Source organism: Gavia stellata, chromosome 6 (genome assembly GCF_030936135.1).
Source record: "Gavia stellata isolate bGavSte3 chromosome 6, bGavSte3.hap2, whole genome shotgun sequence".
NCBI classification, from domain to species: Eukaryota; Metazoa; Chordata; class Aves; order Gaviiformes; family Gaviidae; genus Gavia; species Gavia stellata.
Window position 1 is genome coordinate 39,817,548 of NC_082599.1, and position 258,226 is coordinate 40,075,773.

Sequence of the window (258,226 nt, forward strand, 5' to 3'; positions counted from 1 at the left end):
TTCATTTTGTGAAGTGAAGTGCTCATATTAAAAAGTTTTATGAGATTGCTCCCAGACAAGTAAAGCTTTTAACTAAATTTTAACTTTTTTATTTTTCAAATATTTTCTTCCTTACAGAATAGGTGATGTCTCAATAAGGAGATTTGTCAAAAAAAAAAATTACTGTTCTGTTTTGGTTTTCTGACATTAGATAAGGGTATTGTAGCTGATATGCTCATTGTAAAATGACTATACCAACCTAGAGTGTTCTCTTACTGTTTCTGATTTAACAATAAAATGGACTATATAATTACAAAAGCTAATAAATTTGAAGAAAAACAAGCAAAATCCTACAGAGATCAAAATGCAGTTTTTGTTCAGTTGTGGGGGAAAAAGTGATGTCTGTTGAAAAGCATTGTTTTAATTAGAGGTCTTCAAGACATGCATTCTATATATTTTTTTTTTTTAACCAATTCAAGGTGCTATTTCTGCATTCATAGAACCATAGAATTGTCTAGGTTGGAAAAGACTTTTAAGATCATCAAATCCAACCGTAATTCAGATTGCAATGAACATCTACATATATATAACATCCTGTAAAAGTCAATGGAGCTCTGACCAAGAACATCAGTATACTTGCACTTAAATTTATTTTCCAGTCATTGTAAAATTGGGGGGGGGGGGGGGGGGGAGATGAAAACAATTTGCATAGTAAATGTGGTATCTTGAGCCTGCACTGTTAAATGTCAAACTGCATGTGTTAGGAACAATTTTGAAGGTGCTAAGCTCTTTCAATGTCTAGTGACAGATTGTATTCCTCAATATTAGGATCTTGCCAGGAGCAAGTTCTATTCTGTGTTGTACAAACTGAAACATTTAACCTGTGGTAAATACCTGCAAGCATTGTTTTTAAACAGTCCTTCTCTGTGTTGTCAGCTGGAAGTCTTACGATTGCACCTGAAGTTGATGGGAAGCAACATGAAATTCACAGTTGCGAACTATACTTCAAGCCAGTATGAAATTAGTCTTCTAGGGCCAAATCTATCAACCTAAATCTGATTTATCTACAGCAAAATAACTGTGTTACATCAAGATTCAGCTGGGCCAGAAATGTACGAGATCAGTTTCACTTTATCAAAAAATCTACAACCTAGCCTGTTGGAATTTTGGTTTCGACTTTTAGTCCTAATGGAAGGTTGTAGACTGTGGAAAAATGTTGGTACAGTTAGCATTATACTTCAAAGAGGCCTGAAAGTCAGTAAAGCTCCGTTAGCAGTCCTGGCCGCTGTTTGTGTGGCGTTTACAGAATGACATAATTTATATCACAAATGAAGCATTTCTGTAGAGTCTTTTTCTCCAAGTTATCAGAATTGATGGCTTGGGTATTCTTAGCATTTGTACCATTCTGTTTAGCACATTGCATCCTTGAAAGAGATCAGGGAACATTGAAAGGATTAAACACAGTTTGGTGGTTTTTTCTGTGCTTTAAGGCAAGAAAAAGTAAGTGAAACATGAGTATCACATGAGCTAGGGCTGACAGATTTTGTATATTAAACTCTACAATATATATATAACTCTGCTTACTCTGATCCTGTTCTGTCTTGTTAAAAAGGAAGTTAATGCTTTTTCAGAATAATATCCTTATATAGTATCTTATTAGTATTAAAAAAATAAGAAGAAAAACAGTTAAAATACATGCATTTAACAAAGTGACCATTTAAATACATTTGGATTCTAGTGTAGTGCTGATTCCTTAAAATGGAGGTCACTTTTGTGCATTATTCAAACTCATTCCAGATTTATATGTACCATAAAGCCTTAAAATGAACTCAGTCAAGCAGATACTTCGAAAGAAGATGTGTAGCTAAAAATCCTTTAAGGACTTTACATGTTGCATGTTAAAAGAATGCAGGATAAACACCTGCAAGCAAAGTATCAGGTTCTATTGTTAACCCAGTGATGATAATTTCAAAACCAAATTTATTAGCATATTTTTCTCAGTTGTATTTTCTTAAAGCGCTCTTTGCATCCATGATGCAATTTACTTTTATTATTAGTCCATTTTTACAGTGTTTATTTTAGACTACATAGAAGAAGAACCACCCAAGATCTAGTGAAGTATTCCAAATGTTACTAATCACAGGTTGACTTTACATTTTGCTTTGCTTTTATTTTCTTAAATGTGCTGTAATACAGTTGAACTGTTTACATAGTTTTGAACTATGAAAGATGGAGCCAAAACACAAGTGACTATTTATCTGACTGCCTTTTTTGCTTTTGTTTGGCTCCAGAAATCAGTGAGTGAGTATGGGTGTGTATACAGCCCTAAGTCAACATATTGCTCAGTTTAAAAGAAAATGCTAATTGAGAAAGGAAGAGTTCACATAGAGATTAGCCATGTAGACACTAACACTATTTCTAAGAATTCCCCCAGCAGCACTTACTGAGGGGCACTGCTGAGCCTATTCCTGCTGCCAAAACAGCAAAAGCATTCAAAACAGAATCACAGAATCACTAAGGTTGGAAAAGACCTGTAAGATGATCAAGTCCAACCATCAACCCAACACCACCATGCCCATTAAGCCATGTCCCACAATGCCTCATCCACACGTTCCTTGAACACCTCCAATGATGGTGACTCCACCACTTCCCTGGGCAGTTTATTCCAGTGTGTCACCACTCTCTCAGTAAAGAAATTTTTCCTAATATCCAGCCTGAACCTCCCCTGGTGCAACTTGAGGCCATTTCCTCTTTCCCTGCCAGGCTTTATTGGTGAAGTTGTGGCCCTTCTGCTGTCAGTGGTAGTCTTCAACTCAAGTCAGTGGGATCAGGATTTAAGTACAGTGTTGCAAAATTTCCCCTTTGTCTCGGATCTTTTGTTTCTTTACCTCCTCTTCACATTCTTAAGTTGCTGCAGCAAGGAGTACTAGTTTGGTGCCCCGCACAGTTTCACAATCTTGCCCATGCAGGCATGGTGAAAGATGCTGTATGCGTCAAGCCTTTTTTCAGCTACTTCGTACAGCACAGGAATATTTTTATAAGACTCCATGGCTGGTTACTGTATTCACTTTTTCCTGTTTTGAAGTTGAAGCAGCAGAGAGGGAGATGATTCAGAGTTGCCAGCATGAAAAATGGAAGTGAGTTCCAAGATGACTAAAAGTTAAAACCCTGGCCTACTAGTCAAATGAACTAATCTGAAAGGACCCAATCCTCCACTCTTGCAGTGCTTGAGTTTCCCTTCCATTTGTATGATTACCTGGTTTTCTACTGCATGAACGTTATTTTATCAGTAACACTGATTTCTTCTTGCTATATGCATTGTTTGCTGCCCAGATTAAGGAAACTCCTGAATGTCCTGTGCACGGTATAATGATCGTTCATTAAGCCTTCCTACCTAGGTTTACACTTGAAGGTTCAAAATGAATATAGATTAGTATTTGCAGAAAGGGTGATCATACAGCTGTATTCATGGCACAATATTCACATGCAATGGCATGTACTTCACTGTGAAATCATTTTATCCCCATATAGCTAACAGTGGGAGAGCTGCTGCCGGAGGATGACCAGCCCATGGGCTTTTAATGTACTGTGAGCAAAATTCTGAAGCTGGTGAAGTCACCAGCTTGCTGCTTTTGACTGTAGTGGGTGTAGGAATTCACCACTTTTTTTCTATTCACACCTACTCACTCTGACCAGTTAAGCTTTCTAAGTGGAATATATAACCACTTGGTTTAAAAATCAATAGATCTGCATGTATCCTATAATGACCTCCAGTCTTTTGAACTCCTGTAAACATTTTAAATAAAATTTTCACAGTTCTTACCACCCCCTGATTCCTTTTGCTCTCGGTATTTTGAAAGCAGCTGTGGGACTGGTCAGTTTGATAATTTCCAAAACTAATCCACATGATGCTCTTTATTCATTACAACTTGTTTGTTCTCAATAAGAAAAAGGCAGTAAAACTCTTGAGGTTTTCTGGTTATTTCTGTTTCTGGGCACTTAAACTTCCCTTTCTGACTCATCACCTCTGTTCTCTGGGTGGCTGTGGAAAGGCAGAGTAGCACAAAGCAGCACAGCAGAAAGATTAGAAATAGGACTTGAGTACAAGAGCAACAACAAGCCCTCATAGGCTTAGCGGAGCATCCATTGCAGTCAGCCAAGTTGGAAAAGCAGTTAAGGGCTTAAAGGCAGCAGTAAGGACTAGGAAGATATGCAGAACTGGATGTTAAAAAAAAGTAAATAATTTTAGCCCAGGAGTGTGGGCAACCACAGGATAGCATGGTCCCAGTGCCATCCCGTGGCTTCCCTAATGCTTCCCGGTGGCACTGGGAATGTTACTGGTACCTTGGGACAAAAGCGTAACGTTTCTTCCCTTGACAATGTTCTCTGGTGTGGCAAAGAGGGCAGCGGTGCTGGGAGAGCAGTCAGGTGTGAACGCTGAACTCTTAATTGAGCTTTCCGTGCCCAGCTGCACGCGCTGCTTTGGCATACGCACTTGTGCCACTTCAGCTCGGAGGAGTTCCCACTGGGTGCCGCTTCGGCACACTGAAGTGGAGAGGAAGAGGGGAGGGTGGTGGGCATGTGTGCTATTGGGAGAGGAGCGTTCGAGAGGCGGCGGCGGAGGGTGGTATGGCAGGAGGCAGCTTGAGCTGGAGTGGGAGTAGCACAACCAAATAGATTCAGCTGCCATGAACCCCTCCGGCTTTGTCAAGAGCAATCGAGCCTCGCTAAGCCACCTGCAGTCTGCAGAAGAGCTTTCTGAATGAGCTTAGATGTTTTATTAGTTATCTGTTTTCCACAGAGATAAACGTGGAGGACCAGAGGGCCTTCTCGGCTGGACGCAGCGTTGGTGACCGTCTGGGAGAAGAAAAGGAGCAGGGCCAGGAAACAGAGCGCAGGAACTCGAAGGCCTGGGCTTTGTTCTCCGGCCCGCAGCTTCCTCCATCATTAAATTGGAGGAAATGACACCTAGCACTTTTTGAAGTAGAAGAAGAAACATACTGTGTGACTGCAGAAAGAAAATAACCCCCACAGAAGGCGGCTAGGAGTGAAATAAGCTGACATATAAATAGTACATCGTGAGAAGGCAGCGCTTTTTGTGTTTGAATGCCATGTACGTTAGGTTTCACTAGGTACTGTTATACAAAGCGCACTGGTAACTACATAGTTTTTCAGTGGCATGTACTTAGCAGGCATGTTCAAATGTGCTACTGAGCGGTGAAGAGGGTTTTGAAATACAAATTATATCAGCTGATTATAAACTAAGCATGTCTGTGTGGGGTCCCAAGTCCTGGGGAGTTCAATATTTTTACTGTCTAGTAAGAGAGTAAAAGAAGGTTTTGTTACACTCTTACAATACGGGCTTTATGCTGTGGCTCACAGCATGAGCCCTTCTTTTTATCTCAGACATTATTTTATTGATCAAAAAAACCCCTTCCAGAAATCTTAGAAGAAGCCCTAGGATTCAGCTCCAAATCTCAGTCTCTGTCCTGAATTCCAGAACTGATGATACCGGCTGTGATTTTGATACGCCCTTAACCAAATAATGATTACATTTCTCAAGTCTGAATATTTTACAAAATCCTCAAATATCTTTTTATATAATGTACTGGTGCTGCTGCTTGTGCCAGGACTACTGAAAAAGACAGAATTTCTTTGGGTGTAGAAATAAGGATCACCTCTTAGACCAGGAATCTGTAATTGTGGAGATGGGTAGGGAGCTTCCCAGGAGAGTAATGGCTGTCCCTCCATTTCAGAGAGCCTCATGCCTGTGACAGGGAGCAGTCGGTGAGCAGGACTGGAAACAGCATTTCCTGAACATCCTTCTCCAGGGTGCAGTATTTTGTGCTTACACTTATTTGCACAGTTTTACAGAACTATGCACTTGACTCCCATGTTTTTCTGAGCCTTGATTCACAACCAGTATTTGAAGTTTATTTGCCCGGAGAGAGTTGTATCGATTTGTTAACTGAGTATTTTTCCAGCACTCTTTCCAACATGATTTTAACAGCTAATAGCTCACAAATAGTAAGAGCCCGAGTGCATGAAGAGCACTAGTGATTTCAGCACTGTGACAACACATAGTTTTGGACTGAAAGTCTGGTCACTTTAATGTAAGCACAGCTTAACACTGGGGGAGGCGGCACTGGAGACAGTATTAACTGAGGAGACCTGTTAGCTCAGGAAGGGGAGGCGGTGGCAGCAGTTACGAGATCAATGACAGAACTGGGTATGAGAGTGTATATTCAGTCCTGGAGGAGGAATTGGCTACTAAATCCAGCTTCTTCCCCTCCCCCGTGTCACAGGCGAGACTTCTCAGACATGCCAGTTCAAGATAAAAACTCAATTTTGTATTAGAGATAATTCTCTGTAAGTGATGATCTGTCACATGTGATGGAGCACTCCGACAGCATCTCCCCAGAAGGATTCTGGCAAAAAAACCCCGGCATTTTCTACCCACGTAAAATCTCTGCCACAGCTCAAAGCCCAGAGAAAAACTGCAAGAACGATGATCAGATATGAACAGTGTGTTTCGAGCTAATCAGAAGCCAAGTGATATGCTTTGCCTACCATAGCCACATTACCGAAAGTAGTATGATCCTAGTAGGACCCTGAAAAGATAACATGCACCTATACTTGTGGAGATGCACAGAACAGGTTGGAGCACTAGATGCTTTAAAATCAATCACCTCTGCTGTTTTCATAATCCACATAGAAAAAGACATCCTCAGTCCAGTTTCCAAGCAGAGCTAATTTTTCACATACTTACTTTCTTGTACAGATACAAACTAGAAAGGCAGTTAATAAATAACACTGTAATAAGCAATGCTAGAATTGCAGCTTTTGCAAATTACCTAAGTATGTAACATGCAAATGACGTCGATGCAATTCCCCCAAGTGGTGAATCTCTCTGAAAATCAGACCTTCGCACTTCAGATTCTGTTCATAGACTTCATTAGAAGAGCCAGATTAAAATTATCTTATGTTGTGTGCTGCAAGTAATAGTACCTATAACACTGTAAGAATGGCTGGTTTTGATATTCAAATATTATTGTTTCTAGGTTCTGTTGAACTGTATCAAATACAGATAAGGTAGGTAAATGGTGAAACTCTTTAATAAAAAGGCTGCAAAATACAGAAATCCATAAAGGCCAATGCTTTCTCTTTATAGTAGCTAGTAGTCACAGCCACAGGATTTCACTGAGGCTGACTTACTCAGCGAGCTCAAGAAGGATACCTTGCAATTTATGCAGAATCTCAGAGTTACAGTGTGTTGCACTAAACAAGGGATGATTAAATGTCATACATCAGGGCCTAAAATAATCTCTATTTCATAATGATTAAGAGAACTTTGACCTATCTACTGAAACAACTGGCACAGGTCAATGGCCAGCACTAGCTGCTACAGTAGATCATGCATTTAAAGCCATGTGATAATTCCTGTGTTTTTGAGTAAATTTAAAAATATTTCTCTTATATGTTTAGGGCACATGACTTAAAATTAGCATTATCATACTACAATAACGTTAAAAACGAGCCCCCACCCCAGCATTACTGACACTATGAAGGGCTAGGCACAGATTTCAAACCGATTCAGAATCATGTGATTGCACCAAGTCCCACAAGCCCCAACGGTAAACTGGAACACAGAAACCAAGTTGCATATCTAAATGAGTTTCCCAGTGGTGTAGCAAAGTATCCATGAAATACCTGATATCAAGAAACGTCTTTAGCTTAGCAGTGCTGCTGATGGCCTCTGCATAAAGCTGGAGAACCAATTCGAAAGGCAGAGGACAACAGCAATGAAAGCCACCCAGCTGGGGGCATCCCGACCTGCTTTCAAAGTCTTCATTGTATTTATCAGCTCATGTGTTGATGCTCAAAAAACCCTAATCTTCAAATCCCTTTTTCTTGCTTAGGCCTGTGATACTTCCGCTGTTTGCCCCTGGCTACCTGTACTGCAAAGGTCCTTGCCCTTAGCATACCGAGAAAGCAGCAAGCATACTTTACTTGCTATGCTCTGACAGACTCTTCTCAGGGAGTCCAGAAATGTGGTTTTGCCACACTCGTTTTTCCCAGTGCTGACAACTTCCAAACCTGCCGCTTCCATCACGGTTACGGTGCTCTCCTCCCATGACTGCCGACGACCTGGCAGGGGCTGCAGCAGGGGTCAAAGTTTCGAGGCAGGGTGAAAGAATGGCAGAGATGAAGACCTACAGCTTTGATGAGCTGCTGCTGAACTGCAGGACCCGCCAACCGCAGCATAATCAGCTGTAGGAAGGACTGTTCTGCAAGATCTTGGCTGAGAAAGAAAGGGGCCGGGAGCTGACAGTGAAAGCACTTCTGAAACAGCAGTGAGGGAACTCTGCAGAATTAGGGAGCAAAGGGTCACGGTGCTTTTCAGATGTCCTTCTGAGCCTTTGTTCTCACTGTCAGTGAGGACTCTTAGGCTACAGTATGTATCAAATGACTTGTAATATCTTCAATTAGTCTGGAAGGAAGAGTAAAGATTTCTGAATAATCAGTGTAGAAGAAAAGCAAGTGATGTTTGGAAATGCAAAGAACAGGATTAAAAATATTCTTACAGTGATTCTGTAGGGATATAATAAAAGAAACAGAAAGGGATGAGAGCTATCCTGATCATCCATCTGCAGTGTGGCATGTTCATACCTTGGACTTAACTATGGTTTAGGGAAAGACAGACCCTAAATGCAACTTTAGCACTTCTACTTCCCAACCAAAACCATCAGCTACATACAGATAAGCATATATCGTCAAAATTAGACAACAGCTTTGGCCTGGGTCATTTCTAGTTGTTTCAGACTAAGCATGGAGAAAAAAATGAATCCTTTTGCAGTAATTGGTTCTGCTACTGTACTTATCCCCAATTTTCTGAGCTGTCAAGCCTCATTTCTTCTGTTATGTAGATTGACAGTCCTCTCAATAGTAATTCTCATTATGGTTTGAAGGACACCATGGCCTAGTTTTCTGGGGTAGGCACCGAACGAGGGAAACATAGCGTATTACTACTTTGTCCATGGTGTTCTGTAATGCTGATAATGATACTGAGTTCCTTCTCATACACTGGCAATTTGCTAGACAGGACGATTGACAGAGCTGTAATTCATCAGCCACGGGTTTGGGTGTAATAGACTGTGGCAAGGTGGCAAGTGTCCCAGTGTAGATGATTCGAGCCGAACAAAACTCGGGGGGGATTTCAAAGGTCCAGCTGCTGTTTTCATGTATTCTGGTGCAGCCACATGGAATAATAATTCACTCAGGATTACAAAGGGAGAGGATGGGTTGCTGAAGGGAGAGAAGGAACTTCCAGTAAACCGTGTGGTGGAAGACAAGGTTTTCTCCATGCTTGTCAGTCCTCCTCTGAAATAAAATCCGTCATAGAATTCTATTAATTCATTACCAATTTGATAAGAAAAAGGTTATGTTTCCACCAAGCCTTTTATCCTTTAATTAGATTTTTCTGTTATTGATGCTCTCATAATAAAGGTTATGTTTGAATGGAATTTATACACTTACATGACATTTAAAACTGCACAGGAACACTGTGTGAAGTCCTTGCATGCAAAAGTGCTATTAACTGCATGTCAGCATCCAATAAACTCTCTGCACTTTTAATCCTTTTTTAAGGTCTTGAAGCTTATCTGATGTTGTGACATTTTATGGCATTTAAATGTCTCAGCAGTGGGACTTTGTTCTTCTCCTCATGCGCACAGCTCTTCTAAGACAGAAAGAGCTCTAACATTGCAGAAGAAGCAGGGAAGATGACAAAATGGGCTGGATTGCCAACTATTTCTCAAGTAAATTGTTGTAGCCAGCTGAACTGCAAACACAAGCTGAAAGCTCAGACTTTTCCAGTGGTTTGTAGCATGCTGAGGCGACCTGGAGTTGGAAGGACGCTTGCGCCGAAAACAAAGTTAAATTCAAATTCAGCTGGCAGGTCTAAAGGGAAGAAGTACGAAACACTGGTCTGGTATCGCAAAGACATATTACCACATACTGGATGATCCATTGTGAAACTGTTCTCAAAAGCTTCCAACTGCCCGCCGGTTTCAGACACCACATGAGGGGTTTGTAAAATGAAACCTGACACAAGTGAAAATAGTTCAAATGACTGAGAAATGGAGTGTGCTTATTTCCTTAACCGTTTCCCCTGCAGTGCTTCAAATCCTAATGCCACAGCAGTGGGCAGACAGGCGAGCAGCCCAAACCCACCCCCAAGGCAGCAGTTGCTCTGTGTGCAGCACCAACACGGAGCGAGCAAGCAGAGAGCCGGGCAGGAGGGTCATCAGGTCTCTCCCTTTTGATAATGCAATGAGGGGATCAGATGCTTTGCAAGTTGTTATTCTCTCGTGTACTCCACATTAGGCGCGAATGCACTCCCCACCGGCACAACAGTTTTTGGCTTAATGTTGTTGGCAGCTGACACATACGTGTAGCATAACTGTCTTCCACCAGACCTTTCACGGTCTCCGGTAAGTGTGTGACCTACCACGACTGCGTTCGTCCTCTACTGCAGGTTGACCACACAGACAGAGAGGACTCAGCAACTGAGGAGCTGATAACAGAAAGTACAATAAATCTGAAAGAATGGCAGCAACCGTTTTCTTTATTGCTTGTGTGCTTGCCTTGGGCTTGCTCTGCCAAGGGGTATGCTGACGCACAGCACTGATGAAGGAAGAGAACGCTGAGTCTTGCTGGAGTATTAGATAGAGAGGGCTGCCCTAACAAAAGGAGCTTCTAATATATAAATCTATGCAAGGCCGTAACAGCATCATACAGGTATGCGCAGACCCTGTGCATGGATCTTGCATGTATCAGGTGCATCAGAGGTGTTTCGAGGTGTATCCAGTATGGGCTCTTCCTAGTTTCAGTGTCTAAGTCAGGGCATTGCACAGCTGGCTGTCTCCAGAGACCTGTATCGAATGCTCACACCAGAGGTGGCTTTACTGCTCGTTCTTTTACTGAGACAGGAACACTCTCTGAAATCAAATGGCTTTGTCTTGCAAAGAGTAGCCAAGACCCTTCTAATAAATACAGTTTCATCTTTTTCCAAGTAGCATAAAGCTTGTACTTGCCAAGTTTTAAGGGAGACAAATCCAATTTGTATAGAGGGGATCTTCTATCCTTCTGCCAGTCAAAAGATATGCACATCCTTAGGAGAATTGAGCTAAGCCTCCAAATTGCTTCCCTGAGGAAGCAAACTGCAAGTAGAGGAAGAGCCCTGTAATCCAGGAGATAAAGGGGATCTCAGGGGTGTTCGGAGCCTGAGCTGAGGTTGGCCTGGCCTGGAATATTTTGAGAGAGAATTATATTTTTGTAGACCTCAAACCATACTGTGTTCTTGAGCCCAGCTGAACATACGACTAAGTCCCTGTGGGACTGAGGAGAGGTGTGCTTGTGTCCTGGGATCTGGCAGGAAGGCTCTGTATGGTTTATGTGTAACGTTACTTGGGGTGCACCACAATCCGTTTCTGGCTACCCCGTGGCAGAGCTATGAACTTTCTTTCTGAAGATACTTCAACAAAACTAGACTACTGCCACTCTCACTGACAGATCTCATGGGCTAGTTAGAAGGGACTCAGCTCTCAGTGAGCAAAAGCTGGGCCAGATGGATGTCATCACTGCTGCTGGGAATGGCTATAGATAGACCGAAAGTCTCAAAATAGATCTGCACCACTAAAAATCAGGGTTTGTTGGGCTACACTTGTGGGATCCCATCTTTGAAAATGTCAGTCATGAAGAAAATAACCATCAGATGTCTCCCCTGGGGTACTTTTCTCATCTAAAACATCCTGACTTCAGTCACTGACAGCTATTTCTATTCCAATTTTTCCACACATTTTGTGTAAATATTAGTCTCTGGTCCAGGCTGAGGTTGTTTCTAACTTTATCTCAGATGGTTTGCCTGCCCCTATTTATAACACTTTTGCCACCTTTCCTGAAAGTTGCCATGCAGCTAAATTTATGATCTCAGCAGCCACTGTTCATTCTATACCTCTGCAGAAAACGAAAGGAAACATCACAGCTCCGTCTCCTCGTCATGAGGGATGCCACTGTGCAGGCTTCAGTTGGTCTCAGATCGACTTCAATGAAAATTTCTGGCAAATACCCTTTCAACACATGTGAAAAAGAGGTATTCAGAGATTTAGGTGAAAACACTTCAGATAATTTAGTCTGCCTAACACCAGTTATAAACACCAGTTCACCTAGTGTGTCCTGACTAGATTCTTCATCTGCAGTGGGTCTTGAAATCCACATCCCTTCCTTCCTAAGAGCTATAAAATGATGAATATTTAAAATTAAACCATTTTTGTAGGTTATGTCTTTCAAAGGTTCATTTTTCTCATGGTAAAACTTGCACTTTATTTCTAGTTTTAGTTTGTCTGCCTTGAGCTTTCACTCATTCACCAGATAACAGATCCCACTATAATCAGAAATCTTTCTTGTAGTCTAATCATGCTGAAACATAAATTTTATTATGTATCAGACTGAAGTATCTCGATGAAGTGCATTGTCAAGACCTCAAGTCATTCTTTTGCCTTCCTTGTTAATCCTTTTTGATCTCTCAGCATAAATTCTGGTGTTGACACCATGAAAACATATATAGCATTTCCGGAATGACAGAGACATGATCCCTGCTAGTGAGACATCACACGGGCTCCCATTGCCAGTCACACGTTTCTTCTTTCCTAAATGTGTTTAGTGCTGTCATGTAGTCGAGTGATGCAAATCCATCTGTACACATGACTTCACCTCACTTTTATTTACCCTTCAGTAGTATGTGTCCTCTGTAAATTGTATCCTTAATTATATTTTTTTTCAGATCAGTGTAAAGAAATGGAAAGCAATGGTCAGGCCTAAATGGCACTCCACTAGAAACGCTGCTTCAGGATGGTGTCTTCCCATTCAAAGTTAATTACATAGTAATATCATTAAACTAATTTTAGGTAGTTTAAATTGTTTTAAATTGAAGATATCAGGCATGACACAGAATATCAGTACAAAATCATTAAGTTACAATCTCATCAAATAAGAAGTTAAGCTTACTTGACATTTTGCTTAGTAAAATCATTTTTATTGAAATTTTTTAAGTCATCAGCCTTTGATTTCTCTCCCCCGCCCAGTTTTGTCCAGTGTAAATAATGTATTGTGCTTTCTTTCCAGGACTGCACAGATTATGCAGCCTCTGTCTTTACCCCTTTAGAATACTACCGGTCTTCTGGCTTGTCTGACCTGGGAACTTCCTCAGTTTACCATGCTTAATGAGGAACAAAGTCAAAGGTTCAGAAAGTTTCTGAACAATTCTTTTAATATTCTGTCATGAAAAGAGGGATCCAAATCCATCCTTTTTACTTAAGGTGCCACTATTTTAGCTATAAACGTTTGGTTGAAGTAATGTTGTACAACTCTGAAACATCTGATAGACACAGTAACAACAGATGTCATCTTCAGTGTGAAACAGGGGTTTATGCTCAGAAAACAAGGCACAGAAAAGGGCTTGGGTTTTGTTGCTGAACATCATGTGAGTGTTGATGGTCCCCAGCAGGAAATACGAAACATAACATTGACTCACTTTGGTGTCTACTGCAAAGCCACAAAACATCATTCTTTGAGTCTCACAAGTCTCAGGCTTGGCAAAGATCATGAATTTATGCACTTTTTTTTTTTTTTAAAGAATGGTTTGTTCTGAAGAAATTGGTAAAGCTTGTGCTTGCATGGTACTAGAATGCTGAGAAACCTGACATAGCCACCTCATTGCCTCGGCTACCTCCCTTTACAGCACATCTCCACTTAGTTTAAGCATAGATTCATTTTTACTGAAACACTCCCCTTTGGAAGGACAACAACAAGGAATCTAAGTTGTATTCACTGCAACTATCCATCAAAACCCCAAGTTTTTGAGCCCGTTTTTCAGATTTTGGAACAGACATGAAAACAAATTTTCACCAATCAGAACATGGCAGTTACCAGTTACTATTTAATAAGCAACAGGTCTGATTCAGACTAAGTTGCACTTTTTTTTTTCTTTTTTTTTGTACCTTCCTCTCTGGCACTGAAATATAGAGCCAGGCACTTCATGATAATTCTATTATTTTGCTAATTAATCTAATTAAGTGCTGTATGTAATTTTGCAGAATAGAGCAAGCTATTCAAGATTGTCATCATTAGGTTAAAGAGCTGACAATTGATGGAAATAACTTTTTCTTAACAGGCTGCAACCTTTCTGCAAGCAACCCCCTCCCCCAGGGGAGTTCTTCAATTAAATCAATAATGCTTCTGGGGAGAAAGAACTTTGCTTTTGAAGAATCCTGTAAACAGCTCTTCAGCAGCTTCTCGTTGCTTTGCTTGAGAACAAAAGCAGCTGCTGATTATCAATACCTGCTGTGCTCAGCTTTGACAAACTTGCATTTAAGAATAGCAACTACTGTCTAGCTATGTCACAGGTTGAGAAGTAGGGTTTTCTGAAGGTGTCAAGTGGGGTCTGGAGAAACCTTGGCAAAATAATACAGTATCTGGATTAGGTAAATGACAGGTCTTGGAGTGGCTCCTAGGCAGGCTGACAAACTGACAAACTGAGTTTTAAACTGCTGGTGTTGTTGTTTGGATACAAGAAGACCTGACGCGAAGATAAATGTAATGGGAGGAAGAGGTGAGGAGAGCTCATTGTGATGACTCTTGTCAGCTTTAAAGCTTTGATAGGCAGGACCTAGAGGGATGGTTTTGGCTTTTTTAGCACCATTCCCAAATGCCATTGTTTTGCCTGCAGAACATGCAGTGGGTTCTGAAGCCTTGGAGGACTGAGTGTGCCTATGTCCCTGCCGGAGGGAGCCCTTCAGTCCTCGGTGGTGACCAGACACTGATGTCCCCGGTCTAGGCAAGCTCAGGATGAGCTCAGTGGCGACTGCACGCAGTCAGGGCAGAGCTCTGCCCCTGCACCAGCCAAACCCACGTGGGTCCTCCCGATGTGATGGCTCTGGGGGGCTCTGTCAATGGAGGCTTCTGCAGCAGCCAGTGGGAGATTTTACCTTCTCTGAAAAAAGGGTGTGTAGCAGCTCACTGTGGCTGGGTCTCACCTCTTTCCCTTGGCTTGGCTCCTTCCCTCTGCCTGCACTCGGCGTCCTGAGGACGCAGCCACAGAGACGCCTCTGTCTCCCTTCCCGCACAGCCTGACCTCACAGGTAAAAAGCTCGTCTTTGTTAGCCCCTGGTTTTGTGTGAAATATCTTCTTGTTCGCAGCAAAGACGACTACTTTCTGCCTTTCTTTCATTTCTCAGCCCTGCTCCTTTACCCACGGCAGTTTGCAGGCTGGCGGGCGTGGAGCAACATCCCCTGCAGAGCCCGTTCTCCTCAGTGGATGGGCGCCAGCTCGGTTGCACAAGGATGTGGCCACGTTGGGGAAGCACATGGGAAACAAAACTCGCATGGGGTAATACGTAACAATAAAACCCAGGCATCAACAAGAAGCAAGCCTGAAACATCTCAGCAGCTTTTGGGTTTGGTGCATTTTAAGCTTTCGTATTATCGTACGGCTCACCCTCAGCTTGTTTGAGGCAGTTAGTCTATCTCCGCTTAATACTGTTCTTTAAAAACTCCAGCAATAGCACGTGTGGTGCACCTTTCTCTACAAAAGGTCTTAGAGCACAGGCCACCAGTACTGACAAAGGAAGGTTAAATAAAAGTCCAGGTCAGTACTAAATGGGTGGTCAGGGATCTCATCGGGCAGGGAATATTTGGACAAAATGAATTTAGAAAATTTTCAATATGAATTCAGAGATTTTTCTATTTGAATCCTCCTGCCTGGATCCATTGAACTAATTTCTAGCAGGTACCTTGACTCAAAAGATAGGGCTTTTTTTGCTCTGGTTGAAGCCTTTAACACTGCAATAGGTAATATACATCCACAAAAATATACCGTGGTTTCTTGTTAGTTTCTTAAATGGGAATTTGCTTCTTCTACGAACACTAAATGTATTCCATTCCCTGTATCATACAATTACAGCATTTTTTACTTCATTGGTTTGTTGTCCTTGACTCTTAGAGCTAGAAAGTTACTTTGTGCAATGAAGGAAGAGAATTACGGTTTTTATTAAAATGAGAAACCAGTTTTATAGGGGTTTTGAAGGTTTTATTCAAGTCTTTACTTCCACCATCTTTGCAGTATTCAGTCAAAGTTCTCCTATAGGTGCACACAGCAGGACGCTCGCAGAGAAAGTGTCCCAGCAAAGCTGATTGTGCCATCAAGAGAGGCAGTTGCACAATGCGGCTTCTATGCTATGGCCACAACTGAGAGCTTTCTGTTTGCATCAAAAGCAAAGTCCGCTCAGAAAAATTAGGGGAAAAAAACTTATTCTTCTGTTGCTGTTGTGTGTTCAGCATGGTTTTGGTGGCACAAGAACTTTTGACAAGACTCGGAAGTGATGTCGCAAGAGGCTCTTCATGTAGCAAACGTTAGTCAAAAGAATTAGACTGAAGCCTAAAGTCTTTGGGACGGAAAAATGGGACTGGAAGTTGTGCACCAGACATTATTTCTCCTATGGGATATTTACACTAACTATAACTGTAACTATACTCAGCATTACTTTCTTTTGAGGGATTGAATAATGTGCTAGTCAGAGCACAAGTGCTGCTGCATGGCTATTTATGTAGCTGCTTGTCTGTAACGGATGCACCAAAGGAAAGGGGCTGCTTTGATCTTAGCCAGCGAGAGCAGAACGGTGCAAACGCAAGACCTGAGCTCTCTTCCTGACATTGTCATTCAGCATGTCAAATTACGCATCGCAAATCAGGTTCCTAAGCTGTGTACCTCAAAAATCAAACAGATGGGCTCTATCAGCTTCCTCCCACTGTTAAATGAGGATGAAACACATGTTGATGAAAACTCCCCCGGCAGATTGGTTTGAGGTCCACAGGCTCCAAGGAACACAAAGGGTTAACCTTATAGAAGGGCGACTTTTTTCCATGTTCTGGTTTTGGAGAGAAGGGACGTTTATTTTTAATAATTTTCCGTTTGGATTTTGTCTTAGTTTAGTTTTTGAGGGTGGATCTAAATTAATACAATGTTCGTTATGCTCACTGCACAGATAGGCACACAGACAATTTTGCCTTTAGGAGGAGGCAGCACATAAATGGCAGCACACATTGGGCAATTCTGCTGATGTATTGGTGTTATAAAAGCAAAAAACCCCATGCCTCTGCTGATCCTGTATGTGATTTAAGGGGAACTAGATGTACGTTAATTAAAAAAAACCCAGTTGTATGTAATATATCATTTATATAAGAAAATAACGTTTGATACACAGTCAGCAACCAATTTAAGTCAATATTAAACTTGAGATCACAGATCTGTGTTACATTATGATCTTCAAATGGACAAAGAAGCAGTGTAGGTTTATATATTCATATATCTTGCTTAACACTGTTTACTTCCTCTGATGACTTCAGTTCACTCAATCAATTTTCCTCAAGCATGGCTTATGGCTGGAGGGTATTTTCGGCTTATTCAGGCATCTCGGAATACTTTACAAATGAAACAGAGGCAACTGACCATAAAGTATATGATATTACCAACGGTGTTATTAACATTTTCTCAGCAGAAGCAATAGAGAGAAAAGCCCACTCCTTCTTTGGGGAATGAGAGCTACATCTCTGGGGGATCTAAGAAGGAAACTGAGCTTGGAAATAATTGCCCTGGATTACATTGTCGCTGTTTCACAGGATAGGAATACGTTTTGGTAAAGTTACTGCAAGACCAGTATGAGCCTTCTCTATATTCCCTTAAAATCATGCAGGGGTTAGATGTATGTTGTTTCTGATCACATCATGCAAAGGGTGTTGTGCCAAGGGTGACCCAAAGAGGCTGCTTGCAGTGGGAACAGGAGTGATCCCTTCCTGTGCTGATAAATCTAGGACATGGGATAGCTGTATTCAGTGTTGAACTGGTAAACAAAATGAGGAAAAAAAAAAAAAGGCAAACACAGTACATGAACGAAAAAGAGGGAACTTACTCAAAGCAAGAACTGAGAGATTGCTGGAATCTTGTCTGTTTTTAAAAATAAAACCTTAGTCAGAGTAAGGGGAAAAAGTATATTTAGAGCCAGCAAAACAACCTGGCTTTCCTGGCTCTATATATACACTATTTTGCCAGGCTCCAGCTAAAACCACCCAGTTTTTCCCCTCAGAAACAAACAACCCTGTTTGCTCCCAAAACTCAGAGAAAGCTTAATTCGCTTTAAGCTGCTAAAAAAACTTCCTGCATCTTGGGTTAGCATTGTGTGCCAGGCTTCAGCGTGCTGAGAAATGAAAAAGTGCTTTGTAATGGAAAAGCCAGTTCATTCCTCGCTATGTGGTGCCAGGGTAATAAAAAAGAAAGTTGCAAACCTTCCCCTCTTAAAGAGGCCAGAAGGAACAGGGGATTAATTTAAAGAGTTCAGACTCAAGATCGCTGTGATCAAAACTATACTCTCCAGCCATTTCCAGCCTCAGAGAACACTGGTATTCTTGGATATTTGGTAATTCAGTGAACTGCATGATAGAAAGAGAAAGCTGCATAAAGCCACTCACTGTTACGGAGTGGGAGGTTAATGAAGTTCATTTAACAGACCAGTGGTGCAAACCTGTTATCAGATGGCTTGTGCAGATCCCAGATGGCTTAAGTAAAGCTGGGAGCTTAAACAGGTACCTCACATTTTGTCATTGGATTAATAAACCATCAAGATACTTACAGCTCTTCTGCAGCAGCGTTAATGACTTTCCATAACTATGTGCTTTAACCAAGAAGGAACACATTTTAGCGCTGCGTACCTCTAAGTCACATTTTTTCGCTCGGCTAATTGAATTATTTTTGTCATAGCAGAACAGCATTGGAAAACATCAGACCTTGTCCTCTACTGCTGCACCACTTTGTGGATGAAGCAGCACCACATTGAGCATGAAGCACTGCTCTTCCTCTTCCCCTGCCAGGTGAGGAGCCATGTCTGGCTGCTGCAAGGGCAGACCAAGCAGCCCTCCACTGCGTCGCTGGCTGTGATATCTGCAGAGCAGAAAAAGCAGCCAGGCTGGAGGGGACAAGCTACTCCACCCTGGCCAGTCAGTACATAAAATGCAGAGCTAGCTCACTTTTCAGAAGTCCCTTGCTTTGGGTCTGTGACCGAATCTGCAAGATTATCATGTATCACTAATGCAGTGATTCAATGCCAGTTCAATCTCTGCACCGCCTAACCCTTGTAGCATCAGGCTTTATACTTGAATACACCCGACGTATTTATATTTTTGTTTGTTTGTAAAATGATTACTACTAGTGCAGACTTTGACTCTGTAGTACAGTTTATTTGTTGGACAGTTGGCTACCCCATGTAGATACACCAGCAACCCTTGACAATCTTAGATCCCCACATCACAGCAGCTCTGTAGCGTATTACTGTCACCAGGTGTCCTTTTGCATACAGCTTTCACCATCCTCTTCTGCAGACCCATAAGGAGTGTTTTTATAAGGCAGTTCTTCCAAGAGCTGGAAGGAAGGAAATCAAAGGTTTTATTGCCCTTGCAGGAACAAAATCCGATGCAAGGTCTTGCAAGAGCAGGTCCAGTTCTAGGTTCAGGCATGTGGTTGCTGTGAGACTATGAAAAATTTCATGGGAGTATACTGTATATATACATATATATATCTTCTTCATGCCCCAGGACTATGTTTACCATAAACACCCACAAAGCCCTGTTGACTCCACATTTGTCATCCAGCACCTAAATGCTTTGCTGTTTCAGGGTTCAGCACCTTGAACAACTATATCTGCACGCATGCTTCTCCATTAGACGCGTGCTTGTGGCGGGCCGTGGGAAGGTGCCCCAGGCAACACCTTCAGGAGGGACACCTACCTCCAGCTTCTTTGGCCACCCAGCAAGAGCTCTCCTGCATGGACGTGTGCCCTGCACTTGCCTGGACGCACAATGTGTGGCCCTGCCCGAGACTGAGGACAGCGGCAGCAGGGAGGAGCCTGGGTCGGGAAGGCAAGAGCCCTGTGCCAAAAGCTTTCTGCCCTTTCCTGTGTCTGTTTGCAGATTTTCTTGGCAGTCACTGGAGGACAGAATGGCAGGCACTGACCCCATGGGCTGTGCCCCTGAAGTTTAAATGCTTGCAGGATGCCCCTCTTCCTGCACACTTAACCCCAGCAGGCCACGGCCACGTCTTCCCTCTGGCCAGAATAAGGCCCTGTGCATGCCTCTCCCTGGGGAGCTTTGAGCCAGCGCATCCCCCAAGGACAGATGTGCAGGCGCTGGGGCGAGAAGAGGGAGGCTGCTGGTGCCCAGGCCCTTCTTCAGGGCTTCAAACAGCAAGACGTGATCAATGCAGACATCAAGAAACATTGCCTCTGAGCCCATCCCAAGAGCAGGGCACGTGTGGGAGCCTCAGCAGCACCCTTTCACCGCACTGGATCAGCAGAGTCTGGGTATGAGAGCAGCCCCTGGCACAGCCAGGGGAGATGGGAAGGATGCTACAGGTGCATAACCCAAATATAGGTAACAGTGGCATTATCTTTAATAATATATTGCTTTCACTGGCCAAAACACAGCATTTTAGTTAAGACACTGCATTTCGCTTCCATCTGGTGTTTACACAAGCCAGTGATTCAATGCCAGACAAATCCTGCATAATATCTTTGGTAAAGTACTGCTAAAATAGCTGCCCGCAGCATTTCTTCTCTGTCTTCTCGCTAGAGGCGATGGCTGGTTCCGCAGGCAATAAAGAGCCAATGACAGTTTCAGCCTAATCAGTTCAGTCACCCTTTCAGGAGAAATGCCCAGAAACCAGCAACAATTTTATGTATCTCCAAAACTGGATGACTCAGTAAAGTCATGTCTTCAAGGTGGCTCTCTAATCAGCCCTCTTTTATATGTATCAAGAATGATAGCATATGGCATCTATGAAAGAGGAGATTTAAAGCTATGGAAGTTAGCTTTAATCTTATAGAAGAGTATAAAAGCATGCCTCAGCAAAGCTTTGTGGAGGTCACTCAAAAGACTTCTACCAATGTTGCTTAAATAAGAGTTAACTGAGTTATTAATTCCTTTTTTAGTCCCTGTTTGTTTCAAGTTCCCTGCCTAAAATACCTTGATCTTTCTTCTTTTGTCTGTGCTTCATGGCTGAGCAATATTAGTAATTCGGGGTTTTGGGGTGGAATGGGAGAGGCTATGTTATGCAAGCAGATTCAGACTGCATTTCTGTGCATCCCAACTATCTTCTTCCTTTTCAGAAGAAGTCTGTTCCATGAGGAGACAGCCAAGTTGACCATGTGCATCCCTGCATTTATGAAAATAAAAATGCCGATACCTGAATGAAGGGAAGAAACAAGGAGTCAAAATGAATTATCACGCACTTATTCGCTAACCTTCCTGGAAGTGAGGTACTGCTTGAAGATAAAAACTATTCTTTTTCTATGTCAATATATAAAAGTAACTTAGCATCTTTTGCTGAGAGAGAGTTTGCTCAGACTCTTATTCAGGTGCTGCTTTGGAGCAAAGAAAGATGTGCTGGTGCGGACAAGACTGGTGAATTAGGGTTAATCCAGTCAACCATGTAGGAAGAAGACTGAAATGAAACCATTTTATGTATGCACAGATAATTCACGAGTAGAATGCAAGTACTTTTCTACACTGTTCAACAGAGGCAGTACATTATGCTTATAGAGCATGCCATCCTAGCCAGCAAGGGTAGGTAGCATTTGTCACTTGTTTCAGATTTGCTTTCTCTTAGGTTGCAGGCACACTTGCTAAACTTTACTAATTACATTTTGGAAAGATTGGAGAGATAGCTTGGGAATAACAAGAATCCATAAAATCCTAAAAACAAACCCAGACAGACAAGTAAGCTGGATAAACCCTTACACAAACTTCTACAAACTTCTTGCATCTGTACCTGTGGCAGGTGTTGGATCCACAGATCCAGCTGGATTTTCATTTTAAAACCCTGAAGTCTCATGAACCAGAGGAATTCAGCATGGGGACAGCTTGCAAAGTCTCATCATGAAAGAGTTCAGTAAGGTCTTAACTTCCTACTGAGGGTAGTCCTTTGAACAGATATGGTTCAGATTCTTATGAGAGAGCAGGATCGGAGGCTATATGGGATTGTGATAAAGGACTATCATAGAAGGATGAAACAAAGGACATTCCCAGGCAATTTGAAGAAGACCCAATATTAGCCATTCTCATATGTCTATTAACTTTCAAACCTGCATACTCATTTATGTTATACAAGGATGATCAAGAAATCGGAATAATTGAGTGTTAACAATCTTAGCTGTCAGAGTAGAGGGGCAAAACATGGCTTATTAAAAACATGATTGGTGCATGGTGTAAACTTTTCAAAAGACCACAAGGATTACCTTCCCAGAGCCAGAGGGCAGGTCCAGTGCAGCCCTCCAGTTAGCTCAGATGTCTCTAATGTAAGCTGCCACATTGCCTACTGCAGTCCTGTGCAGAACCTACAGTATACCACTGTGGGCCCTGAACAACACAGCCAGGGACATAATTGAAATTAACCCATGTCACTGCACATCTGCATTGCTCTAGGAATGTGAACGTGACTGCTTGCTGTTGCTCAGCTTGCAGTCTCAAGGATGTTCTCGTGAGAGACGTGAAGCTAGCCGTGGTGCAAAACCACGTCAGCATCAGCTCACTGCTTCCAGCCATGGACATCACCTGTTCCGTGGAAGGCTGGGAGGTCTCTGCACTCTACTGCATTGTCCATATGCACCCATGCTGCACAGATTGAGTTGAAGCTAAAGAAACAAAACTGTCTCTGATGGACAATCACCAACTCAGGCAGGGCAAAAGGGAAATGAAAGTCAAAGCAACCAGGAGTGTATCACAGACAATCGCCCTCAGGTTCATGTTGAAAGACTTCTGTGCTGAGAACAAAAGGCAAAAAAAAAAAAGTAACGATCTAACTGGTGATGACAGCAATCGTTGGAGGTAAGTGAAGGAGAGGGAAACAATGTCCTTGCTTTCCCCACAGATGCCACAAAGGCAGGGCAAGGGCTGGGGAACAGACTGCAGCACCTACCTGTTCTGCCCAGCAGGTCATCTGAACCATATTCCTCCTCCTCAGGGCAAAAAAGTACCAGCCCTTTGCCAGTGGATTGGGAAGGGCATCCTTTGGTGGCGAGAGGGGAAAGAAGAGGTTTGCATTTGCCTGCCCACTCTCTGCTGGAGGATGAAGTATGGCCATGCTGGCAGGTCCTTGCTTCTCTGTTCTGGCCGTGCCTGTTTGGAAAGCAGCTCCTAAATTTCCTGTGGGATTTGGCCCAGACTCTCTTGAAGCACAGAGGATGTGAACCACAGTGCGCTAACTCCAGCTAGTAATAGCTCTGTAACTTGCCATACACAAGATTCCTGCGCCAAAATTAAATACCCTGAAGAAGTGTGTCAGAGTTTTCTGCAAGAACAGTAGCAGCACTGTCCAGAAGCATCACCATGCAGCAGATAAAAAGCTTTTAAAGGATCATGGTAAAACAACAGTGGAATAAAAGAACAGGGGAAGAAAAAGCCTGTCTCCAGCTTCGCATTAACCTGCCCCCGACTGCCTTCATCATGTTAATTTTATATTTTACATGTGTTAGATCAACAGGGAGCACAGATGGCTGCACTCACGTGTGAGACTGCAGACACCCACTGGGGCACCAGCAGCACCTTTGTCACTTCCCTGTAACGTGGGGAGGGGGGCTCCTGCCAGCACAGCGACAGGAGTAGGTCACTGAAGGTTAATAAAGGCAGTCAGCATGTAATTATCACTCCCTTGTTAGCCTCAGCCTCTCAGGAATAAATTAGAGGGACAAAGTAGGGAGGAGCTGCGAGAAGATCAGAGTGGGGCTGCACGTCCTCATGCTACAGGAGGGGAGGGCCATGTTCCTGGAGGTCTCTGCTTCAATTCATCGGGGTATTTTAGAGGCAACTGCATCTGTATGAGGGAAAATATTAATATTTGAACATTTTAGGTAGCTACATTAATTTTCTTTAAGCGTTCAGTAGCACTAAATATGAAACCAGAGAAAGCAGGTTTTCCTTCCTCTTTTATCCACTGGCTGTAGGTACATCTGTCAGATGGATTGTTTTCACCCCCCCAGTTTCTTGATCAATCTACATTACCCTGGGCCTGTGGTAAAAAGGACACTTTAAGATGATTAATAGTGCTCTTGAGACTACAGCTCCTGAATGCAGAAGTCTCATTAGCAACAAAGATGACAAGAGCTCTATTAGCCATCTCTTTGCACACCTGTAAGCAATGAAGACAAGGCTTTCTCTATATCAAGTTAAAGCAGCAGATGAATTCCCAAGGTAGAGTACTTGCAAGGCAGAGTTATTACACTTGTAATCAACTTACTGTTAATTGTCTCATCTCAATGCTGTCAAATAATGCATAAAATAGCTTGGGCTAACGCACAGGCAGGAAACGCTGGTCGCAGCCCTAAAAGGCCACAAGTCACAATTCTGACTGACAGCAGAGCAGAACGAATGAAAGGAGCATAAAAAGTTCAGTTTTTAGGTGGGAGGCAGACTGCTGTTGCAAAATATAAAGCGTAAAACATAGGGGGATTCTGCTCATTGTGGGAAACTTGAAAGTCAGAAAAATACCACTCCTGGTGACACTACTGCACTTTTGTTATTAAACACTGCTCTCCACATAGTTGTTTTCCCCATCCACTGGTAACACTTAATAACTTCTGAACAGCAGCAGCCGCAAAAAATAAAAGAAAATAAAAGGAGTTAAAATCCTAGCGATGTATCTCTGGTACGCTTTGGCACCGTTCTGGTATATTCCATGTAACAAACATCCTCCTGTGAAGGCTGACATGATTGGTGAATAGTAATCTCTCTATGGGGTGAGTAGGTACACTTGGAGGAGTGGCAGAAGACCTATTGGCTGGGTTCCCCTGATGGTTGTGGAGTCTGGAGTATCTACCACCCCTTTATGTAGACCTCAGCAATCTTCACCACACATGGACCAGCCACAGGGACAGCTGCAAGGCATGTTTCTGTGAGTAGCACTTAAGAACTGACTTGATCACCACTAGTACCAGGGGAGGTAGACAACTCAGAATTAGCATTTTCCTATCCTCCTCCAAGCAGGCATGACCTTTGTCTCTGTGTGTCCTGCTGTGGCACAGCTAACACATGTTATTCAAGAGAGCTGGCCTCCTTGGAGCAGAAGTATGCAGCTATCAAAGCCCATCTACTGCTCTAGCTACTCAGTCTTCTCAAGGTAATGGGTGGCTAACCGCAGGGACTGCCCAAGTGTGTCTTGGGATTATCAGGCAGCTCCTCCTTTTCTCAAAAATAGATTTGCATTAATGCCAGCTGATAGTACAGATCGTCACCATCCTTTGCTGTTTGTAGCTTTTTTCCACTGGAACAAAGCTATAGACAGAAAGCCAGAAACTGTTTATTGAATAAATAATTGAATTAAGATCATGCCTTCCTACATGGCTGGACAATTTTATCAACCCCCCCCCCCCCCGCCCCAGCATTGCAGGGGGAGGGGGAAAGAAGTCATAGGATGACTTTGAGTCATTCCATGTTTAAGAAGAAGATATTGTGGCTGCAGAATGCCTTAAGCCCCAAAAGACTGACTATGATGCCAGTGTGGACTCTAGTTTTACAGTGCAATTCCTTACACCTGAATTTCCAGGTGCTTACACATAAATGCCAATCATGTAGGTTAAACTTGCAATGAAGGCATCTCTTTAAAAAAAGCACGTGTGGGGTTCATAACCCCTGCATCTGCATGCACCAGACTTTAGTGCTCCTGCTGTTCCTGCTGCTTGGCAGAAGCCAGACCATCTGCTCATCTGTGTCACATGCAGAGGACATTTTCCCCGTGAAAAGCCCATGCGTTTTAGTACAGAATCCATAGAAGTAATATGCAGACTACACAGTAATATATCAGAGATCTAATGTACCTCCTATGTTTTTCTGCTCTGTAATAAGACACTCAAAGATTTCTGAAGTCTACTCAAAACACCCAAAAGATCAAAAAACCTCAGTGAAATCATACCAGGTGGTAACCTCTTAGGTGGGTAGAGTTCAAACCATATCTGCAGATATGGGATCACTCTTCTGTGATATTCAATATCCCACAAGTCCTCAGAGGCATTATCTCAAGTAGTTTGTCTGTATTTCCACCCCCTCCATTCCTAGCTTTCTCTTCTCAGACAATTTTCTGGCAATAGAAGATGAGTAATTTCTGCTAAACAAACCAAGGTTTTTTGAATCGTAGCAACTGTAATGACCTCTGTGTTGCTTTGCTAACTGCAATAAGAAAATGATGTACACAAAGGTAAATAAGAAGGGAATGGGGTGAACAGATCCCTCTGTGGCTGCAAGTTCCCAAACCCAGATCCATAGACTCAACACAAAGGTAGGGACCTTGATAACGTCAATGGAACAAAACCACTTTTGCCTTTGCACATCACCCTTTAAAATCATCTCTAAATCTCAGAGTGACATAGCAACAAACATAGTCTGTAAAGTCATTGCCAGAAAGTTCGCAGGTCTCCATCTCCTATGGCGAGTACAATTCCCGTGTCATGGTGTATACTTAACACTGAATATAAGATGCTTGAAAGTTGTGCATGCAGGACTTTCTGCAAAAGTTGTTCCCTTATATTACAATCACTTATCTGTAATCATGTGCTGCTGAGTAAATCTGCCAACCGCTTCCATAAAAGACAATTCTGCCCAAAGAGATTTTTCTTTCCCCATGAGAAAGCACTAAGAGAACATATTCTTCTGCACAGAACAACAAAGAAGCCCTTGAGCCCAGTATTCCTGCCTCTTTTCCTTGCTGCTTTTCCACATTTTCTGTAATGAGCTGGAGTGTGGCTTTGCAAAGCTGAACACCATTGACTCACACCCTAATTCACAAGGACCCCAATTTTACCACCTGAATAATGACTGGCTTTGGCAGTGTGGTTGTACAAAGACACTCTGTTAAGATCTTACACTGCATGGCATCTGGCCTTTGCTATACCACATGTTTGAAAGAAGAGTGATTAAAACTCACCATGAGAATTAAAAACTCAAAGATTTTGTCAGAAAACAGCATCCCCCTGTACAACAGCTTTGCGGAGAAGTGGGATAATCTGGCTTGTATCGCCTAGCCATTCAACAGGTTTTTGTTTGGGAAAGACTCCAGAAACAGTTAACTCCCCAAGGACTCCACAGAAGACTACAGTAGAAACTAACTCATGGAAAAACAGCAGCTTCATGGTGTTTAAGTGTGTTTTACCTGTGGATCAACAAAAACACTGAGATTTCAGGAAATTTACCTGAACACCTTTTTTACCACTGCAAAAACACCCATTCCTCCCTTCCTCTCTATCTATTAAACAACCTAAAAATACCTCATCGACTACAGTTGTACAGCAATGTGACATTTTTACTGTCAGCTCCTTCCCACTGATTAAACTTCCCTGCAGTTGCCCTATTTCACAATAATTTCCCGTGGCTCACACCCTGTGCTGAGGGCCTGTTTGCATAAAAGGCTGTAAAGCAGGATCAATCCGCCCCAGCGCTGCCTCCGGCCATTTCTGTTATCCTATTTTCATCAAGACGTACAAAGCTGAAGTGAAACGCGCCCCTTTCCGAGTTGTGAGGGTGCCTGCTGTGAAGATGCAGTGATGTCAGTGCTGAATAATTAAGTGATAATGTAATAACTGTGAGTTTGTGCTCCATTAAGTGAGCTCCTGCTGACTGCTTAATGAGCAAACAAAAACTCAAAACCCATTAATATTATTCCTGTTACATTAAATGTAAAAAAAGAAAACTCGAGTCCTTAACAGCAACCGCCTGGGAGTCGTCTTCTGAAAACACAGGCCAAGATGGAAATCATGAATTATCCCATTGCTGCATGTTGAAAAGACCCAGAAGTTTATTTTCTGTTCAGAAGGGTGGAGAATTAGGTAACAATACTGATGGGTTTGCTGTTTCCTCTGTGCAACATCTGAAGCCTTTGTTGCAAGAAGAGCATCGATAGGTCTCCTCTTCCTGTAACAACGCTGCAACGACTGTATCGCAGAGGCTGTGAAACACACAGTTCCTTGGCCTGTGTACGTCAGCAGTTTGAGGAGAGTCTAGAGGAAATATCCTTATTTGTCAATACAAGACACAAGATTTACAACGGATGTAAAAAAATGCAGTGATACTGACACGACTGCAATGTTTGGGAAGAAGAAATTACGGAGTCCAAGTTTCCCGTGTTTCTCCTGCCAGGGCCGTGAGTGAGAGTAGCATCTTTCAGTGAGGACTTGGGTGAGATATGGCCATTGCGAGGGGACATGTAGATCACAACAGCCTCAGGCAGCCAGAACCTCAAGTCACATATAGCTTTTAAATCAAAACTGCTGCTTTGAAAACAAAGCCAGCACGGTTCAGAGATTAATACAAAGTTTATGCTTCACACGAATGCTGACAGTTTCAACACAACGAAGTAAGTGATAGCTTTTTTGCTTGCACCATTATCTCGCGTATGATCTGTGGAAAGGCAGTAAAGCCTAGATTCTATTATTTTCCCCATATGGTATTAAGGAAAAAACAGGATGTGAAGTTTACAGCTCAGTGCCCTAATTTCTGGAGGTCTGTTAGCTGAAATGGAGCTTCTAACAAAATATTTATATGCTCTTAGAAGCTTTCTCATGAAAAGGAACAAGCAGCATCATTTGCATTTTCACTGGTTTTATTTGAGAATCCTGGTCAACATAAATTATTCAATGTACAGAATTTATAATCAAAGCATAAAGATCTGTATTTGCTTAAGAAATCTTTCCTAGAGAAACATGCATTTTTTCCAAGTACCACAGAGGTGTATAAGCCTAATTTCAAGATTTGGTACTCTCTTAAGGAACCGAAACTTTGTACACAAATAATGTGAACTACCTGCTATTTCAACTCATAATAACCTGCAACAACAGTCTGGGTGTACTCTTGTTTACTCCAACCAACATGCTGAGCCTTACAGGAAATATAGAAAGATAACATGCAAGAACAACATCTCCCCACTTCCTGAAGGACATACTTTTTAGTATATCATCAAGGACACTCTCAGCAGGTGATTTTTTTTCTCCACTAAAAGTACCCTGATCTATGTTATTTATCATACTATCTGAAAGGTCAGGGCTTCGTACCCTTAGTAATGAAATTGGGTGCTTTGTAAGAAACACAATAACAACAACAACAACAACAACAAAAGTAGAAGAAAAGAATTGGGGGGAACAGCATGTTAATTGGCATTCCATATTTATAGTTCTTAGCTCCAAAACAGATTTCCAGGGGGGAGGTAGGCTCCAGCTCTGATCTTTAGGGAGTGCTTTCCAGTGATGCTCTCAGACACAGCTCTCTTCTCTGAGAACAACTCTAGCAATGTTGGTAAGATCCTTCTCCATCATAAAGGGAGTCCTGCCATTCCTCCCCTCCCCCATCGTGAAAGAAGTGAAAATCAGTTCCAACAAAGTAATATCTACGCCCTGTGCTGAGTTCTGTCTTTTACCATAAGAAGACGGGTAAGATGGAAATTGGGAGGTCCATTAGGGATGTCACTACCTAAGATGCTCAGATATGCAGGAATGGGCAGCTGTTTTTGAACATAGCAATTGGCAGGTAAAGATCATTGTAAAAGACCGGTTTGGCAATGTCAACCATCTGGCAGTAAGTTCTTCGCATCCTAAAAACTTACTGTATCAAGGGCACACTGAGGGATTTGCTTTTTAAAGGTAGTTAATAGCTGAAGGAACAGTCTTCTCTGTGATTATGATGACTGTCAAATACCACGATGCTAATATTTCATTTAAGGCCAGACAAACATTGCAAGCTAGTTATTTGTTGTTTTAGTGAGGGTTTTCATTACATACAAAGGGAACAAGTTAAAATACAGCAGCTGCCAAAATGTTTCAAACCAATTGGGAGTATGTTGGGTTTTGATCTCGGACAGGTCATCCTTGTCCAAAACTCCTTCATCCTTGCATAAAGGCTTGCTTATGCTCCCCAAAGATACTAGGTCCTCTGTTAATGTTAGAGCTTTTCAGCCTAAGGAAGATTATTTAAAGTCATCCCATATATAAGAGTTCATTGGTATTCTTTCCCAGACTTTCTAAAAGGAGAAATCTTGGTTTCCAGATTCAAACACCAAAGCATACCGTATTTGTTCTGCACAGACTTCTACAACTCATTTTTTTCTGCAGGAAGCTTCCTCTCCCGCAAAATAAATGAACTAATGAATTCAAATAAAGTTCAGCACTTTTATGTAAAAAAATAAACACCCCAAAATAACAAACCACACATAGGCACAGAATTACTTCTTTCTCCTTGTAGAATAGGTTGAATTGCAAAGATCTGGAGCTATACTGTGTGAAGGACTCTGAGGAAAAGAACCTGCTCTAAATTCTTTCATTCTCTCATGCTGCAGAGAGATTGCACTATGATATTGGCTAAATTGGCACGTAACAGTGCAGAGGCTGACGTATCCAACACTCTTTTTTCTCTGTGCTGGATTTACTCCTTAATGAAAGCATAAAGCTAGTCTAGCCTTTACTGTTAAAAAACTACAAAGGTAACCTAGAGCATGAATTACTTTTCTAGTCATTGGCAAAGGATAGGCATTGTCTATATTCTTTGCATTAGCAGACATAGGTACGTGATAATTCAGAAGAAGTCATGCATCTATCAGTCAATATTTCCATGCCAAGAGAGTTATTGCAGTCACAGAATGATTTGTCGGGGCAGCAACGTTATTTAAACGTAGCAAACACAGTCTCACCTGATTACTTTTGTTGCATGTGCCTATTTGATCCAGGCTATTGTTCAAACATGGCCTTAATCTTGAATTCTGTAGAAAATCAAAGTGGAGAGTAGCAGGCATGCTCTCAACATCTGAGCTGTTGCAGCTTTTCTTTGCGGAGTTTATACAAACAAGTACGTGACACTAATGATGCATCTATAGTACCTTTAAATTTACCTCAGCAGCCAACTCATTTTCTTTCCTTTCTAAGTTTATAGTCCTCAGAAATGCCATAATCAATAAACCCACTCCAACTATCAATCTGAAGTAAAGCAGGGTCTCCTCATTACCTTCGCAGCAGAGGTTACCATTTTTCATATATTTGTTATGCAATATTAGGGAAGAGCTGTAATTATACTCTCCGGAGCTTGAAACATGGCATACAGAACAGCTAAGACAAGACTTTCAAAGCTGCCAGCAGTATTTTCAGAAGCAGCAAAGCACTTCAGCTATTAAATCCAAATATCCACTTCAGTGGTATTTCGGCACCTAACCTATTTCGGCACCTCTGGTTCCACGTCAGCACCTCGCCCACTCGCCCACACCACCCCTGCAGATCTCATGGGGTCACAACCAAACCAAAAAACAACCAGCTCCTGCTCTTGCTCAGTGCAGCTCTGCCCACTGGCTGTCCGTCAAGACTCCTAGCTTGCTGATGAGTTGTCACGTTGGTCGTCTTCTACAGCAAAGCAGAAGTATTTGACTCCTTCGTTCTCTGTATGACACTTGGGTAGCTGGTAGACATTGATGCAGCTGGGATGGGAGCACAGCATGTTCCCCATTTCCATAATGACCATAGAGACTGTAGCAGAGACTGCAGTATTTGTCACAACAGAATCTCAGACTTCCTAGTCACAGGTCACCTAAAGAAGACAAACAGCATGGGCAAGTGTCCAAAGCAGGGCAGAAAAGGCAGTGCTTTGCCTTGCATTGATTAAATGATAAGTGCTTGGCAGTCTTCATTTGTTATGAACTGAATCCCTCCGTCAGCCCCAGTTTCTCTCACGGTTTCTACCAAGAGCCGTGTGAAAGTCCGAGCTTGGTGTAGGCTCTACTGTTGATTTTAATGTTCTCTATGAATTTACTGCAGGTAAAGTAGCATCTGACAAAGCAGAGATACTACAGGAGTATTTCTAACTTTCTTTGTACAATTGATAGTTAATCCTGCAGAAATGATGGTTAACCTATCCTCGTCTCCCTTCCTAAGCAGCCTATATAGTGGACAAAGAATGTGCTATCAGATCCATCTTAGTGAATTACTCCTGAAGGGACAGTGCTACAAAGCTGCTATTTCATAAACACTTCATTAAACCCTAATGTGACTAATGCTTTTATTATTCATGCGTATTTAAATTTATTCTTTGAGCTGTTTGTAAATCTGTTTCGAGGCAACTAGAGTCAACAGTCTTCACATTGCTCGCACACTCTCTCCTCATTATCATGGTACAGTTAGTTTCTTTTTCCCTCCCACACCTTTACTTCGAAAAACTCATCTTCGATCTTTAGCTGAGAAGGCAAGCCACAAAATCACAAGACACTATATAACATTTTTTAGGAAAAAAGTATTTTTTATGAAACAGAAAAGGTATTCTGGTTTCCAAACATTCCTAAAAATATCCTCCTAATCAATATTGCACAAGAATTTTCAGTGAAATCTCTTAGCCATTTTCATTAAGGGATATGAAATGTAAAATAAGGAAATTCAGGAAAACTCTGAATGCGACAGTAATTATGGTGCTAAAACCTGGACTCCGTAACAACAGTCTAATCAGATATTAGCTTCTTGTTTACGGTTTAAAAAAAAATCTATTCAAATGCAAAAGTCAGCAGTGGCTACGAGCTTATGCTTAGCCTTTCCCCCCTCCCCAGTCTTGTATCTCGAGATCTGTTTTTAATGCTGATTCAGGTCAGCACAGATCCATTCTGCTGTTGGGCATTTGCCTGCCGCAGGTCAGTGCCTGGCCCTCACGCTGCTCTGCGTGACCTTTGGTAACAGGGTTCTTCATGCTCAGCTTATCAAAGAGTCTGGTTCAGGGAGGAATTTGGAGGCTGGTCTCCCTGGCTCCCTGCTGACATGGCCTGTGGCAAAGGGTGGGTCTGGAGGACACGGTGCACCGGGGGTTTGCGTGGGATGGCCAAGGGCCACTGCTCTCCCTGCTCAGATGCGGACCTGTCCCACTATCGCCTATCACCGGCAGTGCCGCCCGTCCCCAGTGGAGCACAGCTCGGTGGCACGTTGGTCACCCATGACCATCACCTGTGGCACGGAGCAGCACCTGAGAGGCAGTGTGCCCGTCACCAGGAGGTGGGTCTCTGCACATTTAAAGGAAAGATAAAAACGTCAACACTCTCCTGGCTTTAAAAGAGTGAAGAACACCAACCCCCCCCCCACCCCACCCCCAAAGGCGCAAAGGTCTTGCTGAGTTCAAGTCCCAGATACAACTCTGTGAAGATTTTCAGCAAGAAGTTGGTTACAACCAAAACAGAAACCTTTTTCCCAGAGGTAGCCTAACGGGAGGACACATGGATGCATGAAAATTAAAATAAATAAGCCTGTATGGGGCTCGGTGCCCATTCACACTGAAAGCCTTCACAAAATTGCTACTACTGTCACAGCAGCCCCAAAATAGTGATCAATAACGCTGAGAGGCTGGGGAGCATGGGGAGGAGGCCTGGCAGGGAGCGTGCTGTGGGGTGGGTGCCAAGCACACCGTGGATCCCCCAAAATCAACGCAGCGGCTGCAAAGTGGGCAAGGGCGGGGTGCGTGCTGTCCGTACACTGCTAGCGCTCTTGGCAAGGCATCCAAGGTCACGGTACTGCATTGCTGGTCAGTGTCCCGTCCCCACCCCGGTGCAGGGGCACCTGGTGGCTTGTGATTCCTCTTCTAGACTTTCCCTGAACCGAGGCGATGACTTCCAAGAAGTGGCGGCTGCCGCCGCCGCCACCGCCGCCGCCCTCGCTGGGTTTTGCTACGTGATTTGGTGCCGTTAGCAGCTGCGGCAGGAGCTGACAGGGAGGATCTGTGGTAAACTGCATGCAGCAGAGGTGTAAAAACACTTTTAACACAGATGTTTTACGCACAACTGCCTGGACCCGCAAGTCGAAAGCGTGGCCAGTGCCCGGTATCTTTGAAGACCAAGGGGTGCTTAGGGGCTGTGTCTGCAGGAAGCGTTTCCAGTGACCCTGGGTGGGACAAGGACCCATTTTTTCTTATGGGTGTCCTAAATCAGAAGGACACACTTGCCATCAGCAGAGATGAACAGGTGCTAGCACAGAGCTATTTTGATCGAGCAGGAGGGGAGAGGAGGCTCTCCCCAGCATTCAGGTTACCTAAGTCACCGGTGCAGCAATGTAGCTGATATGCAAAATGCTCTTAATAAGCTTAATCCTCTGTCAATCTTTCTAAAACTCTCAAATTTTAACAGATCCTCGTATCAAAAATAAATAAAAAAATTCCCCTTGGTGGCTGCTGTGGGGAATTGTTTCTGGAGAGCGTTTGCATTATCTTGACTTACTGGCTTGCACTGCCACCCCAAGCCCAGCGATGAACCACTGATGCAGGTGGTTATCTAGGCCAGCAGATGTTGGATGCAAAAGAAACATACCTTGATCTGAATAAGCTGCTGTGACCACGGGGGTCAGCAGAATTGTGCTGATTTGCGCCCAGGACAGATCCGATCCAAGCAGGCTGGGTCTGTGTTGAACAGACAGGTCTGAGCTGCAGGATGTGAAAACGGGGATTTACCTCTCCCCATGGTGGCTCTGCATGTGTGATAAGGTTAGAGAGGAGAGTGCCCAGCACACTGATAAAAACCTTGCGTTAAACTAATGTTCTTTCATCTAAAATATGGTGACTGCCAATCACACAGCCAATGGTTTTGATGTTAGTGCAGCATACAGACAGATGGTCGAGCATGTATAAAAGACAACCGATGGACAGACACCTCTGTTTGCGTTAGTGTATGAACCATCCCTGACCATGCTGCTCACCGCCTCGCCTAAAGGAGTGAGGTTTCCAAGCCAGAAACCTTCTGCATCCAGCAGCCAGCACCATAAAATGCCCCTCTTGGCTGTGGGCACGTAAGCTGCAAGCTCCACTCTCAATTTTAAGTCTCTGTCAATTTTAAAATTGCCTGGCTCTGTTCCCGAGGAGCATCCCGCAGCACAGGCTCACCCACCTGGTGTAGATTTTATTTCTTACTAAAAATAAGCTCCCCTCCATCCAAAAATCAGTGATTTGATAAAGAAATTTTAAAATGTCATGAACTGAAAGATACTGATGAATTTGAAATGTTTTGTATATATCTCACTTTTTTTAACTTTCTGTAAAGGACTACGTAAAATTTCAAACTGAAATAATTTTGAACCAGAAGGTGACTTTCTCTTAAAGAATATCAAACCAGTACATCTGAAACTTTCAAAGTTTTTTTTCTGAAGGAAGGTGGTGGTATTTCACAATTTGTTGAACTCACCTGTTTCCTACCTGATGTTTCTATTTGATCTCAACAGCATTTTGCAGTAGAAATTGGAGTTTGAATTTTTATCACCAGCCCCCAGCACCTGTATTTATCTTGATTATTTCAGCATCCACAGTGTGCATTGATGAGAAAGGCTTACAAAAGGAGAGGATTTGGGGATGCTTCTCTGTGCTTAGGAAGTCTTCGCTGTGCATTTTACAAACTTGCTGGAAGTTAGACTCATGTTTTCTGATTTTGATGGCAAAGGATACAGTTATTCTCAAATCACGGTACATAGCTCTATCAGGCATATTGCTTCCTACGAATGCTTACCCTTCACAAAAAAGCCAGACTCCTCAATAGCCTGTGACTCTTGGTATGCTTGTGGCTTTGCAAGATCAGAGAACAAACGAATATTGTCCAGCAAGGTGTGACTTGCTAATTGGGGTCAGGCTGCCGTTTGTGTTGTACGCTCACATCTTTTGTTGCAGTTTTCCCAAAATGATTTGCAACTGGACTTCTCATAAATCCCGACCTGGGGAAGGTGGCAGTGGGGGGACGAGATGGTTCTGCAGGTCGTGCACATGCCAGGGTCCAGACAGGAAGACAGAAGATGACGAGAAGGGAAAATAAACTCTTGCCATACCTTAGAGAAGCACCACAAAAAGGTATTTATAGAGAACCAAAGGTTTCAGAAAACAGTAGAAATTTTTATAAGCAAAAGCATGTACCGTTTTCCTTCCTTTAAAAAAATTCTGCAGAAGCCATATTCATCATACAACTTTCTCCAGTAAGGCCAGATGTACCTTAATAAGCACTGGCAAAACACACAGTCCTGTGCTTGTGTAGTTGAAGAATTGTAGACATTTTGCCTCTCTCCAACATGTCTTAATAGACATTGGTTTTCTACTCAGTGCAAGCTACCAAACATACTAATCCCACCATGTAAAAAACCCAACACTTAGATTACAAGAATTTTAAAGTTGCCATTTCTCTCTGTCTTTTCTTTTGTTTACTTCAAAATGCCTGATACATGGGGAACAGAGGAGGAGAGAAGTTGTCGCAGTTTCTCTGTGGACTTACACCAATAATAGTATTTCTTAAAAAAAAAATCATATACAGCAAAAGTGCCAAAATATGAAAAAGGTGATTTTTCTTTCTTGTTTATAAGCCACTCTACAATGTAAAATTTGCATCCCAAAGAAAGACAACACTGAGGAAAGCACATTGCAGCGACTGCAATGCCAGCACAGTTAATGATGCTTGGCAATTGCTTTCCCATTTTTATATACGCTGAAGCTTAAAGAGCCATGGAAGGCAGTAAACACTAATTTTCATCTTTTGATCTTCCACCTTTCTAGCAACACTGCAGCCTGTGGCCCTCACACAAAGATGGCATCTTCTGTGCCCCGCACAACGGGGGCACACACCGGCGTGGTGCGCCCGTGGGTGTCCCGTGTTTCCTCCAAGTGCAGCTATGGGCCACCTTCCCCCATGCCCAGGAGCAAATACAGCTGTGGCCCCTCCTAAGGAGCACGGACAAGTTCTGGCACCATGCTATATCAGCCTCCTGGGCCTGAGGCTGTTCTCCCTCTTCACAGTCTCACCAGGGGGAATACTGAATTTTTTCAGTTTTTAAACAAACCAAACAGCACAGCTTGGTAAGTGCGTTCTTTGCCCAATTGTGGACCAGTGTGTTTACCAAAATGTGCTGTTTTTTAGAAACTGAAAACACACACTATTCCCATTTATACGTTTGTAAAGTTGACGCTTAACTCAAGCTCCACGTACTCTGTATGGGAAAAGTTTTGGAGAAATCAATGTTTTGTTTCAGCATTTTTAAGACAAAACATATCAGAACTCTACCTCATAACACATAGGCTAAATACACATAGGCTGTTTTACAAGTAAAAGAACGAAAAATCCTCAGGAAAGATCATAGAATCATTTAGGTTGGAAAAGACCTTTAAGATCATCAAGTCCAAGCGTTAACCTAACACTGCTAAGTCCACCACTAAACCATGTCCCTAAGAGCCTCATCCACATGTCTTTTAAATACCTCCAGGGATGGTGACTCCACCACCTCCCTGGGCAGCCTGTTCCAATGTCCCACAACCCTTTCAGTGAAGACATTTTTCCTAATATCCAGTCTAAACCTCCCCTGATGCAACTTGCAGCCATTTCCTCATCCTATCACTTGTCACTTGTGAAAGATAGTTTACCAGAAGAGGGAGGAGGGAGGAAAGAAAAAACAAAGCATTTTTGAGCCAAGCCAGTATTTTTCTTCTATTTTTTTCCCGATTGTAAGAATTACAAAGAAAGTGTGGATAAAGAAAATATTAAGCAACAAAACTTACAATAAGGCTTACCACAGAGAAGTTATGAGGACTGAATATGGATACCACCTGCTGCATAAGTATTGTGAGATTTTCATAAGATTTCAGATTTTACACAAGAACAAGGAGCACACTGGCTGGGCTGGTGGCCAGGCTGCAGGCATAGGGTATTGGAGTCCTCAGACAATGAACAGCTAACTTTGATCACAGTGACTGAGAATTCATTTATTCAAGAAGATTAAACAGCTGAAGGTTTTATGGGTTATGTCCGGTATCACAAAACTGCCAGATGGGCTTGACTGTGGGAAACGAGAACAAAAGGAGTTTGGAAAGAGGGTCTGCTGGGGAGTTCCCCCATCACAACTTCTTCACAACTTAGTAAACATGTGCAATTCATTGCTCATATACTGGAATTAATTTTCTCCAGATTTTGAAAGTTATTGGTCTGAAGCACAATTCTGAAATACAAGAAGTTCATTGTGGTCCCAAACTCCTACCTTTACGTGCCTTTATAAGTCGTGCTGTGGCATTACCTGGAGGCTGGAGTTTCATCGCTGCACGTGCAATGCACATGTGATGGTAAAAGACTTGCAGACCTTACAGTCAAAGATCAATAAGAAAAGACGCGTGGATAAAGCACAGGTAGGGACTCCGAGGCAGTAATAAGTAAGAAAGGCAGTAACATTCAGAGTGCTCACACCATAACCTACCCTAATACTGGTCAACCCCTGGGTTGCTAACAGAGCGGGTATTACATTGACTACAGGTGCAAATACTGCAGCAATCCAGACAGCAGTGTCCATGGTAAATGGAAATCTGCATGGTGGAACAAGCAATAAAGTAAGTAATCAGATTTTAATACAAAAATGTAACACTTTCTAAACTAGGTGAAACTTTATGAGACCTGATAATCTTTGCAAGCCTAAATAAGCTTTGTGTGTATTTAAACATTCTTTTAACATTTTTATCTATTTTAACCCTTGGAACTTTAAAAATGTTTTTAAGAACAGGCTCACATTCATGTACCTTTTCTGCCATGTGTTCCAGGCTGTTGCAAGTCGCCCTATTTATGGATAAAAATGATGTTTGTTCCCAAATATTGCACAGAGGTATATATTATCCAGCAAGCTATATGACACCTCTGACAATCTGCCTTTTAATATCTGTTTGCTTGATATTTTCCTTTATTTTAAAGGGGAATTTAATGCTGATCTGAAAATGCTACTATATACCCCATTCCCTGGATTCAATTAACACAGCAGGTGGGAAATCAAGATACTGCGACAGCTATTCTTCCATCTCAAAACTATGCAGCAATTTGTATTCCAAAAGGTCTCAAATACTGATGTGATAATATAAAGCATCTTTGAATGCTTCTTTGTACTAGTTAAAAATTCAGACAAACCTAATCTCGCCACAGTCCCTGAAGCTCACGGTGAAAGGCAGAGCTATAAAAACTTTCTCAGTGCAAAGCTCTGTGACTGCACGTGATGACTGAAGCAGCAGAGTTCCCATCAGGTCTCTGGCAATGACTACAGGATTTTTCATGTTGTCACCATGGAAGATAGTGGAAGTGTTAAATCAGTGGGATTTGAAGGATCAAACTTTTACCATTCACAGAAAATGGAACCGCAGTGTCTTCCCTCTGCAGATGATATGTTTTAATGCTTCCTGCACCTCAGCATCAGCTAGGCTTTTGCAAGATACCACAAAGGTAGGTTTGTACAAACAAGGTACACAAGCGCTACCTGAAGCCCATTTTAGAAAATACTTCTTATACTTCATATATGTCTGGAGAGAAATACAGCTTTTTGTATTTGGCAACATTGTTGTCCTGTTTCTGGTGTGCATTTTTTTTTGTTTGTTTTAATTTATTTATTTAAACTACTGCTCTTCAGTTGCACTTATTTCAGCAGTATGGGACCAAATTCCTCTGATACAATACTAGTGCTATCAGCTGAGCTATTGTTTTTGGATTACATCTAGCTCACTGTCTGAAAGAGCAAAACCTGGAGAAATGATGACTGCATTATTATTATTATCCTAATTTTGAAAGCATCTGTGATCATGGCAAACTATGCTAGAAGCTCTGTACAAACTCAGACAAAAAGACGGTTCTTGCCCTAAAGAACCTGTGGTTTAAGAGAGTCTCATGCTGCATCCCTTCCAGCTCATTGTCTGTTTCTGGGGTTATGCACTTCACCTCTTGCAGGATCTTCCCACATATCTAAAAACTCCCTCACCATTTTAGCGGTTAAATATATTGGGAGCTGCAGGCAAACGAGTTGCCTATGTGCATGTTTCAAGTTGCTGTTTCTCTGATGACCTTCTTTTGTGCTCTTTCATCTCTAAATTTAGCTAGCTACTGGAGTGGGAGTCTAGCAGATTCGGTGACACAGGAAACACTAATGCAGAGACTGTATATAATCACTCTTAAAAGAACAGCACAGATTATGAGACAGTGTAATTACTATTCCGTCGCCAAATGATGTTTATTTTACAAAATTGCACCTTTTCACATCTAGTAAACCATTACAGACATTCACTCAAGACCAACACATGCATCACAAAATCAAAAGTATTATTTAAGGGCTGACACCCAGAACATGGAAATCTGTTCACATTAGGATTGCTGTGTCCGTATTTGAACAGAGACATTGTAACTGCCAGGCACAAGCACACCTTAAATCTGAAATTTAATCTTTTAAATAGCTGTCTCAGTGCCATCTAATGAGGAGAACATACTGGAGAATCACAGGAAATGTTTAAGAATGTGAAATAAAGTATTGAGATTCAGAAAAGTGCTGTACGGTTACTGGGACTGCGACTGAGACAAAATGATGTTACTATGCCAAGTTTCATGAAATTGCAGAAAAGTTATACCACATTCAATTTTGGTTTGTTATTTTCAGATACAATAAATATGGTAAAATAGGAAATGTTCTATGTTGTTTGAGTGAGATAAATGAGAAGCAGTTTTATTCCCTGGATCTTATATATAAAATCTGATTAAAATATTAATAATCTTTGTGCTTATAAAGATGAGAAAGTTTTGAAGTTTTTAATCACCCTTGTTCTCAGAAATCATACTTCCAGTATTCTAGTCAAAAAGCTTTCCCTCCTTTTTGAGAAAACAGCACAAGCACAGGCCAGAAAATTTGTTAATTCTTTCTTTAATAAAGCGGACTAGATGTTCTTCCAGAGTAAAGATACAAAGTTCCACGACTAAATGAATACCCACTCAAAATATGATACTGACGCTCTGCAGTACATACAACTGACATGACATGCAAGAGACTTTAAACAGTCATAAATTACAAATGTGAGATAGAGTACAACAGTCTCAGATACATATCTTAATCCTGTATTAGTTTTCATCAGTAATTTGCAATGCATATAATTTTTCTATCTAATTATTGTTATCCATGAACATTATGAGCAGGTCATCTTTGGGGAAAAACAATAATCTTGTGTTTTAAATGACAATTTCTTTCTCGGTATGTTCTTAACATAAGGCAAGACGGGGTGATGACTTGACGTTTTGTCTAACTTACCCGCTTCTGACTTAATGAATATACAAAATTTTAACTATCTCTGCACTATGATCAAGTATCAGAGACAACATATTTGAGATGTGGAAGGACACGGTATAACCAAAGCGGATTCATTTACTGGAATTCGCTCTGATCTTATTTGTATAATCATCTGCTTCTGAAGATTTTTATCATATCCCATGGCACGATAGGCATTCAGCTCATTGGTATTCACTGATGAGTGAAAACTTGTTAGAAACTCCCAAAACCTTTATATACTTTTAGCGCTGTTTTAAAATATGCACTATTAAAGATACAGCTAACGTACAAAAATAAAAGAACTGTACAAATCACTCTTCCATTGGCAATGAGACCGTTCAAGAAAATAGCAATGTGATCCCTGAAACAACCAACCAGAACAGAAATCAAGACTGATGCTTAAAAAAATAAAAAAAGAAGTAAAAACATTTTCCCCTGCCAAAGTACTGGAACCTTTGAAGGCTTATGTATCACAGAATATAAAACTTTACTCTCTGTCCCCAGAGTATTTCTTTCCTCTTTCCATAGGTACTTCTTGAACAGATTCCCCTTTGTTGGTGGTGTGGCACAAGCCTTGCTGAATGGGTTAAGGCTAGAAAAGCTTGAAAGACCTAAATAAATCAACAGCCACCTAATCCCCTGGCATTCATGCAAACTCAGGGAAATAAAATAAACCTGAAGACAGGCATGCATGCTGAATTCCAAAGTGATTTTCTATGAAGCTTAAAGTGAAACCAAAATAAACACCTCTCCAAAATGTTATGCACTTAAGATCTTTCATCTAAACAGTCATCTGACTGTTCATATCGCTCTGTCACAGAAACGTATGATGCTATGCCTGCTCATAACATTCTAGCATTTTATCATTTTACAAGGCACAAATAATCTCAGGAGAACTACACGGCGGCTTTTGAATGTTTAAGGATATGGCAGCTACCATGTAATTACATGACAATTATCTCTTCATTTCAGTCACTGACACAGACCTTGTAAAATCTAAGACCAGCAAACTACATGTCACCTCATTTTGGAATACGGGACTTAAATCCATTTACAATTACAGACTAAGGAGCAAATAACTACCATTTCTTAACTCCATACAAACACAAGCTTTGCCATGCAATTATGAAGTTGTCGCATGGTACAATGTATATGTATCTTAAAAGTAAATAATGCAAATTTTTTTGCTGCTGTTACAAGAAGAGTGACTTTCCAGCATTCCTTCCTCTAGCTAGTTCTGAGTAGGTCCTGCAAAAGCAGGCGTCCACTGACCACCAGTTTCTTTTCATGAATTCCAACAGAGTTTAAAGGGATCAGAGAGTACAAACCCCACCTCTTGTCTACTTCAAAAAACTGTTATTAGATGTACTATGTACTTGATGGGAAAGAAATACACTTTTCCACAGAAGAACAAGTTCTAGAGTTAATTAGAAACTTTTTGTTGGTTAATGCTGCTGCACCATTATATTTTTCTTGACTAGAAATGTGGAAATCATATAGGAATATATGTAAACAGAGTCTATAGAGGATAATAGTAATGAGACATAAAGTGCTTTTAATTAGGAACATTTCATTTCACTTTGCACCCTTCCCTGATAAGCTGTCATACTCAAGCTAGTTTTAGTTCAATTGGCTCAGGTCTACACTATGAAATATTGTTATTTCCCTTGCACCTACTGTCTTAACCGTGGTAGTCTCAGTAAAATAAAAAATAATTCATGCCAGGGGGAGTCAAAGTAGTCAGATATAAAGAGGGAAAGAGGTGAACTGGGAACTCTCAAGGGGAAAAAAAGTAGGCAAAAGGGAAATAAGGCTCTGTTGTATAGGTCCCCGTTCTCAAGGAATTTGTCACACATTCTCCTGTAAGACAGCGCTGAGGAACAACTACGCAAACCTCTGCCTTGAACACACCTCAGGCTACCGCTGGATGAAAATGAAGAAACTAGGATTCCTCAACTGACAACAAGCTTACTGTGAGGATGATGCTTTTAATCTTTCTGACATACATTCCCTACTTCTCTAATCACAGTCTCTGAAGAAACAGTACCCTTTCCTACTCAGAAAACCCAGTCGAGCATATTTTGTAAAAGGATGATATTAAATCTAGCTTGTCTTTGCTGCTTCAGGTCTGATGCCAAGTATCTATGCATTTCCTAATCCATTATGGTACCTAGCACGTAGTATTCTATGTTTTGGGAAAGCAACAGTTCTATAGTAACAAAGCTCCTAAGGAAGATAACTCTATAACTAAGAATAACTGTATATTAGAACTGGGTTTTACTGGGTCTTTATTTAAGGCAGTTGTTAAAAGGTGTCTACTCTTTCTGAAGACTTGCAAATTTGTGGGGTTTGATTTTTGGTGGTGGGTGTTTTTTGTTTTTTTTTTTTTTATTTAGGCTTTTGGCAGCTGAAATGGGTTACCTTTATCTATTTTCTGTCCTTCTACTCCAAAAAAATACCCAGCCCGTGAAATCATAGGAATTTGAGCTGAGGTGTAATGACCAACCTCCCAAACTCTCCCAACCTGTTTCTTTAGATGTCCAGTGGGCTGACAATAGCGAAGTCAGAATCTTTGCTGTTATTACTACTGTTGTCATCAGGGCTGGAGCTCAGGTTGCTGGAGGAGGCTGAAATGGAGCCCATCAGTGGGTCAGAGAATATCAAAGAAGAACGAGATGGAGCTTCTGGCTTCACCGCTGCCTCCTTGTCTGCCTGATGGGACTGCGCTGGCTCCGGGACAGCACTTCTGCTTCCTTCCGCTTCTTTGGAAACCATAATATAGTCATCAGCACTCTTGCTCTCACTAGTGCTCGAATCAGTCGTAGTCTGTGAGAAAACAGCACAGAAAGGACTTAAAGTCAATACCAGTTTTACCACTTAATGAGGTTTATGATGCATGTCAGTGATATGGGAATGGGATAAAGGAATAATCATTATCCAAAAGTAGCAATGCCCAAATCAAGAAGTAAAAAATAAAATGGGTATTAACTTTGGATGAAATAATTTATCTGTTATTTATGAAAGCATAAAAGCCAACACTTTAAAAATATGTTATTGGGTATAGCAGCCTTACATGTTTCATCATCACAGTGCATCCATGTAGTGATTGCAGCAGCTAGGCATCTAACACATACATTGCAGTTGTGAAGGTTTTCAGTAATTATATTCTCACTGCTGTTAATTTTCTGTAGTAATTCATGAAATAGTACTGAGGAATTTTTTGCTGGTTTGCATGTTCAATGACATTTTGGAGCTTGTCAGGAGAATAGTTTGATATAAAATTTCCTAGTAAAACTCTGACCTGTGGAATCTGAGCTGAACCTAGACCTGGTTTAGTGTGCACCAGTTCAGGTTCGGCAGATCAGGGCTTCCAAGGCTTCTAGGCTTAGTGTCATTGAATATTTCCTAACTCTACCAGAAAATGAGGGTCCGGGAATCCCTTTTCTGTCTGGTTAGACCTTGGGAAATGTGTGTCCCTGAGCACTCAGGTAGTGGATCAAGACTACATGTCAGTGTACCAGAAAACTCTCTACGAACTGGCAATCTTATATTCCAACTAGCCATATTCAGGAGAATTCCAGCTTTTCAACAGTCAGAGTTATATGTAATTAGAATGGAAGACTGCCATATATAGCAGAGTGGGATTTCTCACTTGTTGACAGCTGGCAGCCTATTAGCTTGGTTGCAACCCAAATGGACAACACTTTGTTTTCTTCTGCAAGAGATGCATTCAACTCCTACCTAGCACTATGTTCCTCTGACAAGAATATGACTGCTTTCTTAGTTGCTGTCACACAACTTTTTCAGCATAATAATGCAAGCTGTCAAGCAGCCTGCAGGGACAAGCATCCTGAAGTGGTGTGATATTGAAAGCAATATATTTGATTACACTAATGAGAGACTGATAAAAAGGAGAAGTAGAGGGGCAGCTGGGGAAAAGTGTATGTCAACATGTGTGTCAACTACAAGCCCTTCAGCTGTGACTCTTTCACCAAATAAAAAAATATAAATTCACTTTGGGGTAAAAGAGAGACTGTAGGTATTAGAGAAAAAAAGAAAGCAGTAACAAAAAAGAACAACAGGAAGAATCCGAATGAGATAAAGTTAGACCCTCAGCACAGTATACAAAATTGGAGTATGGAGGTCATCACAAGTGTCAGCAAGCCACAACTTGGAGTTATGGTATCCATGGCCTCCAGCAAAACTTATTTTGCTGAATTTATTATTACAGCTGAAAACAATTTTCCATTGCTCTGATTACTGATTATAGAGCAGAACTCTCTTGAAAGGGAACTGTAGAGTAGCTCAGGGAGCAAAACCCACCAGTGATTAAATATGACTGCAATATGAAATGAGGGAGCTGGAAGTCTTTGGTGGTTATTTATATAGTTGTTCCAAATTGTTAAAAGTCACAAACAAGATAACTATCACCTGAATGTGAAAATATGTTCAAATACAGAATTGTGACCTGTTCCCTTCCAAAATTTATATGAATGAGGATTCAAATATCTCCCTTTGCAGTAAATTTTTAAACCATCCTGTTTTTATAATTAATAATTTTTTGTGTGTTATCTAGATAGTATCTAAGTATAATAATACTGTATTATTATCTAGGTATAATAATATATAGTATTCTGTTTTGTAATTAACCCATTTTAATACTTTCTTATTCATCTTAAGTCCAGAGTATTGGTTACAATGGTCCCAATGTAAGACAGTTGTCAAACTGATAGAAATTTACATCTATTAGTTTTTGACACTAATTCAATTTCCTCAGATGACTTAGTAAAATTCATACCAAACTGAGCAGATTGCTTTTAAAAATATCAACAACTATCCTGTGCTGAGCGCTATCAAAACTGATCTCCAACTTCCTGATCTGCGCAGAACCAGGGTAGTTCAAATGTCAACAACTTCAAGCACTTCCCATGAAGTTAAAAACAAACCGATCTATCCTACAAGGAGGGATACTTCACTATTTAAGCACTTCTGAGTTGAGATGCCATTTGTTATTAATTAGCCTTTTGATTTCATCTGTTCTGTTTGAAATGCTGTCTTCATGAGCTGTCAGTCAATTATTGGCTGCCATCTCCAGGGGGCCAAGGACACAGGCAGCACACAACCGTGGCTCTGCTCCGCCAACGTGTTAGTAGTCGCCTGATTTTATAGGCACCCAGCGCAGCCACAAGACAGGGCCAGGTGAGGCTTTTTTGGGAGCTCTAAATGCCATGTTCAAAATTTCAGCACTTTGTTTTTCTCCCCCGGAAAACAGAAATATACGTTCCTTTAAACAACCACCGTTGCATAATTCACCCGGCTTCTTTCCACACTTCTATTTAAAAGCTCTCAGGGAACGCAGTACGGTCTCATTTTGCAAAATTATACACTTTGTTATTCTGAGCTCTCAAGATCATGCTATTTCAGTCCCTGCAGCCCTCACATCCGAGATGGCTCCACCTTGCGTAGGGTGACACAGATGTTACCTAGTGACGCACTTGCCCAGCGAGATCAGTATTTTCCTCCCTGGCACCCTCAAGGATACTAATGGGGTGCCTTCCTTTTGGCAGTGAGCCCTGGCAAGGGCCCTCTGTCATAAACACTTTGAGCTGGTGTTGCAATTTCCTAAATTCTGCTTCCAAAAATGTGCTCTTGGCTGTTAAAGAAAGCATCAAGCCCTTTAATAAAGGGAAAGGAAAGAAAACTACTCACCCCAGTTTCTTGTCGTTACGCGTTGTGCTTTGCAACACTACTTTTCATTCTACCCACACTTTCTGGTTCAGTTAAAGAGACCTATAGCTCACTGAGGTATCAGAGAAGTAGCAAAGCATAGATATTGACTCCAAAATGCTATACAAGGGCCTCCTGTAAATGTTTGCCTATCCCTGGCATACATTGATATTTTGGTACTGATATTTCGGTACTGATATTTCCAGAGGTAAAATACCTCCTCCCTGCTTCTTCTGCCTGTTTCTGTTTCAGGAAACTCATGCTGACGTGAACCATGTTTTCTCCCATCTGCTGCCACTACTGAATAAATGAAAAATGACAGAATTATACTTCCAGTAGCTTTGAAAGTTAACAACCTTACGCCCGTTGCCATATGTCTTCTTCAAACATTTTTTCCTGATTAATATCAGCTACTAGGACCAGGCTTATTTCAATTGCCTTCATACTGTGAATGAGTTAAAACTAACCGTAAGGATACAATTCAAGAAAGCTTAGAAGAACAGCAGCTCATTTTGCCTCCTTCTTTGAACAGACATAAAGGCAAGATAATGTGTTAATTATCATTCATTATTTAGCAACAGAAGCCTTCTGTTTGTCAACTGCACGCTGCTACCAAGGCCAAACATTCCAAAAAATGCTCTATTTCTCTGAGCCTTTATCTTAATTTTTTTTTCATTTTTAATTTTACAGCTTTCCTTTCCAAAGAAGGGCTGCATCCTTATCCTTACTCTCTAGAAAGGTATTTTGAGGCAAAAAAGAGGAAGAGCACTTTTAAAAAAAGTAAAGATGATAAATAATTTACACTTATATAACAACCAAGCACAAAAGATCAGATTTTAATCTCAATTTATACTTATATAACAACCAAGCACAAAAGACCAGATTTTAATCTCAATTACACGATAGCTACACCAGTAACTTTTCCAGCTGTCCTAGAAAATAACCCTATAATTCCACCAGAGAAAAACCTCTATAGTGTAAGTCACATCGAACAGAATTACATGCATTATCAAAGTCACAGAAAACGTAAATACATTAAAATTATTTACCAAGAAATGCATTAAATCGTCTAGAAGTGGTTGGAATTTTTAATCCCCCTGCAGCTCTCAGTAAGTACTCCTGGCTTGACCCAGCGCATCAGTGCAGCCCATTTTCTTCAGCAGAGCTAAAAGCCTGGGCTGTGTCCCAGTTTGGGCCAACAACTGACCCCATCAATTAACAGTAGAATGTCACAGCCCACTAAATCCCAGTTTTATTTTCCTGTGTTTTATTAAAAGGGGTCCAAAGCTCTCCTCTTTTTGTTTGCTTTTAGACACCATGGTTGAAGATGATGGGCTTGGAAACAGCACAGACTGTTGGGATACTAACAGTCTTCCTGGACTGCCATTTCTAACCCTAATCTTTTCTTTTTCTTTCTGTCCTAGGGACTGCTGCTCGTTATCATAATTGGAACTTCCAGAAGATAAGAGGAGAGGAGGCTAATCCATATGAATGTACTGCACCTCCAAACATAGACCATACAGTGCTGAAGCCTCATTAATGCTCTGCAGGAGCTCAGCTTGTACAACCGCTACTCACATTGCTCGTAGTTGGCTTACGAGCAGCCTCACAGAGTAGATGGAAATTGTGGGACCCATGGACACCTCTCAGCTGCCGTGGCTGGATGTATACTTTGACCACACACTGGGGTGAGACCTCATCACACATGGCTCTGCAAATTTCCATTGGAAAGAAACCTGTGCACACCAGACTTCACCTGCTCCACTCCCAGTACTCAAAGTGCAACACCCCAGCGCCTCTGCTCAGTGACACATGGTTTAGACCAGCATCTGAGTAAGGGCTTCTCCAGGACGAGTAGGGCCTGCACACACTCATACAGCATGTTGTTATATAGCATTCTACCTTCCAGTTTCTATAATAAATCCAAGTAAAAATAATCAAAAAAGTAGTATGTGCCATTTTGGCAAGAAAGCAGAAGATAACTTTGTATAAAATGCTGGGAGATAAAGGGCAAAAATAGGTCATTATATGGACATTCCAATATGCTACATCAGTTTAACCTACGCCTTTATTATGGCAGAAAGTAGCGATTGTAATGACAACAGCTCAAGAAGCAATAAAAGCTTTCCAGCAAAGCTTTGCTCTTTGAACCTGCCATTACTAAGTAAAAAAAAATGATATCTCAGTATTGCTCCTAATACTGAAATACAATTGAATACGATTTTTAACATAAAGTGTGCTAACTCAAGGGGACTGTGTGTAATAAATCAAAACAACTCTGTATCATTATCTGAAAATGAATAAATATTTCCTCTAGTTCCTAATTAAATTTGTCAAAAGTAAACTGATTGCAGACTTAGTTAGACTCCGAGGTGATAGTGCTACCACTGGATTTACGAGTGTGAGTATCAGTATCAGGGTGGCAGACTTAACTTTAGAACTCTAATATTGAAAATGATATAGACATGTGCATATACAAAAGTACTTGTTTTTAAGATCAGACTGAGTCTTAGACAGAGAGGAACCTTTTAACATGAAAAGAAAATACCTCTTTCTGTGTGTGAACTTGTCCTGTGACTTTATGCCTTGTATGTGAAAACATTGTTTACTGATTCAAGGAGAAAGTCAATACAATGGAGTAGAAGGTAAAAGCAACCTCCTCGCTATTTCCTTTTTGGCACTGCCCATGGACACACTGCAATGCGGATAATCAGCTCTTACATAATGGGATTCTGGAGAACAAGGACAATGAGAATAACCAACTGATATGGGAATATTTACCTCCAGTTTTTACATGTCTTTGTAAGAATTAATCCGTGATTCTGTGTCTCAACAATCTGAAAGAAGACCCTCCACCACCCAACACTGCATATCTGTGTGTAGAGCATAAGGCTACAATAAAAATAATTAATGGGATTAGGGCAGTAGCTAGAGAGAAACTTAACCATGGCTCCATATGCACCAGGAATGCTGGTGTGTTCTCGTGTAACATCTGGACGCGCTAAAGGAAGTCTCCAAAAAATATCAGACTAATTCCATCAATGACCTGTTTGAGATATTTTTATCATCTTACCTGTCGTCCTGAGATGAACTGTTGTTTTGTCGTAACAGGTCCCTTTAGGACATCACCTGTCCCCTTGTTCTGACTGTTGGAACAGTAATGATCATCGGCTATCGTGATCTGCTCATTTTCTTCAGCTTCCAGCTGGCTCTGGTTGAAACGCAGGGAACCTTTCAGGATGTCCTTGATCTGTTGTTAAATGGGAGGGGAAAGAACGTAGGTTAGAAATTTGGAGGAATTCTAAAATTTCTAAAGCTCTGTGCAGCATGCTTTTGTACACCATTTCCCCAAAATATTTGCTTTGAAGAGATAGGAAGCAAGTCAATGTTCTTATCTATATTGGCTAGAGACATAAGTATCAGTGAAATGTGATTGTATCAGAGTCTGGAAAACATGTATCCAAGAAATCTAAAGAGAAACTGTGAAGATTATTCCCTACCTCATTATATATTTAACATGTCACATTGTTCTTGATAAAATGTATTTTGAGGGAGCAGAGGGTAGTATAATCAGAGCTACAGATGCTCAGCAGCCTTCTCATTTTATGTACGTAGTATTTTTTCTTTTAATTCAATGACATTCAAGTGTTGTCACATTTAAATAATGGGGACATAGGCATGATTGTTGCCTAGCATGTACATTCTGCATTAAGAAAAATGATGGTGTGGCTTAAGTCCAGAACTTGGTGTTGCACTGCCTCAGCTCTGGTTCGAGACCTCCAGGACTTTTCAAGGAGCATTTGAACTCTTTATCACTGAGTTTTACCTTTTAAAATAAAAGTACGCTGCAATGCTTGATGCATTAGTATTAGTAAAACAGGTACAAGACAAAACAGCAGTATACAAAAATAATAAAAAAGGAGAGAAAAAAGACAGGATTAATAGCACTTACACTTTAGGAAAGGATTAATAGCACTTACTTAGACTAATACAAGAAGGTTAAGTTAAGCAATAGTCATACCTGCTTCAAACCAGCCAAGGAAACCAGAATTTCATCTTCTTTTTCCAGGTGTTCTTGTAATATGACTTCCTGAATATTTCCTGAGACATCAAAAGAAAAAAAAGGTAAAGAGAGAATATTCCCTGAATAATCTCTAACGTGCTGCCAATTTACCGCTGAATTATGCTCTCACAACAAAATCCTGTGACTTGCAAACACAATTTTGCACACAGAGCTAGAGGCTGACAACCTTATTAGCTGTGAGGCCAGCCCAAGCCTGGCACTGCTGCCAGGAGGCCTCCAGCAGCGCTGCGCTGCTGCGGGACTTCTACTGCCTCAGTGTACCAATGCACTCAGGCTGCTACTGGCTCCTAGAAGAAAACACCGGCCTCTGTGGCTAACGGAGTTATATGCATCTTTGAGCTTGCAAATGCTTTAGAAAGCACTCAAGAACATTTACAGGAATCTGCTGCAGCTCGCAGAAAGGGTTAGGGTAGGAGCTCAGCAACCTTAACCTTGATCCTGTGGCCACTGCAGATGCTAGAACACTCTTCTTTATAAAAAGACTGAAAGTTTTGTTCCCTTTCCAATCCCTTCTATTAGGTAAAAGACCCAGGGCTGAGCAAAGTTTATTTGACAGAAAGAGCTGTGCAGTACTGTTACTTCAGAAGACTCCTGCCTTCCATACCTATAGAGCTGTCCTCCAGGGATGCACTTCAATAATCTGGTATAAAGTGTTTGCAGGACTCAGGGCCGGAGGCTGGCTAACAAATCAGAGCTGGAGCTGCGGAGGTCTTCCCTGAGTCAGGGAAATCCCAGGCAATGCTGCAGTCCAAACCAGCCCAGAGAAACTATAGCTCCAATAGCTCTGCAGACTCTTTAAACTATGTCAGGTCCTCCTAGCTCCTACCTTCCTCCTCAGTTCTTTAAGAAAACAGCAATGATTCCTACTGACAGATTTACAGAATGAGATGGGTGTCTGTCAACTGAAAATGAAAGGGTATTCTTTTGTGCCATTCCTGTCCTACACAGACAGAGCTGAGCCCCAATCCCTCAGTGACACTCATTTGGGAACAACACTTTGCTGCTCATGAATATCTGTGCGCCAGGTGCTTCACAATTAGAGCTTTGTACCATTAATCCACACCTGCATTGTATTTGTTTGCTTTTAAAGACATCCTATGTGTTCAGGGCCCAAACCAGTGAAAAGCCAAAACTGTTGTCACAGATTATGCTGACAAGGATGAATATGATGACACTGCCAACTTTGACACAACATGAAGTTTCAAGTAAAAGCATTGAGCAATTTGGCATAAGTTTTGTGTTTACAGAATAAATCGCAAAAGAATGAGATGTGGGAGACTGGACAAGAAGAAAGATTAGAAGTAGAGAGGTGGATTTAAAACCCACATATAAACACAGAAGTTTGAAATTGTGTAGGAGCCAGAAATCAGTAAAGGGTATACATGAAAAATGAAAGGGCAAAGAAGAGAAAGGATCCAAGCCTAACCACTAAATGAACTCCTAAAGAAGCAATCTGAAAAGTAGAAGACATGAAAGAGGCTAGAGCCACGAAAGGCAATAGATGACAAGAGTCTATGGAAGGTGGTGCGATCAAGGTCAAGAGCAACAGTGGGGGTAGGATAACTCAGCTTTGCATTAGCTGCCCATCTGAACAAGGAGATTCATGTTTACATTATTTAGCACCCGTTATTTATCATATTACAGTGGCAGTGTCCTGCAGCAATGAAGTCAAACGTAGTACCATCGAACAATGTCTAGCATAAATTTTACGTCAGAAAGACGCTGCATTATAAAGACTAGAAATAATCTTTCCACAAGTATGTAGCATCATGAATTGAGAGAAAGCATAATTACTTCAACATTGTACTTGCTTTTTTACATTTTAAATCTAAATTGTCTAGACTCTCAATTTGGTAAATAAAAGATATTAATAATTATTTATAAAACAATACTTTAGATCCTGATTTCCACTGTTTAATGAACAATGCATGATTTCCTACTTTTAAAAGGTTCAGAACTTGAAACATCAGAAGTCCATAGGCAGGAAAGCAATGCTTAATCACAGCCTGAATAACTGAATTCAACTGTTTTTCCATTTCACAGCATTAGAAAGAAAAGCATTTCTGTAGTGTTTGATCCCCACATAAATTAAACCCATACATTAAAAAACTAAGGTATGCATACTGATGAAGCAGATGGACCAAGAAAATAATTCAAAACAAACCTCCAACCTGCTGAAGACCAAATGAGGGAAAACAAAAAAAAAAAACCAAAACAAAACAGGAAAATAAGAGCGAGACAACAAAAGCTAAAAGGCATTCCACATGATGTGGAAATAATCTACTCTTACTTCTGTTCTTTAGAGATGTTTTATAAGTCAGTATTTCAAAAAAATAGAAAAGAATCTATCATTGCTACAAATCCAGCTGTAACTGTGTTTGAAGAGCCAGTACACTGAGAAATCTCTAAGAACGTATGAATGGAACAATGATAGTTAGCCAGCAGTAAAAATTAATAAAAGTGTTCATATCATCACATATTTACTTCAGCAAGATTAATACCAGATTTTAATACTAGTTTCAGAGAAAAAAAGATAAAGAGAGAAAAGGCTGGAAATATAGTTCTAATACTGAACTGTTGAATTTCTCACATTTTTCCTTCAATTTGCAGTATCTTTAAAGTACAGTATGACATATGACTTGGATATATAGGGTCTATTATTTTTAATCACTAAAATGTATTTTGGAAAAATTTCCACTCGAAGTTTCCTCTAAGACACAATTTTAGACTCAAAGAGCGCACTTCCACTTAACCCAGAAAAACGCCCCAAAATGCAAATCACTGTAATCAGCCACTCTCCCCTCCAGTAAGTAACAGTTGTGACACAAGGTCATAAACCAGGATGTCTTTCTCTAGTACAATGAAACAGAATGAAGGTTTCCCTGCGTAACTGGCAATGGACCTTTCGTCTTCTAATTATGCCCTTGAACTGCACATGGCTTCTAATCTACTACCCCCATCCCTTTTGAATGCAGAGTTTATTATCCACCAAATAAGTGGTAAGTGTGGAGTCCAAATGTATCAGTGCTCATTCTTTCTCCCTGGCTAATGAATAGAGAAGAACTAAAAAAAAAATAATTCCTTAGATGGGAGCATACGGGCAATGTGATTTTGCATGAGCGCCTCCTTGATCACATCCTTCTGCTGGGACCACCCTTTGCAATCCATGTGGACTGGAAGCAGAGGTGGGAAGAAGAGGAGGGATGGCAAGTGGCTCGGTACATCCCTCTGCAGCTGCACTACCATGAATGGCTGTGCCAGGGCTCAGCAGTCCTTCCCTGAGGGACTTTCATCCAAGCCTCTTCCCACTGCTGGGGGCACCTCACAGGGCAGTCAGTTGCTGAGGTGAACTGGGAAACTAAGCTCTCAAGCACAGACAAAAGCTTTTCATTTTACCCTTCTGTATCTCAAAAGATACCCTTGTAATTTTTAATACTTTTAAAAACACTAACTCTGTTAAGAGTGCTAGGAAGCATGATATTTGATAAGATACTGCTCAGCTGAAGGACTTTTACATTAAGCATTTAATTGTTCTTCCTTCATAGGAGATGTTACTATATTTTGAGAGAAGTGCTTTATATATATTAATGAATTGGCCATATATTGACTTTTTTCCTTATCTGATGCTCTATATCAGTACCTCACATCTTTAATTAATATATTTTTATAAAATATAAAATAAGCATATTTTTGAAAAGCAGATATCAATTAGGAACTGAAAACACCTTCCTACCTGTAAAACAAGCATTGATACAATGAATCAAAAAAATTGATTATGTGATTTCTACATTATTCAAGACCTAGTCCAGTTTGAGTCTATGCTATAAAAATCTATCTTATTGGGATAGCTGTTGTCATTCAAAAGTTAACAAAATCCTGGGGTGCTTAGGAGACTAAGGCTAAGGTCAAATACTTCTGGCTACCTTTTTTTGTTTTTTTCTTTCATCAAGATTTCATTTAGCTGATGCCAAAAGTTTTCTGCAGAAAAAGAAAATATTTCTCTTTCAGTGAAGTTCTTGCCAGAAGAAAACAAAAGGTGAGTTTTGCAACCTGGTGGTCGGAGCACTGCAGTGAGATGTAGGAGATCCCAGACAGCTGTTACATGATTCTGGATTTGTCTCCACATAGTACTAATAAATCTCTAAGTTTCACAAAATGAACTGTCATACCCTAACTGTACTCGTGACCAAGCCTCAGAAATACTGCAGCTGTAAAACCAGCTGTTCTCTTCAGAAGTTAGCAACAGCATCCACTATTATGGCTGCCCAACAAGACTCACAACCCAAGGGATGCCTTTTATATAATTGATTAGAATTAATTTTGGGTACTTATTGTCAAATGAGCAGATTCATTTAAGTTTGATAGATACTAGATCAGTAAATCAGTAAGTACATCCTCAGTGAGACTGTGATAAGTTGCCTTGATGTAGTTTAAAGCCAACTATAACTACACAGGAATAACACACAAATGATTGCATTCTTGTTCTTCTTTTCTACAAGATATAGAAAAACAATATACCGAGCAGGGATTTGGGTAGCAACAGGCTAGTTGAAACAGCCGAGAATTAAGAGGAAATGTATTTTTCATATCTTGCTCTTACAGTTATCCCAAACTGTAAATAAGTTCACATGCAAATTCGCTGTAGAAGTATTTTTTAAAAAACATCAAGATTTCTATTTCCTCTCCCTAACTTAATCTCCAAAATTTAAACTGAAGACATGCTATCATCCTCTGTACAGAGATGAAAGAGAAAAATAATCCACTGCAGCTCCTAGCAGGAAAATTAGAGAAGGTTTATGCTCTTTGATGACTGAACTGCTACATATTGCATGATGGTGTGCGCAGTCACTGCTGAGTTCCCTAGCCAGGGAAAGGGGCTGTTCAAAACTTTCCTCTCTGAATGTGGAAAAGCTGTTAGGCTTGGCCTAATTATTTTTGAGGCTTATTAAGTAAAGTAACTTTCACTGAAAATTTTGCATGCATTCTATACAGATTCTGCAAGAAACCCACCCAGAGCCGCGCTGAATGAGTGGGAAAACTAGTCTGCTGTAGACAATGTCCTCTCAGGCATCCCTTTACGCCTGTCCATCTGGAAGACCTGCACCTCTTCCCTTCCACCAGAGAGGCGGGAGATAGGCAGAGCTAGTCCTGCACGATGAAGGCACAACACCAACTTAACTTTATACTGACACAAAATCAGATGGAGATGGAGAAAACTGAACCTGGGAATAACTTGAACGTCCTTGTTTTTTTAGGTTCTTTGTTTTCTCCTGTACTGCTGCCTTTTTGCAGTGCATGTCTCTCCTAATGATTTCTATTTTAAGCTGTTCTCTCTGGGGCCTTTCCAGGAAGATGTCTCCTGCTGAGAGGAGCTAACTCGAAATAGCTGCAAGCTTTATTATGAATGCTGCCTTTCTACCTCTAGTTCCTGAACAATGACTTGAACAATCGACAGTGCCAGGATCATGTTAAATCGACATTTTTCACCATTGCTTTCCACTACTAAGAAGACAGCTCAAACTCAGAATGCAAAAGTACCTTCTCATTGCCAAGGCAGGCAGCAGTAAGGGGAGAGCTGAGTGTATTACTTCACCTCCTTATTTTTCCAAAAAAGGAAAGCAAAACAATCCCAAGGTTGCCATAGATGTCAAGGCACAGTCAACCCTCTGGACTCATATTCCAGTCCTTTTGTATGATCTTTTTTATGAAAGCAAGGTTTACAGAAAATGCTTCCAACATTTCCTGCACAGCATGCTGGTGATACCAAGACTGCTTTTTCACTAATATTAGAAGGCTGGAAGGATGGACTGGGACTTTAGTTTCTGATAATCAATTTTTCTCTCTCTTCACAACAAATACTTCTTTCCCACCTGAACTTGATCAGACTTCGAGCAGGAAAACATGCTCTCGCCTTAAAATTGGACAGAAATTCTAGAACTTAACAATGGTTTGTGGTCTTCCTAGAAAGACTATGCTGTATGACATAGTGATATTGCGGTTTAATAATGCAGCTCAGGATGTTTCCAAATACTGCATTTTCTTTCCAGCATTAAAAATACAAATGAGAGGAGTTAAATTTCCTTCTCAAACAACAGAGTTTGCAATCTAAGTGTTGATGAAGGCAACACAACTAAGTAGCCTAACTTTCATTTATCTATCTCATTGTGAATGTCAACCCTCATTGTAACAATTATGCATTATATTAAAAGCATTACTCAGCAACATTTGAGTGTTAAAGAATTTAAGGATCTTAAAAATCTGAAGTATTAAATTCTTCGTGAAGTATCGCATTCTTTAAAACATTTATTTTAATATAAATTATGCATTTACATAGTATATACTTCTGATTAATGTGTCATGTGTGGTGCACCAACACTTTATCAATATTTAATGTGTGGTAATGCTTGTGACATCAGAGAAATATGTGGTAAAAAGTCACCAACCATCAACTCACAGCAATACACCGAATCACAGATGTACAGAAAATGAGGTTGGTAGGGTCATGAAGTCATTTTGTCCATCCCTTGCTCAAAGGCAAGATCAACTCTTAACTATGAACTCTAATTTACACATGATAAGCAAATCATGCTTAACATATACCTTATGTCCATGTCAGTGCCAAGGCGTACCGGGACAAGAATGTATTCCCAGATGTCCTGTGCTTTCCAAGAGAATATAACTGTTCCTCCCACGGCAGGTGATCAGACTGTGCTCTTCCTATCCAGAACTAATTTTTTGGAGAAATTTTGGCCCTGATGGTGATGATAGACTGTACCATCCCTGTCTCCTTACATGAATGTACAGTGTTGATCATTGTTAAGACAAATGACATCTGTGTAGTCGCTATTGTTTCACGTGCTTCATACTCCCCCATCTTCATTCTGCTCACTAAAACTCCTTACCCATGACTGCAAACACCTACTGGGACCACCAGCCTCTGAGCACCCCCAAGCAACATATTTTTATTAAAGTTCAAAGCAAGTTCTTTTCTCTCTCTCCTCCTGCAGAATTGCTCTCTTCCTGTTGCTGTTTACATTCACCAGAAATAGAAAAATTACTCTGGTGTGAAGTGACAAGCAAATCAGAATTCATTCTGTGTAAGTGACAACCTTAATAGCCATAAGAAATTGCAACCTTTCCTAAGGGGAAACTATACATTTTCACTTCCTTATGATCTAAACACTTCCTTCATACTGCAATAGATTGCAGACATTACACCTTAAAATTGTTATGGTTGTGTAAAAGACAGTTATTGCAGATCATTAGTAGGGATTTCGAAAATGTAAGGTTTTCTACTTCTTGTATGTCTGAACTCATTAAAACTGCTTCTGATTTTACAAGCAGAATGATTTACCCAAATACCATTGTGGCAAATGCTACATAAAAACCTGGATAGATTGAGAGTTTTGAAAGCAAACATCCATAAATGCCTGAAATTCCATTTAAGACATTCCTAAGGGATCTTCTATGATGCATGTCATATATAGAATAAATAACAATAAACCATGAAAACCATTTTTAAAGCTTTCTATGAGATAATTTTCTCCAGTATACAATTAAGATGTTATCTCAACCTGTGTTAATAAATACTTCAGAATATATCACTATGTATTTTCCTTTAATTGATCATTGTTTAGAGTTTTCCTTATCTGTATGAAAAACACTGTTGCAGTTATTAGTTTCTACTGTGCTGTTGACCTAATTGCTTATGGTGAGGACCTATGGAAACAATTAAGCATACAAATTATTTCATTCCAGTTAGCTTTAGTGTTTGACCTGTGTGGAGAAACTCATGTGATGTTAAAGCATTATGCATCTGGTTATTTCTGTAAGAGAAGTATACCCTGTCACATTTTATGCTCTTTTCCGCTGTAAAGACTTCATTATAAAAGGCTACTGTTGCAGACTTTATTCTTGAAAGACTGAGGGTCAAAGAATGTACATCAACTCCTCAGACAACTTCTACATTTTGGATAAGGTACATCAACACTAAATTGTTTAAAAAATTACCTGGTTAATTGTTATTTAATAACCATAACTGAATAACTTGTATTGAGGGTATGTGTTGATTTTAGTCTGTGCAAGTTTTGTCTATGTAAATAGCAATATACTGGACAATTATTGTTTAAAATATGGTATGCAAAAGGTTAGTTTACATTTCTCAATGAAAAAACATCCACACTTTTCTGTGCTATGAAGCTGGTGAAATTGTGCTGCCATTCAGAAAATAAGGATGTTCCAATTTATTTCAGATTAAAATCTACACAGTACCCATGATTTAAGTCTTGAATAGTTTTTGTTTCTTCTGAGGTGAACCGAACAACTATGAATACAATTGATACCGACACAGGAGATAATATATACATCCAATATATGTTACTAACGTAATTATTGTGGCTGCTGCTCAGTAAATAGTATGTTTCCTACAGCTATTCTAACCTGGAAGAAAAGCTAAGGCATCGAAACTAAAGACTACTCTTTATTAGGAAGGAATACGCAGTTTGAAACAAGCTCTTTCAATTTTCAAGTAGCATACACAAAGAAATTATGGATGTTGACTACAACTATAGGACTTTTCAGTTTTCTTTAAGGATAGAGGTTGATATAGCAAAGACACTTACTTGATATGCCATCTCCAGGAGGCAGGGAAGAAGGAATGGGGGTGATTTATAAACTTCACTGAATCATTCAAACTATTTTATGTTAATTACTCACATGTATTGTATAACCTTTTTTTGGTAATTTTTTGAGACTTTTATGATTACTCTGTGGTTATGCCTTCATTTAAGAAATCTCAGTCTATTAACTATATTCTCTCTGTTCATTACAATCTTTTGTTTCGAACCCATGGCATTTCTGTAATAGAGGAACATATTAGTGTCAAACGTGACATGAGGAGATGGGGCAGTACTCCTAAAATCAGTGTTATGCTATTAAAGACTTTTTAAGTATTCATTGAGTGTATTTGGGTTTTGCGTAAGACAACTGCAATTTCTGTTTTCTTGCCTGAGAAGTTGGATGTCATTGAATGAATGAATCTGCTTAGTAGAAGAGACTGTAATTTACACTAGCTTTGATTTAAACTAGTAAAAAAGAAAAAAAAAGGATATTGTGAGCCCTGAGACATATTTGTACCACTTATTCAGAAGTCCTTAGGAGTGGATTACTGACAGTAGTGCTGGATTTATGCTGGGATTATAACTGAAAAGCAAGTCAACGCAAGCTGTGAAGTGTGGTTACATTCACATTAATAAAAATAATTTGAAATGCATACTAAAGGAAAGCCATTTTCCTCTGTTTGCCTTAATTCTGTTCCCTTGAATGTCTTGTGCAGTTTTGATAAGTGTACTGATTTTCTGTTTGCTCCCTCTGTACAGTTCTGAGTCATGCTGCTGCTCTGCTCTGAAGATGGGGACCTTTTCCATGTCACCTGGTCCATCTGCTTACTGCAGTCCTCTTCAGTGAAAACAGTTGACTGGGATCATTCAAGTAGCTCTGTGCCCTTCCTCTAACAATGACATGTATTCTGAACATGAAAGGCTGAACAAAGTGCGACGAGCAAAAGAAATATATCATACATGCCCCTGCTCACCTGGTTGGTTACAACATAGCTATAATGATTTAAATTAAAGGTGGATCTTGAAGAATATAATAATAAGCAAAACAGTAACTATGGCAAGCTTCAGCTATAATAATGCCAAAGATCATTATGGAAATAATGGGGTAATTAACAGTTCAGTAGTCATGCCAGAATTTAGCTTCTGGCAACGTTTTATTCCTCTAAAGCTGACATCAGAAGAGAAATCATTGCCTAAGAGATGCTGGGAAGGAAAGGATGGATTGTCAGCAGCCATCAGCAGCAGGGAGAGGTTCACCACACAAATGGAAGAAGGTAAGAAGCTGATGGAAGTAAATGCTGTGACAAGAATTTGCTTAAACTTGCAGAGAAAGGTGTTAATTTAGGTAATGATGGGGTGTGTAAGCATCATCATTTTAATCTCCTTTTCATCCACAGTGCCAGGATGAAAGGGTTTGTAAATGCCTACCACAGCTGGACTTTCAGGATTGGCACAGTTGTTGTAGAAAGAAAGTAGCTCTCTATCAGCTGAACTGTGTGTTTTTGACCTTAAGAGTTACCCTCAAGGGACAAAAAGGTGGTTTAAATTCATGGGGCATGAAGAATTACACTTTCATTCTTCCTACATATATATAGCATGACCAGAAGCAAGAGTCTGAAACTTATGCTATACAACAAATACTTGTTTGCCAGTAACCATTCCTGTATTCAGTTTAATAAATTTGTTAATGTTTATTTATAAGCTGTTTTTACAGGTTATTTTACATCGATATTCCTAACCAAAGGTGCAATCCCCTTAGACTCAGGGGCTGTGTTTGATGTGGCCTTTTTTACTTATAGCATTTCTAATCACACTGGGTTTATAAGCTATGGATTATTTTATGTCCCAAGCATAAGAGAACTCATTTAACGCACTTACTACCTTAACAAATGATGAAGTATTTCATTTCAAGCCAGGGCAGCAGAATAATTTCCATTTCATTTTATCTTTACAAAAATGTCATAACCTTTCATCTCATCACATGATACATAAAACAAGAATTCAGTAGTATCTTGCATACATTTTACAAGTACTGCATCCAGATCTATATTGGGCAATATATCAGCCCCTAAATAATGAGCAACTAAGTCAACTTTTTCCTCTCCCTCCCCTACCGCAAATGCTCTTTATAATGAAATGCATCCTTGTAACAATTGCCTTCACTCTTAAAGGAGGGATGGATGAAGTCAGTCTAATTATGCCTTTAAAGGTGCTATTTATTTCACACAATAACTAACATTATATTAGCAACTATATAACCTGTGAGTTTTTATTTTATATTTTATATAAAATACTTTATATTTTTCCTTCCTTGCTCATGGTGTTTGCAATAATCACAGTGAAAAGGTGCCTTTGAAATGTGCTTAATGAGTCATCCAAATAATATTTGTCTGGGAGATGTCAGGCAGTGTAAATGTAAGTGAATCTCACAACTGCCAGCATTGCCTGATCGCTGTGGCAGGGACATGTCCTGTGATCCAATCCAAAGAGCTCTCAAAAGACTAGCTTTCATTTTTTTGTTACTGTGATGCCATAACTTCTGGGCATTTTGTAAATATGTACAGTTATCTACAGGCTATCTATGAAAGCCGAGAGCTGGCGTGTCATTTCAGTGGCAGAACGCTGGTGGTGTTTAGAAGAATGGGGGATGAAAATATCATCTTTCCACATCCCTTCCATAATCCACACTGGAGGGGCAGAGATGTACTGGAATACTGGTGAAGGACATAGCAACATACTACAGATAGGAGAAGTCACATTAAAAAATGCACTGTAAGGACAACCCAACCAGCCCTGTATGGGTAGCTCAGAGAAGGATTTATTTGCTTTGGCTTAGCGGAGCCAGAATGCTTAAGCATAAACTTACTAGATGCAGGTCAGAGCTGAGAGGTTTTTGTGATGTTGCCTCCAAGACAAAAAGTGATTTGAAAACCTGGATATTGAGCAAGGTATTTCTGAGACCCACCTGAATGTCTCTCTAGCAGCTGGCTCAAGTTTAGCAGTACCAGTATGAAGATGAAGTTAATAAAACCAGGCAGATTTATGTTTCTTCTGTATAATTGCACATATTTCTAGGGTGTTGTGCAGAACCCTGTGAGCTAACTCTTTGCAGAGCTGGTACGAGTCCACAGGGCTTATTAGCTGAGGCTCTATGCTGTGACAAAGCACCTAAATTGCTTCTGAATCTCAGCTAGCTGGGGAAGCAACCTTCTGCATTTCCATAGTGCTGCCCTTAAGCAAAAGCAAGTGTGGAATGACCTTAGTTTCTCTACTTTCATAACCTGATAAATTGCCCATCAAAAAAGAATAGTTTCTATATAAAGATCCCCGTATCCAAGTTAATACTGAACCAATGTTCCTTTAAATTGCCTCTCGTGAAAAGGACTTCCTGTACTACATGTGTAATTATTTGGTAAACTTTCACATTCTTGGAGGTCTGAAACTATGTCTCTGTTGGAAACAAATGGTAGGTTCTTCTGTCTCAGAGAAAGTGATGGATTGGTTCCTGTCCCTTATAAACAGAGGACATTTTAAAATTCAGCACTTTTCTCTCTGGGACAAAACTGGCAAGCTCATAAACATCCCTCACAATCTCTCATATTAGTACTTGCCTACGGAGGATTGATACTTCTCCAGAGTTTTGATTTACTTTTTGTTAAAAGGCTGTGCTTTAATCCTGGGCCAGTGACAACATGCTCCAAACCCTGAAGATACTAGAACAGCAAACGGTGTCAGATGGCAGTATCATTAACTGGTGTCACTTGAACTGTCATTTAACAGCGCTGTGTTAGCTTGAGCCTGGGACGTAATGAAGCTTTGCTCTTTAAGACCCTCCAGATTGACTTAATGTTGAACGAACACCTCAAACTCAGTTCCATGTCAAATGTGAAGGAGAAGTAAGGAGCCTTCCAGCAGATACAGCGGGGCCCTCTGAGTGATGTTTGGGTGCATGTGTCTCAAACAAATTATCATGATCTGCTCTAAGACATCAGACAGAGGTCACATTTACCAGGGAAAATCTTCTTCTGAATGCACTTGCTAGCTTGATGCTTTTCACATAGTGAAAGAAAGGAGGAAACAATCAAACTTCTTCAAAAAGTAAATAACATTATGGCGGGTTATAATATTGTAATACTTAACCAGTATATTACAGCTTTCTGAATCATTGAGCCTTGAGGTATTTATGTGCACTAACAGAAAAGTACCTTACAGAAAGAAAAACGCTGAAGAACAATACCATAGTACTGAATGAACCAGGGACAATATTATTTCCTCAAAAAGGCCAGTGTATGTGAAAAAGTAACATCAAGAAAATGTATCTGTGATGATGGTGGAGCAGTAATAGCTATGGCAACTACACTTTTTCACTATCAGCTGAGTAACATTCTGCATTTATATTGCAAACAAAGCCGCAGGACAAGCTTACAAGATTGGATGTATCTTCATTTCATTAATGGAAAAATTGAACACAGTTTTTTTTTTTGTTTTTTTTTTTTTTTTTAAAGCTATGACAAGTGGAAAAGGGTAGGAACAGAAGTAAAATCTGCTTTCCTGTCCGGCCATTTTATATCTAAAAATTTCAACATTTGTCCTTGGGGGCATTAAAAGGCATTCCACCCTAGCAGTTCTTCAGTGCTTAAGGGAGAAGGGGAAGAAAAGTAAAGCTCTTTCTAATGCACAGCCCTAAGAAGGAGACAAAGATCACAGAATGACTTTCCTCCATTTTGGTAATCAAAAACCTGTTTCTAATTTCTACACATAGCACTAAGTAGTAATATTTTGGAACCATCATTCATTCCCATGGTAACATCCCCTGATATTACAAGCATTTAATTATGTCGTTGCTGTGTGGTACACTGTGTGGTTTATTTACAGAAGGAGATAAACATTTAATGAAAGCATATTTGAATATATGAACAAAATAAAAGCTGATGTTCTATCCCTCTGGTCTTTCCTCATGCTCTATGCAAAGAAAATGCAGTATTAGCAGATATCTGCTGAAACCTATAGAAATACAATGCTCTTGGTAAAGAAATGTCATATCATTATATGGCAAAAAGGAGAATTCTGCCTGATTTTAACTAAACAAAATTATTTTCTAAAAAGACAGCATATAAAAATATATTTGGTATAATTGGATTTGATATAAATAGATTATAAATTACTAGGGATTCAAAACAGAATACATGACTTGATGGTTATTTTGATCATTTCTGAGCTACAACACATGACATCTCTGTCATGAAGTAACTGCTCCTGACTGTCATCAGAATCCCCCTTGTAAGGGAAAGACCCTGAGAAAAGACGGCCAAAAAATTCTGAATTGTTTCACTGGAAACCACACAAAGAACATTCTATAATTGTTTGACATTCTGATTTATGGTGCCAGGACAGCCTGCACGTGCTGCTCAGATCACCGGGATGAATGTGATGGACAGATTTCAGGTCAGAAGGAATTTTGCACAGGTCAGACCAGCAAGAATACTGGTGGGTTTTTTCCTGCCTTCCCATGGATCATCTGCTGGCTGTTCTGGGGATACCTAACCTCATCAGTTTGCTTCAAGTGCAGAAGCTGTGAAGGTTGATGTCTCTCTTGTGGTCTGTTTATCGCGTGTAACTGTTAATCTCTAAAGGATTTAAATGCATTAGTGTAACCCAAATTTACAGAGTTAATAGCCCGTGATGTTGACAAGATGTGCGGGGATACTGTGAAGTACAGGGAGTGGGACTTAGAAGAAACTAGGGTGGAAGGCTCTGAGAGCGCTGCAGGGGTGCCACAATACACCCAGTGCACCCCTGCAGCCAAAGCTGCATAGAGGGTGGCTTTCCTTGTCCTGCGAGGGTAACAAATGGCTCCATGATGCTCTTGGGAGACTACTGGCTCTGAATGTTTTTGTTTCTAATATATTTGGGAGTAAGAGTTTAACACCTGAGTATTATCACAAATCTTTTGCTCTCATTTCAAGGATCCAGCGCCCAAAAGCAGACTACTTCACGTATCTTTTGTCTGGTTTTATTCTGATCTCCAGTCTAGAGCAGTTGCTGGGGAAATGCTTGTACTTGAACTGATATCCCTGCTAAAGACTCCTAGCCTTCTTTCCAAAGGGAAAGAAACTTCAGCTTTTCTTCTTAACACAGTAATCTTTCCCCCATCATTTCACTAGCTAATAATTTATCCCTTGCACTTGCTTCTAGTCTCATCATTGCTCACATACCCTCACAGAAGCAATACAATACATCAGACTAAAGCTATTGGGGTTAGAGGTTTACGCTTGGCTTTTGAAGGCTGTGATTCCAAACTTTCAAATAATACAGTATTTATAGATTTTCCTAGGCTCATAACAGTGGCTACTAAAACACTCACATAAAAGAAAATGAAAATACAAGTATAGTATGGCTTTCACATCTGACCTTTTTGACCTGGCAAACTTAGGTATATACTCTGTTCTATCTACTGAAATATTCAACTTTAAATTATTTTGCTTTGATTGTGATGTTGCAGGCTATAAATAAACCTTAAAATTATTGCAGTTGTGCCCTGATTTCTTAGTAACACTGCTTTTTCACATACCTAAATATACTGCTTTTTGGACTTCAGTTCAACACAGTTTAAAAATGCTGCTTTTATCAAAGCATAGCTAAGCATATTTACACCTGAATTGATTGAATCTTTTTGTTTACTTTCTCTGATTTGTCTTGGCAATACATAAGTCAAATTTTAGATTGGTGTCTTTGCTGATTCTGTTGCCAATGTATTGACTCCTACCTTAATTTATTTCTCCTGGATTGAGCAAAATATTACAAACTAGCCAGCCTATAGTAACACATTTTTACATAATGAAGGTGATCAGCATACATTGTGCAGATGTTGCATTTAATGACAGCATATGAATTTACACAGCCATCACTGCATGCATCAAGTATCAATCTGGGACTGTTGAACTGCAAAGGGGCTTACAAAGTGAGCTGTGAGCTCCAGCATGTCTCATACAGTACAAGAAATCTTAAGAACAGACAAAAGCCATCTGTGCTAAAATGCCTCCACTTTTTTCTTAGCATCGTCAGTGGCTAACAGACTCCCAGGTTTAAAAGTATGACAGTATAAAGATACAGTGGTTGGCAGCATCTGATAGAACAATTGGGTACATCAATTTTCTTCATGACTGGTAAAATAATATGCACTGTACTACATAGATTTTATTTTCGTTCTAATACAAACATGAAAAGAGCCTTTGCAAAGATTTACTGGTTACTACAGAGTATTGCACTTACCAAGATGTGTGTTCATCATCTTCGCGCAGTATTTGCACATGGCTTCCAAGTCATTTAGTTGTCCTTGTAGGAATGAAATCTGGGCCTCCAATTCCTCCTCCTACAATTAAGAGACTATTAGCATTAAAAACCCCCAACTTTCTATGATACACAGTGAAAGTGGTAAGCTAACCCTTGTCATGCTTAGACATCTTCCAATTTTCCTATTCCTTTGTTCTTGAGAAAATTTTGGAAATAAAGAGAATCACCTTCCAACTGTATTTTTAAAAATAATTTTGAATTCTTTTTCATGGAAGTAGAGTTTGGTTTTAATGTTTCAGTGTTTATTAATACTACTCCCTTTCCTTCTAAAGAGTGAAATAAAAATCTGTCTACATTGATCCAAGAAAGGTTAACAATTCATATTTCTTTTACAGATTAGCTACCTGGATTTGCTTGTGCAAACACAGTAGCACAGCAATGGCTGAAAAAAAATCGCCAAATGAGAAAAATTCTCATTTCTGGCAGAGTAATTTCCACAGTAATTCCTTTGAAACCTCAGAAAAATACCTTTTTTTTACTTCAAGGCATAAATTTAATGAGACCTAATGCCATACCTCAAGGATGCATTAGTGCCATATATTTTGGCATATTTATTTGTATAATACATAGTGCTCTATCTGTATAAAAAGCCTGCACTTCTATGCTCAGCCAACTGCACTTCCACACAACATCTCACATAATATTTAGGTGAAAATTATTTTCAATTCACATACTATAAAGCAGCTACTCTAAATTATCAAGTTATGTTTAATAAATATGCATCAAGTGTAATTTAAAATATGAATTAAAAAAAAAAGATTCTTGATTTTAAGGCCCAGGAGAAGCATTATTATCTAGCCACATGCCCTGTCTAAGCAATGGGAACTACCTCAGCTAAGGATTCCTCTTTGAACTCCTTTGTTTGCTGGTTTACAAATGCATCCAGTCTTGACTTTGAAGACCACACTGCAGAGAAAGTTCACTACTCTGGAAAAATCCCTTCAAAGCTTAGTCACATATAGTGTTAAGTGGGTTTTGTTTGTTTGTTTAAGTATACAGTTGAATTCAAGCAGATAAAGGCAAAGTAACTTTTTAGCCTCCTGTTTGTCATAGGAGTTTTGCAGTTTTGTTTGATGGAGATTGCTGAACATTAGTGTGAATTACACCTCAAATGAAAAAAATCCAAAACTGATCAGCAAGAATAAATACAATGAATCAATTTTGATGTAAATGTACAAGTGACCTTAATCTCCATCAGAAACTGAGAGTCAGAGCCAAGCAAAGGAAACTTTGCACTAATGTATATATCCAAAAACAATTGATAAATAAAAAGAAATTTAACAGTAGCATTTTGCAAGATCTAACAATATCACTTTCTCCCTACTCACTTTTTCCTCACACTTACAATCTACAGACATTAAACATTTTAATTTTGCTGTTTCCTTATACTAATAAACCCTCACCTCATTTTATTCAACCTTATACTTTGACCACTTAAGCCTCAAAGGGATTGATTCTATATTGCCAATTTAGAGCTGCTGAAAGACTAACCTCTTTCAAAGTCTGCAGTTCTGTCACAGCCTATACAAGCCTATCTGCATAGATATTTCTATTCAAGCAATGTCCCTGCAGAAGACCTTTTCCTACCATAAACAGCTAGCAATTGCAAGAACTAATCTACCATAAATTTTAAATTGCCAGTGCACTGCAAGCGTAGCTGTAAGATAAGGAAAGGCGACAATATTTCAGTATTTTACTATAAAATAACATAATCAAATTCTAAAATCATTAGTCAGTAATTGAAACCCAGTTTATCTCCTACAAGTGAACAAGAAAAATTAACTTCTGGTAATAAATATTTCCATGTTTCCCAGACTATTTTTTCTTATACATGGATCAGAACTGCAGTAAATTGATTTTAAAATGCTTTTGCACAGCTCTATCCTAGCTCTAACCTTTTCAACTGTACAACAGTACCTTTTCATCTGGCAAGTGAGACCGGTGCCGAGGAAACTACATCCACCGCTCTTTCAGCTCGTTAGGATCCAGCATGGGGAGCAGAAATGTTCAGCAGACCCAACACTCAGAAAGGAGGGTACTGTGGCCGGGAACTCACAGGCAGTGCAAGAGGTTTCCTGCCGAGTGGGAAATCTTGCACAAGGCGGAGTGAACGCACTTTGGAGTTCCTGACTTATCTGGCACCCTCAGGAAGGGCACCAAGGAGTGCTGCCGGCGGGATGTGCAAATAAGCAAGATGGTTAACTTGGCACTTGACACACTAGAGACCCAAATGTCCTGTTCGCATAAGAAGACAACACCCAAATGGTGATGACTTGCTACAGGACATAAACCCTGCCCCTGCTGTCACCGGCAGTGCTGTGGCAACCTCTGTGCAGACGGACCCCTGAGGTGACCTCCCTGGAGGGAGGCTCGCTCTGTCGTAGTTGCCGCAGCAGCAGGTGAGGAGATGCAAGAAGAGGCGAGCATCTTTTGTTGCATCAGAGGTGACAAACAGGAGACTGACAGGATCTTTCAAGGTGTAAAAGCTTATGCAACAGACAGGGAAGGTGCAACTGAGGCCAGGTGCAGTGGGAAGACATGCACTCCTAAGAGGGTGGAAACTGGAAGCTTGTGACTTCTGGCAGAAGGAGGGCTGCCCAGGGGTACAGGGCCCAGGCTGCAGAGGGGAAGGACAAGCTCCCTCAGAGGAAGAATCCAGGTTGGACACTGTATCAGACCACTACCAAGAGAAAGTGATGAGTGACAGTGAGGGGTTGGTGACTCTCTTCCAGCCAGACTCATCAACTAGGGAGGTTTGTTGCTTGCGTGGAGCCTCAATTTGTGGTGTTGCCGAAAGGGTCACCTAATGTTCTGACTTTTTTTCTGCTTATTCATGCATACACCAATGACATGATGATGTGAAATCATTTCAATTCAAAAGTGACTGTAGGGCTCCTGAGCAAGGGTGAAGGGGAGAGGAATCCTGGTGGCGTTTCTCTTGAATTCTACGGAAAAAGGGAAAAGCCTGGATAGCAGCAGATGTATCCAGTAGATCACATATGACCACATATTTGGTGGCACTAGCTGGGCTTCAACTATTTTGCTTGTGGCACCCAATTTGATGAGGAAAGAAAACTTAGAGAACAGGTCCACCTGGCAAAGAGAGGGAATAATATCTTTGTGAACAGGCTTGCTAATCTAGTGGGGAGGACTTTGTCTGTCATAGAACAGGGACCTAACCCAGAGATACAGGAGGAAGCAGCACATATGGAGAAGGTATACAGAAGGTCCACTTGGACTTTCTGTAAGGATCTTCTTAATGAACTAAAATGGGAAAAGCACATATGGAGATAGAAATGGTGGAAATGGAGAGCACATATGTGGAAACAATGACAGGAAACAAAGGACAAGCACACAATCATTGTTTGGGCACAGGAACAAAACTAGGAAGGACAAAACCCAGCTGGAGCTAAAATTAATGGGGGACATTAAAGGGTAACAAGAAGGAATTTTACAAGTACGAGAGCAGCAAAAGGAGGTTGAAAGAAAATGTAGGTCTATTGCTTACTAGTGTAGATAAGATAATGATAGATGCTACAGAAAAGGCAGCAGCACGCAATACCATTTTCGCCTCTCGCTTTTTAGGCCAAGTCTGCTCCCAGACTTCTGCATGTATGGTTTGGGAAGGAGAGGGATGGCTAAGGAGGGGGCAGGGGCCAATAGGCTGGTGAATACCTGAAGAAGCAGTATGCATTCAAATACATGGGGCCACATGGGATACACCCATGGGTGCTGAAAAAGCTGATGATGTGATTGCAACACCACTGGCTATCATCTGTGAAAAATCACTGCTATTACAGGACATCCTTGATGACTGGAGAAAGGTTAATTCTACATCCATATTAAAGAATAGTGAGAAGGAGGATCTAAGAAACTATACAATGGTTGGCCTCACCTTAGTCCTTGGAAAAATTGTGGAACATGTCCTCTTGGAATCAATTTCCAACATGCGAAGGACAAGACAATAATTGAGAAAAGTCAACAAGGATCAACCAAGAGCAAATCATGTTTGACCAATCTGGTTGCCCACTATGATGAAATGACTGGCCATGCAGATGAACGAAGAGGAGTGAATGCAATATATTTTCACTTGAGTTAGGCTTTTGACACTTATTTCCAAAAGCATCATCATTTATAGTATGAAGAAGTATGGGCTGAATGAAAGGTTTGTAGGTGGGCTGAAAATTGGTCAGATGCCCAAGCACAAAGAGTAGAGTCAATGGCTTGATGTCCAGTTGGTGGTTGGAAATGAGCACAGTAACCAATGGACTGCTATGAAGATACTGTTCAATATCTTCATCAACAGCCCATATGAGGAGACAGAATGTACACTCAGTAGATTTTCAGATGATGCAAAATTGGGAGGTGTGGCTGCCATGCTGATTGGTAGAACTTCAATTAAGAAACACCATCAGACACTGGAAGCCTAGGCAAAGGAAACCTTTTTGAGGTTTCTGTTTCAGAAACTTCAGTAAGTGCAAAATTCTGCACCTGAGGAGAAAAAACCCAATGCACCAGTGCAGATAGGAAAGGAACCTGGTATGTTTCAGGCCTGCTGAAAAGGACCTGAAGGCTACAGTGGCTGCTGAGTTGTTTGTAAACTAATAAAGTTCTCTTATCACGAATAATGTAAACAGTGCAGTGGGCTACATTAGGAGGAATGTGGTCAGCAGATGCAGGAAAGTCATTACCCTCCTCTACTCAGTGCTTGTGAGCCCTCACCTTGAATAATGTTTTGGCCCTCCAGTTCATGAAGGATACTGAGAAACTAGAGAGGGTCCAGTGCAGGGCTACTATGATGGTTACAGGTCTAGAGGACAGGCTGAGGGAGTTGGGCTTGTTTATTTTGGTGAGGAGGAGCCTAAGGGGGATCTGCTGGGAGCCTGCAACTACATGAAGCTACAAAGATGTAATCAAACTCTTCCCAGCAGTGGCAGATGATATAGAAGGGACCATAGCCCAAAATTGCCCCTCTGAATGTTCAAATTGGTCATTAGGAAAATACCCTTCATTAGAAGAGCAGTGCAGCACTGGAAGAGGTTACTCATAGAAGTGATAAAGTTTCTATTCAAAGTCACTGACCTGATCCGATGTTAGTGATTGTCCTGCTTCAAGTAGCAGCTTGAGCAGAGGTCTCTTCTAATCAACATTTTTAAGCCTAAGCTTTTCACAGCATCTTTCTAAAATTGTTCTGCAAATCATGAATGTTTTAATGTTTTGTAAAGGTAAGCAGCAAAATCACAAAGCCCCTCAGAAAAAAGGACAATTTTTTTCAGTATTCTAAAGTCAAATTCTTTAGCAGTAATAGATGAAACAATTTATAGCCAGCATTGTGCAGATGCTCTCGATTCTTGTCCACACAGTACTCACTGCGCTTTTCTCTAAGTGCCAACTTCTGTGTTTCACTGTGCTGAGAAACTGAGTCCCCTGGATACTATTTTTATTTTGTGTACAAATAGCAGTGCTGATTTAATCTCTCTTATGCATGAACAGAGACTTACAAATTCTTTAAACAAGCCAAATGTAAGTCAAGAGAAAAATATTACGGTCTATGCTTCCTCAAGAAACTGACCTTTCAGCTGTTCTGACACACACAGTACCAGAAACACGTGAACCGTGATTCAAACTCATTCAGCCACAGTTCAGAAAGGTTAGCCAGCTGACCACAAAATACAAATCAATCATTTAAATAACTAACCAAAAAAAAAAAAATCAATGTCAACTTACTGACCAACATGTCCTACAAAGCATATAAGCTCAACATTTTCTAATATTGGGAGCTGCATTATGAGGAAGAAAAACAAATCAAGCAGCAAATCAAACAAAGGTATCACTGCATCAGACATGGGAGACCAAAATGTGCATATTTAATGATGCAATCCTGCAGGAAAACAACATAAGAATACTTTCTGAAAATTTAGTCCCAGGGTCCTCAAAAAACTTTTTCACACCTGCAACATTCCAGATAATTTGGAGCCTTACAGATAATCAGTAACATGTTGAACTGAATATGAGTATGAAAAGGAAGTAGATTATTTGTGATGCCACATTGATTTACATTTCACTAACAATATAAAGCCGGCTAGTATTTATGTCTCCAGTCAAAGCAAGACTCCATTCGAGTGCCTCCATATACACATCTACAACTATTTTCCTTGTTGTGGCAAGACTGAATCTACAAAAAACTTGACTTATATTTATGTTTCCCATATTTGTCTTTCTTTTTATCCAGATCCAGAACTTTTTTGTTTTGCCATGAAAACTAATTCCTTTACGATTAATTTTTTGCCATTTCTTTGCTATTTTTCCCCCCAATCTACAAAGTTCTGGTGCTCTCCATTTGTCCAAAGCTTGCTCTTCCCTTTTTATTACCTTTCCCTTCATCTATCTTCTTACCTTTACAAAGACAGCTATGGAAATAAATTTTTTATATGCTTCCTTCTCTCCTGAGCTCATAATGAGATCAGCAATGCCTCTACCATACCCCATTTTTCATCAAATTTTACTGTTTCAGACAAACAGCTGTGACTAACTGAAAGTGGTCAGCACCTTCAAGGACAGATTACAGAAACTTTTACAGTTTTGACATTGTAATCCTATCCTTTTACAGCTCATCACTTTACAAGCTGCAATAAGGTTTGCGGGCATGGATAAGGGCACAAGCCAAGGTCTCAAGAAATATAGTTTTAGCAGAAGCCACTCTTTCCCAACCTTGTTTTTATCGGTTTAAACAAGTTTTCTCCAAATACGTAACATGTAGCTTGACACAGAAGTATAAGGGCCGGAAAACAGGGAAGAAGAACTCACAAAATCAGGAGTGTAACATCTTTCTTTCATAATACCATCTGGTTTTCAGTCTTACTGTTCAGGAAATGAAAGAAAAATTGTATTTTTGTCTGTGTAGAAACTCAAGGAAGAGTAAACTCTGTTGTCAAAGGCTTACAACAATATATGCCCAAGCACTTCAACCATGAACACTCAGAATGGCAAAACTCCATTCATCTTAAAGCCGAATCCTTCTGAATATGAATTAACTTGGCAGCACTACCAAGTGTTAAGTGCAGTGGAAAAGAAGCTACCTTCACAGAGAAGAGTATATAAAGGTATTTAAGGTGTTTAAGCAATAATGCTGCAACTAAAAACATAACAGAAAAAGTGACAGAACTGTGTTGGAGGAATGGCCCAGTCTTCCTGGTGTCTTGTTTGATGCTGGTCGATGATGGGTAGGGTAAAGTGTAATGAAAGAAGTATGTCATGATATAAACATGTAATAGTACTGCCCAGAATACTGTCCAAGGCTGCACAGATTTGCAGATCAGCGATTTCTTGAACTAGAGGTGGGGGGGTTTTGTAGTTAACAGCCCTTAGACTTTTCCTATATTAATTTGCCCAGTAATGTTTTCAATTCTTTCAGTGTTCATGGTAAGAGCACTAAGGAAACATCCCCTGAGCTCTTGGCAAATTGGCAGGGCAAATGAGAAAATAATTCTGATGAGGTATTGAAACATGTAGAGGAAAATAATGGGAAAAATGAGATTGATACAGGGAAATCCTGAAGCCAGGGACTTGCTAAGGCTCTTACCAGTACTTAAGTGCTTATTCATAAAATATACAGAGAGTGTACCTTTGGGATATTGGTAGCATTTTACATGTCAAACAAGATTCAGATTCATGGCATAAATTGCTTTCTCATTTAATTTTATGCAAATTTCCCAGGAGTAAAAAGCAGTGGTTACTGTTTCCATTTTGTGAGAATTTGTTTAGCTTTCATTTTTGAATCTAACAATTAGATACAAGATTTAACCTTTTAATCTTGAACCCCTGACAGCTGAATGGTGGCTGACACCCCCATAATTTTTTTATGATCTATGCCAGCCACAGAACAGTCTACAGGATATGCTGACATTTAAACCAGAAACCACTGTTTTTGAACAATGAATTACATACAGTGGAATTTAAAACTAAATTTTAATTTATTTAATTTACTAATTTAACTTAACTATTATTTAATTGTAGCACTCCTGGGCCCTCATCAGGGCCAAGACCTCGCTCTGCTGGGTGCCATACAAACATAAAGAAAGAACCTGCTTCTCTAAAGGACTTAGCAGTGTAAGCCAAGAGACAACAGATGGATACAGGCACACATATGGGGAGGACATGGAAACAATATGGCTATATTAGTCAGTCTTATAGACATGGCTTCAGCATGTTAGCAAACAAACTGTTGTCAATGGAAAGGTGGAATTTTTAGGAGAGTGTTCATACTGCATTTCCTTTGCAGATGTTCAGAGAAGTTTCTTCTGTGTGGAAGGGGCTATGAAATTATTAGATGCAAGTTCACCAAGCATATCAGAGTCAGGGATGGAATATATATTGTCACTTTTACATTGAAAGAAGTTCTGCTACTTGTTAAATGTTTGCACAATTCGGAATTATTTCAGATATGAATATATAACCCTGGGAGAACACCAAGAAGTTCAGATACTGCCTTCAGGTATTAATTCTTGCAGAAGAAGTAGAGATTATGTACTGATTTCCTGTGCTGAACCATTACCTACCAATGTTTTTGTGTCCCTGTGCTAGTTGAAGTATCTCCACTCCTAATATATCCTCAAATACATCTTACTCATGTTTTGTATTCTGAACATCTTCACAACTGCCAGGTTTTTTATTATTTTGAATATACTTTCAACAATGTTAAACATTTTAAGCACAGTATTTTCAGATAAATCCTACAAACATATATTTCATTCCTATGGACTGCATGCACAGTGGACTTGAGTCATGTTTTTATTTGACACCATTTTAACTCCTTTCAGGCTGCTTGTACCATCCCAGGATGGTACGGTGTAGCTTAAATAGGAATGTCTTTCTTTCCTTTTCTCTTTTGTTTTTTCAAATTCTCTCTTAATTTCACTGTGAAAATTGTTGTTTTAGGCCTAGTTGCTCAGAGTAGCAAATAGGACTGTATGCTTGCTGAGAGTTACATAGTGATTTCTGTGTTTTCCCAGACCAGAACCCTTAAAGTACAGATTCTCCCTCAGATTAATAAAGAAAATGGTGATGTAGTTGTCCATATTAAAGAAGAATAAGGGGAATACAAAACCTACGGAAGCATACTTTTATTTTTCTCTCTTTTCTCCTCTGCCTTGATCATTACTTGGACTTGTTGCTTTCCAACACAGAAATTCTGCTCTCTGGTAGCAATGTATGTCTCAAAATCCACCAGGGGACTTAAGAGTAAACACAAATGAATTAGATGATAGAAAGTAACCCTAGAAGTCTAGGTTCAAAACGCAGTGCTGTCAAAGTTAAAACATTTCAGGGCACAATGCAATCGCTTCTGCTCAAATAAGTACATTCAGAAGAATTACCTATTTTAAAACCTGAAAGAGAACTGCCACTGCATAATCTTTACTGAAGGTATGTCTGTGACAACCCTCTGGAAGGGGTAGGGAATGGAACTGAGAAAAATAAGAAAACAAAATGAAGGATGAAAGAAAGGCCAAAAAAAAATCCATTGTGACTCCCAGGAGCCAAGCGAAATCAGGTTATGTACCAACACTGCAAAAAATTACTTAAATTATTTGGTTCGGAGGGCTCTGATTGAAAACAAATACCAAAAACAAGAAAGCAATTTTATAATACAGATAAAACTACTCAGCTAGGATGAGACCAAGACAAATTTGCCAATAAATTAAAATGCTAGAAGGCATTCACCTGCAAAGGCACATAATCTTGGACATTAGTACAATCCTGACTTCCTCTATGTGCTTTCAGTAACCACACAGAAAGGGATGGCATCACACAATGCTTTCCCAAGTTATGCACATGTAAACAGAACCAACAGATTATTGGTAAAGGATTAAATAAATAAATAAATAACTATGTCAGCCTTTCTGTACTTAACACACCCCACCCCCCAATAAAACAGTGAACAAACCCCAACAAAACTGAAAGGGTTGCAACTCTGACTCAGAATAGCCAATGACCCAGGAACTCTCTCTTCCAACATTCAAGTTTCTAATACTCTAGAGTTAGCATTGTTCAAAGAGACACACACTTTTTAAATACAAGAAAAACTATGTTTTTCTTCCTCTTTTTAAATTTGAAAATGGGTGAAATATATATACATGCATATTTTAATGCACTATGTATCTGTAGCTGTTCTGAAATATAAGAAATAAGTATTCGTGGTCAGCTATTTCTCCTCTTCTTCCAAACTAGAATAACTCTCTGTGCCTCTTCCTTGCCCTCTAGTTTTATGGGAACAGCAAGGTAAAAAACATTTATTTATAATCAATAATTATTTATAATCTCTACTAAGAAGATTAGTGACTTTGAGGCAAAATATCTGTTTCATTGTGTTGATGTATAATTATCTATTTATTTGATTTATTGTCTCTTAAAACAAAGCTAAAAATATTTCTATACAGTGACATTCAGAAGAAAGTAAAAGATGGAGCCTCAGAGGATCTCCCTAGCCCCTTGACAGATCCATTTCATTTCAGTTAAAATCCTGAAAATAGCTGAAACTTTGGCTCACAGCTTCTAAACATCAGGTCCTGCTGTTGAATTTCCATCTTAAACAGTTCAAAGTCAATTTGCCAGAATCGCACTGTCGGAGTCGGCTTAGTTTGCCACGTCCCACCTTGCCTGGAGATGTTAGTGGCAAAGGACCATGGGCTTGGACATTTTCCAAAGCAGCTCCCACTGTCGAACCTATTATTGGAACAGCTTCCAGGTGCACCAGCCTCACTGTCGCAGAGCTAGAAATCAGCAACTGTGCTACTGGAGCACGAGTAGGACTTGTTTTCATCTAACCTGGGTGTATTTTCCTCTTAAAAATACTCCACTCCTATGCTCAGATAATCTCTCCTTTGCAGGAAGGTGGAGGATAAAGATGAATAGAGGAAGCTCTTCCCTAGAGATAAGAAACCAGGGATGGAAAGAAACCTCTTTTTTAAGCAGACACAAGACATGTGAGACTTATCTACCTGCTGCCTGCTTACATCCACCTGCTGGCACTGCACTATGGGACTGCTGAGAGACAGTTTAAAAACAAAAACCATAAAAAGCTGGAAGATCTATGGGATGCAAAAAATTGTGCATAAATGATTGTGGATGGGTAGGCACTGAATAACTGAGAAAATTGGTAGTATTTCACTTGGTAAGGGAATAGATAAGAAGAGAAAGAGCTGTAGGGTAATAGAAATTATCCCTTTGAACAGAAATGCTGACAAAAGGTTTTTCTCACTGCTGCTGTTGACACTGTTGACAATCATATTGGAATATTTCTTTATAAATAATAAAACTGAGCTATTAATTTAGATGATATGACTCTAAGTATTTTGGAAATAGCTATAAATAAACACATACATGAAAGAGAATTCCATTTCCTCCATTATGGTTCAGTAAGACATCTAATGGACTTTCTGCCTGTCTGGTACACACATTGCTGGCCTTTAAGGCTGCATAAGCCCATTGTGGCAAATGTAAGAGAAACGTGAGCACGGGAAACCCCCCCACCATTTTATGATTTTTGAGGTCTCTGAAACAATGCAGTAAGTACTCTTTCATGCATATGAATATGGATATGATATGATTAACATATAGATATTCTGCAATGAGTAAAGTTCATGCTCCATGCTTCAATATTGTATTACGAAAGTATTTGGTTGAATGTTATAGAAATGGTTGATTAATTGTGATGGACTTATGTAATTATGCCTCTTAATTTTGCTGCCTGAATAAGCAATTTAATATACACACAGTTCAACACACACATAGTCCTTTATGAAGGACTGTCAAAGTTTATCCTTTGTTAAACTCATACTCAGTTAAATTTTTTTTAAGCATCAGTTGCAATAAAGTTTCACTAACCGCTTCTCTGTTCAGGCTGGATGTGTTTGACCTTTGATATGATTCCTAAAATGACTGAGGATAAAGACCAGAGCAGGATCTTGTTATTTAGGGTTTTTAGAATCTCTGATCACATTGTTCAGAGTTTATGGAGAGTAAAACTTAAGTATAGTGATCATGAAGGGAATGTAAATATACACCATTTATATTACATTGTTAAAAGAACAGAAGTACAAGTTTTGTTGTTTTTATAGGGAATGATTTGATTTAACCAAGCACAGCCAAAACCAAGAATCAAGCTATTAAACACATACCTACAATTTACTTCAGTGGGAAAAAAACCTTCCAAACACAGAAACCCTTTCCGCTCAAAAAAAACCCCCCAACTAAAACAATAGCCTGATTTAGAGAGAAGTTTCTCATCCATGTCCATATTTTTGCTGAGAGTTCAGTGCAGGTCTCTCAGCTCTTCACAGAAATGGACAGTAATTTTGTGGTGTTAATTTAAAAGAGCAGGATGAAGGGATGAGATTTCCACAGAAAAGGAAAAAAGGGCAGCTCAAACCACCAACACAGATCCTCAGACATATTCTCCTTTGCCATTGGGATGCTGAAACATTAACTTCATGATTCATGTATGGAAAGAGGATGCACAGAGCAAGTCCTGTACCTGCTGCTGGCAACATGATTGCTGTGGAGTTAAGGATCACACTTCTTGGCTCCTAAGTCACTTTGATCCTCTTGTAAACATTGCTGATAGTCTCATTCATTCATGATTTTGGTATTTTTTTAATTCTCCCTGACAGTTTTAAAGGGCTGCCCAATAATTTTAAAAGTTCTTACTGCCTTCTTTCAAATGATATTATTCTAATTTGCTTCTGTGCAGAAGTTACTGGCAAGTATAATTCAGCTGCACGTATCTGAATCTCTTGTACCAGAGAAAGACAACAGTTTACATCATTGACATTTTTAAAATCTTCCAAATGGCCCCACAGATCTGTTCTGTATACATGTTTATTGCTCATAATATGACAGAAAAAGCACCGCAGAGCCACTTGGGTTTTTATTCATTTTTTTTCTAAGCAATTAGCTTCCTGTTTTTATCACAGTACAGTTTCTTTTCCCTGAAATGAATCATTCCAAAGAAGATAAGGAGCATTAGGATTCAAAGCTGCCACTCATGCATACAGCTGTTGTTTTACTAAATTATAGGAAACTTGCAAGTATTTCTAATAAAAAACTTTAAAAAGCAGCTTATTTTTCCTTGTACTGTTTTCAGCTCTTTCATTTGAGTTACAGCGTGTTGTGGGAGCCTGAGGAAGGCAACGGAGAAAAGAATCACACTTCCAAAATATCTCAGTTTCTACAAACTCTGTTCACATGACCTGGCAGCATCTCAGATTTAATATTCTTTTCATCTATCCCTAAAATTATACAAGCACTGAAGTACTAAATAAATTGCATTTTTCAGGTGTCTGAATTGGCCTATCACATCAGAATAAGGAAGAAAAACATCCTCCAGTATTAACTGCAGTTAAACGTTAGGGCACTGAAGGTCGTTAAACTTAATGGCACTGAGAACAATCATCATGTCTTTAACTTTAGGCCTAACAAATCCAAAATACTGATCAAGGAATTGGCTGTTGTAGACAATGGCTAACTTATCCTGGGCACATTTTATGATGCTTAACTAAAAAAGGGCATTTCATCATAGCATCTGTATTTCCAAATAAATGTTTGGCATTGGTAAGTATGGACTGACAAACATTTTGCCTAAAGCCTTTTAAAGAAATTTCAAAAATAATAGTCAGGGAAAAGATATATGGGATTAAAAAAAGTCTCCAAGATGCGTATCATGCACAAAAGGCATGCTCTTCTTCAAAGGAATTTTTGAATGCATTATTTTTTGTGTGTGTGGTTGTCTAGTATTTGGTTTATTCTCTCTCTGATTTTGGTATACTACTCCTACTTGAGCAAAACTGTCAAGATTGTATGCTTAAAATCAGGTTCCTAAATCAGTAGAGCACATGCCTATTTAATTGAAAATAATGGCTTACATTAATTTTCTAACCTGTAGGGGTACTCATAACTAACTTCAACTCAGTCAGACTAGCTATGCAAATCACAGACAGTAACAGTTGTTTCCACCTGCTTGTGGGGACAATAGCATATGTTGTCAAATTTGATTTAATTAAAAAGTCTGTGCAATCAAAACCAGCGTGATGCATGACACTTCTGTTCAGGATTTTTTTGCTAAGAAATGAGGATTCTGATTGACCATGTTTGTAAATTATTTTAGTAAAGAAAATAAACTATTCCAGATTTTCCTTGGAAATGTTTCCTTCTTGGGAATTTTTTAACTAATATATTTTCCAAATGGATAATTTGATTTTTCTTAACTTGAAACCTTTTATGTAGAAATTACTTATTAAAATATACGGTTTCTCCAAATCAAAACTTTCTGTTCAGTCAGAACCATCTTTCTCCTGCATTTTTTAATGAAAGTTTTTAAAATGTTTATATTGTTTGACTCGAAGTTCCCTCTCTATGGCTGAAAGCAATTTACAGAATATTCTGCCAGAAACTGAGACCAGCCAACCATATTTGCCAGAATCAAGGTCTAAGCAGCTTTGCTATTTGCTGAAAAAAGGGGTAGACTGTCCTTAATGGTTGCTGGAGATGTAAATGAAACATAATGAGAAATAAACGGATCACAAATGCACCCAATTTCCCAACTCTGCCGAAAAGGAGAGGGCAGTAAGCAGGCTATGAGAGGAAATTTTCTAGGACTTTATTCCAGCAAGACTGACCCAGCCAGAAGATAACAGGCACTGGAGTGCATTATGTATTACAATGTTCCTGTTCTTGTTTATGGGAAGACAGGTCGAGAAACTGCAACCTAAGTTATTCGTGTCAGCAAGCCGTAAACTGTATAAAGAGGCAGGGAACCACCTCACTGCTGAGCACAAAACAGACTTTCAAACACATTTGGTGGGTCTCATGGTAACATACAGCTGAGTCCCACTCAACAGTAACATGAAAAACATCAGGCTGCCATGTATTGCTAAAACATGATCTAATATTGTGCATTCAGCCCAAAGGCTGTAGATTCACTTTTTAACTAAATAAAACAGAGGACATCCGTTCCTGACAACAACAGTAAAAAAGTCATTCCATTGATCTTTGGATTTGAGAAGAAAAAAAGATCTAGAAGACTAAATATAACACACATGTTACTACTTTAAGATGTCCTTAACATGAGAAATGGACACCTCCTATTCCTGGAGGCAATGAATCAAGTTAGGCATCAATTTTGATTACAACTCTCCCAGAGAAAGTCCAGCTTGTTGGGCAGGCTTTAGGAAAGAAAGAATTTAGACAAGTCACATTCCAGTTTATCCTGTCACAGAATCACGGAGTGGTTGAGGTTGGTCATGTTACTGGGCACCACTGAAAAGAGCCTGGCTCCGTCCTCTTGGCATCCTCCCTTCAGGTATTTATATACATTGATAAGACCCCCCTGAGCCTTCCCTTCTCCAGGCTGAACAGTCCCCGCTCTCTCAGCTTTTCCTCACAGGAGAGATGCTCCAGCCCCTTCATCATCTTAGTGGCCCTTTGCTGGACTCTCTCCAGTATGTCCATGTCTCTCTTGTACTGGGGAGTCCAGAACTGGACACAGTAGTCCAGGTTCGACCTACAATGATGACATTTCTGTTCATCCCATGACAATGTTCAAGCAATGTTCTCTGGTCGGTGGAAATAATAACTTTTTTTTAACTCTGTGTTGAAGGACGTCTATTTATGTATGTATTCCATTTCTGCTTTGCTTGGGAAGGGCATTAATTAGAATTACAAAGATGAAGGGGAAGTGGATTCTCTTTCATACATGACACCAAGAATGACTGATCTTAAAACCATCTTTTTATAAAGTGATTGATGCATGGCCATGTTCCAACAATGGTAATTTCCCCAATACTTAACAACATAATCTGTGTAATTATTAAGGTAAAAATGTAGACCAGGTCATTTTTATAAATAAAACAAAGATGTGAATCCATTACGTTTTCAAACCTTCTTCTGCCTCCAGAAAACAGCTGTAAATGAAGCAACTGTAAGACTGCAGAATTATGATGCAAGTATTTTGGGACCTCAGGATGAACTCTTTGGGGTTTTCTTCTCCACATGGAAAACGAGGCATCATGAAATTTACAGGAAAACAAAAACCAAGCATCATCTTGAGCAATAGAGAACAGGTTGAAACAAACCTTTTCCTCTTGGAGCTGCTACAAATTCCTTTTTCCTATATTAAAGGTCAGTCAAAAACTGAACATAAGGAAATAGAGTTTGGTAGCCTAAAACCTTTTCTATCTGTTTGATCATAAAATGCTATAATATAAATTATGTATCACAGTTCAAAGAATTCTCTTGAAAATTTATGCTCTGCTTAGTTTATCACAATTATCAATCTACTGAAAATTATCATAAGGACTACAAATCTGTTCCAATGAATACTTTGTCCAAAATCCTTGAAAAAAACTTCAATAAAATATCACAAATTTGGGAAATTATTTACCTGAAAAACATGTTAATCGTTAATGGATTCTAACTGAGTATGAATATTATAATGGCAAATTATTTTATGTCTCCTGTTAGAGAACTAAAGAGGAATTATTCTTAAACTCTACTAGTGCAAAAAAACCAAGTTCTAGCCTGGACAAAAGTTGCAAATGAAAGCTGGATTTAGATCTTCTTAAACCACATAAAAAGAAAAGTTCAATACTGGTATATTTATTTTTCTTCAACTCATGAGGACAACCAGAGAGATATTAAGTTGTTGTTTTAGCTTTAAATTGAATTCAGTATGTCTTAAATGGACACAAACCAAAATTACAGCTTGTTGTTGAATAACCACAAAACGCAGCTTTTCTTTAGACAACATTAAAGCATGTGGAACAAGAATTGAACCCTCTCTTTCAGTGAACAAGAACTGAACAAAGTTGCGCAAAGTTGTGCATTTCATTAGAACATTTTAAATATCAAATTGAAAATATGATGTGATTATTAATAAAGATTCTGCTGTTTAAAGACAAAAATACTGAGATGTTCAGATTAAATTTCTGCACAACATTTAGCTCTGAATACCTGAAGAATGCTGTAATATAGAAATATTGCTATTACAATTCCTATTTATTAAAATCAATAGGAAGTTATATGAGCATACATGTGTGAAAATGGAATGGAGAAAACCATTATGCCTTCACCTTACAAAAAATACAACTTTTTCCATCTACTATGTAACTGGTTTCTAATCAGCAGAAAGACAATGGGAAAAGTGTATATAAAATAAACAAGAATCCTCCTGCTCCATGGCATATGACTTTTATCAAAGTAGTGCTCCTAAAATATCTTTGATGGGATGAGAATTTCTTTCGAACGCACCCATGATAAGAGCCAATTTTCTCGGATGAGAATAATCTGTTTAAATAATAGTTTCTTGTGGCCAAATGGAAGGGCAGAGCTGTGCAAGAAATAGAACTGTGACTAGAGACTACAGATGCTACAGACACTGGGAAACCTCTGATGTATTAAGGAATTTCAGTGACAACAGATGGACACGTTTGGATCTGCTGAGCATTTGTGCTCCCCATGGAACTGTTTATTAACTTCAGGACTACACCAAAAGTCTAAGAAAGAAAATAAACTCACAGGACATCTCTCCTCTTTCTCAGAGGCAACAGGAGCTCTCACAGTTTCATTTCAGGTAGGATTATGGGATGGAAGCCATAATGGAGATGTTACTCAAGAGAAACAGTTGAAATCACTTACTTCTGCTTTTGCCATTAATGTGTGCTTAGGGAAACATTTTCAAGTGCAAGTGCTTAACGAATGGGAGAAATGATTCGCTGTAACAAGTAATGCAGTGTGACATTAAAACAGCTTAAAAAGTTAAAGAACTCACCGATTCTTTTCTGCTCATAGTTTTGCTTTGGGAACGTGAGCGGGAGATTGTACTGAAAAAGGAATCCTTTTTTGACGCAGACAATGGCGGAGATCCTGTAAATTCACGTCCTCCAGACAAGCTCTCTATGCTTGGAGATGAGCTGATATTTTTTGAACTTTGGCCTGTAAAGCAAGTATAAAGTAACAAAAGAATTAATCAATGGGCAGTTTCTCTACCGTGTAAATATTTCCTTGTCTTAATCGACATTCACTGAGATTCACAGATAGCTCAACACAGAATGAAATGTTGAAGTGTGTCAGCATGCACTGTGAGACTGAAGGACATACACGGAACTTAATTTTTGTATGAGAGAAAAACACAAAATCTCAGTGTGTGTGTGTATATATATATATATGCACACAAACACACTATAGTGTGTGTGTGTATATATGCTAAACAATATATATATCTATATTTATCTATGCATAAATACCATCTCAGGATATATACTCCTCTATATCCATAGACCATATACTCTACTATATCCTTATCCCTTTATGGCATAATGAGCAAAAGTCCCATCTCATAACAAAAAAAAATTCTGATGTCATCAACAATGCAAAGGAAATGTTTTTTCTCTCAACAAATAAACTATAAAACTTGGCAAAGAAAGCTAAGAACAAGAACGTCAGATTCCAAGAATGAGTTGGACATTGAACATCTAGGTGACAATATCTAGACTTACAACAGGAAAAAGTAAATTAAGTTTGGGAAAGAATGTAATTTCTCATGCTTCAAATTTTAAGGCCATCTCCACCTAACAGACATTTCACAGAATCACAGAATCACTAAGGTTGGAAAAGACCTGTAAGATCATCAAGGCCAACCATCAGCTAACACCACCATGCCCATTAAACCAGGTCCCACAATGCCACGTCCACACGTTCCTTGAACACCTCCAGTGATGGTGACTCCACCACCTCCCTGGGTCCAGTGTCTCACCACTCTCTCAGTAAAGAACTTTTTCCTAATATCCAGCCTGAACCTCCCCTGGAGCAACTTGAGGCCATTTCCTCTTGTCCTGTCACTCATCACTTGGGAGAAGAGACCAACACCCACCTCTCTGCAACCTCCTTTCAGGTAATTGTAGAGAGCGATGAGGTCTCCCCTCAGCCTCCTCTTCTCCAGACTGAACAACCCCAGTTCCCTCAGCTGCTCCTCATAAGACTTGTGCTCCAGACCCCTCACCAGCTTCGTTGCCCTTCTCTGGACACACTCCAGCACCTCAATGTCCTTCTTGTAGTGAGGGGCCCAAAACTGAACACAGCATTCGAGGTGCGGCCTCACCAGCACCGAGTACAGGGGCACGATCACCTCCCTACTCCTGCTGGCCACACTGTTTCTGATACAGGCCAGGGTGCTGTTGGCCTTCTTGGCCACCTGGGCACACTGCTGGCTCATATTCAGCCGGCTGTCAACCAACACACCCAGCTCCTTTTCTGCAGGGGAGCTTTCCAGCCACTCTTCCCCAAGCCTGTAGCGTTGCATGGGGTTGTTGTGGCCAAAGTGCAGGACCTGTCACTTGGCCTTGTTGAACCTCATACAATTGGCCTGGACCCACCATCCTTTTGATGAAGGATACTCAATATTTACTTATTGATATTTCATTCAGCTTCTCAAAAGAAATCTAGTGTTGTCCTCTGTCTTAGCGAAGACATCTGGGTAGATGCCTGGGCTGTTTCACCATGACACTGTATGGAGTCAGGCAGTCTTTGATATGGACCATTTGTTCCAGTTGAGGCACACAAAGTGTTTTGAAATATTTAACTTTAAATTTTATTTTTAATCGGTCCAGAAGAAAAAAAAAATAATATGTCAGTTTTCACTAACTTTCATTAAGAAAATGTTGGATTAGAACAGATGCTAGTTTTAAAAACCTTTCAGTTAGGTTTATGAGGAAGTCAACCCAGGGTGACATGATGCAACTCTAGAATTTTCCATTCTGAAAAGTAAAATAGCAGTAAAACTAAAGTTCTAGAATTCTTCTTTTCTTGTTCTGTTGGCTATTCTGGTGACTCTGTTTGTGTTCTCCCTTTTTCCTTGCCTTTGTTTTTGGTGTGCTTTTCATGCTACCATCTATAGCATTAAGAATGATCCTCTGAAACTAAATCATTCAGATGTCACAGGTGCAGTTTCATCTCCTTTGCAAGGCTGTGATGGAATTCAAAACCACCTTGCTTGCAGATGCCAATGGTTCATCCTCCTTTGCTCTGAGCTGCTCCCACCCTCTGCTCCCAGATATGCCACATATTATTGCACGGACCTTACAATGTATTTACTGTGTTGTCATTGTGGATGCATTAATTCTGAAAATATAAAACTAACTCCTTTTCTGGAATGGGTTAGTCTCCCCTTCATTATGCACTGCAGTCTTCCCCCATGATACAGGTTTCTAGAGGAACAGAAGAAAACTAAAAGACAAAGAAATGAAAGAAAATAGAGGCAGAAAAGGCTGCAGAAAACACAGAAAGAAATTCAGATTTAGATACAAAATGAGACCAGCTCTGTTGAGATCAAACATTTTAAGCAAAAGGCAACAACTAGAAAAACCTACTCATACAGAAACATCTTAACTTAATTCAGTCGTTTAAGATCTAGAACAGTAACTGTCCTCAAAGTGGCGTGGAAGTCAGCGGTGCCATGCTTGGCCACCTGCCAGGTGAAGACAAAGTCCAAGCCAAGTTCTCTGCGGTGTTTGGCCTACACTTCACAGCCGCAGCCACATGAAACCAGCAATTCACATTTTCTTAAGGGAATAAATACAGATATATTTAAAATGTCCTCTTAGCAAGAAGACTGTTAAATGCAAAGAGATTGAACTAGCAAAGAGTGTCACATCACACAAGACAAAAGAGACCAAAAAGGAGAAAATCCAAGAAAGGATCTGGGTTTAATTTTCTCAATCTTTTCTGGAAGAAAGTTGGCATATAAACTGCTTCCCACCTTCTCCTTCATTCTCTCCTGCCTGATTTTGCTCTTCTCTCCCATGACCCTCCTACATTTTATGTCCTGCTTCTCATACTCCTCTGGACCTTCCTCTGTCTGCCTCCTCCTCTTCTTCAGACCCCTCCACATTGCCTCTTCTGCTTCTGCAACTTCCTTATTCCAACGTTTTCCTTTATATATACTTTCCTTCCCACCAACTTCATTCAACTGCATTTTTCTGTTTCTTCCCAGTCCTCCTCTAGTCATTTACCACCTACCACTTAGTCTGAACAGCTTCCTTAAAGTGCAGGAGATGGAGGCTGTAGATCTCACTTAACTTTTGCCTTCTCGTTTTATAGAGAAATGGGATACACATTAATAGGAACGTGAACCTCCAATTACGTAAATAATTCTAGAGGTGGAAAAGGAGAAAACACTGCATGACAAACAGCAGAAGTAATTCAGTCATGGGGAAGTTTTTAGAAGATTTCTAATTTTAGGATAAAATCATGTCACTTGGCAACACCATTATCCTTACAGTTGCCTTTATATAAGAAGACAACTTTTTATGCATTTCATAGTGGCAATTTAGAACCGAAGTGTGGTTTTACAGCAGGTAAAACTTAAAAATAGTTTTGGAACAGATTAAATTATATATTTTAGTAAATAAAGTATTTACAAAAGAAATCCACAGAGCTAAGCCAGAGCAGCCAATATAAATGCTAAACATAAAAAAAAAATGTTTGGTGGACAGAGTAAAGTACAATGAAAAAATATTTTATTACGTATAAATCAGACTAAATGGGCTCTCTTTCCCACTCTAGTAATAAGAAGTTATGTTCCACATAGGATCAAGATTAAAAAAACAGAAAAAAATGTTAAACAAGGAGCAGTGTATGTTTTTCACAGACTCCTCCACTGCATGGCCTGAGCTTAACCCACTTCACCTGCAAATAAGCAGATTATGTGGTAAAATTTCACAGATAACATTGAGAGAGGGACACTTCAAATACATTTGAGGAACCTAGGCACATGAAATAATACAGCTTGGTAAAATGATGGAAAAATAATGTGTAAGAATTTTTTTTCTATATTCTGTCTTTCAGCTCTACAGAAAAAAGAAGTCCAAACTATAATAGGAAATTGAAGAGACAGAGAACTATCCTTATGGCCACCACTTTGCTTACTAAACAGCTACACTTCAAAAGATGGATCACAGTTTAGAGGAACGGAATATGCAACTAGCATAACTGAACAAGAGAAGAAATATGTATAGCTGGGATTTTGTGGACAGAACAATACAACTGTCCTAAAAGGGCATTTGCTCAAATAACACCAAGAGCTTTGACTAATCTGGTTCTTATGGACTATAAAATGTAATGAAGATGAAAAGCAAAAGCAATATAAATTGTAATGAAACTAAGATAGAGATGCAGTAAACCAGAAGTAATAAAAACACTATTTCTATATGTTTTATACCCATGTAAGAAGAAAGCTTAGGATGCACCTGATTCTTCTGCATAAATAAGCAAATCTGAGAAAATTATCATCAGGAAACACCAAATTTTTACTTTGACTCCAACCCTGTGAACAGCACTGTGACATAGTCTATTTGGGGATGTGACTAAGAATTGTGCAAGACACAAAGAATAGCACTTATGAATAATTACAGTGTGTTGCAACTCATAAAGCAGAGTTCTTGGACTGTAATAGGCTTTTCCAATTTCCAGAGGCGTCATCATTTTTACAACTGTAAACAAGAAAGCTGAAAGAGAAGTCACACCAATCATACATGTTTTCCCTAATGTAACAAAAAAGCTGCCTATCATTTTCCCAACACAGAAGTTTAGTGGAGCTGCTGCAAGAACAGTTAACCAAAGTCACCATGAGGCTTCTGAAGTCTTTCAGATGTATAATGTGTGCACTGATTTCTGAGGCATTAAAAACCCTCATGTAACTTTGGAAATAACACTGTAGCACCAATGCAGAGATTTCAGGCTCTTGAGAGGATTACACAAAATGCCATTTGTATCTTCTCTGTCGTGTGTCTCACTGACCTGCATTTTTCTTAATAAGCAGTGTGGCACGTTCTCCTCACTCAATAGCTCAACAAGAAGGTCATCCGAGAGAGTTTCTAATTTTCTAATTCCTCAGAAAAAAAAGCAAAAAAACTCCCAAACCCCGAACTCTTACCCTCCATGTACAATCACAATGTATAAAGTGATGCCATAAACTCCAGTTAATAACTAGCTGAAGTCATCTCCTTCTTCTTTAGCAGCTTAATCGGCAACCTGAGAACATCACTGAATAAACCCTTTCATTTTCCTCTGCTCATTCTATCAATCTCAGATAAATACATTATGCCTCCTTAAAAGAAGATTAGAGAAATCTAATCTCTGACTATCTAACTTCAGCGTATACCAGAAGGTCCTAAAGCCTATATGAAACAGGCTGAAGAAACCACAAGCACGGAAATCAAATAAACACTTATGAAGCACACAGAACAAATAGCTAAGGATCCCTGACGTAAGCAGTAGTCAGAACACATTACTGCGTAGGATGTCTCAAAAATATATATGTGCACACTAAAATGCATAAATAGTTCACAGTAATGATGCACAGGATTTCATGCACTAAAAATACATCCCCTTCTGAGGTGAAAATGAGCAGCGTTACCTCCATGTTGCTGGCTTCTAACTGTCTCACCGCTTGCCCGTTGCTAACGATAGTGGGGCTGACCCCAGGGCTACAAATGCTCTGCCTCAAAACCATCCGGAAAATACACGGATGTGGTAGTGGGAAAAGGGACTGAACTCTTGGTATTGCTGGCAGGGCAGAGGGGGGAGACATGAAATGTCTTGAAAAGAAGAAGAAAAGTTTAAATGTAGTATGATCTACAATAGGGATTTATAATAAAGTAAAAGATGATGATGAGAGTAGTGGAGAAGAATTATGATGAAAGAAAAGCAAGCTGCAGGTCTTACTAAGTTTGAGTTAAGTTATAGGGGAGATAATCGCGAACTTCGGAGGCCTCTACTAAAATATAGGAAAAGTCAGAGAAGACATGCACAAACGGCATGCAAAAATGATGGCTCACTCCTACAGAGGAAAAGAATAGCTTTCATAGTTACAAGGAGAGCAAGGACAAAGATACCAAGAAGAACAGAAGTAAGGCATGATCTATAATTCAAAACCATCCAGATCTGCTCATCTGTTACTCTGTATTTGCCATAGTCAGGATGTCGAGTATTAAAATTTGCAGAAAGAACGATATGAGTTTTATAAAAGTTTTAAACTTCAGATAAATTAGTTTCCCTTTTTCTCCTACACTGAAATTGGAACAGAGACTTCCAGCACTTTTAAAATTTATTCAAACCACCTCACCACACAAATCCATAGGCTTATGATTTCAGGCTGAGGCAGGTAAACGCTTCTTTAGTCAAGAGCGTTAAAGTAGATGTTCAGCTCCACGTACCTGCCTCAGAGATAGCAACAGGGAAGTAACGCAACTAAAAGAGACACTGATGGTCGGATCGCCCCACATGGCAAAGTGTGAAATGGACCACGCAGTAGCAGGCGAATACACATTTTTAAGGAAGACGGATGCTGGCGTACGGCAAAGGTGACCGAAGGGCCGGAGACAGCACAGGCAGGGAGGGATGCGGTGAAGCTGCTTTTTTCTCTCTACGCAACAGTGCCACTCGGCGGACAGAGGATGGCGGTGAATGGAGACGCCAGGCACGGGGCGGCGGGCGGCCGGAGGGTAAGGCTGCAGGCAGAGGAAGACCCGCCGCGGCCGCAGCAGCCGTACCTGGGAGGGCAGGGGGGTGCTGCGCGGGGCCCGGCAGCCCAGCATCGCTGCCGGCGCCTGCCTCGCCTGCTGAACAAACAAGAGCGTTAGAAGGTTCCCCCGAGAAATGCAATTCACTGAAGTAAAGAGCTGCAGTTCGGGGGTTTTTCGCTGCAGGACCCTGCTTTGAACACGAACGGCGATGTACGAGAGCGGTGTAAGAGCAGGCAAAACCGAACGGGGAGTTGTAATAACCAGTGCGTTACGTGCCGCAGTCAGACACGGGCAAAAACCCCAGTGTTTTTAAGCCTGATTAGATCAACATCTGAATTAAAATAAACAATCGAAACCATCTTGTTCCTGGTACTTCACACCGACAGTGGCATTCTGCTAGTGTGGGAGCATCATATTCTTACTGTCAATAAAAATTCATAATTACCTAAGAATATGTATATCTACACCTTTTTTTAAAAAGGAAAAAAAAAAGCATTTGGTAATCAGTGTTTCATTACTTTGATTTTTATTCAGTTCTGCCATTACTAAGGACAACTTCTTTTTCTTTCTGAAAAAGCATACTGATTTTCTAGACACAGTTAATAACCAATTCTAAAAATGGAGATCATTTCTTTAGGGCATATTCGGTGACTGTGGAAATTCTGTTCGTGTTACAACAAATACCACAGAAATATCAACTCATAAAAACAAACAGTAGTCTGGAAACGCTTTAAATAGCTGATCACAGTTTTGGCAGAACTTTATCTTCAAACTGGTCCTCTAACGTGTCCTTGTGATAAACAGGCATTCAAATCAAAAGTCTTTTGGGTTTCAGCATGAAAGGACCTAGAAGAAAAACTGTATCTGGCACTATCAGGGAAGAAGTGAGAGAGAAATGCTTTTTTTTCTGGCAACACACTGCCATTCGGTAATCAAAGAGTACCCAGTTTCTGAATGCTCAAGAATCCAGTGGAACGCAAAGGGCAACAATTCTGCTTTTTTTCCAGACTTTTATCAGTATTTTTGTCTTTCAAGACAATGAACTCAACTGAAAATCCAATGAACTCAAAATGTGAATTTAACCTTTGTGCCAATGAATTCCTTCATTGTGTAGGATCAAGAGAATATTTTAATCCCTTTTCTATTAGCAGGCTACCTTGCATAAGTAATCAGTAATGATACCCAATCTTCTTCTGCGCTGAGGCCAGGCTGAATGGGATTAATATATTATTAGGAGGAACTGAATTTCCAATTAGGTGTCTGCAGACTTTGTTCAACTGTGATTTGTGATGCTGAAGACTCATCTGGAATTACAGGCTTGCAATTATGGGTTTTCTTTTAATATTAGTCTGCTGTTTTTCCATTTACATTATCTAAATTATATGAATTTTTTCTTAAAGAAATTCAGCAAGCACCAAAACTTCAGAGTGAGAAATAATTACAATCGATTATGTAAACCAACCATCCCTCACCTAGAACGCAGTACAAGCTACCCCTGGAGGTGGAAGCACGAATGACACCTGTCACTGCTGCTGGTTTGTGAGTGGTAACTGTGGCTAAAGAGAGCTGTTAAAGCTGGGATAGGATTGTTTTGCCAGTCCTGCAAGATACTTTGTTACCAAGGACTTCTTCACACTCAATAAAAAAGTAGATCAGGCACTTAATTTAATCTCTTCAAACTTATAAACTTCTACATAATAATTTAAATTACCAGCAGTGCTTGAGCATTCAAAACCTGAAAGGACTAATACGAGAAAAATGGATTACTTCCTTTACTGATTCGATGCCTGTCAGATTTACAGCATGTCAGTCTGTTACACTGTCCAGCTGAGCATCTGTGAGTGTTAAATCAACTAGAAGTGCAAATGTATATCCACTTAAATCCTAAATCCGTGCCTCTGCCTACCTCAGCTAAATAACCACGTTCCAGGAGGTTGAGGGGAGCTGAAAACACAGTGAAGAACAGGAACATAAGACTAGTGACAGCTAGTCAGTAACTTGGGAGCCTTATAGTTGCAGACCATGCCAAGCAGCTTTTAGATACTCAAAAGCTAGAGCAGAATCCAGAGTTTGGAAAAAAAAAGCAGAGCAGAAGGTAAAAAGGCACTTAAAAAGTTCAGCATGAACAGAAGGAGTGGAATGACAGCTTCTCAGGGTATGGTTATGTCCTAAATCCTAATGCCTGGGACAGAAGTACCCGCAACTTCTCAGAGCTGTGGGGAGTGCCCTCATTCAGTGGAGATGCTGTACAGTGCTTTCTTGAGGTGGTGATACTGTCCTTCTGCACAGAAGTTGAGAAGCTATTCTCACTTCTAAGGCATGATGGAGATGGTGCTGCGTTGTTTACAAAGGTATCTGCATCATGCTTCAAAAGGGTCTTTTTAGCCTGTCTCTGCCACAGTGTCATTGCAAATAGGGAATTTTTTTTGCTAAGCTATTCCTACATTTAAACTTACTTCAGAGAGAATTCACTAGAAGCCTCTAAGAGACTTTATATTTCCATTGCCATTTGGGCTTCTCTTTAAAAATATGAATTACAGCACTTGCAAACATAGTTAGCTGCTGTCATTCACAATTTCTATCCAACTACAGGCAATATACTGATAACTGTACAGGTCTGGAACAACAAGCATGGCACTAACACGTAAAACAAAACTCACTGTCACCTGAACCGATTAAAAAAAAGTATATTTACATTTTGTTGCCTTTAAATTACTTCTGCAAGTGTTGTACCAAGTATGGATAGGCAGAATAGGGTGAGAGGAAGCTGCAGGTACCAGAGCATTGCAGTAGGTTTTATTTCCTCTTACCATGAAAATTCTTTGTGCCCTACATCATAAATTTGCATAATTTCTTGACAACTTTACCAAATCTACATATTCCTGTTGATACAGAAATATGTGCACGGTTTGTACATGACAACAACTAAACATAACTACATTTTAGAATTTTGATTCCAGTATGGTAAGTGTCAGGTGCATTTCTGGATGATGCAACATGTTAGTTGGCACATACAAGTGTAAAGAGGGTCGTCCTTGACCAGCTAGATCAAGACTAAGCTACAAGTGGCTCCACCTATACAAGGTGCTTCAAATTTTACAATTTTTTCATATTAAGCAGGGAAAAGAAAACAACGAACTGAAGACCACTTTTCAACACAAAAGGTAACAAAAAAATAATGTGATAAGGGAACAATGGAAAACTCTTTTTAAAAAGCAAACAAAAGAACCTGTCCAAAATTGTGGAAATAATCTCGTTCCATGCCTAATTTTACTTCCATTGTCATGAACAGGATTTGCATCAAGGATTCACTGCATTTCAGTTTCATGTTTGCACAGTGTCAGGGACTGTAAAACCCTTGCTGGAGCAATTTCTGAGATTATTCTACGATTCTGAGAGAAGCTATGTATCTGGATTTTGACAAGCAGCTGCAGTGGCCCTTACAGAAGTGCCTGTATCTCTCTGCGTCAAGAGAAGGGTTGTACCTTTCAATTCTGCTCCCTCAGTGTCTGCTGGGGATGCGATGCATCATGAAAGGACTAACTTTGGACCATATGAGTGCCACAGGAAAGATAAAGAACACCAACTTCAGCTACAAAGTGTTATTTCCCTTCCTTTACACTTTCAAATCCGGTGAAAAATATGATGCAATCCTACATAATGGTTCAGGGCAACTAGCACCAGCCCTCAAACTTATAACCATTACTTCGGATGAGTTCCTAGAAGCAGCAGATACTGTATCACTCCACACACTCCTTGCAAAGTACGTACTGCCATAGGCTGTCTGAAGATGAAAAGCAGTAACACACCTTGAGCATGGCAGAGTATAGGAAACAACTGCCGAAGCTGAGGTTGTGACTTTGTTGTTTGACCAAACCATCCTCAGGGAATATAAAAAAAAGGCTCAAGAAAAAGTAGTAGTATTTACTAAACAGAGAAAGTGCAGAGGGCCATCACAAATTGTTAAAAGGAAAATACATGTTACTGTTCAAATAACTTCTCAGATAAGCTCCACGCTTTCTAAAGGGAATAAGATGTAATTTATTAAGAATTACTCTGTAATTGATCTAACTTCTTTCACTTGTATTTGTCTAATATTGTTATGCATGGGATTTGTGCCAATAACCTGAGAAAACCTATATGAAATTAGTCTTACAGTTAAAAATACGTTGCATTTAAAAGACTGAAAAATTAATTAGCTAATGTTTATGGTAACAATGTAGTTTGTTGGTATGTCTGATGTAATTTCTAGTTAATTTTTTTTTTAAAGTTTCAAAACTTCCTGTAGTATTTGTATATTCTTGAGATAACTTCTAATTCTGTATTACATTGCAAACGTGCTGTTGTACTTGGCGTAGATGTCCTGCTTAACAAAATTCTTGTTTTCTGTTTCCTCCAAATATGTACCCATCGATACAAAATCAATAAAAGGACTTTCTTCAGTCCTTAAGGCGTACGGCAAAGCTTCCTTCTGCCGCAGCACTGCCACACGTTTCACCTTTACCTTTGCCCAGCTGAACTGGCATACTTTCGGACTTCATCATCCTCTGCTGCTGTGCCTGGTGGTGGTGGTGGTGGTGGTGGTGCTGGGGGGTTTCCACTGCGCTTCTGATGGGCATTGCAGGGGGAGGAAAGCTGCTCCCGCCGGCAGGAGCGCCCCCAGCCCCACCTGAAGCCATAGCTGGAGCAATGAGTTTTCGGCCAAAATTCAGTAAGCTGTTGGAGACTTTGTTAATGTTCAGTGGGGCAGCCTTAGCACTGGCACTGAAAAAAGAAGAGGAGAAATCATCACATCCTTGCCCATGGTTTGGACAGACAAAGCAATGCATGCATTGTTCTCCAAAAATGGGGGAAAAAATCCAAGATTTTATCATTATGAAGAGGGTGTTTTACCACAGTTGCACTGGAATGTACACAGGAACCGCAGGGACTGCATGTGGTGTGAGTTTTTCCCAACCAGTAGTGGACAAATTTTTTTGGCCCTTTCTTCCTCAAAAATGCAGAGTAACCCCAAACAAAGCAAGTTTGTACCAATTTTCTTAATTTGCCTTTTTAAATGAAAAGAATGAAAACGTGACAAAAAGCCATCCATGCTCTAAAGCATTGAAAACTTCCTAAAACCGACATTTTGCAGTTCTTATTCAAAGACTGCTTTAGTATTTACTTCTGCTAAATTAAATTCTCTTAAATGTCTAAAATAACTCAAACCCAAACATTTCTTTCAACAAGCAAAACTAACACTAGACTGTATTTTTAGGTTGGCAGAGCAAGATGTCTCTTGCTTTTACTTCACCTTCTGCCCAGCCCAGCCATTTCAAACCAAGCGCTTTTTAACAGGAATCCTGATTTCAAAGTGATTTTGGCTGAAGAATGGTTTCAGGATGTATAACACATATACTGGATCATGACCCTTATCATTGTTACTTTTTATTTTAACTACAGTGGCTATTTTATTCACTTCAGTTACATGCAACATTAAGAATGAGGAAACTGTTGAACCATTTAATCTGTCTAAAATAAAGAAGCAAAGCAGCTTCTAATTGCCAGTAGAGGTGTTCACATAGCCCCGGGATCAGCAAAGCCATTCCTGTTTGTTCATGCAATATTTTCCTGTTTTATTAATGCTTGAAATACCCTTCACAGAAATCCATCACAATCACAGAGACCTTTCCACTCCTGAGGTTTTATTTTACTGATCTGTACTTCAGTGATATAAATAGCTGCCTTTAAAAAATCTGAAGAAATACATGTAATGAAAAACAATACAATCATTGTATGAGGAAAAAATAGTTTTGCAATGTTCTGGGGAAGTTTAACTAAAAATAAATTAAAAATTAATTAATATGGGTGACTTGCAACTTGCGCAGGCACCTGCAAAAGTAATTTTTACTTTTGCTTTTCATGTCATTTCCCTGTCTCCAGATACATTTTTTTTAGAATAAACGCACACACACATATAGAGTATATCCAGAAAATAACAACAGCTGAGTTGTTTAGACTCAGAATAGGTACAGTTAAAATGAGAGAAAGCAGAAGAAAGTATGTGAGCCTGCACACTCATGAGATACAGCCCCAAGCTGTATGGGGCCCTTCTGCCATATACTGGTGATGAAGAAAGACAGCACATAGCATTTTTTAGGAGGAACAGCAATGCAGAGCCTGGGACAAAGTGCTGCTTCCCAATTTATGGAAGCTGGAAAGGAATGATTGCTGAATAACGATTACAGGATGTTTCTGTGTCTCCCCATTTTATTGATTGCTGTTGATACTACAAAAAGTCTTTCTGCAGCCACCTCAGAATGACTGACAAAGTCACTACGAAGAGAGCATCCTCAGAACTAGAAATACTCTTGCAGGAGTCCCAAATGGTTTCAAAAGCAAACTGAACAGCTTCTAATGATTTTAAAGAAGAGGACATGGTAAAATGTTTATTAGTATATAAATTTTACTCTGCTGCTACCTAGTAGATTCAGTTATTAATCAGCTCCCCAAGGTATTGCAGAGACACTTAAGGAAAAAAAAAGGGATTTTTTTCTATTCCATCACATATATATGGCATCAGAAGAGTCAGCACAGGGCCTTTTTTTTAATGTCTTGTCCTTTCCAGAAAGAAAACAAAGATTGCACCTTTGAAGGTGGTAGAAGAAATGTCAAATGCTGGCTTAGCAAATATCAATCAGTTATCAACAGTTTGGAATGAATCTAATTACCTCACTGATTTCAGGGGTCATACCAGTAATAACCTGGTTGAGATTCAGAATCCAAACTTTAGTGTAGTTGGCATATTTTTTGCCCTCAGTCTACTGAAACTAATCACCAGGATTGGGCGGTATATATCACTCACTCACCTGAAACATCACCTTAGAAAGAAGATAATGGCTTGCACATCGAGTCCTAGGTTTGTGTTGCCTCTAGGCCTAGAGCCTTGACAATCAGTAAAAAAACCCTTAACGTTGCACAAGAAAATTATATTTACTGGAAGTAACTTTTTCTCTGACAGACTACCCAAGCAACAAAGCCACTGGATGCTTTGCACTAACTGCATCATTGGAATCATGATGGTTCACAGATGCAGGAGACAAAGCTTATACAGAGGCTTGTGTATTTGTGTCCATCAGCTTGTTTCTTTCTTGTTTTTTTTTCATCTACATTTTGCTTAATAAAAAGTATCAGTTTTCCTTCTATACTGTTCAATGTGTTGCTTTGACATGTAGACCAGGAGAAGTTAGTTTATTTGCATTTTTCAGATGGCTGGAAAGAGACTTTTTGAGCAACGTCACTTTACAGGAACAATAAACACCAAAAATGTTCTTTAAGCTGTTATGTCTGAAATATGAATGAAAAAAATGCTTTCAACAATATGTTGTTTTATAATTATTTGAGAATTAGAAAGGATAGTTATTGCAGCTCCTAATACCTATGTGTGATTTGGCTCTGCTATGAACTGACACTGCTGATGATCAGCTCAGAACACGTACACATACATGAAAAATAACTGATGATGCTATGTAAATTTCTTGTCAAAAGGTGGTCTTAATAAAAGTATTCTGAAGTAAAATTTATTGTGCAATTTCTCTGAATCACAGCTTCAGAAAGTTAACAATAGCGAGGTGCTAGATCTCTGGAGTAGGTATGTTAAAAATGAGCTGAAGTTCAGGAAAATAAGAACAATGTATCTATTTCTTACCATTTAAATGTCTGATATATTAATGCAAAGGATGATTACAGCCATTAAACACGGATCAATGTCTACATTTTAGCCATCTAAATATACCAGACATGTACAACAATTACAAGAAAAATGCTGATTGATTATGTTGTAGAGTTATCAGCAGATGCATTTAAAAGTAAGGCATCAGTTTAAAAATGTGAATATCAAGGAGACATGAATTCCATCTATGAAGCAAACAATTTTGTTTCATCACAATAAGCATCATTGACCTTGACTGTGAATGGTATATTTTTAAACCAGCAGTAGGAAGATGATTCAATCTCTGCAGTTTTCTGCTAAGATGAAAATGTTTTGTTTTAAGCAAGCCTTATTCAAAGGCATTTCTCTCTTCAGTAAGTAGCCGCTATGAGAGATGAGAGACAAATGTATGAATATGATGGATTAAAAAGTTTTATATGTGATAAAATAAGCAATATATAATAGAGATTTGCCAAGATATTTTAAATATATCAGTGAGCCTGTGGCATTAAAGATGAAAAAGACCTGGTAGCTAATCTAAGCCATCTCTCTGCTCACTGCAGAAACGTTTCCGAACGTTACATCTTCCAGTTCTCTCTTTAGTCCAATCTTACACAGATTTACCACATTTGATCTACTCTAAATGTACCTGTGTTGAGATAAATTTATCCCAGTTAGTCCTCTATGTAAACTATTCTAAACAATTTCTCCTCTCCTTTGGTGTGTATCCTGTATATATGTGTGCAATGAATTTATATTCCTACATAGATTTAATGGACATTTGTTTCCTTAGAATTTAGGTTTCCAACAGGTGTCTTTCTCGTTTGGGCTTTATGATTTATTTATTTTTTTCAAAATCCTTGAAATGTTTCTTTTGGAATTTTCAAATAACTTATTTTTCAAGTTTAGGCAACTCTTGAGACCATTTTTTAAAAGAATAAATAAATAAAAACATTAAGAAAATGCAATAGAATGCCGTAATTTTTGACATCCTTCCCCAACTTTAACACCTGTTTTAAAAAACCCAAAAAGATGCTTTTGCAGTCACTCTACTCAGCTTTAATTTCTGCTCCTTTCTGCATTTTTAAGAGTTTTTTAATCCACTCCATTTAATTTTAGCTAGCTTTTAATGTAACTGATATAAACAGAATTTGACAGAGGTTCAAAGGTCTAAAAGCCAGCAAGTTCCTATGAATCAGCAGGCACAGTATATGGCTGGGGCCACGTGCAATCCGAGAAACTGCCTGTGACACTATAATTCGAAGCAAGGCATTGCGTCTTGCACTGGCTTGCCCTACAGCCACCAGCAGCCACCTACCACCAGCAATCAGCACCCACATTGTGGCCACCCAGTCGGGGCACGGGCACCTCTACAGCTGTGACCACCAGATAAAATGGCCTTGACAGGAATTTAAGCAGTATTGATACAAACTGTTTCTAAAACAAGGGAGGAATGCTGCAAAAAGGTTTAGTAAAAATTACTTCAAACTGGATTTACATTAATTCAATTTAACTTACACAGCTTTTGGTACACGGATACTCCAGATTGCGATTAGATGTGTTATCAGAAGTGGTTCAGCTAGAGAACTCACATCAGCAATGTTTTACCCCCTGCTTTTAGTATACATGACATTGCGTACGAATGTCCTTAGCCTTAAAAAAATGCCAGCGAGCTGGCTGCAACACTATCTGTAAAAATTTCATTTTTCATGTAATAATAGGCAAGGTAAAGATTCAAAATAAATGTCATGAAATAAGCACATGTGCTTCTAATACTGCTTATGTAATTCCTGTTTGGGATAAAAGTGACTGCTGAAACATTTTGTTTATGTAAGGTCTTAGTTCAGTGAACACATATTCAGAAATAGCTTACCGGGTTTTGTTCATCAAATCTGCTCCACGTGCTTTGTAATAATCTAAATTTTGTTGGAACTGATGAGTCACTGGTCTTGGATTTCTCTAAAAAAAAAAATAAAAAAAATAAAAAAAAAATTTAAAAGAATACCTTATTGGAATTTTCTGAGTAATTTAAAGCAGAGACAAGAAGCATGCTCATTAATGAAGATTAGAAATTTAAAGAATAATTTCTTTTCCCAGGATCTCGGTTTCTCAAGGCAGTAATGCCAGTTACATAAAAGTGAAGTCTTAAAATACTTAAAACAATACCAAGTGTTACCAGTAAGTCCACCGCATGCTCACAGAAATTAGTGTTCTTCCACACAGTGATGGGGCTGTCGGCTGTAGTGGTAACATTTCTAGCTAAATCAGGAATTCTTGGAAAAGTTCAGATACCAATCTGATTTCTTCCTTTAGCTCAGGCATAGAATTTTACCAACTCCAAGCTAGAGTGATATGCTTTTAAAGAAAATGGTAATAGTAAGCAGAAACTATAGCTAACATTTTGAACGGAATGCATCCCTAGCAGTGGCTTGGTTAAGCAAAGTAAATTTAGGGAGACAACCTGAACACTGCCACTAGATGGCACACGGAGCCTTTTTTCTCTCCAAATGTCACCCTGTTCAAAACAGAGGCCACTAATAAAGAACTGCTCTCCTATAATAAAATGTATATAATTAATACTGAAACGAGAAGCCACTTGTTAGTCTCCACGTCTGCCACACTATTTCACTGAAGCACACTGCCTACCGTAGTTCTCAAATTGCCCTTTTCGGATCTAATAATCCACCGAACATTGACAAAGTGTAGACCACAGTGTATGCATAAAGTATCTTGATCGAACGAATGCATCCTGAAGGACATTATTTGGAGGGGGAAGTAAATATTTTTAAGTAAAAAAATTTGCATACAGATGAAACCAAAGTAAAAGAGAGGTACAGAGAGGCCCTTTTATATATAAAAAAATTAGAAGGTAAATGGCTTAAAGTAAATAATTTCTAGTGTAAGAGGAAACAAAATGTTAAATTTCTGCATAATGATCAGATATCTCGTATAAAACAGATCTACATACTTTCCAAGTATTTGCTTTAAAGGTTTATTCATTCATAGGCTGTTGCCTTATATTCTGATCTGCCTTCTGAAGTCCTGCTAGTAGTAAATGTAGTTTTAATGAACTAGACAATGACCTTTCCGAAATAGTCGTTCACAGGTGATAGTACATTATATTTTTGACAGAGTCAGTCTTCAGCTGTTTCAGTTTCATGTGTATTTTTGCCCTCCAGATTTCATTATAGACTGGAGTATCCATAGTCTTATCCTCTCATTTTCCACATAACTGCAGATAATCCTCCTTCCTTGGAAATCTTACTTTTGGAGGAGGATATAGGAGTTGCATTTTAAAAAGCAAAATATTGCATGCACACAAAAGGAGAGAAGAAGCTTTAGAGAGGTGTTAGATATCAAAGGCCAGGATGATTTCTGGGGTCAAATTTAAGGCTGGGAATTTCCAGACCATTTCACGCAGTCAGACTTAATCTTGTATGAAATGTCTCATTTTCTTTCTTTGGAAACACATTAAACATTTTTAAAGTATATCCTGTTTGTAATGTTCATTGAAAAATGAAACAGCAGCTAAAAGCTATTAGACAAGCATTAAAAAAATCCTCATCTATCCTACCACCCACATTGTAATGGCCGCTCTACGTTTTTCTTCTGTTATAAACACAATATTTGCATAACTCTACCCATTCATATGGCTTGTAAGTCAGTCCTCATCAACTGACAGCAATAACAATGAATCAGCTTTAGTTACTATTGCTTGAGTTTGGTAATTCAATGCATTTCTATGATAATCAAATCCAAACTGACGTGATGAGGATAACTGATGGTTCTGTGACTACCATGAGAATAATCAAATAGTGTAACTTTTTGCCCATGAATTAAATAACTTTTTTTTTTACGTGTCTTGATGACCATTTCAACAAGGTAGAAGAGTAAGAGACTGTTAAAATAACGGGCACTTTTAAGTCATAAGACAGCCCTTTGAAAAATTCACATTACCAGGTGCTATCCAGTTTTGCAATTTGTTTCCAATAACTCAGTATATATTTTAAACTTAGCAAAAACATTGAAATTTCTTTTCTACCACCCAATAAATAAAAACAAAAGCTTCTTACACATTGCTTCTGAACAAAAAAAAAAAGAGGAAAGATCATGTGGAACAGTATCTTGAAACATATTTATGCAGAAATGACAAGCAATTGAAGACACGAAAGGCTGATCTACTATCTAAGCACTTAAAGCCATTAATAGGAATAATGATCTAACTTGAACATATGAATGAAGCTCAAGCATTACTTTCACAGGGGCCTATTTAAATTCCTGTGAGGTTTAAAGGTATCAGACGAAGAAGCAGTTTAAAGTACTACTACATGCAGTGAAAAAAAACCTCACAGAAAAAATGCTGTTGAAAAAACAACCTTAGAAATGCAAGACAGTAAATACCAAGGGTTACTGCTGCAACTCCTTTTGTAACATAACAGAGATATCCTTTTGGAAAATTTCATTATTTAAAAACAACCAACCTGACATATATGTTAGCAGACAAGTATCTGTGAAGTATCACCATGGAAATTTTAAATACTTCTAAAAACCGAAATTCAGACAGCAAAAAATATGGTTTTATGAAGATTATGATCTTTATGTCACTGTGATTGTCCTTTAAATTTTATATCCTTTTTCACCATTTCAGTAAGTTAAATATAAGAAGCAGAAAGGAAACCCTACACAATTACAATGTCTCTTCGTTATGAATTTTAAACTAATTTTCCTCTCTAAGCATCCAGTTTGAGCTGTCCCCTATATTATATTCCATGTTTTAGGACTGAAGACTAAACAAATTTATTTACAGCAAAACATAGCTCTGGTGTTTAAAATTTTCACAGTAACCATGTTTTTTTCCTACACAGTGCAATTTAGAACGATCCTATTTGTATTTTTAATTACTTAAGCAAGTAAAGTTTTTCCTTTTCAATTTATGTAAGTATTTTTACTAGTACCTCAGATAAAATATTTTTTCTTAAAAGGATAATGTTAAAATGACAGTGAAATCAACCTTTCAAATTAGTAGTTTGTTGAGGCCGTGGTCAGAATCACACCAAACGCAGCAGATATTCCCTAAACTTGCATAAACCGCTGAAAAGCAATTCCCACCGGCTGAGGATCATGCTCCATATGCTCAAATTCCCTAGTATAACCCTTTTCCTCCCTGGCCTCCGGAGGCATATCGCATCACATTACCCACCGAGTTGATATGATACAGCAAAGCACACTTGTGCGTGACAGAAGTCACAGGCAGACTGTTCCACAACATACTAGGAAAACCAGGTTACTGCTGCAACATAACGTTTCACCATCTGAATACACATTATTTGTAAAAGTTTACACGCAGGTGCAAGCAGAGGAATCTCTACAACACTCTTTTTTATTCTTTGTCAAGGTGTTTCCTTTCCCCCCTCTTTAGTATTACTAACAGGAAAAAAAATCAAATAAAAATTTGCACAAAATCTGAACATTCAGAATAAGAGACAACAATGAAGAAAGATTTTCAATATGTCTGATGAAAAATGAGAGTTATTTTAGCGAACATGCTATTGCCTCAATGCCAAGGGAAAAGCACTCGTCATTAGAGAAATGAATTGCTCAGCTGTTTATAAGCAAAAAGCTCTGGGGGAATTTCTCAAGGCCCAAACCACAAAGCATTGCAGGGTTACACAAACATATGTTGCAGGTGTTTTAGGGTAAACAGGTGGGAAAACCTCAGCTACTAAAAAATACTCCACTTAATAGATTGTATCTGAAACTAGATAACCTAAATGTAACAGAGAAAAAACAAACAAAACAGCAGCAGTGAATTATACGTACACGCAGCAATAGGCTCACCAAAATAATCATCTCACCAGTGACAAACAGGATTTTTTTAAACTAGTTTTTTTCAATATATTAAACAAATGCTGCCAAACGTGTATCTTTTTTTCTGAACTAATAATATTTTAAGCCTAAACCAAAGAACAGACTGAACTAAATGTATATAAAAAAAGGAGAAAGATAATGATGCAGTGTTATTCTTTTTATTTAAACGTTTTTAAGGAGCCAGTTTGTTCCTTTTTTCCCCTCTTTGGCTGACAGGGCAATATTGGATTTTTTGTAATTCTTGTACAGCCTAAAACATTTTTCTATTAAAATGCTATTTTTTTTCCTTTTATTTGCTTCTAATGTGACTGGGAGGTTAGTGAAGGTTTACCTTTTCTTCTTCCTTCAGTAAAGATGATACAAACATGGCAAATATTTAGACTGGGAACAGAGCTGAAATACAGCAGCTCAGATGCAGATAAGGAATACAGTTTGTTCAGTTAGGCACTAATAATTAATATGAAGTGCATACTAATGATTACCTAATAGCCTGGCTGCACAGACTATTTCACCTTTCCTCTTTTTATTCTTTGGTCAGGTATCCAAGCAGCTGTCTCCGCCCTATGACTACAATTATACAGCATAAGCAATGGTTTAACATTACATAAACATACCAAAATATTTTGTATACTAAGCAACCAATCCACCGTAAACTCGAGCACCCAAAGCAAATGCCACTCCCCAAACAAAACTTTCCTTTCACCTTCTAATTTGCCTCATCCCTAGTTATACCTTCTGCAGAACATGCAATGTGCTGGAGCGCAAAAGGTTATTCCACCCACCTATGAACCATTGAGTTAAATAGTTGCTAAAAAGAAAAAAATTCAATTAGACATCAGAGGACATAATGTGCTATTGTCAATTCTAAAGTGGTTCAAGGCCAATAGCAAAATATCCAAAACATAGGTCGATAGTCTGCATCTATCAAACCTACGTTATGAAAGTACAATGTGAAAAGTACCCTGCACAGAACTAATGAAGAACTTCCTTTAATCACAGGAGTCAGGAGATCTGTGCACTAATATTGGTGTTGGCAAAGGAACACCATAATCCTCAAACTGGGAATAATGCTTCCTGTTTACATTTTTCAGAAAGATGCTGTGGGTCTCAATCGCAGAACTTGTTATTTACAATGCAGTAACAGCATGAAGAATTATCATATTTAATTGTTTCTAAAGAAAATTAGGGAGTGCTTTATTTTTTCCCCTCGAAACAACAAAAATTCCCAGAAAGAACCGAAAAGGAAAGAAAATTCAGTTAATTGGGTCAAGGCAGGAAGAAACCCTTGAACTCTGATCAAGCTGAAATAAATTGTTACGTGACAACCATCCATTCCCCTGGCAACTAGAAATTTCAGATACCAGGAAGATATTTTAAATACTGTGCGTTGTGGTCTGTTTTTAACTTCATACACACATGCTTTCTCTCACATGGGCATTCTGTGATAAGAGATGAAGAACTGAAAAAAATGACAAGTGAGTTTTAAAAATGCTTCAGTGACTTGACTGAAAGAAATTTCTAGTTGTATATTTTGGCTTCTTGTCCTAACCGATTGGAAAGCCTTTTTTTTTTTTTTTTTTTTTTCATTTATAGTTTTACAGCATATTGTGTTTTAACAGGTAGATCAAATCCTACCAAATCAGTTTTTACCGATATTCCAGACAAAAAGACTCTGACCTGCCAACGTTCAAGTTCATAACCTGCGTAAAATCCACATCTTGCATCAATGGCGTCGCTTAAGTACCTTTTAAATCGGCCTCTTAATTTAGTCGCCTATTTTTCAGCTGAACCCTTGGTTTTAAGAAGTAAATTAACTAAATAGTGAGGTATAAATCTGACAGTGTTCAGCCCTACCCCATGACAGATTTATGCTCTGGCATCTTGCAGCCTCGCACGGTTAGGAACAGGAGTTTTACAACATTGTGGAGGAAAGATCCAGGCTTTTGAAGGGAACACACAGCAAGCCTCGCTTTAAACCCTGGAATGCTCCAAATTATGAGATTTAAAATATGACATCTTTATGTACAGAAAAGCTACCACATTATGGTTTTATTGGCACTCGTTTTGGACAACCTGCATAACTCACTGATGGCTTTGTGAGTAATGCAGTTATCCGAAGCTTATACTGATAAAACCCTTATAACCACACTTACAGCATTATATCTTCTCTGAATACATGCCTGTACACAAATCTCACATATCAGGGAAAAACAAGAACATTTTAAGGTGCTATTTGGTTATTTCTGCTATGTGGAAAAGAAACAGATTATTTTATGTTCCGTGTGTAATCTGCTACGTAAAATACTTGAAAAAGGTCCCTAGGGGAGTGAAAAAGGCTCTTTCAAAGAGCCCCATGCACATGCCACAGCAAGTGAATACGATGTCCAAGTCTTTTCCTCTAAAGCACAGAGAGAAGCTAAGGTCCTGGTGTTGCGGGACAAGCAGCTCCTTTCATTTTGGGATTCCAGTAATGAGGACACTGCAGAGCCATTTTGAACATTACTGCTCCTTAAAAAGATAAAGGACAAAGAAGTCCTACCTCACATCTCCAAACCTAATTTTCCATAAAAAGTTATAGCAAAGGCTATAATGTACCATTCCCACCTCTATCTTGAAAGTATATTGCTCTTTCAGAGAAATGTTCCCCAATAAAAATGTACTCAAATAGCTTTGTATACAACAATTAATATATTAATATTTACTATAAAATATGTCAACTCACCAGCACTATATCTACATTTATATCAGAAGAAGCTGAACTTAAATTCCATCATAATAGATTGGATATGATTCAGTAGCTAATCTTTCATACATTATTGAAAAGTTATGAATCTATTTTTATATAACTCACAGTTTGTGTTTTGCAAATTTTAGTCAAATAAATAAATTATGATACAGAGAACTTTTGATTAGGTAGAATCAAAGTGCTTTAAGTGTTTTAAGTGCTTCCTTTTGATAAACTACCTTGCAAACTAGAAGTGATTAATTGAATTGTCAGGTTGCACACAAGTAGAACCATTATGACCTCACTCTAACACTGTTAAATACATTTTATTAGTGTAATTTTATAAATAACATCATTACTCTTTAGGAGAGGGTCAGTAGCTTTAGAAGACTTTTAAAACAGAAATAAACGAATCATTTGAAAGAAACAGCCCCAAGAATTCACAAGCAATAACTTCCATTGGTAGCTAAAGTATTTAAGAGCTTAAAAGTGCTTCAGCTTCTTGTTTTAGCATCAAGTACAATCAGAATTGCTTTTACTTTGCTACTAAGGATACCAACTTGCTCAAAGAGAAAGCACAGTTTAAAGTTTTGGCTTCCAATAATAATTTTCTCTTCCATCTTGCCTCTCTAAAGTACTTGCCCTTAACATGACAGACCTTATGAATTTCCAGTCAATATTAACAGGAATTCTGATCAGCACAGGAGAATAATTCCTTCCTTATTTCTAAATTTTTTCCAATCACCCCTCTAGCCTGAACATGATGTTGCTGCATCTCATGCTTTCTCTTCCTGCTTAATAGGGAAGACACCTCAATAAAAGGCACAATTACGAAATCTGCAGAGAAGATTCAAAAATGCAAACACTTCTTTTTTCTTTTGTTTGCAATTCTTAGCCCAATGACTGACAAGCAAGTAGTTGTCTTGACTATTTATTGAATAATGCATGTTATTTGCTGTTCGATACAACACTATTATACACTTTTTAATATTAGTCAAAAGTAGAAATAATGGTTCCTAACTCGCCTTTAGGCATCTTCTCCGAAAGACTCTGCGCCTCTCCACCCACCCAGAAATCACCAGCCACACCACCAACTCCTCACCACCCTCAGGGCCAGCAGCTCTCCTGCTGGGTGTCACAAGGCTGGCAATGAAAACAACGAAGTCAACTTGCCCTCCTTGCCAGGCTCTGCTCTCGCTGCCAGGAGTGGACTGCAGCACCATCTCGCTCGGCCCTACCCAGAACTGGGACAAGTCCTTTGTTTCTGCACCACCTTACCTGTGGCACAGCTTTGTCTTAACTATGAGATATGTCACTGTTGGGGAAGCTTTGCTTTATTCTGTATTATTTCCCACCATTTTCCTATTTATTTAAATGCAATGGCTGTTTAATTTGCATTGATACAATATTTGTGGGTTCTTAACCAAATAACGGGCCTGTGCATACAACACTAAAGACAGAGCAATACTGGAAACTGCATCGTTATTGGCAATCTAAGAGATCAGCTTTCTCCTTCGAGTGATGACTACTGTGTTACGTATGATACTGAGAAATGAGAAGGACTTTGGAAGATTTCTCATTCAAAAAGTCTTGACTAGATGACTAATCCATTATTTTTCAAGATTTTTTCCTGAAAATATTGCTTGTGACATACAGGATGCTTTGAAGGAGATGACTATTTTATGATGGGTCAATTAAACGGTTAACGTATCAAGGGAGATTGCAATTAACTTTGGGAGAGATGAGAAAGTTATTGTACTATGATATTGACCCCATAGACTTTTTATATTTTAAAATGCATAGGTGCACTGGGAGTGAAGGTCTTGAAACAAATGTACAAAAACAAAGAGGATTTTTAGTTCATGGTACACTTACTATTTTTATGTGGTACTATGGCAACATGGTTATTCCAAGTAATTTATCGTTAAACTCATAGCTGCCTGTCATACCTTAATCTATTAATGAAACACAATAACTGAATATTTAAAACAATAATTCTTAAAACAAAGCATGGCTTATCCCCTTGGAAAGCAAATGGTTCTGATTTTAAGAACATGAACATAAAGAACAAGTTAATATCATGGCTTTCACATGTATAATATATGCAATTCCTAGTTGTATAGGCCCACATTAAAAAGCTTAGCATGCAGTTACAGAAAAAGAATTGATTTATTCAAAGTGAGGTGTTCAGATACATCTAACCTTATTGTATTCGCAAATGGGGAAGTTAGACCATCAAGATGCTTGGGTTCACTACAAGGAATTGAATGTTGTTATAAAACCAGAGGTCAGTTTGAAGATCCTGACACATTTTTCTTCATAAAAGTCTATCTACATTGCATTAAACATCCAAGATCTTAATATTTCAGAAATTAAGGCAAAGTGAAGTTCTCTGTGAATCACTGAAAGTAAATGTATTTATTTTTTGATTCTCCTAATTCCTGTCCTCCCAGATGAAGAGACATGTACTTAGCTTTTCTGAAAAGCCTTGTTTCCTTTATCAGTCACATCCCCTGCCCATGCAACTCTCCTTTAAAGTGTAGGTGACCTTACTTGTACTGCCCGCTCATACTGCGTTGGGATATCCATTATCCCAGTTTCCTGGTACTTACTTTTCATACACCCAAACCCCCTAATGTATAATTGTGAATCTCCTGAAAAATCAGTTACATTCTTCATGATTGAAAAAGAAAAGAAAAAAGCAAAAAGCAAATGTTTGTTCAGGGCCCCCTTCCCCCTTGTTGGTACCCCTCTAACAAAATGGACTCTGCACCCCATTCAATCAATGTGTGTAGGTTACAAATTAATGAGCTGGTAATGCCCAAACACTGCCAGATCCCAACTTCTCATTGGCTGCAATCTGGTCATTAAAGAGAGGTAATTAATGCCAGATTGCACACACAATGCTAACAAACAAACAAAACAACCCCAAATCTGCTTTTCTCCTGCCACAAACAGCAAAACAAACAATACTGACATAACGGCAGCTTTCAAAGGACAGTTGCAGCTCTTCGGCAGCACCTCAGTTAATGAGTGTATAGAAAAGAATTTATCTAAAGAAGAAGAAAGTGAAACTCAACAGCCTTTCAGGAACATGAAACTAGCTTGGAGAAAACTCTGAGACGGTGGCAGCTACTTAAGAAGAAAATTCAGCTGAAAATAAATGTACAAAGAGTTTGGTTCAAAATTTCAATAATGTGTTTTCCCCTTGTCACTTACTGCTCAGGTTGTGAAAAGTGTTAAAAGCTGGAATGCAGATTTCTCCAACTAACCGTTATATGAGTGATCATGACCATATATTATTGCTGAAGTTTTCTGGCAGTACCTGTAATTTCAGTCATGATGAACTAATACAACTTCTTTGAAATGTCATGTATGCTTCATCATGGATTTAGTTAGAATTTAATATTATTATACGACCATTTTCAATGTCAGTAAATAGCTTAAAGTACAATGTTCAGAAAATATCAGCAGCAGTAACTAGAATATTATCAGCATAACTAACAAGTTAATTCCCATCAACCAAGCACAAACACTTTCTTTGTTCTTTTTTTGAATCGATGGCTTATGATAAAAGGTGTCTCCCTTGAATTAAGCTCCCAACTAGCTTGGCTCAACAAATAGTGTAACTCACCCTGTTAAAATATCTGAGAGCAAAATTACTTTACAAAAATATTAAGAATAAATACAGTAAGGTTTTCAGACAAAGGATGGTTGTCAGGTTCTTAGTATGCAATGTAAAACTGTAATATTCTATGTAGTGCTTTAGTTTTCTAATAAGTCATTATGATAAGGTTAACACTTCAGTACACAACAACATACAAATAAGAACACCCAAAGATGAAAATTACTTTGCTTATGTTGCTGTATTAGAATTTTATTTGCTAAAGGGTGAAACAGATTTGCAAAATTCACAGTTAACTTAAAACAATAGTTTTAAACCTTTTATTCCTAGCCCTGGCTGCCTTCAGGAAGGAAAGAACATCTGGTTATTTAAGGAACACAATATGTTCACATTTTCTATGACTTTTGTTTCTAATTGGGTTTTTAATTTTTTTTTTATTTGAACAACTCTAGTTAGAACTATGTTTTTTAATCACTTTATATTTTTCCACTGCCCTATCTCTGTATCTCTACTTCTTAATTTTGCAGCCTTTGCTTTGAAAATTAACAGTGCTCAGTGGTTTTGATAAGGAATAAAATGAATAAAATTGGCCACTCGTGGGATATTAAATACAGAGACACACCTTCAGTAAATGCTTTTGGATATTCACAAAAAGCCCTTCTCTTACTTTCTTATTTCACATATACATACTTTCTTAAGAAGCTCTACTTTTATATTCAGAAGGACTATAAGTGATAGAAGTTGCTTTCATATAAATAACTGAGGTAATTATCTGTTCAAAGATTAGAAATGTGAAACAAATACTCTGCTAAGCAGGTTAACTTTATCACTCCATGCAAAGACAACAACACTGATTTGAGCTTTTCACTCTACATTTTCCCTAAGAACTGGAGCTAGCCAAATGCAGAAAAGGCTGAAATTCAATTATTCGGCATTGATCCATACTGATGCCTGTAAAACTAGTATCTCTCAGGCCCTCCTTCAGAGACAGGGGCATTAACTTGTTTTCAGCTATTATGCAGCTCTGTATTTCTCTTCCGTGGCACTGGAATATATCAGGGATGTGGAATCTGAAACATCCTCTCATCCTGACCACCAACTGGGGTCCGCCAAGTCAAAAGGAGAGCTGCTGCAAGCATTAGATTAATGGCAAGCACTAATTACTTTTTGTATTATTGTTATTACTGGATAATGCTAAGGCTTCTGCTAAGGTTTGATTCCACAAAAGGTCAGGAAATTGTGTTTGTCCATCTGTAAGAAAAAAGTGTCACCCATCTTTTAAGTATAGCTTTCTTTTGACATTTAGGTTGCTCTCCTGGTGATGACTGCAGTGAAAAGTAGCAAACAAAACCCAACAGGTTCATCAAGCCGAAGTCTAGCTCTCCTGATAGTCTACAAGACAAATAAGTATGGAGGAGATATCTGTTATGTCAGACCAAGGAAACAAAAGAAATAATGGATGTTATTAGACATGCAAACCCAAATTATCTCCAGAATCAGAAGTTATGGATGGAAAGGCCACATCACGTCCATCTTTACTTCACCATTTATGACAGGATTGTTCCTTAAGAGCCTTTCAGTTTTATGTACATACCACCAAACTCTCTTAGTCTAAATACCCCACAGCTTCCCCTCAGTGAGATTATTTGGCATTTACCCAGCTACAAAAATAATCCCAAAGACAATATATATTAACAGACCTGCAAGAGACAAATTCCTGTTTGTCACTGTCCATGACTCTAAACTGCGTTTCTTGTCCAACTGAGATTTAAAGCTCCAAGAGGCAAAGAGCAAGCCTTTCTCAGATATTTGGAATGACACTAGACATTCTTGCTATGTTCAACAAATAATGCCATAAGCCACTGGACCATGCAACAGTCTCCCACAGAAGAGTTCCCGGACTTCACACATTAAAACCCAAGGAAAAGCTTGGAAGAAATGCCACACAGAACAACTCAGCCCTGGCTCAGGAGATCTAAATTGCACTGAACCAAATGTAATTCCCCATTAGAAACTAGAAGCTGGTGATGGAGAAATGCACAGGAAAACATCAAAAGAGGAAGAAAAATCATTAAGCACTGAATTTGGTAATCATCACTTACAAGTTACACTCCTGACTAAAATCTCCTTGTCTTTTCTTTCAATCTCCTTTTATCTGCTCAGGGAATAAAGGCAAACTGAATTATCTTTATGCAGATAGCAAAAAAAAGGTATCATAGTTTTCCCACTTATACTGGTATATAATCTGTGTACTGACTTTAAACTCCTACAGCACCCATGATCTCTTGTTGAGTCTTCCCTTTCATTCTGTGTAATGAAAAATTTTGACAGACTTGGGAAATTTTTATGTGTAGGTCTTATAGAATAACAAGACTCTCATTTCAGAAATATATTGGGTTGAACCAACATATGCTTAAAGACACATAAGTGAAACTTAAAATCATACCTAGGGAAAGATAAGAAAGAGCTACTCAAGTCATAGCATTGAAAATATATTTCTTTCTCAGATGAGGAGCTATTTTTTTCTTTTAGAGTGATCCTTTAGAACAGTTTAACTTCCTTACTGTAGGAAGTCCAGATCTCTTTATGCAGTCTCAACCCAAAGACAACACATAAAATGAGAGGTGGCTCAAAGTCCCTTAGGGCTCTTTGCTCTCTGGAAATCCCAGCTTCCTAACCTTCAGAGTATTTCCCAAGCAGATAAGCACAGCACAGAAATGAGGAACAACTGTAATTAATCATATTTAAATTGACAAAACAACTAGCAGTCTTTTCATGAAAGAGCTTTAAGTGCTCATTCACCTGAGTGAAGGGAGAACTACCTGAAAGACACAGTAGCGACTACATCCAGTATTTTTCTGAAAGATGTTCAATGCACACCTGAGAATGTTAATTAATAGGACACTGAGGCCTTATGAGCCTGACAACTTCATTCTGTTGGAGACGAGAGTGTAAGGAGTGGAATAGTGATCAAGCTTCTTTCACAAGAGGTTGGTGGTTTATTTTTGCCCCCTTCAGGTGGTGGGATATCTTATATACTGCCTAGGATGCTTTGGAGGACAGCTGAATAGTTAGTAATTATTCTGTCTTTTAACATATACCTTCAATAAATGACAGATCACATATTGGGTTTAGTTTGATATCTTAGCACCGTTTTCCTCCCTCTCTATCTTTCCTCTAAAAAATAATTCTATCTTTTCTTGCTGAGAGAGTACATAAATAAATGCTGGGCAGTCTGATTTCACAGACTGCTGCTGAAATCTTAAGAAAGATTCCTGAGATCTAACGTTACAAACTTTCTTACACACTGAAGAGACAATACACTTTACTTCTCATCATGAAAGAAATCTTTGTGCCCGAGAGGAATGAAGAAAAGCGGCTGTAAGGATGCAGATTTCTGCAAAAAACTGATATAGAAACAAAGAGACAATTTTTTTCTTAAGGCATAAAAGTGTAAACATTGGTACTGAATGAAATTTTGCAGGAGGCAGTCAGAATGCAGAAGTGATGAATTTTTCACTTTCAAAGGTGATACGCGTCAAGAAAATGAGGGAAATCAGACTTTGCACTGGCAGCCTGCTAATGGGACATGCACAAAGACAGTTCAAAACCAGCAGCACAAATCCTGCTATCTGCCAAAGATCTGAGTACTGCAAAGATTACTGTGTACAGCTTCATCTCAAACACTTCATCCACTATACTGTGGATATCTGCTGTATATTATCTCCACACATATACTCATGCCATTCTAAACCAACAAGAGGTTCACTTTTTTTTTAGTATAGATGAGTATATCAGAAACTGTATGCTAGTAATATATAACATAAAATTTAGGAATTTATACACTTTATTCATGTGAATCTTTTCAGGCTGTAACAGCAGACTCGTGTTTTTAATTGAGAACCATCACATAACTATTACATATTGGGTGGGGGTAGTGCTTTAAGGATTAACAGTGATTAATCTGCAGAAATCCCATGAAAAAGGACTTACAGATGAAATTGCATGGCAGTTCCTACACAGCTTACTAGGTTATTATATAAAATATTAGTGTTTCCCTCAAAAGTATACTTCATTATAAAAGATGTCTGTGCAGAATACCAAGCAAAGGTATTCTAAAGAGCATGAACATCTGCAGTTACCAGAGCTCCTGGATAACTTTAGCAAAGTAGTAGGATAGTATCCTTTAAAGAGTAAAGGAACTTGTTTCTACTCTTGGTTACCAACTCTTTCCTTCAGCTATTTCGTCAGGTAAGAAGAAACTTGAAACTACAGTTTAGTCCCCAAAATGTAGGTTGTTATTAACTCCATAGTATTTAGAACATTTTATTACACAGTTTTATTCCCTGTATTTACAAAGCGAGCATCTCACCTTTGGATCTCGGAGAAAAAGTGCTCTTAGGATAAGGGAGTGAACATCTCCAATAGGTGGATAATGCATCAGAAGTCCCAAACAGGTCTGATAATTACTTGAAATCACTACAATGAAAATAATAAAAAAAAAAAAAGAGACAAAAAAGTGAAATATTACTATCCTATTTTGATATTCCAAAACAGTACCTCTTGCATTAGATTCATTACAGTTCAGATTCAGCTGTCTTTTCCCACATAAAATGTCTTAGAATTCAAGCAGTGCTCAGAGTAAAAGAAGACATTGCATAATCAAGCTTCATGACTATGCGTGGTCCAATATCATTAAGGACAATGCTAAACCTACCACTGACTTGATGTCATAGACATTTAAGTTAGCTCCAGATTTAGATGCCTAAATTTAGATCTCTGTAGCTGTGCACCTAAAGCCTGCCTGAGTCAGTGGAGGTCAGGGCAATACAAGTCAGTGGAGCTTGAAGAACTAGTCCTACACTCCAAAATGGGCACTGACTTTTCAGACACTTACTTGCAGACACCTAAATTTAAGTGTGAAATTTGTGAGATAAATTTTACCTTCGGTCCTGCTTTTATGATAACTTTCCCCCACTCTGACAATTCTTTGCTGAACTATCTTTTATGTTGTTCTTAAGTACATACACCCATACGTGCCCACAAACATATATATACACGTATGTAAAATGATGTCAGCAACTTATTTTCTCGTAAACCAGAAACAATTCATGAAATGTTCAGGAAAAAGGGAAAAGGCCAGATTTTAATTTCATAAATGCTTAAAAATATAATATACCATTAACTTAATTAGAATTTTTTATTTATTAAGGAAATTTTCAGCATGCTTTGCTAAAGTTTATAATTTTGTTATAATTGTTCTTGATTTTATCTGAATCTATGTAAGTATACTCTATGGTTCCTTGCTTGTCATTGCCGTCTTCTGTTTTGGCTTTTTTTCCCCCCAAAATCAATCTAATTATGAATGCTATTATTAAAGACATCTTTTCACACAGGTGTATGAAAACTACTTCACTTCTTTTGCACCATCTAAATCCAGGCAATCCATCTGCGACAGCTGTCAAAGCAATGCCTGTTAATGATGCTTGCACTCTGCAACATAAAGACAGCCTCCAACAATAGTAATTGTAAATAATTTTTTAACAAACTTTACTATTCTGAGAACTTTAGCTGTAGCAACAAACACTTTTAATTAATCAGACCTCTACACCAGAAAGGATCATTGCAAATGCAAAATTATTTTGAATCAATAAAAGGCAAAATAAATGACCATTTTGTGGACGGAAAGATTTAAATGTTTTACTTTTTTTCTTTCATGTGACTAAGCCTCATATCCTCCTGTACCTTTCCTCCCTCAACAAGAGGATTATGGGGGAAAGACGCAGGACTGGGCAAAATGAATAATTTTAATCTGCGTAAGGAACCACTTTATCATCTTCATTTCCGTTGCTGATCCGACAGCTTGTAATTTCATACATCTGCTTTCATTTGTAAAGCACTCACTTATCCTACTCATTCTTTATCTGTTCTGCCTGTTCTTTTTCCTACCCTTTGTTTTTCTTGTTCATATTCAGGTACCTGTTTTTTCTTCTGTAAGTCACAAAGCTGGCATAATGAACACAATACAATGGTCTCCGTCAGAGTTCTTTCAGAGGAGTATAATATGAGCACCACATAGTACATACCCAATCAAACTCTTGTACGTAAATCAAATTTAAGGTACTGTACTGCTGTTATGATCATGATGCCTTTTCACCAAAGCAAATAAAAATACTGAAAACGGATAGTAAATTCTAAATACTTTTATAAATGATAGGCAGTAACACCAACGCATTTATATTTTCAATGACAAGACATTTACTCTAATTATTAAATTTTTTGAAATGTATAAAAGTGAAGCAATTGAATAATGGAAAAAAAATCAAACTGTTGGGCAATGACCTGTGTCCCCTCTGATCCCTAAAAAAGTTAGATTTTAAAAGGAAACTTTGCCATCCAAAGGAAGTTAAAAAAACTCCAACACTTTAATGAGGAAGGCCCGCTAACTTTTATATTTATTGTATCTTTAGGGTTTTCCCCACATACTCAGCTGTCCCTTTTTCATGTAGAAATCTTTACAGAAGAGAACATCATTGCCAGTGCTCTATTTGCTGGGGAATCTTGTGTTAAAGGGATTACTTTGCTGAAACACCTTTTGGTACTCTTCTTTGTTTCAAAGTGAGCTGTTCTTGGACATGAACCGGCTATGTGCGCTCACAGACCAGAAAGCCAACTGTATCCTGGGCTGTATAAAAAGCAGCATGGCCAGCAGGTCGAGGGAGGTGATTCTGCTCCTCTACTCTGCGCTGGTGAGACCCCGCCTGGAGTACTGCATCCAGCTCTGGGGTTTCCAGCACAAGACAGACATGACCTGGACATGGCGGGTCCAGAGGAGGGCCACAAAAATGATCAGAGGGATGGAACACCTCTCCTATCAGGAAAGGCTGAGAGAGTTGGGATTGTTCAGCCTGGAGAAGAGAAGGCTCTGGGGAGACCTTATCATGGCCTTTCAATATATAAAGGGGGCTATAAGAAACACAGACATTTGACCACAGCCTGTAGCGACAGGACCCGGGGCAATGGTTTTAAACTGAAAGAGGGTAGATCTAGATTGGACATAAGGAAGAAATTCTTTAAGATGAGGGTGGCGAGGCACTGGAAGAGGTTGTTCAGAGAAGTTGTGGATGCCCCATCCCTGGAAGTGTTCAAGGCCAGGTTGGACGGCACTTTGAGCAACCTGGTCTAGTGAGAGATGTCCCTGCCCATGGCAGGGAGGTTGGACTAGATGAACCTTGAAGGTCCCTTCCAACCCAAACCATTCTGTGATTCTTGTCTCTTTAGGACAAAATGTATAGTATTATCCCACAGAGTGGCAGTTTTCTTAAAAATGATAAAGAAAATAGCAGTAAAACAAAACAAACACCCCCTTTCTGAATATGCATATTGGAGTTAAAAGGATTTCTAAGAATCAACTGTAGGATAGCTTCTGGAAAGAGAATCTGTGCAATACATATTTCTTCAGTCTCAGCAGTAGCTGGATGGTGCTGAAGTTCAACAGTGGAATATCTTACACTCTGGCCAGCTGCCCTGTAATAAGCTTGGTGCTGGTGTACCTGTGCTTTTCCTTCACTAATTGGCTTGGCTAAAGTCACACCTGGATCCAGCTTTTATTGTGAATTACAAGTTCTCACTTCTCCAAAGAAGAATGCTATTGGTATTTCTAGGGAAAGGAGTAGAGAAACTCCTCTACACAGAGAAAGCAATCTTCCTGCCTTTTGATTACTATTTGTTATGCAGTGCCCGGAGGAACATTAAATTGCTTTCTCCCTTCTGCTTTAGATGAGACTGACTTTTCTCTGTTGGTCCGATAATCATTCCTGGACACAAGCAGCAGTAATAGCAGTGGAAAACGTGTAAACTAACTGTACCTGTCCTCAACCAGGTCCTAATTTTCTGCCATGTGTCATTTCTTAAGAGTTTAATGATGTTTGATGCCACCAATCCTGTATCCAGATGGCTTCGTAACCCAGGAAGGGTGGGACTACTTCCCCCTGCTGCTTTACGCATGGCTGTATTCTCTCTAGTAGGCCCTAAATCGAGTTAAACATAGATAACGCGAATATCTTGCACAATAACAAAAACAACACTTGCACAATAACAAAAACAACAAATCAGCTCCTCTAAGAAGAGGCTGTGGCTCCTTTATTTCCCTCAAAATATTCAGAGTGCTTTTAAATAAGAACAAATATATCCTAACAATGGCCATAGCTAGTCTTGAAGTGGGAACATGATAAAAATATACTTATTCTAACACTGATCAGTCAAAATTAGCGCCTGGTGCAATAATGATGTTAGTTTACTACGCAGAATATAGACAGGTCTTCCAGGCTTGTTCATTTTCATCCTTCTTGAAGGGAAGGGAAGTAAATAAAATACATATATTTTTGCACCGCACCCTCCCCTCCATTCTGATTTCATCAACAACTGCGTATACATCCATACTGGTGAAAACTAAGTAACATCATATTCATGCTTCTGATTTGACAGATTCAAAAAAGAAAGGTTGTTTTGCCGGAATTTTTCCAAAGAAACCCAGAAAAAAATTTATTAAAACTCACAGGTACTTTGGTACACAACCCTACACTTGGCTTGTGAGGATTATCACTCCATGGATAAAGCTCTGCTTGGATACAGATGTAAAATTGAACAAAGCAGTTTACAGAATGGCTGTGTACATGATTATGTATCTGTTATCTCTAAAATGTATAAACAATAATCTAATAATCTAAATGCTCCCTTCTCCTTGAACAAATATATCGTTTGAGTAACAGAGGATTTCAAAACTAAAACAAAAATAAAATGAAAAGTACAGCAGAAATAATACTTTCTTAAAATTATGTCCTTGAGAACATCATAATAAAACAAAGAATAAAAATCCATCAATTCCCAAACCAGCAACTTCTCCTTCATCCCCAAATGTGTTGGTACAAAAGAATCTGCATAATTTTTAAACTTTCAAATGCTTTCAGTATTGCATTATTATCATTGCTTATGTTTGACATTTTTATAAGATAATATCTTAGGAGCTCTTTTACTATTCCTATTGTTTCAAAGTTTTTAAACTGAAAATTTCCAGACAGTTTATTTATTAACATCATCGTGTGTTTTGAGCTAATATTTCCTTTCACCAAATAAAGAGAAGCTTTTAGAAACTTGTTTTATTTGAAAATGTTTTTAAAAATATTACAACAGAACTTTGAAGTCCATTCAGAGCTCAAATATTATGAGCAATAAAAAAAAAGAGGAAAAATGGAAAACTTTTCTATTACGGATATATTAGAAAAGCTTTCTTTTATCAGATCAAGAACTGTAGAAATTGCTATAGTTTGAGCTTGACTTCTTTGAAACTATATTCAACTTTACAGTATTTATGACCTGGTATTTTGTTTCACTTTTCTATTATGCTTAGAGCAACTAACTAGGTCCAACTATAGAACAAGAAGTTACTTATTACAGAAACAGTATATGTATGAAGTATTACCTGTCCTGATGAGATGAATTTGCATCACATTTGGGCAAATGTACTCCACTTTAAAGCTATTTACTACTCTATTTACTAAGCCTGGGGATTTCAGAGAAAAGAGGGAGACTGATTTCATACAGATGCCTAGAACACAGTTTTAGCTCACATTTTTAGTTACCTCGTACTGGTACTTGTACATGAGCACCAGCAAGAGAAAACAAACCCAGAACAATCTTCCCTCCCCAAGAAGAGAGAGGGTGCTTAAAAACACAGTTCTAAATTTTTTTTTAAAGGGAAACGATGACACGAAATAAAATACTGATGTTAAGAAACATTTTCACATGCATCTGCACTACATATCTATACCAAAAATTTTAAGATTATTTCAGTTTACTGAACGTAAACAAGTCAGATTTAGATTGCAGAACATAATGACCTGGAATCAGATCATCCTGAAACAGCAGCATTAATTTTGAAACCTCTAAACTGAATTAAATGTCCACTTCTTTAGAGGAATGTAAGGTAGCTCGATATGCTGCATGTTTATTAAAAAGTAATTAAAAAACCACATGAAGGCAGGCAGTGGAACGACAGTACGTGTAAAGTACATGCACATTATATTTTCAAGATTGGGCCCTAAAATAGGAACCACAGATGTTGAAAACTTCATGTGTCCTAGAATACAAAATTGTGTCAAATATGTGACCTTGTGATAAGCTAAAGCTTACAGATTGTATATAATAAACTCTGAACAGCATCCTTCAGAATTCATATATTTAATAACAGACATGCATCTTAATGCAAAATGCATACTTTGTTGTGGCAAAGTTGTATATAGAATTTTTAGCAAAATATGATGAGACAGAAATAAATGCCTCTTAATTAATCATTACATATCTTCCTCCTCCCATTCATAACTACATAAGCTAACAATATTTTTGTGATTTCTTGTTTGTGCCAACTTAATGTATTTATTGGTCATCACTAACCCATAAGAATTCACCTTTGCACACACTTCAGGCATACTAAAATAAAACAAAATTAAATGATCAGTTTTTTCAAAGATGCCACTCTTGCATAGAATAAACCTATTTTGTAATTGTTACTCATCTCTGCATTTACATTTCCTTCAAGATACACCATCAAAAATTATGAGTCATTGTCTTGTGCATTTTCACAGCAGAACAGCATAAAGATATTTCCAGTGTCAAAGGGAGGCTTTACTCAATTCATCGGCTTGGTCAGAAGGTGGAGCTCTCTACATACCTGTATCACGCCACATAAAATCTGCAACTACATATAAAAACACAGAAGTACTCAGAAAACAAACCTGCATTTAACTCCAAGACACAATTTGTTTCATAAATACAGCAGACCGCATCCGATAACAAATAGCTCCTCTCCTAGCATTTGAAACGATTTTCAGTATGTTAAAAAAGTCACAATGAAATTTAGCATTTCTTAAGTCTTCTTTTTCTTTGAAAAATAGGTTCTCATTCTTTTTAAAAGATCGTAAGATAATTGATACTTACAGGCATCTCTAATATATAACAACATGGCTACAAAAATGTAGTCAACTAAATTCAGGGTGATACTGTCAGCAAATAGAGCATCCCAGACAACCAGAAGGTCCTGAAGTGGGAATTCACGTCCAAACAGGAGCCTTACCCATCGCCTAAAAAAAAGGAAAAGACGTGATTTGTATTTCTCTGTTTTGCCAAGTGCAGTACAGTCAGGATATATATCCCAGGATCAACTAAAATCCAAAACATTTTACCAGAAAATTTTGCAAAGTGTGAACATCTGTGATAATCACTTAACTAACTGTATTTGTGGAAATGTTACTGCAGCTACATTAAAGAAGTGATACACTGTAGAAGCTTAACTGACTAACATTATTACGTGCGTGAACCTCAAAGGACAAAACATATCAATCCTATATACCATATTTTTGACTATTTGATGTGATAGTGATCTAAGATGAAAGGGAGAAAATGTTATGCAAGAATAGCCTGGAACAGCAAGAACAGGAGGGTGAAGCCAGTGGTTTATGAGAAGCCCTGAAAAGCTCAGTCAAGTGAAAGCCAGTTCAGAGGCAGATGCCAAACAGCAGTTAAAATTGACCGGGTCACACTTACTTTGAAGAGGCTTCCTCCCTGTTATTGATGACAGTGTTTGCAGCTCCATGTAAAATATGATATAGACACTATTTTGATTAAACCTAATTTGAATATTCACCAGATTTAGTTATAATCTGCATGTAGACTATACTGTTAATTCCTGTTCATATCTGTGCTGTTTTCATACCTAGCAAAATGTGAAAATCTGTCTTATTAAATGCAATATTTGCGTGAGGCCGGAAGCTTGAGATGCAGTAGAAGAAAATTATTTCTCAAGATTTCTTCTTTCCAGTTCTGGCTCTTACACTGACTTACTTGCTGGCTTCAGAAAAGGCACTTCCCTTTCCTATTCCAGAACAGATCCGCTAGCTTTGTACCTTTTTAGGCAGGATTATCTAAGGTTACATTTGAAAGAGCTAAAGAATAGTTAGTAACATTAATACTGAAATAGTTATTACGAAATGGACTTAAAAATAATGAATTACATTTTTAGCTGGGATATGCAAATTACTACGCATATGGAATCTGTTTATTCAGTGGCAAGAAAAGATTGATAGCAAATTTCTGCTAAGCAAATTGTCATTCTTTAAAACTCTCAAAAATTTCTAAAAAGGCAACTAGAAATTTCATCAAGATTAGTTTCACTTGTAAGAATTCATCTTTAACCACTTTTGTCCCAGAACTTATTGTTGGTTTAAGGCATCTGTTTTTTTTTTCCTGATTCCAGTAATAGAAGTTAATTTCTAGACAAATGAATTCCAACATGTCAGTTGAGCACAAGCTTTTAAGATAGCAACAATCTGTACAAAAAGACTCTCTCTTATAAAAGAGATTCAAAGGGACTGTTTTGTCAGTCAAGCTTTTGTTCACTTAAACTTTTATTCCCCCTGCCACTGGAACCATATGTATAATCCGCAAAACCATCCATGTTACAGATTTAGGGATCACCACACAGAATTTTTTCCCTTGCAAGACATGTTCCCTTTCAAAAGTGAAAATACATGCTTTCAAAACACAGCATCATCTCATCCTTATATCAAACATTTACGTTCTAAGGTCTTGTAAGTTTTTATGTTAGCGTAGTAATTACAAAAGTTGCAATATTAGCTATGACAAAATACAAACTGTATGTATTTGTCTTTCTGATCAAATTCCTTTCCTATGAGGACTTATTTTCAGGTCTCAAAAAGAAAAGTCAGAAGAACTGTTAACATGAAAGCAAGGCTTAGCTAGTGCATTTAACACCACGTCTGTTCTATCTAAGGAATTTTACCATATAGTAGCACATTACCGTACAGTGCCTAGCCTACAGGAAACTATTATCCTATGGTGACACAAACATTACCCAAAGTCTGCGTGAAGCCTATTACTTGCATTAACAACCCCTCCCACCTGTAAACCTGCAACTTTCAAGTTACACAAACTGTTAGGCAAGAAATTTCAGCTAAGCTTGAAGCGTTTGAGCTGACTTTGCTTGCAACTACCCAAATCTCATTCAGAAGCCTTGCTAAAAGTCTAATACACTTCAAGGGAAAAGATACACCATGGTGTAATGGGATTTGTTATTAGTCTTTTATTAGAAATCTCTTTTGCTTCTTTACTACTTCATTATGCAGTGTTAATCGTTTGTAGATGCAGGTTTATTCTGCTCAACCAGTAGTCATTCCTTTTTTTCTGCTTTTATATTTTCTCCTGGGAAAATTAAATCTCAGTCCCCAGAGGTATCACATCTCACAGATGTAGGCTGCTGAAGAACAACTGGACTTCCTTTGCAACAATAGTATTACTGTTAATTATTTGAACCTTCCTGTCTTAAAGGGAGTAAGCAATTCATACTGTTGTAAATGCATATATACTAACTGCTCTCTTATTTTCTTCAGCAGCATTTAGCTCATAGCACTTATAAACCAAGGACGCTATTGCCTATGAACCATGCTGCCATATGGCAGGACTTCACTCAGCTTTTATATTCATAAAAAGGGATCTTAATTCCTTAAAGTAAGTGTCCACACTGAAAAGCTGTCTTTCAAACTAACACGTTTTTATTGCTTTTAGAAATATTTGCAGATAATTTAAGACACACTTAATAATTGCATTGGACATGATAAACCTTTTTTTTTTTTTGAGATGGCTGTCTGTGGTTTAATTATTGTTCTGTCCTGTTCATCTTGCCTTGCATCTGTTACACCTGCAGACTGCGAGGCTCACAATAGTATACCTTTTATCACACGCAGTAATACAATAATTCATATTTTACCAGGCACACTTAGCAATTAAAATCTACACAAAAAATACAGATTCTTTAAAGCCATAATACACCAAGGTACTACTACCTACATTGTAGAATATGTAACTGTATCTTCCACTTATGATTCCTATATAATTAAACCAATATTCTCAAGAGATCAGTAATTACTAGCAATAGCTAATGATTCACTAATGACCTTACAATATAGAGAAAGCAGGAGAAACTGTGCTCTAGTAAAGCCATTAAATAAGGCAATGATCCAGCCTTACCAGCTTTAACTAAAACCACGGCATTTTGACTGAGATTTACAGAACAATTGTCCAAGCATCAATAAAATTAACTTATGTTACGTGTTACATATATTTAACTGGTTATCTTCTCTGTCTTCTTGGAAGGCAGAGAATTCTTTAAAAAAAATATGTAAGTCTAAGAAATGGTTACAGATGAGGCGATACAAACAGTTTAGGAGTGTTTATGAGGACAAAACAACACAATGAAATCAGAAAGACTAAGAAAAACCATAGCATCAGGAAAGGTAAAGCATGACTCTGAAGCTACTTCTAAATGACTGAATCTAGGACCTACAACTTGTGTATCTCCATTGCTGTCCTCCTGCAGAGGTACCCAGCAGCAGGCAGGGCTAACACAGGGGCTACTGCTCCTGGAGCAGTGCTCGTCAACACTTGCATGGACGAGAAGAGCAAAGATAGCTGCAAATATACAGCAAAAGCACCCTCAAAAGCAGACATTTGATGCCAGAAATTCTTCTGGATTTGGTAGTTGCCAGGCACAGTCAGAGGGGAGATGGGCAAGTTCAAACAGAGGATGAAATTTATAGGGGTGTAAGAGAGTTTACTTTCTTTTGATGACATGAAGGAGACCGATGAAGACAAGCTTTAGCAACATTTCAGCTTAGACTTGTTACAGAGTCCATTTCTCCAGTGTTCTGTCTCCTTTCTTAATAAATCTTGTTTTTATTAAGACTCCTTTGGCTTTATACAGTTTAGAGATTTTGTATGGAATGTCCTAAAGAGATTAATAAAACCTTCAAATGATACAAGACAGAGAAGGAAACATGGCCGAAGTATAATCACAAATTATTCTTTCAGCTACTCCTTGACAAGGGTCTCGTGGAAGGGCAGTACTGCTCATGGTGCACGAGAAACTCTTAAATGATCACACATGAGAAGAAAGGCAAAAAAGCTAAGCGTAACAGTTAACAAAATGACATTTCTAAAATAAACAAAACCTTATTCAAATTCAATATTTTGTCAGAACAGAAAGAAGCATGTGAAATCCCAATAAAGTAGAAGAACTAGTATAAGAAGTTATGTGGGAAGCTCACCAGCCTTTCAGGGATTTACAGAAACTTCTGATGTGTTCGATCCAAATGCTGAGAATTTTACACATAGCATAACCTCACATGCACACCACCCATAAAGGATGTACAGTGAGATATTATTACAGCATATGTTGCATTTCTTGCCTTAATCTACTTAACTTGTGAAGGGAATGAAAACAGACATCTTGCTACAAGATGTGTTTACTTCAACCATATATTCAAATGTTAATCCTGGATTTATTAGATAAAATTATGTGGCCTGTGTCATTTGAGAAGGCAGATGAGATGATCAGATTTTCCTTAGGCTTTACAACATTTAAATATTATAGATTTCTACCACATCATCTCCAGCAGCGTGTGTCGATTGTACACAAGTGCGTGTGGTAAGGAGGAGAAAAGTGAGTGCCAGCATCTAACAAATCGTTCGGCTTCTCCTTAGTCTTAGAGATAACAGAAAGTATATAAAAAAGATTCTTCTTATGTGTACACATACACCTGCCCTATCTGTTTAAGTAATTTCAGGTTTGTATGTGGACTACTGTTCTGACAGAGAACAACATACATGCTTTGGTGTGACTGTGATCTAGGTGGGATTGTCCTGTCCTCCACTCCCATGTGGGGTATTCATTTCATCCAGCTTCTCCTGTACTGGCTGCATTTGGTGGATCATTGCACCAAATGCATGAATCATGGCTACTGCTGTTGGATGGATACAATATAGAGCTTTTGGGTTTTTTTCTGGTTCAAATTTTGTTTGGTTTGTGGTAACATCCACTCATTTTTTAAGTTTTGCATAGTTACATTAAAAACCCCTCAACTTTAAAAACTGTAATAAGATCCACAGGCTTTCTGTTCTGCGGCTTAAAGCGTAGGGGCCTTAAAGAGTAGTTGTATGCAAAGACAAAAATTATGGTGTTTGAAAACAATACAAATAAACATGAAACTACACATTTACATTATGGATTATATGTGTTTCAAACTCTACCGTAGGTTTTTCTGACAGAAAATAAAGATTTAAAATTAAATAATAATGATAATGAACACTAGTTTATTAAGACAAATCCTCTCAAATTTAGGCTAAGTGATGAACAGGAATCCAGTACATAGTATACTTTGTTGCCTTCGTTTCACAGGGGAAAATAGTTTTGATTTGTCCTGTTGAAAAGTCCTGCTGTTCTACATAGCCTGAATTTTTTTAATATTAATTACTTTATCATACACTGACTAGCATAACTCTTTAAAATAAATACCTTTAATTTTATGTTTACAAATAAATTATGTGACATGAGCATCTAATTGTTATTTGGATTCTTTCCTTTCCCATTTGGTTTCTTTAAGATTACTGGCAAGGATTCTTCAGTTTTGCATTTAAGAAAAATTATTCCTGTTTTTGGAAGACTCTACATATTTCCTTATTAAAGAAAGTTTCTCTTTCTAAAAAATGAGTTCCTAATAATTATCTCCCCCTCCTTACTGTAATTTACTCGTCTTGGCAAAAGCACTTACCACTGTCTTAAGCCAGACCAATGGTAATATACTCACTTGCAGGAATGCGCTTAATGAAAAAGGTGCCATGGCATCTTCATAGCAGTAATGTTTAATATTTTTAGGAATGTACTACAATAAAACCATTGAACCTGTTAGTCTGCTTTGCGTGGATTTCTGTTCCAGCTCTTAACTTACTTTAGGCACTTGTTTTGGCATTAGTGCTGCCCTTGGCTTCAGACTTTCCATGGCTGCCACTGTCACCTACTGCTGCTCCCCACCTACAACCAAATTCTTGGGTGGTACCAGCAACTACTGCTGGGTGCCTTGGGCATGTTTACCAGAAGTGGTGGTGCCCCTGCTAAAGGGAAGGTAATTTTCCTTCATGTTCTTGCTATGGTCTTGGTCCTCGATGTAGTTCTAGCCTGTTGTACTGTTTTAAGTGTTGATAGCTGTATTTTGATGTTCTTCTGAATTTGTTTTGGAAGTTCTTTCATGTGAGTTTATGGGAATCCACTTACCGCTGACAAGAGTGACATATTTTGCTCTTCCATGCAGCCATTGCAATGTGTACGTTTCTCCTGCCACTTCACCCTGCTGTCGTATACACCCCAATGATAAGGAACTTTCTTTAAAACAGCTTTTACAAAGAGGATTACCGGTAACCATACTTACTAAAACCTATCCCTTAAAATTCTGCTCAACATTTCTACTCTATAACAAGGGTACCTGGTTACACAGGACATGGAAAAGGCTGAGGTACTGAATGCCTTCTTTGCCTCAATCTTTACTAGCAAGACTGGCTTGCAGGAATCCCAGGTCCCAGAGATGGGGGAAAAGTCTGGAGCAAGGAAGATGTACCCTTGGTGGAAGAGGATCAAGTCAGGGAATACTTCAGCAAGCTGGACGTACGTAAGTCCATGGGCCCTGATGGGATGCACCCACGAGTGCTGAGGGAGCTGGCAGATGCCATTGGGAGGCCACTCTCAATAATCTTCAACTGATCATGGCAACTGGGAGAATGCCCAAAGATTGGAGGAAAGCAAATGTCACACCTATCTTCAAGAAGGTTAAGAAGGAGGACCCAGGGAACTACAGGCCAGTCAGCCTCACCTTGATCCCTGGGAAGATGATGGAGCAGCTAATCCTGGAAACCATTTCCAGGCACATGAAGGACAAGAAAATCACCAGCATGGCTTCACCAGGGGGAAAACAAATGATACACAAATTCATACCAGCAAAAAGCCATGTAAAACACACACCAAAAGATCACCACAAGCAGCTTCCCCCCCATCCCCAAGCCACAATTACCCCATAAACAAAAATAAAACCCCTGCAATGACAGTAGAACATTGGAGAAACTTGCCTAAAGATGTCGTGGTTTTCCATACTGGAATCTTTAAATTCTGATCAGAAGTTACTAAAAATTCTGGATAGATATCATGTAAGATTGGATCTGATTCAGAGATTATTTGATAAAGTCCTATAAAGAATTCAGACTACTTAAACTCATAAACCTGTATAATATTTGGTTACTGCTCTGGTTTTGCAATTTATTTGATTGATCTTCTTAATGTAAAACTCCAATAAAATGAGTGGCTGAAACAAGCTCTTAGCCTGTGTGTAATTGGTTCACCTTTTGTTTAGGTAATGGATGAATTGTCTTTTGACTTTTTTCTCTGAGAGCATGCCGGTTTCTCTGCATATTCAAATACTTTTTAAAGTAGTAGTTTTATCTGCAGGCTTTGCCAACGGTTCCCAAATCAAATTTGCAATAGTCCATTTCTGGAAAAACTTGAATCTAAATTTATTTGTAACAGTAATTATGGACTAACACATTGTAAGACACGATGACTGTTTTCATTATCAGTTCTGATCTCCATCAGTTTTAGCTTGCTGTACTGGTTTGGTTAGATTACAGACACCTCCCCTTTCCACTACATCCCTCTAATATTTTCAGAGGCTATTTTGGATTTTAGATACTACAAGACTGTAAGCTTGCAGAATAGGAAAGAGTTAAAAAACCCCCTCTCTCTCATTAGTCTGTTCAGCTGATTTGAAAATGGATTTGACTAGTATCAGAAAGAAGTCTGCAACTGGCTTTTCCATAACACTAAAAGCTTCAAAAACAGAGCTAAGAACTTGAATGCATTTAGAAGAGAAAACAGAAACAAGTTTCCCATTTTTTCAGCAGGAAAGATGGGAGAAACTGGACCTTTAGGTGGATATTTATATTGTGGATGTAAGTCTTACATGATCAGAGATTTGCATTGAATGTAGCATTTAATTTAAAGAAACTCTGCAGTGGGAGAAGAGTAATGTCCATTCCTCCTAAAACATTAAAAGTTAAAATACTTCAATTTTAGTATTGCGCATACAAAACACTTTATGAAGCTTAGTAATTAACAGCTATTACAACCATTGTATTGACATAGATAGCCATAGTATTTACTGTGTTTTCAGTAAATACTAGAGACATCCAATTACTGGACTATAACAATTTACTGACCATTCATTACCATGAAGGGTGGATAAAATTGTTGTACTCCAGTAGGTACCTACAGAAAAAAATGATCATAATAAAATAACTAACATAGTTTCAGCCATTACTGAATTTTTTAAAGGACAGACGTTCTAGACATTCTAGTTCTAGACATCTAGTTCTAGATTTTTTAAAAAAGGTGCTTCAAGTTGACAACAAATATCACAGATCAAAGTTGAGGCACGCATTTTTTAAATGTTGGCCAAAATACAGAGGTAACAACATGAAGGGTCCAGCTGTTACACCATGACTCATTTAGAAATTATCTTGGCTAAAGTGTGCTTTTATTCCTTGGAAAAAGACTGAAGAATGCTGCTGTGTTTCTGCAAAACAACTAAATTTAAAGAGCTCAGGCAATACCCAGATTTAAAAAGCAAGGTTCGGTGTGATAAAGTTATGGTGATAAACTAGCAGGACCAGAGGGGGCTGCTACGTTCTACTGGAAAAAAAACTTTTGAAGTCAATTATAAACACCCCTTAAGTGCAAGGAGTATGGGACCTCATCTCTGATACATATCTAAAAACCTAATTTAATGACCAGTATCTACGCTCATAAGAGAAAAATGTAAGACCTTGAAGGTGTGCCTACTGAATTCTTACTGCTCCTTCCTCTATGCAATTCAAACCCACAGTCCTAAATACTGACGATGCATGTGCATTTTGTTTTGAAAATCATTTCAGATTAGCAAAAACATTTTCTTTTTTCAACAAAAATAATTACAGGTGAATGATTTTAAACACTGTTTGCTGCAATAAACCTATCGAAACAAAAGAGGCACTTCTAAATTAGTGAAGTTCCCACTGATATCAGCTATTAGCAATTAGGAACTCCACCCCCCCAACTTTTCCATCTTTAAACAGCAATGATTAAATTTGGTTTTGAAGTGGAGAAATTATATTAGAAAAACAACTCTCAGTGTTGCAATTAAAGCACAGTTCTTAAGAAGATAAAATAAATTTGCTAATAGCTTTATCCATTGATTCAAGATGCACGCAGTAAGTTTAAAAGATACGACGATCCTTTTGTACAATCTCTCTTTAAAAGAGGCATCTATAACATTTTACTGTCCCATATTGTTAAATCTTCTCTAGAGTTACTACATTTCTCTGTAGAATCCACTTGGACAAGACTTAATCAAAAAGACATGCATTTCAAAATAAAAGGAAGAGAGATAATTTTGTTAATAGCTCTAAAGTAAACAAATAAGTACTGATAAAATATTATGAAGTTTATATTCTATCTTGGAGACTTCCTTATCACAATTAAATAAAATGCCTTTTCTGTCCATACAGAAATCTACAATTGAGCCATCTTTCTGTTACTCTTTATCGAAACGTTAAAACAAATGAACTTTTTTCTGGTATGATAAATAGAACATATTAAAAATTTCAGGAGATTTAACTTTTCTTTAATTCTTCAGAAGCTCTCTGCCTATGTCCAGCAATGGAAGTGCTACTGGAAAACACACTGTATTCAAACCAACAAGGCAACATGCCTGTTGTAACTGTACCACTAGTTTACCAATCCACATTAGTCTTTTCTTCCATTTTAGTCCCATATCTCCACCACAGGTTTTTTGGTGTTACAGAGAATTCAGAGAATTCAGTTGATAACGAAGACACTTTCAGGTTTTCATAGTAAAATTAAGGATGGCAATATATCCAAGAATATGCATTATAAAGTAAAATGGTAACTTCAAGCTAATTAAATTATATATCGGATTGCCTCCTTTATCTCATAAAACTGCATAAATGTACATCAAACATATCTGAAGTAAAAGGACATGGCCTTTACAAAGCAATAATCTTCCAGTTGGGCTTAAGAAATTGAAATTGTGATACTTTGATAGGAAGAAACAAAAAAATTTATTAAGCTATTTGGCAGCCATGCTCAGAATAAAACAGGCACCAGTAATGAAGACTTTATTAATATCAACAAAATCTTACTACACATACCTTTTGCAGAAGCCTTAGTTTAGTATTTGGAAAATTCCTGCTCATTATGCTGAATACAAACACAGATTAGACCACCACAGATAAATAAATTCCTTGCCAATGAACTGGTAAGAAAAATGCATAGAGATAATAGGACACCAAAACAGATGCAAAAACCTGCTAGACAGATACTTATTTAAAGTATAATTTTCTATGCATCCAGGATTTTGTTTGGGTATCTTGCATGAATGACTGGAGCACCCAACTTCACAGCAACTCTGTAGAGGAAGGAACTCTACTGGAAATTCCATGTTTGGAGCTGCTGCCCACAGAGGCCAGACCACCCCCACAGCAGCCCTCAGTGGGGAGAGAATGCTGGCTTTCTATACTTCTTCTCATCGCAGTATAATGGACTTATTTCAGAGATGCTTCACCCTTGAGAGTCAAAATTAAACAGTGATAAACTTAAAATGGACAGAATTCCTACCTACCACCTGAAATGGGGGCTTATTTCTGCAAACCTCTTTATAATTCAGTATATAACATTACAAAATCTCTTTGTGGCTCTCCAAACCTGTGAAGAAATTTATTTATTTTTTAAAATGAGGAGAGAAGATTTATATCATCACTGAATTCAATATTACGTCTATTGTACACTCTAAAACTAAATTAAGAAGCTGTTCAGAGGCCATATATGCAGCAGTCCATTTCAGTCTATTAGTCTGGCTAAATGCCTTCATACATCCAGTGAAGGGAGTCATCATCATCAATCTGCCACTTTTAGTGACCAGTCAACTACATGTTGATGCATGCACTGAGGAAACACAAGCGTTTTCCTCCCTGCTGTCGTACTCCTAAACAGAAGAATGAAGTGAGGCTGTTCCAATAGGTAGCACGCAAAATGATAATTTAGCTACTTAGTAGAATCACCACTTCATTTATAACCTTAGTTCAAAGGCAGAATAAAAGTTTGGAGCCCAGATCCATTATCCAGCAGGGTAAGGCAAGTAAGAGTTAACTTCTTTTGCCTGGTAAGTTAATTGCATCAGCTCATTTAAACGGTTAAACAAAAAAATGCACACTTTGAAGTTGTTTTATCCTTTCTGTGTATACTTAAAAAAAGTTGTTTCACGTATTAGTTACAAGAACAAGAAATACTTTTGTGAAACAAAGTACCAAAGACTGGTGGAGTTTTGTGTTGTGTAGCAGCAGCCTTATGGGAATACCACATTTCTGTGAAGACGCACAAGGGCTTAGTGGTCTCATTTAGCTACCTGTGTGCCCCTGCAGAAGCCCTGCTAGCAATAAAACACTCTGGTAGCAAACAGCTAATTCATTAATTAACCACAGTATTTGCTGGAAAGGAAAGCACTAAACAATGCTGCACAGAAAGTGCAATTGCAGTTGTTCCAGGTCCCTGTCTGCAGTATGTGCGGCAGAGGCAAGCAATGCCTATGCTGTTTCTAATTATTCCAATTATCATGGCACACTATGAAAACTTGATTAATAACACTGAAGATATTGTTGTGGCAATTAGCCATATGGTTGTGGGACTTTATTCTGTCACGATTTAGCCATTAGCATCTACTTATGTTTGTCAGAACAGAGCATCCGTGACAAGTTGGAGTTCCGCTCACCTTGCTGAGTCCCCGGTGAGCAACACCAGAGAAATGTTTATTCCTGGGAGCCCTGCGCCTGAGTAAATTTTTCATGTGGCATCCGGCCTAACTGGGGACAAATGTCAAGTAGCTTATGCGACGACCCATCAAGCCAGGCTCTCTCTGCAAAAGGTACATCGTGAACGGCTTGTCAAGGCAGACTTCTTTCGAGGGAGGATTTGACTAGTAAAATTAGTGTCAGATGTCTTGTATTCAATGTTTTCAACAGTTAACCATTCAGACAGCATGCACCTACCCTTATTTAGACGCAATGAAATGCTCTATTATGATTTTATACACCTATGAGTTACATATTACCATGTGTGTGAAATGTGTATCTCCAAGTAGAGGGACCATGGGGCAGCACTACTGTCAGGCTGGTCAGCTCAACTGACAGCTACATGAGCTGACAATTTTTTATGAGCCATCTTTTTAAATCACAAAGTATATCTTAAAAAGCAAGCTTATTTTAATCATTCTTTCTTTTCATTTTGTGGTCAGAATAACTGCTCATCTCTAAAAGTTCATCTCTAAGACACAAGGAAAAGCTTTAAAAAATTCATTAATAACGGAAAGCTGCCTTTTTTTCCTCCTGAAAGCATAGCAGTGGTCTTACCATTTCCCTAACATTTCTTGCAAATCAGCTAATGCAAATGTGTTTATATCAGTACGTCACTCAAAATCAAAATGTTTGCAATCAAAGACAACTCCAAACTTGACTAGTTGTCCACAGTTAGGAATCAACAAGTCAGTCCTTATTAAAAGGAGTAGGAAGCACTAAAGAATTAGCATCTTGCTGCACAGCGATGCCATAGATACAACGGATGAAAGTGTGCTTACCTATTTTGGACAAGAGAGGAAGAAGCAATAACGCATGTTTGTGGAAATGATGGTAAAATGACACTACGTAAGAAGTTTTTAAGAAGCACAGAACTTTAAGAAAACCCACAGTATTGTAGAAATTCACCGGCTACTGTTAAAAAGAACAACAAGAATTACTATTTTTCATCTATTTTTCCAATCCATCTACCTCTACCGTAACGGTAACTTTTCTTTTATACTATCTTCCATCTGTATAGCTCTTTCACACACTGTGGGGACACAGATATATAGTTTAAAACAATAAAAGTAATGGCAAAGAAATAAAAATAGACAGAGGACTCTGAGCAGGTAAAATATTTTTAACTAATTTTAACTTGTTATTTAATGGCAAGAATTTTAGTTGACAAGACTTCTGGGCATAAAACTTGATGACAAATGTCCATGTAAGAAAACAAGAATGATGTGCACACCTCACACAGCTCACTACTAATACGGATATATCAGCAAAATAAAGTTATTGGCAAAGGGGAGGGACTGGTTCTGCTTCTCATCAGGCATACCAACTTTTAATGGAGAGCTAGTTATAAGGCTAAAAAAAATCAGTAAAACCTTTTTTCCATTTATGCCCTTTTGATTGAGATGATCAAGTTTGTTTTCAAATAACAGTGTTTGTGGAAAATGATATACTGACTGTCCTAGAAATCCCACCAGTGCACATAGACATTCATATGTGGAGGGGGATTGGGTGTAAAGGAGGTAAATAATTCCAAGAGGGAAACAAGGAGAGAAATAAATACTATGCAGGACAGAAGGAAGAGATGAAGGACAGACAAGAGGGAATAGAAGATTTATCTGGAAGGGAAGTATCAGGGAGGATTTTTTTCATAGGAGCTGTGGAGAACAAGATGGGTGACCAAAGAGGTAATTTGTGTGCGATGTGGGCGCTGGGCTCAGTCCTAAGCCTGTGCAATGGATTCAGCTTTCTCCTTATCAGTATTGGGTGCTGGTATGAGGTGAAATTAGCAGCATACAGCCTTGCTCAAAGCTGAACTGACTGCTCTCTCCAAAGGGGTCTGCAGGACTCTTCCCCTGCCTACCACATGGTTTCTGAGGCAGACAGAAGACCCTGCAGCTGGAAACATAATGCTGCAGAAGGAGCAGAACCACCCTTTTCTTGGGCTGCGTTCTGCTCTTTGCTGTGCTGGAAATCTGCTTTCTACTTTGCAGGCCGTCGCAAGAATACAGTTCTGATTACAATGAAATGAATAATGACACCGCAGACTATATGGTCTGCCGGTTAAGATGATGTATCTATTTTCTACTTGTTACCCAACCACAAATTTTGGACATGGTATAGTTGAATATATGCTATATTTTCAGCTAGTACTGATACTATTTAGAGCAAACTAGGAGGATGAAAGAGGAGTTAAAAACTATGCTATCCGCATCTAAGCTCAAATCATACCCATGCATGAATTATGGACAGATCTGATGCGACAATAATCATTACCCCTTGGACAAATTAGTTGTCTGCTAAACCTCTGTGCTAGGAAGAAGCTCTGTCCTAGGAAGAGATTTTGGCATGTGCAGCAAGGCAATGTGGGATAGGAAACGTAAGAGTTTGGGTTGTCCTGAGAGTTGGCCACACATTCATTGCCACACACATTTGGGACTGACCATATGGGCACCAAAAGTACAAGTCTTTCAGCAAGCCGTGCTTTAAACAACTCTTGTGTCCCAACTCCAGCCAATGTTGTAGAGTGACAGTGGGGGCTGTTTCTTCTCCATTTCTATCTTATTTATACAGGATTAAGTATTTTTAAGAACTTTCCACTACATATATGTGGGTTTCTGATTATCCTTGGCACTGCAAACTTGGCTGGAACTTCTAGACCCTATTTTTGTCTGCTAATTCACTGTTTTAAATTAACTTATTGTTATATACGGACCAAAACCAGCCACAACAAAAAATATGCCAGGTTTTACAGCTCTCTCTACCTCAAACAGGTGCTCCATTTCAGAAATCAAAAAAGTACTTTTTATTAGTTGTTTCTTACCAACCAGAAGTATTCCTCCAGCAAAGAATTCAAATTCCAATTTTCTGTACGCTTCTCAGAAATTTCAGGGTAGAAAAGGGACACTAAAAATCCCTCTCCGCTTCTCTGGCAGAAAATCTGTTGCACACTTACACATTTGAAATGACAGCTATCTCAGAATGACACTAATTTGAATTCTATTGTCCTCTTTATACTTTGATCTGTTTCCTTAAAACTGTATTTCAACTTACTTCTAAAGAGAAATACCTTTTTCTGAACCTACCACTTTCCAATGCTAATGCGAGAGGTGCACAAAGGACATTTCAGGATTGTTTTTAGGCAGCTTGAAAATGGACCTGACATCCTAATCCTCTGGCATTTCCTACAACTGGCAAATGCAGATGGGGAAAGTGTCAGTCTGATGGGGTAGAGGTGAATGCCTGTTTCATCAGAGGCATTTCCATGAATGCAGGTAGGCTCTTCTGCAGACTGCTCCCTAGCTTTTAGAGGAAGAGAGATACGGGAAGGGATGTGATCAGATACAGGATAAGTGATCCCTAAGGGGAGGTATGAAAAGGAAGGGCTGGAGGCTAGCCGTGCCTAAAGGCTAATTTATCTGACCATACTCTTCCATGCTCCAGCACAATGATGCCACAATGTACCCAAAGGGTAAGAAGCCAGAAATGTGCCTGGTGCTGCATCTGGTCTAATGGAGCCAAATGCATTTGTCTGTTAAACAGACTGATCATCCCAGGCAGCACAGCATCTAGCACTGGAAACCACCTGCCAGATGGACTAAAATATTCCCTTCAGTTTGTGGGAACAGAGTAGCACTCTAAAACAGATCGCACTGATTCATGATAACCTCGACAGTTCCTCTAGGCACATCTTGACTGAATTCTTGCTCATGGTTGTTTGGGATGTAGGTGGTATTTTATCTGAAGGAAATTATGCTATTGAGTATTTAGTTGGCTGTGACAGGTAGAATGCATCCTTTGAGGAGGTGGCATCTATCTCTGTCAGTTGAACCACGCTGTGAAAACACTTGCCAATGATTGTTATAAACTTTCTTACTGCCTTGGATGGTATTCCACAATCTTAGATGTGTGATCCCATGCCTGCTTTTGAAAGGTCGCTGTTCAAGATACCAATCATTTATGGGTTTTACTTTCATACAGAACTTACATGGTCTCCACAGGATCTGTTCACAAAGAGTTTAGCAAGATTTTGATGTCCGAAACAGGCTGACTCAGCAACAGCTCTGACTTGGATCAGAGAATTTGAAAACATGGACTATCCTTGCAGCATTATCTAATTTTTTTTTTCTTTTAGAATCTCCAAGTCTGAGGTTTATTCCCAAAGGTTCAAAGAGCACCAACTTTAGGAAAGCACTTGGTGAGGACAGTAAGAACTATACTATGGAGAATAAAAGGAATGAAAGCATATCCATCTTCAGAAAGCAAATGTAACCCACAGGATGAGGCACCAATTTAGGAATTGGGAGACATACCATAGGCAAATTTTTGTCCCATATCATTTTCCTCTCTTTATGGAAAATAAGCATAAAAACTTTCATCAAGTACTATGTATTAAAATCTTTATCAGAGAAATCCTTAAATTGAAAAGCAGTATTTCAGTATTGTGATAAAACAATTGTGAGTAATCTTTTAATGAATACCATGGCATATAAAATGATGGGGTTTTCACACATCAAACTCAGAGGCTGAGATTCATACATATAAAGGATTTTCTTTTCTCAGCACTGCCTAAGGTGAGTAAAAGTAGTATTTATCAGTTAATCTGTCAGTATTAGAAAACAACAAAAGGTCACAATTTCTGATTCTGAATGTGTCCTTCAGAAATACAAATTTTACATACACACATGAAGAAAGGAAGAAGCTGCATATCTGAGGCAAGGATGATGCATAGTATAAGACACAATTCTTCTACTGGCAAAGAGGCCCTTTGAAGGCTGATTGGTCAAATGTAGAGATGTTATTTTAGAGACATTAACAAGTTTGGAAATAATAAGTAATTTTTAAAAAAACACCTAAAATACACCAGTTTTATGGCACACTGTACTTTCTTTCAACCTTATATTTCAAAATCTGTAAATTACTTCTTTCCTACCCCTAGTCAAAAACGACCTTACCACTTGACTCCTCTACTAACAAACCTCTACTCCACAGGTATCAGATACTTTTCAGATTCACTGGCTGATAACTTACTCATTAAACTCAGAGCAATAACCTTAACTCAAACTTAGGTTTTCAGTTTGGTAGGTCTACTTCAGAGTTGAAGAAAAGCTTGTCTGCGTGAAAGCCTGCATATTTTTTCAACCAGAACGGTTGCTTTAATGAAAGATTTTATTACTACTTATACACCTTGTCTTGCTACATTATTAGCCAACCACATCACTATGAACTGTTTAATTACTGGTGTGAGTAAATGAAGCATATACCTTCAGGTATCTATTTCTTGTATTTGGTCAGCAATACTAGCCAAGAGATGAAGATACCTGTAGTATAAAAGCATTTTTCCCCGGTGTCTCAGAAAACTTCCCAAAGTACTGATGGTGAATTTTTTAAAAGTCTAATGATAAATTTATTCTAACAATACCTTTTTATTGTCTCAGCCAGACAAAGGCTCTACTGATGCTGAACTTGCACTGAAACTACTGATTTACCATCATTGCTTTAAAACTAGACATCCTGCTACACAAAGGGACAAGCCAAACCTTTAAAGTGATTTGATAAACTACTTCTAAACCAGCTGGAATTTGCAGAAGGCAAAATGGTTCACTTAATTTTTGAGTTTTTTGAGGCTATGCCCCTTGTATAACCTTTTGACTACACATCCCCTTCAATTTAATGTTGATAATGAGTATTAAAACTCAAAGGCATTAAACCAATTGCTGTCAGTTGTGCCATTGCACAGATATATGCAAAATTATTAATTATGTGAAATGCAGATTTACTGAGATAGTAAGTAAACTCTTAATGGAAAGGATATAGGTGACTTGGGTGCTAATAAACTTATGCACCCCGGATGCCTAAGAACTGGAGTGAAAGGAGGATGACAACAATATCTTCCATTACTATTAACAATTTTGTACTTATTGATGAAGATGCAACTGAGACTGGTGTAGCTGCAAGCATGACATGTTTTCAGGAACTGAGGCCAGAGGAGGTGTTCTAACCAAGGAGGCACCAGGCAAATAAGCCTCAATCTGCACTACAAATTGGGCAAAGTACAGAACCAATGAGCTAGCAGTGGCTTTAACTGACATAGACACTAACTTTGTGGAGCTTTATGACTTTTCTGCTGTATAGTTGTAGCATCCAGTTTCATTACCATGCCAAACTGCTCCAGTATAATTCATTCAAGGCAAAGAAGAATGATGCTTCAAAGCAGAAATTTGAAGTTACGCAGTTAAAACTCAGGAAATGCATACACTTAATTTCTGTCATGTTGTGAAATCCTAGTTCTGCATGTACATCTCCTTTAGTTCTGATTTTTATCAAAATATGCATAATTTCAACACTAATTTCTATTAAAATATGCATCATAAAACATAGCAGATGCATGCAGACAATTAACATATTGTATTAACTTCTACATTTTTTATTCTTTATTGAATCCTCTGTATTGCGTTAACTTTATTTTGCATTTTCTTTGTTTTCCTTTCACTGTCATGAAAATAATTTGGTTTTACTAATGTTATTCTAAATGGTTCAATTGGATCAATTCACTTATCGCTGGGGTGAAGAACTGAGGAGGGGTCAGCACATACCTTAGCTACTGAAGTCAATTTTCTGCTAGACTGAGTCAAGAGAGCAACACTGCATCTGTTTGTATTGTTCTGTATCGGTAAATGAAACTCCTTTTTTTTTTTTAAACAAAAGCTCGGTATTTGCAAAAGCTGTAAGACTGTGGAGACCATAATCTGAAATCATGAGAGCCACAATTTTTATGACTACAATCTTCTTTTCCTGGTGTTCAGGCAGTGGTTTTGGGGTGGATTGCGCTGCATGCGTTCTGATGAGACATTTACAATCTCCTTTATGCAAATTACCCCAGCAGCTGTTTAAGAGCTGTGGTTGTCAGACCAGGCAAGGAGAATGTGATTTGGTATGTCACAAATGGGGCAGGGCTTTATTATGCTCTGCTAGAAAGTTTTAGCAGATGCCTTAGCACAGATTCAGTGTGATCCTGTAACCCCATTATAACTTTATTGCTTATGGAAAGTGAAACAGAAAAAGCTCCCAAATACCGTGGGGATTCTCGAAAATAAGCACTTCACACAATGCCTATTTCTGAATTAAGTGTAAATAATAAATGCAATCTTATCATTTAGAGTGGAAAAACTGCAGTTTTCCCCAAAGAAATCATATGCAGCTGAAGGAGTTTTCCTGGGGAAAAAAACAGCAATAACACCTTTAAGAGTAAGCAAAAATTTTACGAGTAACCAATGAAGACTGGTTTTTGCCTTTAATAATGGTTCATCATCAAGTAAATGCTACCGTTTACAGGTATCAACATGAAGATCCTTTGATAAGACTGCCAACTGAAAATGCTACATCTGGATTAACACTGGACATCCCGTGGTCAGGAGACAGATTAAAAGATCCACAGAGGATTCTTTCAGGACTGAAAGGGAGCTCCATCTCATTTAGTTCACTTCCCTGTCATTGTGAGCTAATGTATTACAGGTTTGCTTTTTATGAAGATTCACCTTATACTGATGTTTCTTGTTCTTCTTACTCTTGTCATCACACAGCTCCAGAACCTCACTCCTAGAATGGGTAGCAAGAATTACAGCCCCCTTACAACCTTCTGATATTCAATATATAAATTTGAGGCCATTTTGTATCATTTTGCTTTTGGCAAAGTTGTCTAACTTTAACTCACTCACTTTCTTACCCAATATTTATTCCCTCACACATTTCTAGAGACCAATCATATTCTCTCACCTTCTGGTTGACTTGACTATATAAATTAAACTCTCTTAAGCTCCCCTTGAAAAATGATGTTGATCAGAAGAAGGGGGAAGCTAGATGCTAGCAGCTATACTTCAGCAGTTTGGATTCATCTTTCTTGAATACAGTTAACCAGAAATGTATATGGCATTTCAGATGAGGTCTTACTACTACCTGTACTATGGCATCAACACTTTCCTACCTCTTCTAGAAACACAGGTAGCCTGACAGCATTTGTCTTCTACACAGCTCATCAGTTTGGTGGCTCCTAGATGTTATGACTCACTTTCATCCTGTTATCGAACTTTTTGGAGAAGTAAAAACACAATCCCCTTTTCTTCTGCTCTATCGACCTGTATTTTACCAGTTACGCCTCATCTGGCTGGGTGGACAGCCATCACTAATACTGCCACCTAGTGACAATATATAACATAAAACTGTATTTAGAGGGAAAAGTATTTTTTCGGTTTTAAGCCTCTGTAAAAATTTATCAGAATGCTCCAAACTTAGTTTTTTAACGCCAAAAAGCTGTAAATACTAAGTCCTCCGAAGAGTAATGTGACCAGTCCTTATTTGAGTCTATTCAAGGACTGAGAGTTGATAGAATTTGAGTTTTACATTAATACCAAAATAAAATACTTTTAGAACAGAAATATATGTCACCATTTATTTGAGTCTGTAAATATGATGACACTTGTCTGATATTCATCTAATGCTAGTCTGAACTTCAAAGTTAAGAACAATTTGGGTTAAGAACACAAGAGAGTCCAAAGGAGATGACTTGGAGTGAAGGACCAGTGAAAACAGTCGTTTGTAACAGAAGTTGAATTTTGACCTCAATTATATTATCTGCTATGGCAAATATTATAACATGTATAGCAGGAATCATGAAAAATCTTTCCAGTTGCCATTTGCAAATGTTACAACAGTGAACTATATACTGAGGGAATTAGGCAAAAGATAAAATTTTGTAACAGAACAATTTTGAGGGAAACCTCAGTACGGTATGTATATTATCCTTGACATGCTTAGGAGGATATACTATGTTCTTTCACGATGGAAGGTCCATGCTCTGAAAATACTACCCCCAAAAGACAACTGAAAAGCAAAGGAAAAAAGAACTTGAATCTACTTTCTGTGTGTGCAAACACATAGCACAGTCCTCCTCAAATCTGGTTGCCAAGCAAACACATTAGACCATAGACTGATGGTTGACTTTAGGACAGTGACCACTCAGAAGAATCACTAATGTAAGCACTAGAATTGAAACAATTTTTTCAGAATGTGGGTTTTTCCATGAGGGAACTATAAGTAACAGCCCATAAGGGCTTCAAGACGGTATGATTAAAATGAGCAAAATGCAACAAATTAGGGTTTCACCTCTTCATCAGAGTATGATCAGAATAAACTTCTTACATTAGCTCAACACTGGGTAGGAATACAAAAGATCTATTAAATCTCTACAAACTACAACTTAAATATTTTCTTTTCCCCGAGGACACCCTTCTCCCACTCCTTTTGTACAATAACCTCTTCAATTATTTAATGTGGTCCCACAGAAATGCTGACTTCCCACTTAAAGCAAATTCTTGAATGGTTTGTGCCAGCTTTATATAGAGGGCTGTCTATTACCAATTTAGTGTCTGTCTGAATTGAAACTGTCCACAGTTTTCTGGGATTACTTTTCTTTAGTTATTATTCTTTTTGTTCAACATTTGTCTAAACCTGGCTTGTTAGCTTTCTAAAACTGGCCGAGTATAAAGAACTACCATCTTGAAATAACCATTATAACTAAGTATTATACCTAGCTTTGAAACCTGCTACATGGGTTTCCCACATCAGTCTTCTGGATGCCCAAACGTAGTTGTTTTCCCCTATGCAACACCTCTCCACCTGGAAGCAATGGAACTGGCTGGGCACTTATCTAAGCATGTATTTCAACCTGCCAAAAACATCTCAGGCTTTCTTGAAGCCTAGTTCAGTGAAGGTAGCCCCTTCGCCCTTCACACTGATACTCCCTCCTCACTCTCTCCTCATATATCCACCTACCAGCAGCTATCATTATCTACTTGAATGGGGAAGGAAAGCAGAATAGCCCTGCTCTGCACAATAAAAGCTTCTGTAGACAGCCTTCCTTAGAACCCTCAGACCAGTCTTCTGACTGCTTCCCCTGCCCACCTCTGGTGAGGTCTGGCAGAGGCAGGGCACTAGGAACTCTGGGGGCTACCATGGACGGGTCAAAAGTGCCAGGATGAGGAGCTTCTGTCAGCCCAACAGCATTGGCTCCACCTCCATCAACACCAACCATGGCACCTGAAGCAATTGCCACTGTGGTTTTTTTTATGAAAAGGTGGTTGTACCACTGACAAGGCCAGAAGGGTCAGGGAGGGAATAGCAGCAAGGACGTGTTCCCAACCGGAAACGATACATTGTCCTTTCCGACACTGGTGGTGGTTTTGGCTGCAGATTGCCGATCCCTGGCGTTTCAGGGTCCTCTCTGAGGTTCGTTTTGGCTTTACGAGTTAATCACGTCAGGAGAAGTCATTTTAACTCACATGCCTTTAGGAGTAATTATACATTTAAATGATTAAACAGATCAGGAAGAAAACATATCTACTGCAGAACGAAAGCAGTTAACATTGAAATCCTTTTTTATATTAGTATCACAAGTCGTTTGTAAATAACATGCTCATTTTAGATATGTAAGGAGTTCTGCCATGCCCTGCAAAATAAATTATTTTTTATTGGTGCCCGGGTGTTTCATAACTTCTATTTATTTGCTGCAAGAGTGGAGAATTAAGACAGAGTAGTTTATTTCACCAAAAGACTGACAAATGGCTCATTAGACACTTACGGAGCTGAAGCTAATTGTACAATTTTTTGTTGTATTAACTGTCACTGCCTGCTTAACTGGCTAACATTGGTCATCAATACAGAGCTTTTTCCTTTCAATCTCCAAAAGACAGGTGTAAAAAAAGGAATTTTAAAATAAACAGAACAGTATTTATTTCCTAATATAAACAAAAATACTATTTGGATTGAAGGAGCATGAGGGAGGAGTAAGAGAGGATTAATGTGCTGGCTGTTCCCCACTGGGGCCACCAATAACAATCAATCCCAAACAGCAGTCACCTCACATCATCTAACAGCTTGAATCGCAGATATTCAAAGATTCTCTCCCTTTTTTTTTTGTTCAGATTAAATATCATTTACATTGCATACTTTTTTTTTATTTCATCGGAGACATAAGGTCAGAATTGATTGAATATGTACTACCTGCATATAATGATTTCCAGTTTTTTACAATCATGTGCTAATGCTGCACAGTAATGGCCTATGGATGAAGAGACAGATGTACTACCAGTCATTCGCTACACATTTGCATTAACAAATCATCATTTAATTGAAGCCCATCCAACAAGTTTATGCTACTTAAATAAAGTTCCTTTCAATAAAAGATGCCACAATGACACATGGTTGTTAACTGCAAGGTAAATAAAAAGTAGTATTTATTTTCTTGTCACTGGTTTAGATAAGTATTAAAACGTACTCTTATTAATTTGTATTTTGCTCAGAAATAAACCACCTGACATCTAACATAGCAATCCAAGCTAGAACTACTATGAGACGAGATAATTCACTTTTAGAAATAATCGTTTTGTAACACCACAATTTCATGCTTTACAGATTTTTATTTCCCCCCAAAATATATAATAGAACATAGCTTATATAAAGGCTATACATGAGTTGTGTGTTAATACTTTTAGGCAAGCTCTAATAATACAAACCTCAAACCCTGCTGTTATCAACATGGGCTACAATTTTTTTTATGTCTCATTGTTGACTACAAACATTGGCACCACATTTAGAAATCTAGTTGCCTCCCTCTACAATTTAGATATTACTGCTTTCTTTTTAATACTGTCTAGGGAACAATTCAGGTAGGTTGTGATGCCCCTACATGTTTCAGATATAGAAAACCACTATCTATTCATTTCTTCTTTCAGAACGTGTGGCAAAATATTAAAATCTGAGAAGAAAGCATGTCATAAAATGAGGAACCTATAAAACCAATTTTCTCTTCTTCTAGAGATGGTTTAACAGTACTTTCAGCATATTCATTTCATGGTACATTTTTGCATCTGCAAAGCAGAAGAAAGATATTTTGGTACTGTCTGTTAAACTGACAAACAATACTTTGAAGCTAACATGCAGGGACAAGGAGATATATTTTTAATTGTGTTTTTGGCTTAAATCTACATTTTCTAGAAACCAGAATCTTTTAGGATGAAAGCACTATATAAATGAAATATGGTATTAGTAATAATAGTTGACATCCTTTACTATGCTGGTATTGGCTTACATCTAAACACATCATTGCAATCTTTTATTTACCTAAATACAAAAATAATCAGCTATTTCCCTTTTCCTGACGATACACTGAAAATAAAATATTTATTTTTAAAAAAAAAGTATCTTAGGAAAACTAGAAAATACGTTCTGAGAGTGGGAGAAGGCAGTGTTTTTCTAACTAGAGAAAACAGACTTTAAAGATGAACAGACATCTTTTCCTTCCCTGCAGGACTGTGTGGGGATGTGAGGAGACAGGGGAGTCTCCAGGTCGACCTTTTGTTGTTGTTATTGGTGAATGAAAACAGAAAAAATTTCACCATACCAAGATTGAAACTACAATGTGAAATTCAGAAATATATCTTAAAGCACACTGAAGCATTCAAGAAGAGATAAACCCTAAGATTTATTTCCTCAGACAAGAAGCAGTGCATAAAAGCTACAAAATGCAAAATGCAATCCCATACAAAATAAACATACCAAAAAAACCCTACTGTGATTTGCCTGCATGTTCTCCAAGCTTTTTTATATGCTAACTCAGAACAGTAATTACAGATCTTGCAAGTTGACTTCTGTTTTCCAGAACTATGAGTTGTACGTAAAACATGCCTTTTCATCGAAACAATTACCATTAATCAAAACAGTGAAAGCTAATACCACTCAAGTCCAACCTACTGCTGTGCCCAGCAATATATCAAACTGTCTGTTGTCAAACACACTAAACAAACTTCAACAGACTGTTTTCACTACAAATAAGAGAAAACATGCTTGCTAAGTATTTTTTAGTCAAACTGCAACCTCAGTAATCCATTCTGTCACTGGATTTTAATTTGAAGTAGTCAATCACAGTCTCAGAAAGATCCGTATTTGACTACAGAGAGGTAACTCACTGGGACTAACAAATGAGTACCTGCAAATGATTACTATAGTCCCAAATTTGTTTAAGGATTTATACGCATGTACTCAGGTTTGTTCCTTTACTCTATCAACTTCTTTCAACTACGAGATTTTGAATTTAAAAGAAAGAAGAAAAATTAAAATTATGTACTACTTTTCACTGTTACTGTACTAGGAACTCTTACACCTCTAACAAGTTTAATAATTCTGTATTTTCTTCCATGTTCATAACCATTTAAACTATTACTAGTATTTTTTGAAATCTTCATTACAAAGAAGCTGCTACCTTAGAATTTGCTCATACATTAACAAAACCCTATCTCCAGCAAGTCAAATTCATATTAAACTCAGATCTCATACATGATAACGTATTATAAATAGTAAACAAAAATAGATATACTTACACTCATCATGGCACCTCCCCTGCCCTATCTAATAGTCATAACTATTGTCTTAATAAAGAAATATGGCATTTGATATCTGACAGAAAAAACTGTTTACCAGTGAAGTCAGTCTTTTTTGCAATTGGTAATCAATGCAGAAACTGAAGTTTTATATAAAAGAAGAGATACAGAAGGACAGGAATATTGGAGTTTAACAAACAGATCAGGCCTTTATTACCAGCAAGCTCCATTATGGATTTGTGAGCTTTGTAAGCCAAGCTCCCCCAAGTGTAATTAAATTTTTATTTATAATGTGTTTGTGACTGTTAACTTCGTGTTGCCTCTGCTTGTCCCCCCGCAACCCAATGCGAAATAGTATTCCACATTTACTGCTGCAGAGAGCGGTGCTTTATTCACTTGCTGAATTCATCTCTAGCCTTATAAGAGATGAGAAGTACAAATAAACATATTGTGTATTATTTATACACAAACACCCGTGTCTTTAAGCATAGATATATACATATACACTCCTGCATGCAGACGCTCTAAGCCAAAACTGAGGACAAAAGAAGTACATGTCAGTTAAAATTGAACACATGTGAGCAAGCATCACTTTTTTCTATGAAGAACACTATTTATCACATATTTATATCGTGGAGAGACAGGAAAGCTTCAGTATGACAGGACGATGCAGCACTGCAGAGTACATTTTATGCTGCAAGCCATGTCTGAGATTAGTGTAAATGTACCAGGAAAAGGTTCTAAACTCCAACAAAGCCAGCATCTATGCTTCATTTTTTCGTTCATTTATGAAGAGGACTTAATGAAAAAGCCCTCTGACACCAAGAATATATTTTTTATTTTTTGTATTAACTCTATTCCCTCCTCCATTCAGGTATTACCCTCTGGTACCAATACTTATATATATATATATATATATAAAAGCTTAATATAAGTAACCACAGGAGGATCTCTTCTCCCCTTGAAAAACTGCAAATAAAGATGTCAGCTATTGAGTATATTTGTGGCGTCTCCAGCAGCTGCTGTTAAATACCAGCTGGTCTAGCTGATTAAAATTACCTCCGAGTTGGTATTATAAAGATGCCTGGGCAGCGTTGCTGTATTAATGGATTATTGAGTGAGCGATGAAAACCTTGGCCAGCTGATGCGTTTTATTACAGATAGGCTTTATGATGTGTAATCACTGTAATTTTTATAACTAGAGGAAACAGGAAAAAAAGAAGAACCTCCTTTCCCCCCTTACACATACCGAAATCAGTTAAACCAGATCTTTTTTTTTGTCGCCAGTCTGTTACTTAGGAGTTAGCTAAACAAATAATCTATTTTTTAATAGTTTCCACATATGTAAGACTTTATCCACACCTATGCATACACAAAGAATGAAAAACTCTGTTTAAGGCTACACTGTATTTACCTATTTTACATATGTTGAGGTTTACACATTGGGTATTTTTTTCATCCTTTGACTAGCAGGTGAGCACTGCAACCAGCTAGGTGAGATAAACCCTTGTGCATTATTTAATGACTGAACTACACTACAAACACACCTTATATTCTCCAGGTTCAGCAATTCAAGCAGTGAGGTCTCACGTCTGCTCTCTCCGTCTCCTCTCTCCCTCATTCTCCTCCTCTCCCTGCCCCAAACCTTCACACAGTATGTCCTTTAGCAGTCTGACAAACTTTTTTCCCCCTTACTAACCACATATTTACCACATTGTCTTGTTTTCTGATGGTAGTTTGGTTTGCTCCCAAACTTACTGTGGTAATTATGAAAATCCTGTCACTGTTACCAGTTTGTGAGATTTAAGAAAAAATACATGACTGGGCACTTGAAAGATTCAGATATATCTGTGAAACATTTTATTACAGATGATTTCTCTTGTGAGGTGATTCAGCAGCCAAGCCAAAGTTACCTCTGCCCAAACGCTATTTACTGAAAGCACCTCAAGAAAAAATACTGCAATTTTTCTAGGAATGGACACACACCAAAAGCCAACTCATGATATCTGAGATTTTTCAGTGGAATAGGAACTGCTGAAATGTAAAAACAAAGTAAAATAAAAAAAAGGGCTTTATCAGTAACCTTAACTTTAACCTCTTAAACCTCTCTTAAGGAAATGTGGCACTGCTCTTCTTTCTCCAGACTAGATAATTAATACTAACTCCTCCACAAAGTTTAGAAAAGAATTCTCTATAATGTTCAAAAACTGAAACAAGTTACAGAATTTTATAGGACTCTATGAAATACTGCTGGGTATTTATCCAGCCCACAAAGTATAGAGAGTTGAATTTTTGGGAGATGCTACTACATCATATACGTTCACCTGCAACTTCTGTGGAGAACTTTTTACTCAGGTTGGTGGAGTTCAGGCGAAGTACTGCAGACAGCACATTTAAACCATTTGTTAGAAGTAAAAGCTGTTCTAAGCCCAGCATTTAACAGATCAAAGGATAATTTAGATCAAAGATGCATCAAAAACAGATCAAAAATAATTTAATCAACAACGTTGTTAAAGGCAATGATTTTACAATGGACAAACTTTTTTGATTTAAAGGTGAGTCTCTAGAAATAATTTTTGGTCCATCCAAGAGGAAAATCACCTAGGCACTCTCCTCTTTTCTTCATACCAGGAGAACCTAAAGCATCTTTCTGTACAAACGTGTGTTTCCAAATCCAGCACCTGAAAATCTGAATATGTGCTATACATCTCTGATGAATCACCTGGCTGTTCTGAAACACTTCTGCACCGCCATGACTAGCAGTTGAAATGATGCTAGTTTCTGTAGAAGGGAGAAAAGCACATTTCATCAGGTAGGGATGGATGTTGTGGATAAACAGGGGCCTTTCCACTCTTGGTAACTTCACCATTTTCTTTCTGCAGAACATCTGAGCAGGGGTAAGGGAAATGGGCAAAGCCATTAGGGCAGGTCAAAGAAGAACAAGTAAGGTGAAGATAGATGGAGCGGTGAAGCTGCACGGCTCCCTGCAGTACGTAATAATAGTTGTGCTAGTCTGAAATACCTCAATTTACAGCCGTGCCCAGTGCAGAATGCAGGAGCCACAGTCGGCTGCTCACAGGAGCATCGCCATCCAGCACCTGCTATGCCTCCATTTTACGTGGATCCTGCAGTCAAAAAGCTCTTTTGGGAGTGAGGTGCATTTTCGTATTTTTTCCAAAAACTGGTTTTTTAAATAAAAAAATAAAAGAATGGTGATTTTGGTTTGGTAGAAATCCCACAATTCCCATTTTCTCCCCTTCTGTAAAATTCTTCGGCTGGGCCAGTGGACACTAGCAGGCGTTTTAACTGGCAAGAATATACTCACCACGTCGTGAACCACCCAAAGCTTTCTCTAAGTGGTTACTCCATGCACGTATAGTATAGATATGGTGATGAGCAAACCAGGTGTCTTTTATCCCTCTGTTTGGAGTGGACCAAGGGACGGCATTTTGCAGCCATGAGCGAAAAAGAATCGATTTTTTCATCATCACTGCATAGCAATAAAGGCCCTCTGTCCCAACTACTTGCTTTCTGGCTTTTCCTGCGGTGCATTACATACGCTATTTCGAAAACATTTACCCTCTAGGAAGAGTTTACAGCCCCGACGAGCCGCCCGGCTGCAGGCGCTGCCATTTGGGTTCGTCTCCTCTCACGCGGTGGCTCGGCCGCCGCCGGCGCCGCCGTTTCCTAGGAAACGGCCGGCACGCCAGGCGGGGGGCGGGGCTGGGCGGGGGGCGGGGCGAGCGCGGCCCCCGCCCAGGGCCGGGCTGCAGGCGGCGGCTGCAGCGGCCCCGGCGCCCCGCTGCACATCCCCCGAAATGGACGGGGAAAAGGAGGGCTCCCTGGGCTCTCCGGCAGCGTATTTTTCATGCGCTTGCTGAATGAGCAGCCCTAGTAAGAATAAGCCGTACACCCATCCCGAACCCGCACCGCTGTGAGGTTCTGCGCTTACTGCTGTGCTGAGGCGCGCTGAAGGTACAGCGCAGGGAGGCATCCCTCTTGGATCTAACCACCGATGGGCCAAGCAGCCGTGAAGAATAAACTCTGTTACAGTTGGAAAAACGTCTTACTGAAGATACAGACTTAGTTATAGTCGAGATATAGTGCAAACATGGAAAACCCCAAGTTTCCCCCAGAAGGACTACTTGAAGTAAGATTTAAATCAATGTCACCCATGGGGATTCACACAAAGATAGCCAACTGGAAGCCCTGAAGAAGTAAATTATTTTATCCGAGAAGGAAAAATTAAAGGAAGGCAATTCTCTAAATGCTAAAATTATTACAATATGCTAAACAAATATCTTTGCGTTTGTAGTAAATACATATACATTGATATGCTCTGAATTAATGGCCAATTTAACATGCATGCTAAATTTTACGCAAAACAAGATTCTTAATTCACTTGGGTTAATAAACATAAAATTCTGATAATTACAGATACAATAATGTCATATGAGCACTTTAAACATATGCTGTGGGAATTAAATCCTGGCTATTCCTGCCCACTGAGGACCAGTTTTTAATCTTCGATGCATGATATGTAGTAATGGATTTTACGAGTTGACTTTTTTAAATTTGATGATCAGGTTAATGAAATTTATAATGATATTTTTCACACCAAGTTCAAAATAGTAGTTAACTCCTTGGCAGAGGAATTCAGATTGGACATGTAATGGATGTACCAGCAACTGCTGGTGTGAAAGGATTAATCATCATTTTAGACTTTTATTAAATTAGATAAAATGGGATAGGCATGAATCAGAATATATAACAATTAATCACTGGACTTTATTGAGTCTTTTAAAAATCTTATTTGCCCCTGAGTTGATAACTAATCTAGGCCATTCTGTATCAGTTTGACAAACTCTCCATATAATGACTGTGACTACAACATTAATAATATCATCATTTAACAACAAAGTATTTATTCTCTACATGAATTAGGTTTTTTTTTTTTAACATTTGCAGATGCTAAAGGAAATACCTTCATCTTAGTCATCCCCAAACCCTGTAATTCAGCGCATTCTTTGCTATTGAAATCTTTTGCTTTTATGTATTTGCTTGTTTTTTGAAGTTTAGGTAATGGATACACCAGTGTGCACAGTTGACCAAAGTTTTGGTATATCCAACTAGCATTTAATGTAAATTGTTACAGCGATACACACTGGAATTGCTAGAAAATAAAAATTACTAAACTTTTGAAGTTTATTTATTGATCAGTGAGAACCACCCGAGTTAAATTACCATAAACCTCAACATCACAACAACTACTAATCCAGCTAATAGGAATTAAGGGAGATGGAAGATACATAATAAGCATCTGGGGGATATGGAATTTATCCCATGAGTGTAGTAAAAAGCTCATAATTTAAGAGTGCCAAAACCCAAGTGCATCATGAAGGTCTTTCCTCACAAGTGACATTAATTGCATATCCCACAGATGCTTATTACATATTCTATTTATATCTCCAAGAAGAAAAATATTCATTTAAAGTTTAAAGGTTTAGTACTGCTTAAACACAATGTACCACAGCTGTCTCATGATGTCACAGGGAATATCAAAGGCTGCAGCACAGAGTCATAATGTAAGAAATAGTTTAGCCAGAAGATAAATCAGGGGATGCGTTTCAGCAGGAGAGTCCCAGAGCTCAGATGTACAGTAAAGCAGGATGTATAACTAAGTACTTTGGTTGGAGATGTGTTTACGCCATTAAAAAGGTTTTTCTCATTACAGTTATTGAAATAAGAAAAAGGAGAATTAAATCTACTTCAATTCTTTTAAACAATTTTTCAATATACGTCACATGTCAAACCATTAATACTAATATATGAATTGCTAAGGTCAAAGATGCCATTATCTTTTCTACTGTTCAGTCTATACAAATATAAATGTGTCATCATTAACGTTTCTAGATATTAAGCACATTGGCATGTTGCAAACTTCCTGTGGGAATTATTTCTTTTCTTCTATTGCCTGATTACTCTTTTGTGATTTCTCTCATAGATAAGTAAGACAATGAGGAGAATTCTTTGATTCAAGATGTCCCATATACTTCTAGTTAACTGTATGTGCATTATTAAAAAAAACCCCAGACCTGACATTGCCGATTTTGCACGTCATTCCCATGTGTACTTGTTAGGAGAAATGGAATAAACCACAAGGCCCAAGCTTAAACTCCAACAGCTCACAGAACATTTATTGATGTAAGTTGTAAACAACTAAGGACTGTGTTTAGATGTTGTCTGGAATTTTGATTTAAGCACTGTAACGATATTTAATAACATACAACATACTACAAAGTTCTGCTGCTGCTACATTGCACACGTGGGTATGTGCATAGATTTATCCAAACTATCAAAATATTTTTCACAAACTTCTTCACCTCTGCTAATAAAAACCTGGTAGCATCGGTGGTAGGAGTAAGGGCAATCAGAAGCAGGGGGAGTTTCATTATATTTTATTACATTACATTATATTATGAACCTGAAGGACAGAAAATAAATAGGAAATTTCTTTTCTCTCTCCCCTTTCTCAATACAAAGAGCAAAATCAAATACATTGCTTGTGTGGCATTTAAAGATCATTGTATTGGACACTTTTTCAGACTTCAAGGACAAAAAAAATTATACAAAGGTAATCAGAGAAAGCATGCTAACACGGTCTTAATGTCAAATAAGGTGATAAGAAGTAAAAAAAAAAAGGAGATCATTAAAAGTTACAGATGGCAATGTAAAGGTCTATGAAAAGAGATGCTCCCTTGTGGACTTCCCAAGCTGATGCTATATTGGGTGATGCCGTTTTGCTTCTCTGAAATTTGGGAAGAATTATTGTCCTGTTGTCAATACATTCAATACTGAATAACAAGGTCTAGGTGCATCCACTGCCTTCTTTTCTTATAAACAGTGCTATCTGGAAATTCAAGGGCATCAATGGCCGTTGATATCAAGGTGCAAATGGCACGTTAAGAGTGTTTTCAGAGGAAGAAAACAGAAGAGCAGCACCCTTGGCTTTCTGCAAAAATTGAAGTGTGACTCAATGATTTCAAAACATGTACTTGAAACCTACAAGCTCCTACTCTTCTCTGCTTTTGTTCTTTCTCACTAGGCAATTCTGTTTTGCAGTGTTGTGCACAGATTTTCTCTTCTTGCCAAAATGTGTGGGGCTTTCATGCTAAGTCATATAACTTAACCCTTCAGGACCTCTTACTCTTACATTCAGTACGAGGGATGATGAAATATTGTCATTAATTTTACAGTATTAATTTGGTAAAATAATTCTATTTTTAGAAATGTTTCTCAAACATGTTTTCTCATTCTTTACCTAGACTAAAATGTTGTGAATTCATACAATATGCAAAAGTTACACAAAATTGTGCACCTTAATTAACAGCACTACTCTTGAGCATCTGTTCCTCTGACCTGTGTTAATGGATTTTATTCTTCAGCTATGACTGGCTTGCTTTAATATTTCATAGGATACTTTCAAAAATTCTTGCTCAAAACCACATCAGAACCAGAAAAGATACTCAAGGCATGCACCTATTTGGAACAAGATTTTCTTTTAGTGCTGAAGCTTCTACAACTCTAGCAAGGTGTTGGAAAGACGTTCACAAGGTCATGAAGAACTACTATCCAGCTGACCCATTTTACAAATTAGGACAGTCAGTTGTATTATTTTCAGGGCAGGACCTTTTCCTGTTGCACACACTTCCAGCACTGCCATGTATTTATCCAACTCAAGAACTCCCAATAAAACAACTGTCAGAGAAGACTCAGAACATAGAATCTGAATTATATAGGTTGTCTGCAGAATTCCCCACCTTTTTTTTTTTCTCGCCCACCCCACCCCACCCCCTCCGTCCCAAACCCCTCACCTCAGTCTGTAATATTTGGTTAGACTGAAGGGGGAGAAAGCACTGTCCAGAGGGGTAGAAATGGCTATCCCAGAACTATGCTCGGTATCTGAAGTGGAAATAAGAGGTGGACTGACTTGATTACCTGGTGAACTATTACTTTTCTGGGGAAAAAAAGCAAAAAGGAAGCATTCTTCCCAACGCCGACACTATACTGCCTTTAATTTTCCAGATTAACTGCATTCTACTGGGCAACCAGATGCTTTTAGAGACAATGCAGACTGGCCATATTCCTACAGAATTACTATTTCACTAATTTTCAACAACATTTTCATTAGGGATGAATTGTGGTTTCAGAATATAATTTTCTGCTAACACTAAGGACTCAGACGAATATGACCCTGAAGAGCTAGATGATTAACATGTCCTAGGCCGAGGGAGACTCAGACTGAAGACTGTGCTATCGCTGAAGTTGATATCCCACACCTTAAGGCAGCTCACTATTGCTTTTTTCTCGAACGCAATTCCCTGTCATTCTTCTCCCCACCCATGAAAATCCAAAATGGCCTAGTTTGTTCTGACATGGAATAACAATGAAATATTAAAAACTTTTGAGTTTTTTATGAAATCTAACTCCTGTGCTTCCAACAGGCCTACACTGTGCATTTAAGTATTTCATGCTCATTTGTTTAAAGATTTCAAACAAAATTATCTGCACTACCCACTTGGTCCCAGTTGCGTTTAAAGATGACAGTGTAACTTTTAAATTTTACAATTTAGGCACATGGTTCTCTTCATTACTTCATTATCATTTCTAAAAGTACGTCTTCACAAGAAAATAAAGGGTGTGCTAGTAATGTATTTTGCATGCCCATACTAACTTGATTCAGACAGAACAGGTAAGAATAAGCAGCGAGGATGAAGCACTGGTTAATCAAAACATGAATTATCCGCAGGCCTGGATTCTACAGGAAATGCTTTGGTTGGTAGCAAGTGCTTAAGTTCAAAGTGCTGTATTTTGCCTACTAACATCATGTTAACATGGGCATGTTAGCACAGTTTCATTTTTTAGGCATGTGCTGAGATAATTGCCTTCTGCAACAGTTACTTGACCTACCTATTGCCTTTTCTGTACCAATTTCCAACATGAGTTTTTTAGACTACAATCTGTGTCATTGAAAGAAACAAAATGAAGCGCTAAATTAAACAGTACTGGTTAACCTGAACAGCTGATGTGATTTAAGTATAAAGAAAGCAAAGGAGAAGTAAATACTTGATATATGGCACCTTAAATTCCTTACTAGAGTAGAACTTCTCCATTCATTGTTCAGCTTTTATAGTCGATATCTATTGACTACAAAAGTAAAAAAAAATTAAGACAAAGACAGCCTTCCAAATGCCTGTGTATATTCCTACTAAATTCATCACAGGTTTCAGAAGATATTTATTCTATTCAAATCCACTGGTCTCTAAGCCTACTTATGTTTAATGCCACCAGATTTTTTTTTTTTTTTTTTCAGGGTATGTGACAAAAGTCAAAATGGAAGCTTTCTTGCTTGTTTCTTTCCCAGATAAAGATCATTCCCTGTACTTCATATTGGAAGCACATCACCTGCATCAAGGAGCAACATAATAACAAATCTGCATTCCATCCTCACAGCCACCCAGTACTACTCATTATCATCTCAGCACATAATTATGCAGCAGTAGAGTAAAACTCAGACGAACACTTTTGACACCTCAACCAATCCTTCGTTCTGTTTATAGAGTGGGCTTTTACATTATGTATATGTTAAAATCTTAAGTCTAAGGTAAGACTAAAATGCTATTTGTGACAGTTGGGAAAAAGGATAAAAACGAAAGTTCATCATACTATAATTTTCAACCTAATACATGACAAGAAGTGGCACAAAATTAAATACAAATTTTTTCAACCACGAACCAGAAAGCTTTTTGGAGAAATTCAACAATGAGCAACAGATATCTATCATTTAAGAACATGAAAGGGTGAGTAGCATCACTTCAAAACAGAAGAAAAGCAGCTTCTAGAGTTAAGTAGGATTTGCTTGCTGCCTGAAAGTAAGATACCTACCCTGGTTGCTTCAAGAATTGTCCACATTTATTTGCATAGAGCAAATCCTTTCAGTTAGTAAACCACTGCAATACAACTGGTATGTCAATACTAGGTGAGGCAATCCCTCTCTCCATCAAAATATACTGTAGCTTTCTAAATTAGCTTCAGATGTGTTTTCTTCTGTCACCTAACTTTGAACTTACAGGTTTCTTCTTACAATGCTTTTTTCACTATGCAAGACAGAATTTGCAGTAAAGTCTTCAGATGTCTGAGTCAGCCCCCAAAAGCTTTATCTAAAGATCCAGTAGATCGTATCTCTTCTTAAGTTGTGGGACCAACAGTGGATGGTAACCTTTCTTAGAAAGGCCTGTTCATCTGGCGTTAAATCCTTAACAAGCCCTCTACTGACAGACAAGCTAGGATTTATATTCCATTAAAATCTGCTTTATATGTAATGCTTTGTTTAAGTCAAACAGGAAATAATTACTGGAAATCAACAGCAATACCAGTTACTAAGTTCAGATTAATTTGGTCCTGAACATTCAAATGAGAATTATTACTTTGTTCAGAAAGACTTCGTATTTGCTTAGTCTTAGCCATTGCTAGATACTCATTTATTTTAATAGCAAGGCCAGATTTTGGCAGTTCCCCTACTACATGCACAATAGCTCAAAGTTGCTTTCATTGTAGTTGCTGTCCAATTAATTGATGACACTGGATTAAAAACTACAGTGGAACTGTAATTGGTTTGGACCATGCCATATATTATCTCTCTCATTTTTTTGGTTAAGTGTGAGAATCCAAAACAAAACCAGGCATTCTGGATGATCCTTAGCAAGACTGATCTTTGATCTACTTTTTCTGGAGATCGTGAAGATTTCTTATTCTGATGACTAGTGGGATATTTTTTTTTTTTCTGGATACAATGAATATGATTTATGTTCCTTTACTGCACAGGTAAAATCCTTTAAATTCTCTCTCCAGAGACCAGTACGGTTATGGAAAAGAATACTGCCTGGTACCATAATGGCATGGGAGAGAAACTAAAACAGGCTGATGCCCCAGAGCAGTGCTCATGGCAAAACAATTAAGAATAGTAATAGTGGGGCAGCACATCTGCTATTGACTTTGCTGTAACATAACCTTTCTAATGCTATCTTCAAATCTACACTCGTGTCTAGATACCCTGTAACTTAGTTCGCATCCTTCTTTTTTTTTTCTTTGCTTCCTGAGATAGCCTTCTTCCTGAAGTATAACTGTGGTATCAGCCTAAAGGGCTGAAACTGCACCTCGAACTGCAGTAGGCAGTGTGTCTATCTGATTGATCATCATAAAGCAGAGTGGCAGCGGGAGGCAAAGTCATCGGCACTGAATGTTCTAAGAAGGCCTTTTTTGTACTGAGATTAAGCTATCATAAAATATTTACGCTCACTTCTGCATGCGCTTTATTGTCTGTTGGATATGTGCTTAGAAAGAGTTTGCTTAACCAATATAATACTGCCATCAGTGTTATGATGCAGAAGCTAGTGAGTTTATGCCAACAGTTAATTTTTGTTCTTAAATAAAGCTTTTTACACTTATGCCTTGTCATTATCTTTGCGTGCATTACTTCTATACAACTGTGTCATATATATTTACATGATCTGGCAGTACTTATTGCATACAGTTCTATGAGAATTTCATTTGATGCAATATAACTCACTTTGAAACCCTCAGTACACAAAATAAAGTAGTAATAATGATATTATGTGGGACTTTTCCAATTGATTCATCTTTTCAATGAAATGTAAAAGAAGTCCTCTAATACAAATTACTATAAATGGAAGAAAATGTCCTAAAATACAAATACATGAAGACTTTCCTCAAACCTTGTCCTTTCTCAAGCTGAGAGCACAACCTGCTTAATTTGCCACTGCAAACACTGGCCACTGCAGAAACTGCAGAATGGTTTTGCAATAATTATTTTGTACTTTAACATGAATTAGATGTAAGGGTCAAAGAAATTAACAGTAGAATACCATTTAATCTAGGACATTAATCATTGTTAACTCATCTAATTTTACAATTAAACTGAATAGTCAATCTGTCAGCCCTTCAGAGTATCCAATCTTTTTGTTCAATCTTAGGATTTTTTTTGTTTTTATTTAGAGAGAAGTTTATTATCAGGAAGCATGTCACCGATCTGTTAATGTAATCAATTCCATTTTATTTTCAAACCGTTCTTGTGCTTTACTTTACAAAGTACAAAATTAGATACGATTAGATAATTATTATAGTTTGGTTAGACTGCACACAATTCGCAGTGCTACCAGGAATGTGAAACAATGTTATTCTGCAAAATATTATCTTAGGCTCTAAAAACAAGCTAGAGACATGGCAAATAAAGAAGACTGAAGAATGATAAGGCACAAAGCCTTTATCTCTGTATTGCTGGTTCCATTTCGGCTGATATTAATAGCAGCTGAATAATTATCACAGGGATACGCAGCAGCTGACTGCAACTGAATGAGTGTGCAGTCTCACAAAATCTCCAGCTGCAGAAATTCTTGTGCTCAGGCTGCTACTGTATACGACACCAACGTGAATGACCACAGCACAGAAGCATGGCATAGCCGGCACCCTAGTATACCTTGCTATACCTAACAGGGTTCTCTTTCTGACCAGCAATGAAATGAGATAACCAGGTAATGTGAAGTCTGTTCACTGATGCCCTCCAGAAGATAAAGAAATCCATTCCCTTGAACTAAAACTTCACAAAATGTAAATTACCCAAAGAAAAGATTTATTCTCAACTGGCAGTCCCTCCCAGTGTGTAGCCTGTCATACCAGGCTGAGGCCAATGACATCACATTTTGCAGAGGACTAACCGATGAAGAAAAAAATACACATTTTTCACATTGATATGATAAACACTGTAATGAGTATACTTTTCCACAAAACCAGCATACAACCTTTGCACTACTGGACAGCAACCAAAATTAATGAGTCATACCACATGTACTGAAATGTCTTTTAAAGTTGGTCTTGTAAGCAGGTAAGCATAATTTCAAGAAGTGTGTAACCACGTTTTATTTTAAAGGACAGTTTCTGAACATGGAAATGTACAACAGACTCTGGTACCTGACCTCCCATCAGAACAAGTCTCCCTAGTGTTTGAAAAACAAAAGGCTATTTGTAAACATCAAAGTTTGAAATCAACTGTATGAAAATGGAAAGAGTAAGTAAGAATTGTTTCTATCTTGCCCCAGAAGGTTACAGAAAGATGCTAAGTATAAAATACTACCTTTTTAGATAAGTAAACTGTATAACTTGTTCAGGCTAGGGAGACTGCCACTAAATAGAAGCCATTCGTGTTGATACTTTTCGCTGGGAATGCCATAACATCTTTTGAGGGAAGTTCCCAGTCTTCCTTCTACCATTTGCATATTTTTTGAGTGATATTAAGGCTGACAGATGAATATTTATTGTTGGCAAATCCAACAAACTTCAGCAAAACAATAAACTTCAACAAAAAGCTAACATGAATTCTGTACTTGGGTTAGGTTTAGCAATTATTAATAACTTATTATGTTTAAGAAATGCTGTTTCTAGTTCAAGAAATGTTAAATACAGGAAAAGATACAGCATCTGAGACTGTAAGCTGGCTCACTACTGGAAATTACTATTCTGAAGAGTTCAGACATCATTAAAGGTGAGAATAATACAACACAGTCATGTTCCTTTCCCTTTCTTTTTCTCCTCTCTTCTATATTAAATCAGAAATCTGAGAAGCATATGACCTCACAGGCAACCTACCTTCCTCTTATGCCAATGCCGACTCATTCTCTGTGACACTACCCATTTCTGAGAGCTTTTCAAAGCCTGTCTTTAAAATATTCTGATGGGTTTTCCTTTGTTAATTTTGATATATTATTTTACAGTCTAACAGCTCCCTGTTAGTAAGGTTTTCCTGATAGTCAGCCTGAAGCTCTCTCTCATAATTCATTCCCTTAACTGTAAATTTCTTTATTCAGATTCAGTTCTATTTTTGCCACACCAGACTGCACCGTTCTTCTGTTATTATAATGTTATGTTTTGAGCTAAAGTCTAATTTTTTCTTCCAATTATTTCTCTTACTGAAAGGCAAAATCTTATACTAAAGTGCAATACAAATTATTTTTGCCCCAAAATATCTGTTTGCAAATTTCTAAGGTTTATCTTATTTTATTTTCTGTGTGTTTTCATAAGCCTTCATAAAAAAGAAACACTGTCTTTTTGTTTTCCTTGATATTTATACTGCCTACTTATTCATTACTACCCCAGAAGTTTATTAGGGATGCTTGCTTTCTCTTCCAGACTAGTGAAGATATTAAGAAAATACACAACTCTACACTATGCAAAAAATACTGTAATAGGACAATCTGTCCTCTTCATACGTTTAATACCTTGAGTTTACTTGGCTTATTCTTCCTCTCCCTGTAACAAATTTCTATCAAAACTATTTAAATAAGTTTTTCAGAAATACATTTATCTTCCTAATATATGTTATTTGTAAGTCTGGGACTACTACTTAGTCTTAGTTGAACTCTCCTCTTGAGGGTATACTATGTTGCAGCATTTTTACATTTTACTATAACATCAAATTAGACTTTAATGTTAAGTATTGCAGTCATGGCCTGACATGTACACAGTCACCTTTTCGCTCACTTCCTATATTTTCCATTGAGTTGTTAAATGTAACTCACAATGACATTTGGAAATTCACATGTACATATTTAAAGCAAAGCCAACTTATTTTAAATCACTGCAAAAAGTAAAAAAAAAATTGTCATTTTTCTGTCACTGAAACTGCACATATAGCTTTCCAAATCTTTAAGGAATGATCAAAATGAATCAAATGCCTATAGAATTCCAGACCATGAAGTTAAAATTCTTCCTCAAAACCACAGTCAATTCACAGTTACTCATGGTTCATCCAAGCTGCACGCTCTGTATTGATCCAGACTGACTATAACAGCCATGACTGGTTTGGATGCAATGCTGGGCAAACACGTGAACAAGGCCACATCCAAATTCGCACCTGGCCCAATAAGCCCCTCGGAATGGGGGCGCACAGTACACAACCAGCTGAACGGATCTGAGGCAGCTTAATGGAAGAAGGACTACTGGGGCTGACTCCACATACAGACACTTTATTATCTCCATGCCTTAACTTTTAACATGCCTCACCACACCTGTATTACCAGTATCCAAAACCCCATTACTGCAAGAGGGGAAAGATCACTGATACTGAATTGGTGATAAAATTAAGTAAATAAACCATTCAATACTAATAATTTTCCCCTTCTCCCCTTCTTTGTGTCCTATTATCCCATTTCTTCTTATAGGAAAAGCACAGGTAGAATATGTACTGGATTCAGTACATACTTCATCACTGCACTGGGAGTCTTCGTCAAGTTCACTAATATGTAGCTGACCAGACTTTATCTGCACTGGGAATGCCACTGTCACAAATCAATAATGGGGTGTCATTTACTGTAATGCTACCAATTGAATAAGTTCTAAGAGATAAGTGCTTCTTTTAACCCCCATTCCTCTAATCCTAAATTTAAGGAAAAAAAAGTCCTAATATAGAATCATAGAATTGTTTAGGTTGGAAAAGACCTTTAAGATCATCAAGCCCAACTGTTAACCTAACACTGCCAAGTCCACCACTAAACCATGTCCCTAAGCACCTCATCCACATGTCTTTTAAACATCTCCAGGGATGGTGACTCAACCACCTCCCTGGGCAGCCTGTTCCAATGCCTGAAAACCCTTTCAGTGAAGACATTTTTCCTACTATCCAATCTAAACCTCCCTGGTGCATCTCGAGGCCATTTCATCTTGTCCTGTCACTAGTCACTTGGGAGAAGAGACCAACACCCACCTCTCTGCAACCCCCTTTCAGATAGTTGTAGAGAGCAATAAGGTCTCCCCTCAGCCTCCTCTTCTCCAGACTAAACAACCCCAGTTCCCTCAGCTGCTCCTCATAAGACTTGTTCTCTAGACCCTTCACCAGCTTCGTTGCCCTTCTCTGGACACACTCCAGCACCTCAATGTCCTTCTTGTAGTGAGGGGCCCAAAACTGAACACAGGATTCGAGGTGCGGCCTCACCAGTGCCGAGTACAGGGGCACGATCACCTCCCTACTCCTGCTGGCCACACTATTTCTGATACAGGCCAGGATGCCGTTGGCCTTCTTGGCCACCTGGGCACACTGCCGGCTCATATTCAGCCAGTTGTCAAACAAGACCCCCAGGTCCTTTTCTGCCAGGCAGCTTTCCAGATGCTCTTCCCCAAGCCTGGAGCATTGCATGGCATTGTGACCCAAGTGTAGAGCCTGGCACTTGGCCTTGTTGAACCTCATACCATTGGCCTCGGCCCATCGATCCAGCCTGTCCAGATCCCTCTGCAGAGCCTTCCTACCCTCGAGCAGATCAACACTCCCACCCAACTTGGTGTCATCTGCAAACTTAGTGAGGGTGCACTTGATCCCCTCGTCCAGATCATTGATAAAGATATTAAACAGAACTGGCCCCAGTACTGAGCCCTGGGGAACACCACTTGTGATGGGCCACCAACTGGATTTAACTCCATTCACCACAACCCTTTGGGCCCGGCCATCCAGCCAGTTTTTTACCCAGTGAAGAGTGTGCCCGTCCAAGCCATGAGCAGCCAGCTTCTCCAGGAGAATGCTGTGGGAAATGGTGTCAAAGGCTTTACTAAAGTCCAGGTAGACAACATCCACAGCCTTTCCCTTGTCTGCTAAGCGGGTCACCTTGTCATAGAAGGAGATCAGGTTAGTCAAGCAGGATCTGCCTTTCATAAACCCGTGCTGACTGGGCCTGATCACCTGGTTGTTCTGTACGTGCCACGTGATGGCACTCAAGATGACCTGCTCCATAATCTTCCCTGGCACCAAGGTCAGGCTGACAAGCCTGTAGTTCCCCAGATGCTCCTTCCGGCCCTTCTTGTAGACAGGCGTCCCATTTGCTAACCTCCAGTCAACTGGGACCTCCCCGGTTAGCCAGGGCTGCTGATAGATGATGGAAAGAGGCTTGGTGAGCACTTATGCCAGCTCCCTCAGTCCCCTTGGGTGGATCCCATCTGGCCCCATAGACTTGTGTGTGTCTACGTGGTGTAGCAGGTTGGTAACCATTTCCCCTTGGACTGTGGGGGCTTCATTCTGCTTGCCGTCGCTATCTACCATCACAGTGGGCTGGGTACCCAGAGAACAACTGGTCTTACTATTACAGACTGAGGCAAAGGAGACATTTAGTACCTCAGCCTTTTCCTCATCCTTCGTCATTATGTTTCCCCCCGCATCCGATAAAGGATGGAGATTCTCCTTTTGTTGTTAATGTATTTATAGAAACATGTTTTAATGCCTTTTATGGCAGAGGCCAGGTTAAGTTCTCATTGGGCTTTGGCTCTTCTAATTGTCTCCCTGAAATAAAAATAGAAGGAATTAAATTAAATAATGCTTTGAAAACACTTACAGTCCATAAATCTGTGGAGCAATTTCCAGTCGGTTCAGATGCATGTACAGCTCAATATCATGTTTCTTCAGCAGATGATCCTGAATTTGGTTTACCTTTGCTACAATAGCAATAGATGGGCCTAAGTCCTGTGGCCTAGCAAATGGCATAGGTGTAATCATCACATCTTTCTCCTGCAGACACAGAAAACGGGGGAAAAAAAAGAACATCCCATGAAGTCTTACTGTCTAAAAGGATTGTCTACAAGAGATTTGTTTTGTTGTAATCGTTGGCTTCCAGATAAACATAAAACTATTAATAACTCATTTCTTTTCCAGGAAAAGAGGAATCTCAGGTATCCACTTCTGTGTAAGGTATTGTGGGATTCCCCTTCCTAGGCATGCCAAGGTTCATCCCCTTGGTTCTACACATCAATTTTTACATGCGTGCGTTACTTTTCATGTTCTGACAAAGTGTTGATGGCTTTATTTTAGCTTTAATATCAGCAGACTGAGTCAGTCCAGAGCAAAGCAGATGAATGGTAACTTAGTAGAGAATATATGCCCTCAGAGGACAATAGATTGCATACCAAATAGGAAATTACTTACTTTCGAACAATCCTTTCTAAACAGGCTTCCCTTGCTCAGAAAATCTGGTGGCTGTACCTCAAAATCTATACAAATTTGATAAAGCATCAGAAAACTTTTAAAACAAAAAAGAGATAGAACAGTGAGATGAACCTGATGGTTAGAAGGTAGTTGGCTGGACATAAAAGTTGTGCAAAGTATGTCATAATCTAGAATGTGACACACACCAAGTGAAAACAGAGGAAGAAAACTACTGGAGTATTAGCATCCTTGAACCTGATACTGCTTTAAATTTGTTCTTGCAAAAGAATGCAGTATCATTGAAAAGAGACAGAATGCTAGAAAGAAATGCAGCAAGTAATGAACCCCACTGAATAAGAAACATGTAAAAGGGAGGATGAGAAATAAAAAAGAACAAGTGAAACCTATCAAGAGAAAGATTGGGGAAAGGGAAATGGAGAATTAAGCTGTTAGGAACAATGTTAAAGTTATAAAAGAGAGAAAATTGGAACAGTAAGAAGAGAAGATTTTGCAATGACTTTGCTGCAATCTGTCATCAAGGCTCTCTGACCTGAAAGCTTCACTTTAAAAAATAGTTATTGTTTTTCTACCCTTTTGCTCAGTATATTGATAGAAAAGCATTATCAAGGTCAAAGGGTTAATACTTTCAGAAGACTTCATTACAGCTTAAACTGTTGAAAGACAAATTCACTTGGTTCAATACAGTGAAAAGCACATTATTTTCAACATTCAATAACAAAGAAAAGGTTTTTTTGTTGTATAAACTATCCCCAAAGTTGTTTCCTATGGTTATAGTCCCTCTTCAACCCCATTCTCTCTGTATCAGCATTTTAAGAGGAAGGAAAAGAAGTACCCATATTTCACAATCATTTACAACATAGTTTAACATTCAAGTGGGCAGTGAACATTTAATAATTTCTAGCAAAAAGCCCATTTTTTATGTTGATCTCCTTTGCTTGAAATATTTTTTCTTAATTATTCCATTTCTGTACTGCAGAAAATATTGTATGATGCTCAGCAGTGATTTCAGGTAAAAAGTTTCTATTTAAAGATCTGATTGATTATAAATTGTATCTTAAAATCTGCTTAATTGTTGCTTTGCTATGGCAATTGCAGCAAAGCGACTGATCTGTCTATTACAGTGCGGTGATTTTGCCATGCTATTGTGGTACCAAGACATACTTATTTAAAATGCCCTAGCAAATCGCTTGGCAAAAGCTCCCTCAGACTGTTAAATAAAGCTCACTGAAATGGCATCTCTTCATTCAAAATCTTTTCTGTTCTACCAAACAGAAATTGAAAATAAAATACCTAGCATCTTAGGGGCTAATAAGAAATGTTGCTACTTACTCAAATACTAAAGTTCTTCACAGCTGCAGGTATGTTGAGAAAGGATAGTTCTCCTACCTCCTTTTTTAACTATTCTATTAACGTCTTTATTACCAAATCGGGCAGTCTTCTTTTTACCCTGATTTTTGTTTCACCATTGTATGGCTATTTTCTATTGTTGTTTCAGACCCATTTCATTATTTTCTTGGTCACGTGCTAGAATGCAAAACACTGGAAAAGGGTATCCACTAATCTCTTTCTAATCTATACAGTTAAACACTCTTAAAGTATGATATGATAACATTGCCTTAATGGTAAATGCCAGACTATAGTAATTTTTTGCATAAACATACCAATTTATCTTTGAAACTAATCATAAAAGTCTTGAACTCTACATATTCATAGACTGTGCATATTCCATCAGTTGGCACACGTCTGGGGTATGAACTTTATTCTGGTTTATTCAAGCTGAGTTTAACTTCAAAGATCTGTATTTTTAAGCTTTTCTCGATTATAGGCATAATTCTTGCATAGAAATCTCAACATTAAAATCTTTCTACTTATTTGAACTTGTAATATGAGAAGACTAGCTAGTTACTCAGATTAGCCTTTACATCATTAGTTGTATGTGGATTTAAAGCCATCTTTACAAAATTGGAAGACAGACTCTTAAACACTGGCTCAAGTGTCAAAAGATTCTGAATATCAAAACTAATGCAAGCTTCCTCTTACGGAGGAGTGCCAAAACTGGAGTTATTTGTCACTTGCAGCATTTGTGCACCTTGGCATAATGCAACACTGACACATTGCTGACTGTCAGACTGACTATCAGCATGGCTAAGTGCATCAGATAATATATGCTGGCTTGCCATTTTTAAAAGCATGAGATAAGTAAATGGTATCCATCAAAACGCAGTTCATCAGCATCTCAGAAATTAACCCTATCTTCAAAGCATGACAGAATCTGTGGGGACAGCAGTTGCAATCAATAATCAATGCCTTGACTGTCCATGCCTCCTGATTCCGTGCACTCCACCAAGAAGCTCAGTGGATGACCAGAGTCCATATGATATGCCTGTTGTCTCCTCTCACACAATTTGGTTGAGAAAATGACAATACATTTAGTCAGTTGAAATTGCTCCAAAAAATCACATCAGCTGGTGTGAAAGAAACAGCCCAAACAGAAAGATGCTCAAATGAACTAATGCAACTAAGCTGCCAAAATGTTTAACTAGAAATGACTCACAGTGCCTGTGCCTAAAGCACAGAAGCCAAGTGGACAACATGATACTGGGCTCCTGCACTGTATGTTTTCTTTTTGTGAGCTTCTAAGTCTTGGAAAAAATCTGGGTGCATGGGTGTAGTCATCTACTGCTAACACAAAATATAAATGATCAATCCCAAAGGGATGTGGTTCACAACAAAAAACCAAAATGAGGGCCAGCTCAGAGATGTGTTATACTGTTTACAGGAGAGCATCAGATTCACCTCTAAGAGCAGTTTCAATATGGATACCAGTGAAATGCAGCTGAAAAATTTAGATCAAGTATTACGAACAGAGTCACCAAATCCTGCCATAAAACATTACCTACCACAACACGAACTGGAATGGCTGGCAGTCGCTACTAATACAATTTAGATATTCATACATTTAGGAAACAAATGCTACAGCAGTAAAGAGAGGCTAGGACATACTACAAGTATAAACCATGGACAGATTTCTCTCATTAACCACAAGGGAATGGAGTAGCTGGAGAAGCTCCTCTAATGGCAATTGGGAGTAATGGAACCAACTGTTAGAGGCTATAAAATGTAACATGTCTCTCAGAGCACATGCTTTCATTGCTTCCTTTGTGACGATTCAGACTTTATTATGTAGCTAACCCTCAAAGTCACGATTGTAAAAGGCATATGTACAAGAAAGGATTATTAAAGATTATACATGTTTGCAAAGAACAAGAACAAACAACTAGATATTAATCCATGCGCTTTGCATTGTCAATTTTTTATGCCACGAAAGGACTGGAAAGGGCAATATAAACTTTCACCTTCTACCCAAGCACTGCAAATCTGTAAGCAGACCTAGTTATTTCCCCAAATAAAATTCAACCTCAGACTTTACCACCTCTGTCACAGAAATTGGAACAAATACATTTGAGTACACTGAATTCTGAAAAGCTACACTCAGAGAAACATGTCTCACAGCTTTGTTGTTGGAATAAAAGTGACTATGTAATAAGATCATAAAATTTGTATCTCATATGCTTTATCCTTAGTTACTGAGAATTATGTAAAAACTCAAATCCAAATAGTAATTTATAACTATAGATAGCTTAGGCCAAGATGCCAATGCCCCATGTCTAATAAAATATATACACAGATACATTTAAACATTTAAATAAAATAGAAGCTGTTATGTGAGTCTTGGGTGAACATCTTCTTCAACAGACAGGCAAAACCACCTCTCAAGCTAGTACTCCCTAATTACAGTTTGCAAATTTAGGTTTTGGTGCGCACATGTGGACATCCCAAACCAGCCAAATTCTTATTAATTGTTTGTTAACTCTAGATACTCACCCATGGTCTATGTGAAAAATGCTGAAGTAAATCAAGCTGGAACTAAGTCTGGAGGACAACTGTTTTAGGATATAATACACTGAAAGTCTTGGCAATACCTGTAATATAGCTATGTTTTGCTAGAGCCTTCTACATACACTCCATCACACAAATCATTTTTCAGAATTTAAAAAAAAGAGAGACGTGTAACCAGGGAAAGAGACAGGAAAAAAGTATTCAAAGGAAATTTTGAGCAATTGACTGAGGGAATTGTCCCTCATGCCATGCATGAAAACAGAAGGTCCCTGCAAAGACGACTTCTGTAGAACTAAACTCAGAACATAGAAAAAGCTCTTCTATGAAAAGAAGCAACGTACTAAATACAGCGGTGTCTGTATAGCTACACAGGGAAGCTGAGGGCAAAGATATTCCCTCTGTTGGAATACCCTGAGGTCAAGAGGAGAAAAAGTAAGGAAATGGAGTCATGGAGTCATGAAGTCAGGGAAAGATGCACCCTGACCTTTGATGGACAGTCTATGATTAAAGTTTTGGCTTCACAGCAAATTGTTTATATTGTAAACAGTTGAAAACAATTCCAGCCTCAATACATTAAACACTGCCTATATGCATTTATTTAACATGACGTTTGCACCAGTTTTGGGCAGACAGATGTGCCTATGACAGGCATTCCTTCGAATGCTACACAAGAACATCACTCATACATAGGAGAATCTGTGTTTGCACGTTTGGCTTTTGGTTACCAAGTGATCTTTCAACAGATGGGAACTCTCAACTGGAAGACCTTTCACAAGTGCTTATGACCAAATTCTGAAGAACCTCTAAAGAATGTAAACTTGTTTAAGCCTGCTTTAACCAAGTTGTTTAAGAGAAGATGCCTTATTAGCCTCAATTACTTCAATCATGTTAAAAATTACATTTGCTTAAAAATACAATACATTTTAGAGTAATATTTACCTTCTGACTGTCATGTTCAAAAGTTGAAAACCAATGTTCTGCAGTTTTCATAAGACGTGTGAACATTGCACTGAAGGGGAAAAACCCAGAAACTTGGTGTTAAATAAAGTATTACATATAAGAGCAAATTAAATGTAAGGAAGTTGTTAAAACTTACTAGGCATCATGTTCCAGATATTCAGGATTCAAAAGAACTTTCATTTCCTCACTGAAAAAGGCAACAGCGAACAATCCAAATGTGAATGTTTATTTTTGGTCAGCGTTCTGCATGTACTATTATGCATTTATAAGCCAACTTTCATATAAAGTGCAAATGAGAAAACTAGCCTTTTTAATTAAAAAGAGCAACTCCACTGAACAAATGAAGTCTTTCCTTTTTATAAAGATCAAAAACAAATTAGCTGCCTTGTCTGCACTACAATGAAGTAACCATCTAATTATTCCAAATAACAAATTACTGAATGTCACAATGTATTATTTGAATATGCTTGATCTAGAATAATTGATTGCTGCACAGTCTATCACTGTTTGTCCCAAACAAAAAAAAAATATGGTTACTGGTCAAATATGCAGTATCAAAACATTAATTTATTTTGTTTTAATAGCCTGTATTTTTATTGTACTTTAACAGCAATTAATCAGTGACAGCACCTCTTTTCCATCTACTTTGCTGCTTAGTTCTACTTTTTCAGTGGGGATGGAACAGAATGCTGTGTATAACACATGGTTATTTTAAGTTACTTAGCACTGAAGAGCATCTTCTAGGTAATTTATGGATATCTAAGGACAGACATTGAATAAAAACACACACTTGTAAATAATCTCCATCCTTATGCTTAACTGCCTTTGGACAATCACATTGAGGAGTGCTAACAGAGGTTATATTATATAGTACACGTAATTAAATTGGCTTTTATTCACTGCTGGACTCCAAAGGAGAGCGCAAAAAGACAAATGAAAAGAAATGACCTAAATATCACAAGTGATACAAGAAGGCAACTAGTTCCTTTTATTTTCTTTTTTTTTTTTTTAAAAAAAAAAGCTTTACATATAGGACAAGAAAAAAAGTATCTGAATTTGGTTGTCAGACAATCATGTGTGATGGAATATTTTATACATACGTGTACGATTACATGCACACACACACAAAGTTTGAGTGAAATGGAGAATCAATAGCTAAACTTAATGTTACTACCAAGTCAAAGGAGAGTCAGATATTGCAGCTGCAACATTGCAGGTGATGAAAGAAATATCAATCACAACAATTTGTCTACATCGATTTTTTTCTCTTTTAAGATATGAGGAAAGAGAGTTGGTAACACATCCGTTCTATGACTGTAGTTCTCTAATCTGCCTCCTCTCTGCAACGACAAAACCTAAACCAATTGTGGCAGTAAGAATGAGGTGAAACAATAGGTATGTAAGCTTTTTGATTAAGGTTTCTTTTTAGGTTTCTTGTTTTCCCTTTTTTCAACAGCTAATATCTGTGAAGGGGCCAATGTCTACACTTCTAATCCCCCTTTCAGAAGCTGTGGTAGGAAAGATGAAATAAGGACATTCCCATAACAGCACAAGGATACAACTATTTCTGATAACAATTTATCAATTATAAACAAAGAATTAAGGAACACATATTTGTAAGTTCTAGCCCAGCCAACTTCATTTATTTTTTTAAGAAGGCGGATTTTTAATACTATACAAATAAAACGCAATGCTTGCCTTGGTTGTGCAGCTTCACTGGCATGTGAAAAAGCTTGGTGGTCACAATGCAGCATAAAGACAATAGGAGCTAAAAGTTCATGCATACCCTAAACATAAAAGGAAGCAAAAGTAGAGTAAGATTTTCCAGTCATATAACAGTTGATAATACATAGCATCAGGCAGCCAGCAATAATAGGTGCAGACTAACTAAAAGCAGGAACATTTACATTCTTAACAGAATGGTTTCATAATCAATGGCTTTTATCTTAAATTCTGATTAAATCCAAGTGTTTATTCTTCTATAATATACAGAAGCAAGTTATTCTCCCTTTTTCTAACACAACAGACAACAAATTGGCAATGGTAGTCAACCCTGCACCTGGCAGTTTACTCCAAGATCTGTGTTCATAAATATGAATTTTATTTATGATAATTACAATCATGATCCACAGTACAAAGATCTGCGATAGGAACAAATTACAAATTTTAAAATTATTAATTATTTTTTATTTGATCATGTTCCAAAACCAGCATAGCAGTAGCCTTTAGAGGAGACAAGGGCAGCTAGTTGGGAAATCAGAAAATGAAACTGAGATTCCTACAGACATGAGAAATAAAATGGAATTTTTGCTCTTTTTTTTTTTTAAAATGGTTATGTCAATATTAAAAAAACCTCATTATAACACAATGCATGGGCGACCTGGTACTGTTCCATTACAAACTATTACTTATATGTGCAACCTATATTAAGATACAGCAAAAAATATAGAAACATGCAGGATTGGAAGAGCAAAAATTGGTGGATAGTTGAGGACTTGGGCCAGCATTAGAAGCATGGCTGGGCCACACATGCCGCCATCAGTGCTTTCACCCAGAGCTCACCAGGAGCAAAACAGGAGTCCTGGTTTGCCTTGATTCACCTGGGTCTTATCAACTTGTTGTCAGATGCAGAAGCAACTGCTTCAGGAAACAAGCAATCCAGTTGGCAAGCAGCAACACCTTGGCAGGTAAAACTATAGCCTGCAGAATGAAACCTCATCTTCAGCAGATATTCAGCTCCTTCCCTCAGATTAGATCAGGGAAAAGGAGGATTTGGGGTATGATAACTGGGGAATTTGGCTATGCCAGGGGAGTTGGGCTCCTAGTGGTGGGCTAGGACGGCAGGCACTAACTATGCAAGCTACAGGTTGGGTGGGGGTCGGCCATGCAAAGGAAGTGAGAGGAGCCCTTGGGTGTTGGAAGGGATGTGGGATGAAGGGTTGAGACCTGTCTGGCTGCCTCTGGACACAGGAATCACTCCAAGGGGAGTGAACTCCTGACCTCAGCCCAAAAACACCAACTACAGCTGGGACTTGGTGCCAGGCAGCCAGGCTGCCCCTGCTGGGTTTCGCTCTGGGTTGAGTCCTTGCCCTGGCTGCAGGAGGAAGAGTGTGCTGCCAGCAGTGCTCCAGTTCAAAGGTGCAACTGCTTCACCAAGTGGAGCCTCAGTCCCAACTCCAGGTGCATGCTCTGGGCAGACAGGGGTGCTGGCAAGACCATCTTGTCTATCCCGTTGGCAGAAAGAGCACTGGTGGATAGTAGAAAGAGCCCATCGAGCTCATAGGCATTTCAGGCTGCTGCCAGGAGTCAGATGATGGGTCCCCAGACAGGAGCTGTGCTACTCTTATGCTTGCATTTCCAAGCTAGGAAGCCTCTCCACTTGCTTTTCCAGCCCTTTCAGTGATGGACAGACATGAGCAATGAGAAAGTCACACGCTTGTGCAGCTACACTGCTGCTTTGCTGGTATATCACTTGATACTCCATGCAGAGTTTGAGGAGTATTCAATACCAGTGAGTTAGCTTATCAGCTTCATATGTATCAAGCGGATCCATTAACCACTAAAACCCTTTAACTTTTATTGGAAATAATGGGGATTTTCCTTAAGCGGTCCAAACTGAGCAGAGAGGTAGATGTGGAAGCCCTATCTAGATCATTATCTTTTTTGAGTGTGCTCGGATGCATGTTAGTGAATCTTACCTGTTTATACGAGGAAATTCCAATACCTACCAGTGTTGAAGAAAAAAAAAAAAAAAGAGGTTTGGAAATTTCTCTGTGTGCTATCAACTGAAATCCTAGGAAATTTTATTTTAGTTTCTTCAGGACTGAGATGACTGTTATAGCCTCAACTGTAGGGTTGCAGCAATAGCAGTTAGTTGACTGGGCAAAGCTGAAGACAGCAAAACTACTGAAGTTTGGAGTTTTTTCTTTCTATTTCTGAACCTTTAGGGACTACTTTGAAAGATGAAGGCTAAATAGAAACTCAGTTAGAAAAAAAAAAAGATTAAACCCAATGTAGCCCCTTGATTTCAGGAGCTGATGTAAAATTCCCAAAAACAACATTATGGCTTAGATTACAAATTGACAACTTTAGATTTCTGAAAGTCTTATGGTCATACCAAGAGGGAAAGGAATAGGAGAGACAGGGAGATAGGTCCAGGATTAGACAAATATGTGGCAAAAATATTCAAATAAACTGTAGATAACCTGGATTGTACTTCCACACATACTCACAGCCCTCAGTTAATTAACAGCTCTATGTCTAATCTTTTATTTGCCCTGATATAATAACATGAAATAAGAGAAATGGAAATGCCAAAAACTTGACTATCTAATAAAACTACCACCTAAGCTGTAAACATATAAGCTGAAGAAAAAGAAAGAGGACATAAAATAAGAATTAGTTATAAAAGATAAAAGCACATCATGCATTCTTCCAACATAATAATATATCAAATTTAGAATAAAGTAGAATCATAATGTGGCTGCCCACATACAACGAAAACAAAACAAACAGATGATGAAATAGCAGGATTTCAAAAAGATACCTCTGATCTTTCAGTTACAAGAGTACTTCAAATGTTTAGAGATTTTTAGCTTGGCAAGAAAAGCCACCAGTGTAATATGCATACACATATTTTTTCAATGCTGCAGTTTACTAAAACTCTTTAGTGTTAATAAATAAGTTGACAGAGCTCAGATAATTTTATGACACTTCCCAGCTACAACAAAATATTGATTTCATAATACAGTCTATGGTTTGGAAAGAAAACCAGAACTACAGCATTTCTACAATGAAAAGTGAATCAATACATCTCAAAATTATATTGACTTCTTTAAGGGCAATCAAATCATGAGCGACCAATGGTTAGCCTAGTGATTTAGCTTAATTGTCACTATTTTTTTCCAGTGTAACTAGGACCAGAATTTTGGCACCACTCTTACAGAAGAATGCTAAGAGTAATTTTTACATATTTTTAAGTACAATATACTATTCTCTTTGGATTTTATATTTACAGCTGCTATTTAAAAATTCAATGATCCCAGTGAGGATTCTGTCTTTAAAATCTGTATACAGCTTCACAACATTCTACTCCATTTCACTAGGGACAGAAATATCTTTTTCCTCATCAAATAAAATGTTACTTCATGCTGGTCAAAACCCACAAACCCTACTACAAAGACAACTTTCATGCATATATGCATATTAAACAAACATTATTGATTGCTTCTTGTAAGACTATATGCTGATGCTATGTAATAGTTTCAATAAAATGTCGTAAACTTCAGATAAGCTTTATTTACATTTATGAGGATGCAAATTGTCAAGGAACTAGAACTTTTTCCAAATAGTTTGAAAGAGAAACATTGGGTTCTGTACAGATATTGACAGACAGAAGTATAAGTTTTCAGTTATTGGCCAAGTGTTATAATTGTTATAGAAAATGTAGCTCTTGTATGTGGTCATACAAATAAGACACAGGAATTCGTATAGAGAACAACAGGACCAGTCCCGCGATGGATACTGAATATGAAGACAAACACCTTAATTTGGGCTTTGTGTTCAGGTCATGGTGGAGAGAGCAGCTTGGAGGTGATCTGTTATTGATGAATTAATGGTAACCATCATTATCTTCAAGAAAATATGATAGTCTTTGATGTAGTGGAAATTATTCTGGGAAGTGGGGCTTGAGTCAATGGTAAAAACATAACCAATAAAAATAGTAGGACAGGAAGATTGACTGCAACATAGGTATTTGCTAAAAGAGGGAAAAAAACATCCCGTCGCCACCCCAAATTCTACTTCCTATTAGCTAATGCAAGGAAGGTTACTGATAGACATGAAAGAAATGTTATCTAGAAAGAGAGGGACACAGAGACAAAAAAGCAGGATTGTTACTAAAAAGCTAACAGGAGCATTAATTTAAAAAACAAAACCCCCCACCCTTTTAAAATGAGGTAAGAAAAAAGAAAAGCTCCTAATAAAAGTGACACATGTTCACAACAAGAGAGGAAAACCACTATCATTCGCTATTTTGTGGACTTGGCACAGCACGATGAGACATGGGTGATATAATGAACACGCTTCAGAGAGATTAAATCAACAGTTTTTCATGATCCAAATTTATTTCATTTTCTGCACTTCACCTCTCCCCTTAGTCCTGTGGCAACCCCTTCCTGGAATTACTGCACTACTGATGCACACCAGTTGAAAACAGAGGTAAAGAAGTTTTCTTTGTTAACAGCCTGTAGGCTCGCAAAATTGAACCTGTTCTTTTATCTGCCTATGTTCATTTAGCCCACCAAGCAGTCTTTATTAAAGCTGAGGCATCAGGCAGTCAAAGTTCATTAATACCATTTATATAATCTCTGCGGTTTCAATTAACTCAGCAAGACATTCTACTACATGATAACAGTCTCATTAATTCAATAAAATCCCATAACTATTAACAATATGGTCTATGTTAAACGGGGTGTCACCTAGTAGAAAATAATAGCTTTAACAGCTTGTGATGAAACTCAGGGCTTTTTTTTTTTAAATTTGATCTGGCTAAATATTCCATCCTTATGTAGAAAGGTATTATTTCTTGGTAAGGAATCAAGAGGATTTTAAATATGAACAGAGGGTAATTAAGTCCTTTTAAGTCATATCAAAGAGTAAAATAATACTTCTTGTTCAATAAATGATAGACTAAATTAGCTGGAATGTGTTCTTCCATTTTCCCATCATCAGTACTCTGGCCTATATTCACTAGAAAGGGGAGGCTAAATACTGCTGAAGTGTTTTCTTTAGTATTGCCCTTCAAAATACAGCTCACAAATCTCATTTTTTCTTGTTCTCACGCAAGACTATTCCATGTTTGACAGTCTGTCAAACATGAGAAATAACCAGCTGATAGAAATTTCATGTTTGATAAATATATATTTGATTTTTTATATAGTATGTAGAACAGTTCTTCAGAAGTAACTGTTCCTTCAACTCAAGTGAGTCCTGTTATTCACAAAATGCCACTAATTTCCTGGCTTGAGGACAGCGTGGCCACAGACCATGCCTGAAAGCATACAGTGTCTTATACAAATCTTCACATTTACTGAACCTCTGTATTTTTGTCACGAAAAATTTTCTGTCTACCTAGAGTTTGCTGCCCTACAGTTTATCCTTTGTCCGTGCACACAGAGTATCCCTCAGTTTGTCAGTCCCTACTCACCCTACAGTTAACAGCCCGAAGCAACAAATACAAATATACTTATGTCAATACTCTGCATATTTGTCTTGCTATATTAATTTAGTATCAAGCTTATACTCACCTCAAAACCTTCAGAACAAATGTTAAATTAATTTAGCCTGCATCCCATATGGATGCATATTTAGTGTAGCTTTAAGGCTTTCTTTATCATTTTATCAAAAATGGCTTGAGCAGGCTCTCCTTCAGACAACACTGTAAAAGTGGTATTTGTAGCACTCTTATCCTTCAGTCAAGAGGCATTTGTCAGCTGCATTGTATTTGGATGCTACAGGGTTAGATAAAGGATCTATTTGCTAACGTACCACATGGATTTAGCACTTTGAAGAACTTAAAATATTAAGTAAAACTTAAACCAGTAAACTTTGCCTAAATTTCAGAAGTCACTATTTACGTTTTTTGATTATTCAGTACCATTTTCAATCCTGCTGCATACTTTCTTTCTTTACCTAAACAGAGAAAGGCTTTCTTTTTTTTCTTTCTTAACCAACACTGAAGAAAAAGATGTTGTTTATAAAGGAATTTGAAGTTAGACAACTTAGCAACCTTAAAGAAAACAATTTGAGGGACTGTGTTATGAGGAAAAAGCATATGTTATTCAATGAACTTACTTTTCTTACTATCCAGCTGACAAGCAGCTCTTTGATTACTTTAGCATTATGATACGACTTCAGATACAACACAACTACATTATTGTCAAACCGTATAGAAAATGTTGAGTCAATGAATGCCACCTGTACAGTATTTTCATTACCTGTTTATAAAGCAACTGCTCATTTTCTCTGGCGTAGCAGAATAGAACATCTGTAAGAATTTTCCTCACATTCTCTTGCTGGAAATACTGCATTTCAGGAAAGCTGAAAATTAAGAAATACAGCGAAAAGTAAACAATATAGCACACAGAATCTCAGTCGCTGGTTTTCTAGCAACGGTTTTAGGTAAGACAGCACCTCCCTTGTCTGCTTTCCCACTGCTCTGTGAATTGTGGGTGCTGCTAGAGTAAGAATACTTCTAAAGACTTGCTACATCTGTTTTGCAACCAAAATTCTGAACCATGTTCTTTAATATACATCAGTCCACTATATAGATATGATATCACCAGTTATATTTAAGTAATCCCTTTTAATATTATGAAAACTAGAGATCTGCAAGAATGAAATACAATGGCAGATTGTTTCAATTGTCAACTTCTTACAAACAGCCAATCCACTGAAAATTAATGACTTGGAGGATCTAATCAAAATGATTATGTTCCTGCCTAAAAAATCAGGTTTCTTTGCTCTTCCATGTCATGAAAAGAAGTTGAGTTGAAGTAGAATGAAAGGAGACAGAACGAGAGGCAATGACTAAAGCAAAGATCTACCCTCTCCTTCCTGCACACAGACTCTTACTGTCAAACCTAGCAGCCCAGAAGATGGTTCTGGTCCCAGGTGCCACAGCATTCCAATGGTACCTTAACTCCAAGACTGTGCTCCACCCACTGTCAGTCCTTCACCAATGAATCTAAAACTTGCTAGGAACACTTAGAAAAGGAGCATGATCAAAAAATCCAAGCAGATGCTTCTTCTCCCCTCAAAAAACCAAGTCAGTTAAAACTAAAACTAAAACTGTTGCAAACAGTTATCTATTGATTAACTTGATTCAGGTACTGGGAAAATAAGCACCCAAGATCAAACCTCCATAGATAAAAAACGTACTTTATATGACATGCTCCCATTTTTTTAATCTGTGTTAGGCTGGCAACTGTAACTGGATCATCAGTCTGCCCTGCAGATTCACAAATAGTGCTTAGCCCTGCTTGTCATTTTTCTCAAGATGGAAGTTGGGCAAAGGAAGAGTACAAGAGCTACAATATGTTAAGGAAGTTTGTAAAATTTCCAGTTCTAAACTGGAAGAAGATGGAAGAAAGAAGAGTATGTCAGAAGAAGCATATACACAAGGGTTCAATATTTCATGAACATTTGAAAAATTATTAGCATTTTAATGACAAGATTATTAAAATATCTCATAATTGACTGGAAAACCAGTATCCTAAGCTCCAATATATCTTACCGGCATCTTTTGTGATGCAACATAATTAGGCATTTCACTGTCTTTAGTGGCTGTCTCAAATAAACTTTACAATTATGAAATCATTTGATACTCTGGCAGGGCAAATATCCTTCAAGTGAAATAGAATGAAGTGAACCTAGTGTGAGAATAAGGGGAAAAAGCTTTTGGGAAAATCCTGTTATCTGCGTATAACCCAGGCAAATGTAAACATTTACAATCTGTAACTATTCTGAAGCATCTCTCACCTGTGCATCCTGCCCCTTGACTGTTGGAGGTAGGAAATAAAGCGGTTATGCAGGACATACTTTAATGAATACGTACACAAACAAAAGTTGTTTTCATTCTTACTAAAGAAGTAACTAGATGGCAAAAAATGTTTCATAAAGCAACCACCCCAAACCACATCCAGCTATATGGAGCAATAACAAAGAAAACCAAAAAATCTGGAAAGGTAGAATACTAAAAAGAAAGGAAAAGGTAAAGTTGGACAAAGAAAAGCAGAAGAATACTTAAAAAGAAAACAATGGTAGGCATCAGGCTAGATTGCTGAAATACTATAGCCTTTAGGCTATAGTATCGTCAGTTTTAAAATTAAATCACATGGATTGCAGGTAAGTTTTCTTCAAGCAAATTTTGTTTTTCCTGCTTCCCAAGTCTGAGCTACAATGCTAAACTTTAGACCAGTTATATTAAGGCTGTTGTAAAGCCTGTCACAGAGAAACAATAGAGAGAATGATAATAAATTACTTCAGATAAAACTACCAGTGTTAATAATTACTGTGGTCATCTCACAGAGGTGATGACAGGTAAGCACAGAAATATAACTAATTAAGACTAGAAAGGTGCTTTGAAATCCTTGGATGAAGGAGCTGACTCAAGAGCCAAGGCAGAGAAGACACTGTGGCTTAAACACAGCAATGCTGGAGTCCTGAGAAAGGCATCGGGATGAGGGTTGTAACATTTTCCTGGCACCTGGTAGAGGTAAGGGTAGACCAACATTTGGAAACTTGTATGCACTTGTACTAATCATGTTACTGTAAAGGAAGGACACAGCTGAGACCAAAAGTGCATTATAGCAGATGGCAATCGACATAATTTAGGGGTTTGAAGAGATTATTTCTGAAGGACTGTTATTCAGGCCTGCCCTATGAAGTTTAGGAAGAGAAGACTAACAACGAAAACTCAAAAATACACAGAGATATCTGTGAGGATCTAGTAATACCAGAGATTGTGACAGAAAGGATAATAACGAACTCAGGAATAAGCTGCCTGAAGTATTAATTATAGTAAATGTAAATACAAGAGATCACGAGGGAACTGTCAGTTCAGGATGGATTTTTATGGAGAATGACATTTTATGATTAAAGCACTGTTTTAGAAATAGTCTCCTCAAATCAGGCAAGGTAAGAATACTTTTCATGAACACTAGAATATTACATTTAATTACATTTCTGAGAAAAACTGCATAAGGACATGGGAATTTTGCTAGACTGTTGTACCACAACTGCTACAATTAAACAACAGCACGTTCAAGTCCCTGCTTTCTGAAAGTGAAGACTAGCGCGAGTTAGTTGTCATTTTTTAAAACATTGGTTTAGCCCATTTAGGGGCCCCTATACCAGAGGCAGCCAGACTTTGACACAGAAGAAACTTAGGCTGGCAACCAAATAAAAGGACGCACAAATACTTTATGAAACAAATTTGGTGATAGGCAGAAATGAGGCTCTTAACCACAGCGATGGAGTGACTGTCTTTTCTGTCATGAACAGATTCCATTCCCTGCCATTCTGCAACCCTGTTACTCAGCTGGAATGGGGAAAGCTACTAAACCAGAAAGAATGAAAGATGCCTTTGCAACTGCAAAGGCTTGGTAAAGAATAATAATAACCACCCCCCACCCCCCATTGCTCACTTTTTTCTAGAAAAGGAATAAATTGTTGTATAAAGGTAGCTCTCCCTTCCAGCAGTCCCTCCTTGTACATAGAAACTAGATTTTGTCTCCTGTGTTCATACTCAATGGATTGCTGTTTCTTCCCATCTCTTCTATATGCTTAGGAAGGATGTAGCTGCCTAACGGCTTCTCCACTACCTTTGTTATGGGTGGGGGTTTTTTTATTTGCAAGATGGAGAGTTTGGAAGAGCAGCACCCAGCACTACTCATCTTCACACAGCTTCCATTGTCCTAAACTGTGATACTTACTCTTGAAGCAGAAACTAGGTAGACCAATATATAAAAATACTACTACAAAAGAAGATAAATTGACTTGATTAGTCTACTGGGAAAGCCCCCTAAGCATTTTGTTTTCTTAAAATACTGGAGAGAGAAAAAGATAGTAATGAAATCTAGCCACTTAAAATTCTAGACGTACAAGGTGATGCCAGCAAGTAGACTGGTATTTTGATTTGACTGGTAGCTAGATGCTCTGGCATCTGCCAATCTGCTGATTTCCATTTCTGCAGAATATTTTTAAAAATTCTTCTTTATCGCTTACCTTCTTAATCGTCACAAAATAAATCAGCATTGTTCCTTGGTACATCTTTTGAATGACAGTAATTAATCATTGCATTCTTAAGTCTGTTATGAGTTACTATGGTGCTAGTTCATACGCACCTTCCTTTCTTAGTAGAATAATACAATGCAGTATTATAGTCACAACTTGGTTGATACTGCTATCTACACCTAAAGTAAGGCTTTTACTTGCATTATTGTAAACCTCCCTTACTCTCCTTCCCACCCTCATATTTAGAAGCTTCTCACTTGAGATAGAAAGAGATGGTGTTTGGGTCCAGCTCAAAAGTACAGGTTTCTAGACAGCTGAAGGAAAATCCATTCTGAACCTCTCAACTACCGTAAAAAATAAGTCAGGTGATTAATTAGAAATGTCAATCACTAATGAGCTAGGACTAACTTAACAAAATCCTTCCCTACTTCCCTTGTAAATATTGGAGGCTCTTATTACGCAACAGGCAAAAAATAAAATTTAGACATTATGGCTTGGATTACTCTCACCTGACTTTAGGTGACTATAGTTTAGTTAGGTACAGGTGAGCTAGATCCCTTTATGATTACTGAAGAAAAACATACTTCTCTACAGTGTGATTCATCAGACCTATACATTTACTTTAGGAAGAGATGATTTGTGTCCTAGAATTCTTCAGGTACATAGACTCTGAAGGATGATTAGCCCAGTTGTGACTATCTATGTTTTACAAATCTAATTATTAGGTGAGATAAGGTTTCATAAAATGCATATGAACACACACACATGAACAAACTATCACAGTTCCCTTTAGGTAATAGGATTCTGAAATTTTAAACAATTTAAACCAATACCAATTTTAAAAGCATATTTCTATCTACTTTTCCCATCTATTATTACTACACTTCAGAGAATTCTAATAACAACATTCTAGAGTAAATTTTTTACTGCTTTGATAGATGGGACTCTGGTTTGCTACTCTGTGTGCAGTTAGCATCACTCTCTACAGCATTATTTACTTGATGTTGGTGGATGATGGAGTACTGAACTCGATGACAAAAATATAAAAACATCGGTTAAGTAAGAAACAGAAGCTAGAAGGTAGTGATTATGGTAACTGAATATAATACTCAATTATTTTAACCTTTAATAAAAAGCGTTGTAAGTTAATGACAAATCTTTAAATTGTAGCTCCAGGAATTTATTTAAAGAATGGAAATGAAAAGGACAACATTAAAGAGAAGGTACTTATACTCCAAAGCCAAGGAATGTAGAACTTACTGCTTCTTATACTAATGATAGTTTACAAACAGATACATATGTATACATAAAATGCACACTGTTTTATGAATAGGCAAACAAGTATACATATAAATGCATGTAGTTTATCAAATAAATTCATATCACTTTGATAAATTTTGCTCCTTCATTGTTTGACTTATTTTGATATTGATGCACATAATGTATGCTGCTATTGTTTCAAATAGACATTATTTTGTATAAATACATAAATGGAAATGTCTTTAGTCACTATTACTGATATTAGTATTACTCACTCTGCCATTTGCCAGAATGAGAGCCTGGACTTTGTGTGTGTATATACATACATTTTTTTTAAAATAACAGTCTTGCATCCAACATAACCTCCATACAACTTTTCATTCTCCAATTATAGTTTAGATATGTATATATTTTAATCTTAGAACATCCTGAACTGTTTCCTTTAACAAACAAAAAATACCATCTGTGAGAATGCACATGAAAGCATACTCAGATTTTAATTACACGTCTCACGGCAAAGTGCATTCAAGAACGGGTCTAGGGACAGACATATAAAATATTCCAAAACCAGAGAGCAATGATTTCTTCTGCATGACTTTGTTTTTGTAAATGAAAATGTGTGAGCTTGGGATTTGTAAAATCTATGGCTATCACCACTTTTTTCAAGTTATAAGGAAAAATATTTGCAATACAGTAAAATTTCACATGGCAGCAAACCAGGAATTGAATTTAATTAGATTTACACATCAGTCAATGCTTCCACTCCGAAAAGAAATGTTTTCAGGAACTGAGTGTTCTAACTCAAGCAAGTTCCTAAACAGGAATGACCTAAGGGCCAAGAAGATGAAAACATTATCACAGTAATATTAGGACAAATTTTAAAAGGCATATGTGACAAGTAACACTAGAAAAGTGATAAATAGGAATAGAAATGCTTAACTTCTCTAGAAGGGTGACATTTGCCTTACTAATTACAAACTGCTTTTTTTATTATTGATTGAATAAATGTTAAGAATTAAAAAAAGTATTCTGTTCAATCCTTTATTATGATCATAATTTAGTTACAAGACCTTTCAGTTTCTCTTACTTTCTCTTTGCTTCATATGGAAAACTCTACTTTAAATTTCACATAGTAATACATTTCCTAATGTCTTAATTTAGAAGAGCTTTTCTTCAATGATACCAATAAATCTCCAGGGTTTAATGTTTAACTCGATTTTCTCATTTTTAACTCCAAGAAAGCTGTATTTTTATACATTTAATGTATGTTTCTACACATTCATGTTCAACAATCCTGACACTTACACTAACTGAAGACAAGAAAACACAATATAATGTATACCACATAAAAATGCAGAATCTAAATTTATATACAGAAATTTCTTTAAAGATCTACATACGTTCTTGTCACATCTTGTTCAATCATTGCTCGAAGCTCTTTATCCTGGAAAAATTTATTCCAAAGACTCTGAAATAAGGAAAAATAATTGTATGAAACAGAGACTTCTACTAATACTTAAGGCTTATATGCTACATCAGCAAAGTACTGTACAAATATTAACTAATTAATCCTCAACATTCCTGGTAGATAGGTATATCAATATTTTATGGGTGAAAAAGAATGTTGGTGACCAGCCTAACGTATCTGAGAAAGTCAGTTTAGATCAGACATGAAAACATTCAAGTTCCTGGATCCTTGTTCTAGGCTCACTCCATTTGCTCACTGGACGGCTGCAGGTCCATGAGTTACTTGTAAGGCATCTATGAAGAATATTTAGGAAGGCAGTGTAAATTCAAACTTATCAGAACCAGCAGCTCAACTAAAAAAAAATCAGTAGTTCACACACGGAAAAAAGTCTATATCACTGTACTGTACTACATTTCTCCTATGAATGTACAGACTCTAATTGGAAGCTGCTATAATTTCCATACTAAGAAATTGTTTGGAAGTAAGCTAGTTTGTCTTAGTGGAGGCAAAATCGAATAAGTAATGTATGATGATCAAATACCTACTATGAAAATGACATCATTCTAACGGTACATATATACAGTGCAGATCAAGACTGGCCATTCCAAAAAAGTTCTGATAGGGAAAACCAGGGTATTTAAAGCTCACTGTCAACATAAAAAAAAAAAAAAAGAGTTTGAAGTAGGTTTAGCTTCTTCTATATCTGTGCTTATGACCATTTCCATTTTCTGTCTTTGGTTTCCATGCCTTGCTTACCAGTATTTTGCAAAAGCTAACCTGAAAGAAGTCAGCAAATCCTGCTGTTTGTATGCCCCAGAAAAAGTATTGTAAAGCCTATTCTTTATTGTAAAGGGATGGGAGCTTGGCCATACTGATCAAAATACAGTAGGAACAAAATCTATAGCAGTCTTTTCCTGCAAGTTAGTGTTCAGATAGCAGCCGCAACAGTGAATGAAATACTGTACAAACAGAGTGGCTACAATACTCAGAATTTCTTGCTCCTCTGTAAACAATTCATTGCCACGGTGGCTTATGCTCCACAGAAAGAAAAGAGAAAGTAGATTAATATTATCTAGCAGAAGAAAGGTAAAATAACAAAAAAGAAATTAATTAGCTTCTATATCTGTGTTACAAACTATGAAAAAAACCCCAAACTTCAGAAGCATTTATATCCTTGACAATGTCTTACCTAAAACTAGTATCTTTTTAACTCACAGCTCTTTTCATTTCATGCAGCTAGATCATATTTTGAAACTCCCCTGCCCCTGCTCCCACCCCGGTCCATCAAAGGAAAGGACGAAGGAAACAGAATCTTCATTGCAAAAAGGAAGCAAAACCCAGGACTCTGAAAGGGTAAAACATTAAGTCACTTCAGAGGCACTTCGCTCTTCATTCCTGTGACTGATTTGGCCCGTGGCTTTGTTTTATAGATTAATCCCCTGCCACGTACTCTGACATGTTAACTTCGTCTTCTGTCTCCTAAAGACATCCTAGGCAGAAAGAAGGTTGTGCCACTGTGTATAATCACAAACTACAGTAGAAACACTTTAAATCTTTCACATTTGACACAACTTTCTGTCCAGCTGGATGCAAGAATAGTTTGATGGCATGCACAGTCATACCGGCTGCAGAGACACCAATGTACCTATGGATCAATACTTCCATGTTTCCATAAGCAAACCTATCTCTCCTACGTTAAACATGAAGCAGAGTACCACACTAAACACAAACAAAATATGGGCTTCCATTTTTGTGAACAAAATAGAAACAGAAGCAGTACCACCAAAGACATCTGTGGCAGTCTTTCTAGGTGTAAATCTCTTAAATGCAGACAAACAAATTATTTTCATGATATTAAGTTATTTTGAAAATGTGATAAAAAAGAATTTTCAGAAATGGTGACATAATTAACGAAGAAGCTTGAAGATATGTGCTATAAAATACCTAAGAGCTTTTCAGGTATAATAAAATGCTGCGTAAAAAAAAAAAATTGCTTAAAATTAAGCTCCCAAATTTACATGTAAACCCTCAACAAAGTGTCATGACTTCGAAAATACCAAGCTACTAGGAGGTCCCATTAATTTCAGTGAGAGCTGGATGCTCTGCACTTAGTGACAGTCAGGCCAAATACTTTTACCACATTTTCAGTATTTCTTTAAAATCTGGATTTGTCATTTTGCAGCTGGCTGCTTTCTGATTAGAAAAGAAACTTTTGTTTCTTTTAACTATATAAAGAAAAAGAATTAAAAACCTTGGAAGAAATGCGTATCTTGCAGTCTGGTGCTTTAGACATTAACTCAGCACGTATACAACTCAGACATGCAACAATTCTATTTTTGCTGGAGAAGAACTTCTAAGGCTGAACAGTCTTCCAGAGGAGGGTTCTTCAGTATTTGCTGTTAACGGCATTCCCTTCATATTGACTGTTTAAACACTCCTTCAATTACAGCCGTTTTGCATATAAGGTGAAAACATATAGCAATAAAAAAGCATATCAGTCAAAGAAAAGATACGCTGTGGAACTGGACTTACAGTCTAGCACCGATTTTTTGTTCATCACAGCCTTCCCTGTGATAAGCCCTGAAAAATCAGATTATTAACCTGGAAATGAGCATTTCTAGTTGTTCAGCAGAGCCTGTGAACCACTGTTAACACAAATCAGTTTGGAAATTTAGGAGGGAGATTTTAGCACCTGCCATTTTTCCTTCTTCAGCAAAAACTCACTTGTGTCAGTATGATGATGATGATGAGAATTTTAGTAGCACATATGTTGATAGAACCAAGGGTCAACTTACCCCCTCGTCCTGAGAGAGTGGGTTGTTGATTATCAGATCTTGCTGTCCTGCTTTCCGAGGGTTTGTAATATGCTGAGTAAAACCAGAAAAAAATCAAATCATCTTCTGTTATACCGTACGTATTAATACCTATGTCAAAGCATGGGAGTAGAGAACCTATTTTGTACCAACTTACAATTTCTTTGATCTTATTGTAAGAAGTTCTTAAGTCTGAAGTGGTTTTAATCCATTGACTTCTGTCTTGGGGTAGAACCTCCAGAAATAACTATCAACAGAACAAAATAAATCCATTAAGTTTAATCAATTTAACATAGCTTTTCGTATAAATCCTACCGGACAGCATAAACCGTCTCAGAAAGGAGGAACAAGTACTCTACACATAAGGAGAAGAAATCAAAGACCTTATAAAATACTCCTGGCTTTAGTACTTTCCAGTCAATAAATAAGAAGCTAGAAACAGTAACAGTTACATGGTAGGAAATGAAGCATTAGAAAAACCTGAAGCCACAAACTCAAGCTTTGTAAATTGTCACCACTTCAGTAAAGTTGACTGAGATATCTAAGGCAGAAACAAAATGCAAAGAAGAGATGAAAATAAATATACAAAATTTGAAGATATTTACATAACACTGATGAGCTAATGCAACATGCTTAAAACCAAACATGAATGCAGAGCAGAAACTAAGCACTCAGAGATACACTCTACCTAAGCAATGTGGAAAGGGAAAATCTTATTCTATAGAAAAGTAACATGTTCTAGAATTCCGCAAGACAGTTAAAAGAGTCGATTTTGCAAAAAGTCCTTGAGAATGCCTACATCCCAGTTCTTTCACATTTCTGTTTCAAAAGGGTTAGAAAGAAACATTTATTGGAAAATACTATTTAGTTACATCTAAAATAAAGAAAAAAACAGATTTTTAAAATCTTTTTATATACACATTATGAAGTGTTAAGAAACAGTAAATACCAGCAAACAAAAAACATTCCCAAATTACTAAAAATAGTTAAATATTTCAGAACTTAACAAAAATGTAGACAATATTTTTAAAACAGGCAGTCTAAAACAGAGCCCTAACCCATATCGGGACATGCAAATAAAACCACTCCTTGATTTAATTAGTGGACAGTGAGGGTCTTGATGCTTTTGTTAGCTTAGGGTTTTGAGTTATGGCTTCCTAATTTAGAGGCTCAAGAGGCATCAGAGTGGTAAAACAATGCTTGTGGCATATATTCATCTGGCCTCCTGAATTAACTTTAAATTCGTTCAATGCTACATACATTTCAAACTTCAATTTTCAAGTTTCTTTCATTCATATACAAAGGGTATTTTCATTTTCTTTTTATAGGTCTTTGTGCCAAAGTGAAGCTTGAGAAATTCGAAGTGAGGCAATTTAATTTATCAGTGTTAACATACAGCATCTCTACTAGGGAAAATGTTCTCTACTATCAAAGTTAGTGCAGAACAGAAGACCTGATGCCAGTGCAACAAAGTTCTTTTGGACTTCATATAGCATCTCAGTGTTACTTTGCTTGCTTTCTATCTTCCTTCCCCTGCAGCTTTTAAAAAATACAGTAAGAGACCTCTCAGGACCTGTTGTGTTTTAAGACTGGAAGACCTGGCTTCCCTCCCTACCCAGTCATTACAAGAGGGATTGGTCTTCATTTTCTCATTTCACTGGGAAAAGCTGCTAGCAGAACCATCAGACTGATTTTAAAGGAGTCCCAAGTTCCACAAAACATAAATTGTGAGACTAACTTCTTTTTTATTTCCAGTGCAGTGGAGACTGAGAGGAGAGATGGCTGTGTGGCACTCAATTCTAAATACACCACCCAGCACAAAGATGTTCTTTCCCAGGAATCTTTTGCTATCACCCACAATTCAGCTTTAAGGCAACTCAATGTGATTAGAAAATGTCCTATGAATTATAAAAATGAGTAGGAAAACATTGGGATGAAGTCTCTCGGAAAATTCATGATTCTTTGCATCAATAATCTTCCAACGCATCAGGTAATGTGTTGATATATTTCAACCACAAACTGTAAATAAATATTTTCTCTTCTTACCTTCCAGCAAACACTACGGAACCTGCTGCTTCTCAGCTGCCCATTAATCCCCTTCAGCCGTATAGTTGCCAAGTAATTGTTGTTTACAAATAGTTCTTCCCATTCTTTACTGTGTGCAAAAGCAAAAGGAATGAACATTTAAACAAAAAAAAAAAGTCTTAGCTGATTTAAGGACTATATGACACTACACAATTTTGGATGACAGAGGAAAGGAACTTTTTTTAATATATATATTTAGTTGTGTACCATTTCTAAACGCATGGCTGTCTTTTTGGACACATTTCTTCTTTGGATTTAATGAATATGTAGATCGCTATAATTATGCCAGCTACTGAAATTCATAATGTCTATGGAGGCTATTCCATTTCCTCTAAAATGTTGGTACTGCAGTTCAGTGAATAAACAAGAAAAATGAATATTAATATAAGCACATTCATGTTTCAGCTGTAGACAAAGAAGTACCTATTCCAAAAATACGCTACAGAAAAGTATACTGTTGACTGTATTAGCTCCTCACATGACATATTTGCTTAAATGAACCTTCCTTTCTTCTTAATGTCAAGCTGGGCAGTTAAGCATAATAGAAGATGACTTTCTTTAACATTTAGTGCTATTTACTATTGGAATCACTCCTACTTCTTTCTACATGATCAGTTTTAAAATTTTAACAGGTGCTAGCAAATTTAAAAAAAACATCAAAAAAATTAAAAAGCCTCACTGTATAAACTGTTAAAGGCAAGCTTGAGTACCTTGCAGTACCTATGGCTGACTAGATAAACAACCTAAATATGCCTCCCAGGCATGCAGGCACCAGGGGCCTAACACCTGTGCCTCATTAATATACAAGTAAATCTGCTCTACTGGGAGACAATTGGAAATTAATTGTCCCAAACCATCTACTGAGTTTGAATAAAAGAATTAAATCTATATTTCCTGCACCTTCTACTGAAAGAACAGAATAAGCCATTTGATGGTCTTAGTAGCCCAAGACTTGCTCACAGACTTTCTGCAACCACTCTAAAATTCAAAGGGTAATTTCAATGTAAAGAGCTGGGTTATGTGCAAGGAAATGTGTTTCAGATTTATTTTCAATGCATGTCCTTGAGGTGAACAGCTCCCTCTCCCACTGTCACATGGGAGACTATTACTTCTCCCTGGGAGACCAAATGAAACCAGAAAGAGGGAAACTACTGTTGTGACTCCAGGGTAAGATCTCACCAGATTTCCTTCACTAAGGAGGGTCACAGAGTGGGTTATACTAAATACCAACAAACTCTGGTTTTGCAAATGGCCCTAAATATATGCAATCTTTTGTTAGATAGTTTTCAGCCTTTTAAGCTGAGTTGTGAGGGTGACTTTTTTTAAACCTTGTTTTCGATAAAACTTGTTCCGTTTCAGAACAGAATTATATGATACAGTTGCTGGGAATAGTTGGGGAACGGACTTGGCAAGCCAGGAATTTATGGTCCTGTTCCTCTGAGGCAGGAGTGAGTGAACTCACAATCCACACTGAGACCAGAAGCGTGTTTGTGAATGCATTACCTTTTAGCTAGGATCATTTTCTTAAAAAATGGGTGTTTACTTCTGGGCCTTGATTATTAACTACTTTGAAAAGCGAAGGTACTCCAGATAAGGACAAAGACGACTAAAGTAGTGTTAGCTTGCAGGGGTTAGGGCCGCTTTTAGCTTCTGCCAACATTCCCTAGTGACCAAAATAGCAGCACGTAACTCCAATGGTGTGGGGCAGCTTCCTTCCTTCCTGCCACATCCTCCATTCTCCAAGTCAGAAAGAGTATCTGGTCATTTCACTGGCTCCCTGTCTCCCATACATCCTCACCTTCTGCAGTGAGCTGCCTACAACTGTTTACCATGATTCTGTCTCCTTTGAATACAACGTATGGTATATAGCAGACACAGCTTGAGAAAAATCTGGCCCTTTCTTTCACAGTCATTTATACTTCAGTAACTACAGTACATTATGCCTATCTAAATAACCCTCCTGTTTCTATCATGTATAATATTCTTCGTTTGCCATTGTAAATTTTGTAGCATCATTGGCCATTATAACTACTGCCAAGCTGCCTCCCTAAGGTAGCGATGCTTCAAGAGTGACACATTGCCCTGCGCACACAACAGGTCAGACTCTGAAGCTATTCACATTGTTCTGCAAGTGGATGACATTCCCACAACGTCTTTGAAAATGCCAGTATGTCAGCTGAGTTAGCAAAAGGTTTCAACCAGTGTAACTGTGAATAGAAAGAACAGAGAGGAAAGAAACTCTTCAGGTTATTTTTTCCACCAACTGCTGGGAGTGATTGCTACACAGTAAGAAAGTAATTTCAACACTTCTTAAATTGTACTAGTGCAGATACTGTGCTTTGTCTTTTTTCTTTTTCTATTTGTAATGCAATTCCAAACACGTTTTGAACAAAATTACATTTAAAACAGCCAAAAGAAATTTGGCAAGATCATATCTCCTCTGCATCCCCCCTTGGCTGCTGGGATCACTAAAAAGAAAAGTTATGAGCAACTGAAAAAAAAAAAAAGACTTGGAAGCTGGAATCTGCTTCAGTTTTAGCAGAGCTGAATGATATCTAAAATCCTTTCTGAACAGCATTCACTAATTCATTTCTCAAATATTTTGAATGAAGGCTAATAAATGAAGCCTTACAGTTCTACAGAGTGTTTCAGTAATGGTAATGCTGTGTAATATCAACAAGCTATCAATTCTAAAAGGATAACTTTTAAAATGATATAACCCTACTCTGTAAACTAATATCTATGAGCCTTGTTAACCCAGGCTTGCAGAAAACTCATTGGTCAAAGTGAAATGAGCAATGAAGACTGGAACTCAAGTCTACCACATCCCATTTTCTTCACTGAAGGGAAAGACTTCAAGAGCCAATTGGAACCACTTAAACTATGAATAAGCACATGTCATTGTTTTTAATCAAACTAGAAAATTAAATGCATAATCATGTGTTAATACCACCTTTAGGTTGTACAATTAAAATAAAGGCAAATGCCAATGTTAATGTTTTCTGGTTATTGTATATAATTTTTTCATTTCATATTCTTATTTAAATATCCTTTCTAATATACTATCGTACATATTGTAAAGTGTTCGTAATACAGGGCCTGCACAAGGAAAAAGTAATTGAATTAATGTTTCTTTAAGAAACTTAATTTCACATGCTGTATCTATGCAGTAACCGTCCAATGTAAAATATTTATTGGCATGAGTTAGGGACAGTTGCATTACTTAGAAGTGGGAAAAGTGCTCAATATGTACAAATGAAAAAGCAAGCAAGTCAATAGAAGGGATGAAGGTTGAAGGTTGCAGATTCATTCTGCAAGGTTTGTTCTCAGTTCTCATCTGTTCTTTTCCATCTTTTGAAACACACATTTATGTCATAACTACAAGAGCTTGACTCTGCAAAAGAATTTTATACTGGGGTCCGCTCTAATACACACACTTCCTTGCTTATAAGGAATGAGGTTGATCTCCCAGCAAACCATATATAAGCATATTTATTCTTCTCTTTCTTTCCAACAAGACATCTTTTGTGGATCTGATGCTTGTTAAGACAATTACGAACATTAGATTTTCAGAGATGAAAGTCCAAATACTTGGAAGAGAAATGTCTCTCTCCAATGACACACTATAAGGAAGAGAGCTCAGTGAGCAGGACTTTACATCAGAAAGTCTAAGTAAAATTTTACATGCACTTAAATACCACTTTTGAAAAGGTATTTAAATCCCTGAGGTCTAGCTTCTTCTTAAAAGACACTGGAATGCCACTATGGCACAGCTAGAGAGGAACAAGCAATTATAAACTCTTTAAGAATGAGTGACACCACTAATGTACACGATGCCTGGAAAATAATTCTGGAATTGAAACAGTAGTTCCCAGAGTTTTACTGAGGCAACACTGAGCTGTGTCAGTGTTGGGGAGAGGTAAAAAAGACTTTCTTCCACTGATAGCCAGCAGTGGAACATCAGCCTCTGGCTCTGCTGCTAAATTTCGATCTGCAGCATAATGACAAAACCAATGCATGGAGCATAGATAGCAGAAGAATGCAACTGTAGCCCACCTAAGCTCATCACAAAATAAATACTCTATTCAGAAGAGGAAGAAATACAACTGAGGAAGAGTGGTAGAGCATAGACAGTTATCACCACTAGTTAACTTCTGCATTTACCTATTTACAGGATAAAGCTGCAGATGTATACACATGCAGATCCTTCCAAAGTTGAAAGCTAGTGTAAGAAGCATTTTTGTACTACAATGTTCAGACAACATCAAACTCTATGGAAGACACTAAAACCCACAGAAATCTAAAAATGTGAATCGTCACATCAAACTACAACCTCTGTCACTGAAAAAGGGCAAAGATTCAGTTCTGGGACTGCAGGGGCTCAGACCTACCAGGTAAATATTACTGTCCCTAATTACTTCACTTTCAGTTGAAACTGGGTAACGAAGAAACTAGTATCTATCAGGTCATTAGAAAGTGGGTATAGTTATTTTATCTCATGCATTTTTAAAATATTTTATGTCAAGTTTTGAAATCCCTTTTTTTGTGCCCATGATGAAACAAGACCAATTCAGTATTTACAACAACATTTAGATAACAAGGAATATTTCTCCTTTCATAAAAGAACACTGCAACACTATTGAAAGGTGTGAACATTTGCATACATATTTGAGATTTCAATCTAAATCTCGAGCTTATTCTACCCTCTAGACCAATATTGAAGGATAAAATGGATAGTCTCATAGAGATCCAAAGAAAACTCTTGAGCAGTGCTGCTAGTATTGGCAAAATAATCTAAAACAAAATAGTGTGCATTCTCCCAGAAAAGTCAATTTCACTTTTTCATACCATTTTTTGTTAATCTTCAAAATGTGCTTTTTAAAATGTTGAGACCAAAAATCAGCTTCCCAGAGGCACCCAATGAAGCAACAGGCTACTGAACAGGCCATCAGAAAGCAAACAAATTCTCGAATTTTTGTGTCATACGTTTTGCAGTATGAGGTCTTTATTGATAGGAACATCAATAAGTGAATGTAGTATCTATATTTAAATAGAAGCAACAGTTCTTTTCAAACATACTGCATAAATCCAAGAAACATGCATAGTTTGTATTATTTATTATGCTATAAAATGAACATTTGAGAAAAAAATGAGGCAACAGCCAGGAATGTAATGAAAACAGAGTTAATTCTATAAGAACAGGGGAAAAAGCAATTGAAAGGTAGTATCAAGTAATAAGCAGTAAGTTTCTAAAACAAAACCATTACTGAAACACATGGATTTTTATTTGCTACCCTGAAAATCCACTTGACAGCCTTAATGTGAAGGCTTATCAATATGCTTGGAAAATATATGTATTTTCCTCTGTTTCTCAAACTCCTGCCTCAGGATATGAGGCAGAGTTAACAGCCATGTAAGTGTGAATATGCATGGCTGCACTGCTGGGAGGCTCAACATTCAAAGGCCAGATTTTTCTCTACAGTTCAGGTTTCATCCACTTTTGGCTGACATACAGTTAAAAAGGTTTGCATGAAGAAAGGTAAAATCACTTTCTTAACATAAACATTCCAGCAAAAACTTCAGGTTATTAGCTAGCTATGCTCTTTAAGCTACTGGCGTGTGTGTAGTACAGTCCAGGGAACTGAAATAAGGCTGCACTGGCAGCGGGACGCTTTGCCAGCACCTCTCGTACAACAGCATTGCATCTGAGGCAGAACCTCGGATACCTTTCTCCATACTCCAAATTGTCTACTTCGCCTTGGTGGTTCTCAGCCGAAGACCCAGGTTTGGCCATGGGAGACAACCTAACTTCCAACCCTGTAATCGTTTAGCTTTTGTAGAAGAATTCTTGTTACAGCCATTTCAAAGTCTAAATTTCATCAGCTCGTTCTCCTCTACTCATTATTTTGACAAAACAAAATTTAGGTATTATGTTCAATTATTTTTGGTTTTGTATTGTAACTGATTTGCCAGTCGCAGATTCAAGGCTTTCTAGTTTGAACGCCCACACCACCTTTGAAATCCTTTGCATGTACAGGCAGAACATTTACTTTCTCGTTGTCCTGACTAGAGTTCCCTGGGCAAGGCAGGCCTTCTCGTGCCTCCGAGAGTCTGTCATCTAAATGATGGGCACCTAGTTTAAGCAAGGTGGCTAATCTTCCTCTATAGCAAAGGGAGAGATACAAACATGCAGTGAGGGAAAGTCACCCAATAAACTTTTAAACATTTAATGTTAGTTCCCTCCACCTTTTTAGTCATGATGCAGGCTGCAGAGAGACTACCTGCTGCTTCCTTCTAACTGGTATTTCCACCATCAGATTTGCTATTTTTCCCTTCTGCTAGTTCATACCCGCAGCTAACCAGAGCTCTGTGAATTTTGTGTGTTCACATGCATGCAGCCTTGTTACATGAACACACATGCATTCTTTAAGAAAGAGAAAAGTTAGAGCTTCCTGTAGTACGTAACAGAAGTTAAAAGCTACAGCTCTACAAATCATCAAACTAAAAAAATGGACGTAACGGGGAGACTGGAGATACTTTTTGCAGGAATACGCCCCAAAATGTTTCTGTATTCAAACCTGACTAGCTAGAGCAGGTCTAGAACGGGTGTAGTCATGACAATATTAAAAAATATGCACCTGATTTCAAAACTTGGATGATTTTTATGATGTGCAGGGTGACAAATGCAAAATTGTAGTTAATATTGTTAGTTTCATCTTAACTTTGTAAATCCGTCCAATTTCCATGCAATGACATAAGAAAATGAGTAAGTAATTTCATGATATATCTTTAATCTCTTGAACTGACTAGGTTTTATTACCATCATTAAAAACCACATAGTCTTACTAAAAGCAAGTCTTTGCGCTTTACATTTATTTCACTTGTACATTATTTTGAGATAGCTTTTGTCTTCAAGCTTCTTTGGATCAAAAACTGTAATTCCTCAAACCTGCCGTCTTGCCTTCAACTTTTACTTACAGTTCTAGGTCATGGTGTTGGGTTTTTTTAAAAACCAAAATGAAATCACTCACCAGAGGTATTTTGAACAGAATGTAGGAAAATCAAGGTATCTGGTTTAACCTTCTGTTACAAAGGTGTAGCACACAACACTTCTTCCATTTAAAATCCCCAGCACTGAGCTAGTACTGAGCAAAGAACTGATCCTCGCCAGGTTCTCGTGCTGCTAAACTCAGCCAAGAACTCCCAGTTCTGTGGCAGATGTTCTTGCTTTCATGTCACTGCACATCTCATGGACTAGACACTCATGCCAACATGTTTAAGATCTTAAAAGGTGTACTTTAGCACCAAGAAAAATACAGTGCCATTCACCCGTCAGCGCTAGTCACGTTCCTGCAAAGGTGATACAAGTTCTGAGTTTTAAATGAATGACACTGATGAAGTTCATTGCATTACTTAGACCGACTGACCTTCAGAACTTTTAATAAATATTTCAACTTCATTATTGCCAGATGTAGTGTTAGAAGGAAGAATTGTGAAAGGTTTGGGGGCCAAAATGAGAATCACAGGAGCAATTCCATTGGGTTCCTTTCTTTTTTGCCAAGTTTACTAAAGGACTAACGGTGCTTAAAAAAAGGAAAATATTCATTAAAAAAAAAAAGAACAAAATACTTCTGAAATTTTTCTAACCTGACATTCCTGACCTCAAATGCTATGCTGCTCATGCTATTCAGCCTAGCACTGAATCTTTGCTTAGAAAATCATTTTTTCACTTGACAGACCTTCTTTCTTCTGCTCTTGCCACAGGTGTCTCCTCCTTCTGATTTAAAACAAACTAATTCCATTTTTAGGATTTTGAATAATAGGGTTTACAGGTGAAGCCATGCTGACTACTCCTGATAAAGCTTCTTGTCCTTCATGTGCGTTCCCAGGATTAGCTGCTTCACAACCTTCCAGGGATCAAAGTGAGGCTGACCAGCCGGTAGTTCCCTGGGTCCTCCTTCTTAACTGTCTTGAAGATAGGAGTGACTTTTGCTTCCCTCCAGTCCTCAGTCACCTCTCCCAACTGCCATGATCATTCAAAGATTATTGAGAGTGGAAAAGTAAAGGAAATCCATAATGAAAAACACTTAAAACATTAGTAAGGGAAAATATGACATCAGCTGAATATGGTGTCAGTGGTATACATGCTAGTTTTCATGTACAACAGAATAAAACAAAAGTAAACAAAAATTTTCACTTGCTAAACTACCATTCTCCTTCCCATGGCCTCTCTTCATGTACTAACTCTTTCCTCTTTGCTACCAATTCGTCAAGAAGCATTCTGCCACTAAAAGATGCTAGTAGTCAATCCTTCCTTTCCAATTCTCTGTTCAGAGCATCTCAGGCTTTAAGTAAATTTGTTAAATTTGCTTTCCGCTATTTTCTAAGGGATCACACCGCATACAGAAAGCAAGCCTATATTTCTGTTTCTACCTCTTTAGAAAGTAACATAATTTTCACAGGTTAAAAGTTAAAAAAAATCCACAATTTATATCTGTTGAAATGTTTAGATCTTAGAAAAAGTATACTGCATATAGGGTTTCAGCTCCTCAGTCACAACTTATTCTTCCCTGTCTTATGACATCCAAATTCCTTAGGACACCAGGCAAGGAGTGCAGAGTGGATCAGCTGTGGAAGGAAGAAGTCAATAAAAGACGTTTGACAAGACGGAGATGGAAATTATATAAGGGTCCTTAAACAGGAAAAGAAAAGAAAGTAACTTTGAAAGAATTCAGAGAAAATCAGAAATCTTCTAAGCTCTCAGCAGGTGTGACAGTGATGATCTTGGATTTGGAGAAAAAAAACCTGTTGGACGAAACCTGTGATCAGTGCAGAGAGTCACCTTTTCTTGCTGGAACTATGAGATTTGCAAGATGCAATTGCTAACTTCTTCACAAACAGGGACCAAATGAGTGTACTGGCACAGACTACCACATCCAGAGAAAGATTATAAGCACGTAATCTTTCAGAAGAATCACAAAATTCAAGGAGAGTTTACAGGCTCTCAAACAAAATTAACTTGCACTGAAAAGGCCTCTTCGCACATAAAGAGGCATGAACCAGGACAGCAGCCAGCACATGGTTCTAGGTAAGACAAAACAAACACGGATGCCAGCTTTACCGCTTCTTTGTGGAAAGAGAGGAAGGATGCAAGCCCTGAGAATTCTCCTTACAGAGCAGATGTGCAGTGCCACTTCACTGCTTCACCTTCTATTCCCAAATTTTTGTATCTCAATTTGAAAACTCCAATAGAAACAAGCTGCTTCTTTACAGCTCTTGATTATGTGTGGACACATAGTGGACAAAGTTAGAAAAAATACGTTATAATTGCACAGGGGTGGCTTAAAAGTAAAACAATAAAGAAACACCACCTGTGTATGAACAAGACAAATAGGCTTGTGCAGATGGGAACGGGCTGCTTCCTAACAGATTAAAACAAGAGTTTTCCACAAGGTGGAGGTAGGTAAGTCGCCTACATCTTCGCACTATGTTTAACATATAAGAACAGAGGCTATGTGGCCATTTCTGGCTCAGCTGCCGAGAAAAGCCATAGGTCAAACAGGAATTAAACTAGTTTCACTATCCACTTTTGGAAGGGGGTAGGAACAGGGAGGAACAGCTTGCGCCCCTTGCTGTCTTTCTTCTGTATGCTTAGTATCAGTCCTGTGGTTGTTGGCTGGCACACAAAAAACATGCCTCAGCCAGCAGGACCACATTGCCTTTTTGCAGTAAGAAAGAAAACATCTGGTAAGCAGAATCTGTAAGAAGTCAGGGGAAGAAAACGGAATACGAAAGTCTTTCTTATACTAGATCTGCTGCCTATTTGAAATATCCGCAGAAGGAGGAATATACATTGTCTACATAACCCACAACTTTGAGCAACCATCGCTTGTCATGGAGTTTGAGCCACACAGGGAAGAACTTTATCTTGATACATGGGGTAGAAATTAAACTTGTATACAAGTGCAGAGGTGTATTAACAAATTATTCAGCATAGTAGTCATAGGTGTCTGAATCATAAAGTAAGTTAACAACACAAGAATGAAAAGTGAGCTTTTTTTTAGGCTATATATTTATTAGAAGCAGTATTAATGTATGAATCCACCTTGGAAGAAAATAAGTGTCCTTGAGATGTAAGATTCTATCAGCCAAATTGAATGTCTGCATCAATGGCTCTCCCTAAAAGTCATAATTAGGTCATTAAAATATATTTAGAAAAATAGCTTGTAAAATAAAGTTAAAAAATACTCACCTTCATTTTATTTCATAGGTCACTGTTATACCATCTAATAAGATAATTAAAAACATGCAAGCAGCTGGTACCGAGGCTAAACAGATTAATGTAATAGTCTGTAGTCATATGTGCTGGCAAGGGGTTCACCTCTTTGGCGAGGAGAAGGTCAGCTGCCCTTGGGAAGGCAGGAGAAAGACAGTATTTCTACTTTACAGTGGCACTGCATTGCAGATACTGAAACTAGAGACCCACACCTATTTTTCTTTTCCTTTTGGTGAAGTCCATCCAATCTGCACACCCAGAAAAGGCTTTAACCATAGCAGTAAAATAATACAGTAGAATGGAGCTCAAATATTTTCCTAAAGTTTTTTATGTTTTAAAGATGAGAGTTACTATATGTCTAAATCCTTGTTCAAATTTTTCTGATAGTGAACTTCAACCTTTGATGACATGGTTAGAGGAAATAATTTTCATAATTTCTTATCAGTAAAGCTTCTTCTCAAGTACACAAAGAATACTTCCATCAGAGCCTGAAGACCAACTAGAAAATTCTCTGGGACCTGACAGGATGCATTCACAAACTCACAGAATATTTAGAAATATGTGCCAGTCACATGTGCTTTTCACTTACATTACTTACAAACTTTATGACCTAAAGGGAAATGCTCACTATGTGAACATAAGCAGCATTAAATCTGTGCTGTGATCAACACAAGCAAGAGCCACAAACTCTAAGGCGACACCATCATATTAAAAATAAAACCATACAAGTAGTTCTGGAGCTTTATAAATATATCAAAGGATAATGATCTGACATCCTTTATTAAGACATACACACACACTTGGAGTCTTGTACTGTATAGTGTAAAATTGTCCTTTAAAGTAAAAAGTGTTGGAATCGAGTAACACCTCCCCCCCAATCTTTTTTTTATTGTGGTAAACCCAATGTACTCTTAAGAGCACTTTAACAGCAAAACACATTCACTTTCAAATGTTTTTAAACATTTGGAGTTGCCTCTTCTCCAAATAAATTGTAAAGAGACTGCTACTGATAAAACATGAAGCAGCTTTTGTCTCAGTAAAAATTTCGAGTAGAATTTTGCATGTATTAGCCTCTGCAAGCATGACATCTATCATGATCCAAAGATGCCTTTGCCTCTTTTAGGGCAAAAATTCACCAGCCAGTCTTTTTAAAATACAATAGACTAAAAAACATAGAGTAAACAAGACTATAATCAGTTTTATCGAATTACTAACTTACTGGAAAAATATTCATCGACAGTATCCTAAAATAAGTCCAAATCTCTAATGAATCCTTAAAGAAACAACAACCATTTACCAGCGTTACCTTTCAAGGTAGTTTCAGATTCCCTTTTCATCTTTTGTAAGGTATTACCTCCTTGTTTTTACTTAACATGCAGCACAGAACTGTAACTATCAACACAATATTCAACCCAACTAGCAAATTTAGAGCCGGTCACATTATATGATGGGAGTTACTTGCCACTGAGCAGAAAATATTCATTTCACACCTTAAACACTGTAATACTACTTAATAACAGTGCTAGCTTGCCAACTATTAAAAGTCAGAGGATTCTTTTGTATATATATGCGTACACTCACACAGACACATATATGTACGATACTCTCTTGCTTTATCATCTTGCCTCTAATTATACAATAATACTCTGGCAGTGGTATACGGGACCGCTTTTAAAATATCAATTAACTTCAGTTTTGCAAGTTGGGCTGTAATCCTCTCTGACAGAATACAATTACTATTCAGTGGAAGTCATAGCCAATGTCGTGGTTTTTATATGCACTTTGGACTAAGGAATATGGAGATACAAAGGCCGGCTTTAACCTCCTCTTATTTGTTGAGCATTAAAGATAGCTGAGCATTCACTACAGCTGGGCTAGTTTATCCCCCTGGACTGGTTCACTGAGAGATAAGCGCCACTGGATGAGTGAAGAAGGGGTAGGAAGACCGGGTCGGACCCCAGCCCCACAGCTTACACTCCCATGGAACCAGAGCCTGGCTGAAGCTGGCTGCTTCTTCAGGTTTCACCTTGGCAGGTACAACAGCTGGCGCTCTTGAGTTAGTGACTTTCAGGTATAAGTGTCCTGGAGTTAATGGCAGAGAGAGTCCTCAACTCTTTCCTTTTGCTGATCTGGCTAAATTCTATCTTGCCTATTTTTCAGAGACTGCTTCCTAGTCTCTGTATCTACATATGCTTCTCACCTAAAAAATATGAAGATTATTCTGGGTGGTATTTTTGAGCCCTTCTTTTAACTTAGATAGTATGTTGCATGCATTAGAGAATACAAATATGACAAGAAATTGAGTCAGGCAGAAACCTGAAAAGGATCTGCTAACATATTTTTCTCAAAGTGAACTTGCTAACTACCCTCAAAGGGTTTTGTATCATCACAAAGTAGGTTTCATTAGAACAGACTTACTACAATACAGAAAATGGGAAGCAAATGGTAAATCAAACCTCCCCTGTCCCACTGTCCCTGCAGGCACACCCTTTTTTCCAACCTTTCTCTCAGTTCAGAAGCTTGCTCTGGGTGTTTGAATCGCATCAAACTCTTTGCTGTTCCCTCTAGGTCCTTACGAAAAGTCTGTCTTTTCAACATCCTCGAGACCAGGCTGTTTGCTCCCTGCTCTCCTCAGCAATCTCTCAGCCTCCAGCCTGCAACCCCGCACCTGAAGGCTCTTCATGCCCAGCACAGCTCATTGCCTGCAAGACGGTGCGATATTCCCCACCCAGCCGGCTGCAACCAGGACAAGGCAAACAAGCCGGTTCCTCCTGCCTGTCTGCCTACAGTTCTTTGAAGTACAGACTCCAGTGGACTACAAACAAAAAATGAAAAAGATGCCGTCCTTCATAGTTCACTAAATGAATCCAAAATAATCATGTGGTAAGCTTGTTTTATCTTACCATACTGAAGCATCAAAATCAGATGCAGTCATTCTGATTAGCACAAATCTTACTATTAATTTACTGGTCACAAGGACAGAGATTTAGCATTTGCAGCAGAGGCAGTATTTTGCTGACTGAAGGATGAAACTACACATCTGCTTATTACCTTCCCGTGCTTTCACGTACAAGACACCTTCTGGTATGTACCCAAGCAAGACAGTGACAGTGCTGCAAAAAGTTGTTCAGCATCATGTTTCTTTAACTGGTGTCTGCTACCAACAGAATTGAAATACTGTTTTCCTGTCAGAAACCATCAAATTTAACAAGTCCTGGCTTTGGTTTTTGACTTGAAATCATGAGCAAATAGAGTTCCATGTGGTCCATAGATCCAATTACTCTGGAGAAGATCAGAAAGGTGGTCCCTGGCGAGTTAAATATTTCAACAACATTTAGCTTAGCTGCTATGAGTTTAGGTGAGAATTTCTACTTTATTGCATATTTTGAGGCGCTTAGGGACATGGTTTAGTGGTGGACTTGGCAATGTTAGGTTTATGGTTGGACTTGATCTTAAAGGTCTTTTCCAACTTAAATAATTCTATGATTCTATACTTTGGAGAAAAAAAAAACAACAACAAAAAACCAGCCTCAAAAATATTTAGGCTTACAAACATCTTGTACTTTTGTCAGTTAAGTATTTTGAACAGCTTTCTCAAAAAAAAATTCTAGAAAACCACTTTTCAGATCATTCCTTAATTAAATCCTTCATGTCCAAAGTCTACTGACTGTTGCAATTTAGATTGTACAATATTCTTAAAATATATGGACTGTTCTTTTGCTTAAAATACATTATGCTGATTATTATATTCAAACTTTTTAACATTGGAAAATAGATATAAAATATTACCAACCTGTAAGAAATAAATGTTCCATCAGAATCTGAGGTGTGTTGTGTGCTTCCATTTTCATTTGATCCTCCTAATACAAAAATAGAAGAAAACACTTTTGTTACAAGACAAATGCTGATAATAAATAACACAATATTGATGAGAATTGCAATTGATTTTACCATATATGTTAACTTTCGTTTACGACAAAACTTACACAGACAAGTCTCAACTTCACGTCTTCAAATTCTTACAGGTGGCAAGAGAGACAACTCACCTCCATGCTCAATTTGGAGTCTGAATGTTCTGAAAATCTGAGATTTAATTTCACTTAAAGTTTTGATCGAGGCCCTTCTCAACTTATTAAATACAATTTTACTAGTATAAGGTTACAGAGGTATACCATATAAATAGATGAGTTTGATTTTACTAAGTCAAAGAATGTAAAAATTCATCTATTTTGTGAAAACTTTCAAGTTGACTGCATGATACCAGATATTTTTTGTCATAGCACAAGTTCAAAGCGTCTCTGAAACTACCTAAGTAACACCGCTGCAAAACATCTTGTTTTACATCCTGTGGGCTGTTTATACATAGAACAGCGACATTCATAGAAACCAAGGATTACAAGGAAACCTTCCTCTCTATAATAACTACTTCTATTGAAGGATGGTTAAAAGCCATAAAGAATCATCTATTTTTCAAGGCAAATTTATTCACGTCCCTTTTTATACTATTTATTCTTGCCTAACCTGTCATTTAGCATGATAATTCTTCTATGTCGCTGTGTATTTCCTTAATTCATTTACAGATAGCATCGCACACCTTTGTGTCCTCTGTTCTGCTTACTGAAATCAAGTTCCTTCAGTCTTTTTCCTAAATGAGGCTCCTTATTTCATGTTTTGTTTAAATCAGTCCTTCTTATGCATGGAAAAGAAGGGACAGGAGCTGTAGACAGCATACTAAAAGTTTAATCAGCTGAATCTTTGGACAGTGGGTTTCTTCCCTATCAAAAAAATCTTGCTTGATACAGTCTATAGTCATGCCACACCATCCTGCAGTTTCACAGCCATCCTGAACCACCTCTCCTACATGCTTACTCTCCATTTTTTTTTACAAAAAGAAGTTTGCAGTTTACAGTAAAAATTCTTGTTAGTACAATACTGTATTTCACACTATTTCATGGTGTATCTAGTCCTCTTTTCCTCAGAAAGGACCAGTCCTACCTAAATACTTTATACTTGCACTGGATACTACCTTCTAGTATTTTTTCTTCATAAAAGTCCATCAGTGCAGTCTCTCACTTTGTGGCAAGACAACAAATGAAAATATTGGGTAAGATCAGTTCCACCACAAACTCCACCTCTCCATCATTTCTATTTCATAACCTCTCCTGTGGCACTACATCAGATGGTTTACTAGGTCCAGATAGACTTAATGTATTTCCTTAATGTATATTTTGAAAGGCTAGCAGGTTAGCTAGGCACAATCTCCCATTTAACAAAAAACCCGCACTAAAAGTTATGCCATTTGCTTTTCTTTTCTCTCTTACTTCTTCCTTAAAAACTTTTTTAAAGCCCTGCACAGATAATAGTCAACCTATATAGCTGCTTTGCTATCACTTTTTTTTTCTCTTAATCTAAGTACAGATACTACATTTCCCCTCCTTCAATTATAGAGTATCAGCCATAAATTAAAAGGCTAAAAAATTGTTCCATGAAGCAGTAATTGTCAGTATTCTTGAAAGACAGTTACTCTGCAAGTCAGATGCTTTAATCCTCGTTGGCTGTGCTAATTTATAATATCTACCCAACACTCCCTTTTATTGTATTTATTTATTTTCAGGCCTTTGCCTGAAATTTTGTTTTTACTGAAAATTAAAACTTTCAGATTTAGACCATACCTGGACTACATTTAATATCATTTGTCCATTCGCACTGCACAATGGTTCTATCTCTTTCTTCCCTGGAAAGCTTCTTTACATACTCAAGTAATATCTTCTTGTTAATTTAAATTCTGTTCTTATGATCTAATTCAACTTAACTTTTGCTAATTGTTACTATAACCCCACGTTTTCTCATATCCAAGAGGTAGCCTTCTTTTCAGATCAACCTGTTTTCCTCTTTCTTTCAGGATCTTTGCTTACTCCAGACATTCCTTAAAAAATCCTTAATAATTGACTTTGGCATAAAACTTTCCTTCCAAGCGTTTTTTCTCATCTAATTTGGAATGCGTTTTTTTATTAACTTTTGCACCTTTGTCTAAAATAAATCCCAAACCTCTTACTACATTTTAGTCTAAAATCACTCAGTCCAGTTGATTTCACTAATTAGCGCTCTCAATTTATTTTGAAAATGGAAATCCTACTTAATCAATCTGCTTTTTGTTTACTAAATTTAACTAAATTAACAACACCAGATATTTCATCCAGGAGCCGACCCTCCCGTTATTAATAACCATCTGTTCCTTTTTCTCTTGTATCTTGGAACATAGCCTCCCATATTGGGACAATTTTAAGTAATACGCTTTTTCATACATTACCCATCTCCACATCTGATCCTGAGCATTCAGAGAAATGACTGAACTATCTTCAGTCTCTTTTAAAGCCATATGGCTAGGTGCAGTGATACTGGGCAATTGCTTATAGGGACACAGCACATCAAAATGGGTCCTGAATGCACTACTGCACTTTATTGATACTTAGACAATTCCTAAGCATTCACCTATCACACTAGTCAGACTGAAAAAGAAAACTCATTCACAATGCTAAGTTCATATGCTGAAAAATATCTTTTGGGACTCTTTTCAAGAATGGCAACACAATCTTCTTCCTTTCTGAAGAACAAGGTTTAAGAATATCTCAAAAAATGCAAGGCCTTTATCATCTTTCAGCTAAACCATTTGTCCTGCTTGAAGAGTCAACAGGACTCTGCAAAGAAAACCAGAATCTTGGTGATAAAAGTTCTTTCATCAGGATCCCACAATGAACATTTGGTGGGATCCTGGGTCTGCTACATCCACTGAGCTGTCCTTCACAAGCTACTCTAAGTGTAGCTTGCTTTATTCTGAAGCACCCTCTCAGAAGACAGTAATTTCCTTTATTTAAATGACCGCCACAATACTTTAGCATTCTTAATTGTACACCCATTGTTAATAAATCTCACGGTCATACAAGCTATTGTTGGGGGTTTTTCCTGAGAGCTGCTTTTGCTGCGCTATCGTATCATTAGCAGCAGCTACCAAACCTGGACAGGCCTAGGTACACTCAGCTCTCAAAACCAGGATTTAGTTCAGTGGGCATTTCTGTGGTTGTTTTCTTGCTCCGTCCCCTTTGAGACAGACATGTCTGTTATGACATCTTGAAAGATGATTTAGATGTCTTTCATTGAAAGTGATAAAAATTATAGAGCAAAGTGCAAAGTATTCACTGACTTAAAAGAAGGCGCTCTAAATTTTATCTGCTTTTATCCAAAATGCTTTCTAGCAAATCCTGGTAAGTTTTCATAGCCAGCAATACTTGAGACAAATGGTACAGGTGCTTCACTAACTAATGACAACAAGCTGTGGGAATCCATGCCCTGGATCACCTCTCCTCAGGCAAGTTCCAGCTGTTCCTCCTTTTGAAAGGTATGGTGAACTCCCAGTAGCACAGATAGATTACTTGTCTCTTCTTCAGTGATAATGATCCAACTTTCTGGTAAAATTAGGGTGTATACTGAACAGTTATGAATATGATTCATGATGCTGGTAATAGAATTCAAGGTCTCCTTTAAAAATCCTAATTGATTCAGTGTTATACTGATCTTTAGATTCTTTCTGAGTCTCAAAAACGGGAAGAAGGGCTCTGTTGAAGAAACAGAGGATGGTCTACCAAACCTGCCCCACACCTCCAAACTTCAAATGCAAAAGCTAAGTGAAAAAAAAGGTAAAATAAATCTTATCACACTTTCAGAGGAAAGAGAAGGAAAACCACCAGCATCAGTATCTAAGTACAGCTAAGGTACCCAGCTTTCAGCACTAGAGCAGTCACTGGTTTTAACACAATAATAAAATAAGGCAGTATCCTTCCAAAAGGACTGAAAATCATCTGGCTATCTTTATTGCTGCTGCTTTAACTGAAGAAACTCCCTCTTCTGGGAATGAACACTTTCTCGTGAAAGAATTCAGTTCTATTGCCCTGTTCTAGCAAAGGCTGTTCTCGTGCATGAAGACAAGGGCTCCATGGGCTAAAGGGAGCCAGGACTTGGGTAGGTGGGACCTGGTACTACTGGACACAGCTGGAGGCTGTTTCAAGAGAATTTGCATAACTTGAAATTGATGCTTTTACTAACCAGTCAAAAAAGAACATTTAAAATGCTGGCTTTGTTAGATTTCAGAGATGCATGGAGAAGGATTTGTAAATTGTACATTTACTAGGGTCCTAGATTCACCCAGAACACACAGGCTTGTCACTTGCAGTACTTGCACACTATTTTTGTATTTTTATTTTTTAACAGCCTATTATACTGATAGCATAATATCTTCTCAAAGAAAAGCTTTTTCAAGGTGCAGTGCACAGTTTCCACTTCAGGCAGTACGAAGAAACTGGATAGCATTTCAGAGCCCCGGTTCAAGAGCGGGAAGATGCTCTGGGTACGCACCAGGTGCAATGAGCACTCTGAGCTTAAGCATGTGCTCAACATGAGTAAAAAAGTATGTGAAGGACAGTGTAGGGATCAGACATTTCTCACTCATCTCCTTCATTACCTCTCTGAAAACAGCTGTTTTCTGTGAGATGCAAAAATTCAACACAGACTTCTTACGGAGAAGGGGTGGGATACTATCATAATGAGCTGCAAGTCTACTAACACAAGAAGCTTGAGTGATATCCCCTTACTCTATGGATATACTCCTACTTCTAAAAATAATTGAACTGCATTTTTTTTTCTTTTGAAAATATGTTTTGATACTGCAGAAATGTCTTTACATATATACCTATTTCTGTATGTATGTATACACATATATGCATGTATACACAACTATTCATGTCTATGAGTGGGCACAAATGTATATTTATATAGGGCTAACTGATTTTCCAATCTCGTGTCAGCTATGAAAGAATTTTATTGCTGGCAGTTCAGGAATTTGTGATAAAAGTGATCCCACTTAGGAAATCAAACTACGCATTCCCCTGCTTACAAGCGTCAAAATGAAGACAGATCTCTTTGCTGACAAGTTTGCACTCTGCTTAATATTTTCTTTGTATTCTCATCAATGGTTAAAATGATGTTAAAACCCAAAATTTATTTAACAGTTGTGAAAATTTAAGTTCAGGTTCATATAAAACACCCAATCATTAATGCAGTGTTTTATGATCAGAAACAAGGAAAATTTTAACACAAATATATGCTTGCACTCTAAGGTTGTCAGTTCTTATAACATGACTTCCAAATTCCATGCTAGATTCATTTTCAGCATATTTAAAGCTTAATAATTTAATGATTTATCCAATTTTAATTTATACTTTCAAAACCACTTTGAACAATCTGAGGTGCCACTGGAGATCATAACAGTGGTCCTGGTTAAGTCAAATAATAATTATAGCGCTTTCACTTTAAAGATGAGATTATTTTTAATTATTGAGTGAAGTACTTGAGGTACCATACTTACATAATTACGCTACTCATTAAATGGTTATTGAAAGCTGAAATGTAATTTTAATGACAGCTACCTATTTTTCTTTGCACACTTTATAGATGACAGATCAGTCAGGAATTCTAGTTTGCTCAAAAAATCCTTGCAGCTGCACTGGTTCTTTCAGGTGTAAAACAATTAAGCTGTGCTTATTTTAAAACTTTCAAGATTTTTTTTCTCAAATGATATTTATATGATATAGAGGAACTTGTAAAAACAGAACAATAATGCCTGGATATTTTTTCTTCTTCACAATAACACCAAAATTCTGGTCCTAAACTATATACATTCCAAACAACATCCCCAAAAAACTAGTGACAATACAAATATGGAGGAATGATTTTAGTCAAAATGTGTTCCTCATATAATGCAAACAAAAAAAAAAAGCTTAACAGATTGCAGACTTTTATTGTGAATATAAAGGGGTAATCAACATACAATAAGCATTTTACTATGCATTAAAACTATATATAATGCCACGAGACTCCTTTGCTTTTTGTAACGCCAAGGTTCACAACTCTTCAAACATAAAATTCCTTCATACTATTTACTCCACAGATAAATATTCATCAAACTGATCCGGAAAAAATGTATTCTAATAAGTAGGAATCTTTGACAATTGACACCACAGAGTTGTGGTCTCAGAAATGAGCACCGAAAGACTTATGCTCTGTATTTTAATCCTTTATACGCGATGTTTGAAATTCAGCATATCAGTCCATTGTTCCAAAGACCGGTATCTTGTTCAAATTAAGCTTTCCTTTTTCACAATGAAAACCAAACAGAAGAGTAAATTTGTTTCATTAACAATATTAAAGCAAAGATTTCTGAGTTCGCTGTATGGGGAAAAGGCAATAAAGTTTTGAAGAGGGAAAAACTGCTTTGTTCCTTCAATCCTCTAGTTGAAATTAATTATAGCAAATGTTTATGAAAACATCTGTTCCATACAGTTATAAATTCTTAATTTTAGCACGGGCGATTCCAGGCTCCTCTATTATTTTGAAAGAGAGCAGTCTGACAATTGAAAGGTTTACAAAACAGCAGACAATTTGCATTTCTACGGTACCAAATATGCAGTTTCGAAAGTCTTCAGGATCTCTGCAGCAAAGAAAAAAAAATAAAATACAAAAAGACCGAGACGACTGAAGCTTTCTGATTTGGGTCTGCTGACAGACCAAAATGGCAGTAGGAGGAGAGAAAATAAAAATAAAAGCAGAGCTAATCCCAAAACATACGGCAAATTGAGATTTTACTGCATAAACTAGATCTTTAGAAAGTAAAACGTAGCGGAGCTATGGATTTCTCTGGTATGTATTTTGAGAGGTTCCCGAGGAGTGAGGGAGGGAAGCTCACGGCATTGCTGTATCGTGTCGAGAGAGGGTGCTGCAGAGTTTCAGATGATGCAGTCGCATCCCCTTCGGAAGCCCATCGTGGGTACCGGCAGCCCCTACGCTACAGAAAATCTTTCGGACTTTTTACATAACAGCCTTGCAACTACAGTGTTAAATTCAATTTACACCAAATAAGCTTTTAAAATGATTAAATGGAGCAAGCTCGAAGCAGCGTACAGAAACTGAAAATAATGCCTTCAGCTAAAGAATTAAGTGCACAGCACTTCTGATATTTATAAAATAATTATTAGGCTGGAAAGTTGAAGAACATTTCACTCTAAGCGAGTTGTTTAAGTTTTCTGAAATAAATATGATGCAACTTTTTGGTAAGCAATCTTAAGTACAAACCTGACTCGCTATCACTTGTTTCAAGTTCATTTAGCATTAGATGCATACTTTGAATGCATGTGTTGCTTGGGACAGATTTTTTGGTGGCATTTTAATTTCAACAACTGTGCCCTAAAATACTACATTTTGCCATGAACGAAACGAAAAATGATACACTACGATAATTAGCGATATATGCTTATAATTAACTGTGAGATTTTGCTATTAGAAGTAGAAAAGTCTTACATAGGCTGAAATATTTCATTTGTTTATCCTTCGATACTAGTACGAGAAAACTATATTAAGCATTAACAGTGTTTTTTCCCCTTTTGAGAAAACTGTATTAAGCATTAACAGTGTCTTTTACCCTTTAAGCTTATTTGAGTTAGGAAAGGAACACAATTGTAAAACACAATAGAGTACCCACACATAATGCTAATCTTGCGATAGTGAGAGCTGGTCACATTCAAAAATACATAAGGAACACTGACACCAAGGTGCAAAATCAAAGCCTGGTTTAGCCCTGCAGAAAGCTGCTGAACAACGTGATCGGCAGACACATTGGTTTGCAGTCATGAACAAAAACTTCTGGAGATAATAAGAATATCTTGTATTGCATGTTGCTCAAACCCATTCAGTTCCTGTGTCTTATGGATTGCTGATTTATGACAATCAAGTGGCATCTTCTATGATCTTTGCATATAAAATCACAATTGCATATGTGTATACGCATATATGAGTAAACTCTGCGTATTCTCCAGGCAAAATCTCTGTTTGAAATAATTTTGTCTGTGCACTTCAGTTTAAATCAAGACACATAAAAATAAGAGGGTTTCCATTTTAAGTGAAACTGCTTCTGAGTGTTCACAAATCTAAACACCAACCCTGTCATTAGGTTAGCCTGTAAATTAACACGCCACTTTTCCACATGCAAAATGTATGTGTGAAAAAGTGTGGATAGGAAAATGCATACAAAAGTCTAGATGACTGATTTTGAAATTAGAATGTAGCATCACTGTTTAAAAAAATGTAGCCCCTTGCAGCTCAATTCAAAATAAATTCAACAATAAGTCTATTCAAAGGACTTATTTATAGTATTTCTTTTCCCGATGAAGCTCTGTGTTTACTAAAACAGGCTCAGCTATACACTGTGTTCTAAACTAAAATCAATAAAATACATAGAATAAGGAATTTTACTCTAATACCACTGAACTAATTCACAGAAATACTTGAGAATAATTCTCAGGTGATTGCAAAGTACTGAAATCTTAAAAAATTTATATCCAGAGGTGTTCTAATATAATCTCTTTGAGCATGACGGGAAGGCCAAGTTTAACTCTGATGCTAATAGTGATTTAAACACTTCAGAAAATGCACATACATGGAAAAATAGTTTGACTTCCCATGTAGTGGGAACCACACAATACTAGCCTGTATAAGCAAATGTGACTTCCACTGAAGTCGATAAGCATTTAGTCCAGTAATACTTGGATTCAATTTGTTACCAGCAGCAGTAAGACTGGTAAAAGAAAAAATCCACAGGATAAGGTAAACTGTGATTCTTCAAAGTTTTTTTTCCCAGTTATTGTTATTTTCCCAGTTATTGTTGTTTCCCAGTTATTATTCCCAGTGCACCTGCCTTTGGTCCACAGTTAATTATGTCCAATTCTGTTCACACGCACAGTACTACAACCTGTACCTGCTACTTAACCTGGCTGATCATTTACCATGTATAACTTAAACAAGTTCCTAGGTCATCACCAAATGTGACTCAAAAGACTCCAGGATAATATACAAACATTTTAATGTAGCTAGATGAAGTGGAAGGTGTATACTTAATAAATAATATAATCTCTAACTTCAGTAAATTCTTTAAGAGCATATACACTTAACAAAATAGCAAATTAGCAAAATTAGCAAAACAGAGGATACAATAATCCAGTATAATTAGGGACAAGTACCACAACTAGACTTTGCACAGAAAGAAAAAAAATCTTAGAAGCTGCCTGGCATCATTGCTAGGAACTTACATCCCATGATATACAAATGCCGAGTGACTTATCACTTGCATCCAGAAGAATTTAGCTAATTTTAACTTATAAACAGCCTAAAAGGCCTTTGAGCTATAAATTGCAATAATCTAAAGATGGCAAGAGGCAATAAACATGAGTTAATGACTCAGCATCCTCCTGAGATAGCACTGGTCATACCGCGTTGCTTAATCTTAGACATGCACAATCACTGTAAAAAGGTGGTCTCCAGAGACCATTTACACTGACAATAAGAAAAACATACCATCTCTTTAGATGTTTGAAGGCTACTATTGTCCTTTAATTTACTTCAATTACATCCTATTTTAAACCACATTTCTATCTTATAGATAGATGCAATCCTTCTGTTTGAGATAATAAATCATACGTAAGTATAGTTTGATTTTCATATTCTAAAGCAGTAATGCGTATTCCATTGAATCTAGGAAAAAAATGGAGCCAAAAAACAGTGAGCAGAAGTTTTCTAACATTCTGTTATTTTGCCAAGATTAAATGATAGTAGAAGACAAACGAGAAAGGATTAAGTGCTCTTTTATTGAAATAGAATTGGCCTTTCAACAAGAAGCTAGCTGCTCTTCAACTGAGAATAACAGGTTTATCAGGAGAAAGGCCAGCCTGGCCGGGAAGCCACACGGTAGTGATACACAGCCTCACCTCCTAAAGTTGGGGACCTGGTCTCATGATAACCAAGACCAGAGGTTAAAAAGAGCAGAAGCAATTCTGCGTTCTTTCTTTGCTGTTTCTTATCAAAGGAAGCTACTACAGCAGGGTGATGACTTATAGCACTACTGATGGATGTCAAAGGCTTCTCCTGAAAGCAGAACGTACTTTCCTGGACCTTCTCCCTTGAGTGTAAATACATTTAGGAACACCGTGAAAATCGTACCACTTTCCTTTGCCCAGCACATACCCACAAAGAGGTTCAGCCTGAAATCAGGGCACCCACACGACTACCGTGGTGACACATGGGTAACCAGCTACCTGCTTATCTGGAATGGATAACAGACAGCATTTATGGCTAGGAGGCAACCAGAAAGAATAAAAGCAGCAGCACCATTGCTGCAAATGGAAACACGGAAATTCAGGCACACAAAACTAAAAGGCACCCTGTGGAGGGGCTGGCACTAACCCTGACAGCCAGCAGCTGAACTGTGGGTTTTGGCTCTGAGGAAGAAGCAGCAGACGAGAAGCATGAAGTTAGGAAGTTGTCACAGAGATGCAAGACTGGGCAACGCCTGGACTGTCCTCAAATGCTACGGTTTTGAAAGCACACAGTAAGAGGTGAAGAAAGTCCCACATGAAGAAATATGGGAAGCAGCCAGTTACTGAAACACCCAGGGCTAGGGAGAGGCACTTGGGCACCCACAGCATCCCTGTCACCCCAGGAAGCTCAGCTCCTCTGGCTCCTTCCAGCTGCAGCCTCCTCCTCCCCTACCACAACTCCTTTTAACACTCCTGGAAACCATCAGACCTGTAGGTCCAACAGGCTACTTTGGATTTATATCAACATAAACCACAGGATAATCTGTTAAATTAGTTAGAAATAGGATCCTACTCATACCCATTGAAAAGACACATTTTCAATAATGTAACTACATAACACATTTTAGCAGCATTACACACACACACAAAAAGTAGAGATAACCAATGGTTTATTAAACTATGAACACAACATACTAGAAGTGCATATGATTTTTACTTCCTTCATCCATCATTCGTAACATAACAGAAAGCACATTTTTTCATTCCTTAACAGATCTATTATGTGAATGATTTTGAAAAAGCAACTGTCTCTGGGTAGAGTTTAAAGTTATCTGGGTAAAACTTAATGATGTTCCATCAGTAGCAGAGTCCACAGGTAAGACAATTCACAAGTGGACTGTTAAATAAAAAAAAAAATCAAATCATGTTAGGATAACTTCACCTTATGATAGCAAGACGGTCTGAGAAAAACCACAACAACCTGAAGACAACCAACACTGCCACACAGACTCAAATACTCAACCCTGAAAGGGACGTTCCTGCTGCCCATGGAACAACCCTTATCCTAATCAAATTAACTATACAGAGAGAACCTGCACCAGAAAGGGACACCTGAGCTTAAAGCTGCCTAGCTGGGTTTTATAAGATGAAGCCAGGAAGCCCTAGACTCCTAATTTGAGGATTTCTAATTAAGGCTGCTAATTCTCAGAATACACTGCGTATCCAGTAGATCCGTACCTCAGAGAACATGGAATGGAGCAGTATCCTACATGGTCTATAAATTTCTCTGATGAAAAAACATGTCACCAAACAGTATAAAAGTAGTATTGAGCTAGAGCTTTTAAACTGCCAAATCAAAATATGCCAGAGCATAATGAAAACACTAGATTTTAATCAAAATTCTTTTAAATCAACCCTTAGTTCATTTGGAGAGCACCAACTGTGTACTTTGCTGGTGCAAAAGCAGATAGATGTTGCGCATGACGGATCCAGAAAAATTTGAAGAGCAAACATATATATGCATTAGCAGTAAACTCTAGATGTCCAGGAGACGAAAGTCCACCGCTACATCAGAATATAGAAATATATCAAATGGACAGGCAGAATGACGAAACAATTCTATTTACTACAGCACAAGGTAGTCTGTTGAACAATGGTCCCTCTGTTGTGGAAACTGAGAAAGAAACTCCCCACAAAACATTTCTGTGAAGCATGTAATCCATCATGGGACTGTTCCTGGTTCTGACCATTTCTGTTCTCTGCCCCTGCCCTCCTAAGTGGTGTCAATCCCTGGTGGCACTTCGGAATGGAACTAAGGATGCAAGTCTGAAGCACTTGGGGATGTAAGAAATATGAGATTTCAAAAATACAAATTAGACAAGCGTGACTAGATTTTTCTTGCAGACAACAATTATATGGAAGTTTTCTAAAGGTTGATAATTTAGTTTACACAATAATAGGATAGATGTTAAGTAGTAGTCAATTTTTCTAGACAGTTACCCAAGTTCTCTAAGATACAAAATGCGCAGTATCTTTTAGCCAAAAAGAAAACAGTCTGAGTGCAAGATAAAAATGTCACCCAGCATCAGGGAGCATCAGCTTTTTGACTTCGGATTTTTTGACCAAGTACTACCTAAGGAAAACGTGAAAAGGCACGTTTCATGTATCTAGTTCATATTAAACCACAAAAATAATCATCTGGAGAACAACAGAACAGTTCTGAGGGACTACAAATTCTAAAATATTTTCACTTTTCTTCTGATTTCACCTTCCAAATTTTGGATGTGGCCATAACTTGCTATGCTGTATGACAGGTATGGTACCTCTCTGTCCAACTGGAGAGGAGAAAAAGCTCTGATCCAGAAACTTTGACTCCTCCATGGAGAAAAAGCTCTGATCCAGAAACTTTGACTCCTCCATACTAGAGCTCTGCATTCTCAGCAGGCATGACACTGTTACCACCAACACTGCGTCCAGACAGCACAGACCTCAAGTGATGTGAAAGGAATGGGTCTGCACAAGGTCATTTAGGCATATCCATAGCGCGGTATTAGAGACTTTGAAGTACAGTTACAGAATTTACACACATACTGTGGGAGCAAAATTCAAGACAATAGTTGTCCTACTCAAGCACAAGCATTATTTGAAAGAGTATTATATGCTGTGACTGAAGGTCATAAGACAGAGCAAGAAAGACTATATATGTCTGAACAAGTTTTCCATTTCCTCTCATTGGAATGACTGAATAAAGACGACGAAAATTACAGCATGTGAATACTAGTGTAATTACTGAATAGTTCCCCACATAATTATGCAAAACAGGTCTATCCATAAGTTAATGTAGCCATTTTCTTTCTGAAACAGAATTTTCATGCCATCCATCAGTCACCCCAAAACACAATCCTTAGATGACTTAAGTACACAGAATTTACTCATTTGGTCTGTAATATAAGCAATGCATGTGAGTAGAAATAAAGGTTTAATGAAACAAAATAACGTACTCCACTAGGGAAAACACATTTTGCCCAAAGAAAGAAGTAATGTAAACAAGTGGAGACTTGACTATTTGATAAATACAGCCCCAAAGGTTATATGTTTACTGAAAGAATATAAATATTGTACATGACGTAGATTTTTTTTTTATTTGACTAAAAACATTAATTGCTTTCTAAATACAGTAATATTCTTTCCTTTCAAACTGTGAGGTCTCATTTCTTTTACCGCAACACGTAAGTAATTACCTAACAAAAATGTTTACATTAATTACAATGACTCTATATTTTAGTTTTTATGCACCAATTTTATTTTTGCTTAGAACTGAACTCCCTCAGGCATTCTTTCGTGCCAACTGTTAATTTCTATCAGTGATAAAGTTCCCTTAAGCTTCTTTTAACATCTACTGGACATGACCTCATAAAATTTAATGCCATTCATTAACCCCAAGCACTTAACTTTACACAGTAATGTCAGGCATCTGACTTTTCAGTGCATGAGAAATCCAAGTGGGAACTGTTTGAGAGATACAAATTACAAATCATTTGAGTAGTAGAAAGAGCGGCAATGAACAATATTAAAGGGTGAATCAAGACTTCAACAATAGTAGGGTTCTTGCAACATCTTCTACCTAGAATTATAAAACATTTATACAAACAAGGAAGAGGCTGCCACGTGACCATTTTGGCTTGTGAGGCAGCTGAAATTCAGAGCTGGGGCTGAATGCCAGGTTTTTAACACTGTCTGAAGCAGATATGATGTGCAGTCATGTTTTCTCGGGTGTCCAGTAGCCTTCAGGCATTTTGGAGGAGCACAGGTGCTAGGACCACCTTACAGTCTGCAAAGGCCATGCACCAACAAGACTGAGGTTAGCCAGAAGAAGCAGTTTCTTCAAAGTGCTCCTCCCTTTCTTCCTGCAAAAGCCTTGTCGAGGTTTAGCTTTAGAGTGTGGTTGTTCTTCTGATTTTGGTTATGTACCAAGAAAGCTTTCGGAGGGACAGCACTGTTTTTATTTTCCCTGAGATGCACAGATGGGTGATGTCTGCTTAACTCATTTAACCATATTTCCCAGTGGCTTCACACATGTTGGAGAAAATGTAGAAAATTCTAGAGGTGAATGAAAAAAAATACTTAGCAACAATTTTCTGGCTTCTCTTGGGCCATTCAAGGACATTCCTTGTGGGGAGCGGAAACTGAATGACAGCCTGTCAAGGCCCTGACTGTAAAAAGTACCCATTGTTAGGAAAAAACAAAAAAAAAAAAAAAGAAAAGTGGTTTCATTTCTATTTCTGTTGGCTCAAGAGATATCTAGGCATTCTCTGTGAAAACGGGCAGTGCTATGCAGCTAGAAATATGGTCCATCAGAGTTCCTGATAGCAATCTGCTTATTCAGCTCTGTTATGCAAAATCCCCCCCCCTAGTCTGTATACAGGGCTCGCTTTTCCTTGGTGTCACAGGCTGTTACATTCTAGGTTAAGCAGCTGATGCTGTTGGAGCAGGGATCAACTTAATATTTCTATACAAATTATACAAGGTAGCTATAAATTGCTTCATGAGAACCCATGTGAGATTTGATGCTGGTGTCTCTAAGTGCTACAAGCTTGTTTGATTATTTTTAAGCAGCAAAAAGAGCCGGCTTTCAGAGCTAAGCAGTAGCTCCTGAATTTACTGATCGCAACTGGAAAATACATTCTCTGCTACCCTATAAATCGAAACAGATGAAGTCACTTTGCTCAAGCTTTATTTCCGCAGAAAGGTATCCCTAATCGAAAGGCAGGTATTACAGAATTGAGGTTTTCACATGTGAACAACTGTGATCTCTGATACCAGCCCCACCTCCAATTTCTCAGAATGACTATTTTAGCTATAAACCACACATAACTAAAATCTACAGGCAATACACACTTCATACTATTGAAAATGTTTTTGCATCTTGCCTGCCACCGGTCTAAGACCACTTTAGCATAATTACAGTGTGATGCAACATCAATAAGTGTGCATCAGTTGGAAAAGTTTTTATTGCCTAATAGCAGGAAATGTTAATAAAGCAGATGTACATTAGGCCACATGACAATGGCAACCAATTGGTCTGTATTTGGCAAAGCAAAGTATTAATGTTTTATAAATACAAATTACGTTATCTACTTTTCTAACAATACGGATGTAAATCTCTGCACAGCATAAACACTTGTGCTGATCAAGTAAAGATACTGCTGTGATAGGTACTTTGAAGTTGTAGATAAGAGCTCAAGCTGTAAGATGCCAACAAAAATGGAAGTTTATAAAGAATCACTGCCAGACTCTTAAATGTAGTAGTACTTGTGGGACTTCCTGTAATATAAATAGTAATTACCTTCAACGCAAAATGTATTTGCAAAAATAAATATAGCAGTGCGTATACCAAAACTCACAACTCAGTTTTCTACTTATGAAGCAAACTTTAAAATCTGTAAATTCTGAGTAAAACAAACCGCCCAAAAATCTTCTCGACACCACCTAATACGCAGTGCCCAAATATGTATACATGTGTATGCACATACACAACCGCTCCAACATACATACGCAAACGCTACAATCTTAGTGTGAGGGCATCTACCCTGTAGACAATTCAATCAATCTCTCAAGTGACACCCACACGTGCCTGCACACACAAAAGCAGATGTGGCATTAAGATTTACAAAGTTATTGAAACTTTTAACAAGTAAAACGCCTCTTTACTTAGCTACACCAGAATGAGGAATAAAGGGGTTTACATATGTTCCAATTCTAAACCTATCAATCAAACCCATGTTATTCCTTTGGGAGCTTATTTACATGCATATTTATCAGCCTCACATGCTAATTCCCTGCTGTTTTATGCCTGCGAGGCATGTTTATGAGTCATAATTGTTGATCTCATTTGATGTATTTCACTGAAGTAAGACATTATTCAGTTATGTGGCCTAATGTCAATGAATTACGATGACCTGATCTTCGAAATGCAACTTGCTCTTTAATTTTTATTAGAGCATAACTTATTCAGAAGAAGAAATACACTAAAATGGAAGATTACATGCTTTTGTAGTCATTTTACTTAAACATCTTATTTTTGAAACACTCCTCCCTACCTCTAGGCAAAGTTTTAAAAGTGCAATTTGTAAACACCAAATGAAAAGAATTTTTGCCTGAAATCAGTACATATTTCTCAGAGTGGGACCTTTTATAGGTGTTTTTATTTTGTTTTAACCAGCCACAAGACAGGCCTTTGGAGCATTGACATATGGTTTGTAAAAGGAAAAAAACAGACCCAGTCCAAAGCCCTCAAATTGTGCTTTGCCTTAACTTCATCAAAATCGAAACCAGATACAGACTTAGGAGCAACTGGTAAATGAGAACTACTAGAGGAAGTTAAAAGTCCCAAAACTGACTCATGACCTTTGATGCAAAATGGTGTCAATTTATAAACAGAAAATCACTTGATGGTCAAAGAACAGACCTAAGCAGGGGAATAATTACAAGATGTACAAACTTCATTGTGGTGGCTTGGACTGAGCCATCAGTGGCTATCTAGGTGGCAAGCCAGAAGGGGCACTGGCAGGCGGTTTAACATGGTACTTACACAATTCTGCTCCTTTCACAAAGACCCATGCCAGTCTTCCAGTGCCTCAAGTAATCTTTAAAGGTTTAAATTACCTTAAAAAAATCTGATTAATAAAATTTCTCATTTCATGCCTTTTTTCCTAATGCGATTCTAGAATGAAGGAATCAAATCAATAAAGTAACTGGTTATTTTTACTTTCTTGCAGCAAAGACTTGTTATCATTATAGTACATACCCATGCTGTAGGATCCATAGTGTAAGTGGCCCCTTATGCTAGGTTAACAGAAGATTACCACCACACCCATAATTTACTACATGATTTTCAGATGTTACCACTTCCTATCTTTAAGATTCAGTATTGTTTTAATGCAATTATTATAATTTTGTTATACATACCAAAAGTAACTATCAACTGACAATCGATTTCAGCTTCACAAAAATCAGAAGTATTTGACTGCTGTATTTGAGTTACGAGTTAATCACAGTTAATAACAATGTCAAATTTAAATTAATCTTTATGTGTTAATAAAAAAAACCACTGAGGTATGCTCAAAAGTTTCAAAGTTGCTGCTCTGAGCTACAGCTTTAGCAAGGAACAGAGTAATATGCAAAAAAAAAGAAAACTGTCTTTAGTAATGCAAATGCCAGATACCAAATGCGGGCTCATTTTTCCATAGGAATCTTAAATGGAATCTGATAGATATGAGTAAGTGTCTTTGAAATAGCAGAAAATTTGCAAGTATTTTCCTAAATTTGCAATATCTAGAGGAGCTGTAGTATCATAAATATCATATTAATTCCAAGACGAAAAATCTGCAGCAGATTTATCATGTCTAGAATTAAATCAGTGGTTTTCATTTATAGCTGCTTTTATTAAAAAAAAAATAAAATCTTTTTTTCCTGCAAAAATTAAATATATGAGAAAGAGTCACAGACCATTTAATACAGGCTTTATATGCTATATTTTGAAAAAGCCAAGGAACATTTAATACAGGGTTTATATGATATTTTTCCAAATCAGAAATTTACTTCTGTCAGAAGTACGTTACAACCCAGCTTCTTAAAAAAAAAAACAAACCTTCACTTGAACAAGCAAGGGTGTAACTTTAGTTCATGCAAATGCCACAACTAAAACTGTCATCTGTTCAACATAAATATAAATTTACAAAATACATTAAATTTAATCCTGCAGAAAAATGTCTATTTTAATTCCAGAACTTTTAAAACAGAACTGTTCACTGGTTATAGTCACAAGAACCCCGAAACAGAGCTAGAGTCTTCCACAGTATAAGCTCTGATTTACATTCCTTCTTTCTTTCAAATTCAAATAAGCAAAAAGACATAAACTCATCTGCCAGGTTATTTTATTTATTTATTTATTTAATTTTTTTTTTAGAATAGCAACAATTAATGCTACACTTTTTCTGGCAAGAAAATTTCAATCTTTGTGTAGCCAATAATGTTGTGACCACCTAGCTGTGATAATTCAGAATGGAGCTTTGTACAGTTTTGCAAAGGAGTATTTTCTTTCGTACTTCAATAAAGAATGAACCAATATTGGGTCACACAAGTTTGGAGGTGGCCCTGTGGCTCAATATGCTTCTCTCTTCCATTAAGATAACATCTGTTCTGGCCACCAGTCAGCAAATCAAATTTGATGGGAATTAATCTGAGTGCAAAGTAAAAATGCCCACTAATGGACAGATTTATGTTCTGTTGCTCCACCCTTTAAATATTTCAAATGAAAAGTAAACAAAACCAACAATAGTATCTTCAAATGTTACAACTAACAAATAGAAAATGTACCCCACCATAATGAAACACAAACATTTTCACATCATTGAAAACATATTTTCACGTGTATTACATAAGAACCCTATCCCTTCAATTGCACTTAGTACTGAAACACTATACAGTTCATTTTTCCTAAGGTTAAATCATTGATTCCATTACAAATGCAATTTCTCAGAAGAAAAGAATTATCACCACCATAAAAGCTTTATCTGGATGAAGTTTGTGCCTATTGACTTCTAGGAAGATCAAGAATAATAATTTGTAATGTGATATCAAAATTTTAGCGGAGAAATTTATTATACAGGCTACTTGCTAATATTTTGGTTACATGGTCCCAGTTGCACTGAACTGAATAGGATTTGTTAAAAAATTTGAGTGCAGTCTTCCTATCCCAGAGTTTATGTATTATTGTTTATCATTCCAGTATCCAAGCAGAAGCATTTAACTGCCAGCTGTTGGTACAGAATTAAGATATTTAGTAGAAGAAAATTAGAGCGGGTTTCGGGGTTTTTTTTAGTGGTCATTATAGTTTACTTACATTAAATTTGATTTTTAACCTTCCCACCTAGTTTCGATGAAATATCAGAGACAGGTATTCCATTTACCTCAACAGGAGCTGCAGGATAAACATGAAGGTACCACTGTATTCACTGATTTGGCAAGGTACATTGAGCAGTATGTCAAGCCAGCTAATGCTCCCAGTACCTAATCACATAATGCAACAGTAAAACCAGTAAGTAGTGCTTACTTTAAAAAAAAAATCTCTTAAGAAGTTTTAGTATTTTCCCTCTTCTTAAGGTGGGAGCTGGCAATGCTGAGATACAAAACAGTGAAATAAACAAGCACAAACAAATCAACTTTGATAACTATTTCATTAACCTGGAGTAACATTCCTTAAACTTGTGGCCAAATAATGTTTTAATAGTAACACCCATATATATCTGTACTGAAGTACCGTTTACCAAAGATTAGCGAACAGTTTAGCCTATTCAAAACATTTCAACTTTATTTGATTACTTATAATACTGAAAAGGTGACAATGATCTGCGTCTTCTAAAATATTTTTAATTTCCATTAGCAAAAATACTTCTAGTTGAAATTTCTAAGCTGACAAGTGCTTATTTATTTTAAGTTTGTATATAAAACATGAAAAGGTTGTGTGTGTGTTCTGACACATACCAAAGTTACTCCTTTTTTAGTGAATTAGCTACCTGCCTCACAAAAATTGGCTGAAAGAAAGCAAGAGCTGAAGGATGGCATTGTCACTGAGGCAGTGTCCTGGACCTTAAACAATGTGGGTCCAGTTTCTGGCCCTGCTACAGACTTCTTGTATGAACTAGGCATATCATTTCACCTGCTTCAAATTTCTTTTTGCCGGAGAATATACAGTCTAGTTATTCTTCCTACAGCAGTTACGAGAATTAATTTCTTAGCTTCTTTGGTATATGACACCTTCTAATAGGATGAGGTAAGCACACAGATGCAAAACAAACATCTTAAGTCCCACTTCCCTTTTTAAACAGATCAAGCCATGGAGCTCAAACTGCATCATAAGCTTTTGTGATTGTCACAAATAGTGAAAATAAACCTCATTCGCTATATCCTTTTGTGTCATTTGTACTGCAGTTGATACATTATAGTCACATGATTACTGATGCAGTGATCTAAACATCTGACATGATGAAAAAGCTGAACAGGTATACTTATGAATAACTAAAAGATATTCTAGATCTGACAGAAGTGTTCAATCTTGTCATAGAGAGTGTGTGTGTATATGTAGATCCATATAAATCTCAAGCTTAAAGTATTTACAAACAAAACCCAGCAATAGTTCACTTATACAAAACAAGATTTAAATGTAAGATTTGAAACATTATGTTCCTTATCCAGTATTGTTTAGACTTGGGTTAGTTTGCTATTTTGTTGACTGTGGAGGAAGACAAAAGCAGAAAGGCTATGCCCATTTCTCCCACTCCCCCCATTTTAGCACTCAATTTTGTTTAGAAAGAAAAGCGTTCTCCCATTATGCTGTGTATTTAGCCTTTTTTCAATTATTGTGCATCTTATGAGGAAAACAAAGACCTGGACTTTTAAAAGTCAGTTATATGCATATGCACTCTGCCTCTGCGTGGCCAAATCTTGACACCAAATGCTTGAAATCTGAACACTCCCAAAACTGAGAAACTCCAAGTGACTACCCATAATCCAGCACCTTGGGCTAAATTACTGCTTTCCTTAGACAATAAGGGCACTCAGGCTTGTCACCTTTACAGTCAATTGGAACCTAGCCATTAATTTTAATAGGATCAGGATCAGGCCCCTGACTTTTTTGACATCTAAGGAACACCTTTACCGTCATTTTGCTATAAATAATTAAAGCTGATTAGTAATAAAGTACCTTAATCAAAAAGGTAAACAGTGGAGACATTTATTATCAAAGTAAGAAAAGAAAATTAAAATAACCTGCAACACTGTTGTATGTGCAATTCATCAGGATATGTTGTAAAAGAACAAAAACAAATGTTGGCTCATTCCAGAGGTTCTTTGTCATCATTAATGTATTCAGGTTTTCACAGCTGAATTGCTGTACTTTGAAAAGATTTTCATGAAAGAAAACTCAAATTCAACGTTTAAACAAAGCTGTCAGGTTACCAAGATTCGTATTTGCTTCTATGTCCAGAAAATGTTTTCTCCTTTTTAAAAAACCCTCTAGGTTAGAAGTATTATTATTCCTTTGCTCTCGATTTGTAAACAACGGAAAATATGCTTTTGTTAGGCAGCACATATTTATTTATTTACATGCGAAGCTGAAACCAGCAGTTAGAAATATCTGTTCCAGCGCAGAGGTGAAACTACCTGGTATGGATATTTTACTTCATTACTAGTTCTGTTCCTCAAATTGATACAAATGGCCTCCTTCTGTTTCTGTCTGTCTGCTTGCCTGATCAGTGGCGCTAATTGTCAGAGCTGGGGAGATCTCCTATACCTAAACAGAAGATATGCAGTTTGTAACCTGCTTAATTTGCCTTATGTCCTGGACGGCCCTCAGTATGTTGTTCATTAAAGTATCAGCTGTTTCGGTTGTAGCAGTGGCAACCTAAGTATAGGCCTATTTTTCTTTGTTAAAAGGCCAGATTGTCAATAAATAATACACATCTTACCAGATAATTTCTTAGCACTTAAAATAAGTATGACGGTACTTTATTTCTCTCCCCTTCCACACCTCTTAGTTTTGCACGTCCAAAGAGGACAAGGACAGGGGTACCCAAGGAGGCTAAAGAATAAGGCTTATTAGTCAATCAGAAGCCTAAAACTGAAGCTTTGCAGTATCACTTCGCACTTAAATGAAAGTACGTTGAACCCTTCCCTTTTTAAAATAAGGAATTCCAGGTCTTTATAAATGTCCACATCTATGAAAGACAGGAAAGATCCCGTCTGTGCTGACATATTTCTGTTAGATAGAGCAATCAATTTCTAATACAATCAAATCTGTGGCAGTTAAACTCTTTCAAAATGTTTTAACATACATTTAATCTCAGATACAGAGGTCTGTAACATCAGCTAGCTGCACACAATTCACAGACTGCTTTGTAAATTACAATCTTCGGTACGTCAGGACAGAAGTGAACTCAAACATTTAATTATTATCTTGTACCAATCATGCTGGCCTCAGCTAGAATTCTGATTTACTAGTCTTTTATTATACATACACACAAGGACAATCAAACTTGTAGAGTTCAATTTTTTTAAATTAAGAGAATCTGCCTTTTCCATATGTAGGAGATAAAGCCATTTAACATAATTTGATCATTGCCTGGAAACACTTAATATGCGAGTTGTTTATGGGTAGTAACCTTTATATTGTATTTTTGTATCAAGTCTGAGCAAAATATTCAAAGAATGATTCCATTCTCATTGTTAGCTTCTGTATAACTTCTAATAATGAGCTAGTTTTATCACAATCTTAATTACATTTACAAGGTTGTATTAAAAAAGATTATTCTGTTTTAATTGTGTTGTTCAGTAGGTTACTATAGTTAAAAAGGAAATTTCTGCTTGGTATTTTGAGTTCCTCTAAGCATATAAAATCTAGTAAAAAAAAAATCTTCCTTTTTCATTCAAGTTGCATCATTTCCTTTTATGCGACATGTATACATATACAGGTATACTAGGAAGCAAGATGAGAGCCAACTAGTTGAGCTTTAACCTGGATTTGGGAAAAGCTAGGAAAAGAAGAAGAAATGCTGAAACCAGCATTTCCCAAAGCAGGGTCACAAGGAGGTATTAGAAAAATGACATGAGGCTGACAAGTGATTTATGCCAGTATTCAGGCAGGGCTGTATCTGGAAAGAACTGGAAATTCCCAGCTGAGAAGACTGAACTGAGGTAGTGTGCCGATGTCATTAGTGAGAATGGTCTTATTTTCATACACCAATTTAGAGCAGAACTTTCAAAATGAACATTTTGGATTTCTTTTAGATCAACAGACATTGCTGTCCAAAAGGTCTTCTCCAATACCTGCCTTATCAACCACTGAAGGCAATTCCCCTACAAGATGTTTGTGCCAGTTACCCATGCCACAGTACAACCTCCAAACTGGAATTAATGTAATGTGCAACTCACGCGAAGCCACCGAAAAAACCTGGAGCTACCAATTCTAGAGAGGAAAATCCAGCTCTGGAAGCCGGTAACCCACAAGACTGTGTCAGCTACTCACATTCGCTCCCACAGCTGAAGTCACTGAAAATACTCCTGCAGTTCCTCAATACAAATTTGCATCAAGGCACTAAAACCAAAGGGCCCACAACCGGTAAATTTCTAAGGGCATGTCAACGCCTGTACACACACAGTCTGTAAAGGAAAAAATGTACTGCTTGCTGGCTATTTTCAACTAACTTTATATTAAATACATGTATTTTTAAACATGCACATCATCTCCATTAACCAATCTCTTAATAACAATGTATTTCTAATACAGAAAAGAGAAGAGAAAATGAAGAGTTGTAGGGAAGGAGCTAGTGACAGGCTGAGTTAGCTCAAGACATACTGTGTTGCTCCGATAGCCTTTGTCACTACAATCCTGTTGCTGCTCAATTAAAAGCAAGCTAAACAGTAGTTATTATTAATAAATGAATATTAAAATGCTTGTTAGCATACAGTGTTTGAAGATGCAAAAACCGTTCTTGCTCTTATTCATCCAATACGAAGCGAACCAGACTGAAGACAGCTCTTTCTCCTCTAGCATACCTGGAAATACCTAGCATAATGGAAAAGCCAAGCCCAGGAGGAGAAGCACAAAGGTTTTGAACGAGGACCACTAGCAGCAACGGTGCTGGTGGGGCACACTGAAGCTTTCTGCCTGAAGGGTAAAACTTGCCAGTGAAGGACACAGGGCATTCTCAGGGCTTGGTGCAAACATGAAATCTCAAAGGCGTTAAGAAGAATCACAACCCTCAGCATCTTCTGTTCCAATATAATGCAAAGAGGTTCTCTGTTCCAATCTTGTCTTTTAATGAAAACACAAAGTAGCATGCATATTTAAAAAGACTCTTAAAAATACAATGCTATACTTCATGTACATGTCCCTCCCTGGAGAGAAGATGAAAGAACACACATTACATGACACACATGACAACATACAATACACTATTGAAAAATATTTGATAAGAAAGTTGTAAGGCTCCAAGAACTTACTGTATTTGCATTCTCAATTGGTTTTACCTAGGAATGTACTTCTCGCACAGAGAGGTCCAGACCTCTGTGGTTGTTTCTTTTAAATGTAATCATGGAAATGATCTCTAAAAACAGAGACAGATAAATGCCATACAGGTCAATCTGCATTAGCATCATCTCCCTGACTGAAGGGGGTTGTAAGGGCAAAAAACCCCAACTCATAACACTGAATAGCTACTGACTGATTAGGAGATAATGCAATTTTCTGACAGCAAAAATTCACTTAACCCTGGAACGAATATGAAAGGATGTACCCAAGACCAAAACAATCCCATGTGAATTACACTTAAGATTTGGGGAAATTATTTGATAGCATGTGGGTCCTGTCAGGTCCAGAGAATGTGTCATTTACTTTACTAATTAATTCTCCTCTGTTTTCTGTATAATACTGATATAAACCAGGTATCTCAAACACCACATACGGCATAATTCTACATGGTAATACTTTCTAGTGATCAGGGTTATGAGGTTAACACCGGAACAGCAAAATTCTCCAAAGACGAGCAATGGAAACACACAGAATATGGTCAAGATGGAAATATGCATGTTTTCTTACCACCTCTCATATTTTTTCATGGCAGCCTTGAGAATCAGGAGGGATGCAATGGTAAGTAAGTACAAGGTGGGAAACTGATCTATCTCAATGGGATTAATTTTAGTCAACACAAAGTAGTCATCTTTGTCCTTCCAGCTACATCAGCCTTCTCTGTCCTCACCACCAACGATAGCCTTTAGACATGAAATATACCCCCCAAACTCCAAATCCAAAATACTCAGACCCATTAAATGTTTCCCCTTTTCTTCTATTAAGAACAAAGAACACATTACATTTTTCTATGTGAGGTATGCTATTAAATAATATCTTGTACACTAATTAAAGCAAATGTAATTGTGAGAACACACTGACATTGTTAAAGTAAATTACCAAATTCGTTAATAGTTTCCTTTCAAGTGACCTTAATTGTATTAATTGTGATATTGAGCAAATTAAATTGAAGAGTATTAAATGCATTATTCCAGCCTGTCCTTAGAGGATCAACTTTCCCATTACGTCAATGAAATGGGAATACTACCTACTATGCTCTTCAAAACTTGTGTCAGAATGTGATGAATGCTGTAACTTAGAGTAAAAATTTACAGCAGCTCAGAAACAGTTAACCTAGTTATCGCGTTTCAATGTAATATAAAACTCAAGCATTTGGAAAGGAACAAAATAGCTTGTCAGATGCATTACACAGGGAGAAGGTAGAAGAACAATGTTTTTGAAATTTCACTTCATATATTCAGAGTTTATAAAGTTTCTGCTGGAGACAAAAAAAGGTAAGATTCATCAGTTTCTCAGATATAGATCCCTATTTCAGAGGGTATCATTAAAAATATTGTTAGAATAAAATGAACAACACCACGAAGATTCTTAGAACAGAAAATATAGCAAGATATCATCAACTTAATATAGTCAAAAGCAAATATAACAATGCACATATACATACATACATGTAAATTAAAATATAACCAGATCTAAAAGATATAATCCAAAATTAAGATTTCTTAAAAGAACTAAAATCTTTTCTATCAGATTGCAAAAGTGAGAATCCCTGCCACAAATTTATTACCAACTATTAAAAATGCTATTTAAAAAAGGATATATAAGTGCATATACGCAATGCACATTTTTCTATCTCGAAAAAAATCAGATACAAGGAAAATAACATAGGCCAAATCAACCATCAGAAAAAGACTGAAATACTATCTCATCTGTTTTTTTTGAATATTTTAAAGGGATAGAAAAAAGATCTTGACTGTCAATTAGTTAACAGCCTATCCTGAATTTTTTAAACTTGCAAACATGCACATTCTCATGACTCATCATAACTCAAGATTCAAAGTTCCTCAGTTACACAAAATCTGGAGTGCTATGAATGCCCAGATCTTTCTCGAAATGACACTTACCTCATCTGTAATGCTCTACTTTTATTTGTTCAGCTAGGTAATTGTCTCCTGCCTAGTGTTTGCAACACTAATCCTCGCAGCTGTTCCTAGTGAACCATGTCTTATTCTTCTCAGGCCACTTCTCCAAAATCTCAAGAATACTTTGAATTGTATGTCTGTCCTCCATTGTACTACCAGCCCTGTCCCAAATAAACCATGTTTTCTCTCTATACCTTCACTGAGATTTTAATAAAAGCACTGAGTACTACTAGACTCAATCAACATATCTCTGGAATCCCATCCAATACAGCCTTCCAAGCTGACAGCAAATGAACAAAAAGTAGTCTATGCATGCAGTTTTCCAACCAGCTATACTTAACAGCAATTCATGTATTTCTGAGATTTCTTTCATTTTATGAAAATGCCTTGTGAGAGAATTTCAAAACTCCAGCTGGACATGACATCTCCTGGTTCTCCATTAAGTTTTGGAAGAAGTTGCACATACTAAAAGTACAATACTAGATGAACAAATCTGACTAGCTCTATGATTAAATATTTATTTTCAACATCCTTATTAGTGACATGCTTTATTTTTATTACCTCATCTCAGTGAAGAATTCTATCAATTTGCCTCCAAGGTAATACTTTAAGCATTCCGCACAGCTTCAAAATACAATTCAGATGTCCTGATATTCCACAATATTGCACAGAACATCCCCAACTGATGGACCACCTCTCGTCTGTATTTCTATACTACATGATATAGAAGACATTAAGATACAAATTTTCACTAAGTTGATTCTGTATCATGCCTGAAACTTGAGGCCAAGTTGAAAAACCTTGTCTTGAAATACTTTTATGAAGACAATGAAGGACAGACTGCATGGACAGGAACGACTGTATACTTCGATGCCAAAAGACCTAAGACCATCTAAGCATAGGCTTTATTTAAAATGAAATATTAAAACTTCAAAGACTTATTTTGGGTATATAAAGTTTCAAATTAAAATGCAGTATGTGTTTCACAGTAAAAAACCCTATGAAGATGAAATGGATGCTTTATATAAAATATTTACATAGATAGAACATAAAAAACGTACCATAGCTGGTAACCTTTATGACTTGGGGAACCATGTATTTACATATCTTTATCTTCGCATGTGCGTATGTGTGTGTTGTGTATATATTTTTAACAGTTGACAGCTGTTTTAGAGCATACAGAGATGCCAAGCTGAATGAGGGTCTTGATTACTTCAAGATTAGCTATCTAAAGTTTCTATTCATTTTAAGTGTTGTTAGTGCGAAGAGTCATTAGTCACTTCCTTGTCTCATAGAACATCAGCATACATTTACATTGTTAATGAACATTTGGGGTAAATGAATTAATGGCACTTTTAAACATCAATTCAATACTAATAACTTTGTATGTCATAGAAATGTTAAGGTTGGGATAAAAATGAGAAACCTTTTCAGTCAAGGTAACAAATTGCTTCTGGGCACAATTAAGGGTAAAATTAATTTACAGTGGTTTTTTTAACAGGGTAAAAATCTTGATTTTTCTTGAAACAGAGTTGAGAGAATTGCCAGTATTTTTTTAAGGAAAAAAATCAGAAGAAAATGCTTATCTTTTTCTTGATTGGGGTAGATTACAAGCAAGTTATATTTCCTCTGGAAAAGGGTTATTATTTTAGGTTATTGCAAAAGATTATTTTCAAGTTTCCAAAAATATGTACAAAAATGCATTTAGTTTATCAAACTAAAATGGCTCCATATTGTTAAGGTGTCAAATATAATTGAGAAGGAACACTGACCTAGAAAAGCTATTTCATTTAATCGTCAGGTTTTAAAATACTTCCCCCTAGATGTTCACTCTCATTTTCTAACATTGAAAAAGCTTTATAAAACAATGAAGAAAAAATGAAAAAAAATTAGCTCAAAGGGACAATGAAGTTTTACCAATATATTTTAAAGCAAAGCATCAGCTGCTTCTAAACTGAAGTAATAAACCTGACTAAGCAAAACTTGATATATCTCTTTAACTAACCACTAGTAAACAGCAGATTTATAGACAGATACGCCCACACAGAGTAGTTGATCTGAGTGAGGGACTGAGGAAATGTGACAAAGTTGTTTCAACTCTGTAATTTAAAATAAATTTTTTATTTTGCCCTCCTGGTACATGTGTTCAATGACTGGAAAATTACAGGTAGTTAAGGTGCCACTGTGTATAACTGAGTACTTGAGGAATGTTTTCATGACAAGGACGAGCTTTCTCGTTAAGCTTATCACTTACTTCAAACCAACTATACTGTCACTACCAGCAAATAAGTAGAAAAGACAAGCAACACAGACATGCATTGCATTATGCAAGCAGTTTGTTCTCACTGTTCATTAGAGTCTTCCAAATACTGCATTTAATTAATTTACTTTAGGTTACACAGTAATTTCTACCTTTAGAGCCTGTTCACTCTGTCTCAACTTCCAGGGTTTTTTCAAATAATAGTATATGTGCTGAGTCAAACAACAAAAAAAAGGGAAAATCAGCCTTTTTATTTGCATCATCTCATCCAAAATAACATACTGAACTTTATTGCAGAATTTTAAAAAAAAAGGAAAACAGAAAAAAATCCCTAAAACCAAAGCAGTGTAAGAACCCATGCTTGAGAAAGTAAAACGAAGCCATGCTGCATTTCAATATCCTTATGCTGAAGTCAGTGTTTGGTTTATGATTAAAAAAGGATGACAGCGCATTAAACATTTGGCTAATGTTTCTGTCTGTAATTGAAAGTTGACTTTGCGTGGTTTTCATTAGTGTCAGTGTTCTACACATACTCTGTGAAATGTTCTTTAAGTTGCCCTGTTCAACTTCATTGAGAGAATTAAACAAATTATGACAGGTATAGTTCTTGTGACACACTTACATAAGGTTTTTAGGTATAACGTAAAAAAAGTACAGAAATACAAAACTCACCTTCCCCTGGCTTGTTCAAATAACTCTGCAAGGGATCAATGCCTATTTCTTGTTCCTCTGTTTGCAATGGGTGACTGGTTTCAGACACAGAATGATACATATTGGCAATTGTAAATTCCAACTGAAGGGTATTTATCTGGAGGAAAAAAAAAAACAGAGAAACAAACACTTTAGTGTTTCCTTAGCTATTTTTCAATCACACAAGTCAGTAGCAAAAATGCTTAAAACCTTTCCTTATTTTCCAGGCATGACATCACCATTAGATGTCTAGTAGCAGAACAACAGTGTTTCCATTCAAATGTTTTATTATTTGGTATCCAAAAGAATTGTTATAGTACCTCCAACTATTACACTGCAAGTAAAAGTCCAAGTGTGGTGTCCACAGACTGTAAAGTGGGGCAGAAGCCTCTCTCCTTCTTTTTCTAGCTTCCCCAACTCATCTTTTAGTCAGATTCCAGGGAGAACTGGTGCTAGTCCTTGGGGATGATGAAGATTATAGAGCAAAGCTGAGGTGAGACCCATCATCATCACTCTTCTGGACTCAGGACCTCTTATCCTACAAAAACTTCCTTCTAACCACTTCTTTTTCAGAAATCACAGGTCAAGTATAAGATAACAGAGAGAGGGATGCAAACACATGCAAAAAGAGAGAATGAGGTAATACTGACTGGTATGATGGCTGATTTCGGTTTTATCAAGATGTATATTAGCTTTTTAGAAAGATGGTATTAAGGAAGCATTTGAAGAAACATAAGCAGCTAGCTAGTGAATATTTACAATGAAGTTCATCCCAAAATGAATCATAGAATCGTTTAGGTTGGAGAAGACCTTTAAGATCATCAAGCCCAACCATTAACCTAACACTGCCAAGTCCACCACTAAACCATGTCCCTAAGTGCCTCATCCACATGACTTTTAAAAACTTCCAGGGATGGTGACTCAACCACCTCCCTGGGCAGCCTGTTCCAATGTCTGACAACCCTTTCCGTGAAGAAATTTTTCCTAATATCCAATCTAAACCTCCCCTGGTACATCTCGAGGCCATTGCATCTTGTCCTGTCACTAGTCACTTGGGAGAAGAGACCAGCACCCACCTCTCTGCAATGACCTTTCCAGTGCATTAACAGTGCAAGAATATATTTGTCAAGACTGCATTTTGGTCACTGTACAGCAATTTATTAACTCGCAACACAAAAGAACTATGCCAGCCAAATAGGTTTGATTTGCCCAAGCACTCTAAGTAGCTACCTACGACTGCCAGCTGAGTTTTAAATATCACTTACTGTAACTGCTTAGTTTACAAGTACCATAACTTTCTAACTGCAAGAAAATGATATTTGAAAAGAAATATACAAAGACAAAGAGGTATGCACCTACACTTTCAGGACTGGTATATTATCGATTTGGGAATCACTTCAGTTACTCTTTTCCTGTGGTTCTTACAATGCATGGCATTGACCATACATGCTTTACACCTTCTGTTCACTGTCAATAAATGAAGGGGGACTGGGATTCTTAAGACCTTTCTAGTTTTATACACTGTTAATCTGCTTCATTTCCTACTAAGTTATGTGAAAAACAAAATACTAAATAATAAACAAAGCTAGTTGGGCCACTGTTAGGCATTTCCTTCAAACCAATGCACCCAGACTCTTCCTGAAAGGATGCTCTCTCAGCTGTATTCCCTGAGGGTTTTGTCCTTTATTTGCCCAGCACCTGTGTTAGTGTGGTACTGAAATAATCACACCACCATCTCTCACTACTTTTTAGCTAGAAGAGAACCACTGAAGCTCTTGGGAACAAGGAGCCAGGATCTGAGGGAAGGTAGGACTGCCCGCTTTTGCAGTGGTACGCCTTTATGTCAAATTACTACAATCATACAATCATATGATAAAACACACCACTAAAACACAGAATTGCCTTGAACAACTCTTTGTACTAGCTCAACAAAATGTATTATGAATGCAAGTACACATCATGTGTTTCCCATGTAATTTATAAACCATAATAATGAAAAATGCATGAATGGTAACGTGGAGAAAAACATATAAACTTGCTAACCACTGAAATAACATTTCACTGTTTACCTGCAGTCTTACGGCTACATAGTATAGAGAGATGTTTATAACTACCTGATATCTTAAATAAATAAATGAAAAACTTGAAATAATTTACTTTAAAAAAAAACAACACAAAAAACAACTTTGCAGAAAGAGATGTTTATAATTTTCTCCTGATGGAATTTTAGTTGCTGCTCTTGTTCCCTCTGCTATGTCATTGTAATTACCTTTCTACTGATCTGTTGATTTTCTCTTCACAAAAGTTACAAGCTTATTTTGAACTGTGCTGCCAGAGTTTGACTTTTTATTTTTATGGTCCTTCAGCATTGCTACACAATCTGACCAAGGCACAACCCCAAGTGCCTTTCCAACTGAGAACCAGGCACACAATAACCTTACCAGCCTTTGCAGTTTTTAGAAACCACCACTGAGTTCAGACACAATATGCTTCAGACTTACATTGTCTTACATCCATAACACAGCATGAAATTAGTAAGTCTGTTCTTCTATATTCTTCTGCTCCATATCCACCTCCTCTTTTTTTAAATACTCCTGAAACGCCATGCCTTTACAACATATAAGAGTCGTAATTTACTTTACAGACGGTTAGAGCAGTTTTAAACAGCTGAATAGATTTACTTTTGATACTTGCACAGTGATTTAATCAGTCACTTGTGTTTGTTTACGGATACATTTGATTAGTCTTAAAAAAAATATCACTACCTATTAGTCTTGTCATTCCTTAGTCCAAGCAATTTTCTGTACAGTTTTATACTTAAGTTCTTTTCAGCTATTCCAACAAAGAGCAAAGAGAACTATTAAATAATTATGATTACACTTGGGATCTTACTCTGAGACAGATTAATTCTTTACAGGTTTGTGGTTGATTTGTAATGGACGATAACATATTGTTCGTATTAAATAAGATGCCATTTAAAAACATTCTCAATGTGAGAAAATAAAAATGTTATAAAAATCTGAAATTCAATTATTAGATTACAAGACTTGATACTGGCTATCTAGTCAAACCCTATCATCTCAGTCAAAGCTAAAAGTGACTTGTTTATCTATTCCTACGTTTTTTTTTCCTCCAAAGATGAAGGGCTAAAAAACCCAAAGACCAGGCACCCTTCCCACCACTGGGAGTTCAACTATTCTTTAGTATACATGAAAAAATAATTAAGGCTGCATATGAAACATTTACCTAGTTAGGGGAATGAAAAGAGACACTAATCCACCCATGAGCCCGAGGAAAAGACAGGCATATAAACTTCTTGTCTGGCTACTCTCCTTAAGTACGTGAGCAGGGGGAGCCCTCAGGCGCCACCGAGGACAGCATCACAGATCTGCTCCTCACTGACCATCCCATGTGGGGTGAATCCAGTCTGCTTTCCAGTGAAGGCAGCTTGTCAGTACGTCTGTGACCTGTCAGCCCAGGTTCTCAATGCAGACCAAAAATCCCTCGAAAGATAGGCTCATGGACTTCAACACAGAACTCCACTGGATGTCAAAGGGACTCTGTGGAGATACTTGCTTATAGCACATCATCCTCTCTCCCCATGACCTCCTCCATATTCCATAGGTGATAAAATACCAACCTGTTTCCATTAGGAAAAAATTAACTGATGTTTACTAACATCTACCTTACTAACAACCTCTTTCTACACAGCAGGGATCAACTACTTCTTGTATTAGATAGTTTGATTTAACATACCCATTCTAATTCAGAGAACTTTTCTTGTTCTCAGTGAGTACTTAGCTTTGAAGTCTGCTGCTTCTTTTTTAGACATGAGGAGGTTTGTGCACCAGAGAGTTTACAAATTTTTTGCCTTCTGTATTAGCTGTTCTAACACATGATATTATTTCTACCATGTCTTGCCATAAATTAGTCTTTCTTACAGAGTCATGCCTTCACCAGCATTGCCATTCTTCCTGTATGCAAACCTGTGAGTTTGGTATCCTTAAAAAAATAACATTTAATACATTCAAAATGAAAACCACTTCTTCACCAGACTGTCAGTGGCAACAGCCTCAACTCAGCCATACTTCATCTTCCATTAATACGCATAAGTCATCTCTATCTAGCTAGAGATACAAGACAAAGATAAAAGTCCAAGCGAGATATGCTCCTGTCGTCGCTGAACTGCAAATGAAGCACCAGTCATGTCTGGACCAGAGTTGGGCAAAACATGGCAAAACCATAAAAGTATACCGCTATAACCAGAACTGTACAAAACAGCAGAGTCATCGGTAATAAGATTATAATAAATGTTCATATAATAAACTGATTATAATGCTCATTTAAAAGATTAAAAGCTTAAAACAAACCAAAACTCTATAATAGAGTTCTTTTAGCAGTGAGACTATTCACTACCATGACAGCAAGGGGCAAGACTACTCTAAGCTCAAAAATTTTCATAAATTTAAAATCACTATTTCACAAAAAAACATACCAAAGTTTGAACATGAATACTGTACCTTATTTCATAAGTCTTAAGACATTCATTTATCTCTTCACTTCCACCAGATACTGAATACAAATACTCAATATTCAAAGGAGCAGTTTAGGGATAACAAGCATTGTTTCAAAAATAGTTACTAAATTATTTCAATTAAGAAAAAACGAAAAACACCTCATCTAAAATGTTTCCCTTAATCATCAGTGTTTATACAGACTTTTTAAAAGTATTTACTCAAACTACAAAACACACCAAAACATATCAAAATTACTGTTTAAGATGTGCAGAGTATTCATATTCTTTGGGCGAAACTAGAAAATATAATCAGTCTCACAAAGGGTATTTTGAAGGTGTATCTGAGTCAGTGAAAAAGAATTAGGCAATTCTGAGCTTTTACAACATCCATTTTCCCTCTCTTCCTGTCCCCCAGTGGTGAAACAAAAGGAGAGGAATTGCAGGCTTGAGGAGGTACTTAGGACCAGGGTGGAAGAACTGCACAAATTGCAGCACTTGCCCCACTCCTCTCTGACATCCTCTTACCCACAACTGATCAAGCAAACAAGCAAAACATTTTATGTTTGAAGAAAGGAAAAAGAGACCCCACTAACAATGTGGAAGACGCTGAACAACGCTGTTTAATCTTGGATATGCTAAAAATAAAAATCAGTTTACAACAGTATCAGCAAAGCTACCAGAATATGACATTTCTGAAAACTACTGAAGTGTACCAAAGTATTTAAAAAATACTTCGCATTCATTCTATTAGACTGTATCAACCACCTTCTCCAAATTATCTTTGGGCCTTTATTTCATGCCATATAGCAAAGTTTACCATTTTAATTACTTAAACTGATGACAAGTAGAGGAAATACTTGTTTAGCTAAGTGATAAATTAGCTGCCCTGTGAAGTCAAATTGATTAAAACGACCTGACTAAAAGCAAATGTCTGATGTGGCAACGGTCTTATGCATGTTTTGTTAAGTTTGACAGCATCATGTTATGAGGGTTCACAACTCTGCCCCTTATTTGCAGCTTATGAAGTAATCAAGCATGTTAGCACACAGAAGTGAGGATTCTCCAGAATGTGAAAACGTTTTAAAGTAGGTAAGGAATTAAGTATTAGGAGAATAAACATGCACTACGTTTATTTAAAGCAATGAGGTACCGATGACTTGCAAATAATCCAGAAACAGTTCCAGACCCTGAGTGTTCTGTCACTGTCCAAATCTCCTGGGCCTTAAATTATTCTTCCTAAACTAGGAAAGAAAAAAAAAAAGTCATCCTTTCTCTGAACAGAGGGCTGAGTAGTAGACAGTCCTGAGCATGAACTTTGGTAAATGAGGATCATTTGGTATGTTTCAGGCTGTTACTTTTTGCTAAGACACTCATTAATAGGCATCTTTGAAAATATTGTTCCAACCTGTAATATTAACTACTTTATTCTTTGCTCTGGGAGTGATTTTTACCCAGATCACATGGACCACCTATCTCATAGCACTGAGCTCTTCTATTCTCCATCCCTTGAGCCCTTTAGTACCACCACCTCCATTTAAACACAGAAAATACTAGTTCAAGTGCCTCCAAAAAAAAACCCCAGCACAACCCCACCAAATCCAAACAACTCCCCGCCCCCGTTTAAAACTAGCTAAGGCTTCTACTAAGCCACTTCCACAGGTTGCTACCACCCACTGAAGAAACATGCCTTAGGAGGAACACTTACCAACTAAGAAGAAAATTGCACAATTTGACAAACTTTGGATATCATAAAGCAAGTCTGTCTTCTTTTATAAAATGTATCAGATTACGTATCATTAAAATAGAATGATGCAAACATAAAAATGGACTGACATGGTAGAGCAGATTAACATTAACATTAGCTGGGGTCTGGAACAAAACAAACAAGATCATGCCACTGATGGACAGGTTAACAACCAGTGAGTCTGATGATCATAAAATGCAATTAATTTTGTCCCATTTAATAACATTTCCTGCATTTCAACTTCTGCCTGTCTGATCTTTAATACAAAAACAGAGTTACATTGGACTTTAAATAAGTTAATTAAGTATTAAAATCAATCATGTGAAAGTCTTAATATTTAATATTGTTAGATTGTATATCAAAGTGGTTTTATTATTTATTTACTCCAAACCTTTCCAGAATACTTCATGTGGCAACAGGGGGTCTGTATCTCACAAGATAAATGCATTTACAATGCCATATAAATTATATATAAAAGCATTTGTCTTAATACATGTCATTCAATATTAAATATCACCCATTGGTACCACCCTGAAACCCTAATCCATTTTTACCAACCGCACATTTGTATTATTCAAATGTTGCCTATTAAATAATTGTCTTGAGAGCCACAGTAAAGGAATACATACCTAAGAACAATTATCACAGGAGCTCTAAAGCACTGTCTACAGATATAACCCTACAACTTTCATGTCTTACCAGTACTTAAACATGCAAAGTATAAATTCTGTCATGAATTAAAATGTCAGGGATAAGAAACAACACAAATAGCCTGGGACCATGACTATGTATTCTCTTGGCAATTCACATGATAGTTAAAAACTTTTTTGTGCTAGAAGTTTAAAAAAAACAAAACCCCATAAAATTTTATCGTAAGTAAACACTTTATATTCTGTTGATTTGGAACACAGGAACACATATTTGTTACATATTTGTTTGGAACACATATTTGTTACAAGCAGGGAACTAGTCCATGTGGTTGCTAGCTTAGAGTTTTCTTGAGATTACACGAGTCTGTAAGATACACTAGTTTGACTGGGGAACAAAAACTTGAATAAAGCAGAGAGGATCAAAATCCTAATGTAATGTTGACCACTATATTCAAAACCCATAGCCCACTACCAACCTTGTCAACAATGGTTCCCAAGGTCTAATGCTATGAATAGTGACATTTGACATTTACGGTGAAACAATTTCTCTCTTCTGCATTGAAAATGATGACAATGAAAGCATAAACAGCATCAACCATCTTCATTTCCCAATACTGCAGTTATGTGTTCAGTATGGTCTCATCTCAAAAAAAGACACAATAGCCAAAGCCAGTCTCAATTCTGCAGTTTGAGTTTCCAAAAAAAAACCCAAAACAGAACACCCAAAACCCAACCCAAAAAAACCAAACAAAAACCCCCACACCCTCAGCACAAAGCTATACCTATTTTTAATGCAGGCTTAATGTGACAGTTCCACAATGAAGCTGTTAGGAGAAAACTTTGGTCTAACGTTGATTTCAAACAAGAAATACCAGCAAAACCAAAAAAGATCCAAAGTCAACAGCTGACTGGCTAACCGTAGCCCCTGCCCTGAACACTCCTCCCACCCCCAGGATCTAGCTGTTTAGCAGCAGATGTGAAACAGTTATATTGCCCTGTTTTTACCGTACTTCCTTTCAACTGAAGACTCAAATAGAGAAAGGTTACTCAGAGGTGAAGGGGAGGTGGCACGGCAGGGTTTGGTTTCTCTGGTCGGAGTGCTGCTCCGAGGAACAGCGCAGCCGCCGTGGTAGTGCTGTCATGAAGCGGAACAGCATCTCTGAAAACAGGTTTACTGGCCTTTTGAGGAGTTTTATTTGGCAGAAGTTTTAAGGGACCAATGAGTAAACCCCACAAGTATGTACAAGTAACAGTGTTCCTGCCAGCAGCTACAGCTATGGGTGATACAATTATTCATAAAAGAATCCTTGAAGGGTAAAGAGCCCAATCTTCTAACACAGTAGCAGTCAGTTTACTAACAGGCATAATATAGGCAATAAACAAGAGGAGCTGGTAGTCCTGACACGTGATCAAAGTTATAACTTAATTTGCAAAACTACTAAGATTTGATGAAATAAATCACATTACTAGAATAGTAATAGAGGAGTATTATTTAAGTCAGAAAGAATATGTCAGTCAGAAGAGTGAGAGTGCTGCCTTGTAAACAGAGGGTACCTGCACTTTGAAATCAAGAAAGTAGAAGGTTGAAAATCGGGATAATAAAAGATGGTGAGAGAGAAGACTACAATACTCACAGAAGACATACGTTGGAAAAGGAATCTAGGTGGACACTGGCTGTCCAGTAAGTTCTTGGAATATACTGGTGAAAGGGAATTTTTATTTAATAGGTTTGCATTTTGTTTTAAAGTAAGAGGAGGAAAAAGCAGACAGGTAGGTTACTGGATTAAACTGAGCTGGATTCTAAGCCACAAGTACAACTCAGCTCAAACCAGAAAGATGAAAAGTTCAAATGCAAGTGGTCTTAGCAAGGACAAAGTTCATGATTCTTAGGAAAGGAAGGAGGCAAAAAAACCATTATAATAAAAGGAACAAGATTTCAACAAAGCAATTTTCAATTTTTAGGCAAGAAACAGAACAGGAAACAATAATTCAGGTAAGTTGGCCAACTCTTAGAGAGCTCTCTTATATGCAGGCTATCCTGATGCAGAGGAAGGACAGAAACTTGGCTGAACTTGGCTAAACCACAAACCTTAATGAACCAAGGCGTAAGGAGGAAGGAAGGACACAAAGTAAAAATTAAGTCATATAATCCAGGTTGAGTGTAAACAAGCACAAAGTTACAGGGTCAAATCAGAAAGGCAAAGATAAATAAGATGCAATTAATAAGGAACACCAGGAACAAGAAGAGAACATTATGTATCACGTAAGGATATGCATATGCCGCATTAGTAGGTACGAGAGAACAATGAAAATATTTCATCTGCTATTTAAAGGAGAGGGAGAGTTATCAAAGGTGACAGGGGAGGTGAAGTGTTTTCTGTTTCACTCTTTGCTAAAGATTCAGTTGCAAATCAGATGGCTAACACATACAGCACCATTTAAACAATATGTGGGTTAGCTCGGAGAAAGAAATATTAGAGAACTAGTTAAACCAGTTCTTTTCAAATCATCACATACAACTCAGTTCAAGGAAATTTCATGCAGTAGTTTTGACTTAATTGATACTGTTGTCAAAGCAGGTAGTCCCATCCTCCTCCTCCTCCCGACTGATGATTGTTAACTCTGTGCCACTTTCCCGCTACTGGCACAAGCATCTACATGGAACCAGGTCAGTCAACTCATTTGGGTTGAAGCTATCCTGCCAAAAGAGTAAATTTTAACCAAGACCAGTTAAGACCTTGCACTTGGTTAGAATAATCAACTACAAAAATACAAGATGAAGAGCAACTAGTTAGGAAGCAGTGGATCACAATTTGGAAGTCAGTCAACAATATCGTATTACTTCAAAATAGCCAAAACAAGTTGATAAAAATGAGATGTGTGAATCTCCTCCCATCACCTGATGCTGGTAAGGCCTGAGCTGCAATCGTGTATCCATATTTAGGTGAGTAGCACAGAAGGACAATAACCAGCTGCTGAAGTCCAGGGAAGAGCAACAAGACCAATTAAGAGCCTAGAAACTATAATCTATGGTGTAAGACTGAAAGAAACGGAATGTTTTACTTTAGTGGAAGGAAGATGGGAGGGAAGGAAAGGAAAAATGCAGTAAGATTTCACATCTTTACATCATTCAACTACGAAGCTACTCCCTTTTCTTACAGTAATCTAAAAGTGCTGAAAACCCTATTCATATTAAAACGACTCAAACAATTGGAAACCCATTAAATGAAAGAAATCCCTTCTTTATTTTATTTTAGAATATATTTTATCTACCTGGTTACAAAACAATTCAACATAATTTAAATTAAAGCTTTGTCCTTCCAAAGATAGTTAAGAGATTAAAGTAGTTTTCTGCTGTTTATGGTATGAAAATTACTGCTTTTAAGTATTTAAGAGTTTTACTTTCAGGAACACACAGGCACCATGCTATGCTACACACTTTATGTTTTAGTAATACATGTGTAACTCAAAGGGCCAAAGAATGTCAAGTCTGAAAGAAATCATCAAAACAGTGAACTGGAAAAAATGGCAGCTTAGCCTGCAGCCTTACCCAAAATGATAGTAACTAGCTTAGACACTAAAAGTGTATTGAATGAAATAAGTTTCTAGGATATCACAGCTTAAAAGTAGTAAGCAATTAATCTAGGATTCAGCCTTTATTCTTTCACTATTTTTAGAAAACAGTTTTCTACAGGGGTTGACAGAATTTTTTATAGAAACACCAGCATGTTCATGCATGCACAGAGGCATTTACATCAAATATTTCTCTTCTAGTTTCCTCTTCTAGATATGCAGATGCTAAAGCAGCATGGTCTCACACTGAGGTACAAAGAAAGTTGGTGTAAGTCCCGTTTGCTAAGGAAGAAGGACAATTTCATAGGTATTTTCAAAGGAGCAGAGAGAGACAGAATTTGTTTTGCATCTTACAATGAAGTTTCTACATACCCTATGCAAGGCAGAGTATTCATGTCATGTACTGCCTGCTCACATTGCTTCTCTTCAGCCTTGCCACATCAGGAGTATCAAAAGCAGGGTGCTTAGGAGCCACTCTAGGGGCTCAGTATTTTTGTAGAATATTTATTCATACCTAGGATGTGGTGATTTTCAAACAGCAGTACCTAAATAAAAGGAAATAAAACAAAACACCTCAAGCAAAGGAACTCCTTAACACTTGGAAACACAAGGTATAGATGAAACCTGCTAACCTTAACGGGTAGTTGACTGCATGAAAGCACTCTATACCAAGATATCACTACTGCTATGAGTAAGATTTTACTCTTGTTTGTTTTTTAGTAGGAATATACCACTGTATTCCATGCTACTAAAAAGATGACAAGGCAGGTTCTTCCTTTTGTAGACAGTGAACTCTGCTGCTCAGCACACCCTGCTGCATCTCTTTTGTTCCTGGTGTTCATGAACTCTTAGTACTAATTCCTGCCAAGGTTAGTAATATTATAAGTGGGAGAAAATTATAGTGCAATATTCTTCCTTCTTTAATAATTTGATCTCTTAATACAGTGTTATCTGTTACAACTTATTTTCCTATTTCCTTATTTTCCTTCCCACTCACATATTTTCCATTCAAACTTTTGAGCAGCTGGATGAAATGTTCTACGCTTTCCTGTACATGCACATCAAACTGTCAAGGGAACAAGTGGTCTTGCTGAAGTCTTCAGACACAGAGAAGCTAGGCAGGCAAGGCCACTGTAGCATAATGATTTCTATAACGCGCTGTTACTTAGAGGCATTTATTCCTCCTAAAATATTTTCTGGGCAGTCCCCGCTCCTTGCCAGAGCATGTAAAACACAGGCATAGAAGTCACCAGTACAAGCACAATGGTACATCAAACAAACACTGGCTGTACCGCCTCAAAACCTCAAATAGACACAGGTCTTAAACAGCAAGTAGGAAAGCAGTACTTTGCAAGGTTATAGAGGAACAAAGTCTGGCTATAAAAAAAAAGATTTAATTCTGCAGAACTTTAGAAATGTACCCAAAAATTTACAGTAACAATAAGAATCCATAACAAATTAATTCAGAAATAAGGATAAAATACACTGTTTCAAGGGGTAAGTATTAATAAAAGCAAGTCGCAATTTATGAGTTAAAAGGGCTTTTTGGTTTGGCAGTAAAATGGTCTTACCAGAAACATCTGACACCAACAAGTTCTATTTTCTTTACCCTAAGTCCTGGGTTTATTCTGCTCTAGAAGTGGGTCAGCACACACTACGCAGCAAGAAGCAAAAGCCTGGTTTTGCATGACATTCTTAGGCAATGTGTAAGTAGCAGAGCAAGATCTTAGACAAGACCAGAAGTAGTAGGCTAAGGGACCAGCTGCCCTGAGAATTGCATATGCTCTTCTGCTCTTGGGAATGCGAGCAGAACAATAGGCAGATTCTCTAAAGCTTTTTGGTTTTTAATAGGTAATCAATAGATTGACGGCTCCTAAATACTTTAGGCCTAGTTGAGCGCTGTCTCTAATTCACCAACCACTACGGCATGAGTGAATTTCCCAGTGTTGTCTAAATACCAAATTTTGTTGTATGCAACCAACAAAAAGGAAATGGAATTCCCACAGAACAGTGAACAGATTTGAAAAATTGTAGTGGAACAACAGCTGTCATACTTTACAGAAAGCTTGCAACACCTTTAAGGCTAAGCTTTTAAGCCCATTTTATTAAAAAAAATATAACAGATGTAAACAAGATATGGTTAGAAACCTCCTTGATTAAATTTTTCCTATTGTTTTTAGAAAGCCATTGCAGACAGTCTTCTTGTTTGTGTTAGATGGTCCAGTATGGCTTTTTAAGAATATTTAACATACAAATCACGATAGCATTAACACTCTGAATCACAGAATCACAGAATGAGAGGAGTTGGAAGGGACATCTGAAGACCATCTAGTCCAACCCCCCAACCAGAGCAGGTTCACCTAGAGCAGATTGCACAGGAATGCGTCCAGGCGAGTTTTGAATATCTCCAGAGAAGGAGACTCCACAACCTCTCTGGGCAGCTTGTTCCAGTGCTCTGCCACCCTCAAAGTAAAGAAGGTCCTCCTCATGCTTAGACGGAACTTTCTATGACCAAGTTTGTGCCTGTTTCCTCTCATCCTGTTACTGGGCACCACTGAAAAAAGACTGGCCCCATCCTCCTGGCACCCACCCCTTAAGTATTTAGAAGCATTAATAAGAACCCCCCTCAGTCTTCTCTTCTCCAGACTAAAAAGACCCAAGTCCCTCAGCCTTTCCTCATCAGAAAGGTGTTCCAGTCCCCTAATCATCTTCGTAGCCCTTTGCTGTACCCTCTCCAGCAGTTCCCTGTCCTTCTTGAATGAGGGAGCCCAGAACTGGACACACTACTCCAGATGTGGCCTCACCAGGGCACAGTAGAGGGGGAGGATAACCTCCCTCGACCTGCTTGCCACACTCTTCTTGATGCACCCCAGGATGCCATTGGCCTTCTTGGCCACAAGGACACATTGCTGGCTCGTGGTCATCCTGTTGTGCACCAGGACCCCCAGGTCCCTTTCCACAGAGCTGCTCTCCAGCAGGTCAGCCCCTAACCTGTACTGATGTATGGGGTTATTCTGCCCCAGGTGCCGTACCCTACACTTGCCTTTGTTGAATTTCATAAGGTTCCTCTCTGCCCAACTCTCCAGCCTGTCCGGGTCACACTGAATGGCAGCGCAGCCTTCGGGTGTGTCAGCCACTCCTCCCAGTTTTGTGTTATCAAACTTGCTGGACAAAATCCTCCTGGACAAAATAACTGTTTTCACATGCTTCTTTCCAACTCTTTTTTTTTTTTCCTCTGTCCTTCTGACCAATTTTATTATTTACTTTCTTTCCAAACACAGGAAATATCAATTTGCAAAAAGGTAGCTTTCGGATTTTTTTCCTGCTGCAGACTGCATGATCTCTTTCTTAAACTGGTCACATGCAAAAGCCTAGAAAAATGTTCTTTTTGCTATGTTGCTGCATTTCTGGCAATAGTTGAGGTAGAGACGTGACCTAGTTCAGGTAGAGAAGTGACCTAACAGTGGCCAAGCTATGGGCCACTTAGTGTATTAAGAAGAATGAAATGAGAAATTTGAACTGAATCCAGAAGTAAATGGAAAGAAACCAAGCATATAGAATACAGATGTGATCTGTTCTCACTTTTCTTTCTTACTTAATAGTAAGGCTGTGCATCTTGGGGCACCTAAAATTAGTAGTTACTGTCGAAATTTTGGTCTGTCATGTATTATTCAACTTTCTTTTTCTCCTAAAAGGAAGATGTAAGATGGCAGTAGCAGGTGTTCTTAGCTTCCTGATGGAAAAGGAGGAAAAAGTTGATTGTGGGGACAGATCTTTCTTCAAAGGAGAGGTGACAGACAGATATTGCCTAGCTGAGATGACTATTCTCTGTCAAACACATATTGCAATTCCACCTGTTGCTAGGAAGGTTTGAAGCTTAAGGATTTCTCAGGCAGGCACCAGATCCTCTGCCTACTCATCCAAACCCCTGTGCTTGGGAAGTTCTTATTCTTCGCTGTGGAAGAAAAAGGGAAATCCTGTTCTGTTTTAGCAGCCACATTTATAAGCAAATCACTGAATAAAATAAACCCAGATAACTTTAACATTATTCGCCATTTTTGGTTTAGCAGTTTTGACAGCGTCTTATCAGAAATGAAAGCCAAAACATGAAAGATAATTGAAATGAAATTATCTAGAAAGACAGAAAATCACTCCTTCACTATGCTACTCCAAGTCAGCTTTCTTTCTCCCAAGGAACTCCACATAGGACTCCCCTCATCCATTCAAATAACTTAACATGGTATTTTTAACATAAAGATTTACTTCTAATAGATGCCATCTAGTATATCTGTACGAAGTTAGCCTGCTAGAAAGGATATTTGCTTGCCTCCTTTAAATTCAAGATTGCCTCTGTATTTAGTGGAGCTCTTTCACTGCACTGATGTCAGAAACAGCAGATGAAGAAAGCAGTCTCATCTTCCAAAGACATACACACGGTTTGGTTTTTAAAAGGTAACATAGAGGACTAAAGAACAGTTTAACCAAAACTGTTTCATTCTTTTTCTCAAAGCCAGTAGGAATGATCATGAGAGATATGCAGGAAAAGAACAGTGTTTTCGGTTTTGTTGGGTTGTTTCTTTTATGATCTAAGTACTGCCAAACACCCCAGTTCACGGCTAAAATGCTTTATACCTTATCCATACCCTAAAATTACAGGTTAAACTTTTAAACTTATTATTTTCTACAAATGGCTATTTTCATGGATATGTGCCATGCTGTCAAAACTCTTCTTCTGATTCATACTATCAATGGTCTTAAAGATACCATCTGAAACAACTGCACCAATTTTCATTCCCATCAATAGTAGTCGTGGTGCAAACCGATGTGTGAATACTTCTTAAATTTTAATACAGCAATCATATAACTTAAGACCAGTTTTCCTAATTGAAGGCACACATAGTCTGTCATATCTATGCCAAGACTTACATCTGTATGTCAGTTCTGCACAACTTAAAATCAATTTAGCCATTTTGATTTTAGTTTATATTTAGATAGTCCATCATGAAAGAGCCCAGAACTTTACCCTAACCTAGGTCCTCTGTATGCCATATGTATATGCAATCTACTACATCAATCAAAACTGCTCAGATGATGTATACACAAATAAATGTACTTTACCTAGAGGTCAAAATAATTTCTGTAAGAGCACAGTATATTCTCTTGTTTTTAGCTACCTCCTACGACCACGAAGTATAAAAATTTAACAAGCTGCAAAATAACAAATTGAACACCATACATTGAGTTTCTTTAGTGTCATGCTATAATTACAATCAAGAATACACTTCACTTTTAACTCTTTTTTTACTGTATCTTTCTACCTTGTGGTCCATGGTGGCCTATGCTGCTTTTATTACAAAATAGGGTTATGGGGAGGAAAAGGTAAAAAAAAAAACCACAACAAACCAATTCTGCTACTCTGAGATCACATGTGCGATATGAGCTAAGGTGTGGATTTTGACTTTTTAAGATAGTGCCTATATGTTTTGCCCTTAGTCCTATCTCATCTTTTGCAAGCACCTAACACAGTCTGGGGGATCACCATGACAGTTGATAAATGAGGATTTCACTACCATCAAGTCTGAACTGTTTCTTAACAAGGCTACGAATCAGCATAGTTCTGACTTCACAGAACTGTGAGACTTTCAAAACTGCACTTTCAACACATTAAGTACAATAGGTAGGATTTTTCAAAAATGTTTTAGAAATGCTGAAAATAAGGTAGGTTGAAATGTACACATATCACTACGTTAATTGCCTGAAGAGAAAGCTGCAACATAAATGCACTGAAGGAGGCAAGAATACTTGTCTACACATGGTAGGAAAAAAAAGATTGCTGAAATGTTGATGATCCACTTCCATGCTTATTTCTTTTTTAATTGGAGAACAAGTTTCTTCCTTTCATAGGCATTGGACAATATTAGGCCTATGAGCAGAAAAGTTTTTTAAAAAGCCCTATAATTTATTCTTTCTTCAAATTTGACTGAGAAAATAAACATACATAGCTGAAATAAAAAAGGAATGGACACATTACACATATGACATTTCAATTAAACGACTGTGTAATGTAAGTGTATGAAAAGCAGTTTCTGAACTTGTCATGAGAGACTACAGAAGACTGAATTCCGGCTTCTTTAAAACTCCCATTGATTTTATCAGGCTGGATAGCCAGCCTCAGTGCTCTAATGTACACGTACAAAGGCCACTGCTCTAGGTTCACGAGAAGTTCTGACCTTGAGACGTTTTAATTTTGTTTGCTCATCTGAGTCCACTATGTAATTATTTTAAGAACCTTTCTATACTTTAGTATTATGCAGATTTCCAGAAAAGATTTGGGAATCTAATTTAAATATACTGCATGTTACTGTGACTTGTAGGTATTCAATTAGTAAAGGAGAGGTCTGCACTTGTACACCTTACCTTCATCTCTGAAAAATAATTAATATATACCAGATGCTGTGTTATTGAAGTATGCAAATAAAAATATTCAAAGGGCCTTTACTTATTTTATGACAACGAAGTCTGCAGCTATGATATTCCGAACAACCCTAACCCTTATTTTCTTAAGTGTACACATGTACAATGAAACACAGAAGTAAAATCTTAGCTTTCTTTACAAGAAAACAGGATTTGAGTTGGAAGTCTGAATGTCAACCCTAAACATTATAAAATTATACAGAATAAGGAGGAAACAGGGTTGATAGTGCATATAAATATGACAGTGTATTAGGCTGCATTTAATTACCAGTTCAAACAACAACCTGATCTAACCTTTGACAAGTAAAATAAATGTTCTGAATAATTTAACCAAAGCAAACATTTGCTGTTAAATGCTGGCTAATTATAGTAAGAGTTGTACTGAGAGGGGGAAAAAACCCAAAAGAGATGGTAATTTATACACTTCTCCTGCAATTGCTACAGCTATTCCTTGAAACCCTTGAATATTTTCCATGCGGGATAGCTATTAAGTATCTACTTCCAGAAAAAAAACTGTCTATGTTAAAAGGAAGCAGCACTGTATTAGAATAACTAGCCTTGATCTACAAGCACTGAAGAAATAGTCCAAATAGGGAAAGTAAGGTAACATTAGTTTCAAGAATATCCACCTTTTCTATTGCTGGCTTTCTGAGACGAAAGGTCTCCATTTGTAATGCTCTGTATCACAGTGGATGATAAGAAAGGGTAGAATGACAATTAAGTCTTTTCCAAAGTGTCAGTGCAAAATCATACAAAAGCCTCATTACAGCACAGTACAGTCATGCCCAATGCACTTCTGAAAAGAAGAATAATGAACAAATTTAAATTCTTTCTTTACATAAATACTAAAATCAACAGTTAAATGACATAAATAAACCAGAGAGATTCTTTAAAAGCAAGCCTCCCCCCAATTATGTAATGATGAAGTAATTCCACCACTATGAATTTTTCAGATATATTGCCTATATCCAGATATACTACCCATACGAAATACTGAGCTTGTTTCAAAAAGAAGCTAAAGATCTCAGAAAAATAAAAATATGTGAAGAGGAGAAATATTTAAAGTCAGCATGCTTCCAATATCAGAACATCAATAACCATGAAACTGAAACCATTAGAAAAAAGGCGTGTTTTTCCTGCAGTGTACGTGCCTTCTGGTTGTAGGCTATTTTAAAATAAGTGAATGGCTTTTACCATCTTTGGGCCAAGAGTTTCACTTATCTATGTGATGAAAAGTTAGCAGCAGCATCAGCTGTCTATCTGCATGCACAATAACTATGGTTCAGAAGAATCAGAAGACCATGAAAATTTCACGGAAAAGCAACATATGGTAAACGAAAGAAGCCTATAAATCCCTAATCTTGAATATATATTAATATTTGAAGGCTTTATATAATCTGCAAAGTAAAAAGTGAAAACCATTAAAAATATTAAAACTGACTGTAAGTATGCTCCTCTCTTTTCCCAAAAGTAATTTGTGTGCAGATAAGTTCTGGCCACAAGTTTCCAAGACAAATATATTACTTTTAAGTTACCTTTTATATTTTCATAAATATTTAAAACTCTCCCTGAAATTTTAAGTATGTTTATAGAGACACGAATGCTAACATTCTTAGCCTTTTATGATGAAAAATATGAATTAAACTATTTCTTGCACACTGTAAAAGAAACAATTTTTAAAAGAAACAAATAACAAATTCACAAAAAAATTACCACAAATTGTTTACTCGATAATGAGTCAGGTGGATTCAAGAAATTGAAGCAGATTTTCTAGCTTACAGTGTAAACTGATTATTGGAAAATTGAGTTTGAAGGTCATTACTATTCTTGCTCCATAGCTCAGGATAAAGTCTTCAAGCAAACAAAGTAGTAAAGAATTTGACAAGATCCATGCTTGACACTCTGGAGAAATTAAAGCACAGAATGAATTTTATGCTATCTACTGATTCATGCCAAATGGACAGTGAAATGCACTGTTTTTTCTTATGCTGAGGTATCCATAAAAACATACTCAGCTGTATTTGGACAGGACAGAGCGGAATCTCAGGCAGTCATTGGTAAACTCCTCCCTGCTATTACACTGCACATAGAACTTCAGCATTTAAGCATAAAACTGGGACAGATCTCTAGAGTTGTTATGCTTTTCGTATTCTGCACTTGAAATGTTATCAGGTTCAGTAAGGTAAATTTTGCTAATGGGAGATACCTTCACCTTTCTGTGAATTAAAAGATAGCAAGAAATAAAAATAGCCACTCAATTCTAAAATTTTGTCTTCTCCAAAATACTTATATTTTAGATAAACAATGAAATAAACAAAACCAGACAGGGCACAGGTTGCTAGAGCTGATGTGAAGACTGCTTTTTGATGGGGAGCTCACACTTAACGCTAGCCACTCATCAATGCCAGTTACACTTTCCTCTTATTCCTAATTTTCCAAACTGTCGTATACTTTAAGAAGTACAACATTCAACCTCTAAACAAGAAATTTAATACAATATTTTATATTTAAATAGTTAAATCTGATAGAAACACTGATAGAAATGCTAGAGTACTAAAATGCTAATATACTAAAAAAAGCCCAACTTCTCTTGGCCATAGCTGCAAGGAATATGCACTGTTCCTGAGTATCATCTTATTTATCAGTCTGATAGAGCAGGTGGTGTACCTGGAAGGGTGATTATAACCAAATAATTTAGTTACATATGTACATGTACTTGGGCGTAAACCAGCTAATACCTTTACCCAGTGTGGCCCACCTGGAGGACAATTTATCTGAGTCCAAAAGATACCTCCAACCAGACCGTTAAAGGAGAAGAGGAATACCATGATGCTGAAACTAGCCAAGCTTCTCCCCTGACTTTATGCACCAAATTTTAACACTGAAACCCACAAGAACTAAAGATCGAGTTAGTCTTTTAGATCCATACTTTTGTGTAATAGGTTACACAGAAATCAGAATTAGCAATGAAATAAAAAGTAGAATGGATAAACCAACAGAAATCATAGCAGAACTACGACTGTGGGGTTCTTTTTGAACTAATCCAGCGTTTCACCCTGGTCACTCTGTTATTACAAGTAACAATTAATTTAGTCTGTACTGGAAGTTTCCTGCATATTTTAGTTTGCACGTACTTGTAAGGTCTTCCCGAAGAGAATTCACTTTTGTGTAGAATGGCTTTGTGATGTGGATTAGCATCCACAAGGGATCTAAATCGACAATAATGAATTCATTTTATATAGTAGGCTAGACTTAAATGAGAAGTGAAAGGCCAGTGCCAGCAGAGTTCAGTGATCAGTCACTGTTCTCTATATAATTTACTGGTTGAGTTTAATAATTACAGCATTGCCTTGATAATCTGTAGCTGCAGCATACTGGAAGGAGAGGAAAAGAAAATACTTCTTGTATTAATAGCAGAATGGAATTTTTTTATTTAAATGCAGACCCATATAAACTGCAAACAGAGTATTTATAACGAAGATCTAAGAACACTGACACTGGTTTAAACTAAAATTAATTTATATCACTCAAATCCGGAAAAACATAATTTCAAGCCTTGATCTTATTAGGATACTTAATGTAATCTTATTACAATGTGAGCTTCTATATATCAAAGTGTTTTATACATTGCAAATATATTTTAAAGAGCTCCAATAAACATTACTAAACAATTCACTACTGATATCCAAACCTAGTTTCACAGGGGCAGATTATTGGATCTGTAACTAATACAGCAGGAGAGGCAATGCCTTCACACAGGCGATATCCTTGCTGCTGTACAGAACCGGCTGTCACATGAGCGTTAAGTAAGTTTCCAGGACTTTTCTCATCTCTTAACTGCCTGAGATTTAGCACAGAGCAGCATGCTTTCCAAAAGGACAGAGCACCTACAGCTTCAGCAGAAGCAAATGGGGATCATAGATGCTTAAAATTTCAGAAAATCAGGCCTGGTGCCATATACAAGGAAAACGCTGCCAGAAATGTCACTCACAGAATCCATGCCTGCCACTCCACAGAGATTCATATATGCTTAATGATGGCTAGCAAGTACAGAGAGCAGACCTAGCTAAGGAAAAACAACAGAAAACTAGGCAGCAGGCAGGCGATGAGAACTCTGTCTGCACTCATATCCCCATTGGCAAAGTAAAAGTAAAATGGTTGGGAAACCGGTAAGGCTGATGCCAAAAATTTAAATGTTTCTAAGGACTACAGCAGACCTTAAGAGATAGAGTTTTTAATCTCATTTGAAACAGTTTCAATCCTTCAACATTAATGTATGCACATATATATTAATGAAGCAGACATGTTAATCCCCCCGATGTCGATGTCTGTGAAGCGTCTTAGCTCTTACTTCCTTCACCATCAGTCGTGTGTAAGTAACATACTGTGGCAACATATGAATAGTTCATAGCTCCAGCTATGAATGAATGAATGAACAGTGACCTAAACGCAAGCAGCAATTAAGGTTTCTGTTTCTTTACCCATCAGCTATTGCATATACTCACAGCAAACAAGTGTGTTTTTCTGACATGCACACTTGTCTGTTAATAAGTTGAAGAACTATTTCAGTCGAGAGCCTTTATGTTTTTCCCCTACACGCTTCGTTTCTTGCTACATGCATTGGAGTTTCACTCTGATAGAGATGTTGATGACAAGCCAAAGAAATGAAGGTGATGCTGCCAGGGATTAAGGTAAAGAAAACTGCAATACTTTGCAGAAGCACAAAGGGTCTGCCGTTGTTTCCCTGCTCTTGGAAACCTCAAGTGCAAGCTTTCTGAAAAGTGCATTGAGAGCTTCCACTTAGCACTTCTGTTCGATTTTAGTAGGCGGCTATACATCCCTGGCAAGACTTTAATGTGCTACAACAAAGTATCAGGAAAGAGAAAAATGGCAACGTTTTAAAAGGCAACAAGCATGAAATAATTACAAGATGCTGGTTTGTTTCCTGTTTTTTTCCAGGGGTGTGTGCTGCCCTTCAGGTTGGCTGGTTTTTTGTTGGGGTTTTTTTCGTTGTTTGGTTTGGATTTTTTATGCTTTATGGGGGAAGAAGAGAAGAGGAAAAAAAAACACACAAGAGGCATGCCTGTTCTTTTTCACAGGTTCAGTTCAAATTAATTCTACTAATAATCTACTGCACACTATCAATAAAGTAGGTATGTGTTCACAGACAAATTACATTATAATTTACTCCAGCGAAACTAAATTCCAGTTGCAGAATCTCGCTACAGGAATCATCTGTAAGAGCAACCACTGGCCTTTAAGGGACAAGCAGGTACAATTTTAACTAAAAGTAGTTCACAAAAATACTTTTCCAATTGTAAACAGAACGACTGACACAATCTTATCTGTCAATGAAAACGCTACAGAAATCCATTTTTCAAATCTTTTCTCTCAGTTTAAAAACTGAATCCATTTACCCTATTACCTATAATATATGGTTCAAAATTCTCAGCCCCTGTTAGTCTGGCAAAAAAATGATCTCTGCAAAAATAAGCTGAAGAAAATTAAGACAACCCAGACCAAAGAAAAGAAACAGATCCTGGGAGCTGTTAGTACATTAAATGAGCATTACACTAACGCATTTGTCTTTGTAGAAAGTAGAGAAAAACAGAAGGAAAGCTATCTGCTTGAGATAAGGAGGTTTTTTAGATTTTTTTTTTCTCTTCTATAATAAGCTTTTAATTTTATTTTATTCTTTTTTAATCAAATAATCAATGTGGGTTATCGGTCAAGGGAACTAAGAGCTTACTAAAGTGCAAAGTGGATGATTGGCTCCTTTATTCTTGAAGGTAGCATCATGCTGCCTTGTGATTTTAAAGCCAAAATTTGTAGGGAACATGTATTCAATAACTAATGTTTAACACTTCAGTAAACTCTTTACACTCCATGAACAGTGTGTGCTACAGAAATGAACAATCCTCATCATTCAGTATTGAGATTAGCTCTGCCCCTTCCAGAATCTATTCTGAACCTATGGCATGCATCAGGTACGTAAAATTTTTTTAAAAAGCACTTCATTTTACATGATACTGGTTCGCTCCAGCACCTCACTATGTTTTTAGAAGAATGAGGTATGACTTTTCAAACCTTTGCTTCCTCCCAGCCTTTAAGTAGTCAGAAATGTGCATGTATGTGGGTATGAGGGGGGGGTTTTAATGTAATATATACATTACTATCTAGGTAAAATACTACCTTTGCAGAGTAAAGGCTGCTACTCCTTTTACTACAAGATAACTTTAATATAAGGGACAACAAAAAGAGAAGAGAAGGCGTTGTGAGATCTTATCCCTCAGAACATAACATAAAGTCTTTCACAACTGAAAAAAATAATTATCAGAAACCACTTGTTATAAACAGTAATTTAATTTCCCTGAACTCAAACCAACAACATTCAGCTAACACTGAAGAAAATGGAATGTAAAATGACGCATAAACTGCCAAAAAGCAATATGGGTGAAAACAGAATTTGTTCTCACTGTCAGAGGCAAAAGTAACAAAACAGTAAAATGCAAGCTCTATTTTAAAATGTAGGTAACATTGACAAAGATCTGATTGAGAAGAAATACATGACTGGGCAAAGAAAAGGCTAGCTGATCAGACTGACAAGAACAGAACAATTTGGAAACTACAGATTCAGCTGGTCTCTCAGAGGGCCCCTACTGCTACTTTACCCAAAGCACATGAGGGAATTATATCTATGTAGGAAGGGGAACAAATCTGGCAAAGCCATGGAAAGAAATATTGTGTTAATCTCAAGTCACAATGGGTGGACTTCTCCACTATGTGTAACGCCCTCCTAGATACACAAGAGCTGCTCTGCAGCAGCATTTCCTGGATGCTCAGAATTGGATTATCAGTTTTGCTGCAGATTTACAAGGCATTAAGGTAGCTTTAGATTCCCTCCTGCTCTCCTTTCTCTCCCTGTCCTCCCCAAATATTAATCTCACCTTTATTCCTGAAAATTATTTATATTAGAAATTAAAAATAATGTAACAGAGATTATAGGAAAGCCACCAATTCAAATTTTAACTTTCATAAATAATGATCTATTTTTATTCTTCATTTTAGGACTTCCTTGTATGTATTCATGTATCACTTTTCAACCTTGCCAGAGTTGAGAGGTTGAATGGACACTGACAGACCATTGAAGGAGAATAGGTTTTTTCACGACAAGCCAACGTAGCTCTAGGCCAATTTTGGACATTATTTGGCAAGCGTTACTGTATTAAAGAAGCAATTTTTCAAGGTTCATGTGCACCAAGTGCAGTGTGTATTATACAGCTATTAAAAAAGCAGCATTAACATAAGACCGAATATATCTTGTTCATGTAATTATCTGCTCAATTCAACATGCCCACACAACACTTACATACAACTAGAAATGTAAAAACTCACAGAAAGCAAAATCTCTACTGTACGATGCTCTTGGATAGCTTATGCTCCAACTTCTTTCTTAAAACCACATCCAGTAATACTATTAAAAAAAGAAACCTGCATGTCATATGCCCACCAGGCTTAACAGTCTTACATTCATATCTACAAAAATTATGAAAAAGCAATCAGAAATTTCATGGACAGTGTACGCACTTATTAATATGATCTGTTTTATTAGGTCCCAGCAAAAACATCTTATTAGTTCTACAATTAAATGATTCAGAAACCATCCACACTGTCTTTGCCTTTTAACAGTTCCAATCAGTAGCAGATCTAGGTGTAA

General features: G+C 37.9%; 1 protein-coding gene across 1 annotated transcript; it reads right to left on the reverse strand.

Moving 5' to 3' along the window:
- Positions 1-43,679: 43,679 nt before the first annotated feature.
- On the reverse strand, positions 43,680-233,634 carry TBC1D5 (TBC1 domain family member 5). The gene is made up of 20 exons (XM_059818281.1): positions 233,535-233,634; positions 204,136-204,202; positions 190,028-190,136; positions 188,139-188,228; positions 187,964-188,035; positions 185,101-185,168; positions 178,642-178,744; positions 172,343-172,431; positions 170,781-170,831; positions 170,624-170,693; positions 165,177-165,349; positions 122,444-122,586; positions 115,821-115,927; positions 101,104-101,189; positions 96,045-96,304; positions 84,790-84,953; positions 66,888-66,987; positions 50,935-51,014; positions 49,987-50,163; positions 43,680-44,012 (listed from the first exon to the last, which is right to left on the reverse strand). Exons 1-20 carry the CDS (start codon positions 233,632-233,634, stop codon positions 43,719-43,721), a joined length of 2,403 nt encoding a protein of 800 aa, XP_059674264.1. The 3' UTR covers positions 43,680-43,718.
- Between the last annotated feature and the right edge of the window lie 24,592 nt (positions 233,635-258,226).

Excerpts from the sequence above, each read along its gene's own strand:
- TBC1D5 (XM_059818281.1), bottom strand. The coding sequence starts at position 233,634 with ATGTATCATTCTGTGTCTGAAACCAGTCACCCATTGCAAACAGAGGAA. Across the intron at positions 122,587-165,176 it reads GCTCCACAGATTTATGGACT|GCGATGGGTAAGGCTCCTGT; the intron begins GTAAGTGTTTTC and ends CCTTTTTTTTAG. Across the intron at positions 44,013-49,986 it reads AGTTCATCTCAGGACGACAG|ACTACGACTGATTCGAGCAC; the intron begins GTAAGATGATAA and ends GTTTTCTCACAG.